Source organism: Phyllobates terribilis, unplaced genomic scaffold (genome assembly GCF_046119375.1).
Source record: "Phyllobates terribilis strain yellow unplaced genomic scaffold, ASM4611937v1 Scaffold_12__6_contigs__length_324123572, whole genome shotgun sequence".
Taxonomy (NCBI): domain Eukaryota; kingdom Metazoa; phylum Chordata; class Amphibia; order Anura; family Dendrobatidae; genus Phyllobates; species Phyllobates terribilis.
Genome location: NW_027362772.1, coordinates 287,505,664 through 287,794,021, shown reverse-complemented (window position 1 = coordinate 287,794,021; position 288,358 = coordinate 287,505,664). Strand labels below are relative to the sequence as shown.

Here is a 288,358-nt window from a genome sequence, read left to right as displayed (position 1 = left end):
AGTTATAACTTGTGGAAGGTGAGGAGGAAAAATCAAAAGCAATCAGGAGCCCAAGGAGCCGCACAACACAAAAATTCACAAAAATCAAAATAACCCTTCCGGTCTTTATGTGGAGAATGTTCTCTGCTGCTCCATTGTAGTGGGGGATAAAAATGTCCAGTTCCGCTGACCAGTGGGGTCCTCACAGTCAGATCCCCATCAATCTATAAGTTATCACCTTTCCTGTGGGTACAGAATGACTTCTCTTCACTGGACATCACCTTTAAAGGTACAAGGAACAGACTGCGTCAACCATGGGGGAATGATAAAGCGAATAATACAAAACGGTAGAAAATGAACACATTATACACAGTGATCCCCTTTGGTTGAATATAGACATGAGCTTTAAAGGGATTTCCAGGATTGTTTTTTTTGGCAATGCTAATGATAGGTCATCGATATCAATATTGTGTGCAATGGAAACATCAGATCTAGGGTGATCTCCATGGTCTCAGTCAGGCATTAAAGTTTTCTGGCTTCACGGGACCAATAGGACAGTTGACACGTAGATCGCCTTTTTGTCCTCAGTAGACATATAGTCCTTGATTCATTTTTCACCTTAATATTTATTACCCTCGTCCTTTTGTCCTTGGTTGTTTTTTTATGTTGAAATTAGTAAATAGGAATTTCAATCCCATCTCTGAGTCACATGTAGAGAATATTCTGACCCATTTACTAGGAAAAGCAATAAAAAACTTACAGCCCTAAATGAGGTTGTCTTGTGGCAAGCGTGGGAGAGTCGCACTTTAGACTCAATCTTTATGAATGTAAATCTTCCGCCTATAAAATGACCTGTGGAGGTTGTCTGAAATTACTTTCATATTCAAAAAGTGAATATATATATATGTATATGTACTGTATATACTGTATGAACTCATTGTATATATATATATATATATATATATATACTGTATATATATAAAGAGTTGGAATTGTTGCTACTAAAAAGGAGAAGAAAGCTTACTCAATCATAAGATGCCGACGACCTTCTATCATTTACACAAAGTACACAAAGTACCCCTCTAGGTTGCCTCATTACATTAAGCATCTATTACTGTATTTTTTTGGTTTACGGGATGCACCTTAATATAAGACCCAGCCAAGGTTTACACAACAGAAAAATAGGCAGAACTAATTTTATACTAATTATAACTTCCTTGCTAGATTAAGAAAGGGGAGGGGTCAACAGCACTAATTTTCAAGCCCTAAGCTGATATAGGGGGTAGTAGTTCTGCCAGTGCTTCTCTGCAACATGTGTATCACTCACATATAGCTTTACAGTAGGCAAACTATGTACACTCTTTGCTGTATACACAACACCTATACTACAAACACACATCCACACAGCTCTGCTACACACACTGTCACACACCTCTGCTGCGCACACACATTTCTGCTGAAGCCTATATATTGTGAATACACTACCACATTTTGAGGTCCTTTTCAACTAATTAGGATTTGCAGCAACATGAAGCTTTAGTGATGTGCAGGTCAAGTTTAATTTTCTCTCCTGCCCTGCACTGATCAGCTAGCTCAGTGTGGGGCAGGAGATGAGAGAACTGCACCGCTACATAGCTTTATCAGCAGATGTGAAGGATGCTATGTTAGAGTTCTTCTTGATTATAGAATGTTTCCTCTAGTTTATAAATGCACACACTTTTAAGCAAGATTTTTTTCTTGCTAAAAAGTGTGTCTTATAGTAAAAAATACTGTATTTTTCTAAATGTATGTCAATTTATAGATTACTGTCTTCAAAAATGTTTAGATATTCAGACAACTTTTGTAAAGAGCACAAAAGATAGTTTAAGGATGGAAGAGGATTTGTACTTTGTAATATATGATGTGAAATCCCTTTGCACATTGATAGATCATGACAATGGACCTCTCAAGTCTTCTCAAAGATATTTGGAAAAAAGATCTTATGCAATTTATTTAGACTTATTTCCAGCTTCCTTTCCCTGTAATTTTCTGTTTTTAAAGATCATTTTTTTCCATGGCTCCACGGGACAGCAATGGGGGAGAGTTTTGCACCATCATATGCTAATTTCTTCTTGGGACTGTGGGAGTAAAATATTAGAGTGGAACCTGAGACTACAGTTTTTCTTTAGTGACTTAATTTTTTATTTTTTTTACAGTTTCATTATCTTGATTTATAGATGATAAATTATAGATGATCTACAAAGTGCACATTTAATTCACATTGGGGAGCTATTGAGACAGTATTGGAAACAAATGAGAAAAAGCTGAAACCTATTCCCAAACATTTTCATGAGTGTTAGAACTGCAATCTGACATTACAGAAAATAGATGAAATAAGGTGTAAGGTCAGTTCAAATAAGCTACCTGGGATAGACTTATCAGGTTCCTAAACTTCACACTTTAACATATTTACAGGGATTTGGATTTAGACCAGGGCAACCTGGGTCGCATCCATGGAGTAGCTGCTGGTTGGAGGAGTGAATTTGAAGCTAGTGTGATCAAATTAGTTGCGCAAATAACTGGAGAGACCAACAAACAGGAACAAAATCAGACATATAGCTATGTTCAGTTACCAAGAAATCAGCAAAAGCAGAGTACAAGTAGCTACAGTTAAGTTAAGGAAGAATTGCAAGGTCAGACAAAGTTGGGATCATAAGTTCGGTCCAGATCAGCATAACAGCAGTGATGGCACACCAGGAGTAAAGGGAAAAAATATAAATCCCCCATACATGTTAGATAGCTATTGACTGAGCAATCGGTAGGCTGACAGCTATCTCCTTGATCCCAAGATACACAGGAACGATAAGTCAGCCAAAAGTTCCTGTGTTCTCTGTGAGAGAGCAGCTGCAAGACGCCCCTGTTGGCTTAGCTCCATGCAGACAAAAAGATCGGCGGTTGGATTTTTAATGTGCCAATCCTCAGGAAAAAGTAGTCAGGTGCCCACACACATTAGAACTTTGTCTGCCAGCACTAATATGAGTGGGCTCAACCATATTTAGTCTAATGTGCACGGGGGGAGGCCTAAACTGGAAACTTCCATGAGACTGCTGGAAGTTTAAATAGAGCGTGACTACTGGTGATCCGTGTGACGGACAAACCACAGTTTTAATTAGCTGGCCTGTAGGTAACAATTTCATTGTCAGTGCTGGCCAGAAAGTTCAAGTGGCCGAGAATAGTTACAGAAGTAGATGTAGCTGGAGCCGAGCTCATCGTGATACTCGAGTGCTTGACCCGAGCAACGAGCCCAATTTTAGTCTATGGGAGACCCGAGCATTTTTGCGGCAGCACCCCCAGCAGTCTGTAGAAAGCCTAAAAAGTGCCCAAAACGATAGTGACAGTGCTAAAATGACATGGGGACAGCATGGGGATCGCCCCAGGAAGCATTTCTGACTCCCAGGTCACTGCTATCAACAACGTGGTCAGAGGTATTAAGCCACTTTTACGGGTTCACAATAAAACGTTCAAAAATGAAAGTGAAACTGGTTTCCTGTGAAATATGTTAAGGAATTTCCTTTCCAGGGTAAAGACTTGTGTATAAGGTAAAATAAATAATCAAAAACAAAAATACTCCTCCACACCTTGGGCTATGTTCACAAGTAGCATTTTTTATGCGTTTTTGCACTTTTGTATTGCTTTCAACCGTGACAAATGCATTCACCGGGAAATGTCATTTTAACATTTTACAACCTTATCTGACCATGTGCTGTGTGACACATTAATACAGTGCTGAAAAGACATGGGAACAGCATGGGGAAGACCCCTGGAAGCATCTCTGACACCCAGGACACTACCTAAAAGTGTGCCCATCAGAAGTGATCCTTGCCGCATCAGAAGATGCAGACTTGCAACTATAACCGTGCAAGTCCTTGTCCCAGGGCAGTGTTCAATTGTACCTCCCCCATTCCTTGCAATGCAAGCGCAAGTATGCAGCCTGCCACCCACCCACCCCCATGCTGCAATACCATACTGCTTGCTTGCTTCCACTTGAAATTGGGCCTTTTTGGCATGTGGAGGCGGAATCTGGCCACCACGTCATGGCTGCGTCGGCGGCCTGGTATCCATACTCAGTCCCCAGCCGCCCGGCGGCCGGGTGTCCACGCTTGGTCCCCAGCTGCCAGGGGGCGGCCGGGTGTGCATACTCGGTCCCCAGCCGCCCCACAGCCGGGTGCCCACGCTTGGTCCCCAGCTGCCAGGGGGCGGCCGGGAGTCCATAAACGGTCCCCAGCTGCCCCTATTTGTCACGGTGCGCCTTATACACAAGCGCGCATACCAAAACATTACCTGTGCCCTCCCCAGTGCATTTAGTGGGAAAGACAGCCTAACCACAAACACGTGGACAAGTGAATGTGGCCAGGGATGGTCCATCTCACTGACGCCTTCATACTGGGTTAATATTGTGGAAGCCGAGACACAGTTGGACACTGGGATGCAACACGTCCTCCAGATATAGAGGATTGCGGGTCCTGGGTCAATCAGGCTTCAACACAAAGTTCAGAAGGTAGACAGCAGCAGTGGTTGGCCTCCTACACAACGAGTAAATTATTCATGATCATGAGGCCATCCATCTCCTTAGCTTTCTGTTCCTTGGAATGCAAGCGCATATATGTAGTAGCGGCTAGGCCTGAGGCGGTCAGCGTTTTGGCGCATATCCTACCTCCTCCGAGGATTGCTGGATGTTTTCCTGCTACTATCCCAGTTCTATGACTCCCGTTAAAACAAAGCTTCAGGTGATGAATGATGGATGAGGTGGTGGCAAAGGAGAAAGAGCAGGAGAAACAGGGACCATTCACATCAATATCAGGCTAGTCAACCACACATGTCTTGTAGGATATGTTTCTGTACCAAAAGTAGCGGTTCGGCTACACAGTTATAGGGCATACAGTGAGTGCAATGCCTACCAAAAATTTCGAGGCACTCCAATGCTCCTTGGAAGTGACATGGAGGTCAGAGGGCCTTAACTAAACCGTTTTTTCCATTTATAGCAACTGGGTCTCCTGTACACTGTTGGCCTAAGCAGTGAATGGAAGGCTTTCCAAAAATTATGAGGAACTGCAATGCCCCTTGAAACAGACGTGGATTACAGCGTACTAAAAACCTTCTACCCATTATTGGGGAGTGGGTCTCCCTTACTGTTCGCCTATGCATTGCAAAGCAAAAGCTGACAAAAATTAGGAGGAAATGCAATGCCCGTTGGAAGAGTCGTGGAGGTTAGAGTTAATTAAAAACAACATTTCAATGACCCTTGGAAGAGCTGTGGAGTTCAGAGTGGTTTAACAAGACGGTTTTAATGTCCCTTGGAAGAGACGTGGAGTTTAGAGTGGTTTAACAAGACGGTTTTAATGCCCCTTGGAAGAGACGTGGAGGTCCCAGTGGAATAAAAAGACAATATCAATTCCCCTTGGAAGAGTGGTGGAGGTCGCAGTGGAATAAAAAGACAATAATAATGCCCCTTGGAAGAGACGTGGAGGTCACAGTAGCTTAACAAGACGGTTTTAATGCCCCTTGGAAGAGACGTGGAGGTCCAAGTGGAATAAAAAGACAATATCAATGCCCCTTGGAAGAGTGGTGGAGGTCGCAGTGGAATAAAAAGACAATATCAATGCCCCTAGGAAGAGACGTGGAGGTCACAGTAGCTTAACAAGATGATTTTAATGCCCCTTGGAAGAGACGTGGAGGTCACAGTAGCTTAACAAGACGATTTTAATGCCCCTTGGAAGAGACGTGGAGTTCAAAGTGGTTTAACAAGACGGTTTTAATGCCCCTTGGAAGAGACGTGGAGTTCAGAGTGGTTTAACAAGATGGTTTTAATGCCCCTTGGAAGAGACGCAGAGGTCACAGTAGCTTAACAAGATGGTTTTAATGCCCCTTGGAAGAGACGTGGAGTTAAGAGTGGTTTAACAAGACAGTTTTAATGCCCCTTGGAAGAGACGTGGAGTTCAGAGTGGTTTAGCAAGACGATTTTAATGCCCCTTGGAAGAGACGTGGAGTTCAGAGTGGTTTAACAAGAGATTTTTAATGCCCCTTGGAAAAGACGTGGAGTTCATAGTGGTTTAACAAGACGGTTTTAATGCCTCTTGGAAGAGACGTGGAGGTCACAGTAGCTTAACAAGACGATTTTAATGCCCCTTACAAGAGCCATGCAGTACAGCATATTAAAAACATTATTCCCATTATTGGGGAGTGGGTCTTCCATATTCTTTGCCTATGCCTTCCAAGCGAAAGCTGCCAAAAATTAGGACGGAGGATCTTGCAATGCTGGCAACACGGAACACGGTCACCCTGGTGGTATAGTGGTGGTGGAGGCTGAGGATAAGGAGAAGAGCAATAAACAGCCAAATTGAGGAAGCGTATACCCATGTGTGGGTGTGAAGCTGTGCATGGGAATACACCTCCCGAAATAACACGGTGGATTTGACTTTATGTTGCTCTGCTGTCATTTGGTGGTGATGAGAAGTCTGGCCCAATCCAGCCCTTGTTCATTTTGATAAGGGTCAGCTTGTCAGCATTGTCAGTTGACAGGCGAGTGCGCTTATCAGTTATAATTCCCCCAGCGGCACTAAAAACACGCTCCGATAACACGCTAGCGGCAGGGCAGGCCAGGACCTCCAAGGCGTACAGAGCGAGTTCATTCCAAGTGTCCAGCTTGGATACCCAATAATTAAAAGGCACAGAGGAATCACAGAGGACGCTGGTACGGTCGGCAAGCTACTCCCTCACCATCTTTTGAAACTTTCCACTCCTTGTGAGAGTACCCCGTGCCTCAGGGCCTGTAAGCTGGGCGGGTCTCAGAAAACTGTCCCAGAACATTGACAGTGTTCCCCTGCCTCTGCTGGATTGGAGTTGGGTCTCTCTCGCCAGTACGCCTTGGTTGGGCAACGAACTCTGACCTCTGCTGCTAGCGTGTTCAGATGGGAATTTTTTTTAACAGTTCTGCAGCAAGGGCCTTCTGGTACTGCCCCATTTTTGTAGACCTCTCCACCTCAGGAATAAGAGAGTGAAAGTTCTCCTTGTAGCGGGGGTCTAAAAGTGTCACCAACCAGTAATGACTGTCACCAAACATTTTGACAATGCGAGTGTCACGGTTAAGGGAGCGTAAAATAAAGTCAGCCATGCGTGCCAGACTGGTAAAGGGCAAGACTTACGTGTCCTCACCAAGCTGACGACTGACCATGCTCTCCTCCTCCTCTTCCTCCTCCTCCTCCCCCCTGTCCTCAGGCCACCCACACTGAACCGACGGTATGACACTTGTACAGGTACTACCGTCTACAGCGCATGATACCAGCTCCTGTTCTTCCTCCTCCTCTCCCTCATTGTCCCCCAATGTACGTTGGGATGAAATGAGGCTGGGCTGTGTGTAATCGCCCGCTACGGCTTCTTGATCCATCTCATCATACTCTGGCTGCAATGCCTCCTCTTTAATTCTCTGCAGAGAGCGTTGCAAAAGACAGACAAGTGGGATGCTGATGCTAATGATGGCGTCATCGCCACTCACCATCTTGGTGGACTCCTCAAAGTTTGTCAGGATGGTACACATGTCAGACATCCAGGTCCACTTCTGAGGTTTTATGTGTGGAGTCTGACCTGAATATCGAGAGCTGGTACTCCACAACTGCTCTCTTCTGCTCACAAATCCTTTGCAATATGTGGAGGGTAGAGTTCCAACGTGTGGGGACATCACACACCAGTCGGTGTGCCGGAAGCTGCAAACGCTGCTGCAACACAGCAAGGGTGGCGGAAGGTGTAGCCAACTTGCGAAAATGAGCTGACAGGCGGCGTACTTTGACGAGCAGATCTGGCAACTCGGGGTACGATTTAAGAAACCGCTGAACCATGAGGTTAAGCACATGAGCCAGGCATGGTACGTGTGTGATCTCGCCTCGCCTCAGAGCCGCCACCAGGTTACTGCCATTGTCACACACGACCATGGCTGGATGTAGGTTCAGCAGTCTCAGCCACAGATCTGCCTGCTCTTTCACAGCTGTCCACAACTCACAAGCAGTGTGAGGTTTATCACCTAAGCTTATGAGTTTCAGCACAGCCTGTTGCCGCTTGGCTGAGGCAGTACTGCAGTGCTTCCAGCTTGTAACTAATGTGGTGATATCTGAGATGGAGGCTGAACATGAGGAGGAGGAGAAGGATGATGTACAGGAGCTGTACACTGTGGGGGCAACTCTGATTGGCATAGGGCCTGCAATCCTTGGTGTGGGGAGGATGTGTTCCGTTCCAAGGTCCGACTGGGTCCCGGCTTCCACTATGTTTACCCAGTGCGCCGCTAGGGAGATGTACCGTCCCTGGCAACAAGCACTTGTCCACATGTCCGTTGTCAGGTGGACTCTCCCAGTAACGGCGTTATTGAGGTCACGGCAGATGTTTTGGGACACGTGCTTGTATAGTGCGGGGATGGCACACTGGGCAAAGTAGTGTCAGCTGGGGACCGAGTACCAAGGGACGGCCACCGCCATAAGGGTGCGGAAGGATTCCATCTCTACCAGCCTAAAAGGCAGCATTTCCAATGCAAGCAGTCGTAAAATGTGCAAATTTAGGACTGTGGCCTGTGGGGCGTTGGCTACGAATTTGCACTTTCGTTCAAAGGTCTGGGATATGGACAATTGAACGCTGTGGTGGGACGTGGACGTGGACGTTGATACTGTTTCTTGAGAAACTGCCATAACAAGTGAAGACTGAGAGGAGGGGGCATCTTTGCATGCAGTATGGACAGGGGATTGCCTTGCACGCACAACAGGGGGTTCTCTTACACGCACAACAGCGGAAGAAGCAGTGGTGACACCCGCTAACACTGGTCGTGGACCCTGGGGTTTGCCCCACAAAGTCGGGTGCTTTGCTGACATGTGCCTGATCATGCTAGTGGTGGTCAGGCTGGTAGTTTTGTCACCCCTGCTGATGGTAGGTGGTACAAATGGCCTTTTTGGGGTTATCAGCAGAGTCTTTAAAAAAATTCCAGACTCTGGAAGACCTACCTATTGTCCTGACAACATCCCTACACGGAACGGTTGCTCGCCTTCTGTCTGCGGCCACCACACTGCTTCTTCCTGCCTGTTGGGGTACTCTGCCTCCCTCCCCCTGTGTGCTGCTGGCCTCGCTCTGCGTGTCCTCCTGCCATGTTGGGTCAGTTACTAGATCATCCACCACCTCCTCCTCTTCCACTTCTGCACCACGGTCCTCCTCCTCACTTCGTGGCAATTGTGTCTCATCGTCATCCACCTCTTGTAACAAATTGCCAGGGTCGCCTTCCTGTGGCCGTGGCTGTTCAAATATTTGGCCATCGCTACATGGGATCTCCTCTTCCACCACTTCAAGCGGAGCAGGCGAGGGGCACAAATATGGAAATGGACCAGTGAACAGCTCTTCAGAGTGTCCAACTGTGGGATCAGTTGCTGTCTGACGACACTCGGCATGGTGGGAGGAAGGAGCATCAGGGTGAGGAGGAGTATGCAGTCGAGACTCACGGCTACCAACACTTGACCGTGTGGAAGACGAACCGGAGGTGGTGGTGCCCAGGTGAGTGGAAGTATTATCTGCTATCCAATTAATAACCTGTTCACACTGATCAGTTCGCAATAGTGGTGCTGTTGTCTGCTTCCCTTGTAATTCGGTCAAGAACTGGGAGCGAGAAGATGTGGCTGTTGGTTGTGGCACATTTTCACCTTGGCCACGGCCCCGTGCTCTGCACGCACAATCACCAGAACGTCCAGTTCCACGTCCCTTGCCACGCGCCTTGCCCATTGTAAAATAAGTAAAATAGCTTACACTCGCACTATCAATGGCAAAAGGCTAATAAAAAGGAGATTTGAACCGTGGAAGAGGAAAACCACAGTTATAGTTATCTGGCCTACACCAGAATCTTTTAAACAGATATTTGTGTCTGAACAGTCAGCGAGAAACTCAAAATGTTTTTTTTTTATGCAAAAAGGTGGATTACACCCAGATTTGAACCGTGGAAGAGTAAAACCACAGTTCTAGTTATCTGGCCTACACCAGACTCTTTTAAACAGATATATTTGTGTCTTAACAGTCAGTGAGACACTCAAAATGTTTTTTTTTTTTATGGAAAAAATGCAAAAAAGTAGATAATACAGAGATTTGAACCGTGGAACTGCAAAACCACAGTTCTAGTTATCTGGCCTACACCACACTCTTTTAAACAGATATATTTGTGTCTTAACAGTCAGCGAGACACTCAAAATGTTTTTTTTTTATGGAAAAAAGGCAAAAAAGTGGATAATACATAGATTAGAACCGTGAAACTGCAAAACCACAGTTCTAGTTATCTGTCCTACACCAGAATCTTTTAAACAGATATTTTTGTGTCTGAACAGTCAGCGATACACCCAAATGTTTTTTTTTATGCAAAAAGGTGGATTACACCCAGATTTGAACCGTGGAAGAGGAAAACCACAGTTCTAGTTATCTGGCCTACACCAGAATCTTTTGAACAAATATATTTGTGTCTGAACAGTCAGCGAGACACTCAAAATGTTTTTTGTTATTGAAAAAAGTAGATAATACAGAGATTTGAACCGTGTAACTGCAAAACCACAGTTCTAGTTATCTGGCCTACACCAGACTCTTTGAAACAGATATATTTGTGTCTGAACAGTCAGCGAGACACTCAAAATGTTTTTTTTTTATTGAAAAAAGGCAAAAAAGTGGATAATACAGAGATTTGAACCGTGGAACTGCAAAACCACAGTTCTAGTTATCTGGCCTACACCAGACTCTTTTAAACAGATATATTTGTGTCTTAACAGTCAGTGAGACACTCAAAATGTTTTTTTTTATGGAAAAAATGCAAAAAAGTAGATAATACAGAGATTTGAACCATGGAACTGCAAAACCACAGTTCTAGTTATCTGGCCTACACCACACTCTTTTAAACAGATATATTTGTGTCTTAACAGTCAGCGAGACACTCAAAATGTTTTTTTTTATGGAAAAAAGGCAAAAAAGTGGATAATACATAGATTAGAACTGTGAAACTGCAAAACCACAGTTCTAGTTATCTGTCCTACACCAGAATCTTTTAAACAGATATTTTTGTGTCTGAACAGTCAGCGATACACCCAAATGTTTTTTTTTATGCAAAAAGGTGGATTACACCCAGATTTGAACCATGGAAGAGGAAAACCACAGTTCTAGTTATCTGGCCTACACCAGAATCTTTTGAACAGATATATTTGTGCCTGAACAGTCAGCGAGACACTCAAAATGTTTTTTTTTATGGAAAAAAGGCAAAAAAGTGGATAATACATAGATTAGAACTGTGAAACTGCAAAACCACAGTTCTAGTTATCTAGCCTACACCAGACTCTTTTAAACAGACATATTTGTGTCTGAACACTCACAGACACACTCAATTGTTTTTTTTGGGGGGGGGGGGTAAAAAATACCAAAAGGTTAATAAGATGGGTATTTGTACAGTCTGACTGAGGGAAAAAAAAAAAAAGAGGATTTAGATGAAAAAAAAGGATTTTTCCTGGCCCCTGAGACCTGGTACTAAGTCTAGCAATTTGAAAAGCAGCACACAGGACTGTAATGCAGTGTTTGTTGGTATAACCACTGCGTCTCCTATACAGCCTGCCTGCCTGCCTGATATCTGGGATGGATATTAGTCCTGAGAAGGACTGTTTGTTTGATTTTGCAGGCTTTAGAGATGTGGCTCCCTGCTGCGCACAGGTGCCACAGGACCCAGGGTGCATGGACGGACTTCTCCACAAGAGGCCCTCATTACATACAAACACCTCCACCCTTCCACTTCACACCACCAGAGGGAGCCCGTTAGGGATATATATATGGAGGGTGGCGCCAGGCAGTCAGTCAGTCTGAGAGGCGTCAGTGAGAAGTTAGTGAGTCAGACAGAGAGTCTGAGAGCATGCTGATGCTGAGAGCAGCGAAGACGCAGCACGTCTGCTGCTGAGTTTTGAGGGCCCCGAGTGTGGCCGAAGGCAATTGGAGAAAGGAGAGAGGAGTTGAAGGGGCAGAGGAGCATCATAGGCTCACCCCGATATACACACCGGACACCGAGTCCGCGCCTACAGGGTCCTTTATACCCGGTAGGGATCACCGGCATTCCAGGAGGACTACAAGTCCCTGGCTGACCTGAAGCTAGACCCATTACAGGACCAGGAACCACAAAGGCCCCGGCGCCCAGGGATAGTGGTTGCCAGCAGAAGGTCCTACTACCGAGCGACAGGTGAAGGAACAGCACGACAAATAAGCTAGGCTCAATTGCAGGCTGGCCAGGAGCATACAGAGAGGCAGACACGGACCAGGAGGCCTCACTGGGGAGAAGTCCTGGAGTGCACCCATCCTACTGAGTACCCTGGACCGTACCTGACATCCGCACCAGTAAAGGTATTGAAGCGAATCCCCTGTCTCTGTCAGTTACTCCTGCTGCACAATCCCGCCTGCACTTCAAGCCCCAGCATCACCACCCTCCATCAAACTCCACACTGCCCTGGGGGCCCGCTCCACCTGTGGTGAGCAGAAACACCTCAGCTGCCATTCCAACACCCCCGAGGTCTGAAGCAGCGCTGGTAATCCTTACCAGGTACCACAGGTGGCGTCATGAACACTTTCTAAAACTACAAACTATATATAAATAACATTCCCCTTTTTGTTGACCGCCCTGGGCCACGGACCGGGCCAGCCACTGTGGCATATCCCCCCCAGCATCCATAGGCCCGGCTGCCGAGTACCCCACGGCCCTGGGGGCGCGTCAGAGACCCTACACTACCTATTTCACAGTATAAATCTCTCCCTAACTCAGCAGCACTCTCCCTACACCGTTTGATCCGGAGCGACTGTGTCCAAGATGGCGGCGCCCGGTTTTAAATACTCGAGGTGACGCTGTGTGGCCAGCCAATCACTGTAATGCCCACAAATAACATGGCTGTGGCATTACAGTGACTGGCTGGCAATCCCTGCATGTTCATTGGCTCTGTAAAGAGCGCCAAACATGCAAGGTGGAGACCCGAGCTCCCGCCCGAGTAACTCGGAAATGCTCGGTGCTCGTCGAACATCCTGAGTAGTGAGATGCTCGGGCGAGTACCGACCAGTGTCGAGCATGCTCGCTCAACACTAATGAATATATTTTTTTTTTGGTTCAGCTGGTATTTGAAAGACTTTTGACTACTGGAGAATAGTAAACTTTATTCTTGGAATGACAAAAGAGAAACCTTTGCTCTTTTTATATCTTTGTGCCAAATTATTTTTCCTCAGAAATGATCTTTCAGCCCACACAATATCACACAACCTACTGTATAAATACTGAGCGGTGCTGTCCTCTACCTGCAGATTTCTGAAGAGCAGTTTCCAGGTTTCGTGACTTCTCAGCTGAATCGTAAGTTTTTCTTTGTCCAGTTGTGATGTAAACGCTTCTGAATTGCTTTTAAGCTAAAGTTTAGGCTGAGGCTACAACTAGACTTTTCATTGCAGCATGCTCCAAGTTAAGTGACTGCATGAGTTTGCTGGAAAACCAATGTAGAAAAAGTGGCAAACTGCTGCAAAAACTTTGCAAAATTTTGGTGCTAATACCACTCACAACAAATTTTGTGACCTTTGGACATCCAAAAACTAGCATAGAAGGTATGAAAATTTCCCCCATTGTATTCATGTGAACTGTAGCTGTTACTTTATAGTTACAATAACATTGTAGCCTGAGAGAGTCTTAGGGGCCGATACATAAAGGTATTTATACTAGAAACTGTCATAAAATACTGAAAAGATGCAAAACTTTGTGACTTGGCGTTTTTCACAACAGTTTAAAAATGGTCAGAACTGGGGAGGAGCCGTGATGGGGCGTGTCTACATCCGCCAAATTCTTTAAAATCTATGGCATTTCTTATGCCAGAAATGTTACTCCAGTCCCTGACTATAGTAACATTCCTGGCGAGACGCACAGAGACATACGCCACTGAAAAGATGTGCCTAATTCATTAAATGGTGTGTACGCCCCTCATTAAGACTGGCAAACAAAATGCAAGTCATAAAGAAAAGACTTAGTTTTGTCCTTACTTTGGGCAGGTCTCCTGTGCCAGAACAGAGTTTGAGCCCCACGCTCTCGGAAATCTCATATTTTCTCCGCCATTGCCTCAATTTTAAGCTTGTAGATACATTAATTAAGGTCATCTCATTGTTTGCCTCTCTATCTTCATCTTCTCTCTGTCTTCCGTCTCCTCTTTCTTCTCTGCTGTCCTATCTCTCTCCTCTCTATCTCCATCTCATCTCATTCCTTTCTGTCTGTCTCATTCTCTCTCCTCTTTTCTCCTCTCTTCTTTCATGTTAACTATTTTCTTCCCCTTTCCCCCCCTCATTTCTCTCCTCTCACACTCTCTTTTCTGCTCTGCACTCCTTTTCTCCCTCTCTCCTCTTCTGACGATCTGTCCTCTGTCTCGATCCCTTCTCTACTCTCTTCTGTCTGTTCTTTCTTTTTTTCTTTCTACCCACCTCTCTCTTGCTCTGTCACCTCTCCTCTCTCCCATCTCCCTTCTCTATTGTTTCTCTTTTGTCTTTCTCTCCTCTCTCTCTCATCTGTTTCTCTCCCTCTTGTCTCTTTTTCCTTTCTTATCTCTTTCCCGTCTCTCCTTTCTTTATATTCTCTCTCCTCTTTTCTCTCGCTCACACTTAATTTTTCTATCATCTTGCTGCTCTTTGGTCTTTCTGACGCACCCCTGGACCTGTGTCGCACAGCGTTGCGCATGCAGGAGCTTACCCGGAGCCGGATCTGTTGAGGGTTGTAGTCTCGTGGCGGTGACCCGGTTCGTGCCCAGGGAGTCAGACTAAGTGGCGTTGTATTAGCGGTAGATGTTGGACGACTACGCCACCCGTTGAATGCAGCGAAGGAGCTGCCGCTGCAGGGCAGACCGCTGAGGCCGGTGGTAGGATTGTGCAGCGTGATAGTATCACCCCCAACGGGAGGGGTATGGCCTCAGGGCAGCCGACGTGGATGATGGGGGTAGCAGGAATCACTCAGAGACGATGCGGTGTAGTTCAGGGTCTTTACTGGTGATAAAGATAGACCCTCCCGGAGTACTGGCTAGCGATCGGGGCCTGGTCAGTCCTTGAGCAGATGGGATCTCCCCTGGCCAGGCGGAGTTGTAGGCCTCCCAAACTGACTGTACTCTTCTGGCTACCTTGCTAGAGGCGGGTATAAGTAGCCCACGTCCCTGAGTGTACCGTGTGGTGCTCACCCGTATGGCCGGTGACTCGGGGCCTTCTAGTGGCGTCCGCTCCACGACGGCGGTGCTGGTCCCACGCGTGTGACCGTGCCTTCGGGTTTCTTGGCCAGAGGACCTGAAATCCCCTGCCGGGCGGTTTCTGCTGCTGGGTAAAGATTAGTCCCCACAGCCTCGGACTCCGGGTCCGGTGATAGCTTCTCAGTCAGGGCGAGCTCTGCAGCTGCCAGCCCCTGACTCCTTATAGCACTGCTCCCACAGAGCTCCTGATGTTCTTTTCCTATATCTGCTGCTCTTCTCTGTCTCTACTTCTTCTCTACACACTAACCCTGCCTCAGCCCTAGGTTTATATAGGGGAAGTCCTTCCCCTCCCAGGACTGGGCAGGAGGTGTGGCATGCATAGGATCCCTGACCAAGAGACCTCCCACCTGCTCTCAGACATAACATAGATGTTACTGTGGAAACCAGACCCCTGGGGTGCCACATTCCCCCCTAGTGAAATTTAGTACTCCGGGACTAAACATATTTTTAGAAAAACATAACAAGGTATAAACAATAATAATACAATAAGAAAAACACATAAAGATGGTTACGGCGTGTCCGCAACCGGGTGCAGTTTTAAAGAAAAGCAATGTGTCCATTTCACCAAAACAGGGAGACGTAACCAGGTAGGGGTCTGTCCTGCCCCGTGTCCTTAACAGTCTTTAGTCCATTCCTAGGTTACGCTCCAACCAATTGTACAAGGATTCCCGGTAAATCCACCAAGGACTCCTAAAAATAACTAGAAACACATAATTATTTACAAGTAACAGACAGGTGACCACAAATAAAACAATTTAAACACTTCAAATCCTCCAACGTGCGGGTAACTGGCCTCTAGTGGCCCTAGTGGACCTACGGAGCTGACTGTCTGGCCCTGAACTACAGGGTGTAGGAGCTGTCAAGGGTAAACTGGGCAGCTGTCTACGGGCTCTTTGGCTCACTAGGGGTACGGCAGGCTCACTATGAGCAGAGGGTTGATCCTCCTGTTCTGCTTGTGTGGAGTCCGCTGCCTCCTGGACCGGCTGCTCTTCCAGCTCTACCTGTTGCTCCGTAGGCACTTGGGATGCTGGTTGGAGGAACGTGAGGACGGGTACCACAACTGCACCATTGACTTGAGTCCAGGACCGAGGGAAGTCTCCGAGCACAGTACTAACCATATCTTCCCTTTCCTCTACGGGTCGAGGGTCTTCTTGCTCTCCTTCTGGGTTCCGTAGCTGTTCGGGACACTTCTTCAGGTGATCCCGGAATACAATGGCTGTGGTTTCCCCTCCGTCTTTACTGATGGTACAAACCTTTGGGTTGTCGTGGCTTGAGGGCAGTACGGTGTACGGGTCCTTCTCCCACTGGTCGTCTAACTTGTGGAGCCGTCTCTTCCTCTTCAAGACCTGCTCTCCGGGTACCAGGGGAACAGCGGGAGCATACTGGTTGTAAGTTTTCTCTTGTCTTTCCCTAGCGAGACAGAGACTTCGCTCCACGCTCTCCTGTACTTTCCGGTACTGCTGCTGCCTCTCTGTGTCCCAGTCTGCTTCCGGTGAAGTGTCCTCGGGTGTCAGGACTCCCATCTCCAGGTCAACAGGTAGCTTACCAGGCCTTGCCCTCATTAGGTAAGCCGGGGTACAGTTGGTGGAACCTAGAGGGATGTAGTTGTATAGGTCCACCAGGTCGGGCAGCTTCTCAGGCCACAGACTGCGTGCTTGTATAGTGCGGGGATGGCACACTGGGCAAAGTAGTGTCAGCTGGGGACCGAGTACCAAGGGACGGCCACCGCCATAAGGGTGCGGAAGGATTCCATCTCTACCAGCCTAAAAGGCAGCATTTCCAATGCAAGCAGTCGTAAAATGTGCAAATTTAGGACTGTGGCCTGTGGGGCGTTGGCTACGAATTTGCACTTTCGTTCAAAGGTCTGGGATATGGACAATTGAACGCTGTGGTGGGACGTGGACGTGGACGTTGATACTGTTTCTTGAGAAACTGCCATAACAAGTGAAGACTGAGAGGAGGGGGCATCTTTGCATGCAGTATGGACAGGGGATTGCCTTGCACGCACAACAGGGGGTTCTCTTACACGCACAACAGCGGAAGAAGCAGTGGTGACACCCGCTAACACTGGTCGTGGACCCTGGGGTTTGCCCCACAAAGTCGGGTGCTTTGCTGACATGTGCCTGATCATGCTAGTGGTGGTCAGGCTGGTAGTTTTGTCACCCCTGCTGATGGTAGGTGGTACAAATGGCCTTTTTGGGGTTATCAGCAGAGTCTTTAAAAAAATTCCAGACTCTGGAAGACCTACCTATTGTCCTGACAACATCCCTACACGGAACGGTTGCTCGCCTTCTGTCTGCGGCCACCACACTGCTTCTTCCTGCCTGTTGGGGTACTCTGCCTCCCTCCCCCTGTGTGCTGCTGGCCTCGCTCTGCGTGTCCTCCTGCCATGTTGGGTCAGTTACTAGATCATCCACCACCTCCTCCTCTTCCACTTCTGCACCACGGTCCTCCTCCTCACTTCGTGGCAATTGTGTCTCATCGTCATCCACCTCTTGTAACAAATTGCCAGGGTCGCCTTCCTGTGGCCGTGGCTGTTCAAATATTTGGCCATCGCTACATGGGATCTCCTCTTCCACCACTTCAAGCGGAGCAGGCGAGGGGCACAAATATGGAAATGGACCAGTGAACAGCTCTTCAGAGTGTCCAACTGTGGGATCAGTTGCTGTCTGACGACACTCGGCATGGTGGGAGGAAGGAGCATCAGGGTGAGGAGGAGTATGCAGTCGAGACTCACGGCTACCAACACTTGACCGTGTGGAAGACGAACCGGAGGTGGTGGTGCCCAGGTGAGTGGAAGTATTATCTGCTATCCAATTAATAACCTGTTCACACTGATCAGTTCGCAATAGTGGTGCTGTTGTCTGCTTCCCTTGTAATTCGGTCAAGAACTGGGAGCGAGAAGATGTGGCTGTTGGTTGTGGCACATTTTCACCTTGGCCACGGCCCCGTGCTCTGCACGCACAATCACCAGAACGTCCAGTTCCACGTCCCTTGCCACGCGCCTTGCCCATTGTAAAATAAGTAAAATAGCTTACACTCGCACTATCAATGGCAAAAGGCTAATAAAAAGGAGATTTGAACCGTGGAAGAGGAAAACCACAGTTATAGTTATCTGGCCTACACCAGAATCTTTTAAACAGATATTTGTGTCTGAACAGTCAGCGAGAAACTCAAAATGTTTTTTTTTTATGCAAAAAGGTGGATTACACCCAGATTTGAACCGTGGAAGAGTAAAACCACAGTTCTAGTTATCTGGCCTACACCAGACTCTTTTAAACAGATATATTTGTGTCTTAACAGTCAGTGAGACACTCAAAATGTTTTTTTTTTTTATGGAAAAAATGCAAAAAAGTAGATAATACAGAGATTTGAACCGTGGAACTGCAAAACCACAGTTCTAGTTATCTGGCCTACACCACACTCTTTTAAACAGATATATTTGTGTCTTAACAGTCAGCGAGACACTCAAAATGTTTTTTTTTTATGGAAAAAAGGCAAAAAAGTGGATAATACATAGATTAGAACCGTGAAACTGCAAAACCACAGTTCTAGTTATCTGTCCTACACCAGAATCTTTTAAACAGATATTTTTGTGTCTGAACAGTCAGCGATACACCCAAATGTTTTTTTTTATGCAAAAAGGTGGATTACACCCAGATTTGAACCGTGGAAGAGGAAAACCACAGTTCTAGTTATCTGGCCTACACCAGAATCTTTTGAACAAATATATTTGTGTCTGAACAGTCAGCGAGACACTCAAAATGTTTTTTGTTATTGAAAAAAGTAGATAATACAGAGATTTGAACCGTGTAACTGCAAAACCACAGTTCTAGTTATCTGGCCTACACCAGACTCTTTGAAACAGATATATTTGTGTCTGAACAGTCAGCGAGACACTCAAAATGTTTTTTTTTTATTGAAAAAAGGCAAAAAAGTGGATAATACAGAGATTTGAACCGTGGAACTGCAAAACCACAGTTCTAGTTATCTGGCCTACACCAGACTCTTTTAAACAGATATATTTGTGTCTTAACAGTCAGTGAGACACTCAAAATGTTTTTTTTTATGGAAAAAATGCAAAAAAGTAGATAATACAGAGATTTGAACCATGGAACTGCAAAACCACAGTTCTAGTTATCTGGCCTACACCACACTCTTTTAAACAGATATATTTGTGTCTTAACAGTCAGCGAGACACTCAAAATGTTTTTTTTTATGGAAAAAAGGCAAAAAAGTGGATAATACATAGATTAGAACTGTGAAACTGCAAAACCACAGTTCTAGTTATCTGTCCTACACCAGAATCTTTTAAACAGATATTTTTGTGTCTGAACAGTCAGCGATACACCCAAATGTTTTTTTTTATGCAAAAAGGTGGATTACACCCAGATTTGAACCATGGAAGAGGAAAACCACAGTTCTAGTTATCTGGCCTACACCAGAATCTTTTGAACAGATATATTTGTGCCTGAACAGTCAGCGAGACACTCAAAATGTTTTTTTTTATGGAAAAAAGGCAAAAAAGTGGATAATACATAGATTAGAACTGTGAAACTGCAAAACCACAGTTCTAGTTATCTAGCCTACACCAGACTCTTTTAAACAGACATATTTGTGTCTGAACACTCACAGACACACTCAATTGTTTTTTTTGGGGGGGGGGGGTAAAAAATACCAAAAGGTTAATAAGATGGGTATTTGTACAGTCTGACTGAGGGAAAAAAAAAAAAAGAGGATTTAGATGAAAAAAAAGGATTTTTCCTGGCCCCTGAGACCTGGTACTAAGTCTAGCAATTTGAAAAGCAGCACACAGGACTGTAATGCAGTGTTTGTTGGTATAACCACTGCGTCTCCTATACAGCCTGCCTGCCTGCCTGATATCTGGGATGGATATTAGTCCTGAGAAGGACTGTTTGTTTGATTTTGCAGGCTTTAGAGATGTGGCTCCCTGCTGCGCACAGGTGCCACAGGACCCAGGGTGCATGGACGGACTTCTCCACAAGAGGCCCTCATTACATACAAACACCTCCACCCTTCCACTTCACACCACCAGAGGGAGCCCGTTAGGGATATATATATGGAGGGTGGCGCCAGGCAGTCAGTCAGTCTGAGAGGCGTCAGTGAGAAGTTAGTGAGTCAGACAGAGAGTCTGAGAGCATGCTGATGCTGAGAGCAGCGAAGACGCAGCACGTCTGCTGCTGAGTTTTGAGGGCCCCGAGTGTGGCCGAAGGCAATTGGAGAAAGGAGAGAGGAGTTGAAGGGGCAGAGGAGCATCATAGGCTCACCCCGATATACACACCGGACACCGAGTCCGCGCCTACAGGGTCCTTTATACCCGGTAGGGATCACCGGCATTCCAGGAGGACTACAAGTCCCTGGCTGACCTGAAGCTAGACCCATTACAGGACCAGGAACCACAAAGGCCCCGGCGCCCAGGGATAGTGGTTGCCAGCAGAAGGTCCTACTACCGAGCGACAGGTGAAGGAACAGCACGACAAATAAGCTAGGCTCAATTGCAGGCTGGCCAGGAGCATACAGAGAGGCAGACACGGACCAGGAGGCCTCACTGGGGAGAAGTCCTGGAGTGCACCCATCCTACTGAGTACCCTGGACCGTACCTGACATCCGCACCAGTAAAGGTATTGAAGCGAATCCCCTGTCTCTGTCAGTTACTCCTGCTGCACAATCCCGCCTGCACTTCAAGCCCCAGCATCACCACCCTCCATCAAACTCCACACTGCCCTGGGGGCCCGCTCCACCTGTGGTGAGCAGAAACACCTCAGCTGCCATTCCAACACCCCCGAGGTCTGAAGCAGCGCTGGTAATCCTTACCAGGTACCACAGGTGGCGTCATGAACACTTTCTAAAACTACAAACTATATATAAATAACATTCCCCTTTTTGTTGACCGCCCTGGGCCACGGACCGGGCCAGCCACTGTGGCATATCCCCCCCAGCATCCATAGGCCCGGCTGCCGAGTACCCCACGGCCCTGGGGGCGCGTCAGAGACCCTACACTACCTATTTCACAGTATAAATCTCTCCCTAACTCAGCAGCACTCTCCCTACACCGTTTGATCCGGAGCGACTGTGTCCAAGATGGCGGCGCCCGGTTTTAAATACTCGAGGTGACGCTGTGTGGCCAGCCAATCACTGTAATGCCCACAAATAACATGGCTGTGGCATTACAGTGACTGGCTGGCAATCCCTGCATGTTCATTGGCTCTGTAAAGAGCGCCAAACATGCAAGGTGGAGACCCGAGCTCCCGCCCGAGTAACTCGGAAATGCTCGGTGCTCGTCGAACATCCTGAGTAGTGAGATGCTCGGGCGAGTACCGACCAGTGTCGAGCATGCTCGCTCAACACTAATGAATATATTTTTTTTTTGGTTCAGCTGGTATTTGAAAGACTTTTGACTACTGGAGAATAGTAAACTTTATTCTTGGAATGACAAAAGAGAAACCTTTGCTCTTTTTATATCTTTGTGCCAAATTATTTTTCCTCAGAAATGATCTTTCAGCCCACACAATATCACACAACCTACTGTATAAATACTGAGCGGTGCTGTCCTCTACCTGCAGATTTCTGAAGAGCAGTTTCCAGGTTTCGTGACTTCTCAGCTGAATCGTAAGTTTTTCTTTGTCCAGTTGTGATGTAAACGCTTCTGAATTGCTTTTAAGCTAAAGTTTAGGCTGAGGCTACAACTAGACTTTTCATTGCAGCATGCTCCAAGTTAAGTGACTGCATGAGTTTGCTGGAAAACCAATGTAGAAAAAGTGGCAAACTGCTGCAAAAACTTTGCAAAATTTTGGTGCTAATACCACTCACAACAAATTTTGTGACCTTTGGACATCCAAAAACTAGCATAGAAGGTATGAAAATTTCCCCCATTGTATTCATGTGAACTGTAGCTGTTACTTTATAGTTACAATAACATTGTAGCCTGAGAGAGTCTTAGGGGCCGATACATAAAGGTATTTATACTAGAAACTGTCATAAAATACTGAAAAGATGCAAAACTTTGTGACTTGGCGTTTTTCACAACAGTTTAAAAATGGTCAGAACTGGGGAGGAGCCGTGATGGGGCGTGTCTACATCCGCCAAATTCTTTAAAATCTATGGCATTTCTTATGCCAGAAATGTTACTCCAGTCCCTGACTATAGTAACATTCCTGGCGAGACGCACAGAGACATACGCCACTGAAAAGATGTGCCTAATTCATTAAATGGTGTGTACGCCCCTCATTAAGACTGGCAAACAAAATGCAAGTCATAAAGAAAAGACTTAGTTTTGTCCTTACTTTGGGCAGGTCTCCTGTGCCAGAACAGAGTTTGAGCCCCACGCTCTCGGAAATCTCATATTTTCTCCGCCATTGCCTCAATTTTAAGCTTGTAGATACATTAATTAAGGTCATCTCATTGTTTGCCTCTCTATCTTCATCTTCTCTCTGTCTTCCGTCTCCTCTTTCTTCTCTGCTGTCCTATCTCTCTCCTCTCTATCTCCATCTCATCTCATTCCTTTCTGTCTGTCTCATTCTCTCTCCTCTTTTCTCCTCTCTTCTTTCATGTTAACTATTTTCTTCCCCTTTCCCCCCCTCATTTCTCTCCTCTCACACTCTCTTTTCTGCTCTGCACTCCTTTTCTCCCTCTCTCCTCTTCTGACGATCTGTCCTCTGTCTCGATCCCTTCTCTACTCTCTTCTGTCTGTTCTTTCTTTTTTTCTTTCTACCCACCTCTCTCTTGCTCTGTCACCTCTCCTCTCTCCCATCTCCCTTCTCTATTGTTTCTCTTTTGTCTTTCTCTCCTCTCTCTCTCATCTGTTTCTCTCCCTCTTGTCTCTTTTTCCTTTCTTATCTCTTTCCCGTCTCTCCTTTCTTTATATTCTCTCTCCTCTTTTCTCTCGCTCACACTTAATTTTTCTATCATCTTGCTGCTCTTTGGTCTTTCTGACGCACCCCTGGACCTGTGTCGCACAGCGTTGCGCATGCAGGAGCTTACCCGGAGCCGGATCTGTTGAGGGTTGTAGTCTCGTGGCGGTGACCCGGTTCGTGCCCAGGGAGTCAGACTAAGTGGCGTTGTATTAGCGGTAGATGTTGGACGACTACGCCACCCGTTGAATGCAGCGAAGGAGCTGCCGCTGCAGGGCAGACCGCTGAGGCCGGTGGTAGGATTGTGCAGCGTGATAGTATCACCCCCAACGGGAGGGGTATGGCCTCAGGGCAGCCGACGTGGATGATGGGGGTAGCAGGAATCACTCAGAGACGATGCGGTGTAGTTCAGGGTCTTTACTGGTGATAAAGATAGACCCTCCCGGAGTACTGGCTAGCGATCGGGGCCTGGTCAGTCCTTGAGCAGATGGGATCTCCCCTGGCCAGGCGGAGTTGTAGGCCTCCCAAACTGACTGTACTCTTCTGGCTACCTTGCTAGAGGCGGGTATAAGTAGCCCACGTCCCTGAGTGTACCGTGTGGTGCTCACCCGTATGGCCGGTGACTCGGGGCCTTCTAGTGGCGTCCGCTCCACGACGGCGGTGCTGGTCCCACGCGTGTGACCGTGCCTTCGGGTTTCTTGGCCAGAGGACCTGAAATCCCCTGCCGGGCGGTTTCTGCTGCTGGGTAAAGATTAGTCCCCACAGCCTCGGACTCCGGGTCCGGTGATAGCTTCTCAGTCAGGGCGAGCTCTGCAGCTGCCAGCCCCTGACTCCTTATAGCACTGCTCCCACAGAGCTCCTGATGTTCTTTTCCTATATCTGCTGCTCTTCTCTGTCTCTACTTCTTCTCTACACACTAACCCTGCCTCAGCCCTAGGTTTATATAGGGGAAGTCCTTCCCCTCCCAGGACTGGGCAGGAGGTGTGGCATGCATAGGATCCCTGACCAAGAGACCTCCCACCTGCTCTCAGACATAACATAGATGTTACTGTGGAAACCAGACCCCTGGGGTGCCACATTCCCCCCTAGTGAAATTTAGTACTCCGGGACTAAACATATTTTTAGAAAAACATAACAAGGTATAAACAATAATAATACAATAAGAAAAACACATAAAGATGGTTACGGCGTGTCCGCAACCGGGTGCAGTTTTAAAGAAAAGCAATGTGTCCATTTCACCAAAACAGGGAGACGTAACCAGGTAGGGGTCTGTCCTGCCCCGTGTCCTTAACAGTCTTTAGTCCATTCCTAGGTTACGCTCCAACCAATTGTACAAGGATTCCCGGTAAATCCACCAAGGACTCCTAAAAATAACTAGAAACACATAATTATTTACAAGTAACAGACAGGTGACCACAAATAAAACAATTTAAACACTTCAAATCCTCCAACGTGCGGGTAACTGGCCTCTAGTGGCCCTAGTGGACCTACGGAGCTGACTGTCTGGCCCTGAACTACAGGGTGTAGGAGCTGTCAAGGGTAAACTGGGCAGCTGTCTACGGGCTCTTTGGCTCACTAGGGGTACGGCAGGCTCACTATGAGCAGAGGGTTGATCCTCCTGTTCTGCTTGTGTGGAGTCCGCTGCCTCCTGGACCGGCTGCTCTTCCAGCTCTACCTGTTGCTCCGTAGGCACTTGGGATGCTGGTTGGAGGAACGTGAGGACGGGTACCACAACTGCACCATTGACTTGAGTCCAGGACCGAGGGAAGTCTCCGAGCACAGTACTAACCATATCTTCCCTTTCCTCTACGGGTCGAGGGTCTTCTTGCTCTCCTTCTGGGTTCCGTAGCTGTTCGGGACACTTCTTCAGGTGATCCCGGAATACAATGGCTGTGGTTTCCCCTCCGTCTTTACTGATGGTACAAACCTTTGGGTTGTCGTGGCTTGAGGGCAGTACGGTGTACGGGTCCTTCTCCCACTGGTCGTCTAACTTGTGGAGCCGTCTCTTCCTCTTCAAGACCTGCTCTCCGGGTACCAGGGGAACAGCGGGAGCATACTGGTTGTAAGTTTTCTCTTGTCTTTCCCTAGCGAGACAGAGACTTCGCTCCACGCTCTCCTGTACTTTCCGGTACTGCTGCTGCCTCTCTGTGTCCCAGTCTGCTTCCGGTGAAGTGTCCTCGGGTGTCAGGACTCCCATCTCCAGGTCAACAGGTAGCTTACCAGGCCTTGCCCTCATTAGGTAAGCCGGGGTACAGTTGGTGGAACCTAGAGGGATGTAGTTGTATAGGTCCACCAGGTCGGGCAGCTTCTCAGGCCACAGACTGCGTTCTTCCAGGGGCAACGTTTTCAGAAGATCCATTACCACCTGGTTCATTTTCTCACAAAGTCCATTAGCTTGCGGATGATAGGGTGTCGTCCTTATCTTCCGGCAGCCATACAGATTGCAGAATTCCTGGAAGACCTCCGCTTCAAAGGCAGGTCCCTGGTCCGACAGCACTTGGTCCGGGTACCCGTGTGGACGGCAGAAGTGCTGCTGGAAGGCTCTAGCTGCTGTTTGAGCTGTTAAGTCCTTAACGGGGACGACAACCAAGAACCGGGAGTAATGATCCACAATGGTTAACGCGTAGACGTAGCCACTTCTGCTTGGGGTCAGTTTTACATGATCCAAGGCTACCAGTTCCAACGGCTGCTTGGTGACGATGGACTGAAGGGGGGTCTTATGGCTGGCACGGTCCTTCCTTCTTAGGTTGCACGGGCCACAGTCTCTGCACCACCTCTCGATGGTTCCCCTCATGCCTACCCAGTGGAACCGCCCGCGCAGCAGGAACTCCAGCTTCTTCCATCCGAAGTGTCCAGCCCCGTCGTGGTATGCCTCCATCACCATGGCTGCGTCTCTTCGTGGCACCACTACTTGCCAGATTAGTTCATGCGTCCGGGAGTTAACCATTCTGCGGCACAACTTCCCCTTGTAAAGGAACAGTCGACTCTTCTCAGCCCACAGTTGTTTGGTTTCCTCCGGAGCGTCTGGGTCAAGGCGAGCCTCTGGCCGAGTCAGCATCTCCTTCACCAGTCGGACGGCAGGGTCACTGTCTTGCGTTTCCTCCCAGTTGTAGTGAGGCAAGGGGTTAAACGTAGCGGCTTGCTTACTCCTTACCCGATGGGAATACTGGATAGTCCCATGACGGTGGAACGCGGGGAGTTCGACTTCTTCCAGTCCCTCTGGATCTTCTCCTACGTCCGGTAGGTTTGGCATCCTGGACAGGGCGTCCGCGTTGGTATTGGAGCGTCCTGCCCGGTATTTGATTGTGAACTCGTAGTTGGACAGACGGGCCATCCATCTCTGCTCTAGGGCACCGAGTCTTGCCGTGTCCAGGTGTGTCAACGGGTTGTTATCCGTGTACACGGTGAACCGGGAAGAAGCGAGGTAGTGCTTAAAGCGTTCGGTGACTGCCCACACCACTGCCAGGAACTCTAGCTTAAATGAGCTGTAATTCTCAGGGTTTCTTTCGGTGGGTCGCAGTTTTCGACTGGTGTAAGCGATTACTCGTTCTTTCCCCTGCTGGATCTGGGACAGTACGGCTCCTAGCCCGATGTTACTTGCGTCGGTGTAGAGGATAAAGGGCTGGCTGTAATCAGGGTACGCCAGGATTTCATCCCCCGTGAGGGCCATCTTCAGCTGGCGGAAGGACTCTTCTTCTAACTTCTCCCATTTGAAGGGCGGCTTCTGGTTCTTGGCCTTCCGGGACTGGCCTATCAGGAGGTCCTGCATAGGAGCTGCCTTTTTGGTGAAACCGGGGATGAATCTGCGGTAATAGCCTACCAACCCGAGGAACTGCCGCACTTCCTTTACACTGGAGGGACTTGGCCATTCCTTAATTGCGGTGATCTTATCAGGGTCGGGAGCCACTCCGTCAGCGCTCACCACGTGTCCCAGGTACTGCACCTTTGGTTTTAGGAGGTGACACTTGGAGGGTTTTACCTTTAGGCCATAGTTTGCCAGAGCTTCGAACACTTCCGCCAGGTGTTTCAGGTGGTCCTCATAAGTCTTGGAATATACGATGACATCGTCCAGGTACAACAGGACCGTCTCGAAGTTTTTGTGGCCCAGACAGCACTCCATTAATCGTTGAAAGGTTCCTGGTGCGATACAGAGTCCAAACGGCATGCAGGTAAACTCGCTAAGTCCCATCGGGGTGGTGAATGCGGTCTTCTCCCGGTCCGCCTCTGCTAAAGGAACCTGCCAGTACCCGCTAGTGAGATCCAAGGTAGAGAAGAAGTTAGCAGATCTTAAAGCAGCCAAAGACTCCTCTATCCTTGGTAAGGGGTACGCATCCTTGTGTGTGATACGGTTGATTTTCCGGTAATCTACACACATCCTCATGGTGTTGTCTTTCTTTTTGACTAAGACTAGTGGAGCTGCCCAGGGGCTACAGCTATCCCTGATCACCCCAGCCTCCTTCATGTCCCTAAGCATCCCCTTGGCGTGTTGGTAGTGTGCAGGGGGTACGGGTCGATACCTCTCTTTTATGGGAGGATGGTCTCCCGTGGGGATGTGGTGTTCTACCCCCTTGACTCGCCCGAAGTCTAACGGGTGTTTACTAAACACTCTCTCGTACTCTTGAACCACCCGATAGACTCCCTGTCTCTGGTGTGAGGGAGTGGAGTCAGTACCCAAATGTAGTTGCTGACACCAGTCCTCCATTGTTTCCTTAGAGCCGTTACCTTCCTCCGGGGAAGATGGAGGCAAGGGTTCTACGGACTGTATGGAATTTTGATTGATGGTATACAATTTGGCTAGCGTGGCATACCGGGGCAGGTACACTTTCCTCTTCCCGATATTTATTATGCGAACGGGCACCCTCCCATGGCGTACATTGACCACCCCCCGTGCTGTCAAAATGGTGGGCCTACTGTCTGAGTAAACTGGTTCTACCATTGCCTGGTAATCTCTACCTCTCAGACCAATAGCTGCCCGGCACCAAATCATCATTTCACTTTTCGGGGGCATGGCAATAGGAAAAGGGTCACACATTCTTACGCTACCAATCTCACCACCGGAGAGTTCTATCTGTTGCCGTCGCATCAGTGCCCGGATCTCTTTCTGGAGCACTCGCTGCTGGCCGGAGCTGGCGTTCTTGGCAACCTGCTGTAAAAGGAAAATCACCTCTGCAAGACAATTTTCAATTACATTAGTTCCTAGAGTTATCTTTGGGTGACTCTCGTGCTTGTCAATGTCTACAATGATCAGTCCCTGTGCCGCCAATTCGACTCTACCGATTTTAATGGTCACCTCTTTAAATCCAATCTGTGGCACGGGCTGACCATTGCTGGCGATGATACTCAAGTCGTCGTCAGGGTAGCGGGTGATATCCGAGTCATTCCAGTACTGCTTGAAGAGCACGTACGGGATAGTGGTAACCTGTGACCCGGTGTCCAGTAGGGCACTCATGGGGATGCCATCCAGTACCACAGGCAAGACTGGACGTCCTCCCACATATTTGTCGCGCCAGTTCGATGGGCCTGATGATCTTTTTCCTGGGGTTTGGCCCTCTACCCCAGGTTGTGCCAGTTTAAAGGACAGTACCTTGCCATATGTCCGGGTTGATTGCAGCGGCGGCAGATGGGTTGTCCGTCCTCGTTGTATCGGTCGCTGGGTCTTCCTCTGGCCGGTGGGGTCCTCCTTGGTCGACGCCACGGGATGTCCTCCGGTCCGGATGCCAGCTGGATCTTCCCTGGAGTGGAAACCTGTAAAGACTGCACAGTTCGGGTTAGCGCGGCAACGCTTTTAGCTAGCTCTTGGACCTGATGGTGCAGGTCTGGAGCCGGGTCATTGTTCAAAGCCTGCGCATCAGCTCCCACAGGCCCTGCCGACAAGGGTGCCGCCTCCTGGTGGTAAGTGGTAGTGGGGCGTCTGTGGGTCACAACGCCACCTGGTGCCGGTTCTCGGAGCACCCGGATGGCTCTGTCCTTGAACTGTGCAAATCCCAGATGAGGGTCCTGTAAGGCCATTGCCCGCAACTGGGTTCGGTGGGCATTGCAATATAAACCCTCTATAAATTGTTCAGTCAACAGCCTGTCCTCGTCTCCCACGCCGTCAGGGTCGGTCTGCTTAATGGCTCTCAGGGCCTCTTGTAGGTTCAGGGCATAGTCCCTTATACTCTCGTGTGCTCGCTGCTTGCACCCGTAGAATCTAAGCTTGATCTCGGCTGAGGTGCGGGTATCAAAGGTGTCCCTCAGCCGGGTTAGTATCCCTGCAACAGTCCTCCCCCCAGGTGGCCAGGACTTTACCTCCCTTTGGGCTGCCCCGGTTAATTGGGCCACCAGGATGCTCACTTTTTGCTCTTCTGTGAGGGGATACACCTGGAAGAGGCTATCCAGCTTTTCTCTAAAGTCATGCAGGGTATGTGACTCCCCTGAGTACTGGGGTAGCCAGGCCGCTCCCGGGATATAGGGCATGGTGAAAGGCATGACTGCAGCAGCGGTGGCGCTGGCGGGGGTTGAGGCAGTGAAGCTCTCCTCCGTATCCGACATCTTCCTCCCCCCTAGTGGACCGTGGCCTACCTTGCGATGATCCTCTTCCGTAGGCCGCGGCTCCGCAGTGGATCGTCAGGGTTGAGGACCTTCCGTCGCGCTCCTGTGACGTCGGCGTCTGCTGGGCTCCTTCCAGGACCTTACGCAACGTCCGGACGTGAGGCGGGGCTTCAGTTCTCGCGCGCTTTCGGAGTCCACGCCCCTCTTCTTCCCGCGCGGCGTCTTCAAGATGGCGTCCAACGGCGGGAAAACTCCACGGATGGCGGGAAGAAGGCAGAAGATGGCGCCGGATGGCGGGAAAACTTTGCGGATGGCGGGAAGAAGGTAGAAGATGGCGGGAAACCTCCACGGATGGCGGGAATCTTCACCACTGGTAAGTTTGAACAGTCTTTTTCAGGCACGCAGTACCCGGTGGTTGCGGGCACGAAATCCTGCCGACTACGCCAAAAGTTGACGCACCCCTGGACCTGTGTCGCACAGCGTTGCGCATGCAGGAGCTTACCCGGAGCCGGATCTGTTGAGGGTTGTAGTCTCGTGGCGGTGACCCGGTCCGTGCCCAGGGAGTCAGACTAAGTGGCGTTGTATTAGCGGTAGATGTTGGACGACTACGCCACCCGTTGAATGCAGCGAAGGAGCTGCCGCTGCAGGGCAGACCGCTGAGGCCGGTGGTAGGATTGTGCAGCGTGATAGTATCACCCCCAACGGGAGGGGTATGGCCTCAGGGCAGCCGACATGGATGATGGGGGTAGCAGGAATCACTCAGAGACGATGCGGTGTAGTTCAGGGTCTTTACTGGTGATAAAGATAGACCCTCCCGGAGTACTGGCTAGCGATCGGGGCCTGGTCAGTCCTTGAGCAGATGGGATCTCCCCTGGCCAGACGGAGTTGTAGGCCTCCCAAACTGACTGTACTCTTCTGGCTACCTTGCTAGAGGCGGGTATAAGTAGCCCACGTCCCTGAGTGTACCGTGTGGTGCTCACCTGTATGGCCGGTGACTCGGGGCCTTCTAGTGGCGTCCGCTCCACGACGGCGGTGCTGGTCCCACGCGTGTGACCGTGCCTTCGGGTTTCTTGGCCAGAGGACCTGAAATCCCCTGCCGGGCGGTTTCTGCTGCTGGGTAAAGATTAGTCCCCACAGCCTCGGACTCCGGGTCCGGTGATAGCTTCTCAGTCAGGGCGAGCTCTGCAGCTACCAGCCCCTGACTCCTTATAGCACTGCTCCCACAGAGCTCCTGATGTTCTTTTCCTATATCTGCTGCTCTTCTCTGTCTCTACTTCTTCTCTACACACTGCCTCAGCCCTAGGTTTATATAGGGGAAGTCCTTCCCCTCCCAGGACTGGGCAGGAGGTGTGGCATGCATAGGATCCCTGACCAAGAGACCTCCCACCTGCTCTCAGACATAACATAGCTGTTACTGTGGAAACCAGACCCCTGGGGTGCCACATTTCTATATCTTCTGTCCTCGCTATTCTGTATTTTCTCTCTTCTTTTTTTAACTTCTCTTTACCTTCTCTTTCCTCTCTCTTTCCACTCTTTCCATTCTCTTTCTTCTTTCTCTTCTCTCTCCTTTTCCCTCCTCTTTGTTCTCACTCTTTCCATAGTCTCTCTACCCTCTTCTCGCTCTACCAATTCTCTCTTTATTTCTCGCCTCCTCTTCTTTTTCTTGCTCTCCTTTCTCTCTCCTCTCGTCTCTCTTCCTGCTCATCTCCTCTTTCTCTAACTTCTCTGCTCCCCTTTCTGTTCTTTTTTCACTCTTTCCATTTCTGTTTTCTCTTTTTTCCTTCCTCCTTTCCTTTCTCTCCCTCTTTTCGTCTTTGTTCTCCTTTCATTCTTTCTCTCTTCTCTCCTCTACTTTTAATTCTCTTTTCTCTTTCTCCTCTCCTTTCTCTCACTTTCTCCTTTTCTTTTCCTCTGTCTCTTCTCCTCCTTGTTCTCTTCTCTTTTAATTCTCTCTCTCCTCTTACTCCTTGGTTTTCTCTTATATTCACCTCTCCACCCTTCTGACCATTCTACCATTACAGACTAATCAGCCCACCATCAGACTATTTTTGAACTTTACTGCTTCTCCCTCAGTCAATATATGGTAATTTTTTTATTTTTTATTTTAGATAAAACATAGACCCCATTCTACAGAGCTGTCCTCTATTACCTGTTTTTGTGATGGATCAAAGCAACATATGGTATGCAGCGAGTTTACCAACATTTCAGGAAATCTGCCTGCACAGCAGTCAACATCCGACAGAAAACAAGATCTATACGATGTATCATGGCACCACCTACGATGCAGCCAAGAAGATCATCAGGAATGGCTTCATAGCATCCCCCGATGGCATGCTAGGCAAAGGGGTCTATGTGACCCGAGACATAAATAAGGCTATGAGATTCCCATTATACAATCCCCCCAGAAAGGTTGTGTTGAAGTTGAGTGTGAATGTTGGCAAAGTAAAGAAAATTGACCGTCATGGCCATCCATTACAGAAGACGTGGCATCATAATGGCTATAACAGTGCCTGGGTGCCACCTCAATGTGGTATGAATCCCAGTGGCCAGGAGGAAGATTGTATCCGCAATCCGAACAGAATTAAAGTGGTCGACATAGTCTGTGGAAATCCTGATGACGTTTGTAAACTGAAGCGTTTACACGCCGATTACCGTTGCTGACAATGGCTTCGTGCATTATATTACATGGCAGAAGCATATAATATGGAATAATGACTTCAGCCTCGCCTCCACTCAAATTTAAATGTTTTATGTTTTTGCAATCAAGTAAATCAATGGCTTGAGCTAATCTACATTTTTAATGCAAATAATTTCACATAATGAAAAAAACAGAATAAAAAAATAGTTTTGTCATTGTTTTTTTTCCTTCATAAATTCTGTAATCTAGATACCTTTGTTATATAGTGTAAAGACAACTATAAAAGCATCATCTCTTATAGAGGGCATTAAAGGGGTAGTCCAGGCTATGATACTGAAGATCTCTTGGCACTAGTGATGAGCAAGTATGCCTCATTAACCCTTTCGGCGAGCACGCTCGGGTGCTCGCTGAGTATTTTGGCATGCTCGGCATTTCATTCATTGTCGCCGCGCCTGCAAGTGTCATGGCTGTTAGACAGCTGTGACACATGCAGAGATAACCTGGCGAATAGGCTATCTCTGCATGTGTTACAGCTGTCTAACAGCCGTGACACTTGCAGGCACGGCGACAATGAATGAAACGCAGAGCATGCCAAAATACTCGACGAGCACCCGAGCGTGCTCGCCGAAAGTGTTAATGAGACATACTTGCTCATCACTACTTGGCACCCCTACTGATCAGGTATTATACCAGGTCTTGCAGATGCCGCAAGTACACATTATATGTAGCTGGAACATTCCAGCATCTCATATTATGTAGTGGCGGCTCTTTTTTACTGCAGCTTAGCTCCTATTGAAGTTAAGGTACTGAGCTACAGTACTCAAGAATGGCCACTAGACAATGTACAGTACTGCAGTGTTCTAGCTTCATACACTGTTTACTCTTGCTTACTCCAGTTGCAGGACCTGGAAATAGCTGAATGATGGGGATGCTAGGTATATAACCACCACAGATCTAGTATTGATGGCCTTTCTTGGAGAACTCATTTAAGGTTACATAATTTGTACATATTTGGACTCCATGAGTCTTCACACAAAAACTTCATACTCACAGTGCTATGCTGGATGAAGTTATTATTTCCTCTTTGGGGATGATTTCTTCCAGAAAAGCCATGGTACTGCCATGGGGTCCAACATGATGCCAACATGTGCTAACATCTTTATTGCAGCCATAGGAGAGAGGTCTTTTTATAACTCTAGTCTCTGGTGTTATGTTCGCTGATGGCTTCAGTACATAAATTACATTTTTCATGTATTGACTGGTATGAGAGAAGAACTCCATTTGGAAATTAATAATAGAATACCCGAGATTTAGTCTATGCTCACTTGTTTTCAGGTTGCCATCCAATTATTGGACACTATTATCTATGCATCAGGAAATTAGTTGAAATCCGACTAGTATGTAAAATCAATGGACAGCAACAATCTTCTGCTACATTATAAGAATTCTCACTTCTATGAAGCCAATTGCTACATGTGAAAAAAATAGTGAGTGATCTTCATAGGGTAGACAATAGAGTAAAAGAGATGTGTTCTAAATATATTGCAAAGACTTGTCCTAGATTACTGTTGACTAACGACAAAACAACACTCCAATCCCTTTGGTCTCCACATATAGTCATATTAATAAAAAAGGTTTATTTTAAACCGTGTCTGGTCTATCATGGCAGATTATTATCCACATGTAAATACTTACTCTTTCACCCTTTGATATCAAACAGACGGAGACAGGATTTTTGTTGTAATATTGTGAAAGCAAATGCTACCTTCCAAAAAGTGAAAATTTAAAATGATTTTCATGTGAACCCGACGTCCTCTGCCACATGACACGGAAGCTGGCCAGCATCACGGCTGTCATAGCAATGCTAGTGTCACTTCCGACCCGCAGCGTCAATGGATCCAGCACCCTTGTTAAACCCCTGCACACATTAAATCCCCATACTCCCTGACAAAGGTGGTCCGAAACGTGCATAGGGGTGGATGCATTGGCTGTGTGGAGCCCTCCTCTTGAGCTGCGGTAGTTTAAAATATGGCATTATATAATATGAGGGTTACTATTAAAACTTTGCCACACTCTGCATACCTTAGCCGCTTATACTCACCGGATACTTCCTGTTATAATTAATGAGGTATTTTCTATACATACACTGCTCAAAAAAATAAAGGGAACACTCAAATAACACATCCTAGATCTGAATGAATGAAATATTCTCATTGAATACTTTGTTCTGTACAAAGTTGAATGTGCTGACAAAATCACACAAAAATCATCAATGGACATCAAATTTATTAACCAATGGAGGCCTGGATTTGGAGTGACCACCAAAATAAAAGTGGAAATACACACTACAGGCTGATCCAACTTTAATGTAATGTCCTTAAAACAAGTCAAAATGAAGTTCAGTATTGTGTGTGGCCTCCATGTGCCTGTTTGACCTCCCTACAACGCCTGGGCATGCTCCTGATGAGGTTGCGGATGGTCTCCTGTGGGATCTCCTCCCAGACCTGGACTAAAGCATCCGCCAACTCCTGAACAGTCTGTGGTGCAATGTGACGTTGGTGGATGGAGCGAGACATGATGTCCCAGATGTGCTCAATCGGATTCAGGTCTGGGCAACGGGCGGGCCAGTCCATAGCTTCAATGCCTTCATCTTGCAGGAACTGCTGACACACTCCAGCCACATGAGGTCTGGCATTGTCCTGCATTAGGAGAGGCCCAGGGCCAACAGCACCAGCATATGGTCTCACAAGGGGTCTCAGGATCTCATCTCGGTACCTAATGGCAGTCAGGCTACCTCTGGCGAACACATGGAGTGCTGTGCGGCCCTCCAAAGAAATGCCACCCCACACCATTACTGACCCACTGCCAAACCGGTCATGCTGAAGGATGTTGCAAGCAGCAGATCGCTCACCACGGCGTCTCCAGACTCTGTCACGTCTGTCACATGTGCTCAGTGTGAACCTGCTTTCATCTGTGAAGAGAACAGGGCGCCAGTGGCGACTTTGCCAATCCTGGTGTTCTGTGGTAAATGCCAAGCATCCTGCACGGTGTTGGGCTGTGAGCACAACCCCCATCTATGGACGTTGGGCCCTCATACCACCCTCATGGAGTCAGTTTCTAACCGTTTGTGCAGACACATGCACATTTGTGGCCTACTGGAGGTCATTTTGCAGGGCTCTGGCAGTGCTCCTACTGTTCCTCCTTGCACAAAGGCGGAGGTAGCGGCCCTGCTGCTGGATTGTTGCCCTCCTACGGCCCCCTCCATGTCTCCTGGTGTACTGGCCTGTCTCCTGGTAGCGCCTCCAGCCTCTGGACACTACGCTGACAGATACAGCAAACCTTCTTGCCACAGCTCGCATTGATGTGCCATCCTGGATGAGCTGCACTACCTGAGCAACTTCTGTGGGTTGTAGAGTCCGTCTCATGCTACCACGAGTGTGAAAGCACAACCAACATTGAAAAGTGACCAAAACATCAGCCAGAAAGCATTGGTACTGAGATGTGGTGTGTGGTCCCCACCTGCAGAACCACTCCTTTATTGAGGGTGTCTTGATAATTGCCAATAATTTCCATCTATTGTCTATTCCATTTGCACAACAGCATGTGAAATTGATGGTCAATCAGTGTCGCTTCCTAAGTGGACAGTTTGATTTCACAGAAGTTTGATTTACTTGGCGTTATATTCTGTTGTTTAAGTGTTCCCTTTATTTTTTTGAGCAGTGTATATAATATTTAGTACTATTGTACTCTTACTCTCTATTGGTTTGCTATGTGCCCCACCTGGCTGCGCCCCATGCACAGGTTGCACTGCACATTTGCACTTTCTTCTCCTCTACCAGTTGTTGTAGTTTCTAAATAAAATTTGTGATATATTTTGAAATTTTACCTGGACTCCTGATCGTTTTTCTCATTCATTTTATTTCATATCCTCCAAAAAGTGAGCAATCAATTATTATTCCCTCCCAAAAAAATGTGAACTTTTCAACTGTCAACAGCTTTTAATGCTGTAATAAATTAATCGAGGGTAATTGATTTACACACCGATAATTCTGGGGACTTTTTTTTTTTAAGATCAAAGTCAGGTATACATGCAGATCAGACTTTGAGATACATATAATTGTTTGTACATGTGATCTTCTTTATGTAAGATCACTAATAAAGTTCATATCAGAATGAAGAACCGTAAACGCTCCATCAGTTTGGGTAAAACAGAACACCCAGTACTTAAATATTTCCTGGAGATAAAACATAGTCAGTCAATTGAGTTTCTGAGTGTTATATCTCACCTTGTTAGGTGGATCCTCAAAGCTCTCGGTCTGGATGAGCAGTTGGAAAACAGTGTGGACAAATGTTGTGGGTGCAGCAGTGTGGTCCTGTTGGAACTAAAAAGACTGGATGGCAACTGGAGAGATAAAACAGTAGTGACAGAGCAGAGTAGAGCTGAAGGCTCAATGAAACAGTGTAGCAGAGTCAAGTGATGTAGCAGAATTGAGTAAGTCAGAAAATTCACTGTAGTTATGTAGTAGAGTTAAGTAGGTCCAAAGACTTGTAGTAGAGTCCAGTGATATAGCAGAGTTTAGCAAAAAGTAGAGGTGGGTATATCAGGAGGCACACAAAGTTAATATAACAGAGCCCAGCAACATAGCAAGTAATGAAGGAACCCTGTTTACATTCTTTGGATACTTTTTATTTATGACTATCAGAGGCTATTTATCCACATTAACATATGTAGCTTTTTCAACAGCTAAATCTATTACCTCTTAGATCATATAGCTACTCTATGCTCTATTTTGTCCCATGTCAAAAAAAAAGTTTGGGCATTTTCCTTTTTTGCCATCTTTTTAAAACCATTCTTACTTTGCATCATATTTTCTACTCCTTTGTGCTGGGTACTAATATATGTATAAATGTCATGTCAAGTAATTAACCTGCACTGAACGCCCGGCTGCCAGATGGAAATTAATTTATTCATATATTGTAAATGGTGGATCCAGCGATATTTAAATGTTACCTTTCATTGAGAGTCCTCAATGGTTGATACCTTTTAATGGCTAACTGAAAAGATGGTAACAAGTTGGAAGCTTTCGAGACTACGTAGGTCTCTTCATCAGGCTAGTATAATGCAAAATCTGAAGATTCACATATTTATACACAATAAGACACAGAAATAATGCAATAGATGAGACAGGTGATGGAAAGCAGAGCTATTACTATGGGAGAGATAAACAATTCTGGCTATAAATATTTTAGCAGTTAATAGATAAAGAGTGTGAAGTTTTTATTGTCCTGTGACTAGGTCCAGTGTTATTATGACCTCACAAGTCTGATTGGCACATTCCTTAGTTGATGTAGAATGACATAATTCCATGCGACACATTCATTCCTGCTTTGAAGGTGTCAAAAGTCACCATCAGTTTATATTCCGAGATTCTTTCTTCTCTTTGAGATTTGAAATTACCTTTTAATACCAATAATTTCATGTATTTTATGCTGTGATCAGGTAAACAAAAATAATTGGCTACAGGTAGATCTATTCTTTAATGGTGTGGCGATGATGATTCATCCTTGTCCTAAGTTTTTGCCCTGTCTCCCCTACATAAAGACCCCCAGCAGGACATTTGATACATATAATTAAGTACACTGCATTAGATGTGATACAGCTGAACGTACCTGGGATCTTGTAGTCCTGATGTGAGTTGGGGATCTTCATCTTGTCTGGGGTCGTTATAAATGGACAGGTTTTACATTTTTTCTGGTTGCAAGAAAAGGTTCCTGTAGCTGGTGAAAATGACAGGGAGCTTCTGATAATGATCCTTCTTAGAGTTAGGGGCTGCCTGAAACACATAAGTGTTATGTTCTGCTACAGAGCTAAGGAAAGAGAGGAGATCTGTCCCTACGATAGAACTCAGCTTAATCCCTACGATGTAACAGGGGACCTGATCCTGCGATCAGACCTGCTAAAGTCCTAAGCTAGTCTGTACGGAGACCTATAGATGTGGGGAGGGAATCCCTACAAGTACTAAGGACTGGGAGGAATATGGGACACCTCCTAACAGAAATAGTAGCAGAAAGACGAACAAACAAAATATATAGAACATAGAGGTCAGTAGACCAAGCAAACTAACAGAGCAAGACACAGAGCACAGGCTAGCTAGAAAGTAGATATACAATGAAGTCCAGCAAAGCCAGAAGGGCGGAGCAGGATTAAATAGGCCAACAAGGTCATGTGACCAGCAAAGGAAAAAAGACCTAAGAGCAAGGTTCTAACAGTACCCCCCCTTCTAAGAGGATCCTCCGGATCCCCTAGGACCAGGCTTATCAGGAAATCTCCTGTGAAACGCTCTGATAAGTCTGGACGCGGAAACATCATCCGACCTCACCCAAGAGTTATCCTCGGGACCAAAACCTTTCCAGGCCACAAGATACTGCAAACTACCTCTATACCGTCTAGAGTTAAGGATGCGAGAAATTTCATATTCCCCGTCCTCCACCACCGGAGGAACAGAGGCAGAGGCGTCACAATCCGATACAACAGCTTTTTTCAACAGAGAGACATGAAATACCGGATTAATTCTCCAGGAGGTAGGAACCTCCAACCTAACAGCAGATTGGTTGACAACCTGAAGCACCTTAAAGGGCCCTACAAACTTGGGACCCAATTTCTTTGAAGGAATCCTCAACCGCAGATTCCTAGAGGACAACCAAACCATGTCACCAACAGCGAACAAAACCTCCTGTCGTTTCCTATCAAAGTAGTCTTTAGATTTTCTGTTGGCCTCCTGAAGATTACCACGCACATCCGTCCAAACTCTTTCCAAATCACCGGAAAAATTCTCCTCCTCAGGCACGGCAGATCCCAACTTGGAGAACGACCCAAACGACGGATGTCTCCCAGAACAACAAAAAAAAGGCGAACAACCAGCAGAAGAAGATGTATGATTGTTCAGAGCAAATTCAGCAAGTGGCAGAAACTCAAACCACCCCTCTTGATTGTCTGCCACAAAACAACGCAAGAACTGCTCAACATCCTGGTTTTTCCTTTCTGTCTGGCCATTAGATTCAGGATGATATCCGGACGAGAACGACAAATGAATTCCCAACCTATCACAAAAGGCACGCCAAAAACGAGCCACGAACTGAGGACCCCTATCAGAAACAATGTCAGTAGGAACGCCATGAAGTCTGACAATTTCCTTGACAAAGGCCTTAGCGAGAGTTTTAGCGCAGGGCAGTTTGACGAAAGGAACCAAGTGACACATCTTGCTAAAACGGTCCACGACCACCCAGATGACAGTAAAACCCTCAGAGGGGGGAAGGTCAGTTATAAAGTCCATAGCCAAATGTGTCCAAGGAGCACTGGGAACCTCCAAAGGACAAAGCAACCCCGCAGCAGGAGTATGTGAGGACTTAGATCTAGCACATATAGTACATTGACGCACCCACTTAATGACTTCCTTCTGCCATCCAGGCCACCAAAAACTGCGACCCACCAGTCTCTTGGTCTCAGAGATTCCGGGATGACCTGCCAACCGAGATTCGTGACACTCAACGAACAAATCTCTCCTAAAGGTCCCAGGCACAAACAACCTCCCATGAGGAGTGTTAGAAGGAGCATTCTCCTGTGCTTTAAGAATCTCATTTTCCAAAACGGAGTCCAAAGCAGCTATCACAACACCTTCTTGTAAAATGTTCTCCTCTTTCTCAGCACCGACTATGGGAGAAAAACTGCGAGACAAGGCATCCGCCTTAACATTCTTAGTACCAGGGATGTAAGTAACGGAGAAATTAAACCGCGAGAAAAACAGTGCCCACCTAGCCTGACGGGCATTCAGGCGCTTGGCAGCATCAAGATATATCAGATTTTTATGATCCGTAAGAACCTGAATGGGAAATTCCGCACCTTCCAAGAAGTGGCGCCAGTGTTCAAATGCGAGTTTAATAGCCAATAATTCCCGATTACCAATATCGTAATTCAGTTCAGTCTCCGAAAATTTTTTTGAAAAAAAGGCACAGGGATGTAATCCATCCCCGTTATCCTGAGACAATACTGCGCCAACCCCCACAGAGGAAGCATCAACCTCAACCAAAAACGGCCTAGTAACATCAGGCTGCATAAGGATGGGAGCAGAGGTGAACCTCTCCTTGAGATACACAAAAGCTTCAATGGCCTCAAAAGACCACTGAACCGCATCAGCACCTTTCCTGGTGAGATCAGTCAGAGGTTTGACAATACTAGAAAAATTTTTTATGAATTTTCTATAGTAATTGGCGAAACCCAAAAACCTCTGTATCGATTTCAAACCAATAGGCCTAGGCCATTCCTGCACAGCCTGAACCTTAACCGGATCCATCTCAAAACCTTTGCTGGAGATAATGTAGCCCAAAAAACTAATTCTCTGTACAGCGAACTCACATTTCTCCAGCTTAGCAAAAAGCGAATTGTCCATTAATAACTGTAATACCTCACGCACGCTCCGCCAATGAGACTCCAGATCCGGCGAATAAATCAAAATGTCATCCAAATACACAACCACATTTTTACCGATCAAAGGTCTAAGGATGTCATTAATCAGATTCTGAAAAAATGCAGGAGCATTAGTAAGACCAAAAGGCATAACCAGATTCTCAAAATGACCCACAGGAGTGTTAAAAGCAGTCTTCCATTCATCACCCTCCTTCATGCGCAACAGATTGTATGCCCCCTTAAGGTCAATTTTAGAGAACCACTTGGCCCCCAATAACTGGTTAAACAGATCAGGAATCAATGGCAGTGGGTAAGGATTGCGTACCGTAATTTTGTTAATCTCACGAAAATCCAGACAAGGACGTAAACCGCCGTCCTTTTTTTTTACAAAAAAAAATCCAACCGCCACAGGAGACTTAGAGGGCCTAATGTGACCGGCGGCCAAACTTGTCTGTATGTATTCCTCCAAAGCCTTCCTCTCAGGAATAGTAAGGTTAAATAAACGACTTTTAGGAAGAGTCGCTCCAGGGACAAATTCAATAGAACAATCATAGTCTCTATGGGGAGGCAAAACCTGCGATTCCTTCTCAGAAAAAACTCTCCAAAAATCCTGAATAGGAACAGGCAATTCTCCCCTATCCAAAGCTGCAATACGCCCATTACAACACTTGTCATAACATTTATGGCTCCAGGATTTAATTTCACTGGTAGACCAATCCAGTACAGGATTGTGAAATTTTAACCAGGGCAATCCCAATATTACTGGAGAAGGCAAGTTATTCAACACTACCAAATCCAATTTCTCATGGTGAACACCATTAATAGTGAGAGGAAATTCACAGACCTTGAGAGTAATATTCTTCAAAGGGGAACCATCCACAGAAACCACAGCAATGGGGGATGATAAAGGTTCAGGTTTTAAATTGAGTCTTTCCACGAATCCCCCATCAATTACATTCAGTGTAGACCCGCAATCAACAAACACCCGAAATTCCATTAATTTTTTCTGAGCAATCGTGGAAGCAGCTAAAAATACACCCTTGGAATTTAAACAGGCAATACGGGCATGACTGACCATTTTTTTTTCTTTCTTCATACGAAGCTCACAGCCTTTAATCAAATGACCAGATTTTCCGCAATAGAAACACAAGCCTTCAGAAAATCGACGATGTTTTTCTTGAGAGCGAGGTGCCACCGATCCAATCTCCATCGGTTCACCACTGTTAGCACACACATTCTCATAACCAGAAACTGACATAGCAGAGGATTTGCTCTCATTAACCCTTGCACGCAGTCTTCTATCCACCCGTATAGCTAATTGCATAGCCTGTTGCAAATCTTCAGGTGTAGGATAAGCAATTAGCAGGTCTTTAACCCTTTCACTGAGCCCAGCAAGAAATAGACTTTTCAGAGCAGAATCGTTCCACCCTGTTTGAGTCGACCAACGACGGAAATGAGTACAATATTTTTCCACATTACCTGATCCTTGTTTTAAACGTCTCAACTCAGTCTCAGCTGATGCGACACGGTCAGGATCATCATATAATAGTCCCAAAGCAGAAAAAAAACTATCCACTGATCTGAAGCATGAATCATTAGGTTGCAAAGAAAAGGCCCACTCCTGAGGCTCTTTGAGCAAAAGTGACATTATGAACCCTAGGCGCTGGGATTCATCCCCAGAGGACTTAGGTCTCAAACGAAAATACAATAAGCAAGCATTTTTAAATGAAAAAAATTCTCGGTGTTCACCAAAAAATAAATCCGGCAAACATACCTTAGGCTCCAAGAAATGTGCTCCAGGACAGTTACTCACGTGCTGACGGAGCTCGGCCACCTCCAGAGAGAGTCCCTGCAGGCGATGAACCAAATCCTGAACCGACACCATGATGGAACAGAAAAATCTTTCCTTAGAGAATTTGCTGGCTGGACTTACTGTTATGTTCTGCTACAGAGCTAAGGAAAGAGAGGAGATCTGTCCCTACGATAGAACTCAGCTTAATCCCTACGATGTAACAGGGGACCTGATCCTGCGATCAGACCTGCTAAAGTCCTAAGCTAGTCTGTACGGAGACCTATAGATGTGGGGAGGGAATCCCTACAAGTACTAAGGACTGGGAGGAATATGGGACACCTCCTAACAGAAATAGTAGCAGACAGACGAACAAACAAAATATATAGAACATAGAGGTCAGTAGACCAAGCAAACTAACAGAGTAAGACACAGAGCACAGGCTAGCTAGAAAGTAGATATACAATGAAGTCCAGCAAAGCCAGAAGGGCGGAGCAGGATTAAATAGGCCAACAAGGTCATGTGACCAGCAAAGGAAAAAAGACCTAAGAGCAAGGTTCTAACAATAAGTGGGGGGTCTGGAAATATGGATTGTAATCGGGCATCTTTTTCTAGTAAGGGTTGTAGTCAGGAGCTGGCTGGCAAATTTTGGCCTAGGGGGCAAGCATTCAGCAGTGGCCCATGAGCAGTGGCACAGCCTCACTGCGCAGGCGTGGGAAAAATGCCAGACATGTAGAAATGCGCATGCGCCCCACAAGATCGGCGCTTGCTGGGAGCAGTATTCAAATACATGGGCGGCAGTGACTGAATGTGAGAATCACACCCCTATGACTGAAAACGAGCAGGTAGGACAAAGTGTATATAATGTAATAACATCATTATACCACCACCAATTTTAATGAAAAAAGCTTGTTAGTGATGCACATTGCACATTGCATCACTAACAAAGCAATGGGGGCAGCGTAGATAGTAGATACATGACAGGTTCCCTTTAAAGCCAGGGATGTCAAACTCAAATACACAGAGGTCAAAGTTCAAAGCTTGGACAAAGTCACGACCAACCTTGATATTTATTAAGAAAGTGTCTACAATTGAGGAAGTTTTTCTTTATCAAATATAACGATTCATTTAAAAATTATAGTTGAATATTATGTTATGTAAAAACAGTAAAAAGCATATGGCCCAATGGCCTAATTTAAATATGTAATTTAACAGAGGATAAAAATCCTGAAATGAAACAGGTAATAATGTATGATGCAAACAAAAGTGCCCTCAAACCCAGTATGACACCCCCATAGTGAATTCCTCCACACTCACAGTATGATGACCCTACTGTACCCCTCTCCCTCAATCCCCTCAACAAAGAATGGGGACCCCATCACAGTATGATTCTCCAATTGTAATCCCCACACAGCCCTCCATACAGTATAATGGCCACAAAGAGTCCTCCATACAGTATAATGGGCCTACATAGTCCTCCATACAGTATAATGGGCCCCAAAAAGTCCTCCATACAGTATAATGGCCCCACATAGTGCTCCATACAGTATAATGGGCCTCTCATAGTCCTCCATACAGTATAATGGTCCCACATAGTGCTCCATACAGTATAATGGCCTCAATGAGTCCTCCATGCAGTATAATGGGCCCACATAGTCTTCCAAACAGTATAATTGCCCCACATAGTCCTCCATACAGTATAATGGCCCCACATAGTGCTCCATACAGTATAATGGGCCCCACATAGTGCTCCATACAGTATAATGGGCCCCACATAGTCCTCCATACAGTGTAATGGTCCCACATAGTCTTCCATACAGTATAATGGCCCCACATAGTCCTCCATACAGTATAATGGCCCCACATAGTCCTCCATACAGTATAATGGCCCCACATAGTGCTCCATACAGTATAATGGGCCCCACATAGTCCTCGGTACAGTATAATGGGCCCCACATAGTCCTCCATACAGTATAATGGGCCCCACATAGTCCTCCATACAGTATTATCGCCCCACATAGTCCTCCATACAGTATAATGGACCCGCATAGTGCTCTGTACTGTATACATGGCATCGCATAATCCTCCGTACTGTATACATGGCCCCACATAGTGCTCAGTACTGTATACACGGCCCCGCATAGTGCTCCGTACTGTATACATGGCCCCACACGATGCTTCACACAGTATACATGGCCCCACATGATGCTCCTCACAGTATAAAGGTCCCAGATAAAAAAAAAAGAAAATAAATACTCACCTCTGCCATTCCAACGCTGATCCCTACTTTCCTGTGAGTCCAAGGGCCATCCCCTCACCCTAGTCAGGGTGCCATCCCCCTTTCACTAGCGTCACGGCCACTCTTCTCTGCGAGCGCCCTCCCATCGGGCCACGCGCTCTCCCATCAGGCCGCGTGCCCTGATGGGAGGGTATGTGCAGAGAAGAGTGGCCGAGGCAGTATTGAGGCAATGGCTTATGGCCGGGCGGCCCAAAACTTCTGCTGGAGGACGGCCTGGGGGACATTTGCCTCTCTGCACCCCGGCCCATCCCGCCCCTGGTTGTAGTTTCCGTGCAGCTCTCCTTAGCGCCTCCAGATTTGGATTGTAGGTGACTACTAGAGGCACACGGTTGCTTTCATGTTTGGTTTTGTAATATAGGAGATGATCCTGGATATTCTGGTGGCTCTTGTAATCTGGTTCTCAATTGTTCTTGGATAATGGCCCTGATTAAAAAAGGTCTTTCTGAGGTCACCAAAGTGTTTGTCTCTATCCATAGGGTTGGAACATATCCGATTGTATCTGATGGCTTGGCTGTAGACAATAGAGTATTTTATGTGTTTCGGATGGAAACTGTCCCATTTAAGGTATGTAGGACCGTTGATTGGTTTCCGGTACAAAGATGTCTTTATTGTTACATTGTTCTGTAGCTCGATGATGGTGTCCAAAAAGTGAATTTCAGTACAGGAGTAGTTGAGTGTTAGGTTGATGGTGGGATGAAATCGATTAAAGTGTTCATGGAACATCTTTAGCTGTTGCTCAGACCCCGTCCAGATGATCAAAATATCATCAATGAAACAATAGTAGGCCAGAGGCCTGATGGGCCATGAGGACAAAAAGTCACTTTCAAGCTTGGCCAAGAAAAGATTGCGTACTGTGGAGCCATTTTACTTCCCATCGCTGTACCAGCCTGGGTGTAACTTTACCAGGGGTTTAAGAACATTATTATTATTATTATTAATTTATATAGCGCCATTGATTCCATGGCGCTGTACATAAGGTGGTTACATACAGATAAGAATATCACTACAGTAAACAAACTAACAATGATAGACTGGTACGGAGGGAAGAGGACCCTGCCCTTGCGGGCTTACATTCTACGGGAATAGGGAGGAGACAGTAGGTTGGGGGGTTGCAGTAGTAGTAGCTTCGGCGTTGTTGAGGAGGCAGCGGGGTCATTGCAGGCTGTAAGCTTTCTTGAAGAGATGAGTTTTCAGGTTCCGTCTGAAGGATCCGGATGTGGTGGATAATCGGACGTGTTGAGGCACAGAATTCCATAGGATGGGGGATATTCAGGAGAAATCTTGGAGGCGATTGCGTAAGGAACGGATAAGTGTGGAGGAGAGAAGGAGGTCGTGGGAGGACCGGAGGTTACGTGAGGGAATATATCAGGAGATTAGTTCAGAGATGTACGGAGGAAAGAGGTTATGGATGGCTTTGTAGGTCAGTGTTAGTAGTTTGAACTGGATGTGCTGGGCAATTGGGAGCCAGTGAAGCGATTTGCAAAGGGGCTTAGCAGAGGAGTAGCGAGGCGAGAGATGAACGAGTTGTGCAACAGAGTTGAGGATGGACTGGAGGGGTGCGAGAGTGTTAGCAGAGAGGCCACAGAGGAGGATGTTGCAATAGTCGAGGCGGGAGATGATGAGGGCATGCACAAGCAGTTTAATAGAGTTAGGGTTGAGGAAAGGACGGATTCTGGAAAGGTTTTTGAGCTGGAGGCGACAGGAGGTGGCGAGAGCTTGGATGTGGAGTTTGAAGGACAGAGCAGAGCCAAGGGTTACTCCGAGGCAGCGGATTGTCGGTACAGCAGAAAGAGTGATGTCGTTTATTGTGATAGATAGATCAGGTGGGGAAGATATGCAAGATGGGGGAAAGATAATGAGTTCAGTTTTGTCCACATTGAGCTTGAGGTAGCGGGAGGAGAAGAAGGAGGATATGGCTGCTAGACATGCTGGGATTCTGGACAGCAGAGAGGTGACATCTGGGCCAGAGAGGTAGATCTGGGTGTCATCAGCGTACAGATGGTACTGGAAGCCATAGGATTTTATGAGCTGTCCCAGGCCAAGGGTATAGATTGAGAAGAGTAGGGGTCCTAGGACAGAGCCTTGAGGGACTCCAACAGAGAGGGGGATGGGTGAGGAGGTAGCGTGGGAGTGGGAGACGCTAAATGTGCCGTTAGAAGGTATGAGGAGATCCAGGATAGGGCAAGGTCTTTGACTCCAAAGGAAGAGAGGATCTGTAGTAGGAGGCAATGGTCAACTGTATCGAAAGCAGAAGACAGGTCAAGTAGAAGGAGTACAGAGAATTGTCTGTTAGCTTTGGCTGTAAGTAGGTCATTGGTGATTTTAGTAAGGGCAGTTTCGGTGGAATGGTGGGGGCGGAAGCCGGATTGTCGGTTGTCGAAGAGAGAGTTAGATGAAAAGTGGGAGGAAAGTTGAGCGTGAACGTGTTGCTCAAGGAGTTTGGAGGCAAATGGGAGCAGCGATATGGGGCGATAGCTGGACAGGGCGGTTGGGTCAAGGGATGGCTTTTTGAGGATGGGTGTGATTGTGGCATGTTTGAAGGCAGCAGGGAAAGTACCAGAGGATAGTGATAGGTTGAAGAGATGGGTTAGGGATGGGACGAGCGTGGGGGTGATGTTAGGAAGGAGGTGGGATGGGATGGGGTCGAGTGCACATGTGGTGAGGTGTGATTTGGAGAGGAGACGAGTAAGTTCTCTTTCCGTAATGTTGGGAAGGGAGGTTATAGGGGTGGGGAAGTGGTGTGGAAGACAGAGGGGTTGTGGTGGTCGGACAGTAAGAACATATTCTACCCATCTAGAAACTTGCTCAGTAAGGGTGCCCACACATGAAATAATTGGTCTTCCTGGATTACCAGATTTGTGGATTTTGGGGAGCATATAGAATGTCCCTATTCTTGGGCTCTCTGGTATCAGGTTGTCGGCTCTTATGGATTCGTCAGGCAGACAAGATACCAACTTGTTTAGTTCCTTGTAATAGTTCTGTGTAGGGTCAGACTCCAGTTTTTTTGTAGTAGCGTGTGTCCATCAGTTGTCTGTTTGCTTCCTTTATCTAGTCTGATGTGTTCATCATCACTATTGCACCACCCTTGTCAGCAGGTTTAATGATGATTTCTTTGTTGGTTTTCAAAGATTGCATGGCCTTTCTCTCCTGGGCACTGATGGTGGATGTTTGTCTCCTGTTTGTGTCTAGGATGGTGGATTTTATCACATGTCTGAAGGAGTCTATATATGTATACAAATGAGGGTTGCATCCAGGTGGAGGTGTCCAATCTGACCTCTTCTTGGTTGTCAAGATCCCTTTTCCTTTAGTTCGGATGAATTCTGAATCTTCTGTAGCATTGAAGTATTCCCTCAGGTGCAGTCTACTGCAATAATTTTCCATATCACTGCAGAGTTCAGTTTTATCTAGGGCCTTAGTAGGACAAAATGAGAGTCCCCTTTAAGGCACGGTCAGCTCCGATTTGTTGGGTGTTTATCTGTTTATCTCTCCCATAGTAATAACTCTGCTTTCCATCACCTGTCTCATCTATTGCATTATTTCTGTGTCTTATTGTGTATAAATATGTGACTTCAGATTTTGTGTTATACAATGCCTGATGAAGAGACCTGAGTAGTCTCGAAAGCTTGCAACTTGTTACCATCTTTTCAGTTAGCCATTAAAAGGTATCAACCAATGAGGACTCTCAAATCTAAATATTTTTCTATCTATTGGCTAACACGGTACAAAAATATATAATTTCCCTGTACCTTTCATTGTAAACCTGTCTGTGATGATAATGAGACAATTGCTGAAAACTGATTCTCTACAGGACAGGAAGTATCAGCTTATTATGACGCTATGTGGATAAAGTAAAAACTGCAAGTTTTTAGAAGGTTTTCATATAGATAGTGAACTTTAAAATATGTTAAAAATCTTAGAAAATGTTAAAAAGTATTTAAACAACTGCACATTTTCTGATAATGCAGTAACCACCAATTAAATCCAAAGACTTGTAATTGTCATTTATTTTGTCCTTTACATTATAAGAAATCATGACACCGCGGTGGAAAGTATCTACCCAATCCAAATGTGTCTTCCAACTGGCAGGAGAACACTGTAATTAGAATTATATGGCTTTAATTATTTTTTCTTTCAGGTGTTACAGTAACATCATCAGCAGGTCTTATTCCTGGCTGTTCTACATGTGTCTTCTCCTCTCAAGTCACATAAAAGTCCTGAGGCCAAGAGCGTAACAGCAAAACTCCGGCAAAACTGGTTCTGTGCGCTGCTTATACCAGGCACCTTCATAGGAACAAAGCTGGAAGTAGTGCAAGAAAACCCCTCACTGAACCCCGAGGAGAACCCAAAAACGCCTCCAGATGCAGAACACAAAGACTTTATAGTTGGAGCACACATCGTGTCTGTGCCGATCTGGGGACAGGTGGTAAAGTCTTCTCGAAAAGATGTTCCAAAACTTCTAACAACAAGAGCAAGATAAATACCCCGGGGAGAAGAATCCTTACCGAAGACAAGAAACACAATTTACTGATGAAGGACGAGTGTGGACTTGTACTATATTCAGAGGGAAGCTTAGTAAGAGCTTCTGCTATAAAAATAAATTGACTGGAGAACACAAGAAAATCTTAGAGAGGTTCTCCAGCCTTCCTTTCCTTAGGATAGGTCATCAATATCAGATCGGTGGGGGCCCAACATCCGGCACCTCCACCGATCAGCCCTGTAAATAGTGAAAGGAACTGAACAGCACAGCACACTGTGTAGAGGCCGGTCTGGCAGCTCAGCTCCTATTTACTTCAACAGGAACTAAGAACAAGTTAGTAGATATAAAGTAAGTACATACTGTAGGGATATCACACCATGCTGCTCAAGATCTGAGCCTTCTCTTCCATCTTCACTATCTTACTTATCAAGCAGTCCTTTTCAGCTAATATCATTTGTAACTGGTAACTTGGCCCGTCTACGTCCATCACTTTCCTCCTCAGATCAACCTCTTTCTTTAATATTAGCGCCAGTTCAACATTGAGTTCATCCAGTTCGTCCTGTAGATGTTCTGCCGTAATCCATTCTTTATCTTCTCCTTTCTCGGGAGTGCTGCAAGACACAAAAACATTGCATTCAACTAACAGTGAAAAATTAGAAAAAGTGAATAATGATTTATGAATATTATACGTACAACTGACGAAATAGATGACAACTGGGAAGAACGGAAGAAATAGCAAATATATTTCCCTACTTTCTTTCTTAAAGTGTAACTAAACTTTCTAAAAACTTTTGACAAATGTGAGCAGTTTTGATTGTTCCCTTTTCCACCATATATTTGAGCGCTCTGTTCGGCCATGTGCTTGTGTTTTTTTTGAGAGCTGCTATTAGACTCCTCTGGGGGTGGCTTATCTCCATGGAAAATAAAAGGAGCGGCTGTTGGAATTCCAACAAGGTGATCCTCCTCTTCCCTGACATCATCCGTTGGGGAGGATTCGGGAGGCCCCCATACACATTATACTGGAGGCCGATCCCGAAATCGGACCACTTTAGTCTAATGTATATTGGGGCCCTTAAAGGTGGGGCAAAAGAGCTCATTTGATCCCCATAGAATGGTGCATGAGCTCATAGACTTTCAGTGAGCCTGGCAATAAAGTCCGGACACTGGCTGACACAGACAGAAAAGGGCCCCTGTGAAAGAACAATAAATTGGCCCTTTGATGTCTACCACAATATACAATTCCTTCTGCTTTGGAGGTCAAAATGGGCCCCCTTACCTTTTGAGCTCCTGTGTGGTGGCACCGGTTGCACCAAATATATATCCGCCCCTGAGTCTGGACTTTTCTCTATCTCTGAACTTCATTGTTAGTAAATGGAAGGGGACATTAAAAGAGTGTGGAATGGTGAACATAGACTCTTCTGCATTGGTGGCAAAGCCCCACAAATAATGAGGAACCACATTGTGCTTTGAATCCCTTCTCTTCTATAGATGCCACCACCCATTGTGGAGTTCCTGCATATTACCTGTCGCAGATGTAATCATAGTGGTCACCCAACTTATACAATAGTACAAGAAATTAATCAACCGGGCATTAAGACTGTGTGCACACGTTGCGTTGTGTTATGCACACGCCCGGACTGGCTGGCGTGTGTGTGATTAGTGATCCTACTGTACCATGAACCGAGGAGTGCCTGGAGGGGCGTAACTAAGTATCAACCCGATCCGACCAAGGTCGCACGGCGGCTAACGACTCCGTGAACCATGGAGGAACCGAGCAGAGGGACCAGGTGCTACACCAGGTCAGAACCCAGTCACAGCTGTTGACCCACACCGGAGAATGCTGGAACAGGCAGGTGTAGCTGGCATACAGACAGATGGGCAGTGGCAGGCACGGCTGGTATGCAGACAGGGGAGGGTACTAGTAAGCAAGGCTGGTGTGCAGACAGGAAAATACTAACAGGTTGGAGCGCAAGCTGGATAGAGTCAAATACAGACTAGGAGACAGGAACAGAGCCGCAAATGCGGTAGACAAACAAAGTAGAGCAAAACCAGCAGATGCGGTAGACAAACAAAGTAGAGAAAAAACAGCAGATGTGGTAGACAAACAAAGTAGAGCAAAACCGCAGATGCGGCAGACAAAGCTTGAGCAGAGCAAAACCGCAAAAGCGGCAGACAAAGCAAAGCAGAGCAAAACCGCAGATGCGGCAGACAAAGCTGAGCAGAGAGGAACCGCCGGAGCGGTGAGCTAGTCAGAGCAGAGAGAAGCCGCCGGAGCGGTAGGCAAGTCAGAGCAGAGAGAAGCCGCCGGAGCGGTAGGCAAGTCAGAGCAGAGAGAAGCCGCCGGAGCGGTGGGTAAGTCAGAGCAGAGAGAAGCCGCCGGAGCGGTGGGCAAGTCAGAACGGAGCGAAACCGCAAGTGCGGTGAACAAGGCAGAGAGGACAGGGCTCTGTTCACATGGAACAGACTGGAAAATACAGGAAGATACGAAGGAAGGGAAAAGGGACAAGCAGAACCAAATACACACAAGGTACTTGCAATGAAGTAGCGAGTGGACACCAAACTCACAAACAGAAGTACAGAGACAACGAGTTGGAGCTAGGTGCTGGTTCAGACACTGCAAGACAAGAGAGAGTACGGACATAGAGACAAAACAAGTGACAGGCTAAAGGACAGTTCAGACAGGAACTGCTACTGCAACAAGAAACAGAAACAGGTCGGGGTATACAGCCCCCAGAAATGGCGGGGATGGACTACGAGTAACAGGTAACAAGTCTGGGTATACGGCCCCCAGAGATGGCGGACAAACAGGCTAGGGTACAGTTCAGACAGGAACTGCTACTGCAAGAGATACAGGAGCGAGTCTGGGAGTACAGCTCCCAGAGAAGCGAAAACAGACTAGAAGACAGAGGTAACAGAACAGGACCTGGCAATACAGTATGCAAAGACAAACTGAGTGAAGGTGTTGCTCAAGCACCTCCTTCTGGGTGGAGGGGGTTTAAATATCCAGAGACTGACAGCAATAGGCTGAAGATGCATTAGGGTTGTGCCCACAGCAGCCATAAGAATCAAGAAGTAACCAGGCCGCAGCCCTAAGCAGGCAGTCAGGAGAGAAGCACACAGCATGAATTGGAGCACGGCTTGCAGGCTGGACTGAAGGGTAAGATTGCGGTCTTGCATGGTGAGAGATGGTACACCATGCAAGCATGCCGCCAGGAATGTTACACGTTGTTTTTGCTGTTTTTTTTTCAGTGCAGATTTGTCCCAAAACCTGAAGGATTTCCTAGTGGCAGCAAAGTGAATGAGATTCCTGAAATCCTGAGCAGATGGTGCTTATTTGTGATTTAAATCTGCAACATGTCGATTCTTTCAGCGTTTTTGCTGCAGATTTCACCCGTACTAATGAGTGGGAAAAAATCTGCACCAAAAACGAAAGTAAAAAATGTGCGTTTTTGTAGCTGCATTTTTCCTTCCAAGAGATGCAGAAATGGTGCAGAAATTTCTGCACCAAATACATAACGTGTGCACAGACCCTTGGGGGAAAATTTATTAAATTTGCCATCTTATACCCTACTCTAGTATCATTCGCCAGCTAGAATAACGTGTGCTGAATTTATTTGGAACCTCTATGGTCTGTCCATGAGCCAAAAAATCGAAATCTACGCCAGCTGTTTAATTCATGTTTAATTTTATGCCAATTTCTTTATGCATTTTAGGAAATGTTTCGGCAATATCTCTTTTTACTAAGTTGCTTTTTAACGAAAGTGACACAGAAAGTCAAAAAAAGTTTGCACAGTTTTGTAACTTTTTAATGCTAGCAAACTGGAATAGAGGGAATATTAAGCCTCTAGCAAATTTGTGATCACTTCTTTAGAGATGGAAATGCTCTTATATGAGATTTTTTCAAGCGTTTTGCCTTCTGTACGTTAAGCCGATCACACATTATATAATCACCAGATTTGGGGTTCACAGCTTGCAAAGAATTGCAGTTTCCAAGGAGCCAGCTTGGTTTTGAGAATCGCCCCAACTTCATTCCCAGAAATGATTTCTTCAAAAGTTTTCAGAGTCTGTGATTAAAAAAAAAGAAAAAATGTTAATTGAAACAATTTATGAAATAAACATTATGTGAGAAATGGAAAAAAACTATAAAAAAACGGAAGTGTTTTGTTAGAGTCCATCTGCACGGAGAGCGGGGAGACACACATTGCGCCAAATCTAACGTAAAGCGTTTGTCTACTTGCTTTTTTTCCACCATGCGGTAATTTTTGCTCCACCATTCTCATCTCTATTTATTTTCCCTTTGGTACAATGCATTTTGTCATCATTTAAGATTATATGCAGTAAATATAGGATGAAGGGCAATCCTATTATTGATTGATAACTATCTCCATACTTATACAAGAGAGACTGTCAATCACTAAGTAGCACCGCCCACTGGACTCCTAACCATAGAAAGAGCTGGGATTTAAAAGAATAAAATACAAATTATACTGAATCTTTTTGCACAAAAATACAGATCAATCTGCTCAGCTCCTCCTGCTCTACAGCATGAAGATGACACATCATGTTCTATTTAAAGGTGTTTTTCCATTTTATGCAGGATGTAGTAGTCCATGAACTATGGCTCAACAGCTGTTGAGAATCTATAATTATTAATATTATTTATTATTATAGCGCCATTTATTCCATGGCGCTTTACATGTGAAAGAGGGGGTATACATAGCAAAAACAATTACAATAATCTTGAACAAAAATGCAATAGCAAACTGGTACAGGAGGAGTGAGGACCCTGCCCGCGAGGGCTCACCGTCTATAAGGGATGGGTGAGGATACAGTAGGTGGGGGTAGAGGAGGTCATGTGGTAGAGGAGGTCATGCAGTAATGTGGTGGAGTGGTGGTTACTGCAGCTCGTAGGCTTGTCGGAAGAGGTGGGTCTTCAGGTTTCTTTTGAAAGTTTCCTCAGTAGGCGAGAGTCTGATATTTTGGGGTAGAGAGTTCCAGAGTAGTGGGGATGCACGGAGAAATCTTGTATGCGATTGTGGGAAGTGGAGATAAGAGGGGAGTAGAGAAGGAGATCTTGTGAGGATCGGAGGCTGCGTGTAGGTAAGTACCAGGAGACTAAGTCATAGATGTATGGAGGAGACAGGTTGTGGATGGCTTTGTATGCCGGGGAAAGGGTTTTGAACTGGTGTCTCTGGGCAATGGGGAGCCAGTGTAGCGTTTGACATAGAGGAGAGGCCGGAAAATAGTGGGGAAGACAGGTGGATTAGTCGGGCAGCAGAGTTTAGGATAGATTGGAGGGGTGCGAGAATGTTAGAGGGGAGGCCACAGAGCAGGAGGTTGCAGTAGTCGAGGCGGGAGATGATGAGGGCGTGCACTAGTGTTTTTCCAGACTGGTACTTGAGGAATGTGCATATCCGGGAGATCTTTTTGAGTTTGAGTCGGCAGGAAGTGGAAAGAGCTTGGATATGTGGTTTGAAGGAGAGGTTAGAGTCCAGAGTTACCCCGAGGCAGCAAGCTTGTGGGACTGGGGAAAGTGGACAGCCATTGATTTTGATGGATAGGTCAGATGAGGGGCTGAGTGAGATGAGGGAAAGATGATGAATTAAATTTTATCCATATTAAGTTTTAGAAATCTCCAACAAGTTTAGTGCATAGGACAGGGGATAACTTACTGATCTTACTGGGACCTGCAGTGATCCAGAGATCAGGGCTGTCTTGAATGTAGCTGAGATGCATATACCCGTCCTCCGCTCCATTCATTGTCTATGGGAGTGCCGGCAATAGTGGAGCGCTCTACTCATCTTTCTCCAACTGACCCATAGACAACGACTGGAATAGAGGTTGAGCATACGCATCTCCACTCCATTCAAGATGGGCTAGTTCCTGGGTACCAGAGCCTCTTTCTCTGGATCTTTTGGGGTCTTAGTAATCAGTAAGCTCTCCTTCATCTCTATCCCCTGTCCCCATAGACTGTAACGTGACAATGACAATGCACATTTTCAGATATTTTCCGCATACCTTATGATAATCCATTGAGATGTCAGATCTCGATGATATTAAAGTTGACAGCGGGTCCGTCTTTTCCTTACGAATCATCTTTGATTGTGATCGGTCGCCGTCATCCACACATTTTACATTATTACACTGCGATTGTGAAGACTGGAGCTGGAGTCTGAGGAGGAAGCCTTCAGCTAAGCAGACCTTTAATGCCTGGAAGAACGAAGGAATGAAACGAGTGTCATTCCTGTTCAATGGCCGATCTAAACATGAGTTTGTCACCGATCGGCTCTCGCTATGGAGAAATTCCCCTCTGTTGATCTTCCACGTTATGCTTTAATTAATTCTTTATAGTTCTAACATCTAATTTTACTTCTAGATCTCATGTAGCACGCTTTACACTCAGAGGGATGACCTGAAGCTCACATGCCCCAGTGCTAAATGTGAATCCGGGCCCCAGGTCTTTATATATGGAGAAAGACCTTTATCCCCCCCTCCCTTGGGCTGCAGGGTCTCCGTGCGACCACAATTTTTGCCGCTCACTTCTATAGTTTTGCCCCTTTCTTATACCTGATAAAACGTCCTCAGGAACAGCGGGTTGGAATCATCATTGAAGTCACCAGCAGCAAAGTGAGCAAAGCAGTGAACAACCAGCAAAATAAGACTTCCGACAGACTGGAGATATTCCCGGGATACAAAGAGTTTGTTCTCAGCACTCTGTAAAAAGAAAATAATTCAATATATATAATATATTGTAATATTGCTTCTATGTTACTAACATCGTAGACCCAAGAACTGATATGTAACTGGTGAATGTATGACCCCATCAATCACTAGAATTGGGTCCCATCTTCCCTGTATGAGTGGATCGGTCTGTGGGAGTGGTGGTCACACACAGGGCACTATTTCACACACAGGATACAAAACTGAGGGTCCCAGTGGTTAGAAATTCACTAATTATTCATTTATCACCAATCCTATAGAAATAAATTATAGGTGCCAGTGCTATCTGTAGTGGCAGCTAGCTGTATTATGTGGCACCCCAGGGGTCTGGTTTCCACAGTAACAGCAATGTTATGTCTGAGAGCAGGTGGGAGGTCTCTTGGTCAGGGATCCTATGCATGCCACACCTCCTGCCCAGTCCTGGGAGGGGAAGAACTTCCCCTATATAAACCTAGGGCTGAGGCAGGGTTAGTGAGTAGAGAAGTAGAGAAGAGAAGCAGATATAGGAAAAGAACATCAGGAGCTCTGTGGGAGCAGTGCTATAAGGAGTCAGGGGCTGGTAGCTGCAGAGCTCGCCCTGACTGAGAAGCTATCACCGGACCCGGAGTCCGAGGCTGTGGGGACTAATCTTTACCCAGCAGCAGAAACCGCCCGGCAGGGGATTTCAGGTCCTCTGGCCAAGAAACCCGAAGGCACGGTCACACGCGTGGGACCAGCACCGCCGTCGTGGAGCGGACGCCACTAGAAGGCCCCGAGTCACCGGCCATACGGGTGAGCACCACACGGTACACTCAGGGACGTGGGCTACTTATACCCGCCTCTAGCAAGGTAGCCAGAAGAGTACAGTCAGTTTGGGAGGCCTACAACTCCGCCTGGCCAGGGGAGATCCCATCTGCTCAAGGACTGACCAGGCCCCGATCGCTAGCCAGTACTCCGGGAGGGTCTATCTTTATCACCAGTAAAGACCCTGAACTACACCGCATCGTCTCTGAGTGATTCCTGCTACCCCCATCATCCACGTCGGCTGCCCTGAGGCCATACCCCTCCCGTTGGGGGTGATACTATCACGCTGCACAATCCTACCACCGGCCTCAGCGGTCTGCCCTGCAGCGGCAGCTCCTTCGCTGCATTCAACGGGTGGCGTAGTCGTACAACATCTACTGTTAAATATACTGCCGTCCAGTTTGGCTCCCTGGGCACGGACCGGGTCACCGCCACGAGACTACTACCCCCATCTGATCCGGCTCCGGGTAAGCCCCCCGTGCGTGCGATGCCGCACGACACAGCAGGCCCAGGGGAGCGTCAACTTTTGGCGTAGTCGGCAGGATCTCGTGCCCGCAACCACCGGGTACTGCGTGCCTGAAAAAGACTGTTCAAACTTACCAGTGGTGAAGATTCCCGCCATCCGTGGAGGTTTCCCGCCATCCGGCGCCATCTTCTACCTTCTTCCCGCCATCCGCGAAGTTTTCCCGCCATCCGGCGCCATCTTCTGCCTTCTTCCCGCCATCCGTGGAGTTTTCCCGCCGTTGGACGCCATCTTGAGGACGCCGCGCGGGAAGAAGAGGGGCGTGGACTCCGAAAGCGCGCGAGAACTGAAGCCCCGCCTCACGTCCGGACGTTGCGTAAGGTCCTGGAAGGAGCCCAGCAGACGCCGACGTCACAGGAGCGCGACGGAAGGTCCTCAACCCTGACGATCCACTGCGGAGCCGCGGCCTACGGAAGAGGATCATCGCAAGGTAGGCCACGGTCCACTAGGGGGGAGGAAGATGTCGGATACGGAGGAGAGCTTAACTGCCTCAACCCCCGCCAGCGCCACCGCTGCTGCAGTCATGCCTTTCACCATGCCCTATTTCCCGGGAGCGGCCTGGCTACCCCAGTACTCAGGGGAGTCACATACCCTGCATGACTTTAGAGAAAAGCTGGATAGCCTCTTCCAGGTGTATCCCCTCACAGAAGAGCAAAAAGTGAGCATCCTGGTGGCCCAATTAACCGGGGCAGCCCAAAGGGAGGTAAAGTCCTGGCCACCTGGGGGGAGGACTGTTGCAGGGATACTAACCCGGCTGAGGGACACCTTTGATACCCGCACCTCAGCCGAGATCAAGCTTAGATTCTACGGGTGCAAGCAGCGAGCACACGAGAGTATAAGGGACTATGCCCTGAACCTACAAGAGGCCCTGAGAGCCATTAAGCAGACCGACCCTGACGGCGTGGGAGATGAGGACAGGCTGTTGACTGAACAATTTATAGAGGGTTTATATTGCAATGCCCACCGAACCCAGTTGCGGGCAATGGCCTTACAGGACCCTCATCTGGGATTTGCACAGTTCAAGGACAGAGCCATCCGGGTGCTCCGAGAACCGGCACCAGGTGGCGTTGTGACCCACAGACGCCCCACTACCACTTACCACCAGGAGGCGGCGCCCTTGTCGGCAGGGCCTGTGGGAGCTGATGCGCAGGCTTTGAACAATGACCCGGCTCCAGACCTGCACCATCAGGTCCAAGAGCTAGCTAAAAGCGTTGCCGCGCTAACCCGAACTGTGCAGTCTTTACAGGTTTCCACTCCAGGGAAGATCCAGCTGGCATCCGGACCGGAGGACATCCCGTGGCGTCGACCAAGGAGGACCCCACCGGCCAGAGGAAGACCCAGCGACCGATACAACGAGGACGGACAACCCGTCTGCCGCCGCTGCAATCAACCCGGACATATGGCAAGGTACTGTCCTTTAAACTGGCACAACCTGGGGTAGAGGGCCAAACCCCAGGAAAAAGATCATCAGGCCCATCGAACTGGCGCGACAGATATGTGGGAGGACGTCCAGTCTTGCCTGTGGTACTGGATGGCATCCCTATGAGTGCCCTACTGGACACCGGGTCACAGGTTACCACTATCCCGTACGTGCTCTTCAAGCAGTACTGGAATGACTCGGATATCACCCGCTACCCTGACGACGATTTGAGTATCATCGCCAGCAATGGTCAGCCCGTGCCACAGATTGGATTTAAAGAGGTGACCATTAAAATCGGTAGAGTTGAACTGGCGGCACAGGGACTGATCATTGTAGACATTGACAAGCACGAGAGTCACCCAAAGATAACTCTAGGAACTAATGTAATTGAAAATTGTCTTGCAGAGGTGATTTTCCTTTTACAGCAGGTTGCCAAGAACGCCAGCTCCGGCCAGCAGCGAGTGCTCCAGAAAGAGATCCGGGCACTGATGCGACGGCAACAGATAGAACTCTCCGGTGGTGAGATTGGTAGCGTAAGAATGTGTGACCCTTTCCCTATTGCCATGCCCCCAAAAAGTGAAATGATGATTTGGTGCCGGGCAGCTATTGGTCTGAGAGGTAGAGATTACCAGGCAATGGTAGAACCAGTTTACTCAGACAGTAGGCCCACCATTTTGACAGCACGGGGGGTGGTCAATGTACGCCATGGGAGGGTGCCCGTTCGCATAATAAATATCGGGAAGAGGGAAGTGCACCTGCCCCGGTATGCCACGCTAGCCAAATTGTATACCATCAATCAAAATTCCATACAGTCCGTAGAACCCTTGCCTCCATCTTCCCCGGAGGAAGGTAACGGCTCTAAGGAAACAATGGAGGACTGGTGTCAGCAACTACATTTGGGTACTGACTCCACTCCCTCACACCAGAGACAGGGAGTCTATCGGGTGGTTCAAGGGTACGAGAGAGTGTTTAGTAAACACCCGTTAGACTTCGGGCGAGTCAAGGGGGTAGAACACCGCATCCCCACGGGAGACCATCTTCCCATAAAAGAGAGGTATCGACCCGTACCCCCTGCACACTACCAACACGCCAAGGGGATGCTTAGGGACATGAAGGAGGCTGGGGTGATCAGGGATAGCTGTAGCCCCTGGGCAGCTCCACTAGTCTTAGTCAAAAAGAAAGACAACACCATGAGGATGTGTGTAGATTACCGGAAAATCAACCGTATCACACACAAGGATGCGTACCCCTTACCAAGGATAGAGGAGTCTTTGGCTGCTTTAAGATCTGCTAACTTCTTCTCTACCTTGGATCTCACTAGTGGGTACTGGCAGGTTCCTGTAGCAGAGGCGGACCGGGAGAAGACCGCATTCACCACCCCGATGGGACTTAGCGAGTTTACCTGCATGCCGTTCGGACTCTGTAACGCACCAGGAACCTTTCAACGATTAATGGAGTGCTGTCTGGGCCACAAAAACTTCGAGACGGTCCTGTTGTGCCTGGACGATGTCATCGTATATTCCAAGACTTATGAGGACCACCTGAAACACTTGGCGGAAGTGTTCGAAGCTCTGGCAAACTACGGCCTAAAGGTAAAACCCTCCAAGTGTCACCTCCTAAAACCAAAGGTGCAGTACCTGGGACACGTGGTGAGCGCTGACGGAGTGGCTCCCGACCCTGATAAGATCACCGCAATTAAGGAATGGCCAAGTCCCTCCAGTGTAAAGGAAGTGCGGCAGTTCCTCGGGTTGGTAGGCTATTACCGCAGATTCATCCCCGGTTTCACCAAAAAGGCAGCTCCTATGCAGGACCTCCTGATAGGCCAGTCCCGGAAGGCCAAGAACCAGAAGCCGCCCTTCAAATGGGAGAAGTTAGAAGAAGAGTCCTTCCGCCAGCTGAAGATGGCCCTCACGGGGGATGAAATCCTGGCGTACCCTGATTACAGCCAGCCCTTTATCCTCTACACCGACGCAAGTAACATCGGGCTAGGAGCCGTACTGTCCCAGATCCAGCAGGGGAAAGAACGAGTAATCGCTTACGCCAGTCGAAAACTGCGACCCACCGAAAGAAACCCTGAGAATTACAGCTCATTTAAGCTAGAGTTCCTGGCAGTGGTGTGGGCAGTCACCGAACGCTTTAAGCACTACCTCGCTTCTTCCCGGTTCACCGTGTACACGGATAACAACCCGTTGACACACCTGGACACGGCAAGACTCGGTGCCTTAGAGCAGAGATGGATGGCCCGTCTGTCCAACTACGAGTTCACAATCAAATATCGGGCAGGACGCTCCAATACCAACGCGAACGCCCTGTCCAGGATGCCAAACCTACCGGACGTAGGAGAAGATTCAGAGGGGCTGGAAGAAGTCGAACTCCCCGCGTTCCACCGTCATGGGACTATCCAGTATTCCCATCGGGTAAGGAGTAAGCAAGCCGCTACGTTTAACCCCTTGCCTCACTACAACTGGGAGGAAACGCAAGACAGTGACCCTGCCGTCCGACTGGTGAAGGAGATGCTGACTCGGCTAGAGGCTCGCCTTGACCCAGACGCCCCGGAGGAAGCCAAACAACTGTGGGCTGAGAAGAGTCGACTGTTCCTTTACAAGGGGAAGTTGTGCCGCAGAATGGTTAACTCCCGGACGCATGAACTAATCTGGCAAGTAGTGGTGCCACGAAGAGATGCAGCCATGGTGATGGAGGCATACCACGACGGGGCTGGACACTTCGGATGGAAGAAGTTGGAGTTCCTGCTGCGCGGGCGGTTCCACTGGGTAGGCATGAGGGGAACCATCGAGAGGTGGTGCAGAGACTGTGGCCCGTGCAACCTAAGAAGGAAGGACCGTGCCAGCCAGAAGACCCCCCTTCAGTCCATCGTCACCAAGCAGCTGTTGGAACTGGTAGCCTTGGATCATGTAAAACTAACCCCAAGCAGAAGTGGCTACGTCTACGCGTTAACCATTGTGGATCATTACTCCCGGTTCTTGGTTGTCGTCCCCGTTAAGGACTTAACAGCTCAAACGGCAGCTAGAGCCTTCCAGCAGCATTTCTGCCGTCCACACGGGTACCCGGACCAAGTGTTGACGGATCAGGGACCTGCCTTTGAAGCGGAGGTCTTCCAGGAATTCTGCAATCTGTATGGCTGCCGGAAGATAAGGACGACACCCTATCATCCGCAAACTAATTGACTTTGTGAGAAAATGAACCAGGTGGTAATGGATCTTCTGAAAACGTTGCCCCTGGAAGAACGCAGTCTGTGGCCTGAGAAACTGCCCGACCTGGTGGACCTATACAACTACATCCCTGTAGGTTCCACCAACTGTACCCCGGCTTACCTAATGAGGGCAAGGCCTGGTAAGCTACCTGTTGACCTGGAGATGGGAGTCCTGACACCCGAGGACACTTCACCGGAAGCAGACTGGGACACAGAGAGGCAGCAGCAGTACCGGAAAGTACAGGAGAGCGTGGAGCGAAGTCTCTGTCTCGCTAGGGAAAGACAAGAGAAAACTTACAACCAGTATGCTCCCGCTGTTCCCCTGGTACCCGGAGAGCAGGTCTTGAAGAGGAAGAGACGGCTCCACAAGTTGGACGACCAGTGGGAGAAGGACCCGTACACCGTACTGCCCTCAAGCCACGACAACCCGAAGGTTTGTACCATCAGTAAAGACGGAGGGGAAACCACAGCCATTGTATCCCGGGATCACCTGAAGAAGTGTCCCGAACAGCTACGGAACCCAGAAGGAGAGCAAGAAGACCCTCGACCCGTAGAGGAAAGGGAAGATATAGTTAGTACTGTGCTCGGAGACTTCCCTCGGTCCTGGACTCAAGTCAATGGTGCAGTTGTGGTACCCGTCCTCACGTTCCTCCAACCAGCATCCCAAGTGCCTACGGAGCAACAGGTAGAGCTGGAAGAGCAGCCGGTCCAGGAGGCAGCAGACTCCACACAAGCAGAACAGGAGGATCAACCCTCTGCTCATAGTGAGCCTGCCGTACCCCTAGTGAGCCAAAGAGCCCGTAAACAGCTGCCCAGTTTACCCTTGACAGCTCCTACACCCTGTAGTTCAGGGCCAGACAGTCAGCTCCGTAGGTCCACTAGGGCCACTAGAGGCCAGTTACCCGCACGTTGGAGGATTTGAAGTGTTTAAATTGTTTTATTGAGGTCACCTGTCTGTTACTTGTAAATAATTATGTGTTTCTAGTTATTTTTAGGAGTCCTTGGTGGGTTTACCGGGAATCCTTGTACAATTGGTTGGAGCGTAACCTAGGAATGGACTAAAGACTGTTAAGGACTCGGGGCAGGACAGACCCCTACCTGGTTACGTCTCCCTGTTTTGGTGAAATGGACACCTTGCTTTTCTTCAAAACTGCACCCGGTTGCGGACACGCCGTAACCATCTTTATGTGTTTTTCTTATTGTATTATAATTGTTTATACCTTGTTATGTTTTTCTAAAAATATGTTTAGTCCCGGAGTACTAAATTTCACTAGGGGGGAATGTGGCACCCCAGGGGTCTGGTTTCCACAGTAACAGCAATGTTATGTCTGAGAGCAGGTGGGAGGTCTCTTGGTCAGGGATCCTATGCATGCCACACCTCCTGCCCAGTCCTGGGAGGGGAAAGACTTCCCCTATATAAACCTAGGGCTGAGGCAGGGTTAGTGAGCAGAGAAGAAGTAGAGAAGAGAAGCAGATATAGGAAAAGAACATCAGGAGCTCTGTGGGAGCAGTGCTATAAGGAGTCAGGGGCTGGTAGCTGCAGAGCTCGCCCTGACTGAGAAGCTATCACCGGACCCGGAGTCCGAGGCTGTGGGGACTAATCTTTACCCAGCAGCAGAAACCGCCCGGCAGGGGATTTCAGGTCCTCTGGCCAAGAAACCCGAAGGCACGGTCACACGCGTGGGACCAGCACCGCCGTCGTGGAGCGGACGCCACTAGAAGGCCCCGAGTCACCGGCCATACGGGTGAGCACCACACGGTACACTCAGGGACGTGGGCTACTTATACCCGCCTCTAGCAAGGTAGCCAGAAGAGTACAGTCAGTTTGGGAGGCCTACAACTCCGCCTGGCCAGGGGAGATCCCATCTGCTCAAGGACTGACCAGGCCCCGATCGCTAGCCAGTACTCCGGGAGGGTCTATCTTTATCACCAGTAAAGACCCTGAACTACACCGCATCGTCTCTGAGTGATTCCTGCTACCCCCATCATCCACGTCGGCTGCCCTGAGGCCATACCCCTCCCGTTGGGGGTGATACTATCACGCTGCACAATCCTACCACCGGCCTCAGCGGTCTGCCCTGCAGCAGCAGCTCCTTCGCTGCATTCAACGGGTGGCGTAGTCGTACAACATCTACTGTTAAATATACTGCCGTCCAGTTTGACTCCCTGGGCACGGACCGAGTCACCGCCACGAGACTACTACCCCCATCTGATCCGGCTCCGGGTAAGCCCCCCGTGCGCGCGATGCCGCACGACACAGCAGGCCCAGGGGCGCGTCAACTTCATGGGTGATGTCCCACTGAAATGGAAGGGTTTAGAGTTACCGGTAGTACAGTTATTAGTAATTATCACCCAGTCTGGCTGACAGCTGCAGTATGTACTGAGCAAAGTGAGATTCCAGCAGGGAAGAGGGGCACTGAGGAACTGTCAATCAGGCTAAGCAGTCAGTGATTGAGCAGCAGCAGTGAGGAGCATCCAATCAGGCTAGGTGGGTGGAAAGTCAGCAGAGAGGGGGGACACTGAAGAGCAGCCAATCAGGATAGGTGGGAGAAGATTCAGCAGAGAGAAGGGACACTGAAAACCAATCAATAAGGATAAGCTGTCAGAATTTCAGCAGTAGCAGTGAGGAGCAGCCAATCAGGCTAGGTGGGTGGAGATTCAGCAGAGAGAAGGGACACTGAGGAGCAGCCAATCAGGGTAGGTGGGTGGAAATTCAGCAGAGAAGAGGGACACTGAGGAGCAGTCAATCAGGATAGGTAGGAGGAGATTCAGTAGAGACGAAGAACTCTGAGCAGCTGTCAATCAGGTTAAGCTGTCATAGATTCAGCAGTAGCAGTGAGGAGCTGTCATTTAGGCTAGATGGGTGGAGATTCAACAGAGAGGACGGACTTTTAGGAGCAGTCAGTACAGGTAATTGGGTGGAGATTTAGTAAAATTTCCATAAAGGATCATGGAGCCATTCTGACATGGAATTTCAAAGTAAGCACACTAGCCTCATCAGGTCTCAGATTTATTTCAAAATGTATGCAGTTTGTAATGTAATATCTGGTAATCCGCTTTAATTGGTTTATCCAAAAATTCTTGCTTGGGATGTTTCTGGAAGTAAATACGTGTCACAGAACTAATGGGCTATTGATCACACCGAACATTTCATATGTGCTTACCTGGTAAAAGAAAGAATGAGAAAAGGCATTTTCATTGTAACTATTGCGTGGTATATAAGATGTGATGTGCAAATGGAGATTCCCAGTCTGAAAAAACAAAATACGGAACAGGGGAAAGGGATAAGGACAAGATGAAGAGAGGAAGATTATACATGTCTCCAACCAGTATCCCAAAATATGTTTACATGACGGAGTATGAGGAGGTGCTAGAAGAAAGCACAAGAATGCCGTCTGTTCTAGGATGGCTTCTGTTACGCCATTTCATCCTCTTTGGCAATCTTCATCTTTATCTTGCTATCTAACTTCAATAAGTGCAATTATACATTATTTTACACTTTGGCTAGGTAAAGTAATTAATATAAGGGCTGTGGACACATAAGAGGCAAAGAACAATGCAGTGACATTTCGAGCATGCGCAGAGAACGACATGTTGTGGCTCCGGCTTCATGTTCGCACTACGCATGCACTGTAATAAAAAGTATATGGATGTAGATGACTAAGGAAGAGTTCAGCGGTGTCCAGCACATGCACAACGCACAGATGAAGCAGGGGACAGCACACCTCACTTCTCTGCGCATGCGCCGGATAACCTTGGTTACATTGAAATCACGAGCGGATATTCACGCAAGTACTTAATCACTGATCACATAAAAAAGGAACCTACTTTAATATGTAACTTCAGGATCTCCAAGATGTCAGTTCCATACTCATACGTGACAAGTTCTCTTGCAGAAAGCTCTTTAGGATCTATCACGGCCAGGTCACCTTCGCAATTGGACTGTAGATCCTGAACGTCTCTGAATGTATATTTTAAGCCTACAGAAGAAGTAAAACTCGTGTCACAGCAGCAAAAAGTACAGATACATTCGCCCATTATCTGGAGCAGATGAAAAGTTCAGATCCAAAATAGACAGAAGTGTGTTCTATTGGGCTGTATCTACTATTAATAGCTCTATGAGGGTTATTGATGAAGAGCCAAGGACCGAGTGGAGGTAGTCAAAAGAGAGCCACACATGAGTGGACGCATCTTCATTTCTGGTGTTGCCAGATAGGGTCCCTGTTTTGGAGATCTGTGGGAGTCCCGGAGGAATATGTCATAAAAGTAGGACAATGGACTGGTGGCAAGAAGTGCTTAGGGGGAGAACAGCATCAATAATGTTTGGAGTGTATAGGGAAGGGAAGTTAGGTGGAAAAGGAGTCAACTTAGCATTGAGTAGGGGTAGGTCTGGATGCCTAACGGAGGGGCACTAGGGCAAAAAATGATAGAAAAAGGCTGGAGAACCTTTACTATCTTAAGCTAGTGACAAAGCCTTACCCACCCACTCTTACAGTTATATGAAAAAGTTTGGGCACCCCTATTAATCTTAAGCTTAATGTTTTATAAAAATTGGTGTTTTTGCAACAGCTATTTCAGTTTGATATATGTAATAACTGTTGGACGCAGTAATGTTTCTGCCTTGAAATGAGGTTTATTGTACTAACAGAAAATGTGCAATCTGCATTCAAACAAAATTTGACATGTGAATAAGTATGGGCACCCTTATCATTTTCTTGCTTTAAATACTTCTGCCTACTTTTTACTGACTTACTAAAGCACTTTTTTTGGTTTTGTAACCTCATTGAGCTTTGAACTTCAGAGCCAGGTGTATGCAATCATGAGAAAAGCTGCTTAAAGTGGCCACTTGCAAGTTGTTCTCCTGTCTGAATCTCCTCTGAAGAGTGGCATTATGGGCTCCTCAAAACAACTGTCAAATGATCTGAAAACAAAGATTATTCAACATAGTTGTTCAGGGGAAGGATACAAAAAGCTGTCTCAGAGATTTAACCTGTCAGTTTCCACAGTGAGGAACATAGTAAGGAAATGGAAGAACACAGGGACAGTTCTTGCTAAGGCCAGAAGTGGCAGGCCAAGAAAAACATCAGAAAGGCAGAGAAGAAGAATGGTGAGATCAGTCAAGGACAATCCTCAGACCACCTCCAGAGAGCTGCAGCATCAACTTGCTGCAGATGGTGTCACTGTGCATCGGTCAACTAAACAACGCACTTTGCACATGGAGAAGCTGTATGGGAGAGTGATGCGAAAGAAGCCGTTTCTGCAAGCACGCCACAAACAGAGTCGGCTGAGGTATGCAAAAGCACAACTGGAGAAGCCAATTTCTTTTTGGAAGAAGGTTCTGTGGACTGATGAAACCAAGATTGAGTTGTTTGGTCATACTGAAAGCCGTTATGCATGGCGGCAAAAAAACACAGCGTTACAAGAAAAACACTTGCTACCCACAGTAAAATTTGGTGGAGGTTCCATCATGCTTTGGGGCTGTGTGGCCAATGCCGGCACCGGGAATCTTGTTAAAGTTGAGGGACGCATGGATTCCACTCAGTATCAGCAGATTCTTGACAATAATGTTCAAGAATCAGTGACAAAGTTGAAGTTACGCAGGGGATGGATCTTTCAGCAAGACAATGATCCAAAACACCGCTCCAAATCTACTCAGGCATTCATGCAGAGGAACAATTGCAATGTTCTGGAATGGCCATCCCAGTCCCCAGACCTGAATATCATTGAACATCTGTGGGATCATTTGAAGAGGGCTGTCCATGCTCAGCGACCATCAAACTTAACTGAACTGGAATTGTTTTGTAAAGAGGAATGGTCAAAAGTACCTGCATCCAGGATCCAGGAACTCATTAAAAGCTACAGGAAGCGACTAGAGGCTGTTATTTTTGCAAAAGGAGGATCTACTAAATATTAATGTCACTTTTCTGGTGAGGTGCCCATACTTATGCACCTGTCAAATTTTGTTTGAATGCAGATTGCACATTTTCTGTTAGTACAATAAACCTCATTTCAAGGCAGAAACATTACTGTGTCCAACAGTTATTACATAGATCAAACTGAAATAGCTGTTGCAAAAACACCAATTTTTATAAAACATTAAGCTTAAGATTAATAGGGGTGCCCAAACTTTTTCATATAACTGTATATGTATATTTTTATCTTTTAATAGTCATTATCATGGGGGTTGCTTTGAGGCTTGGGGGGATGACAGGATGGATTGACGAAGTAGCAGTGAGGATGCAAAAAGGTTGTCATAGCAGTTTGGGCACCAAGGGCTGGTGTCCTTGGTGTTGGTGGAAGAGTGGCTCTGGTGTTGGTGGAAGGTGTGGCTCTGGTGTTGGTAGAAGGTGTGGCTCTGGTGTTGGTGGAAGAGTGGCTCTGGTGTTGGTGGAAGAGTGGCTCTGGTGTTGGTAGAAGGTGTAGCTCTGGTGTTGGTAGAAGGTGTGGCTCTGGTGTTGGTGGAAGAGTGGCTCTGGTGTTGGTGGAATAGTGGCTCTAGTGTTGGTGGAAGAGTGGCTCTGGTGTTGGTAGAAGAGTGGCTCTGGTGTTGGTAGAAGAGTGGCACTGGTGTTGGTAGAAGAGTGGCACTGGTGTTGGTGGAAGAGTGGCACTGGTGTTGGTGGAAGAGTGGCTCTGGTGTTTTCAAGTTATGGAACCAGGAAAGCTCTGGACTTCCCAGGTGTGAAGAATATATGGACTCTAGCCATGTCATGGATGGGAAGACCCCATTAATGCTGACGTTGAACATCTTCTTATTTACATGCTCCGCTCACCTCGTGCCTTCTTATATCACATTACACATTTCTCATTCTGCTTTTCCAAACCTTTCTATATTGCAATAAAGAAAGGAGAATACAATATCATGGAAATGACAGGTATAAATACCCAGGTTCTTGCCGCTCTGCAGCAGTTTGGCGCTCTGGGCCCTGGCTCGTAGCTGACCGTCCACCTCTTTCAGCAGAGTTAGCAGCGGTGACGCCTCCACAATTTTGCAATCATTCCCATCTGCAAAGCGAACATGTGATTAACATCTGGGTAACTGCTCTGCTTCTACACCCCAATTACAGTAAGAAATAATTACTAATATATTCAATATATTCAGCAGCAGATACAACTGTTCCTCTGCATCACACAGTCCTTATAGCTGGCAGCAGTGTGCGTGGCACCTACAGGTCCAGCTGTCATATTTGGACGCATTACAGAATGGGCCGGATTGGAGCCCAGCGAACCTCCCTTACTGGGGAGGGTAAATGAGTTAAGACATAGCAACTATAACTCTGCTGTCTGCACATTATATTAGTTCAGGGTAATTTTTCATTGTGAAAATTTTTATTTAAAAGGAAACCTGTCACGTCCAGAAATGCTATTTCCCAGCAGATATAGGGTTAATCTTCAGGTTGATAGCGTTAAAATCATGCCTGGCCAGATTACTGGAGCAGCGGCTACAGGGAGAAAATAAACATATCTGCCCTGCAGCTGCTTGATTCCAGTCGTCAGAGCAGTGCATGGACTGGTAGACCATGACTACGCCCGCCCATAGAATTAAAAAAAAGTGCCGGCGTTTCTTACTCCAGAAATGTTTCTGAACTCCCTGAATGGAGCAACTTTTCTGGAAAGGCGCATGGAGACGAATACCAGTGAGAAGATGCACTGACTTTATCAATTGGTGTGCTCCTTTTAATGAATTCGGTGCATTCTCCTCCAAAACACTCCTTAATTAAGATGGCAATATATAACACCAGTGTTAATGAATTGGGTCCTTTGCCTTCTATATCCGCTATGTATCACTGTACATAGCAGACTGTAGAATGAGTTACCAGTGCATGCATCAGTGATCTCTTTTTCAGGTCTGCATCTCTTGTCTCTCTTCTCCTGAACCATCTTCTATGCAAAGTTATGACTACATGAAAGTTGAACTTTTAGGTCCCAATGAAAAATCTCCAACAGGGCCCTTAATTATCACAGTCTTCTCATATGGGCCAAATGAACCTTTTGCACCTTCCTAGATTCAAGGACACTAGCATGATTGCAGCCTCTGCATCCACAATCCTTACACCCCTGCTTTGATGTGATCATGAATCAGTTTAGGAGATGATGGAGAACAGAGATAAAGGTTACAGATGAGAACCATAGTTCAAATAAAAATAAAGCATTATAAGATCCGTCAACAGCATTTCACCTTTTTGTTGAATCTGATCATAAAGTAAAATTGCAAAAAGGCAGTGAAGGTTTAATAAAAAGAATGTGATTTGTGATTCTTACAATATAAAATGATTTCAGAACTTTCCGTGTATAGGGATACAATGTAACGCTATTGTACCTGGAGGAAGCACAGAGGAGAACAAGCAGGGGCTCAGAAGTGTTGTCCTCACTGCTGCAATTTGTTCTGTTTGATGGAATATATTTATATCTAGGACATGAAAGAACATCAGGAGAAAATTCATTGCAAGTAGAACACAATAATACGCAGGACCCCGGTTCTGCAGACAGGTCTCCAGTCTATCGCCACCAGACCAAAGCGCTGCGAACCTCCTCCTACATAACGGCATCCCTGGTGCCTCTTCTGACCAGTGATTTTGTGCAACATCATGGTTGCGGTGTGACACACTCATGGCATCATGCTGAGTCGATACTAATTGTCAGGCAAAATGTATTTTTGTCCTAGTTTTAAAAAATGAGAGATGTCTCAAATCTCCACCCCCCTGTTCATTTGTAAGAGTTTTACATAGAACTCACTGTTGCTTTCCCCCAACCCAGGAATTTTTATGATGCCATAAAGCCTCAGCCCAGAGCAAGCATACTGGTATACCCTGGATTTTTTCCCTCCAATCCTATTGTTTAACTGTACAAACGTTTAATGTCGATTTTAATAATGCACATGACTGTCACAAACACAGGGACCACATTTTTGAGATGGTCACCTTTTTCCAATTGTGATGGTGTGGTTTTCGTGACTAGGAGACCACCGGAAGCCCGGAAAATGGGTTCTGAGCTTCTGAGCGTCATAGAGATATCATATTTAATATCCATCTTCATGAATATTAGTGACGGCAAACATGATGTCTCCATCTTGGATGTGGGACCCCCCCCACACCAAGATATGAAATATGAAGGATTTCTAGGTCTTATGCAGCTGGGTGGGTTCACAAAACTGAGCCCCCGTGTGAGGTAAACACCATGGGTGTCTCCTAAGGTTTTGGCCCCTTACAAAAAAACAGAACGGCCATTTTAAGTCATTCTTGCCCCTGGATGTCAGACGCATGCCCTCCTCGCTGCGTGGAAGAATCACATCTAATTTCCGGGGAGCCGTCCCCCCCACAGAATCTGAGACCATCACCTCGTGGCGCAGGTTTTGCTATTACTTATCCCTTTTATTTTAATAACTGTTTATGCATATATGTACATTGTCTCTTTTATAATATCTTGTATATCTTTTGTAAACACTACCCACTTTTGGGAGTAAATCATTATTATTTACCAGCTTCGTTCTTCTTGTCCTATGTCGAGCAAACACGTTCCTCACCCGCTAATTCACGTTACCTAACGGGTACCCGATCCACCTGATAAGCGATCGGTGGTGGCAGTATACCAGTATTTATGTGATATTGTGGTTTGAGGGTGGCTGGTCGGAGGTATATATACGTTCCTGGAAGGAACTGCTGGTATATATACGTCCTGTCACATCACGTGCCGCAATAGTCGACATAAATTAGAGCAGCTGCGCCCGTGCTTATCCTCGGTCAATACCGTGTTTGATCAGCAGGATAAGGGGGCGCCAGAGAGCTGCAAGGTCTGACCAAAGTGTGTTTTTCTGACACTAATCAGAAGAGGCACCGGAGATTCTGGCAGGTAATAGGGGGCTCGTAGGGCTAAAATTCAAATAACGTTACATACCCCACTGACGTGTCTGTGTTAGTAAATATTTGCATTACCCAAAATTAGAAAAAATTTGGAAAACACTTGCCCAGCATGTAGGAAATGTGTGAATGACTTTAAAACTGGCGAAGACTACATGGAGAGGCTTGTACATTGTAAGCTTGCGAGCAGGGACCTCACTCCTAATGTAACTGTTTGAACTGTCTTACCTTGTATTGAATTTATTGTCTGTACATGTCCAGGCTTAATTTTAAAGTTCTGCGGAATATGTTGGCGCTATATAAATAAAAAATTATTATTATGGAGCTGGCTTGTTTATGCCGACGATGAAGCATGGTGGTGGCTTGGTGATGCCTACAGTGAAGCATGGTGGTAGCTTGTTGAATCCTACAGTGAAGCATGTTGATAGCTTGTTGATGCCAACAGTGAAGCATGGTGGTGGCTCAGGGATGCCTACAGTGAAACATGGTGGTGGCTCAGGGAAGCCTACATTGAAGCATTTTGGCGGCTTAGTGATGCCTACAGTGAAGCATGGTGGTAGCTTGTTGATGCCTAAAGTGAAGCATAGTGGTAGCTTGTTGATGCCTACAGTGAAGCATGGTGGTAGCTAGTTGATGCCTACAGTGAAGCATGGTGGTGGCTTGTTGATGCATACGGTGAAGTATGGTGGTGGCTCGGTGATGCCTACAGTGAAACATGGTGGTGGCTTGTTGATGCATACGGTGAAGTATGGTGGTGGCTCGGTGATGCCTACATTGAAGCATGGTGGTGGCTCATTGATGCTAACAGTGAAGCATGGTGGTAGCTTGTTGATGCCTGGTACTGGATTTTAAATGCAATTATTTACTAAAGCAGCGGTCGTGTTGGTAGTCCACGGCCACCGCTTTAGCAAATATTTGCATTGATTATGCTATATTATGAGGAATGCAAATATTTACTAACACAAACACGTCAGTGGGCTGCGTAATGTTATTTGGACAGTTAAGACCATGAACCGACGCATCTAGTTTTTTCCATGTTTAATTAAAACCAATAAGAAATACTTACGGTAGGTCATTAAGGACAGGATCTTCTGGTCATTGTTTGGTTGGTTCATCTTTCTGGTTGTTGGCATATCTGTCTCCACGTTGTGATGGCGGCGGCCGACATTTACAAGTCTCTCCTTAATCCTCAGCTCTTCTTCTAATTTTAGATTCAGCTTCTCCCGGTCTCGCTGAAGAGTTTTTTCTAGAAATGCGATTGTTTCATCATGCTCTCTAATGAGTTTCTGTAACGTATATGGACAAAGGGGAGGTGAAACAATCTTATATCTGTATCATCTCTCTATCCGTCTATCAATAGATCAGCAGCTCTGAGCGAGATATCTGCAAATATTCAATATATGAATTTTAAGCTGCATTACTGCCATATAGACTGCCTGTATTATATTTATATCTTATATCTATTTCATATACAGTATATCCATCTGTCTACATTTACGTACTTTCTTCTGTTTGCGATCAAACCAGAACAATTTAATGGCAAAATGCCACTTTTACTGACAACTACGATCTCAGAATTACTCACCCTTTCATGATAAACATTCTCAGCACTTTGTATAACCTTTCTGGCCATGCATCACACGTTTGCAGCAGGTCATAACAGCCAGACACCAGAATTCCTGAGGAATCTTAGCTCATTCCCCATAGATAATGGCCTCCCGGTCACTAATTTTCTTGAGTTGTTAAACATTAAGAGATTATTTCTTTGCAAAAACGATGGGGAGGGTGCAAGAAAATACAAAGGGATTGAATGTTCATAAAGGAAGCTGAGGTCAAAAGTTCATTGCTATTAGAACACCGGCTACATGACCTCGATGTCTCTGAGGAGACACGTGGTCAGAAATTCTTGAGTGACTGCACAAGACTCACAGCAGATTTGGCAGGTACTGAGATTTCAGTTTGCACAGTAAGACATATAATAAATGCTGAAAGCCTCCATGTCTGTATTCCAAAACATCACATCTTCTGCTCCAAAAACACAAGAATAGTCAGCTCTGTATGCTAAAATCCATATAAATAGGCCACAGTGAATCATAGTGGTGGCTCATTGATGCCTGTGGTGAAGTATGGTAGTTGCTTGTTGATGCCTACAGTGAAGAATGGTGGCAGCTCGGTGATGCCTACAGTGTAGCATGGTGATGGCTCATTGATGCCTACAGTGAAGCATAGTGGTGACTCATTGATGCCTACAGTGAAGCATGGCGGTGACTCAGTGATGCCTACAGTGAAGTACGGCTGTGGCTCATTGATGCCTACAGTGAAGCATGGTGGTGGCTTGTTGATGCCTACAGTGAAACATGGTGGTGGCTCTGTGATGCCTACAGTGAAGGATGGCGGTGGTTAATTGATGCCTACAGTAAAGCATAGTGGTGGCTTGTTGATGCCTACAGTGAAGAATGGCCGTGGCTTGGTGATGTCAACAGTGAAGCATGGTTGTGGCCTAGTGATGCCTACAGTGAAGCATGGCGGTGACTCATTGATGCCTACAGTGAAGCATGATGGTGGTTTGTTGATGCATACAGTGAAGCATGGTGGTGGTCGGTGATAACTACAGTGAAGCATGGTCGTGACTCATTGATGCCTACAGTGAAGCATGGCGGTGGCTCACTGATGCTCTGGGGATACTTTGCTTCCTCTGGTTCTGGATACCTGCAGGTTTTGAAAGTCCAGATACATTCAATAAATTGTGAGGAAATCTTAGGAGAAACGTCATGCTTTCTGTGAAAACGCTGCAGCTTGGGCATTATTGGACCTTCTATCATCACAATGACCCCAAGGACAGCTCACACAGCTCACCAAGGCTTGGTTTCAGAAGTCTTGGAAGAGTCTTGAAAGGCCATCACAGTCAACTGAGTTTAAAGGTATAGAAAATCTTTGGTGGGGTATGAAAAAGGCGGGTGCAGTTGCAAACCCAAGATTATTAGTTACCTGGAGGCCACAGCCCATGAGGAAGCTGCTGTCTGGATGCCTATCAATCATGTTTGCAGCAGGTCGTAACAGCCAGCAAGACAAACACCACAATACCTGTTTCATCCAGCCATTGAGTTCTCCACGTTCCAGCTGGTCTTGGAGTTTAAGATTCTCTTCAGAGATCTGCTTTCGGTGAGCTTGTTCTACCTCTACTTGCTTTTCCTGTAAACTCTTTAGACAATTTTTTTCCTCTACAACAGACTTCGAAATAAAACACATGAAATTAATCTACAATAGAAGATTTCACCCTTCGTGGTCATTTCTAACTTAGTATCATACTTCGACAGATTCTGTGAGGATAGATACTTCTGATATAACAACCTTGCCCCTTTAGGATGTTACACCCTCTCTGCCCGATTCCTCACTTTCTTCACACCCCATTTCTCGCCGCACTTATCAATGAAGGTGACATGTTCCTTGAAGGATCAGTAGCTCTTGGCTCACAGGTTGCTGTTCACATCATGATGACTGAGTTGACACAGACACATAGTGTAGACGCCTCCCGACAGAGTATGATAAAATCATGTTTATTAACAAACTACAGACTTCTATACATGACAGCCTGTAGTCTGTGAATGGACTGAAGTCCAGGAGCAGGTCCTGAAGAATTTGCCTTGTATTAGGGGACTATCTACTACTGTGTAACCGCTCTGAGATGTAATACGTGATTTATGGCCACACTTTTACCTGCTGCTCCGGCTGAGAACATTCTTCCAGTTCTTCCTTTAGGCATTTTAGTTGCTGTTTTACAAAGGCTTGAAGTTCATATTCCAAGTAATGAGCTTCTTCCACACATGAAAGGATGTGAACCTGCAAAATGTGGATGCAATGAGCGTTATCATGCAAGAGAACATTTCTAATGTGAATCTCATCCGCAGGATAAATGATAAATGTATCGTCGCAAGGGAAAAAAAAAATCACCCCAAAGGGTCTGACCACCGGGATTCCCACTGAAAACGATAACACAGGTCTAAAAGTCCCCTGTAGGTATACAATGGCAGTACGCATGTGTGACCACTGCTCCATTCACTTTTATGGGTCTATGTAGAGGTAGTGCGCAAGCGTGACCACAGATCCATTCGCTTCTACGGGTCTATGGAATGGTATTACGTATGCGTGACCACTGCTCCATTCACTTCTCTGAGTCACCGCTCGATTAATTTCTATGGGCCCATGCACTGGCATTGCGCATGCGTGACCACTGCTCCATTCACTTCTATTGGTCTATGTAGCGGTAGTTCACATGTGTGACCACTGCTCCATTCACGTCTCTGGGTCTACGTAGTGGTAGTGCGCATGCGTAACCCCAGCTCTAATCACTTCTATTGGTCTATGTAACGGTAGTGCGTATGCTTGACCACTGCTCCATTCACTTCTCTGGGTCTACATAGTGGTAGTGCGCATGCGTGACCACTGCTCCATTCACTTCTATGGGTCTACGTAGTGGTAGTGCGCATGCGTGACCACTGCTCCATTCACTTCTATGAGTCTAAAAAGTGGTAGTGTGTATGCATGACCTCTGCTCCACTCACTTATAGGGGTCTACTTAGTAGTAGTGCGCATGCATGACCTCTGCTCCATTCACTTCTATGGGTCTATGTAATAGTAGTGCGTATGCTTGACTACAGCTCCATTCACTTCTATGGGTCTACGCAGTGGTAGTGCGGATGCGTGATACTATCACAGACCTATAGAAGTGAATAGAGCAGAGGTGACATATGCACACTACCATATGCAGGCACTGTTCTTGTGATTGGTGTGGTCCCAGCAGTCAGACCCACGGTGATCATACATTTATCATCTATCCTCTAAATTCCTTTAAATGCAACTTTTTGGATCTTTAAGAGCCCTTGTGTATGAGGCCTAGACCTATCTGGGACACAATCGTGCAAATTAGACTTTGAAAAAACAACGCAATGGAACGAGAACGAGAAGGAACCCTGACAGATAAAGCGATGGCTACCTTGTCAGAGCAGAACTCCTTCAGGCCGCCAGCGATCTCCCCCAGGTGGCGCTCTCTTAGCCGGATTCTCTTTATCACTTGCTGCAGATCCATGAGTAATAATTTGGCTTCTGTTTTGTTGTTGAATAGATTGAGAATTTCTTCTTGACCCTTGAAGATTAAGTGTTGTACAGTTATAGATATAAAGTCTCAAGTTAGGATAAGTTCACATGGGTTCGATTTTACTGCAGAAACTTTCCGTAGCATAGCCACAAAAATCCGCAAAGAAATTGGAACTAAATTGTGCAGATTTTGGTGCTGATTTTCCTGCAGAAACTGGACGAAATAAGGCAAAATAATTAGCTAAAAAACTACATGTTCTGCAGATAATCCACAACAGAATCGACAGCACTAGGATTTAGTAGCAGATTTTAAATTCCCATTTGAAGTCAATGGGGAAAATCCACAACAACTCATAAAGCTGCAACAGAAAAAGGCTTGCTGCGGATTTCAAAATTTGCACAGCTGGTCTATATCAGTGCGGAAAAATTTCTGTTGCATATGGATAAAGTTTGGTTAAATCTCATCCGCATGCCTGTTACACCATCCACAGGCAAATGTAGTAGCATTTGTGTCACTTACTGATTATAATTAATGCTTTCCACCAAGCCATTGTGGAGCACCGCAGAGCATTATGGTGGCACTCCTGGGGCCTTTTGGTTTACAGTGATGACTAGCAGTAAGGTGAAAAAAGGTTTGCCTTAAACTAGATGGACTTAGTCTTCCTTCAACCTTAAAAAAAAAAAAAAACTATGTAAACTTTTGACGTGGATTTTTTTTTTTTTTACATATTTTAGTGGTTACCTTTAGTTAATAAAATTTCACTAAGTTTTAGTCGGCAATTTTTATTCCTTTATTCATTTTCAGACCCCCTGATATACAGTTTGTAGACTGATCCAAGTTTCAGATGTAAATCTTGAGTGAGTGTCTCTGTCAGTAATACAGGCTGGATGTGAAGTCTCTGTGTATCCAGAGTGCTGTTATCTTCAATAGCTCATATATCAGCACAGCTTCTACCCTGCACTGATTTCCTCTTTACTTACGTTCCTCCTTATCTGTAGCCATTTTCTCTGCCTTATATGAGACTATAGATGTTTTCTCCCCTTTCCACTAGAGATATGGGTACAGCCCTCTCCCTGCTATTAAGCCAGAGCCATCAGAAAAAAGGAGCCGGAGCACTGATGGATCCATAACATTTCTGAAAAGCAGTAGGTATAAGAAGAAAGCAAAATAGAAGAATATTTTTAATAAAAACTATTTAGGAACTTTGCATTTAGGAAGCAAGTGTCTCTAAATATATATACTGTGGTGATGTCACAGAAGAAGATGAGGAGGCCTGACCTTCATACTTCTGAAGACTCATGTGGTTAGAGAGGAGATGGTGTCAGTCTCTAAGACAACGGTGAGGACTTTTGGATATGTAAGTTATGTTTTATATGCACACCATGTTGGGGGAGAGTACTACAATTTTGTGGTCTCTTTAATGGAGTTTTTTTTGTCTTGAGTACTCACAGCGACAAGACTATTATCATACTCCTCCCTCTGTTGGGCTTTGAAAACTTCTAGTAGAAGGACTACGGTCTGGCGGAAGTGCCTCTGATATAGGACAAAGCACACAGCATGGTCCACATGGCTCTTGGTGTCTGGACACGTTGACATCTCTTGCAGCGATAAGGTATTTTCTTCTTGCAGCTAAGAAGATATAATAGAAATAATATTATTTTTTATAAGTCAGCGACTTTGCTAAGACAATAAGTAAAGTGCTCACAAAGCCATAGTAACATATGGAAGGTGTCCTGTCCTTTAATACCTAGGCACCACCCTCAACACCAATGTTGACCTAAAAAACAGTGAAAACCACAATGTCAACCCAAAGGACCCCGTATATTAGTACTAGCCACAGAGACCTTCATCAGCTGCCACCAAGAAATACCGGTAAAGAGTGGGTCTGTGTCAAGGGCTCACTGAGTGAAGCAGACAGGTGAGGCACGCCGGACACAGATAGCAGACAGGAGACTGTTAGCAGAGGTACTGAAAGCTATAGGCAGACAAATAACTGAGGTACTGGAAGCCGCAGGCGGCCAGAAGACATCCTGAAGACCACAGTCAAGTAGCAGAGGTACTGGAAGCCGCAGGAGGACAAGAGGACATCCTTGGAGCCGCAGGCGGACACGTAGCAGAGGTCTAGGAATACCATAGACAGGTTGCAGAGGTACTGGAAGCAGCAGGCAGAACGAATACATCTGATTGACCGCAGACAAGCAGCAGAGGTACTGGAAGCCACAGGCAGCCAAGAGACGTCCTGCAGACCGCAGAAAGAGAACTGTGCACAGACAAACTAAAAGTCTTAATACCAAGCTACAGGTGTAGATCATGGGAGACATTATAGGTCTAGGAAGCTCAACACATGGGAGCATGGTGGACTACTTGCAAAGCCTGATGTGGATCACAAGAAAGTTTAGCGGACCGGGGTGTAGGGAGCAGAGCCCAGACCCGGGACAGGTGTGTAAAAGTCTGATTTTGAGTCCATGGCCTTACCTGTAGATCCTGGGTTAATACCAACATTACTAGTGGTCTAAAGATATTAAGGGGTTTATACCGGCTTCTTTGGATGTCTTGGTACTGAGGGGGTTTAATTAAAATATTCTTGTTGCTCTAACGCAGGGATGTCAAACTTAAACACACAGAGGGCCAAAATGAAAAACTTGGACAAAGTCGAGGGCCAACCAGTATACAGCATGAAGGGCCCCACATAGTCCTCTATACAGAATAATGGGCCACACATTGTCCTCCATACAGAATAATGAGACCCACATAGTTCTCCATATAGAATAATGGGCCTCACATAATCCTCCATACAGAATAATGGGGCCCACATAGTCCTCCATACAGAATAATGGGCCACACATAGTCGTCCATACAGAATAATGGGCCCCACATAGTCCTCCATACAGTATAATGGCCCCACATAGTCCTCCATAAAGTATAATGGGCCCCACATAGTACTCCATACAGAATAATGGGCCCCACATAGTGCTCCATACAGAATAATGGCCCCACATAGTCCTCCATATGGAATAATGGGCCCCACATAGTGCTCCATACAGTATAATAGCCCCACATAGTCTTCCATACAGTATAATGGGCCCCACATAGTCCTACATACAGTATAATGGGCCCCACATAGTCCTCCATACAGTATAATGGGCCCCACATAGTACTCCAAACAGAATAATGGGCCCCACATAGTGCTCCATACAGAATAATGGCCCCACATAGTCCTCCATATGGAATAATGGGCCCCATATAGTCCTCCATACAGTATAATAGCCCCACATAGTCCTCCATACACAATTATGAGCCCCACATAGTCCTTCATACAGAATAATGGGCCCCACATAGTCCTTCATACAGAATAATGGCCCCACATACTCCTCCATGCAGTATAATGGCCCCGCATAGTCCTCCATACAGAATAATGGGCCCCACATAGTCCTCCATACAGAATAATGGGCCCCACATAGTCCTTCATATAGTATAATGGGCGTCACATAGTCCTCCATACAGAATAATGGGCCCCACATAGTCCTTCATACAGTATAATGGCCCCACATATTCCTCTATGAAGTATAATGGCCCCACATAGTCCTCCATACAGTATAATGAGCCCCACATAGTCCTCCATACAGTATAATGGTCCCACACAGTCCTCCATACAGTATAATGGGCTCCATATAGTCCTCCATACAGAATAATGGGGCCCACATAGCCATCCATACAGTATAATAGGCCCCACATAGTCCTCCATACAGTATAATTGGGCCCACATAGTCCTCCATTCAGTATAATGGACCCACATAGTCCTCTATACAGAATAATGGCCCCACATAGCCCTCCATACAGTATAATGGCCCCACATAGTCCTCCCCGTACAGAATAATGGGCCCCACATAGTCCTCCATACAGTATAATAGCCCCACATAGTCCTCCATACAGTATAATAGCCCCCACATAGTCCTCCATATAGAATAATGTGCCCCACATAGTCCTCCATACAGTATAATGGGCCCACATAGTCCACCATACAGTATAATGGGCCCAACATAGTCCTCCATACAGTATAATGGGCCCCACATAGTCCTTCATACAGTATAATGGGCCCACATAGTCCTTCATATAGTATAATGGGCCCAAAAGAGTCCTCCATACAGTATAATGGGCCCCACATAGTCCTTCATACAGTATAATGGGCCCCACATAGTCCTCCATACAGAATAATGGGCCCCACATTGTCCTCCATACAGAATAATGGACCCACATAGTCCTCCATACAGAATAATGGGCCCCACATAGTCCTTCATACAGTATAATGGCCCCACATATTCCTCTATGAAGTATAATGGCCCCACATAGTCCCCCATACAGTATAATGAGCCCCACATAGTCCTCCATACAGTATAATGGTCCCATACAGTCCTCCATACAGTATAATGGGCCCCATATAGTCCTCCATACAGAATAATGGGGCCCACATAGCCATCCATACAGTATAATAGGCCCCACATAGTCCTCCATACAGTATAATGGGGCCCACATAGTCCTCCATTCAGTATAATGGACCCACATAGTCCTCTATACAGAATAATGGCCCCACATAGCCCTCCATACAGTATAATGGCCCCACATAGTCCTCTCCGTACAGAATAATGGGCCCCACATAGTCCTCCATACAGTATAATAGCCCCACATAGTCCTCCATACAGTATAATAGCCCCCACATAGTCCTCCATATAGAATAATGGGCCCCACATAGTCCTCCATACAGTATAATGGGCCCATATAGTCCACCATACAGTATAATGGGCCCAACATAGTCCTCCATACAGTATAATGGGCCCCACATAGTCCTTCATACAGTATAATGGGCCCACATAGTCTTTCATACAGTATAATGGGCCCAAAAGAGTCCTCCATACAGTATAATGGGCCCCACATAGTCCTTCATACAGTATAATGGGCCCCACATAGTCCTCCATACAGAATAATGGGCCCCACATTGTCCTCCATACAGAATAATGGACCCACATAGTCCTCCATATGGAATAATGGGCCAGACACAGTGCTCCATACAGTATAATAGCCCCACATAGTCCTCCATACACAATTATGGGCCCCACATAGTCCTCCATACAGAATAATGGGCCCCACATAGTCCTCCATACATAATAATGGGCCCCACATAGTCCTCCATACATAATAATGGTCCCACATAGTCCTCCATACAGAATAATGGGCCCCACATAGTCCTCCATACAGTATAATGGTCCCACACAGTCCTCCATAGAGTATAATGGGCCACACATAGTCCTCCATACAGAATAATGGGCCCCACATAGTCCTTCATACAGTATAATGGCCCCACATATTCCTCTATGCAGTATAATGGCCCCGCATAGTCCTCCATACAGTATAATGAGCCCCACATAGTCCTCCATACAGTATAATGGGCTCCACATAGTCCTCCATACAGTATAATGGGCCCCACATAAGAAAATGCAGTACCAGGATTAAAAATGGAACATTGGGGTCCAGGAGCTACAAGTTCTTCCTCTGGTCATAACCTACTTTCAATGAAGAATCCTGTATGTATACTGTATGGAGGACTATGTGGGGCCCATTATTCTATATGGAGGACTATGTGGGGGTTATTATACTGTATGGAGGACTATGTGGGGGCTATTATACTGTATGGAGGACTATGTGGGGCCCATTATTCTGTTTGCAGGACTATGTGGGGCCATTATACTGTATGGAGGGCTATGTGGGGCCATTATTCGGTATAGATGACTATCTGTCAAACCTGTCTTGCCCTTTTGACTTTTTAAGGTTCTTTGACAGAACTTTACTCAGATGAGGAACTTGGCCTTAATGTCACCGCAACATCTGACGTATTTTTCCAGTCTTTGCAATTCTCCTCTAAAAACTCATACCCTCTCTCGGCCACAGAATTATAGGACACGCGTCTGCGTTCGTCCACTGCTCTCTATGAGAGGCTCTTCTTCTAGGTCTTCTTTGGCTCAAGTGTCTTCAGTCTTTCTAATTCACTCACATGTTCTAGGTAACAAACTCCTACTTGACCACACGTTTCATTATCTTGGAGGCAAACTCATCATCATCCACATACACAAAGACCTCTTGGGGGATACAAAGGGGATACAATGATCTCTCTTAACTTCCGGCTCCTCACCCTCACTCTCCGGGTGGTCTCTTCCTCTTGTTTTGGGAAGTCATGGCTTTCTCCATCCAAGTAATCACAGAGGTAATCTCCCAAGTAAAACTTTGGGGTGGACACCACTTACGATACGCCCTCTTCCCATTTACATGTCAAGGGCTTTAGCTCCTACGTGCTCCACAATACCTCCGCAACTGACCTGCAAGCTCACAAATCAAAGAGCCAGTCTGTCTTGGAAGAGGGTTAGCAGGGCAGTCATTGTCAACCCTCTTACAAGATAACCAAAGGGAGAGATTTATGAGGCAGTTTCCCTTGGTTTTCTGGTGGAAAACAAAGTGCCAAATTTTGGTGCACAAAAAAGCTACTTATTTTTAATCTTACACAGCTTTAGCAATCTTTCTAAAAAGTGAGGATTCATAGTGTCCAGGGACATCATAGTCTCTCTAATTCAGGTTATAAAATGGAATAGAACGAAGAGGAAATATATGCCAACACATAACTGGCAAAGATTTCAGTTACTGTGGCCAAAATGTGGCACATGTATTAAGATATGTCCTCCTCTTTATAAATGTAATGCATCTTACACCAGGGGGCTGCGTTTTAAGACTGGATGTGAAACATTATTCTTAGTAAATCCCCTCCATGTCTATAAATACAGCAATGCATACAGAACAAATGGATAAAAGTGAACCCCGGCGATCACTGGGCACAAATACTAAGGTTACCATCTGCTCCGTTAATGCGCCGTGTTCTTCCTTCAGTTGAGTCTGCATCTCATTTAGTGACATCTGGTTCTGCTGGTCTTTAAAGGATTTCTTTAAGAAAATGATGATCTTTTCTACGTGCTGTTTCTCCAATATTTTTGCTGCTTCTTCGGCAGCAGATTTTCCATGACTGGGCTTAAGGTTCATCTTACAAAGCGTCTTCTTTATTTCCGGAACGCAGTTGTCAGTCTGGTTACAATTTAGGAAAATAACACGTTAGATGCCCTGTGGGGTCTAAGAATGGCGATATCCTGCATTACTGTATAGACATATTTCCCAATTCATCAACTCTGGCGTTTTAACACCAGTCTCTATGAAGGGAACACTGGAGGGAGATACAGAAAATTAATTTTGAAGAGTGTGCCTCTTAATGATTTTGGTGCATCTCTTAATTGCCATTTCTATTGTAATTTGCGCCATTTTTGTGGCATCAATCATTATACACTTTTCCAAGCCGCCTCATGGCTAAGCTCTGACCATTTACAAAGTTGTCAAAGCTAGTTGGGACTGGCGTAAATCGAGTTGCACAAAAATTGTGAATTCTGGTGGAAACTGTTTGATTAGTGTATAGGCAATATTGTATAGACTAAGGCATAACTTCATAAGATTTAGGAAGTACATGTGCCACTTTTTCTTAAGGTTTTGGAAAACGTTGACAGAACTTCATAGCTGCACCTGGAAACCTGGCACCATGTTCATCCTTTATCAGGACAGGCCGCTTATTAACAAATGTAGCCTTTGGGAAAACTGGCACCTGCTTCCAAGAGTGGAAGTTGGCACCATGGTGAGAAGTTTCCACGGTGGCTCACATTTTTTAGGGGTTTAAACAAAGAACAGAACACTAATTCTGCTCATAGATGCAAAGAAGATAACATATAAATTGTATAGGCAATGTTTTGCTTATATTGGCCCCTTCCTCAAGTGTAAGTGTTGGTAGGTAGTTAGTACCGGTAGGTTCCTTAGAAGGATGTGATAGACCATAGTGGAAATCTAATTCTCCATCATTCCACAAATGGATGACAGCTTCCCGATGGTCTTTCATATCCTTTTCATAATCTACACATTTCCCTGAGGAAGCATTATTGTACCCGAAACGTTGTTTGTAAAATATATTGATGTTTCCTTTGGATCCGAATAAAATTTCTTCAAGCAGAACTGTTTTGCTTTTCTATGGTTCTTCTTTGGTTCAGGTACAGGTGGACAAATAGAGGACAGCACACCAGGAAAATGCTACTAGATATCCCGACAAAAGGAGTTGTTCTGTCTGGACTCCCCTCCCCATAGAGTATACTATAGGGGTGTCTGTGATAAGACCACACCTTTAAAGACTACTGAACACTTGTTAACTTAGACATTCACATCACACCCTTCAAATTATACTAATGTGTATATAACAAGTAATACAAAAAGAAAAAGTTACTTGCTTAACTTGCCCCCTACTCCAGCATCAATGCTCTGTTTCTCCTCACGAATCAGTACCCAGCTCTGTGTGACCACTCAGATAGGAGCTGTGAGCTCCTGTCTGCTGTGCTGGGCACCTCTTGGGAGGGTTAGTGGAAAAGGGGGTGGGGGTTGAGCAACCAGGACTCAGACCCCCACTGGTCTACTTGTAATTACAAGGTCAATGAAACATGTAAAAAATATTAGAAAGGTTAAATAATAATAAGCTATTATACTCATCTGTCCTCGGCCCAACCCTGAGATGTCCTGTCACTGCAGCCCCCACCTGGTCCCCTACTCGCTTCTGTTTGGTCTTCAGATAAATGTTCAGTCTGAATCTTGAGACTTACTAGCCCTAAAGTGGTCACGTGGGGGGCAATGGCACAATGGACATTCATGATGTTAATAAAGTGCGCCGCAGACCGCAGTGCCAGAGTATCAGGACTGAAGACTCTTCTCCAGGAAGGGAAGGATGGGCCAGGGAACTGCGGGGGCAGGACAGGTTAGGGGTGGGCCAATGGTAGGTGAGTATGATCTTTAATCATGTTTTAACCCTTTCCCAGCCTGCTATTTATTTTGCTTGGGGTCTGGAGAGACCCCTTGGAGCATAATAAACACATTTTCAATTTACCTCAACTTTTATTTACAAATTCCGGAAAAGATTTTCGGGATATTCTCTCATCTCATCTTGAGACCGATCACGTGCCCTCTAACCACACGACCGCTGTAGCTAATCACTGGCCTCCACGGTCTTGTGCTGATCATACAGGCTTAACTGCTAAGGCTCAGACCAGCTGTATCAGTCACGTGGTTAGATGGCAAGTGATCGGCTGCAGAGAAATAAACGGGAACCATCATGGGATAGAAATGGTGCCTGAGAGGCGAGGAATGAAACAAGTGAGTAACATTTTTTTCAGGGCCTTTATACCTTAGAAAATCCCTGACATTTTTCCAGCAAAGTTACCTGTATCTTACTGTAGGCATCGAGGATATTGTACATATGGATCTGTAGCAAGAGCTCCTGTCTGACGAACTTGGCAGCTAAGGTGTGGAAAAGCAGATGCTGGGAGTCTTTATCATTTATTAATGATTTCGCTTCTGCTGATGACACCCCCTGCAAAATGCAAAAAATACATTATCTATGACATCGTAATTAGAGATGAGCGTTGTTCTACTCGAACTGTTCGCCAATCTCAAATTCGAGCTGTTTTGGGCGGTGTTCGAGCCGTTCGGCGAACACGAACAATTTGAGAAAAATTCGGCTGTTCGAGGTTATGTTCGATAACTGTTCGTGCACCAAAATCATAACTGGATTTTTTCTCAGTAATGATGAAAATTAATGTTAATACGCAGTTTGAGTGTACAGCGGGGTGGGGGGAGGGGCAGGGGATGGATCTCTGCAGGAACAATGAAGATCTCCATTTTTTTTTCTCTTTCCCGCATTTGCAGTGGGGAGGTGCAATCTGTCAGCCTATCAGCAGCGCACACACGGAGCGAAGTGCTTTTTTTCACACAAGCAAGGGCATGTGTCATTGGCAGTGTATGTCACATGTCCTTGCCCTATAAGACCAAGCCATTTTCCCCGTCGCCACCATTTTCTCACTGCTGCAGCTGCGTGTTAGACGGCACCGCTGTTGCTGTGTGCGCTATACCTTGTTAATTTCAAGCCAATTTTCGCACAAATCTACAGATAGCTTGGGAGTAGGGAATAGTTGTGATTGCAGTCCTTTTAAGGACTAGGTTACAGCATTTCCTACGACTTTTATCAGGGAGGTCTGTGCTCTTAAATAGATAGGTTGTGGGAGTAAAGACTAATTGTAATTGGAGTCCTTTTCAGGACTAGGTTACATCAGTTCCTATCAGTTTTTGCCAGGCAGGTCTGTGCCAGTGCTGTGCAAGTTTTTTTCACAGCATTTGGCTGAATCTAGCAAAGCTAATCCTTTTTGGCCTATTGCAGAGTGTGTTAGTCAGTGGAGTAGCCTATCTGTGTTGCAAGATATACCACCTGTGTATAGAATACCAATTTTTTTACTGCACCTAGTGAAGTAAAATCTTTTGGGCATAGCATCATTCTATTAGTCCATCTATACTGACCTCCATCAGGTTGCAAATTAAAACTAATTTTTATCTGCATCTACAGTACCTCTGAAAAAATATTTGGGCTTCTACCTGTGTGTGGGACTTGTTGTATTAGTCCATCTATACTGACCCCCATCAGGTTGCAAACTGAATATATTTTTTTCCTGCATCTACCTCTGAAAAAATATTGGGCTTCTAGCTGTGTGTGGGTCTTGTTCTATTAATCCATCTATACTGACCTCCATCAGGTTGCAAACTGAATATAATTTTTTTCTGCATCTAGCTCTGAAAAAATATTTGGCCTTCTAGTAGTGTGTCGGACTTTCTCTATTAGTCCATCTATACTGACCTCCATCAGGTTGCAAATTAAAACTAATTTTTATCTGCATCTACAGTACCTCTGAAAAAATATTTGGGCTTCTAGCTGTGTGTGGGACTTGTTGTATTAGTCCATCTATACTGACCTCCATCAGGTTGCAAACTGAATATATTTTTTCTTCATCTACCTCTGAAAAAATATTGGGCTTCTAGCTGTGTGTGGGACTTGTTGTATTAGTCCATCTATACTGACCTCCATCAGGTTGCAAACTGAATATATTTTTTCTGCATCTACCTCTGAAAAAATATTGGGCCTCTAGCTGTGTGTGAGTTTTGTTCTATTAATCCATCTATACTGACCTCCATCAGGTTGCAAACTGAATATAATTTTTTTCTGCATCTAGCTCTGAAAAAATATTTGGCCTTCTAGTAGTGTGTCGGACTTTCTCTATTAGTCCATCTATACTGACCTCCATCAGGTTGCAAATTAAAACTAATTTTTATCTGCATCTACAGTACCTCTGAAAAAATATTTGGGCTTCTAGCTGTGTGTGGGACTTGTTGTATTAGTCCATCTATACTGACCTCCATCAGGTTGCAAACTGAATATATTTTTTTCTGCATCTACCTCTGAAAAAATATTGGGCTTCTAGCTGTGTGTGGGACTTGTTGTATTAGTCCATCTATACTGACCTCCATCAGGTTGCAAACTGAATATATTTTTTTCTGCATCTACTTCTGAAAAAATATTGGGCTTCTAGCTGTGTGTGGGTCTTGTTCTATTAATCCATCTATACTGACCTCCATCAGGTTGCAAACTGAATATAATTTTTTTCTGCATCTAGCTCTGAAAAAATATTTGGCCTTCTAGTAGTGTGTCGGACTTTCTCTATTAGTCCATCTATACTGACCTCCATCAGGTTGCAAACTGAATATATTTTTTTCTGCATCTACCTCTGAAAAAATATTTGGCCTTCTAGTAGTGTGTCGGACTTTCTCTATTAGTCCATCTATACTGACCTCCATCAGGTTGCAAATTAAAACTAATTTTTATCTGCATCTACAGTACCTCTGAAAAAATATTTGGGCTTCTAGCTGTGTGTGGGACTTGTATTAGTCCATCTATACTGACCTCCATCAGGTTGCAAACTGAATATATTTTTTTCCTGCATCTACCTCTGAAAAAATATTGGGCTTCTAGCTGTGTGTGGGTCTTGTTCTATTAATCCATCTATACTGACCTCCATCAGGTTGCAAATTCAAAATAATTTTTTTCTGCATCTAACCCAGCCAATAGTTTTGGCCTAATACCACAGTTTGGCCACTCAGCTCTGCTCGGTTACCATCCATTGTTTTTTTGTGCAAACAACTCCAGAGTTGTGAATTAGTTAACCACCAAAATGAGTGGAAAAAGGCCTGCTGCTGGTGGAAAGGGGAATAGGCGTGTTGGGAAGGGGAAAAAAGGTTGTGTCCGTGGGGTAGGTGTTAAAGCAACAGTAACATCTGCAGAAGAAAGACCATCTTCCAGCCAAACTAAAATGTCTACTTCTTTTAGCGGACAATGTGATAAGATCCCTTTCTTACGGCCACGCCAATCGCTACAAATTCCAGATGAGGCACAAAAACAGCAGGTGCTTCAACGGATATCAAGTGCTCCTTTAAGTGGGCTCTCCTCCACATCAACTTCAACATCACAAATACTCCAGTCCTCAAAGGTGTCACCCAAATCGCACTTGCTTCCTCACAGCTCCCAAATCTCCAGCTGCCCGTCTGAGTATGAGGTAGAACAGATGGTTGAGTCTGCAGAGCTGTTTACTCATACTATAGCCTGGGAATCAGAGGTCGACTCCAGCGCTTCTGTGAATCCAGACGAGGAAATGATCTGCACTGATGCCCAGAATCTTTATGAGTCGGATCCAGGACCAGACGCAGAAGGTTCTGACCATAATGTAGACCCTCATTCCCAAACTGTAACTCCTGTTGGTGGAGACAATGAGGAAGACGATGATAAGACTCAAATACCTGATTGGAGAGACAACTTTAGTTTTTTGTCAGGGCAGAAACAGGTTGGCTCTGAGGACGACGGGTGTGATAACGCACAGGGTGATGATGATGAGGTCGGAGATCCCACTTACTGTCAACCCACAGTCAGCCAAGAGATGAGGTCAGCAGAGGAGGTGGAGGAAGATGCTAGTGACGACGAGGTCAGGTTGCGCCTTCCTGGACAGAGACGTAGTACTGGAAGCACGTCAACAACTGCATCCTCAAACACAACTCTGCCTCTCACCACAAGTCGTGGTGGCTCTTCAGGTCGCATGGGTGCTAAGCCTTGCATAGCCTGGGCATTTTTTCAGATCGATAAAGATGACCCAACTCGTGTTTTCTGTAACATTTGTCAGCAAAAGCTAAGTAGAGGCCAAAAAATACATAGTTTGAGTACTTCATGCATGAACCGGCACATGGACATGAAGCATAAGTTGCAGTGGGAAGCTCAGTGTGCTACAATGCGGCCTAGCCGGCCGGGCCAACCACCGTCTGCCATATCTTGTGCATCCGCGGCCTCTTCATCCTCTGTGACTGGGGGGACAGCAGTCACACCTGTTTTGGGGCGCAGACCTGCCACCTCTTTACCCGCAACAGCCAGCGTGATTGGCAGGTCATCATTTTCTTTGGAGGTGGTAACACCAGCTGGTGTTGAGCGCTGTCCGACATCGACAGCACCACCTTTGGATCAAGGCAACCTAACATTTCCGCCTGCATCTTCCTCACAGACCGGCAGTTTGCCGGGGACACCCTTATCAACCCCGCCTAAGCACAATAGCCAGCCCTCGGTCCCTCAGATGTGGACAAGTAAAAGACCATTTCCTCCTAGCCATGAGAAAGCTAAGAGGTTGAATTTCACCATCTGCAAGCTCTTGGCTACAGAAATGCTGCCTTTCCGCCTGGTGGACACAGAGGATTTTCGAGACCTTATGTCCGTCGCAGTGCCCCAGTACCAGATGCCCAGTCGGCACTACTTCTCAAAGAAAGGTGTGCCTGCGCTCCACCAGCATGTCGCACATAACATCACCGCTTCTTTGAGAAACTCTGTGTGTGACAGGGTGCATTTCACCACAGACACTTGGACGAGTAAGCATGGACAGGGGCGTTACATGTCGCTGACTGGGCACTGGGTAACTATGGTGACAGCAGGACAAGGGGCTGCTGTCCAAGTCTTGCCGTCCCCACGAGTTGTGCGTCAATCCTCTTTATGTCAAAGTTCCTCCACTGCTTCTGCCTCCTCAACCTCCTCTCGGTCTTCCACCTGCACCCAAAGCCTGTCTGGTCATGCCACAAGCTTTCTAACTGCGCAGAAGGGATCCTGCACACCTCCTTACTATGCTGGCAGTAGGGCTCAACGTCATCAGGCGGTTTTTACATTGAAATGTCTGGGAAATGTGAGTCACACAGCTGAGGAGTTGTGGTCAGCTCTGGAGAACCAATTTCATGAATGGTTGTCTCCACTGGACCTGAAACCAGGGAAGGCCGTGTGCGACAATGCTGCAAACCTGGGTGCGGCCCTTCGCCGGGGCAATGTCACACACGTGCCTTGTATGGCTCACGTGTTGAACCTGGTTGTCCAGCAATTTTTAGCCCACTATCCCAGACTAGATGGCCTTCTGCAGAGGGCACGGTCGCTGTGTGCTCACTTCCGCCGTTCGCATCCCGCAGCTCAGCGACTTACATCTCTACAGAAGTCGTTGGGCCTGCCACTTCACCGGCTAAAATGCGATGTGCCTACCCGGTGGAATTCAACTCTGCACATGTTGCAGCGACTGTGGCAGCACCGACAAGCCCTGGTGCAATACGTTCTGACGTATAGCCTGGGCCAACGAGATTCAGAGGTGGGGCAAATCACGCTGGAGGAGTGGTCTCAGATCAGGGACCTATGCACCCTTCTGCACAGTTTTGAAATGGCGACGAAGATGTTTAGTGCTGACGATGCCATTATCAGCATGACTATTCCGGTGATTTACATGCTGGAGCACATGTTAAACAGAATTCGAAGTCAGGTGGTGGCACAAGAGGAGGTGGAGGAAGTAGAGGAGGAGGAGTTGTATGCGGAAGGGCTAACATCTGCAAGGTCCAGACGGTCGGCAGCACCAAGGCGGCAGGCATGTGAGGGTGGGGGAGATGGTTTTACCAGGGCGCATGGTAGCAGCCAAACTAGTGAGGAAGGTGCAGGAGCCCAGGAAGAAGTGGAGGACGAACTGATGGAAGACTCATCAGATGAGGGAGACCTTGATCACATTTCTGTTGTGCGAGGTTGGGGGGAGAGGACAGAGGAAGGAAGCATGATTGTTACCTCGCCACCAACACAACAGGGACTTGGTGCTCCTGGATGCGCAACACACATGAGTGCCTTCTTGCTGCACTACCTGCAACATGACCCTCGAATTGTGAGAATTAGAAATAATCCTGACTACTGGGTTGCCACACTGTTAGATCCCCGGTACAAAAGTAAATTTGCAGAAATTATTCCTGCCATAGAAAGGGATGCACGCATGCAGGAGTATCAGCAGAGACTGTTGCAGAATCTTACATGTGCTTTTCCACAAAATACCAGTGGTGCACGTAGTGAATCTCACAGTTCCAACTTGCCAACCGTGGGACCGTCAAGTGTTCAGCACTCAAACCGTAACAGAACCACAGTATCTGCTGGTAACATCAATTTTGCGGAATCATTTCACCACTTTTTTAGCCCATCCTTTGCAAGGCCACAGGAGACAAGAAGTCTGACACATAGTCAACGCCTAGAGACGATGGTACAGGAGTATCTCCAAGTAAACATTGAAGCCACGACTGTGTCACTGGACCCTTGCTCTTTTTGGGCTTCCAATCTGGATAAATGGCCGGAGCTAGCCACTTACGCCTTGGAGATCTTGTCATGCCCCGCAGCCAGCGTTCTGTCTGAACGTGTGTTCAGCGCTGCTGGTGGTGTGCTGACAGATAAGCGCACGCGGCTCTCCACTGATAATGTAGACAGACTCACGTTCATAAAGATGAACAAATCATGGATCCGAAACGACTTTTCTACCCCTGTGTCATCCTGGGGAGAGTAAAAGCTTGATGATTGGTTAAAATCACCCTACCAACCGTTTTAAGCTTTCAAATTACTAATCATGTTTATCTGTATCTTGACTGGAAAATAATTTGGGCTTTGTAGCAGTGTGCAGCACTGATCCTATTAGGCCATCTATACTAAAGCTTCACCAGATTTAAAATTAAAAATAATTTTTAGCTGCATCTAGCCCGGAAAATAATTTTGGGGCTCCGAGATGCGCAAGGCACATAAGTGCCTTCTTGCTGCACTACCTGCAGCATGACCCTCATATTGTCAGAATTCGAAGTAATCATGACTACTGGGTTGCCACACTCTTAGATCCCCCAAACTTTTCGATCAACCTTTTCATTTTAATAAAGACCAAAAAAATGGTCATTTTTGAAATTATAAGCATTAGCAGGTTGTTAGAAACTGAAATCAAACAGTTTTCAACTCAAAACTTTATTCTAGGTGATGTTACATTTTCACATAGGACCCCTTGTTCGAAAGGAGCTTCTGAACTCTCTCGTCCAATGAATTTGTCAGGTTTTGGATGGTTTCTGCTTCAATTGTTTTGCATGAGGACAGAATACCCTCCCAGAGCTGTTGCTTAGATGTGAACTGCCTCCCGCCATCATAGACACTCCTTTTAATGATTCTCCAAAGGTTCTGAATAAGGTAGAGGTCAGGGGAGCATGGGGGTCACACCATAAGTTTGTCCCCTTTTATGCCCATATCAGCCAGAGATGCAGATGTTTTATGTGCAGCATGAGATGGTGCATTATCATGCAGAAAAATGATCTTGCTGTGAAATACACGGTTCTTCTTCTTGAACCATGGCAGGAAGTGCTGTTTGAGAAAATCCACATACATTATGGAGTTCATCTTTAGCGCCTTCAGGGATCCTAAAGGGGCCGACAATCTCTCTCCCCATGATTCCAGCCCAAAACATTACTCCACCTCCTCCTTGTTGGCGCTGTAGCCGTGTTTGCGTGGGGTGTCCATCAACCAGCCATCCTCCACTCCATCCATCTGGACCATCGAGCGCTGCACGGCACTCATCCGTGAACAAAACAGTTTTGAAATCAGTCTTCATGTAATGTTTGGCCCACTGGAGCCGTTTCTGCTTGTGTGAAGTGGATAGAGGAGGTCGACAGAATGGCGCATGCACAGCTGCAAACCTCTGAAGGACCCTGCATCTTGTTGTTCGGGGGACGTTGGAGGCACAAGCAGCTTCAAAAACTTGTCTGCTGCTATGACAAGGCTTTTTTGCCGCTGCTCTTTCAACCTGACGTAATTGCCTGTAGGAAAGAGTCCTCAATTTGCCCTTATCAGCACGCACACGTGTGTACTGTGAATCAGCTACATACTTCTTGATTGCCAAGACACTTCATCCTGATCATCGCACAATGTTGATTGTAGTCATGCCTTGACCTAAACACTCCACAATTTGTTGCTTCTCAGCAGCCGACACATCCTTTTTCTTTCCCATTTTGGCAGAAAATGTAGGCTGCTTAATAATGTGAGAGAGCCTTCTTAAGTAGTCTTGCCTTTCATTGGACACACCTGCCAAACTAATTAGCACAGGTGTCTGCAATTGCTTACAGTGATATAAAGAGCCCTGACACACATCACCATCAATGAGTTTAACTGACAAACAAACAAATTCTTCCCTTATCACTCCTAAACACTTTTTGCATAATAATTTGGAACGCAGTGTACATGTGCTTTTCCACAAAACACCAGCGGTTCACGTAGTGAATCTTACAGTTCTAACTTGCCAACCGTGGTCTGTATGGAGTTGTTCAATAAAGGGCCCAAAATTAAGATAACATAGATGGGAGAGGTCTCTATGAATAGGAATTCCTAAGTATTTGATACCCTGTGAGGGCCAGGCAAAGGGAAAGTTGGACTGGATGGAATCCTATATGGATTTGGGGAGGGAGACATCGAGGGCCTCAGACTTCGCTGCATTGATTTTAAAATTTTACCATGTAACAAAGTGATCTATTTCAGCCATAACAGCATGGATGGATATATGTGATTGAGTGATATATACTAGGACATCATCAGCAAATAGAGAGCACTTGTACTCGGTGCCTCCCACCTCAATCCACCTAATATTGGGGTTATGGCGAATTGATGAGAGCAGGTGCTCCGTCACTAGGATGTATAAGAGAGGGGACAGAGGACATCACTGCCTTGTCCCATTGGTGATTGTGAAAGGTGATGAAAATGTTCTGACGCACCCCCTGGGCCTTGGGACACCCGGAGCCGGACCCTTTTTGGTGGATGCTGGTGGTTGTAGTCTTCGTGGCGGCGACCCGGTTCCGTGGCTCAGGGCGGTCAAACCAGTGGCGGAACTATTTATGTGGTTTTGATGTTTAAATGTCCGACTACGCCACCCGTGGATTGCGGTCAGAGTGAACCGCCGCTACAGGGCAGACCGCTGAGGCTGGTGTTGTGGGTGCAGCAGAGCGTAGCATAACTCCCCACGGGAGGAGTATAGCCTCAGGGCAGTGTATGCGGAGGATGGGGGTGATGGTGCAGGGCAGCAGCAGTAACGACACGGAGTCAGTGATGCAGTTCAGGGCCTTTACTCACAGTTCTTATTATCCAGACCACGTCTGCAGGTAACGGCTGCCCACGTCGTACTGTGCTCACCAGGTGAGGGGCTCAGACAACTCCCAGATAACTTTGGAGCACTTCACAGGACCCCCTTTGTGTGTCCTTTGTCTGGCCTTTCTTACCAACACTTCTGTCCGGCTGCCTCGGGCCTCCTCTTGGTAAACTTGGCGCCAGTTTCCCTGACCCTATGTGGTGCCTTCCTAGCGGGTGTAGCGAGGGGCTGCGCCACATAAAATGTCAGAGCCTCCGGTTTCTAGCTGAGGGTCGTTTCCTGCCTCCACTAGTTCGGGAACCGGTCTCCCCCTTTGGCCTGACCCCTCCACGCAGGTGGATTCGGGCGTGCGGTGGCGACTCGCCCGTCCGCACCCCTGGGATCCCTTCATTCCTCGTTCCTGGAGCCTTCTCCGCTCCTCTTCCTTCCTTCTCCCTCTTCCAGGCCTGGGCCTCTGTTACTAGGCCCGCCTCCGGAGCAGAGCTCATGCAGAGCCCCTGCTCCCTGCCACTTCTGCTCAGACTTCTCTGCACTGAACTAAGATGGTGCCCACCTTTTATACTCCCTTCTCAATGCACCCAGGAACTGCTTCCTCCCTGCTCCTGCACTACAGGGTTCCCCTTCCTCAGTGTTCCCTCCCCCCACTCCAGCCAGGGACAGGGACTGTAGTGCCCATCTCAGGGGCATATTGGTCGCCCTGCCCCACGGCAATGTGGTGTAATGCATGCAGGTGTCGGGTCCTGATCCACACTCCATCCTTACCTGAGAGTGAGATATCACACCTCTGGGTGAGGTGCAATACGTCTGTAGCAACCGAGCCCTCAGGGTGCTACAGTTCCATTTATCTTCAGCCTAGGTGACGTATTGCGATACAGGGCCGTGATTTTGGCTATAAAAAGGTCCCCTAGACCCCTACCCCAAGCTTTTTAAGAGAATCATATATGGCGTGCCAGGAGACTCTATGGAATGCTTTCTCAGCATCCAACGAGAGTATCTAATTACAAATTTTTAACTGCATCTAGCCCAGGAAATACTTTGTGCCTAGTAGCAGTGTCTGCTAGTCAGCGGATTATCCCGGCTGTTAAGCAAGCTGCACCACCTGTAGTTTAGACACTTAATTTTTTCAAAGGAAATGCTTCGGGACCATGGGATACTTAGTGAAGAGCATCAGGAGGCACCCCAAGGCATAGGGGCTGGGACTGGCAGTAGGATGCCTTGCGGTGGACAGCCGAGCTCGATCCTTATAAAAGCTTTTTAACTGCAGCAGCTTTAGTGGACGCTACTGGAGCTGGAATTACCGCGGCTGCTGGCATGAGACTTGCCCTCCAATAGATCCTTGTAAATGGATTTAAAGTGTATTCATTCAAATTAGAGAGACAATTTAAATTAAAAAGCTTAGAGCTGCCTCCACCACAGGGGGGCTCGCTTGACCCACCAGCGGACAGGCACCAGTATTGGAAGAGGGGGGCTGGCCGTCAGGGTTCACCGCGGCTCTGGCACAAACCCGGCGACACGGAGGTGGCACGGGCAGGAGCGGACTGGCCGTGTCGGCTTCTCACTTTTTGGATTTTAGAAGGGCATGACATGCCTATATCTGTGTCTCCCCCTCCTTTTACTCCTCCACCTCTTTTATTTTCGCATGACTATATGTACTTGTCACTTTTCCATGTGTTAGTTATGTCTTCTGAGCAGTTTGTCAGCTTTTGGACACCTTTGAAGGTGTTTTCTATGTGTTTCTATGTGTTTTTGTTTGCCTGCCATTGGTTTTAACGGTGTTCGAAGGTGTTCGACGAACAGTTCGACGAACAGTTCGGCGAACACACGGGTGTTCGACGAACCGAACCGAACTCGAACACTACGGGGGTGGCTCAACACTAATCGTAATATACAGTCATACATCGATCACTTTTTTATAATTTAATTAAAATACCTTCCCGTCACATCAAAAGGACTTGTGAACACATTTGACAACTGCAGAAAAACATAAGACAGTCCTGATCTAACAAGATCTTATGCCATAGATGCCCGAACAGTGCTTTGCTGATGGCCACCAAGATGAAAAAACCCACAAAGGGTGGCTTATCTGGGAATGCTCCTGTCATGTCATAAAAGGCGAAAAAGGGAAATGGCTGGGAGTTGGGACCCGGACCTGTCCCTGCCACATTAGGGGAGTGTAAGGGGGAAGACCGGGGTGTAAGTACTTTCAGAACAAGGGATCTGAGACTGCCGGGGCCAAGCCTCTGGTTGCAGGGGGAAGACAGACTGTGAGACAGGAGTCAGGTAACCGGGAAGCTGGGGGTGTGTCCACAGAGAGAGCTGAGGAGTCAGGTGACCGGGGAGCTAAGCTCGTGTCTAGGAAGAGGGTGGAAAAGGAGTTTTTGCGCGGGAAAAGCGGCAGTGGACAGTGAGAGTCAAGCCCGACTAGAGGGAGAAGAGACGCAGGATCCCTGGAGCCGAGCAAGTGAGGCGCACTGTTATGGACTAGGGGCTCAGCGGGTCAAACCGGAGACTGCCTGCTGTCGCCAGAAGACTGAGCATTGTTTAGGCGGGGAAGCCAGAAGAAAGCAACACCGGCATCAGCCGGCAACTGCATTGTGAGGAGCAAGAGTCAGCTAAGTGAAAAAACTGCCGATTACAACCGTGTTGACTCTGCTACATCTAGCCCAACTGTGGGTTGTCAGTTATAGCATATTACCTGCTCCTTCCCTTGTTGTCCCCATATTTCCCCTGTTACTCCCTGCGTGGAGATTGACCCTGTTACAGTAAATCCCCCTTATTATTTAACCCAGTACTGGCTGCTCTGTGTTTCTGTGTCACTGCATCTAAAGTACCTGGGTTACATTTGGCGTAGTCGGCAGGATGCAATCTTTAGACACAGATACTGCAGATCAGTCCATCCTGGGAGCCCCTAGATCTAGCTTGCCGCTGGGAGCCATGCTCAGCAATCTCCCAAAGTTCACCCGGGACAATATGATGCTGTGGGACTGGGTTGAGAGAGTTAGGAGTATGTTATGTATGCATCCGATGACCCCAGCTATGCAAGCTGAAATAGCCTTACTGGCCCTGGACGGCGAGGCCCGACAATCCGTGATGTACCGCCCTCCCCATGACCGGGATACTGTAGATAAAGTGGTGCGGATATTGGAGGAGATGCATGGGGATACCACCAATGTAGGAAAGCTGAGGATACGGCTGTTTCACCAAGTGCAGCAGGAGGGGGAGACTGTGACGCAATATGTTAATGCATTACAGAGGGTGCATGCCTGTATCACTAGAAAAGACGATATGGGGAATTTGGGAATGGGCCCCACTGACGTGATCTTAAGGGACCAATTTGTGGCAGGCCTCAGGGATGTGCAGCTGAAGTGTGACACCCCAGGGGTCTGGTTGCCACAGTAATAGAGATATTATGTTTGAGAGCAAGTGGGAGGTTTCTCTGGTCAGGAGCCCTAAGCATGCAACACTGCCCGCCCAGACCTGGGAGGGGAGGAATCTGCCCTTATAAACTGGGTCTGGGGCGGGATTAGAGCAGACAGAGACAGAGCCTGCAGAACAAGCAGAGAAGTCAGAGCCTGGAGAGGGAAAGTGAGAACAGGAGCTCTGTAGGAGCAGCAGCTGAAGACCAGGGGCTGTGAGCAGAGATATAGCTCGCCCTGGCTGAAGTTACTAAAACCGGACACAGGAGTCCGAGGCTGTGGGGACTGATATATACCCAGCAGCAGAAACCAGCCGGCAGGGGATTCCAAGTCCTCTGGCCATAGAAGCCCGGAGGCTCAGTCACAAAGAAGGGACCAGCGCCGCCATCCAGGAGCAGAGGCTAACAGAAGGCCCCAAGTCACCAGCCATACGGGTGAGCACCACACGGTATACTCAGGGACGTGGGCTACTTGTAACCGCTGACAGCAAGGTAGCCAGGAAGAGTGCAGATAAACGGGGAGGCCTACAACTCCACCTGGCCAGGGGAACTCCTGCTTGCTCGCAGACTGACCAGGCCCCTTATACTAGCCAGTACTCCCGGGAGGGTCTGCCTTGTACCATCAGTAAAGACCCTGAACTGCACCTCACGTCTCTGTGATTCCTTGCCGCACCAGCACCATTAGCACTGGGACCCTCACACCATCACTCCCATCATCTCTCACATTAGCTGCCCTGAGGCAATACTTCTCCCGTGGGGAGTTATCCCATACTCGGCTGCGCAAACAACATCAGCCTCAGCGGTCGGCAGCGCAGCGGCGGTCCCCACTGACCGCAATCCACGGGTGGCGTAGTCGGACATTTGCTATACATTAAGACTGCCACTGGTTTGACCACCCTGGGCAAGGACCGGGTCACCGCCACACGGAGACTACAACCCCCAGCATTCTACAACAGGCCCGGTTCCGGGTTCCCCTGCACAACACAGGCCCAGGGGGCGCGTCAGAAGCAGGCCTTGCGGGAGTGCCTGCGTGCTAACCCACGTATGACTTTTCTAGAAGTGGGGGCGGAGGCATGTGTGAGAGAGCAGGAGATGGGGGTGACGACCCTGGCAGGGATGGTCCGGAGTAACGAGGTACCCACCCCGCCTGCAGCTGAACCGGAATGGGCTCGAGAGATGTGAAAGGAGATACAGGAGATGCGGGGTGAATGGTCCAGGCTCAAGAAGACCCCTGCACCGACACCAGAGATACCCAGATCGATTGCCCCAGTTATGGAAAGAATTGAATTCAGGCCCCGCCCCGCAGGAGAGTTCCATATAGAGGTGAGGCAGCCCTACACAGACAGAAACACGACCTGCTGGAAGTGTGGAGGTGCAGGACAGTACGCCAGGGGCTGTGCTAGCCGAGGGCGCCCCCTGTCGCGGCAGCTGTTAAACTAGCGGGCTCGGTGTTTGGGGGACACAGCCTGGAGCCTAAGGAAGAGGAAAGAAAAAGAGTAAGTCCCAAGGACCTAGTTTCCACCAGCCCGACTGTCTGGGCCGAAATGAGCGGTCGGGCTGTTCACTGCCTGATTGACACGGGATCCCAGATGACTACGATGACAGAAGCCTACTTTCAACAGTGATTTCCAGAGATAGCGCGGCCTGAATGGGGACCAGTAATTTGATTAGCTGCCGTGAGTCTATTACCCATCCAGGTCGCAGGGGTGGTGTGGATGAAGATCCGAGTGTGTGGAAAAGATGTGGGAAAAAAAGGGGTCGTCTTGGTCGCAGGGGGAACCGGAAGTGGACCCCCAGTGACCCTCCGAATGAATGTGCTGAAAGAGATCGGGCAAATCCTGAATAGTGAGCTGAAGGAGATTTCTCTAGACCGGTGGGACCCACGAACCCCCCAAAGGAGGGTTTTTCAACAATTAATCCGAGCCGCCCAGGCTCAGGAGACGTTGAGTGAAGGGAAGGTCCTGGGGAAAGTAATAGTACCAGCAGCTACGGCGCTCACCTTACCGCCAGGACAAACTGTACTCATGTTACCCGCATGTGCCTGCACATCTCTTGAGGGGGTCGAAGTACAGATAGAACCGATGGACAAAGTACCTGTGGCGCCCCTGAGGGTTCAGTCGCCACAGGGGTACTGCACCTCAGAACGAGGTGTGGTATCTCCTCTCCTAGGTAAGGATGGAGTACCTCACAGGACCCCAACTACACACTCAACATTACACCACTCCAGTTCTGAAGGGGGCCTAAAGCACCATAGTGCTGCCCCGGGCCTGAATGGAGGAGTTGGGGGAGCCAAAGTTAGGGGGGAACCACGTAGTGAGTGAGGGTGGAGGAAGCACTTTACTTTAGCACTTAATAGAATCATATATAACTGGAGGCCATTTTAAGAACCGGGCCTTTGGTCGTGGGTCGTTGGGACGGCAGGTCAGCATAAGGCTGCAGCCGCCTCAGGGTCCACGGTTCCCAGTCTCAGGCCTCGAGACGGGGGATTGGGGCAGAGTTATTACTGGCTCTGTCCCCGGTCAGAGTTCAACCAAGAAGGCCCAGGAGGGGAGCACAGGAGATAGGCTCCACAGGCGAAAGGATCTCAGGGGGTGCGGACGGAGCGGAGTTGCCACCTGCATACCTTATTCTGGCCCAGCCAGAGAGACCCTGCCGCAAGAGGGGGTACCGGTCCCCGATTATCTGACTTTGCACTTCACGTTTCTGTTGGAAAAGTCCGGAGGCTTATGTGGATCCCAGGGGGATACGGACGGAGCAGAGTCGCCACCTGTATGCCCTAATCTGAGTTTATCCAGAGGGACCCGGCCTTACGCCACGTTCTCACCACAAGTCACCAAAAAGGGCACCCAGTCGGTCCGGGAACTACACATTACCCACAAGGGACATCGCAGTACCCGTATGGGACTCAGTGGGGGACACAAGGCGGGAGAAGTTCAACAAGAGTGGAACACACTAGAGCGGAGGTCCTGTCAAGCGCTCCTGAACTACCTGGAGTGTGCTGAACCCCACCCTGGCGGCCGCAGCTCACCGTGTGACAGCAGAGAGAAGCTCTGAGCTGAGAAAACGCTACCGTGAGTAAAGACTTGGATGACTTCAACTACTGCCTCTGTCTGTTCTTTCCTCCGCGGCTCTGCAACCGCCAGCGCTCTATTCTGCATCCCTCTCTACTCTGCCCTGAGGCCCCGCTCCACCTGTGGGGAGCCGCACCAACTAAGCTGCCTAAACACCGGCCTCAGAGGACTGTTGCAGCGCTGGTGATCCTCACCAAACACCACAGGTGGCGTCACAAACTTTCCCTATCCTATATAATTTCCACCTTCCTTTTTAAGAGTGACCCCAGGGTACGGCCTCGGGAGCCGGCCACCGCGGCATCCTCAAGACCAACAACAAGGCCCGGGCGCCGAGTCGTTTCCCCATCCCCTGGGCGCGTCATACCCCCCAGACTCCTGGTGGCTCGGACACTGGCCACCGTCCAGGGTGGCAATGTTATAGTGCGGTGCGTTAATCTGGGCGAAGGTGATCTCACACTCCCTCCCAGGGCGGAAATAGCCCAGATTCTGGGAATGCCAGAGAAGTTGGTGCAACCTGATGCGGTACAGCTGTCCGCTGTACGAGGAGACCGCTGGAGTCTGGCGGTCACCGTGTCACCGGAATCCCACCGTGCTAGTGCGAAGGGTGGACAAAGAATCCTAGAATGAATGCGGGCTGAATTGACGGGACTTTCACCCTGACAGGTGCAGCAGGTTGAGGAGGTACTGGAGTGGTACCAGGAAGTCTTTGTTCGCCATGAGGATGATTTTGGTTGCACCGAAGCCATTACCCACGAGATTCCCACAAAGAGCGCTGCCCCAGTGTGGGAGAGATACCGGCAGATACCTCCCCAGATGTATAAAGAGGTTAAGGGGATGCTAGCCCATATGTTACAAAATGGTGTGATATGAGAGAGTCAGAGTCCGTGGGCAGCCCCGATTGTCCTGGTCCGGAAGAAAGATGGGACCCTGCGGTTCTGTGTGGACTATAGACGACTGAATGCCTGTACAGTACGAGACTCTTACCCATTACCCCGAATCCTCCTTGGATCAGGGCCGGCGGGTACCAGCAGGTGCACGTGGCCAAACATGACCGTGCGAAGACGGGACTGTTCGAGTTCAATCGGATGCCCTTCGGCCTGACTAACGCTCCCGGGACATTCCAGCGTCTGATGGAGAGGTGCCTGGGCAATTTGAACTTCGAGGCGACACTGATTTATCTTGACGACATAATTGTCTATGCCGCCACCTTCGAGGAGCACCTCCAGCGACTGGAGCAAGTACTGAGCCGCCTACAGAGTCATGGTCTAAAGGTGAAGCCCCAGAAGTACCACCTATTCCGCAAACAGATCGAATATCTCGGTCATACTGTGTCCGGTGAAGGAGTCAGGCCCACCCGGGAAAAGGTGGCCGCCGTACAGGAGTGGCCTACCCCGAAGACAGTGAAGGACGTTCGGGCCTTCCTGGGACTTGCCGGGTACTACCAAAGATTCGTGAAGAACTTCACCCGCATAGCCAACCCATTGCTGGAGCTACTTAAGGGAGTGCTGGCGGGCTCCAAGAATCGGGCGATTCGGTGGGAAAGCAGCCAGGAAGAGGTCTTCCGTGCCCTAAAAATGGCCCTGACCGAGGCCCCAATACTTGCCTATGCGGATTTCTCCCAACCATTCATACTCCACACTGATGGGAGCCTACATGGTCTGGGAGCCGTGTTATCCCAAGTACAGGAGGAGAAAGAGCATGTGATTGCCTACGCCAGTCGCTCCCTTCACGACTCCGAGAGGAACCCAGATAATTATAGCTCTTTCAAATTAAAGTTGCTGGCTCTGGTTTGGGCAATGACCGAGAAGTTTGTGGAGTTTATGTCCGGGTCCGTAGTACTGGTGAGAACAGATAACAACTAGTGTTGAGCAAGCACTAAAATGCTCGGGTGCTCGAAGCTCGGACCGAGCTCACCGTGATACTCGGGTGCTCGACCCGAGCAACGAGCCCAATGTTAGTCTACGGGAGACCCGAGCATTTTTGCGGCGGCACCCCCGGCAGTCTGTAGAAAGCCTAAAAAACGATAGTGACAGTGCTCAAATGACATGGGGTCAGCATGGGGATCGCGCCAGGAAGCATTTCTGACCCCCAAGTCACTGATGTCAACAACGTGGTCAGAGGTATTAAGCCACTTTTACGGGCTCACAATAAAACGTTCAAAAACGAGACTGAAACGGTTTTCCTGTGAAATATGTTAAGGAACTTCCTTTCCAGGGTAAAGACTTGTGTATAAGGTAAAATAAATAACCAAAAACAAAAATACTCCTCCACACCTTGGGCTATGTTCACAAGTAGCATTTTTTATGCGTTTTTGCACTTTTGTATTGCTTTCAATCGTGACAAATGCATTCACCGGGAAATGTCATTTTAACATTTTACAATCTTATCTGGCCATGTGCTGTGTGACACATGCATACAATGCTGAAAAGACATGGGAACAGCATGGGGAAGACCCCTGGAAGCATCTCTGACACCCAGGTCACTGCCTAAAAGTGTGCCCATCAGAAGTGATCCTTTCCGCATCAGAAGATGCAGACTTGCAACTATCCCCGTGCAAGTCCTTGTCCCAGGGCAGTGTTCAATTGTACCTCCTCCATTCCTTGCAATGCAAGCGCAGGTATGCAGCCTGCCACCCACCCACCGCCAGGCTGCTATACCATACTGCTAGCTTGCTTGCACTTGAAATGGGGCCTTTTAGTTTGGAGGAGGCCGAAGCTGGCCACTACCTCATAGCTGCTTCGGCAGCGAGGTATCCATACTCAGTCCCCAGCCGCCCGGCAGCTGGGTGTCCACGCTCGGTCCCCAGCCACCAGGGGGCGGCCGGGTGTCCATACTCAGTCCCCAGCCGCCCCGCGGCCGGGTGTCCACACACGGTCCCCAGTCGCCTGGGGGCGGCCAGGTGTCCTTAAACGATCACCAGCCGCCCCTATTTCTCCTCGAAACTTCCCCCACACTTTTCTTAGCCTGGCCTGCTTTAGGGCAGCATTGAATGAGCCCACCAGAGAACCAGACTCCTCCGTTGGGCCCTGGCTTCTCCATCAGGGGAGTTGAGAGTGCCAAGGTGAGGAGCATGATGATGATGATAGAAGTTAGCGTCTGGTTTGTTTTCTTGGAATGCAAGCGCATGTATATAGTAGCAGCTAGGCCTGAGGTGGGCAGCATTTTGGCACATATCCTACCTCTATGTCTCCCCCTTAAAACAAAGCTTCAGGTGATGAATGATGGATGAGGTAGTGGCAAAGGAGAAAGAGCAGGAGGAATAGGGACCATTCACATCAATATCAGGCCAGTCAACCACACATGTCTTGTAGGATATGTTTCTGTACCAAAAGGAGCGGTTCGGCTACAAAGTTATAGGGCATGCAGTGAGTGCAATGCCTAACAAAAATTTCGAGGCACTCCAATGCCCCTTGGAAGTGACATGGAGGTCAGAGGGCCTTAACTAAACCATTTTTTCCATTTATAGCAACTGGGTCTCCTGTGCACTGTTGGCCTAAGCAGTGAATGGAAGGCATTCCAAAAATTATGAGGAACTGCAATGCCCCTTGAAACAGACATGGATTACAGCTTACTAAAAACCTTCTACCCATTGTTGGGGAGTGAGTCTCCCTTAGTGTTCGCCTATGCATTGAAAAGCAAAACCTGACTAAAATTAGGAGGAAATTCAATGCCCGTTGGAAGAATGGTGGAGGTCGCAGTGCAATAAAAAGACAATATCAATGCCCCTTGGAAAAGGGGTGGAGGTCACAGTAGCTTAACAAGACGGTTTTAATTCCCCTTGGAAGAGACGTGGAGGTCGCAGTAGCTTAACAAGACGGTTTTAATGCCCCTTTGAAGAGACGTGGAGGTTGCAGTAGCTTAACAAGACGGTTTTAATGCCCCTTGGAAGAGAGAGGAGGTTGCAGTAGCTTAACAAGACAGTTTTAATGCCCCTTGGAAGAATGGTGGAGGTCGCAGTAGCTTAACAAGACGGTTTTAATGCCCCTGCGGAAAGTGGTGGAGGTCGCAGTAACTTAACAAGACGGTTTTAATGCCCTTTGGAAGAGACGTGGAGGTTGCAGTAGCTTAACAAGACAGTTTTAATGCCCCTTGGAAGAGACGTGGAGGTTGCAGTAGCTTAACAAGACGGTTTTAATGCCCCTTGGAAGAATGGTGGATTAGAGCATACTAAAAACCTTCTACACATTATTGGGGAGTGGGTCTCCCTTAGTGTTCGCATATGCATTGAAAAGCAAACGCTGACTAAAATTAGGAGGAAATGCAATGTGTAATGCACACGCCCGGGCTGAGCGGCGTGTGCGTGTGATTCCACTGGACCGTGCCGGAGAGTGAATGCCTGGAGGGGCGTAACTAGGTATTCACCCGATCCGACCAGGGTCGCACGACGGCATACGACGCCAGTGCACCCAGGAGGAACCGAGCAGAGGGACCAGGTGCTACTCCAGGACAGACCCCGGACACGGCTGTTGACCCACACAGGGGAATACAGGAACAGACTGGTTAGGCTGGCACACAGACTGGTGGGAATAGGCAGGCACGACTGGTATGCGGGCAGGCGGGTATGCAGGCAGGGGGGTACAGGCAAGCACGGCTAGAGTGCAGACAGGAAGGCACTAGCAGGTAGGAACACAGGCGGGATAGGACCCAGTACACACTGGGACTCTGGAACAGAACCACAGATGTGGCAGACAAACACAGCAGAGTGAGGCCGCCCAGAGAGGTGAGCGAGAGCAGGGCAGGACGAGACCGCCTGGAGCGGTGAGTAAGAGCAGAGCAGGACGAGACCGCCTGGAGCGGTGAGCAAGAGCAGAGCAGGACGAGACCGCCTGGAGCGGTGAGCAAGAGCAGAGCAGGACGAGACCGCCTGGAGCGGTGAGCAAGAGCAGAGCAGGACGAGACCGCCTGGAGCGGTGAGCAAGAGCAGAGCAGGACGAGACCGCCTGGAGCGGTGAGCAAGAGCAGAGCAGGATGAGACCGCCTGGAGCGGTGAGCAAGAGCAGAGCAGGACGAGACCGCCTGGAGCGGTGAGCAAGAGCAGAGCAGGACGAGACCGCCTGGAGCGGTGAGCAAGAGCAGAGCAGGACGAGACCGCCTGGAGCGGTGAGCAAGAGCAGAGCAGGACGAGACCGCCTGGAGCGGTGAGCAAGAGCAGAGCAGGACGAGACCGCCTGGAGCGGTGAGCAAGAGCAGAGCAGGACGAGACCGCCTGGAGCGGTGAGCAAGAGCAGAGCAGGACGAGACCGCCTGGAGCGGTGAGCAAGAGCAGAGCAGGACGAGACCGCCTGGAGCGGTGAGCAAGAGCAGAGCAGGACGAGACCGCCTGGAGCGGTGAGCAAGAGCAGAGCAGGACGAGACCGCCTGGAGCGGTGAGGAAGAGCAGAGCAGGACGAGACCGCCTGGAGTGGTGAGCAAAAGCAGAGCAGGACGAGACCGCCTGGAGCGGTGAGCAAGAGCAGAGCAGGACAAGACCGCCTGGAGCGGTGAGCAAGAGCAGAGCAGGACGAGACCACCAGGAGCGGTGAGCAAGAGCAGAGCAGGACGAGACCGCCAGGAGCGGTGAGCAAGAGCAGAGCAGGACGAGACCGCCTGGAGCGGTGAGCAAGAGCATAGCAGGACGAGACCGCCTGGAGCGGTGAGCAAGAGCAGAGCAGGACGAGACCGCCAGGAGTGGTGAGCAAAGGGGTCAGGGCAGAGCGAGACTGCCAGAGCAGTGAGCAAAGGAGTCAGAGCGGAGCGAGACTGAGCAGGGGGAACAGGGCTCTGTTCACACGGAACAGACAGGAAGGGAAAGGCAGAGCCAGATACCCACAAGGTACTTGCAGTGAAGTAGCGAGTGGACCACAAACACACAAACGGGAGTACAGAGACAACAAGCAGGAGTTAGGTACGAGTTCAGACTCTGCAGAAAAAGGAAAGGAACGGACATAGAGGCAAAACAGGTAAAGGATAGGAGAGAGTTCAGACTGGAACTGAGTGTACGGAAGAGACCGACACTGCAGCGGGATACAGGAGCGGGTCTGGGAATACGGCCCCCAGAGAGGCGGGACGAACAGGCAAGGAGCGTGTTCAGACAGGACAGACAAGATACAGGAGCAGGTCTAGGTAATCGGCCCCTAGAAGGCGGGAGGAACAGGCTAGGAGCGAGTTCAGACAGGACAGACAAGATACAGGAGCGGGTCTAGGTAATCGGCCCCTAGATGGCGGGAGGAACAGGCTAGGAGCGAGTTCAGACAGGACAGACAAGATACAGGAGCGGGTCTAGATAATCGGCCCCTAGAAGGCGGGAGGAACAGGCTAGGAGCGTGTTCAGACAGGCCTGGAAATACAGCCTCCAGGATAGGCAGACAAGAGAACACAGAACGGGACCTGGCACCTTCAGAGTGCAAGCACACACTGAATGAAACACAATGCTCAGGCAGGGATTGATTGGAGCAGCTGGGTTATATACCAGGTGACAGATAGCAACAGGCTGAGGACGCACAAGGGGTGTGACCCACAGCAGGTACAAAAAGCAGGAAGTGATCGGGCGCCGCCCTTAAGCAGCAGAAACAGACACAAACAGACAGCATGGAGGGAAGCCAGAGAGACACCCTGGACTGGAGATCAAGTGCGCGCTCTTGCACAGTGGGAGATGGACCACCATGCAAGGGCGCCGCCAGATATGTTACAGTACCCCCCCGCTTACGACCCCTCTTCTTCAGGCCTGCCAGAATCTTCCGCAGGGAATTCGAGGGCCAATCCTTCACTTCAAGGAGATCACTCCCACTGTCCACAGGAAAAACTGGTCTCATCTGGTTAGCTAGGATGCTACCTCCTATCCAGCCATCCTCAGCAACAGACAAAACGGGTGGAGTACCAGGAACAGCACACAAGGAAATCTCTCTCCACATATTTTCAGGTGGCACCCCAGAGGGTACAGGAGACAACTGGAAGTCCTCTACCGGGTTGGAGGGGAGCAGAGACTTGGGGGTAAACTCTGCTTCGAGGTACATCTTGTCAAGCTCACAGGAAGAAATAGACGGGTTATCACGTACAGGATGAGGAAAAATCACTGTCTCTTTGTTATCTGGTGGTACCCCGGAGGATTCAGGAAACAACTGGAGGTCCTCCGCCGGGTCAGAAGAGGGCAGAGGCTCGGAGAAAACATCTGCTTCAGAGTACACTAGGTCGGACTCACTGGACGAAGCAGGCGAGGTATCGGGTACCGAGTATAGGAAAGTCTCTGTCCATTCACCACCAGGTGGCACCCCGAAGGGTTCTGGAGACAACTGGAGGTCCTCCGCCCGGTCGGAGGGGTGTAGAGACTTGGGAGTAACCTCTGCTTCGGAGTACACTAGGTTGGACCTACTGGACGAAGCGAGCGAGGTATCAGGTACAGAGTATAGGAGAGTCTCTGTCCTTTCGCTACCAGGTAGCACCCCGAAGGGTTCTGGAGACAACTGGAGGTCCTCCGCCTGGTCAGAGGGGTGTAGAGACTCATGGGTAACCTCTGCTTCAGAGTACACTAGGTTGGACTCACTGGACGAAGCGAGCGAGGTATCAGGTACAGAGTATAGGAGAGTCTCTGTCCTTTCGCTACCAGGTAGCACCCCGAAGGGTTCCGGAGACAACTGGAGGTCCTCCGCCTGGTCGGAGGGGTGTAGAGACTCATGGGTAACCCCTGCTTCAGAGTACACTAGGTTGGACTCACTGGACGAAGCGAGCGAGGTATCAGGTACAGAGTATAGGAGAGTCTCTGTCCTTTCGCTACCAGGTAGCACCCCGAAGGGTTCTGGAGACAACTGGAGGTCCTCCGCCTGGTCGGAGGGGTGTAGAGACTCGGGGGTAACTACCACTTTGGGGTACCCATTGTCAGGCTCACAGGACGGAGCGGACAAAGTATCGAGTACCAGGTGTAGAGAAGTCTCTCTCCATTTGTCATCGAGTCGTATCCCGGAGGATTCAGGAGGCAACTGGGGGTCCTCCGCCAGGTAGTAGAGGTGCACAGACTCTGAGGTAATCACAGCTTCGGAGCATCCTTGGACATGCACACCGGTTAAAGTGGGTGAAGCATCTGATGCCGGGTGCAGGAAGTTCTCCTGTGTGGAATCTGGATGGGCAGTAGTCTCTTCGGGCAGGAGAACTGGTGCACTACCCACGCACATTACCCGTTGGGGCTTCTCCGGGATACAGGGAGATGAAGCTTCAGTAGGGACTTCAAGGTCGGGGTCAGGAGGTCTCAGGGAGGACAGACCCTGGCGTGACGGCTTGCCTCTACGTCTAGCACGTCTGGACTGCCTCTTGAGGTTGGGAGAAGTATTCCGGAGAGCGTAGTCACCCTGTGAGGATTCTGGGTGGGCAGTAGTCTCATTGGGCTGGAGGACTATTGCGCTACCCACACACATTACCCATCGGGGCTGCTCCGGGATATTGGGAAGTGAAGCTTCAGCAGGAGCCTCCAGGTTAGGATCATCGAAGACCATTAGAAAGGCTACCAGGAAGGCCATTATGTCCAGGACGATAGGATCCTGTGTTTCCCATAGGGGGTTGATCCATTCCAAGGCATCACCCGCTAGGTTAGACATAATGAATGCCACCTTAACCCGATCGGTGGGAAAACATAGAGGGTAGAACTTGAAGTGTAGCATGCATTGCTCCACAAATGCACGACTTTGTCTTGGATCCCCATAGTAACGTGGCGGATCCGCAGGAACGAGAGCAGATAGATCCATCTGGACGGGTGCGTAATTAGGCAGGAACTCAGCTAGAGAGAAAAAAAATTGTATTTATTTATTTTTAATGCATGTATTCGCTGGAAAACGTCTCAGAGAGCGAAGGCCGTGGGGCTCAACGGGAACCATGGCCTGAGCATGCTGTAATGCACACGCCCGGGCTGAGCGGCGTGTGCGTGTGATTCCACTGGACCGTGCCGGAGAGTGAATGCCTGGAGGGGCGTAACTAGGTATTCACCCGATCCGACCAGGGTCGCACGACGGCATACGACGCCAGTGCACCCAGGAGGAACCGAGCAGAGGGACCAGGTGCTACTCCAGGACAGACCCCGGACACGGCTGTTGACCCACACAGGGGAATACAGGAACAGACTGGTTAGGCTGGCACACAGACTGGTGGGAATAGGCAGGCACGACTGGTATGCGGGCAGGCGGGTATGCAGGCAGGGGGGTACAGGCAAGCACGGCTAGAGTGCAGACAGGAAGGCACTAGCAGGTAGGAACACAGGCGGGATAGGACCCAGTACACACTGGGACTCTGGAACAGAACCACAGATGTGGCAGACAAACACAGCAGAGTGAGGCCGCCCAGAGAGGTGAGCGAGAGCAGGGCAGGACGAGACCGCCTGGAGCGGTGAGTAAGAGCAGAGCAGGACGAGACCGCCTGGAGCGGTGAGCAAGAGCAGAGCAGGACGAGACCGCCTGGAGCGGTGAGCAAGAGCAGAGCAGGACGAGACCGCCTGGAGCGGTGAGCAAGAGCAGAGCAGGACGAGACCGCCTGGAGCGGTGAACAAGAGCAGAGCAGGACGAGACTGCCTGGAGCGGTGAACAAGAGCAGAGCAGGACGAGACCTCCTGGAGCGGTGAGCAAGAGCAGAGCAGGACGAGACCGCCTGGAGCGGTGAGCAAGAGCAGAGCAGGACGAGACCGCCTGGAGCGGTGAGCAAGAGCAGAGCAGGACGAGACCGCCTGGAGCGGTGAGCAAGAGCAGAGCAGGACGAGACCGCCTGGAGCGGTGAGCAAGAGCAGAGCAGGACGAGACCGCCTGGAGCGGTGAGCAAGAGCAGAGCAGGACGAGACCGCCTGGAGCGGTGAGCAAGAGCAGAGCAGGACGAGACCGCCAGGAGCGGTGAGCAAGAGCAGAGCAGGACGAGACCGCCTGGAGCGGTGAGCAAGAGCAGAGCAGGACGAGACCGCCTGGAGCAGTGAGCAAGAGCAGAGCAGGACGAGACCGCCTGGAGCGGTGAGCAAGAGCAGAGCAGGACGAGACCGCCTGGAGCGGTGAGCAAGAGCAGAGCAGGACGAGACCGCCTGGAGCGGTGAGCAAGAGCAGAGCAGGACAAGACCGCCTGGAGCGGTGAGCAAGTGCAGAGCAGGACAAGACCGCCTGGAGCGGTGAGCAAGAGCAGAGCAGGACGAGACCGCCAGGAGCGGTGAGCAAGAGCAGAGCAGGACGAGACCGCCTGGAGCGGTGAGCAAGAGCAGAGCAGGACGAGACTGCCTGGAGCGGTGAGCAAGAGCAGAGCAGGACGAGACCGCCTGGAGCGGTGAGCAAGAGCAGAGCAGGATGAGACCGCCTGGAGCGGTGAGCAAGAGCAGAGCAGGACGAGACCGCCTGGAGCGGTGAGCAAGAGCAGAGCAGGACGAGACCGCCAGGAGCGGTGAGCAAGAGCAGAGCAGGACGAGACCGCCAGGAGCGGTGATCAAGAGCAGAGCAGGACGAGACCGCCTGGAGCGGTGAGCAAGAGCAGAGCAGGACGAGATCGCCTGGAGCGGTGAGCAAGAGCAGAGCAGGACGAGACCGCCAGGGGCGGTGAGCAAAGGAGTCAGGGCGGAGCGAGACTGCCGGAGCAGTGAGCAAAGGAGTCAGAGCGGAGCGAGACTGAGTAGGGGGAACAGGGCTCTGTTCACACGGAACAGACAGGAAGGGAAAGGCAGAGCCAGATACCCACAAGGTACTTGCAGTGAAGTAGGGAGTGGACCACAAACACACAATCGGGAGTACAGAGACAACAAGCAGGAGTTAGGTACGAGTTCAGACTCTGCAGAAAAAGGAAAGGAACGGACATAGAGGCAAAACAGGTAAAGGATAGGAGAGAGTTCAGACTGGAACTGAGTGTACGGAAGAGACCGACACTGCAGCGGGATACAGGAGCGGGTCTGGGAATACGGCCCCCAGAGAGGCGGGACGAACAGGCAAGGAGCGTGTTCAGACAGGACAGACAAGATACAGGAGAGGGTCTAGGTAATCGGCCCCTAGAAGGTGGGAGGAACAGGCTAGGAGCGAGTTCAGACAGGACAGACAAGATACAGGAGCGGGTCTAGGTAATCGGCCCCTAGATGGCGGGAGGAACAGGCTAGGAGCGAGTTCAGACAGGACAAACAAGATACAGGAGCGGGTCTAGGTAATCGGCCCCTAGAAGGCGGGAGGAACAGGCTAGGAGCGTGTTCAGACAGGCTTGGAAATACAGCCTCCAGGATAGGCAGACAAGAGAACACAGAACGGGACCTGGCACCTTCAGAGTGCAAGCACACACTGAATGAAACACAATGCTCAGGCAGGGATTGATTGGAGCAGCTGGGTTATATACCAGGTGACAGACAGCAATAGGCTGAGGACGCACAAGGGGTGTGACCCACAGCAGGTACAAAAAGCAGGAAGTGATCGGGCGCCGCCCTTAAGCAGCAGAAACAGACACAAACAGACAGCATGGAGGGAAGCCAGAGAGACACCCTGGACTGGAGATCAAGTGCGCGCTCTTGCACAGTGGGAGATGGACCACCATTCAAGGGCGCCGCCAGGTATGTTACACAATGCCCGTTGGAAGAATGGTGGAGATCGCAGTGGAATAAAAAGACAATATCAATGCCCCTTGGAAAAGTGTTTGAGGTCGCAGTAGCTTAACAAGACAGTTTTAATGCCCCTTGGAAGAGACATGGAGGTCGCAGTAGCTTAACAAGACGGTTTTAATGCTCCTTGGAAGAGACGTGGAGGTTGCAGTAGCTTAACAAGACGGTTTTAATGCCCCTTGGAAGAGACGTGGAAGTTGCAGTAGCTTAACAAGATGGTTTTAATGCCCCTTGGAAGAATGGTGGAGGTCGTAGTAGCTTAACAAGACAGTTTTAATGCCCCAGGGGAAAGTGGTGGAGGTCGCAGTATCTTAACAAGACGGTTTTAATGCCCCTTGCAAGAGACTTGGATGTCGCAGTAGATTAACAAGACGGTTTTAATGCCCCTTGGAAGAGACGTGGAGGTCGCAGTAGCTTAACGAGACGGTTTTAATGCCCCTGGTGAAAGTGGTGGAGGTCGCAGTAGCTTAACAAGACGGTTTTAATAACCCTTGGAAGAATGGTGGAGGTTGAAGTAGCTTAACAAGATGGTTTTAATGCCCCTAGGGAAAGTGGTGGAGGTCGCAGTAGCTTAACAAGACGGTTTTAATGCCCCTTGGAAGAGACGTGGAGGTTGCAGTTGTGGCGCCCAGGGGATGGGGACTACTCGGTGTCCGGGCCTTGATGCCTGGACTTGGGGGACGTCGCGGTGGTCGGCTCCCGGGCCCGTACCCTGGGGTCTCTCTTTAAAAAAAGAGGAAATGAAATGTCAAAGTTCGTGACGCCACCTGTGGTGTCTGGTGAGGGTCACCAGCGCTGCGGCAGTCCGCTGAGGCCGATGTTGTGGCAGCTTAGATGGTATCGCTCCCCACAGGTGGAGCAGGGCCTCAGGGCAGCGTAGGAGGGGGGATGCAGGACAGAGGGGACCCAGCCGGGTCAGAGCAAGAATGGGAGCACACCAGAAAGTCACTTCTGTACCTTTACTGGAATTAGTTCAGGAACACCCTGGAGCACTGTAGGGTGAGGGGTGCACGTCCGGATTCTCCCCAGTGAGCGGGTGTACGGCCTCCTGTTTCCTGCCTCTCTGTAGTAAGTTTCTGACCTGCCTGGACCTAGGCCTAACTTGGTTTCTGTCCTGCACCGGCTGACCTTGTGGTAGGGCCTTCTTTTGGAGAGCACTCTCCCAGCTTGCGGGGCCTGCGTGACTCCTGGCTCTGTTGCATATCAGCTCTTGGGTGATCCTTGGACTTGAAGTCTTCCAGGTGTCTCCGATTGTCTCTACAGGGGGTATACAGCCCTGTAGACGCAGACCTGGTGTCCAGTAGATGCTTTCTGGGGTGAGCTGGTAAAGCTCCTCTGCCCCCAATGCTATTCACTCCTCTAGCCTTCGGCCTACTCGGGCCCTCACTAGGCTATACACACTGGCATTTAGCTGGCTGCCTCTTCTGCTGCTGTCCGAGCGTCGGAAACTCTCCTGGTTCACTAACTTGAGCTGCTTGAGTCTAGACTAGCAGGAGCCTCATGCTCCGCTGCTGAACCTTTAGCTGTGTTCTCTAGACTGCAAACTGAAACTAAACTGAGCTCCACTGCAGACTGACCTGTTTCTGTGTCTCACTCTGCAGGAACTCCCTAGCTGCTCTGTACTCTAGCAGGCTAAGAACTGAACTGTCTAACTCCACCCTTTGTCTTTATATCCCTATCCGGGCTCCCTCTGGTGGTCTGAGGTAGGGTGGAGATGTGTGTATGCTGTGAGCGGCCTCTTGTGGAGAAATCCTTTAATACACCCCTCTAGGATCTGTGGCACTATTGCGCAGCAGGGCGTCACATTCCCCCCTAGTTAAACTCAGCACTCCAGGGCTGAAGCATATTTTGTAAACAATAATAAACAGTAACAATCTTCCCTTTATGGGAGGTTAGGACACTTTGAATGTTGCATAACCAAAACATGAATAAATATATATATACATTGTAAAAGCAGTAGGCAGTGAGCAACCAGAAAGTCCAAGTCTCTTCCGGAGTGGTTGCTCAAAGGGGCACTCCAGGGAGTGCAAATATGTACAAAGAGAGTCTTTGGGCTGCACATAGTCCTCAGCCACAGAGTTCTTAGATACCCATAGGGTAATGGAAAACAAATAAGCAAAGTGTCCATATCACTTGAATTGTCCATTGAGGAAAAAGACATAAATTAGATGCATATTTAAAGGCAATACACAGTATAATATAAAATATACAATACACCATAATACCCCAGGGGTAACTATCTACATTTGTCAGAGTTTTAACTATTTTACTCAGTGTATCTGACAGGGGGTTGACCTCTCGTAGTACGTGTATATCTGCGTAGTGCGGGGGTCTGGGTGGTATCAATGTCTGCATTTTCAGTTACCCTACCAGTTCTACGTGTGACTAAGTTGTAAAACTGCCTTAACCTCTCTCTGGGACTGGCAAGTTCACCATTGGCTGAGCCTTCATGCTCTGCTCCAGCCGGGGATCCTTCGTCCGGGGATTCTTCTTGAGCTGGCTCTTCTGCGGCACTAGGCTCTTCTGCAGCACTTACAGGTTCAACTTGCTGTGGAGGGTCTTCTGGCTGTTGGAAGAAGTGGAGTACTGGGATTATGACTGCTCCTCCAATTTGAGGTCAATCTGCTGGGAAGTCTCCTAAATCAGTATGGATTACTGCTTCTTCAGGTTCCTCCTGGATAATGAGAGGCACTTCTTCTTGGGGTTTTAGCAGATCTGGACACAACTTTAGATGGTCTCTAGATACTGTTGCAGTTGTTCTTCCTCCATCTTTGCTGATCAAACACGTCTTCCTGTTATCAAACCTTGAATTCAACACAGTGTAGGGTTCTCTCTCCCACTGGTTATCAAGTTTGTGGTTTCTCCTCTTTCTTTTTAGCACTACTTCACCAGATGTGAAGGGTTCTGCTGGTGCACTCCTGTTGTATTGTGCTTCCTGTTTATCCCTCACCCGAGTGAGACTGTCTTCGACACAGGCTTGTACTCTTCTGTACTGCTCCTGTCTGGTTGTGTCCCAGTCTTCAGTGGTCACGTCTGCTTCTGGTTCTACAACACCAAGCTCCAGGTCCATGGGCAACTTTCCTGGTCTTGCTCGCATGAGATAGGCTGGAGTGCAATTGGTGGAACTCACAGGTATGTGATTGTACAGATCTACCAGGTCAGGTAGTAGGTCTGGCCACTGATTTCTCTCCTCAAGTGGTAAGGTCTTCAGCGGGTCGATGACAATGTTGTTCATCTTTTCACAGAGACCATTGGTTTGTGGGTGGTACGGTGTAGTTCTTATCTTCTTATACCCATACAAATGGCAGAACTCCTTAAACAACTCTGCCTCGAAGGCTGGGCCTTGGTCTGTCAGCACCTGCTCAGGGTATCCATGGGGTCTGCAGAAGTACGCTTGGAACGTCTTTGCTTCTGTCTCTGCCGTCAGGTCTTTGATGGGGGCGACCACCAGGAAAAGTGAGTAGTGAGCCACCATGGTCAGGGCATAGGAGTGTCCTGACCTGCTGGGTGACAGCTTGACATGGTCCAGGGGCACGATCTCCAGGGGTCGAGTCGTCTTGATGGGTTGCAGGGGTGCCTTCTGGCTGCTGTAGTCTTTTCTTCTGAGGCTACAGGGTCCACAGTCTCTGCACCACCTCTCAATGGAGCTGCGCATTTCCACCCAGTAGAATCGACACTTCAGCAGGGTTTCTAGCTTTTTCCAGCCACAGTGCCCCGCCTGATCGTGGTAGGCCTCCAACACCATCTGGATGTCCGTCTTGGGAACCACTATCTGCCATACCATCTCGTGGGTTTTTGGATTGATGTACCGCCGGCACAGCTTCTCACGGTAGATAAACAGCCGGCTTCTCTCATTCCACAGCTGCTTTGCTTGGAGAGACGCATCCTTCTCCAGGGAGGAACCTTCTTGGGTTATCAGCTCCTTGATACGGCTGACAACCGGGTCGCTGTCCTGGGTCTCCTTCCAGCTGTGGTGAGGCAAAGGGTTTAACATCTTACCACGCTGCCTCCTGGAGGCTCGTTGCTCGTGGATCATCCCATTCCGGTGAAAGGCAGGTACCTCAATCTCTTCCAGGTCATCCACTTCTTCTTCTGTGTCTGACTGGCGAGGCATCCTGGACAGGGCATCGGCGTTGGCGTTCTTGCGGCCCACACGGTACTTAATAGTGAATTGGTAGTTTGACAGCTGAGCCATCCATCGCTGTTCCATGGCTCCTAGCTTGGCGGTTTCAAGATGAGTCAAGGGGTTATTGTCAGTGTAGGCAGTGAACTTGCTGGAGGCCAGGTAGTGCTTGAACCTTTCAGTGATGGCCCAGACCAGAGCCAGGAACTCCAACTTGAAGCTGCTATAGTTCTCTGGGTTCCTTTCAGTCGGGCGGAGCTTCCTGCTTGCATAGGCTATCATTTTCTCTAGGCCATTCTGCTTCTGACTTAGGACAGCTCCCAGTCCTTCATTGCTGGCATCAGTATACAGCAGGAACGGTTGGCTATAGTCAGGGTAGGCTAGGATCTCGTCGCCTGTCAGGATCTCCTTCATCTCCTTGAATGATTCAGCCTGCTCTTTACCCTAGCGGAACGGGGGGGTTTCTGCCTTTGGGGGACTGTCCTACCAGGAGGTCTTGCAGAGGCGCTGCTTTGTTGGTGTAATCTTTTACAAACCTCCGGTAGTATCCTATCAGTCCCAGGAACTGACGCACCTCCTTGAGGTTCTTCGGGTCTGGCCATTTCTGGATGGCAGTGACCTTCTCCGAGTCTGGTGCTACCCCTTCTGGACTGACAATGTGCCCCAGGTACTGTACCTTTTTCTTGAGCAGGTGGCACTTTGAGGGCTTCAACTTCATCCCATACCGGGACAGTGACTCAAATACCTCCGCCAGGTGCTTCAAGTGGTCCTCATACGTCTTGGAGTACACTATCACGTCATCCAGGTATAGTAACACAGTCTCGAAGTTGCGGTGTCCCAGGCAGCACTCCATCAATCTCTGGAACGTTCCAGGGGCGTTGCAGAGTCCAAACGGCATACTGTTGAACTCGCAGAGTCCCATCGGGGTGGTGAAGGCCGTCTTCTCCCGAGCAGGCTAGGAACTGAACTGCCTAACTCCACCCTCCGTCTTTATATCCCCATCTGGGCTCCCTCTGGTGGTCTGAGGTAGGGTGGAGGTGTGTGTATGCTGTGAGCGACCTCTTGTGGAGAAATCCTTTAATGCACCCCTCTAGGATCTGTGGCACTATTGCACAGCAGGGCGTCACACAGTAGCTTAACAAGACGGTTTTAATGCCTCTTGGAAGAATGGTGGAGGTCGCAGTAGCTTAACAAGACGGTTTTAATGCCCCTTGGAAGAGACGTGGAGGTTGCAGTAGCTTAACAAGACGGTTTTAATGCCCCTTAGAAGAGACGTGGAGGTTGCAATAGCTTAACAAGATGGTTTTAATGCCCCTTGGAAGAGACATGGAGGTCGCAGTGGAATAAAAAGACAATATCCATGCCCTTGGGAAAAGTGGTGGAGGTCGCAGTAGCTTAACAAGACGGTTTTAATGCCCCTTGGAAAAGACGTGGAGGTTGCAGTAGCTTAACAAGACGGTTTTAATGCCCCTTAGAAGAGACGTGGAGGTTGCAATAGCTTAACAAGATGGTTTTAATGCCCCTTGGAAGAGACGTGGAGGTCGCAGTGGAATAAAAAGACAATATCCATGCCCTTGGGAAAAGTGGTGGAGGTCGCAGTAGCTTAACAAGACGGTTTTAATGCTACTTGGAAGAGACGTGGAGGTTGCAGTAGCTTAACAAGATGGTTTTAATGCCCCTTGGAAGAGACGTGGAGGTCGCAGTGGAATAAAAAGACAATATCAATGCCCCTGGAAAAAGTGGTGGAGGTCGCAGTAGCTTAACAAGACGGTTTTAATGCCCCTGGGGAAAGTGGTGGAGGTCGCAGTAGCTTAACAAGACGGTTTTAATGCCCCTGGGGAAAGTGGTGGAGGTTGCAGTAGCTTAATAAGACGGTTTTAATGCCCTTTGGAAGAGACGTGGAGGTCGCAGTAGCTTAACAAGACGGTTTTAATGCCCCTTGGAAGAGACGTGGAGGTCGCAGTAGCTTAAAAAAATGGTTTTAATGCCCCTTGGAAGAGACGTGGAGGTCGCAGTGGAATAAAAAAACAATATCAATGCCCCTGGAAAAAGTGGTGGAGGTCGCAGTAGCTTAACAAGACGGTTTTAATACCCCTTGGAAGAATGGTGGAGGTTGCAGTGGAATAAAAAGACAATATCAATGTCCCTGGGAAGAGTGGTGGAGGTCGCAGTAGCTTAACAAGACGGTTTTAATGCCCCTTGGAAGAATGGTGGAGGTTGCAGAAGCTTAACAAGACGGTTTTAATGCCCCTTGGAAGAATGGTGGAGGTCGCAGTGGAATAAAAAGACAATATCATTGCCCCTGGGAAAAGTAGTGGAGGTCGCAGTAGCTTAACAAGACGGTTTAAATGCCCCTTGGAAGAGCCATGCGGCACAGCATCTTAAAAACATTATTCCCATTATTGGGGAGTGGGTCTCCCATAGTCTTTGCCTATGCCTTCCAAGTAAAAGCTGCCAAAAATTAGGACGGAGGAACTTGCAATGCTGGCAAACAAGAGCCATGCAGTACAGCATCTTAAAAACATTATTCCCATTATTGGGGAGTGGGTCTCCCATAGTCTTTGCCTATGCCTTCCAAGTAAAAGCTGCCAAAAATTAGGATGGAGGAACTTGCAATGCTGGCAACACGGACCAAGGTCACCCTGGTGGTATAGTGGTGGTGGAGGCTAAGGATAAGGAGAAGAGCAAAATACAGCCGAAATGAGGAAGCGTATACCCATGTGTGGGTGTGAAGCGGTGCATGGGAATACACCTCCCAAAATAACACAGTGGATTTGACTTTATGCTACTCTTCTGTCATTTGGTGGTGATGAGAAGTCTGGCCCAATCCAGCCCTTGTTCATTTTGATAAGGGTCAGCTTGTCAGCATTGTCAGTTGACAGGCGACTGCGCTTATTTGTTATAATTCCCCCAGCAGCACTAAAAACACGCTCCGATAACACGCTAGCGGCAGGGCAGGCCAGAACCTCCAAGGCGTACAGAGCGAGTTCATTCCAAGTGTCCAGCTTGGATACCCAAAAATTAAAAGGCACAGAGGAATCACGGAGGATGCTGGTACGGTCGGCAAGGTACTCCCTCACCATCTTTTGAAACTTTCCACTCCTTGTGAGAGCACCCCGCGCCTCAGGGCCAGTAAGCTGGGCGGGTCTCAGAAAACTGTCCCAGAATGTTGACAGTGTTCCCCTGCCTCTGCTGGATTGGAGTTGCGTCTCTCTCGCCTGTACGCCTTGGTTGGGCAACGAACTGTGACCTCTGCTGCTAGCGTGTTCAGATGGGAATTTTTTTAACAGTTCTGCAGCAAGGGCCTTCTGGTACTGCCCCATTTTTGTAGACCTCTCCACCTCAGGAATAAGAGAGTAAAAGTTGTCCTTGTAGCGGGGGTCTAAAAGAGTCACCAACCAGTAATGACTGTCACCCAACCTTTTGACAACGCGAGGGTCACGGTTAAGGCAGCGTAACATAAAGTCAGCCATGTGTGCCAGACTGGTAACGGGCAAGACTTCCATGTCCTCACCAAGATGATGACTGACCATGCTCTCCTCCTCCTCCTCCTCCCCCCTGTCCTCAGGGCACCCACGCTGAACCGACGGTATGACAGTTGTACAGGTACTACCGTCTACAGCGCATGATACCAGCTCCTGTTCTTCCTCCTCCTCCTCTCCCTCATTGTCCCCCAATACATGGTGGGATGAGATGAGGCTGGGCTGTGTGTAATCGCCCGTTACGGCTTCTTGATCCATCTCATCATTCTCTGGCTGCAATGCCTCCTCTTTAATTCTCTGCAGAGAGCGTTGCAAAAGACAGACAAGTGGGATGCTGACGCTAATGATGGCGTCATCGCCACTCACCATCTCGGTGGACTCCTCAAAGTTTGTCAGGATGGTACATATGTCAGACATCCAGGTCCACTCCTGAGTAGAGATGAGCGGTGTTCGACTCGAGCTGTTCGCCAATCTCAAATTCGAGCTGTTTTGGGCAGTGTTCAAGCCGTTCGACGAACCCGAACGATTTGCAAAAAATCCGGCTGTTTGAGGTTAGGGTCAGCTGCGGTGGACCAGAGCCTCCCCGGAGGGAGCACCACTACTGAGCACAGTAGCTGGAACTTTAACACTGTATATAAGTTCCCCGCCAGGGTATGCAGAATGGACACTGCAGTACAAAGTTTGTGTGTCGTTACCTGTTTACCTAGTTGCCCGTAGTGGGTCCAAAGACTGACCGACTGGGAACAGCCACTTTTTGTAAATAGTTGCACCTCTTAAGGTGCCCCTTATTGGTTTTATAAGAACTACAACGAGTGGCCTCAGAACAAAAACCCGTTGCAGGTGGCCGAAGACGAGGTCCAGCATCTGGATCGTCTAAGTCCTGCAGCCACCCCAGGGCCTCCATTGAGACGGGTCCCTCATGTTCGTGTTTGCAAGTTTGCACCCTATTGAAAAATGGACACCTGGTTGCAGACATCACTGTGACCAGTTAACAAAAGTTTTATATGCAAAAGATGTGTTGATAAAAGTGAAAAGCGTTTTATAATGTTTTATATATGTGAAGAAAGTCTTATAATATTTTTGAAAGCGAAAACATAACCAGTAACGTTAAACAAAAGAGAACCTCCCATAAAGGGAAGAAATGTTGTGTTTGTAATCTTCTATGCGAACGCATTAAAAATTTTTGCATGTCTTTGAAATATATCTGTCTTTTTACTCTGTTCCAGCCCACGGACATGCTGTGTTTTACCAGGGGGGGGGTTGGCGCCCCTGAGGGTTCGGTCGCCACAGAGGTACTGCATCTCATCCGGAGGTGTGGTACCTCACTCTCAGATAAGGAAGGTGTATGGCTCAGGACCCTAACACCTGCATTCACTACACCACATTTCCGGGGGACAGGGCGAGATTGCTCCTACGGGAGAGCACAGTCCCTGATCCCTGGCTGGAGTGGGGAGGAACCACTTAGAGAGGGGGAACTATGTAGTGGATGGGGTGGAGCACATAGATCCTGGGAGCACTTGAGTAGAAGGTATAAAAACTAGACACCATCTTAGACCAGTGTGGAGTTGGTTCAGACCAGTCAGAGGAGGAAGGTGACAGGAGCAGAGGCTCTGCAGGAGCTCTGCTCCGGAGGCGGGCCTATGACTGAGGCCCAAGTCTGAGAGGAGAGGGAGCAGGACGGCTCCATGAATGAGGAGAGAAGGGACCCTAGGGGTACGGGCCGTGCAACAAGCCACCCGTACGCCCGCCGCTACTAGGAGGTAGGGGGGTCAGGCCAGAAGAAGGGAACCGGTCCCTCAACTAGCACAGAGCTACAAGGCCCAACTAGGAAACTTGAGGCTGCAGCATTTCAAGTACTGCAGGCCGCAAGTCCACACCAGTACACTAAGAAGGTAGCCGCATAGGACCCAGGGGACAGAACACACGTCGCCCGCCAAGGCCCGAGGACGCCGGATAGAAGTGCCACTGGGTGTGAGGTGCAGGGAGCAGGCCAGAGAGAGGACACACAGAAGGGGGTCCTACAAAATACTCCGGAGTTACCTGAGGGTTGACCGAGCCCCTCACTGCATGAACACATGACGCCGCGGGCCTCAACACTGGCCATGTATCTGGAACTGCTACAATTGTGAGTAAAAGACCTGGGACTGCACTATCTGACTCCGTGTCATTACTGACTCCCTGCACTACAACCACCGTCATCTACACGCTGCCCTGAAGCTCCACTCTTCCTGTGGGGAGTTACATCACCTTGCTGCACATACCACCAGCTTCAGCGGACTGCTCCGCAGTGGCGGTTCCCAATAACCGCATTCCACAGGTGGCGTAGTCGGACTATACATAACAGATACACATAGACTACCCTTAGATTGACCACCTGGGTCACAGACCGGGTCGCCGCCATGGTGACTACAACTCTCAGCATCTACAGGCCCGGCTCCGGGTACCCTACGGCCCAGGGGGCGCATCACACACATGCAGCAAAGTGCTTTTTTTTCACACAAGCAAGGGCATGTGTCATTGGCTGTGTATGTCACATGTCCTTGCCCTATAAGACCCAGCCATTTTCCCCTCGCCACCATTTTCTCACTGCTGCAGCTGAGTGTTAGACGGCACCGCTGCTGCTGTTAGCGCTATATTGTGTAACTGTGAATTGCAAGCGAATTTTCTCTTAAATAGACAGAAAGGTTTAGGGAGTAGGGACTAGTTTGCAATTGCAGCCCTTTTGAGGGCTAGGTTACAGCAGTTCCTAGCACTTTTTGCCAGGCAGGTCTGTGCCAGTGCTGTGCAAGTGTTTTTCACAGCATTTGGCTAAATCTAACTAAGCCAATCCTTTTGGGCCTCTTGCAGTGTGTGTTAGTGGAGTAGCCTATCTGTGTTGCAAGATACACCACCTGTCTGTTACTCATTGTAGTAGCCCATCTGTGGCGCCCCTGAGGGTTCGACCGCCACAGGGATATTGCACATCTCTAATGGAGTGTAGTGTTCCTCCTTTGAGGTAAGAACAGTGCGATGGTCAGGACCCTTCCTCCACATCCAACACCACACTTCTCCCACCAGGGGGGGCTAGTAGGCACCAGGTGCTGCCCCTACGGGAAGTTGGGAGACTGGGAAACCAAAAGATACGGGAACCAATTAGTGGGTGAGGGTGGAGGATTCACATTTTAGTCACACTTTAAAATTTCATATTTAATACACAGCCATCTTGGTTCATGGTCCTTTTTAATGGTTCTTTGATCGTTCTTACATCATGTCCTTCCTCCCTGAGAGTGGATCCTGTGTGGACCTGCAGAGGATGGAGGCACGGCCCTCGTACCCAGGCCTTGGGTCGAGGGGCAGGTTGCAGATAATGAATGTCTCAGCCAAGGTCAAGGACCATGACCAAGAAGGCCCAGAGCTTAGGAGTGTAGCTCCACCACAAATGGAACCCGGGGAGGATGCAGACGGAGCGGTACACGCCACCTGTCCTCGCCTACCTGATCTATTCAGAGGGATTCCGGCTGCAAGAGGGGTACCGCCCCCCGACACCTGACCTTGCTACTCTACGTCCTCGTCAGGGAAGTCCGGTAGGCCCTAAGGATCCCACCGGGTATTGGAAGGAGCGGAGCTGCCACCCGTACCCTTTTTCTGAGTGAAGTTCAGAGGGAGACCCGGCCTATCTACACACACAGACAGGAAAGGACCCGGTCTGAAGTCTAGGAACACTCTGGTGCGGGGTCCTGATTGAACACTGGACTTACTTGGAGGTTGTCGGACCCCCCCCCCCCGTCTCTGGTGACCGCAGAACTCCGCGAGGAGCAGGGAGAAGCCTTTCAACTGCAATCTCCACCGTGAGTAAAAACCCTGGAAGTTAACCCCTATGGCCTCCGGACGCTTTATTCTACATTACACCGCACTGCGCAGCACCAGACATCCTAGACTACAACCCCACTCCATCCTGCCTCTCTGCCCTGAGGCCCTGCTCCACCTGTGGGGAGTAGTAACAATGATGGCTGCAATAACACCCTGCCTCAGCGGACTGCAGCAGCGCTAGTGGCCTTCACCAGGTGCCACAGGTGGCGTAGTCGAGATCAGCCACTCAACCCAGATAAGCCCGTACCATCCTTTTTAGTGCGACTGGCCCTGGGCACGGAGCGGGTCCGGGCCACGGCTGCACCCCATCTACAACATAGGACCCGGCTCCGAGTCCCCCATCTCCCAGGGTAGGGCTTTCAAGCGTCTCACAACTGTTCCCCTCTGGTGAAACACAGCATGTCAGTGGGCTGCAAAAGAGCAATACCTGGTACAGTTGTTTTTTTTTATATAACAGTAAACAATCTTCCCTTTATGGGAGGCACTTCTTCTTAAACATTTCAAACAGCATATAATATATGTACAAAAATATATAAATATAAAAGTGCTAGAATAATCCAGAGACATTTATGCACAGACATACGGGTTAAAGTGCAGGGACTTAAAGGCAGGCCAGAAGCATGAGGGACCTGTCCCAAACCCCAATGTAGGCCCTGGGGTGGCTGCAGGGCATGAAGATCCCGAGTAGGACCTCCAGGAGAGCCACTCCAGACAGGTTTTTCTTCTGAGGTCTGAGGTAGAAATAGCCGCGGTTTTACATAAAACCAATAAGGAGCACCTAAAGAGATGCAAACTATTTACAAGGTAGGAGTCTGTCTGCTGCAAGTCCGCAGGGACCAATGTCCAACTTTTAAACAAGTTACAGCCGCCGGGGCTGCTTAATTCTCGGGTCCCCTCCGGGGAAAAGGCTCATTCCTCCCGACAGAGGCTGACCGGTCCTCTAAGGCTGAGCGCGAGGGGGGGTCGCTCCCAGACACCTTGCGGACATCCAGGGCGTACCACCCCCGCACCCCGTGGTGGCGGGTGTATGTGACTATGTCACCCGGGAAGAAGTTCCGGCCAGGGTGTCCCTTTTTCAGCCGCGGCTCGACGTCCCGCCGGCTGACGAAGACGTCGTGCTTGTGCTGGGAACTCCGAATGAATCCCCACCCCGCCTCATGGTGAAGGCGGGCAACTTGCCCTTCCACACGGGGGCTTGGACGGGTCGCCTCCTCCTGGCGGGCCCGGGACTTTGCAGCCTTGGCGCGCACCTCGAGGCGCTTGCAGCGGATCTCCCTCTGGCGTTGCTCCCGGCTGAGTTGAAGGATCTGCTGATGGCACAGCTCGCTCCTCCTGCGCGCTTCAGCCCGAGTCTCCCGGGGGAAGCCCATCAGGTCCCCCCCCTGGTTGTCCCAGGCCCACTCCTCAGCCGCCGGCCAGGTGACTGTCGGTGCGGGCAGCGGTGTCAGCAGGGGCTGCTGCGGGTCCTCTGCAAGTGCGGACCAGTCCGGGTTGGGGTCGGCGGTTACCCCTGCAGCCTCAGGTACTTCCGAGTCAGGAGTTGGGTGGCAGTGCAGTTCTCCGCCTATAGCTGAAGCTTGCAGCTCCGGGATAAAGACCTGCTCCCAGGTGACCGCGCCGGGCAGGAGATACTCGGCTATGAGGTCCAGTACGGGCACGGTAGGTTCAGCAGCCGGGGCAGGGGAAGCACACTCACCCACCTCTGAACCGCTCACGACATCTGTCACCGCTTCTCCCTGAGCTTTGGCTCCTTGGCGGCGGGTCCGGATGTGCAGCAGCATTTCTTCCTGCCACGCAGCAGATGCCGCCTTCTGGGCCTCATCCAGTCTCCGTGCAAGACCCGGGGCTTCCTGGTGGAGAAATTCAATATCTCCCGCTGTAAGTCTTGTGCCGCTTCGCTCCCTGCCGGGGGAAGGACCTGGACCAGGTTCGGAAGGTTCCGTTTGTTGCGCTCCAGCAGCGTCCATGTCCGCTCCTGAAGGTCGCCAAACTCCAACTGCAATGGCCGCACCTTGTTGTTTTTCTTTTTCCTCCTCGTTCGGGGCTGCTCCAGGGCGGTATGCTGACAGGCACGCCTTCGTTCAGCCCATCCATTTTGACGGGCATTACCCCGCGGACAGTTTCTGATGGAAGGGGCGGTCCGCACTTTTGGCGCCATGTGGGAGCCTGGCCCACGATAGGAGGTGTTAGGAGACCGTCTTTCTGATGCACTATGGCGCCTGTTCTTCTTGGGCGGGCGCCATTTTAAGTAGAAACGACAGTCCAAGGTGTAAGGCACACAGTACCCGGTAGCAATGGGTAATTCCTTCCTTTGCTGCGGGCACGAGATCCTGCCAACAATGCCAAGTTGTGAGACGCTTGAAAGCCCTACCTTGGGAGATGGGGGACTCGGAGTCGGGTCCTATGTTGTAGATGGGGTGCAGCTGTGGCCAGGACCCGCTCCGTGCCCAGGGCCGTCGCACTAAAAAGGATGGTACGGGCTTATCCGGGTTGAGTGGCTGATCTCTACTACGCCACCTGTGGCACCTGGTAAAGGCCACCAGCGCTGCTGCAGTCCGCTGAGGCAGGGTGTTATTGCAGCCATCATTGTTACTACTCCCCTCAGGCGGAGCAGGGCCTCAGGGCAGAGAGGCTGGATGGAGGGGGGTTGTAGTCTAGGATGTCTGGTGCTGCGTAGTGCGGTGTAATGCAGAATAAAGAGTCCGGAGGCCATAGGGGTTAACTTCCAGGGTTTTTACTCACGGTGGAGATGGCAGTTGAAAGGCTTCGCCCTGCTCTTCGCGGAGTTCTGCGGTCACCAGAGACCGGGGAGGGGGGGGTCCGACAACCTCCCAGTAAGTCCAGTGTTCAATCAGGACCCCGCACCAGAGTGTTCCTAGACTTCAGACCGGGTCCTTTCCTGTCTGTGTGTGTAGATAGGCCGGGTCTCCCTCTGAAATTCACTCAGAAAAAGGGTACGGGTGGCAGCTCCGCTCCTTCCGATACCCGGTGGGATCCTCAGGGCCTACCGGTCTTCCCTGACCAGGACGTAGAGTAGCAAGGTCAGGTGTCGGGGGCCGGTACCCCTCTTGCAGCCGGAATCCCTCTGAATAGATCAGGTAGGCGAGGACAGGTGGCGTGTACCGCTCCGTCTGCATCCTCCCCGGGATCCATTTGCGGTGGAGCTACACTCCTAAGCTCTGGGCCTTCTTGGTCATGGTCCTAGACCGGGCTGAGACATTCATTATCTGCAACCTGCCCCTCGACCCAAGGCCAGGGTACGAGGGCCGTGCCTCCATCCTCTGCAGGTCCACACAGGATCCACTCTCAGGGAGGTAGGACACGATGTAAGAACGATCAAAGAACCATTAAAAAGGACCATGAACCAAGATGGCTGTGTATTAAATATGAAATTTTAAAGTGTGACTAAAATGTGAATCCTCCACCCTCACCCACTAATTGGTTCCCCTATCTTTTGGTTCCCCAGTCTCCCAACTTCCCGTAGGGGCAGCACCTGGTGCCTACTAGCCCCCCCTGGTGGGAGAAGTGTGGTGTTGGATGTGGAGGAAGGGTCCTGACCATCGCACTGTTCTTACCTCAAAGGAGGAACACTACACTCCATTAGAGAAGTGCAGTATCCCTGTGGCGGTCGAACCCTCAGGGGCGTCACACATCTGTACCAAGCTACACCAACTTTGAATTTAATAACAATTTTTTACTGCATCTAGCTCAGTAAATAATTTTGGGCATAGTAGCAGTGTCTGTTACTCATTGGAGTAGCCCATCTGTACCAAGCTACACCACCTTTGCATTTAATAACAATTTTTTACTGCATCTAGCCAAGTAAAACATTTGTGCCTGTAGCAGTGTCTGTTACTCATTGGAGTAGCCCATCTGTACGGATATGCAGCGATACTAAATAACCAATGGTGCACAAGCTTATGGCCTCCGTATTGGGCAGAACAAGTGCTGACAAAAAAACAGACACTCCTGGAACTCTTCCCAATAGTGGTAGTAATAGAAATATGGGGCGCTCCTGGCTAACAAAAATATACGCTTCATAACAAAAAACAGCAGCCTAGTGCACTGCATTAATAATATGGCATCATCTTCTCTCCCAGTGCTAAGCCTACTACGCCGGCTAGCATTCCTGTGCCTAAAACACAATGTATGGGTCCGCGCTAGCCACGATGCTGAGGGGTCTAACGCTGCTGCTAATGCTTTATCACAATTCAATTGGCAGATTTTCACAGAGCTTCTCCCCAACGCCCACCCATCGGGCAACAGTTGCCCACCCTCCCTATGGGATCTAGTGGTGAATAGTTGATGCCATTAATCAGAGCGTCAGTTGCCCCGTCGAGGTGGCAAGCATACTGTAAGACATGGGAAGAGTGGACACGACTAGTAGCAGGCAGACGGGTTGACCAATGTGAACAAGCCAGATTACAAGTCACCATAGAATTTCTCCACCAGCTAATGATGAGGGGCATATCAGGGGCGTCAGCGCAGCGGTGTCTGACCGGAGTAGCATTTCACTTCCAACTGCTGAATTGGGGAGATGTGACAAAGAGATTCATCATCAGACAATCCATAAAAGGGTGGAAAAGGGGTCAGCCAAGTCAGGAGTGTAGACGTCCCGTCCCATGTCACTAAAACTGATTTCTCACATCATATCCCTAACACCATTAACATGACACTCACAATTTGAAGCAACACTACTGTCTACTGCATTTGCGATCGCCTTCTTCGGGGCGCTATGCATAAGCGAATTAGTCCCTCAATCCAAAATTACTACCAGTGGAGGCTTATTACAGCAGAACGTAGTCATAGCCAATAATGCAATACGTCTACGCAAATCGAAAATGGTTCCAGCGGGCAGGGGCACTTGGGTACTTCTACAACCCACAAACGGTACACTGAGTCGGGTAACAATAGTAAAAACATATATAACCATCAGATCACAAAGTAATTTCTTCCTATCACACATTGATGGAATGCCATTATCAAGATACCAGTTCGAAGCTATATTTAATAAATGCCTAACATCGGCAGGGAACCACCCCAAAGATTACGGGACACACTCATTCCGCATAGGCGCGGCCGCGGAAGCAGCAAGAGCAGGACTGTCAGAAACGGAAGTTCAGAGGATAGGGAGATGGCGATCCACGTCTTTGGCGAGATACATAAGACCGGACTTGTTATCCTAACGTGGTTTGTTTCTTTTACAGGTGACGCTAAGCCAACAGTGTGGGTGATAGGCCACTCGTATATATATTGGGCAGAAAAAAGGGCGAAAGTCCGCCCAGGCGGGAGGAAATTAGAGTTTCATAACACATTATTTCAACAGGAGAGGTATTAGAGGCCTGCAATGGCCACAGGTACTAGGGAGAGAGGCAAGAGGTCCGGTCATCTTAGTTATACAGGCCGGGGGAAACGACCTAGGTCATCACAAGAGCGAATAACTAATGGCAATAATGAAACTAGACACTGAGCGCTTCAGAGAATTTTTCACAAAACTAACTATAGTATGGTCAGAGATTGTGCCGATAACGGTATGGCAAGGTGCGCGAGACATCACGGCCATCGAACGGACAAGGCGGGTAATAAATATTCGGATGGCAAAATTTAGAAGAGACAGAGGTGGTGTAGTGATACGACACCGACAACTGGCAGGAGATAAAGCAGGCCTCATACGGCCCGACGGTGTTCATTTAATGGATATTGGACTGGACATATTCCTGTCAGGACTCCAGGACGGAGTGGAACAAGCGTTAAGAGTGATGGATGGGGGTCAGAGTCCTGCATACGAGTACGCAGGATCCTCCATGGCCTGGAAATAGAAAGGACATGTTGGAGAGTTACACTTGTTGGCCAACTTGCCGGTGTGGAGACACAGGGCATGCTGCAACAAGCTGAATTATTTTAGAAATAAAATGCCTTTCTAATGGAATGAGTATAAAAAGTTAATAAAGCTGTGACCGATCCTCACCCATCCAGTTGTAAGAGTTACATTATTGTATTGTCAAGGAAAGGGGGAGCGGTAGGGGAGCTGAGCGTCTGGGTTTGGTTGGGGGTCCCCACAGTCTGCCTAGGCTAGATGCAGTTAAAAATTCTTATTAGATACACAGGCGGTGCAGCTTGCTTCACAGCTGGGCTACTACGCCCAAAGTATTGCCTGGGCTAGATGCAGTTAAAAATTCTTATTAGATACACAGGCGGTGCAGCTTGCTTCACAGCTGGGCTACTACGCCCAAAGTATTGCCTGGGCTAGATGCAGTTAAAAATTCTTATTAGATACACAGGCGGTGTAGCTTGCTTCAGAGCTGGGCTACTACGCTGACTAGAGGACACTGAAGCTTTGGAGCAGACCTCTGAGTAAACAGCTCTTCAGACTCAACCATCTGTGTTACCCCAAGCCATAGTGTATGTAGTATGTTACGATTAAAAGGAGGGGGGCGACCCAACCCACCTGGAATTGACGATGCCAACGTCACGTAAAACACAGCAAGGGGACTCCAAAAAGAGTCTCCATTTTTTCCAAAAATTGTGGCACAGACACCACTTCAGTGGCATCAATTGCCCCAGAGTTGCTTAAAATGGTTGGTGAGGTGATTTTACCAAATCCTCAAGCTTTTAGTCTCCCCAGGATGACACAGGGGTAGAAAAGTCCTTGCGGATCCATGATTTGTTCATCTTTATGAACGTGAGTCTGTCTACATTCTCAGTGGACAGCCGCGTGCGCTTATCTGTCAGCACACCACCAGCAAGCTGAACACACGTTCAGAGAGAACGCTGACTGCAGGGCATGACAAGATCTCCAAGGCGTGAGTGGCGAGCTCTGGCCATTTTTCCAGATTGGAAGCCCAAAATGAGCAAGGGTCCAGTGACACAGTCATGGCTTCGATGTTCACTTGGAAATACTCCTGTACCATCCTCTCTAGGCATTGACTATGTGTCAGACTTCTTGTCTCCTGTGGCCATGCAAAGGATGGTCTAAAAAAGTTGTGAAACGATTGCACAAAATTGCTGTTACCAGCAGATACGGTGTTACTGTTACGGTTTGAGTGATGAAGACTCGACAGTCCCACGGTTGGCAAGATAGAACTGTGAGATTCACTACGTGCACCACTGGTGTTTTGTGGAAAAGCACATGTAAGATTCTGCAACAGCCTCTGCTGATACTCCTGCATGCGTGAATCCCTTTCTATGGCAGGAATTATTTCGGCAAATTGACTTTTGTACCGGGGATCTAAGAGTGTGGCAACCCAGTAGTCGGGATTACTTCGAATTCTGACAATCCGAGGGTCATGTTGCAGGTAGTGCAGCAAGAAGGCACTCATGTGTCTTGCGCATCCAGGAGGACCAAGTCCTTGTTGTGTTGGTAGCGAGGTAAGAATCATGCTTCCTTCCTCTGCCCTCTCTCCCCAACCTCGCACAACAGAAATGTGATCAAGTTCTCCCTCATCTGATGAGTCTTCCATGCCCGTCGCCAGTTCGTCCTCCACTTCTTCCTCGGCTCCTGCACCTTCCTCAACAGTTTGGCTGCTACCATGCGCCCTGGTTAATCCCTCTCCCCCACCCTCCCATGCCTGCCGCCTTGGTGCTGCCGACCGTCTGGACCTTGGAGATGTTATCCCTTCCGCATACGACTCCTCCTCTACTTCCTCCACCTCCTCTTGTCCCACCACCTGAATCCGAATTCTGTTTAACGTGTGCTCCAGCATGTAAATCACCGGAATAGTCATGCTGATAATAGCATCGTCAGCACTAAACATCTTCGTCGTCATTTCGAAACTGTGCAGAAGGGTGCATAGGTCCCTGATCTGAGACCACTCCTGCAGCGTGATTTGCCCCACCTATGGATCACGTTGGCCCAGGCTATACGTCAGAACGTATTGCACCAGGGCTTGTCGGTGCTGCCACAGTCACTGCAACATGTGCAGAGTTGAATTCCACCGTGTTGGCACATCGCATTTCAGCCGGTGAACTGGCAGGCCCAACAACTTCTGTACAGATGTAAGTCGTTGAGCTGCGGGATACGAACGGCGGAAGTGAGCACACAGCGACCGTGCCCTCTGTAGAAGGCCATCTAGTCCAGGATAGTGGGCTAAAAATTACTGGACAACCAGGTTCAACACCTGAGCCATACAAGGCACGTGTTTGACATTGCCCCGGCGAAGGGCCGCACCCAGGTTTGCAGCATTATCGCACACGGCCTTCCCTGGTTGCAGGTCCAGTGGAGACAACCATTCATGAAACTGGGTCTCCAGAGCTGACCACAACTCCTCAGCTGTGTTACTCACATTTCCCAGACATTTCAAAGTAAACACCGCCTGATGCCGTTGAGCCCTGCTTCCAGCATAGTAAGGAGGTGTGCAGGATTCCTTCTGCGCAGTTAGAAAGCGGGAGGCATTACCAGACAGGCTTTGGGTGCAGGTGGAGGACCGAGAGGAGGTTGAGGAGGAAGAAGCAGTGGAGGAACTTCTAGATAAAGAGTATTGACGCACAACTCGTGGGGACGGCAAGACTTGGACAGCAGCCCCTTGTCCTGCTGTCACCATAGTTAGCCAGTGCCCAGTCAGCGACATGTAACGCCCCTGTCCATGCCTACTCGTCCAAGTTTCTGTGGTGAAATGCACCCTGTCACACACAGAGTTTCTCAAAGAAGAGGTGATGTTGTGTGCGACATGCTGGTGTAGCGCAGGCACACCTTTCTTTGAGAAGTAGTGCCGACTGGGCATCTGGTACTGGGGCACTGCGACGGACATAAGGTCTCGAAAATCCTCTGTGTCCTCCAGGCAGAAAGGCAGCATTTCTGTAGCCAACAGCTTGCAGATGGTGAAATTCAACCTCTTAGCTTTGTCATGGCTAGGAGGAAATGGTCCTTTACTTGTCCACATCTGAGGGACTGAGGGCTGGCTGTTGTGCTTAGACGGGGTTGAGTAGGGTGTCCCCAGCAAACTGCCGGTCTGTGAGGAAGATGCAGGCGGAAAAGTTAGGTTGCCTTGATCCAAAGGTGGTGCTCTCGATATTGGAGAGCGCTCAACACCAGCTGGTGTTTCCACTTCCAAATGAAATGATGACCTGCCAATCACACTGGCTGTTGCGGGTAAAGAGGTGGCAGGTCTGCGTCCAAAAACATGTGTGACTGCTGTCCTCCCAGCCACAGAGGATGAAGAGGCCGCGGATGCACAAGATGGGGCAGACGGTGGTTGGCCCGGACCGCTAGGCCGCATTGTAGCACAGTGAGCTTCCCACTGCAACTTATGCTTCATATCCATGTGACGGTTCATGCATGAAGTACTCAAACTATGGATTTTTTGGCCTCTACTTAGCTTTTGGTGACAAATATTACAGATAACACGAGTTGGGTCATCCTTATCCATCTGAAAAAATGCCCAGGCTATGCAAGGCTTAAAGCCCATGCGACCTGAAGAGCTACCATAACTTGTGGTCAGAGGCAGAGTTGTGGTTGAGGATGCAGTTAATGACGTGCTTCCAGTACTCGGTCTCTGTTCAGGAAGGCGCAACCTAACCTCGTCGTCAATAGCATCCTCCTCCACCTCCTCTGCTGACCTCATCGACTGGCTGACTGTGGGTTGACAGTAAGTGGGATCTCCAACCTCGTCATCATCACTCTGTGTGTTCTCACACCCGTCGTCCTCAGAGCCAACCTCTTCCTGCCCTGACCAAAAAGTCAAGTTGTCGCTCCAATCAGGTATTTGAGTCTCATCATCGTCTTCATCTGTAACGGGTCTGGGAGGTGGAACCTCTGAGCAATTATACAAAGGGGCAGTCCTTGTAAGGAAGCGGGTGGCTCCCAGGGAAGGTGGGCAGGTTGTCACGGCAAGTGACAGGGACAGTATCTTGACAGGCGGATGGTCACGGCAAGTGACAGCAGGGTAAGAGTCTCTAGACAGGCAGGTGGTCACGGCAAGTGACAGCAGGATAAGAGTCTCTTGACAGGCAGGTGGTCACGGCAAGTGACAGCAGGGAAAGAGTCTCTAGATAGGCTAGCAGGCAGGTAGCAGGTGAGCGCTTCCAGGTGAGCGGGCAAGAGTCTCTGGACAGGCAGGTGGTCACGGCAAGTGACGGCAGAGCCTCCAGGTAGGCTAGCAGGCAGGTAGCAGGTGAGCGCTCCCAGGTGAGCGGGCAGGAGCCTCTGGACAGGCAGGTGGTCACGGCAAGTGACGGCAGAGCCTCCAGGTAGGCCAGCAGGCAGGTAGCAGGTGAGCGCTCCCAGGTGAGCGGGCAGGAGTCTCTGGACAGGCAGGTGGTCACGGCAAGTGACGGCAGAGCCTCCAGGTAGGCTAGCAGGCAGGTAGCAGGTGAGCGCTCCCAGGTGAGTGGGCGGGCAGATCCATAGACAGACTGACAGGTGTTGGAAGGCAGACTGTCGAACCGCAGGAATGCAAGCAGATAGACAGGAATCAGGTAGGTATCAAGCAGAGATCTGACAGGTAACTGGCAGGTATCTGGTAACGGGACCTGAGGGCTGAAGCAAAGTTGAAAGGCTTTGCAACAACATTGCTCGGGCACCTCGAATTTGGAGGAGGTGCCTTATATATGGGAAGTCCTCCGGCAATTGGCCGGGGACTCCTTAGGGCGACCCGCGCGGCCCCTTTAAGAGAGGGGGAGCGCGCGCGCCCTAAGCACAGTGCCCGGGAAGGAGCGTGCGCCGGCAGCAGCGAGGGAAGGAGCGCAGGAGGATGCCGCGCGCTGAACAGGAAGGTGAGAGGGACGGCGTCTCTGCCTAGCAGGAGGCAGAGACGCCAATGCTACAGTACCCCCCCCTTTAGGCCCCCCCTTTTTTAGGCCAGAGAGAAATTTCTCAAGGAGAAGCGGAGCGTTGATGTTCTCCCTGGGTTCCTAAGTTCTTTCCTCAGGACCAAACCCCTTCCAATCCACCAGAAAAAAGGTCATCCCTCTTACCCTCTTGGTGGCCAGGATACTCTCCACTTCAAAGACGTCCTCAGCAGAAACCGGAGTAGGAGGAGTACCTGGATTGTCGGAAAAAGTGTTAAGGACAACAAGTTTGAGGAGGGATACGTGGAAGGAGTTGGGAATGCGTAGGGTGGCCGGGAGTTTTAATTTGTAGGCCACTGGGTTAATTTGCCTGAGAACTTCGAAGGGTCCGATGAACCGAGGACCCAACTTGTAGGAGGGTACTTTGAGCCGCACAAATTTGGAAGAGAGCCAAACCTTGTCTCCCGGACGGAATTGAGGTGGATCCAGACGTCTCTTATCAGCAAATCTCTTCATCCGCTTGGAGGACAGAAGAAGAGCGGACCTGGTATTCTCCAAAATAGTAGAAAACTCGCTGACAAGGGACTCTGCGGCAGGGTTGTCCACAGAAGCGGAGACAGGAACTGGAATCCGGGGGTACTGGCCATAGACAATAAAGAACGGGGATTGGGAAGAGGATTCGCTCTCATGATTATTATAAGAGAACTCGGCCCATGGTAGGAGATCCACCCAATCCGAATGATGGGCATTAACGAAGTGGCGGAGGTAGCTGGTCAGGATCTGATTGATTCGCTCCACTTGACCATTGGACTGTGGGTGGTAAGCGGAGGAGAAATCCAGGGTGACGTCTAGCAGCTTACATGTGGCTCTCCAGAAGCGTCAGGTGAACTGAACCCCACGATCCGACACGATGTGGAGGGGTAGGCCATGGAGACGGAAGATATGGCGGATAAAGTCTTTAGCCAGCTCGGGTGCAGATGGGAGACCAGGCAGGGGAATGAAGTGGGCCATTTTAGAAAAGTGGTCAACGACCACCCAAATGACTGTACAACCGGCAGAAACAGGAAGATCGGTGATAAAGTCCATAGCAATGTGCTGCCATGGAGCAGCAGGTACGGGCAGGGGCAAGAGATGGCCAGCTGGTAGATGTCTGGGAACTTTGTTACGAGCACAGGATGAACAGGCCGCGACAAAGTCTACAACGTCTTTACGCAGGGTAGGCCACCAGTAATGCCGGGAAATGAGCTGGAAGGTCTTCTTTTGGCCAGCATGGCCAGCTAGTTTAGAAGAATGTCCCCAGCGAAGAACCCTCTCCCGATCTGATACTGCTACAAATGTCTTACCGGGTGGAAGACAAGTCAGATCCAAGGGGGCCACATTCATCACCTTGGAGGAGTCAATGATGTGCGTAGGCTCCTCCTCTAGATCGGAGGACAGGAAGGACCGGGACAAGGCATCAGCTTTGACGTTCTTGTCCGCCGGGCGGAAATGAAGAATGAAGTCGAAGCGGGCAAAAAACAACGACCACCGGGCCTGGCGAGGATTGAGTCTCTGGGCATTTTGGAGATATGCCAGGTTTTTGTGATCCGTGTAGATGATTACCGTGTAGAGAGCCCCTTCTAGCAGATAGCGCCACTCCTTCAGTGCCAATTTGACGGCTAGCAATTCACGGTCTCCTATGGAGTAGTTGCGCTCAGACGAGGAGAAGATTTTGGAGAAGAAGCCGCAGGTTACCATTCTCCCGGTAGAAGATTTTTGGGTGAGTACCGCTCCGGCTCCGGAGGAGGAGGCATCAACTTTCAGGTAGAATTGTTTATTATAGTCCGGACGATGCAGGACGGGGGCAGAGGCGAAGGCTCTCTTTAAGGAAAGGAAGGCCTCCTCGGCTTCAGGTGACCATACCTTGGGATTTGCCCCCTTACGGGTAAGCGCAGATATGGGAACAGTCCGGGACGAGAAGTGTGGGATGAAAAGACGATAGTAATTAGCGAAGCCCAGGAATCGCTGTATCGCCTTCAAACCTTCTGGACGGGGCCATTTTAGAACAGAAGAGCGCTTCACCGGATCCATTTGTAGACCTGTCTGGGAGATAACATAGCCCAAGAATGGAAGGGAGGTCTGGTTGAAGAGGCACTTCTCGTATTTGGCATAGAGGTGGTTCGGCCGGAGCCTAAGCAGGACCTGACGAACATCCCTCCGGTGTGTGGGGAGATCCGGAGAGAAGACCAAGATATCGTCCAGGTAAACCACTACGCAGGAGTACAAGAGGTCACGGAAGATGTCGTTGACCAGCTCTTGAAAGACAGCGGGGGCGTTACAGAGACCAAAGGGCATCACAAGGTACTCATAGTGACCGTATCGGGTATTGAATGCTGTCTTCCACTCGTCTCCTTGACGGATACGGACCAAGTTATATGCCCCTCGTAGATCCAGCTTGGAGAAGATCCTGGTGCCCTTGAGACGGTCAAACAATTCGGAGATGAGCGGCAGGGGGTATTTGTTTTTTATAGTGATTAGATTGAGTCCTCTGTAGTCAATACAGGGATGTAGCGAGCCGTCTTTCTTTTTGACAAAGAAGAATCCAGCTCCAGCCGGGGAGGTAGATTTTCGGATAAATCCCCTAGCCAGATTCTCCTCAATGTATTCAGACATGGCCCGGGTTTCGGCCGCAGACAACGGGTAGATACGCCCACGGGGAGGAGTGGCGCCAGGTTCCAGGTCGATCGGGCAGTCATATGGCCTATGGGGTGGCAACGTCTCTGATTCCTTTTTACCGAAGACGTCCGCATAGGGCCAGTATGGAGCCGGAAGACCGGGAAGATTAGCTGGAGTAGGCGGAGGGCGAGCTGGGCGGACCGGAACCTGGCAGGTCCTATGGCAGTCTGGACCCCACCGGAGTACTTCGCCGGATCACCAGTTAAATACGGGTTCATGTGTCTGGAGCCAAGGTAGATCTAGCAACAGGGAGTGAGAGAGTCCAGATAGCACATGGAAGGAGATCTTCTCAGAGTGCAGCATTCCCACCTGCAGAGTTAAGGGTTCAGTGACGAGCAGGATGGGTACTGGAAGGAGTTTACCATCCATGGAGGCAACTGACAAAGGTTCAGTGAGAGGCTTGGTGGGAATACGGTATCTCTCAACTAAGGACTGGGAGATGAGGTTCCCAGCCGCTCCAGAGTCCAGGTGAGTGTTTTCGAAGTGCCGATCCTCTCCCCAGGAGAGAGAGACAGACAAAGTCAGGGAGGGAGAGGACTTACTTTTCTCTAGGACGACCTCTCCGAGCGATCCTAGACACCGGCGTTTCCCGGCCTCTCCGGGCAGGAACGGATCAGGTGCTCCTTGCTGCCACAATAGAAACAGCTCCCCTCGGCCCGGCGTGACTCCTGGCGGGATTTGATCAACTTGGTCTGGTAGACCTGCATGGGCTCGGGTGAGTGCGCCCGGGCAGTGACTGAAGAAGAGACAGGTCTCTGGAAGTTAGGAGCAAGGCGGGGAAACTTTCTTTCATGGGTGGTTTCCTTGGTACGTTCCTGGAACCGGATGTCAATCCGGGTAGCAAGTGACACTAGGTCGTCCAGGGTGGTAGGGATGTCCCGACCGGCAAGTTCATCTTTAATCCGACCGGAAAGACCCTCCCAGAAGACGGACAGCAGGGCCTCGTTATCCCAGGCAAGTTCAGAAGCGAGGGTACGGAACCGTATGGCATATTGGCCTACGGTGAGACTCCCTTGGCGGAGACGTAGCAGAGAGGAGGCTGACGAGGTCTTTCGTCCCGGTTCATCGAAGACTTTCCGGAAAGCAGTGAGGAAAGCTGACAAGTTGGATACTAGGGGATCCCCTCTCTCCCACAGGGGATTTAGCCAAGCCAATGCCTCTCCAGTGAGATGGGACATTATGAAAGCCACTTTGGCCCGGTCGGTGGTAAAGTGATGTGCCAAGAGTTCAAAGTGCAGGGTGCACTGGTTTATGAAGCCCCGAGCTTGAGCGGGGTCGCCTCCGAAACGAGGAGGTGCAGAAAGCCGGCGTCCAGAGCAGGATGCCATGGTATTGATGGGCAGCGGCGCTGCCGGGGTGCAAGTCGTGCAACTAACGGAGGTTGTAGGTGGAGCAGTCAGTGTGTCCAGGCGGGAGTGGACATTCCGCAGGTGGTTCAGGATGGACTCCTGCTGGGACTCTGACGGGAGACTTCCTGGTATAGGTCAGAGAGCGAGGGAGCTTGGGTGCCACCGGGTTCCATGGCCGGAGCAAACTGTAACGGGTCTGGGAGGTGGAACCTCTGAGCAACTATACAAAGGGGCAGTCCTTGTAAGGAAGTGGGTGGCTCCCAGGGAAGGCGGGCAGGTAGTCACGGCAAGTGACAGGGACAGTCTCTTGACAGGCGGATGGTCACGGCAAGTGACAGCAGGGTAAGAGTCTCTAGACAGGCAGGTGGTCACGGCAAGTGACAGCAGGATAAGAGTCTCTAGACAGGCAGGTGGTCACGGCAAGTGACAGCAGGGAAAGAGTCTCTAGATAGGCTAGCAGGCAGGTAGCAGGTGAGTGCTCCCAGGTGAGTGGGCAAGAGTCTCTGGACAGGCAGGTGGTCACGGCAAGTGACGGCAGAGCCTCCAGGTAGGCTAGCAGGCAGGTAGCAGGTGAGCGCTCCCAGGTGAGCGGGCAAGAGTCTCTGGACAGGCAGGTGGTCACAGCAAGTGACGGCAGAGCCTCCAGGTAGGCTAGCAGGCAGGTAGCAGGTGAGCGCTCCCAGGTGAGTGGGCAGGAGTCTCTGGACAGGCAGGTGGTCACGGCAAGTGACGGCAGAGCCTCCAGGTAGGCCAGCAGGCAGGTAGCAGGTGAGCGCTCCCAGGTGAGCGGGCAGGAGTCTCTGGACAGGCAGGTGGTCACGGCAAGTGACGGCAGAGCCTCCAGGTAGGCTAGCAGGCAGGTAGCAGGTGAGCGCTCCCAAGTGAGCGGGCGGGCAGATCCATAGACAGACTGACAGGTGTTGGAAGGCAGACTGTCGGACCGCAGGAATGCAAGCAGATAGACAGGAATCAGGTAGGTATCAAGCAGAGATCTGGCAGGTAACTGGCAGGTATCTGGTAACGGGACCTGAGGGCTGAAGCAGAGTTGAAAGGCTTTGCAACAACATTGCTCGGGCACCTCCAATTTGGAGGAGGTGCCTTATATATGGGAAGTCCTCCGGCAATTGGCCGGGGACTCCTTAGGACGACGCGCGCGGCCCCTTTAAGAGAGGGGGAGCGTGCGCGCGCCCTAAGCACAGTGCCCGGGAAGGAGCGCGCGCCGGCAGCAGCGAGGGAAGGAGCGCAGGAGGACGCCGCGCGCTGAACAGGAAGGTGAGAGGGACGGCGTCTCTGCCTAGCAGGAGGCAGAGACGCTGATGTTACATCATCATTGTGTCCACCAACAGGAGTTACAGTTTGGGAAAGAGGGTCTACATTATGCTCAGAACCTTCTTCATCTGGTCCTGGATCCGACTCATAAAGATTCTGGGCATCAGTGCAGATCATTTCCTCTTCTGGATTAACAGAAGCTCTGGAGCAGACCTCCGTTTCCCAGGCTATAGTATGAGTAAACAGCTCTGCAGACTCAACCATCTGTTCTACCCCATACTCAGACCGGCAGCTGGAGACTCGGGAGCTGTGAGGAAGCAAGTGCGATTGGGGTGACACCTCTGAGGACTGGAGTATTTGTGATGTTGAAGTTGAGGTGGAGGAGAGCCCACTTGAAGGAGCACTTGATATCCGTTGAAGCACCTGCTGTTTTTGTGCCTCATCTGGAATTTGTAGCTATGGGCGTGTCCGTAAGAAAGGGATCGTATCACATTGTCCACGAAAAGAAGTAGACATCTTAGTTTGGCTGAAAGATGGTCTTTCTTCTGCAGATGTTACTCCCCTACTGTGGGGGGGGCTCGACCCACCAGCGGACAGGCACCAGTATTGGGAGAGGGGGGCTGGCCGTCAGGGTCCACCACGGCTCTGGCACAAACCCGGCGACACGGAGGTCGCACGGGCAGAAACGTACTGGCCGTTTCAGCTTCGCACTCCAGCGTAGTCCCTCTGCCCGCTCTCGCCCGTAACCTCAAAGGGATGCGCAAGCGGCTTTTCTTCCCAGGGCTGTTCCCCGCCCAGCAGGAACGTGGGGGAGCTCAGGTCGGCCTTCCACTGTACTCCCTTACCTCCCTCGCCCTCTTTCCTTCTTCCGTTCTCCATCTAACCCCTCGGCTCTGTGGTGTCCGCTCTCCCTCCAGGTCTCTCTTTCTCACAGGTGGACTACAGCGTGTATTCACACTGTGGTGAATCTTTTGGGCCCAGGCATAAGAAGTTGTCAAGGTAATGGATAATCGAAATGTCCATTACAACCCATTCGAGGAAGCAACTAAACGCCTCAAATAGTGAGCAGGATCTGGACCACCCGATGGGCAAACAGCGATCTATATAGTATGCTCCTTCCCAGAAGCAGCCCAATAGGTGGACACTATTCCGAGGCACAGGTAGTAAGTAACCGGAACGCCGCATCAATGTCTGTTTTGGCCATTAGGGTGACCCTTCCCAACTTCTTGATCCGCCTGATTGCCTTGTCAAAGGATGTACAGTATATACTTGGTTCCGCGTCGATGTTGTCGTTTACTGACCTGCCCCTTGGATATGACAAATGGTGGATTAGTCCGAATGTATTGGGCTCCGTTTTTGGCACAACTCACAACGGGGATACCACTACGTCTTGTAAGGAAAGTGTTCTGAATGGAACCGCCATTCTACCTAAAGATATTTCTTTTTTAAATTTTCTTGTCACGATGTCTGGGTGTTGGTAGGCTGATTTTAGATTTTTACTCCAGCCTTTCTTGATTTTAGAAGGGCATGACATGCCTATATCTGTGTCTCCCCCTCCTTTTACTCCACCTCTTTTCTTTTCGCATGACTATATGTACTTGTCACTTTTCCATGTGTTAGTTGTGTCTTCTGAGCAGTTTGTCAGCTTTTGGACACCTTTGAAGGTGTTTTCTATGTGTTTCTATGTGTTTTTGCTTGCCTGCCATTGGTTTTAACGGTGTTCGACGGTGTTTGACGAACAGTTCGGCGAACATACTGGTGTTCGATGAACCGAACCGAAACCGAACACTACGGGGGTGGCTCAACTCTACTCCTGAGGTCTTATGTGTGGAGTCTGACCTGAATATCGACGGCCTTGTTGCAGCTGGTACTCCACAACTGCTCTCTTCTGCTCACAAATCATTTGCAACATGTGGAGGGTAGAGTTCCAATGAGTGGGGACATCACACACCGATCGGTGTGCCGGAAGTTGCAAACGCTGCTGAAACACAGCAAGGGCGGCTGAAGCTGTAGCCGACTTGTGAAAATGAGCTGACAGGCGGCGTACTTTGACGAGCAGATCTGGCAACTCGGGGTGCGATTTAAGAACCCGCTGAACCACGAGGTTAAGCACATGAGCCAGGCATGGTACGTGTGTGATCTCGCCTCGCCTCAGAGCCACCACCAGGTTACGGCCATTGTCACACACGACCATGCCTGGATGTAGGTTCAGCGGTCTCAGCCACAGATCTGCCTGCTCTTTCACAGCTGTCCATAACTCACAAGCAGTGTGAGGTTTATCACCTAAGCTTATGAGTTTCAGCACAGCCTGTTGCCGCTTGGCTCAGTCAGTACTGCAGTGCTTCCAGCTTGTAACTGATGTGGTGATATCTGAGATGGAGGCTGAACATTAGGAGGAGGATGATGCACAGGAGCTGTAGATTGTGGGGGCAACTCTGACTGACATAGGGCCCGCAATCCTCGGTGTGGAGAGGATGTGTTCCGTCCCAAGGTCCGACTGGGTCCCGGCTTCCACTATGTTTACCCAGTGTGCCGTCAGGGAGATGTACCGTCCCTGGCCACGTGTCCGTTGTCAGGTGGACTCTCCCAGTAACTGTGTTGTTGAGGGCACGGCCGATGTTTTGGGACACGTTCTTGTGTAGTGCGGGGATGGCACACCGGGCAAAATAGTGTCGGCTGGGGACCAAGTACTGAGGGACGGCTACCGCCATAAGGCTGCGGAAGGATTCCGTCTCCACCAGCCTAAAAGGCAGCATTTCCAACGCAAGCAGTCGTGAAATGTGCGAATTTAGGACTGTGGCCTGTGGGGCGTTGGCTGCGAATTTGCGCTTTTGTTCAAAGCTCTGGGATATGGACAATTGAACGCTGCGGTGGGACGTGGACGTTGATGCTGTTTCTTGAGAAACTGCCATAACAAGTGAAGACTGAGAGGAGGGGGCATCTTTGCATGCAGTATGGACAGGGGATTGCCTTGCACGCACAACAGGGGGTTCTATCACACGCACAACAGCGGAAGAAGCAGTGGTGACACCCACTGACACTGGTCGTGGACCCTGGGGTTCGCCCCACAAAGTCGGGTGCTTTGCTGCCATGTGCCTGATCATGCTGGTGGTGGTCAGGCTGGTAGTTTTGTCACCCCTGCTGATTCTGGCATGGCAGGTGGTACAAATGGCCTTTTTGGGGTTATCAGCAGAGTCTTTAAAAAAATTCCAGACTCTGGAAGACCTACCGGTTGTACTGGCAACGTCCCTTGTGTTGGTGTTTTGCCTGCCTTCTGTGTGCGGCCACCATACTTCTTCTTCCTGCCTGTTGGGGTACTCTGCCTCCCTCACCCTGTGTGCTGCTGGCCTCGCTCTGCATGTGCTCCTGCCACGTTGGGTCAGTTACTAGATCATCCACCACCTCCTCCTCTTCCACTTGTGCATCACGATCCTCCTCCTCACTTTGTGGCAATTGTGTCTCGTTATCGTCCACCTCTTGTGACAAATTGCCAGCGTCGACTTCCTGTGGCCGTGGCTGTTCAAATATTTGGGCATCGCTACATGGGATCTCCTCTTCCACCACTTCAAGCGGAGCAGGCGAGGGGCACAAATATGGAAATGGACCAGTGAACAGCTCTTCAGAGTGTCCAAGTGTGGGATCAGTTGCTGTCTGACGACACACGGCATGGTGGGAGGAAGGAGCATCAGGGTGAGGAGGAGTATGCGGTTCGAGACTCATGGCTGCTAAAACTTGACCGTGTGGAAGACAGACCGGAGGTGGTGGTCCCCAGGTAACTGGAAGTATTATCTGCTATCCAATTAATAACCTGTTCACACTGATCAGTTCGCAATACTGGTGTTGTTCTGAGCTTCCCTAGTAATTCGGTCAAGAAGTGGGAGCGAGAAGATGTGGTTGTTGGTTGTGGCACATTTTCACCTTGGCCACGGCCCCGTCCTCTACACGCACCATCACCAGAACGTCCAGTTCCACGTCCCTTGCCACGCGCCTTGCCCATTGTAAATGAAGTAAAATAGCTTACACTCGCACCATCAATGGAAAAAGGGTAATAAAAAGGAGATTAGAACCATGGAAGATGAAAACCACAGTTCTATTTGTCTGGCCTACACCAAAATCTTTTAAACAGATATATTTGTGTCTGAACAGACAGTGAGACACTATTACTGTTTTTTTTTACGTAAAACAGGCCAAATGCTGGATAATACAGAGATTTGAACCGTGGAACTGCAAAACCACAGTTATAGTTATGTGGCGTACACCAGACTCTTTTAAACAGATATATTGGTGTCTGAACAGTCACAGACACACTCAAATTTTTTTGGGTGGGAAAAAAATACCAAAAGGTTAATAAGACGCGTATTTGGATAGTCTGACTGAGGAAAAAAAAAATACAGGATTTAGATGAAAAAAATAATAATTTTTCCTGGCCCCTGAGACCGGGGTGATAAGTCTAGCAATTTGACCAACAGGAGCACACAGGACTGTAATGCAGCGTTTGCTGGTATAACCACTGCGTCTCCTATACAGCCTGCCTGCCTTCCTGATATCTGGGATGGATATTAGTCCTGAGAAGGACTGTTTGTTTGATTTGGCAGGCTTTAGAGACCCTACACTACCTATTTCGCACTATATATCTCTCCCTAACTCAGCAGCACTGACCCTACACTGGCTGATCCGGAGTGACTGTGTCCAAGATGGCAGCGCCCGGTTTTAAATACTCGAGGTGACGCTGTGCGGCCAGCCAATCACTGCAATGCCCTCAAACAACATGGCTGCGGCATTACAGTGACTGGCTGGCAATCCCTGCATGTTCATTGGCTCTGTAAAGAATGCCAAACGTGCAGGGCGGAGACCCGAGCTCCCGCCCGAGTAACCCGGAAATGCTCGGTGCTCGCCGAACATCCCGAGTAGCGTGATGCTCGGGCGAGTAATGAGCAGTGTCGAGCATGCTCGCTCAACACTAATAACAAACCATTGGCTCACCTGGAGAATGAGAAGTTGGGGGCCCTGGAGCAGTGGTGGGTGGCCCACCTGGCCAGGTACGGTATACAATCGCCTACCGGTCTAAGGCAGAGAATACTCATGCCGACGCTCTCTCCAGAGTGACATATGAACGGCCTGATCATGACCGCGATGAAGATTTGGAGGCAGATGAGATCCCTAGCTTCCGAAGTTTCGTGGAACCGCTGGTCGTGGCGCAGGGACAGATCGGAGAGACGTCGGAAGAACAAGTGCTAGGGAGGCCAAGAGATGACTGGGTAAGACTTCAACAGACTGACAGAGAAGTTGCTCAATTACGTCAATGGGTGGCTTTAAGACAGGTCCCCAGTCGAGAGGAGAGGAGTACCCTGTCCCCGGGAGCGCTGAAAATGCTGGGACAATGGGAGAGACTGTGTTTGCGAGATGGGCTGCTGTACCGACGGGTACAGCTACTGCGAGAGTTTGGGACCACCTGGCAAGTGGTGATCCCAGAGAAGTTGGTCAGAATAGTGGCTAAGGAGGCTCATGAACGAGGGGCTCACTTCGGATCAGAGAAGACATTTCAGTGGTAGCAGAGGCTGGTGTATCATCCCCGACTGCGAGCAACAATAGAAGACACTTGTCGAAGATGCCGAAGCTGTGAGCTGGTTAAGCCCCCCATACAAACCATTGTGACTTCTGCCCCCTTGGAGGTGCTGATGATTAACTATTTGACTGTTGGACCGGCGCATCTCGGGTATGAACATTGCTTAGTAATGACAGACCACTTCACAAAGTTTGCGGTGTTGACCCCGACCAAAGATCAGACCGCTGAATCAGCTGCGCAGGCCATCTGCCGAGACTTAATTCGGGTGTACAGCTGCCCAAAGAGGATCCATTCCGATCAAGGCGCCTGCTTCCAGGGCCGGGTGATGGAAGAGCTGCACCGGTTGTACAGGATTGAGAAGTCACGGACTACTCCTTATCACCCTCAAGGAAATGGGGTCTGTGAACGCTTTAATCGGACACTGATCCAAATGCTCCGTACGTTGGAGGAAGATCGGAAGGTGCGATGGCCTGAGTTTGTAGCCGAGCTGGTGTGGGTCTACAACAACTGAGTGAATAGTACGACGGGGTTCACTCCTTATACCTTACTGTTCGGGCGAAAGGGGCGAGAGATTACAGCGTTAGAGCTGGACCCCGAGGAGGACTATCCACGGACGGGGATGTCTTCCTGGGTCCGAGAACACCGGCATCGACTGCAGACCCTCCGACGGTTGGTACAACAATAGTTTCGGGAGCTCAAACATCATGAGACATTGCCTCTTCGAGGGACAGCTCTGAGGCCCGGGGAGTGGGTGTTGGTTTGAGACAGATGGCCCCGGGGCAAATTGAATAGGCGGTGGGGACGGACCCCGCACCGACTGAAGCGCAGGTTTGGCACTGAAGGACCTGTGTATGAACTTCAACCCAAGGGGGCTGAAGGAGCCCCTACCAGAGTGGTTCATCGTAGTATGCTGCAGCCCTGTCTGTCTAAAGATGACGAGGATGAAGAAGAATCACCTGCTTCTAGAGAGGGTCCTGTCACAGTTGCCCCAAGCCACGATGTGGATGAAGAAGAATTGTTGATTCTACCTCCGAGCCCCAGCACTCGACTACCTGCAGTCCCCAGTGCAGGCTGCAAGGGAACACCATCAGTTGAAGCCATGGGGCAGGAAGAGATTGGGAATCCAAGTGACCCTGCACCCCCCATGGGTCAAACTGAGTTACACCGGTCAGAACGGACAACAGCAGGAGTGCCTCCTCACCGTTATGAACAAGATCAATTTATATGGCAACGTATTATCCAGGAAGTCCAAGAATATGAACGTTTGGTGAAGGAACTCTCGTCCGTGGAATGGCGAGTTAAAGGAGAGCGGGAGTTTAAGGGGGAAGACCGGGGTGTAAGTACTTTCAGAACAAGGGATCCGGAACTGCCGGGGCCGTGCCTCTTGTTGCAGGGGGAAGACAGACTGCGAGACAGGAGTCAGGTGACCGGGAAGCTGGGGGTGTGTCCAGAGAGAGAGCTGAGGAGTCAGGTGACCGGGGAGCTAAGCTTGTGTCTAGGAAGAGGGTGGAAAAGGAGTTTTTGCGCGGGAAAAGCGGCAGTGGGAGTCAAGCCCGACTAGAGGGAGAAGAGACGCAGGATCCCTGGAGCCGAGCAAGTGAGGCGCACTGTTATGGACTAGGGGCTCAGCGGGTCAAACCGGAGACTGCCCGCTGCCACCAGAAGCCGGAAGAAAGCAACACCGGCACCAGCCGGCAACTGCCTTGTGAAGAGCAAGAGTCAGCTAAGTGAAAAAACTGCCGATTACAACCGTGTCGACTCTGCTACATCTAGCCCAACTGTGGGTTGTCAGTTATAGCATATTACCTGCTACTTCCCTTGTTGTCCCCATATTTCCCCTGTTACTCCCTGCGTGGAGATTGACCCTGTTACAGTAAATCCCCCTTGTTTATTAACCCTGTACTGGCTGCTCTGTTTTTCTATGTCACTGCATCTAAAGTACCTGTGTTACAGGAGCCCTGACTTTCCCTTATCTCAGGGGTACCTCTGAAGGTGAGGAGGCCCGAGCCGCCAGTGTCTTCCTATCTTCAAAACAGGCCCTGTCAGTTACCCCCTCTCCCCCAGGGACGAAGACAGTACAAATAGAACGATACTATAACAAGACAGGGAAAACAGACTGGGTAAACTGAATAGCAAAAACACCAAAATATACACTCACAGCCACAAAGGAAAACACAGGGAAAGAGTAGGTAGGAAAAATAAATGGGATGGAGGAAAGGAAAACACACAGCAAGCAGCAATCCAAAGGGGAACCTCCAACTACTACAGACAACAGACTCCTTCTCTTCACTCCAGGTTAGGCAGAATGAACTGAACACCAACATCAACTGAAGGGGCATGTGACTATTTATAGGGTGGAGCATGAGATCACACCCCCATCAGCTGAACAATCAACACACCAAGCTTAACAGGGAAAACTGACATTAACCCCTGATTGCCCAAAGAAAAAAAACAGCATTTAAACAGCAAAAATAACAGGGCCGTCACAAATCATTTAATACTTCGTGACAGTTCCTCTACAATAGTAATGGGGAATCGTAACTGTCAATGTTCAAAGGGTAATTGCATCTAAAAAAATGCCAAGATCTGACCTTGGCGGAGGGAAATAGGTAAACTTTTTTTTATTATTTGACGTCATTGCATTAACTTTTTGCAATCTAGAGGGAGCGTGTCACGTTCCAGCTATCAGCCAGGGGGACCTTTAAAAGAAGTTTATCACCACCTTGTCTTCTATTTTCCAGGCTACAAGGACTTAACAAGCACCATGGGGTGAATAGGAGCATTGGCCATAGCATCATCGTTAGGTGTCTCCCCAGCATCGCATAGCTGCTGGGACTTAGCAGACCCAGATCATCTCTGCCATCTTTTATCACAGTATTATGAAACAAAATATACTTTATATTAAACATAAAAAATGTAATAAATGAATAATAAAAAAAATAATAAATTCAGTGTGAATTGAATCTGCTAGGAATCATCAATGACGTGCATTGTGCCTCGCATGATGGCGTTGAGCCTAGTGCGGCAACTCCAGATCGGCAAGAGAGCACACAGACGAAGGGTCAATATGGCTCAGAGGAAGGTCTAAGAAGCTCAAACCTTGGCCAGGTCTACACAGTGATACATGTGCAATAAGCAAGAATCATTGTTTCCCAGAAGATCAAAAAGTCACGGTCTCTTGGAGTACTGTCGCTACATTTACCAGCACATCTGTGGTGTGAATCTATGCAATACATATTAAAAATTAGCAGATTAACCTCATAATTCTAACAAGGAGTTACCAGAGAGTCTTCTGTAATACTTTATCATTGTACCTGGGCACTGTTGTGAGACACTTGCTGGTAGACTGATTGCATCTCCAGTGCCAGTTGTAATATGGATTCTTTGACATCTCTATGGAAGTAGCTTGTGGGTATGACCGCGTCTGGGTTCAGTCCCATACTCTTCACTTCCTCCCAATGCTTCTCGTGCAGCGCCTTCAGAGCAGTCCTGTGCACGTCAGTCAGTTCCGTTATGAGTTTGTCCCAATGGACGTTTATATTTAGTTCCTGGTCCTTACCATAGAGCTTGGAAGACAAAATGCAGAACAGAGCGGTATGAGATCATCATTATGACATCACGATCACAACATGAAGTAATCATGACGTCATCATATCATCTTGAAACCATTATGAGTATGAGATCATGAAATTGTAATGACATCATCATGATATCATAAGTATAACATTATGACATCAGAATGACATTGTACTGACATCCCAAAGACATCATTACTTTATGACAATACGACAGCATCACATTAGAATTATAAAATCATTAAATCAAATGGACATAATGATGACATTACTGCATCACCATGATATTGTAAAGACACTATGGTGACTTGGTAAAGAAATCATAACATTATCATCATGACATCATCACAAAATCATTATGACATAATAATGAAACCATAAAGTTTTCACTCTGACAACGTCAAGAAATTCATAATGAAAAATGAATGCTGATGTCATCATGAGGAAAAATGGATTATATGATGCCATCATGAGGAAAAATGGATTATATGATGCCATCATGAGGAAAAATGGATTATATGATGCCATCATGAGGAAAAATGGATTATGAGGCCATCATGAGGAAAAATGGATTATATGATGTCATCATGAGGAAAAATGGATTATGATGTCATCATGACATGAAAGTTAAAAAAAAAAGGAGTTTCTTGTTTCTTTGAAATTTTTGCGTCACGAAGAATTTTGCACCTTGGCCAATCATCCCTCGGGTCTTCTCTCCTTACTACACCAGAACATAGGAACAGTGAAATTACAGACAGAAATCAATATGACCATTGCATGGGATTCCATGGTCATGAAGAAGATTTAATGTCCTGTCCTGTGAATCTTTGCCCAGAGGCCACTTTGCAAAGTACATTCTAGAGTGCGGCAGTGTACTGGATGCAGTAGCGTACATCACAATGTGAGCACTCAGTGCCAGTCTGCTGCAAATAAGCCATTAGTAATCTACTGATGAAAGCTACAAAACTACAATCAACTGCACAATTATATGACATAACAACCTGAGCGTCTTTATCTTCAGTTATCAGAGACAATACATTCACTTTTACTTTGTACGATTCATAAAAGTTCCAGACTCGGCTTATTTCCTCCGTCAGCAAAATACGTTCTAGATGAATGAGTTCACTCGCTTGCTTCTCCATAAGAAACCTAAAGAAATGAAGAGATTAAATGAAACACTCCTGAAACACAATAGACAAAGTAGATAATAAAAAAAAAGACAGGAAAAAAACACAGGAGTAAAAAGAAAAGAGAAGAAAATAAAAAATGACAGGAAAATAAAGAAATACAGGAAAAAAGACAGGAAGAAATTAAAAGACAGGAAAAAAAGAAAAGAAAGACAGGAATAAAATAAATGACAAAAAATAATGACAGGAAAAGAAGAAATACAGGAAAAAAAGACAGGAAGAAATGAAAAGACAGGAAAAAAGAAAAAAAAAAGACAGGAATAAAAGAAATGACAGAAAAAAACAGAGAAAATAAGACAGGAGAGGACAAAAAGAAAAGACAGGAGAAAAAAGTAAAATAGAAAAGATGGAAAAAAAATAAAAGAGAAAAAAAAGAAAAAAGAAAGACAGGAAAAAAAGAAAAGAGAAAAAAAAAAAAACAGGAAAAAAAGAAAACAGGAAAAAGGGAAAAGATAGGAAAAAAGAAAAAAACAGATAGACAGATATGTGATAGATAGATAGATAAAGGATAGATAATGATAGATGATGATAGATAATAGACAGATAATATATAGATAATAGATAATAGATAGATAATAGATGATAGATAATAGATAGATGGATAAGAGATAGATAATAATAGATAATAGATAATAGATGATAGATAATAGATAGATAATAAATAATAGATAGATAATAGATAGATGATAGATGATAGATAATAGATAATAGATAGATAGATAGATGATAGATAGATAATAGATAGATAGATAGATAGATAATAAATAGATAGATAATAGATGATAGATAATAGTTGGATAATAGATAGATTATAGATAGATAATAGATAAATAGATAGATGATAGATAATAGATAGATGATAGATAGATAATAGATAGATGATAGATAGATAATAGATAGATAACAGATAATAGATAGATAATAGATAATAGATGATAGATAATAGATAGATGGATAAGAGATAGATAATAATAGATAATATATAATAATAGATGATAGATAATATATAGATAATAATAGAGAATAGATAATAGATAGATAATAAATAGATAATAGATAGATAATAGATAGATAATAGATGATAGATAATAGATAGATAATAGATAGATAATAGATAATGCATAGATAATAGATATTATATGATAGATAATAGATAGATGGATAAGAGATAGATAATAATAGATAATATATAATAATAGATAATCTATAATAATAGATGATAGATGATAGATAATAATAGATAATAGATAGATAATAAATAGATAGATAATAGATAATAGATAGATGATAGATAGATACATAGATAATAGATAGATAGATAATAGATAGATGATAGATAGATACATAGATAATAGATAGATAGATAGATAATAGATAGATAGATAGATAGATAGATAATAGATAGATAACAGATAGAATTTCAGGAGGTGCATTCCTCAGCTCACTCACGGCAGTACACCTCCTTGGTGCCTGTGGTGCAGGTCTGTGCTGTGACACCGTTGTATACTGGTTGGAGGTTTATATTTTTCCGCTGCACTGGGAGAAACTTGAAAATTGTCTGAATTAGTCGCAGATGCCTTTAACGTGCTCCGAGACGAATACCCTGGAGAAAATCACAGGACACCGGATCATTTGCTTCTATTCACACTGTGTGGATAACAGTTGCAAGGTTCTAGGTTTTATTCTATACAGCGGTGAGTGACGTCTGATATCTCTGAGCGCTACATTGTGAAGACTGTTCTGCATTGTACAACGCACTTGTATGAGGCAGCTAGATTTACAAATGACCTATGAAAAAAATGCCTTACTGAGATTACAAAAAAAAAGTTTGACTTATCTCAGAAACAGCGCCACCTTTACTATCAGGCTGTGTCTGGTATTGCAACATTAACCTGAACACTACAGTGACACCGTTTAGTTAAAAAAAAAGTCTGTTTATTAATCTTTAAGGGGTTGTTCGAGATAAGATATCTATGACCTCTTTTTAGGATGGGTCATCAATATCAGAACACAGAGGGTAAGATAACTGGCACCCCCAGGGATCAGCGGTTAGTATCCCCCCCACTCCCCGTGGTTACTGGAAGTACAGCTCAACTCCGCAAACCGATCTCAGCGACTTGTAAAGTAAATGAGATCTGAGCTGCAGTACCAATATTGGCCACAATGCGGTGTATTGAGTCGTGCTAGTCTTGCATTTTCGGGGGCCGCGGTACTAGTTGGGGGTGCCAGGTGTAGGACCCCCACCAATCAGATAGCGATGGGCTATGCTAAGGTATACACCATCACTAGTATAGCCCTTTATTAATCCTGCACTCTTACCTGACACCGGGGCCTGTGTATCAGGGGGTAAGACACAGGTTTTATTGTCTTCCATGATTTGGATTAGATGCTTTAACATAGGAACAAGCGTTTCTCTGATATTTCTTTGCTCTCTGCTCGTAATACTCCAGTAGGATCCTTGCAGGTTGATATAAAAGTGCGATGTACCTAATAAATAGGACTGAAACATGAACCGCGGATGAAAACCATCTTAATCTAAGGCATGGTGTATAGCAGCAGCTATTAAAAACTTATAGCATATACGGCATTTCAATCTTTTTCATAAACCAATAGTACTCGTAAAAATAAGAAACTTTGTAATAGTTCTTATCAGAGAAATCTGTTTTCTTTTCTCCTCCTGGACTGATCTTTCATTCTCAAAATTCTCAATGTGACTTCAGTGAACACAGACATTCCCAATACTGAGAAAGGAGATGACAGTTGGTGCTCATAAAGTTCTATGGAGAACTGCAGCTGAATGTCTGTTGTCTCTAGCTCCTCCCTCTCCATAGAATTTTAAAAGCACCAACTGTTATCACCTATCAGGGCCGGCTCCAGGTCTATTCTGCGGACACTTTGGTGAAAGAGTCGGCTCCTCTTCACTTTTGATTTTCCCACCTCGCTTTCCAAGATCTCTAAGTTTTATCTATACAGTTGTATCAGGACTCATTTTTTTTTGCAGTATGAGATGTAGGTTTTAAACATCACCATTTTGGTTTTTTAGGATCTCTTTTAATCTCTTTTAGTCTATTTTTATTCTCTTTTTGGGAAACAAAGTGACCAAAAAAATAGCAATTCTGACATTCTGTGTTTTTTTAAGGATTTGCATTCACTGTATGGAATAAATATAATCATATTTTATTAGTTCGCACACTTATTTGGTATCTCTGCATGCAGGTTTATTTTTTTTATTTTTGAGATTTAACCCCTTAAGCCCCGCGGTTGGTTTGCACGTTAATGACCGGGCCAATTTTTACAATTCTGACCACTGTCACTTTATGAGGTAATTACTCTGGAACGCTTCAACGGATCCCCCTGATTCTGAGATTGTTTTTTCGTGACATATTGTACTTCATGATTGTGGAAAAATTTCTTCGATATCACTTGCGTTTATTTGTGAAAAAAACGGAAATTTGGCGAAAATTTTGAAAATTTTGCAATTTTCAAAATTTGAATTTTTAAGCCCTGAAATCAGAGCGATATGTCACACAAAAGAGTTAATAAATAACATTTCCCACATGTCTACTTTACATCAGCACAATTTTGGAACCAAAATTTTTTTTTGTTAGGGAGCTATAAGGGTTAAAAGTTGACCAGCGATTTCTCATTTTTCCAACAAAATTTACAAAACCATTTTTTTAGGGACCACATCACATTTGAAGTCACTTGGAGAGGTCTTTTTGACAGAAAATACCCAAAAGTGACACCATTCTAAAAACTGCACCCCTCAAGGTGCTCAAAACCACATTCAAGAACTTTATTAACCCTTCAGGTGCTTCACAGGAATTTTTTTAATGTGGAAGAAAAAAATGAACATTTAACTTTTTTCACAAAAATGTTACTTTAGACCCAATTTTTTTTATTTTCACAGGGGTAACAAGAAAAAATGGACCCCAAAATTTGTTGTGCAATTTCCCCTGGGCACGCAGATACCCAATATTTGGGGAAAAAACACTGTTTGGGCGCACGGCAGGGCTCGGAAGGGAAGGAGCGCCATTTGACTTTTTGATTGTAAAATTTGCTTGAATAATTAGCGGACGCCATGTTGTGTTTGGAGAGCCCCTGTGTGCCCAAACATTGGAGCTCCCCCACAAGTGACCCCATTTTGGAAACTAGACCCCCCAAGGCACCTATCTAGATTCATAGTGAGCACTTGGAACCCCAGGTGCTTCACAAATTGATTCATAAAAATGAAAAAGTGTTTTTTTTTTCACTTTTTCATTTTTACGAATCAATTTGTGAAGCACCTGGGGGTTCCAAGTGCTCACTATGCATCTAGATAGGTGCCTTGGGGGGTCTAGTTTCCAAAATGGGGTCACTTGTGGGGGAGCTCCAATGTTTGGGCACACAGGGGCTCTCCAAACGCAACATGGCGTCCGCTAACAATTTGAGCCGATTTTCCATTCAATTTGTTAGCGGACACCATGTCGCGTTTGGAGAGCCCGTGATGTGCCTAAACAGTGGAGCTCCCCCACAAGTGTCCCCATTTTGGAAACTATACCCCTCAAGGATTTTATTAAGGTGTATAGTGAACATTTTGAACCCAGAGGTACGGCACAGAATTTGTTTACATTAGGTCATCATATTGAATAAGTTGTCATTATTCTTGAGCGCAAGTGCTCGCTACTTGAGTTTGCATCGGGTACTCAGGTATGCACCATGTACAGCGTGTGCTCGAGTGACATGCTCGAGTCCCTGCTCCGCATGTTTCACGGTTATTAGACACCCAAAAAAAAACATGCGGGGATCGCTCGTGCATGGCAGGCAATCCCCGTAAAGTTTTTTGGCCGCGAAGCATATGGGGCAGAGACTCGAGCATGTCACTCAAATACCCACGATACTCAATGCATACCAGAGCACCCGATGCAAACTCAAGTAGCGAGCACTTGCTCTCAACACTAGTCGCCATATCGTCATCTTTTTTTCTTACTTTTGAAAAAAATCCCAACCCCAGCCCTAACCCTAGCACAACCATAGCCCTAGCACAACCCTAGCCCTAGCACAACCCTAGCCCCAGCACAACCCTAGCCCCAGCACAACCCTAGCCCCAGCACAACCCTAGCCCCAAACTCAGCCCTAACCCTAGCCCAATCCTAACCCAAGAGTTTATTTTTGACGCCGTTCCTTGTGCGGTATAAGTGACTAGACGACTTTATTCTTCGGATCGGTGTGATTACAGCAATGCCAGAATCATATGGGGTTTTTATGACTGACAGCTGTCACACACTAAAAGACGCATTTTTTTGTAAAATCTAGTTTTTGCATCGCCATATTTTGAGAGCTATAATTTTTCCAGATTTTGGCAGACAGTCATGTGACGGCTCGTTTTTTGCGGGATGACTTGACGTTGTTATTGGTGCCATTTTCAGGCACGTGACATTTTTTGATCGCTTTCTATTCCAATTTTTGGGAGGCAGAATAAACAAAAACCAACAATTCAGGAATTGTTTTTTTTTTTTTATTATTCTGTTCCGCGTGTGGTAAAATTGATGAGGCAGCTTTATTCTTCGGGTCAGTACGTTTACAGCGGTACCACATTTGTATCATTTTTCTATGTTTTGGCGCTTATACACAATAAAAGCTATTTTATAGAAAAAAATATTTTTTAGCATCGCTTTATTCTGAGAGCTATAACTTTTTTATTTTTCGGCTGATGGAGCTGTATGGTGGCTTGTTTTTTGCGGGACGAGATGACGTTTTCAGCGGTATCATTTTTATTTATATGCGTCTTTTTGATCGCGTGTTATTCCACTTTTTGTTTGACAGTATGGTGATAAAGCATTGTTTTTTGCTTCGTTTTTTTTTTTTTTTTTTTTTTTTACCGTGTTCACTGAAGGGGTTAACTAGTGGGACAGTTTTATAGGTCAGGTTGTTCCGGACGCGGCGATACCAAATATGTGTACTTTTATTGATTTTTTTTTTTTTTTTTATAATAATATTTATTGATGGGTACATTATATTTTTATTTTTGGTGTATTATTTTTTTATTTTTTTATAATATTTTTGCACATTTTTTATTTTTTATTTTTTCCACTTTCACACAGTTTATACACTTTATTACTTTGTCCCACTCTGGGACTTTCACTTTTTTTTTTCTGATCGCCTGCATGGCACAGGAATGAAGCACCATCCCTATGCCATGAAGGCTGTCAGAAGTGCACAGTGTGAAGATTGCTTGGAGATGCACTGCGCATGCCCAAGCAATCTTCCTGCTCTCTGGTGACCCGGATGTTGTCATGACGACATCGGGTCGTCATGGCAACACCCGGGAAGCCTTTGCAGACTGCGCTGGAAGCCGGAAGAGGAGGTGAGTATCGCCGATCACCTCCCCTTGCCCCCGCAATGCCGCGATCGACTTCGATCGACTTCGATCGCAGCATCGCGGGGGTTAATGTGCTGGGAGCGGTGCAGGACCGCTCCCTGCACATAGTACCGGGTGTCAGCTGTGACAATCAGCTGACACCCGGCGGCGATCGCGCCCGCACAGCCTGTGTGCGCGCGCGATCGCCATGACGTACTAATACGGGTCTGGCTCTTAAGTCCCAGGGCACAGACGCGTATTAGTACGTCAGATGTTATTAAGGGGTTAAAGGGATTTTCCCACGAACAAAGTAAATTTTAATCAACATTTTAATCAATAGATCTTAGAATAATAATAATTTCCACAATTGGTTGTGTTTAAAAAAAATGTTCCTGTGCTGAGATAATCTTATAAATGTGTCCCTGCTGTGTACTGTGTAATGGCTGTGTCTGACTGTACAGGAACATGGTCTGATCATACCACATCTCATGGGCAGGGGAGGAAGCAAAAGAGTATACAGACATTACAGCACAGGATCGCAAAAAATTATTTCTTTGAGTTAAAACATTGATTAGAAACAGACAGTGAAATGTTTTACCTCACAGAAAGAATCAGCTGCGATCCCCATGCTGTAATGTCTGTATACTCTTTTGCTCCCCCCCCCTGTCCAGGAGATGTGGTATGATCAGACCATGTTCCAGCATGGTCAGACACAGCCATTACACAGTACACAGCAGGGGCACATTTATAAGATTATCTCAGCACAGGAACATTATTTTTAAACACAACCAATTGTGGAAATTATTATTATTCCAAGATCTATTGATTAAAATGTACTTTGTTCATGGGGAAAACCCTTTTAATTATGTTTAATGGGGATGATATGAACTTTTAGATATTTATTAATTCTTTTTGTTTTTCATTTCCCTAGGGGATTTGAATCAGCGATCACTTGATTGCTTGTGAAATAAAATTCAGTAATAATATAATATCACAGTGCATTGTAAACGTACTAATCTCCTATGACGCTTCATAGGTGTACAAACAAGGTAGAAACCATCGGCACCGTCTAATCCCCTACATTTCCAACCGCCTACATGTCGCTGTTACTATTGACAGCAGCATCTAAGGAGTTAAACTGCTGGAATAGGAGCTGGCTCTGTCTGTAGGAGTTAGACTCAAGGGCCAGCTGTATTACACAGCCGGCGCCCACGCAGTATAGAGCACGCTGAGATCCTGAGCGGCCCCAGTGTCATATCCTCCATACAGTTGCCTGGGTTTACTGAGTGCTGGCCCTAACATGATCGCCAGTCGATCAGCGACTAATGATTTCTCCTGTTTTTTTCTATGGATGCCCCAGTTTCAGTAATAAAATGGAAAATAATAGAATTAATTTTCCCCGCAGTTTTTTTTATGACCTCTAGAGGGAGATAAAATATACATAAAAAAAAATTAAAAAAACCCACATTGCCTATGCCACGTCCACGTCGCTCACCCAAGACTTTACCAATGATGTGTCAATACAAGGTAACCCATTCTAATAATTTTATGATAATTTGCAACAAAAAAAATGTAATATAATATATAAATTTAACAAATTAAATTTTTGTACAATTTACCCCCTTTATCAAACTAAATAATAAAAAATATTTTTGCATAAAAATGATTCACACACTCAATAAAATTATTTTAGTAGTCCAACAAATAAAAAAAAAAGTTAAGGGTGCAAAATCGATAGAAAGTGTGTGGTCATTACGGGTTATGAAGTTTTTTAAATGTGTTAGCAGGGTGTGATTAGATTTAAATAAGGATGTTTTCTTTCACTGACAGCAAGCGGAGGTCTTTAAAATGGTGAACACAGGTACGTTTTTTAATTAAAAGCGTATGAGATGTGAAAAACATGCAAACACAGCGCCACTCCTGTCCGTGGAGGGCACTGCAGCTCAGACCCAATCACTTGTTTCTTACCTTGGCCATAAGTACTCGTAGCTTACACTGTTTTCTCACATACTGGAGTCTGGAATAGGCAGAGTCCACGCCTGTTAATCTTTTCATGATATGATCTTCAAACTCGTTAATGAACTGGACCATGACCTGTAAAAGAGCGTCTGTAAGGTCAAACCATATACTTCCATTTGCGCGTTCGCAGGGCCTTGATGTCTAGGAAAGTAGTATAGGTACTGTGTGTCTGTGGCGCCCCTGAGGGTTCAGTCGCCACAGAGGTGCTGCATCTCACCCAGAGGTGTGGTATCTCACTCTCAGGTAAGGAAAGAGTACAGCTCGGGACCCTAACACCTGCATCCAACACATACCCGCAGTGGGGGGTCGGGCGAAATTGCTCCTAAGGGAGAGCACAGTCCCAGGTCCCTAGCTGAGGGGAGGTGCTATCTAGTGGGTGTGGGTGGAGGAAGTAGCTTAGGGGAGCACATGACAGGAAGGTATATATAGAGAAGCCATCTTGTTTAGTGAGTTCAGAACAGTTCAGTTCAGTCCAGTCAGAACAGTCTACAGGAGAGGAGTGGAGCAGGGCTCTGCAGGAGCTCTGCTCAGGCAGAGGGCCTGAGGAGAGGCCCAGGACTGAAGGAGAAGGAGAGAGGAGCAGGAAGGGCTCCAGGAACGAAGGAAGGGACCCCAGGGGTACGGGCAGTGCTGGAGGCCACCCGTACGCCCGAATCTACCAGGAAGTGGAGAAGTCAGGCCACACAAAGGGGACCGGTCCCTCAACTAGCAGAGTACTTTATGTCTCAACTAGAAACCGGAGGCTGCAGTATTTCAAGTTCTGCAGCCTACAGTCCATATCAGTCTCACCAAGAAGGTAGCTATATAGGACCCAGGGGACGGAACAGATGTCGCCCGACAAGGCCCGCAGGTACCGGATTGGGACACTTGGTATGAGGTGCAGGGAGACGGCCAGAGAGAGGACACAGAAGGGGGTCCCGTTAAGTACTCCGGAGATATCTGAAGGTTGCCCGAACCCCTCCCTGAGTAAGCGCAGCACGATGAGGGAAGTTACATTGGTACCTGTAACTTGAACTGCAATAACCGTGAGTAAAAACCCTGAGGACAGCACTTCATTGTCTCTGTGATTATTGCTGCGCCATCAAACCCTGCACTACAACACCCAGCACAAACTATACCATCTACACTGCCCTGGAGCTAAGTTCTGCCTGTGAAGAGCCACATCAGCTTTGCTGCACTAACATCAGCTCCAGAGGACCTACTCTGCAGCGGCGGCTCTCTTTAGCCGCATACCACAGGTGGCGTCACGAACTTTGTACATAAATCCCCTGTATATATCCCCCTTTTGAATGACCGCCCTGGGTCACGGACCGGGTCACCGCCACTGTGACATCTCCCCTAGCGACGACCGGCCCGGCACCGAGTCGCCCAGGGGGCGCGTCATGTCCATGGAAATTGTGCAAGATAATTGATGGACATATTGTGTCACATAAACTCAGGGGTCTAGGGATTGTGTGCGTGTGGAGGCTTCTACTAGTAGAATGGATACAGTAGCCCTCGACTTAAAGACTGGTGTCCCCACTCAAGGATGACAAAAGCAATGTTGACGGACACCAGCAACGATTCAAGTGGGCTTTACCGACTAGGAGACAACACGCTTGAATATTGCAACGTATCTTTAAGAAGTATCAAGCTTTAAAAGGAGTGGTTTACAGCAAAAGGATAAACTAGTAAATGGCAACGTTGCTCTTATCGCTAACAAACACTTCAGCAGCACTTCCTTCACACACACAATGTCTTTCATAGTGCAGCACAGAACACATCCACAGTGTTGGTCATGGCCATTCCTCATTGTAACCACTCTCATCAGCAGTACCCTGCCGTCCTCTTGTCTGGCAACTGCCACACTTGAGGCATATTCATTTAGTTACGGAATCACAGTCCCTCACTCACAGACACTTGTCGTAACTCATTACAATCAAGATTCAGATGCTTTTTATGTAGCAATGCTCAGTAAAAAATAAGTTTCTATGATCCACTCTGCTGTATCTAAACTTTGCTCTTCTGGTGGATTCCATCACTCTTCAATCCCTTCTTTGGCTGCAAAAGAACAAAAGTTGTGACCTCATAGAATAGACGTGATTGGAGGAAAACGCAGGATACGCACCATCGCCTGTCGTGATGCAATGAAGTCTTCACTAGTTTCCTCCCTGCTCTTCTGCCATTCTCTCAGCTGGACATTTACTCTTTCAGACTCCTGTTCCATTTTGACAATGAATTCTATTAATTTTTCAGTGGTTTTCCTGACAACTAGAGAAAATATCAGCTGCTGTTCCTTCTCTTCTGTGTTGTCACCTGTTAAAAAATAAAAATTCAAGTTAAAAAATGAATTGCTTCAAGTAACGAGCAGCCTTCCCTTAAAGTATTCAAATGTAACATACAATACTAGCACTATATTTTTATTAAGTTTTGATACATTTCTTTTAATACAAAAATAAGAATCAGCTAGAATTTTTCATTTTGTAATTAATTTTTAATCTACATTTTAACCCTTATTTGGAAGCAGATATTGCTACATTTTTTCTTATCTTTTTTTAATTTTTTCTCTATTGTAATAATAATCTTTATTTTTATATCATGCTAACATATTCCACAGTGCTTTACATACATTATTGTCACTGTCGCCATTGGGGATCACAATCTAGATTCCCTATCAGTATGTCTTTGGAGTGTGGGAGGAAACTGGAGAACCCAGAGGAAACCCACGCAAACATGGGGAGAATGTACAAACTCTTTGCAGATGTTATCCTTGGTGGGATTTGAACCCAGGACCCCAGCGCTGCAAGGCTGCAGTGCTAACCACTGAGCCACCGTGCTGCCCGTTGTAGACTTTTATTCTATTTCCTATACATTGTCAGTCATTGTACATGAGGATTGGAGGTGAGCTGTGACACCACCTATTGTGAATGGTGGATCCTGTGTTATCTACTGTATATAGAGGTGTTATCAGTCATTGTTATCTTGCATGTGATGATAATGAGATTGATGAAAAGTCATCTGTACAGAACAGGAAGTGGGAGTCTAATAAAAGACTTAAAATTGCTAGAAATTTAGGATATTGCTTCATTATAGATCGTGAAATGGAAACTTAAAAAAAAAAGTCAAAATATTTTTAAAAATGATGTTTAATAAATACCTTTTTGCTCCAGGCAGTGTCATAAATCCTCTCTTACTACATGGAAACAGTCAACAAGCTGGCACTAGTGTTGAGCGAGCACTAAAATGCTCAGGTGCTTGAAGCTCGGGACGAGCTCACCGTGATACTCGGGTGCTCGACCCGAGCAACGAGCCCAATGTTAGTCTATGGGAGACCCGACATGGGAACAGCATGGGGATCGCCCCTGGAAGCATTTCTGACCCCAGGTCACTGCTGTCAACAACGTGGTCAGAGGTATTAAGCCACTTTTACGGGCTCACAATAAAAAGTTCAAAAACTAAACTGAAACTGTTTTCCTGTGAAATATGTTAAGGAACTTCCTTTCCAGGGTAAAGACTTGTGTATAAGGTAAAATAAATAACCAAAAACAAAAATACTCCTCCACACCTTGGGCTATGTTCACAAGTAGGATTTTTCATGCGTTTTGCACTTTTGTATTGCTTTCAACCGTGACAAATGCATTCACCGAGAAATGTCATTTTAACATTTTACAACCTTATCTGGCCATGTGCTGTGTGACACATGCATACAGTGCTGAAAAGACATGGGAACAGCATGGGGAAGACCCCTGGAAGCATCTCTGACTCCCAGGTCACTGCCTAAAAGTGTGCCCATCAGAAGTGATCCTTGCCGCATCAGAAGATGCAGACTTGCAACTATCCCCGTGCAAGTCCTTGTCCCAGGGCAGTGTTCAATTGTACCTCCCCCATTCCTTGCAATGCAAGCGTAAATATGCAGCTACCCACCCACCCGCAGGCTGCAATACCATACTGATAGCTTTCACTTGAAATGGGGCCTTTTAGTTTGGAGGAGGCCGAAGCTGGCCACTACCTCATGGCTGCTTCGGCAGCGAGGTATCCATACTCAGTCCCCAGCCGCCCGGCGGCCGGGTGTCCACTCTCGGTCCCCAGCTGCCAGGGGTCGGCCGGGTGTCCATACTCGGTCCCCAGCCGCCCCGCGGCCGGGCGTCCACACACGGTCCCCAGCCACCTGGGGGCGGCCGGGTGTCCATAAACGGTCCCCAGCCGCCCCTATTTCTCCTGTCACCTTCCCACACACTTTTCTTAGCCTGGCCTGCTTTAGGGCAGCATTGGACAAGCCCACCAGAGAACCAGACTCCTCCGGTGGGCCCTGGCTTCTCCATCAGGGGAGTTGAGAGTGCCAAGGTGAGGAGCATGATGATGATGATAGAAGTTAGCATCTGCTTTGTTTTCTTGGAATGCAAGCGCATGTATGTAGTAGCGGCTAGGCTTGAGGTGGTCAGCGTTTTGGCGCATATCCTACCTCCTCCGAGGATTGCTGGATGTTTTCCTGCTACTATCCCAGTTCTATGACTCCCGTTAAAACAAAGCATCAGGTGATAAATGATGGCTGAGGTGGTGGCAAAGGAGAAAGAGCAGGAGGAACAGGGACCATTCACATCAATATCAGGCCAGTCAACCACACATGTGACGCGCCCCTGGGCCTGTGTCGCGCTGCGTTGCGCACGCGGGAGCTTACCCGGAGCCGGATCTCTTGAGGGTTGTAGTCTCGTGGCGGTGACCCGGTCCGTGCCCAGGGAGTCAAACTGAGCGGCGATGTAACAGCGGTAGATGTAGGACGACTACGCCACCCGTTGAATGCAGCTATGGAGCTGCCGCTGCAGGACAGTCCGCTGAGGCCGGTGGATGGATGGTGCAGCATAGATGGTATAACCCCCAACGGGAGGGGTATGGCCTCAGGGCAGCAGATGTGGATGATGGGGGTAGCAGGAACCACTCAGAGACGGTGCGGTGTAATTCAGGGTCTTTACTGGTAACAACGATAGACCCTCCCGGAGTACTTGCTAGTGAACGGGGCCTGGTCAGTCCTTGAGCAGATGGGATCTCCCCTGGCCAGGCGGAGTTGTAGGCCTCCCAAACTGACTGTACTCTTCTGGCTACCTTGCTAGAAGCGGATATAAGTAGCCCACGTCCCTGAGTGTACCGTGTGGTGCTCACCCGTATGGCCGGTGACTCGGGGCCTTCTAATGGCTTCCGCTCCACGATGGCGGTGCTGGTCCCACGCGTGTGACCGTGCCTTCGGGTTTCTGGGCCTGAGGACCTGAAATCCCCTGCCGGTCGGCTTCTGCTGCTGGGTAAGAGTTAGTCCCCACAGCCTCGGACGCCGGGTCCGGTAAGAAAGCTTCTCAGTCAGGGCGAGCTCTGCAGCTGCCAGCCCCTGACTCGTAGTAGTATTGCTTCTGCTGTTTCTTGTCTCTACTCTCCTTGACTGACTAACCCTGCCTCAGCCCAGGGTTTATACAGGGGAAGTCCTTCCCCTCCCAAGACTGGGCAGGAGGTGTGGCATGCACAGGATCCCTGACCAAAGGACCTCCCACCTGCTCTCAGACATAACATTACATTACTGTGGAAAACCAGACCCCTGGGGTGCCACATTCCCCCCTAGTGAAATTTAGTACTCCGGGACTAAACATATTTTAGAAAAAAAACATAACAAGATATAACAACAATAATAGTACAATAAGAAGAAACACATAAAGGTGGTCACGGCATGTCCGTAACCGGGTGTAGTCTTTGAAGAAAGCAAGGTGTCCATTTCACCAAAACAGGGAGACGTAACCAGGTAGGGGTCTGTCCTACCCCGAGTCCTTAACAGTCTCTAGTCCATCCTGGGTTACGCTCCAACTATGTACAAGGATTCCCGGTAAATCCACCAAGGATTCCTAAAAATAACTGGAAACACAAAATTATACACAAGTAACAATACACAGATAAACATAAATAAAACAATTTATACACTTCAAATCCTCCAGCGTGCGGGTAACTGGCCTCTAGTGGCCCTAGTGGACCTACGGAGCTGACTGTCTGGCCCTGAACTACAGGGTGTAGGAGCTGTCAAGGGTAAACTGGGCAGCTGTCTACCGGCTCTTTGTCTCACTAGGGGTACGGCAGGCTCACTATAAGCAGAGGGTTGATCCTCCTGTTCTGCTTGTGTGGAGTCTTCTGCCTCCTGGACCGGCTGTTCTTCCAGCTCTACCTGTTGCTCCGTAGGTGCTTGGGATGCTGGTTGGAGGAAGGTGAGTACGGGTACCACAACTGCACCATTGACTTGAGTCCAAGACCGAGGGAAGTCCCCGAGCACAGTACTAACCATATCTTCCCTTTCCTCTACGGGTCGATGGTCTTCTTGTTCCTCTTCAGGGTTCCTCAGTTGTTCGGGACACTTCTTCAGGTGGTCCCGGGATACAATGGCTGTGGTTTCCCCTCCGTCTTTACTGATGGTACAAACCTTCGGGTTCTCGTGGCTTGAGGGCAGTACGGTGTACGGGTCCTTCTCCCACTGGTCATCCAACTTGTGGAGCCGTCTCTTCCTCTTCAAGACCTGCTCTCCGGGTACCAGGGGAACAGCGGGAGCATACTGGTTGTAAGTTTTCTCTTGTCTTTCCCTAGCCTGACAGAGACTTCGCTCCACGCTCTCCTGTACTCTCCGGTACTGCTGCTGCCTCTCTGTGTCCCAGTCTGTTTCTGGTGAAGTGTCCTCGGGTGTCAGGACTCCCATTTCCAGGTCAACAGGTAACTTACCAGGTCTTGCCCTCATTAGGTAAGCCGGGGTACAGTTGGTGGAACCTACCGGGATGTGGTTGTATAGGTCCACCAGATCGGGCAACTTCTCAGGCCACAGACTGCGTTCTTCCAGGGGCAACGTTTTTAGAAGATCCATTACCACCTGGTTCATTTTCTCACAAAGTCCATTAGTTTGCGGATGGTAGGGTGTCGTCCTTATCTTCCGGCAGCCATACAGATTGCAGAATTCCTGGAAGACCTCCGCTTCAAAGGCAGGTCCCTGGTCCGTCAGCACTTGGTCCGGGTACCCGTGTGGACGGCAAAAGTGCTGCTGGAAGGCTCTAGCTGCTGTTTGAGCCGTTAAGTCCTTGACGGGGACGACAACCAGAAACCGGAAGTAATGATCCACGATGGTTAACGCGTAGACGTAGCCACTTCTGCTTGGGGTCAGTTTTACATGATCCAAGGCTACCAGTTCCAACGGTTGCCGGGTGACGATGGACTGCAGGGGAGTCTTCTGGCTGGCACGGTCCTTCCTTCTCAGGTTGCACGGGCCACAGTCTCTGCACCACTTCTCAATGGTTCCCCTCATGCCTACCCAGTGGAACCGCTCGCGCAGCAGGAACTCCAGCTTCTTCCACCCGAAGTGTCCAGCTCCGTCGTGGTATGCCTCCATCACCATGGCTGCGTCTCTTCGTGGCACCACTACTTGCCAGAGTAATTCATGAGTCCGGGAGTTAACCATTCTGCGGCACAACTTCCCTTTGTAAAGGAACAGTCGACTCTTCTCTGCCCATAGTTGTTTGGCTTCCTCCGGAGCGTCTGGTTCAAGGCGAGCCTCCGGCCGAGTCAGCATCTCCTTCACCAGTCGGACGGCAGGGTCGCTGTCTTGCGTTTCCGCCCAGTTGTAGTGGGGTAAGGGGTTCAACGTAGCAGCCTGCTTACTCCTTACCCGGTGGGAATACTGGATAGTCCCATGACGGTGGAATGCAGGGAGTTCAACTTCTTCCAGTCCCTCCGGATCTTCTCCTCCGTCCGGCAGGTTGGGCATCCTGGACAGGGCGTCCGCGTTGGTATTGGAGCGTCCTGCCCGGTATTTGATTGTGAACTCGTAATTGGACAGACGGGCCATCCACCTCTGCTCCAGGGCACCGAGTCTTGCCGTGTCCAGGTGTGTCAACGGGTTGTTATCCGTGTACACGGTGAACCGGGAAGAAGCGAGGTAATGCTTAAAGCGCTCGGTGACTGCCCATACTACGGCCAGGAACTCTAACTTAAATGAGCTGTAATTTTCGGGGTTCCTTTCGGTGGGTCGCAGTTTTCGGCTGGCGTAGGCAATTACTCGTTCCTTCCCCTGCTGGATCTGGGACAGTACGGCTCCTAGCCCGATGTTACTGGCGTCGGTGTAGAGGATAAAGGGCTGGCTATAATCCGGGTACGCCAGGATTTCGTCCCCCGTGAGGGCCATCTTCAGCTGGCGGAAGGACTCTTCTTCCAGCTCCTCCCATTTGAAGGGCGGCTTCTGGTTCTTGGCCTTCCGGGACTGGCCTATCAGGAGGTCCTGCATAGGTGCTGCCTTTTTGGTGAAACCGGGAATAAACCTTCGGTAGTAGCCTACCAACCCGAGGAACTGCCGCACTTCTTTTACGCTGGAGGGGCTTGGCCATTCCTTAATTGCGGTGATCTTATCAGGGTCGGTCTGCTTAATGGCCCTCAGGGCCTCTTGTAGGTTTAGTGCATAGTCCCTTATACTCTCATGCGCTCGCTGCTTGCACCCGTAGAATCTAAGCTTAATCTCGGCTGAGGTGCGGGTATCAAAGGTGTCCTTCAGCCGGGTTAGTATCCCTGCGACAGTCTTCCTCCCAGGTGGCCAGGATTTTACTTCCCTTTTGGCTGCCCCGGTTAGTTGGGCCACCAGGATGCTCACTTTTTGCTCTTCTGTGAGGGGGTACACCTGGAAGAGGCTATCCAGCTTTTCTCTAAAGTCATGCAGGGTATGTGACTCCCCTGAGTACTGGGGTAGCCAAGCTGCTCCCGGGATATAGGGCATGGTGAAGGGCATAACTGCAGCAGCGGTAGCGCTGGCGGGGGTTGAGGCAGTGAAGCTCTCCTCCATATCCGACATCTTCCTCCCCCCTAGTGGACCGTGGCCTACCTTGCGATGATCCTGTTCCGTAGGCCGCGGCTCCGCAGTGGATCGTCAGGGTTGAGGACCTTCCGTCGCGCTCCTGTGACGTCGGCGTCTGCTGGGCTCCTTCCAGGACCTTACGCAACGTCCGGACGTGAGGCGGGGCTTCAGTTCTCGCGCGCTTTCGGAGTCCACGCCCCTCTTCTTCCCGCGCGGCGTCCTCAAGATGGCGTCCAATGGCGGGAAAACTCCACGGATGGCGGGAAGAAGGCAGAAGATGGCGCCGGATGGCGGGAAACTTCACCGATGGCGGGAAGAAGGCTGAAGATGGCGCCGGATGGCGGGAATCTTCACCACAGGTAAGTTTGAAAAGTCTCTTTTTCAGGCACGCAGTACCCGGTGGTTGCGGGCATGAAATCCTGCCGACTACACCAAAGTTGACGCGCCCCTGGGCCTGTGTCGCGCTGCGTTGCGCACGCGGGAGCTTACCCGGAGCCGGATCTCTTGAGGGTTGTAGTCTCGTGGCGGAGACCCGGTCCGTGCCCAGGGAGTCAAACTGAGCGGCGATGTAACAGCGGTAGATGTAGGACGACTACGCCACCCGTTGAATGCAGCTATGGAGCTGCCGCTGCAGGACAGTCCGCTGAGGCCGGTGGATGGATGGTGCAGCATAGATGGTATAACCCCCAACGGGAGGGGTATGGCCTCAGGGCAGCAGATGTGGATGATGGGGGTAGCAGGAACCACTCAGAGACGGTGCGGTGTAATTCAGGGTCTTTACTGGTAACAACGATAGACCCTCCCGGAGTACTTGCTAGTGAACGGGGCCTGGTCAGTCCTTGAGCAGATGGGATCTCCCCTGGCCAGGCGGAGTTGTAGGCCTCCCAAACTGACTGTACTCTTCTGGCTACCTTGCTAGAAGCGGATATAAGTAGCCCACGTCCCTGAGTGTACCGTGTGGTGCTCACCCGTATGGCCGGTGACTCGGGGCCTTCTAATGGCTTCCGCTCCACGATGGCGGTGCTGGTCCCACGCGTGTGACCGTGCCTTCGGGTTTCTGGGCCTGAGGACCTGAAATCTCCTGCCGGTCGGCTTCTGCTGCTGGGTAAGAGTTAGTCCCCACAGCCTCGGACGCCGGGTCCGGTAAGAAAGCTTCTCAGTCAGGGCGAGCTCTGCAGCTGCCAGCCCCTGACTCGTAGTAGTATTGCTTCTGCTGTTTCTTGTCTCTACTCTCCTTGACTGACTAACCCTGCCTCAGCCCAGGGTTTATACAGGGGAAGTCCTTCCCCTCCCAAGACTGGGCAGGAGGTGTGGCATGCACAGGATCCCTGACCAAAGGACCTCCCACCTGCTCTCAGACATAACATTACATTACTGTGGAAAACCAGACCCCTGGGGTGCCACACATGTCTTGTAGGATATGTTTCTGTACCAAAAGGAGCGGTTCGGCTACACAGTTATAGGGCATACAGTGAGTGCAATGCCTACCAAAAATTTAGAGGCACTCCAATGCCCCTTGGAAGTGACATGGAGGTCAGAAGGCCTTAACTAAACCATTTTTTCCATTTATAGCAACTGGGTCTCCTGTGCACTGTTGGCCTAAGAGGTGAATGAAAGGCTTTCCAAAAATTATGAGGAACTGCGATGCCCCTTGAAACAGACGTGGATTACAGCGTACTAAAAACCTTCTACCCATTATTGGGGAGTGGGTCTCCCTTAGTGTTCGCCTATGCATTGAAAAGCAAAAGCTGACTAAGATTAGGAGGAAATGCAATGCCCGTTGGAAGAGTTGTGGAGGTCGCAGTAGCTAAAGAAGACGGTTTTAATGCCCCTTGGAAAAGTGGTGGAGGTCACAGTAGCTTAACAAGACGGTTTGAATGCCCCTTGGAAAAGTGGTGGAGGTCACAGTAGCTTAACAAGACGGTTTTAATGCCCCTCGGAAGAGATGTGGAGGTCGCAGTAGCTTAACAAGATGGTTTTAATGCCCCTTGGAAAAGTGGTGGAGGTCACAGTAGCTTAACAAGACGGTTTGAATGCCCCTTGGAAAAGTGGTGGAGGTCGCAGTAGCTTAACAAGACGGTTTTAATGCCCCTTACAAGAGCCATACAGTAAACCAGGCAATGTGAACTGAGGTCTAAGATGGTAGACATGCAAGAAATAGGAGCATGTTCACACTAGCAAAAAAGAAACAAAACCTACAAAAGACAAAAATATATCTCATACCCTACCATCATTATATATAAATGTAAAGCAAAGTTGCATAATAAATATAGGGTACTTAGTGAACTATTTTTGATCAAAAAAAGTATACAAGCCGTCCCACCAGCGGCAAGGTGACCCTAAATTGGGACGGTACCTATACTGCCTATATTAAAAACCTTACTGTATATCAAAGTTGAAGCAATGCATATAAAAGGGTAGACAAATAGGACCGGGTCCCAACTCCAGACCACCCAGGCCCGTGGTAAGCTACATATATACCAGTCAGCTCAACAAAGGGGATGCCACACCCTTAAATTGCACAGAATGCAAACAAGACAAAAAACCAGGCAATGTGAACTGAGGTCTAAGATGGTAGACATGCAAGAAATAGGAGCATGTTCACACTAGCAAAAAAGAAACAAAACCTACAAAAGACAAAAGACAAAAATATATCTCATACCCTACCATCATTATACATAAATGTAAAGCAAAGTTGCATAATAAATATAGGGTACTTAGTGAACTATTTTTGATCAAAAAAAGTATACAAGCCGTCCCACCAGCGGCAAGGTGACCCTAAATTGGGACGGTACCTATACTGCCTATATTAAAAACCTTACTGTATATCAAAGTTGAAGCAATGCATATAAAAGGGTAGACAAATAGGACCGGGTCCCAACTCCAGACCACCCAGGCCCGTGGTAAGCTACATATATACCAGTCAGCTCAACAAAGGGGATGCCACACCCTTAAATTGCACAGAATGCAAACAAGACAAAAAACCAGGCAATGTGAACTGAGGTCTAAGATGGTAGACATGCAAGAAATAGGAGCATGTTCACACTAGCAAAAAATAGTTCACTAAGTACCCTATATTTATTATGCAACTTTGCTTTACATTTATATATAATGATGGTAGGGTATGAGATATATTTTTGTCTTTTGTCTTTTGTAGGTTTTGTTTCTTTTTTGCTAGTGTGAACATGCTCCTATTTCTTGCATGTCTACCATCTTAGACCTCAGTTCACATTGCCTGGTTTTTTGTCTTGTTTGCATTCTGTGCAATTTAAGGGTGTGGCATCCCCTTTGTTGAGCTGACTGGTATATATGTAGCTTACCACGGGCCTGGGTGGTCTGGAGTTGGGACCCGGTCCTATTTGTCTACCCTTTTATATGCATTGCTTCAACTTTGATATACAGTAAGGTTTTTAATATAGGCAGTATAGGTACCGTCCCAATTTAGGGTCACCTTGCCGCTGGTGGGACGGCTTGTATACTTTTTTTGATCAAAAATAGTTCACTAAGTACCCTATATTTATTATGCAACTTTGCTTTACATTTATATATAATGATGGTAGGGTATGAGATATATTTTTGTCTTTTGTCTTTTGTAGGTTTTGTTTCTTCTTTGCTAGTGTGAACATGCTCCTATTTCTTGCATGTCTACCATCTTAGACCTCAGTTCACATTGCCTGGTTTTTTGTCTTGTTTGCATTCTGTGCAATTTAAGGGTGTGGCATCCCCTTTGTTGAGCTGACTGGTATATATGTAGCTTACCACGGGCCTGGGTGGTCTGGAGTTGGGACCCGGTCCTATTTGTCTACCCTTTTATATGCATTGCTTCAACTTTGATATACAGTAAGGTTTTTAATATAGGCAGTATAGGTACCGTCCCAATTTAGGGTCACCTTGCCGCTGGTGGGACGGCTTGTATACTTTTTTTGATCAAAAATAGTTCACTAAGTACCCTATATTTATTATGCAACTTTGCTTTACATTTATATATAATGATGGTAGGGTATGAGATATATTTTTGTCTTTTGTTTTTTGTAGGTTTTGTTTCTTCTTTGCTAGTGTGAACATGCTCCTATTTCTTGCATGTCTACCATCTTAGACCTCAGTTCACATTGCCTGGTTTTTTGTCTTGTTTGCATTCTGTGCAATTTAAGGGTGTGGCATCCCCTTTGTTGAGCTGACTGGTATATATGTAGCTTACCACGGGCCTGGGTGGTCTGGAGTTGGGACCCGGTCCTATTTGTCTACCCTTTTATATGCATTGCTTCAACTTTGATATACAGTAAGGTTTTTAATATAGGCAGTATAGGTACCGTCCCAATTTAGGGTCACCTTGCCGCTGGTGGGACGGCTTGTATACTTTTTTTGATCAAAAATAGTTCACTAAGTACCCTATATTTATTATGCTACTTTGCTTTACATTTATATATAATGATGGTAGGGTATGAGATATATTTTTGTCTTTTGTCTTTTGTAGGTTTTGTTTCTTCTTTGCTAGTGTGAACATGCTCCTATTTCTTGCATGTCTACCATCTTAGACCTCAGTTCACATTGCCTGGTTTTTTGTCTTGTTTGCATTCTGTGCAATTTAAGGGTGTGGCATCCCCTTTGTTGAGCTGACTGGTATATATGTAGCTTACCACGGGCCTGGGTGGTCTGGAGTTGGGACCCGGTCCTATTTGTCTACCCTTTTATATGCATTGCTTCAACTTTGATATACAGTAAGGTTTTTAATATAGGCAGTATAGGTACCGTCCCAATTTAGGGTCACCTTGCCGCTGGTGGGACGGCTTGTATACTTTTTTTGATCAAAAATAGTTCACTAAGTACCCTATATTTATTATGCAACTTTGCTTTACATTTATATATAATGATGGTAGGGTATGAGATATATTTTTGTCTTTTGTCTTTTGTAGGTTTTGTTTCTTTTTTGCTAGTGTGAACATGCTCCTATTTCTTGCATGTCTACCATCTTAGACCTCAGTTCACATTGCCTGGTTTTTTGTCTTGTTTGCATTCTGTGCAATTTAAGGGTGTGGCATCCCCTTTGTTGAGCTGACTGGTATATATGTAGCTTACCACGGGCCTGGGTGGTCTGGAGTTGGGACCCGGTCCTATTTGTCTACCCTTTTATATGCATTGCTTCAACTTTGATATACAGTAAGGTTTTTAATATAGGCAGTATAGGTACCATCCCAATTTAGGGTCACCTTGCCGCTGGTGGGACGGCTTGCATACTTTTTTTGATCAAAAATAGTTCACTAAGTACCCTATATTTATTATGCAACTTTGCTTTACATTTATATATAATGATGGTAGGGTATGAGATATATTTTTGTCTTTTGTCTTTTATAGGTTTTAAGAGCCATACAGTACAGCATCTTAAAAACATTATTCCCATTATTGGGGAGTGGGTCTCCCATAGTCTTTGCTCATGCCTTCCAAGCAAAAGCTGACAAAAATAAGGACGGAGGAACTTTCAATAATGGCAACACAGACCACGGTCACCCTGGTGGTATAGTGGTGGTGGAGGCTGAGGATAAGGAGAAGAATATAAAACAGCCAAAATGAGGAAGCATATACCCATGTGTGGGTGTGAAGCGGTGCATGTGAATACACCTCCCAAAATAACACAGTGGATTTGACTTTATGTTACTCTGCTGTCATTTGGTGGTGATGAGAAGTCTGGCCCAATCCAGCCCTTGCTCATTTTGATAAGGGTCAGCTTGTCAGCATTGTCAGTTGACAGGCGAGTGCGCTTATCAGTTATAATACCCCCAGTGGCACTAAAAACACGCTCCGATAACACGCTAGCGGCAGGGCAGGCCAGTATCTCCAAGGCGTACAGAGCGAGTTCATTCCAAGTGTCCAGCTTGGATACCCAATAATTAAAAGGCACAGAGGTACTCCCTCACGATCTTTTGAAACTTTCCACTCCTTGTGAGAGTACCCCGCGCCTCAGGGTCTGTCCGAAGTGAGGTTCTGAGAAAACTGTCCCAGAAAGTTGACAGTGTTCCCCTGCCTCTGCTGGATTGGAGTTGCGACTCTCTCGCATTTACGCCTTGGTTGGGCAATGAACTGTGACCTCTGCCGCTAGCGTGTTCAGATGAGAATTTTTTTTATCAGTTCTGCAGCAAGGGCCTTCTGGTACTGCCCCATTTTTGTAGACCTCTCCACCTCAGGAATAAGAGAGTGAAAGTTTTCCTTGTAGCGGGGGTCTAAAAGTGTCACAAACCAGTAATGACTGTCACCCAACATTTTGAAAACGCGAGGGTCACGGTTAAGGCAGTGTAACATAAAGTCCGCCATGCGTGCCAGACTGGTAATGGGCAAGACTTCCGTGTCCTCACCAAGATGACGACTGACCATGCTCTCCTCCTCCTCCCCCCTGTCGTCAGGCCACCCACGCTGAACCGATGGTATGACAGTTGTACGGGTACTACCGTCTACAGCGCATGATACAAGCTACTGTTCTTCCTCCTCCTCCTCCTCTCCCTCATTTTCCCCCAATACACGTTGGGATGAGATGAGACTGGGCTGTGTGTAATCGACCGCTACGGCTTCTTGATCCATCTCATCATACGCTGGCTGCAATGCTTAATCTTTCATTCTCTGCAAAGAGCGTTGCAAAAGACAGACAAGTGGAATGCTGACGCTAATGATGGCATCATCGCCACTCACCATCTAGGTGGACTCCTCAAAGTTTGTCTGGATGGTACATATGTCAGACATCCAGGTCCACTCCTGAGGTTTTATGTGTGGAGTCTGACCTGAATATCGACAGCCTTGTTGCAGCTGGTACTCCACAACTGCTCTCTTCTGCTCACAAATCCTTTGCAACATGTGGAGGGTAGAGTTCCAGCGTGTGGGGACATCACACACAAGTCGGTGTGACGGAAGCTGCAAACGCTGCTGCAACACAGCAAGGGCGGCGGAAGCTGTAGCCGACTTGCGAAGATGAGCTGACAGGCGGCGTACTTTGACGAGCAGATCTCGCAACTCGGGGTATGATTTAAGAAACCGCTGAACCACGAGGTTAAGCACATGAGCCAGGCATGGTACGTGTGTGATCTCACCTCGCCTCAGAGCCGCCACTAGGTTATGGCCATTGTCCCACACGACCATGCCTGGATGTAGGTTCAGTGGTCTCAGGCACAGATCTGCCTGCTCTTTCACAGCTGTCCACAACTCACAAGCAATGTGAGGTTTCTCACCTAAGCTTATGAGTTTCAGCACAGCCTGTTGCCGCTTGGCGGAGGCAGTACTGCAGTGCTTCCAGCTTGTAACTGATGTGGTGATATCTGAGATGGAGGCTGAACATGAGGAGGAGGAGGAGGATGATGCGCAGGAGCTGTACACTGTGGGGTCAACTCTGACTGACATAGGGCCCGCAATCCTCGGTGTGGGGAGGATGTGTTCCGTCCCATGGTCCCGGCTTCCACTATGTTTACCCAGTGTGCCGTCAGGGAGATGTACCGTCCCTGGCCACCAGCACTTGTCCACGTGTCCGTTGTCAGTAGAGATGAGCGTTGTTCTACTCGAACTGTTCGCCAATCTCAAATTCGAGCTGTTTTGGGCGGTGTTCGAGCCGTTCGGCGAACACGAACAATTTGAGAAAAATTCGGCTGTTCGAGGTTATGTTCGATAACTGTTCGTGCACCAAAATCATAACTGGATTTTTTCTCAGTAATGATGAAAATTAATGTTAATACGCAGTTTGAGTGTACAGCGGGGTGGGGGGAGGGGCAGGGGATGGATCTCTGCAGGAACAATGAAGATCTCCATTTTTTTTTCTCTTTCCCGCATTTGCAGTGGGGAGGTGCAATCTGTCAGCCTATCAGCAGCGCACACACGGAGCGAAGTGCTTTTTTTCACACAAGCAAGGGCATGTGTCATTGGCAGTGTATGTCACATGTCCTTGCCCTATAAGACCAAGCCATTTTCCCCGTCGCCACCATTTTCTCACTGCTGCAGCTGCGTGTTAGACGGCACCGCTGTTGCTGTGTGCGCTATACCTTGTTAATTTCAAGCCAATTTTCGCACAAATCTACAGATAGCTTGGGAGTAGGGAATAGTTGTGATTGCAGTCCTTTTAAGGACTAGGTTACAGCATTTCCTACGACTTTTATCAGGGAGGTCTGTGCTCTTAAATAGATCGGTTGTGGGAGTAAAGACTAATTGTAATTGCAGTCCTTTTCAGGACTAGGTTACATGAGTTCCTATCAGTTTTTGCCAGGCAGGTCTGTGCCAGTGCTGTGCAAGTTTTTTTCACAGCATTTGGCTGAATCTAGCAAAGCTAATCCTTTTTGGCCTATTGCAGAGTGTGTTAGTCAGTGGAGTAGCCTATCTGTGTTGCAAGATATACCACCTGTGTATAGAATACCAATTTTTTTACTGCACCTAGTGAAGTAAAATCTTTTGGGCATAGCATCATTCTATTAATCCATCTATACTGACCTCCATCAGGTTGCAAACTGAATATAATTTTTTTCTGCATCTACCTCTGAAAAAATATTTGGCCTTCTAGTAGTGTGTCGGACTTTCTCTATTAGTCCATCTATACTGACCTCCATCAGGTTGCAAATTAAAACTAATTTTTATCTGCATCTACAGTACCTCTGAAAAAATATTTGGGCTTCTAGCAGTGTGTGGGACTTGTTCTATTAGTCCATCTATACTGACCTCCATCAGGTTGCAAACTGAATATAGTTTTTTCTGCATCTACCTCTGAAAAAATATTGGGTTTCTAGCTGTGTGTGGGTCTTGTTCTATTAATCCATCTATACTGACCTCCATCAGGTTGCAAACTGAATATAATTTTTTTCTGCATCTAGCTCTGAAAAAATATTTGGCCTTCTAGTAGTGTGTCGGACTTTCTCTATTAGTCCATCTATACTGACCTCCATCAGGTTGCAAATTAAAACTAATTTTTATCTGCATCTACAGTACCTCTGAAAAAATATTTGGGCTTCTAGCAGTGTGTGGGACTTGTTCTATTAGTCCATCTATACTGACCTCCATCAGGTTGCAAACTGAATATATTTTTTTCTGCATCTACCTCTGAAAAAATATTGGGCTTCTAGCTGTGTGTGGGTCTTGTTCTATTAATCCATCTATACTGACCTCCATCAGGTTGCAAACTGAATATATTTTTTTCTGCATCTACCTCTGAAAAAATATTTGGCCTTCTAGTAGTGTGTCGGACTTTCTCTATTAGTCCATCTATACTGACCTCCATCAGGTTGCAAATTAAAACTAATTTTTATCTGCATCTACAGTACCTCTGAAAAAATATTTGGGCTTCTAGCAGTGTGTGGGACTTGTTCTATTAGTCCATCTATACTGACCTCCATCAGGTTGCAAACTGAATATAGTTTTTTCTGCATCTACCTCTGAAAAAATATTGGGCTTCTAGCTGTGTGTGGAACTTGTTCTATTAGTCCATCTATACTGACCTCCATCAGGTTGCAAACTGAATATATTTTTTTCTGCATCTACCTCTGAAAAAATATTTGGCCTTCTAGTAGTGTGTCGGACTTTCTCTATTAGTCCATCTATACTGACCTCCATCAGGTTGCAAATTAAAACTAATTTTTATCTGCATCTACAGTACCTCTGAAAAAATATTTGGGCTTCTAGCAGTGTGTGGGACTTGTTCTATTAGTCCATCTATACTGACCTCCATCAGGTTGCAAACTGAATATAATTTTTTTCTGCATCTAGCTCTGAAAAAATATTTGGCCTTCTAGTAGTGTGTCGGACTTTCTCTATTAGTCCATCTATACTGACCTCCATCAGGTTGCAAATTAAAACTAATTTTTATCTGCATCTACAGTACCTCTGAAAAAATATTTGGGATTCTAGCAGTGTGTGGGACTTGTTCTATTAGTCCATCTATACTGACCTCCATCAGGTTGCAAACTGAATATATTTTTTTCTGCATCTACCTCTGAAAAAATATTGGGCTTCTAGCTGTGTGTGGGTCTTGTTCTATTAATCCATCTATACTGACCTCCATCAGGTTGTCAACTGAATATAATTTTTTTCTGCATCTACCTCTGAAAAAATATTTGGCCTTCTAGTAGTGTGTCGGACTTTCTCTATTAGTCCATCTATACTGACCTCCATCAGGTTGCAAATTAAAACTAATTTTTATCTGCATCTACAGTACCTCTGAAAAAATATTTGGGCTTCTAGCTGTGTGTGGGACTTGTTGTATTAGTCCATCTATACTGACCTCCATCAGGTTGCAAACTGAATATATTTTTTTCTGCATCTACCTCTGAAAAAATATTTGGCCTTCTAGTAGTGTGTCGGACTTTCTCTATTAGTCCATCTATACTGACCTCCATCAGGTTGCAAATTAAAAATAATTTTTATCTGCATCTACAGTACCTCTGAAAAAATATTTGGGCTTCTAGCTGTGTGCGGGACTTGTTGTATTAGTCCATCTATACTGACCTCCATCAGGTTGCAAACTGAATATATTTTTTTCTGCATCTACCTCTGAAAAAATATTTGGCCTTCTAGTAGTGTGTCGGACTTTCTCTATTAGTCCATCTATACTGACCTCCATCAGGTTGCAAATTCAAAATAATTTTTTTCTGCATCTAACCCAGCCAATAGTTTTGGCCTAATACCACAGTTTGGCCACTCAGCTCTGCTCGGTTACCATCCATTGTTTTTTTGTGCAAACAACTCCAGAGTTGTGAATTAGTTAACCACCAAAATGAGTGGAAAAAGGCCTGCTGCTGGTGGAAAGGGGAATAGGCGTGTTGGGAAGGGGAAAAAAGGTTGTGTCCGTGGGGTAGGTGTTAAAGCAACAGTAACATCTGCAGAAGAAAGACCATCTTCCAGCCAAACTAAAATGTCTACTTCTTTTAGCGGACAATGTGATAAGATCCCTTTCTTACGGCCACGCCAATCGCTACAAATTCCAGATGAGGCACAAAAACAGCAGGTGCTTCAACGGATATCAAGTGCTCCTTTAAGTGGGCTCTCCTCCACATCAACTTCAACATCACAAATACTCCAGTCCTCAAAGGTGTCACCCAAATCGCACTTGCTTCCTCACAGCTCCCAAATCTCCAGCTGCCCGTCTGAGTATGAGGTAGAACAGATGGTTGAGTCTGCAGAGCTGTTTACTCATACTATAGCCTGGGAATCAGAGGTCGACTCCAGCGCTTCTGTGAATCCAGACGAGGAAATGATCTGCACTGATGCCCAGAATCTTTATGAGTCGGATCCAGGACCAGACGCAGAAGGTTCTGACCATAATGTAGACCCTCATTCCCAAACTGTAACTCCTGTTGGTGGAGACAATGAGGAAGACGATGATAAGACTCAAATACCTGATTGGAGCGACAACTTTAGTTTTTTGTCAGGGCAGGAACAGGTTGGCTCTGAGGACGACGGGTGTGATAACGCACAGGGTGATGATGATGAGGTCGGAGATCCCACTTACTGTCAACCCACAGTCAGCCAAGAGATGAGGTCAGCAGAGGAGGTGGAGGAAGATGCTAGTGACGACGAGGTCAGGTTGCGCCTTCCTGGACAGAGACGTAGTACTGGAAGCACGTCAACAACTGCATCCTCAAACACAACTCTGCCTCTCACCACAAGTCGTGGTGGCTCTTCAGGTCGCATGGGTGCTAAGCCTTGCATAGCCTGGGCATTTTTTTAGATCGATAAAGATGACCCAACTCGTGTTATCTGTAACATTTGTCAGCAAAAGCTAAGTAGAGGCCAAAAAATACATAGTTTGAGTACTTCATGCATGAACCGGCACATGGACATGAAGCATAAGTTGCAGTGGGAAGCTCAGTGTGCTACAATGCGGCCTAGCCGGCCGGGCCAACCACCGTCTGCCATATCTTGTGCATCCGCGGCCTCTTCATCCTCTGTGACTGGGGGGACAGCAGTCACACCTGTTTTGGGGCACAGACCTGCCACCTCTTTACCCGCAACAGCCAGCGTGATTGGCAGGTCATCATTTTCTTTGGAGGTGGTAACACCAGCTGGTGTTGAGCGCTGTCCGACATCGATAGCACCACCTTTGGATGAAGGCAACCTAACATGTCCGCCTGCATCTTCCTCACAGACCGGCAGTTTGCCGGGGACACCCTTATCAACCCCGTCTAAGCACAACAGCCAGCCCTCGGTCCCTCAGATGTGGACAAGTAAAAGACCATTTCCTCCTAGCCATGAGAAAGCTAAGAGGTTGAATTTCACCATCTGCAAGCTCTTGGCTACAGAAATGCTGCCTTTCCGCCTGGTGGACACAGAGGATTTTCGAGACCTTATGTCCGTCGCAGTGCCCCAGTACCAGATGCCCAGTCGGCACTACTTCTCAAAGAAAGGTGTGCCTGCGCTCCACCAGCATGTCGCACATAACATCACAGCTTCTTTGAGAAACTCTGTGTGTGACAGGGTGCATTTCACCACAGACACTTGGACGAGTAGGCATGGACAGGGGCGTTACATGTCGCTGACTGGGCACTGGGTAACTATGGTGACAGCAGGACAAGGGGCTGCTGTCCAAGTCTTGCCGTCCCCTCGAGTTGTGCGTCAATCCTCTTTATGTCAAAGTTCCTCCACTGCTTCTGCCTCCTCAACCTCCTCTCGGTCTTCCACCTGCACCCAAAGCCTGTCTGGTCATGCCACAAGCTTTCTAACTGCGCAGAAGGGATCCTGCACACCTCCTTACTATGCTGGCAGTAGGGCTCAACGTCATCAGGCGGTTTTTACATTGAAATGTCTGGGAAATGTGAGTCACACAGCTGAGGAGTTGTGGTCAGCTCTGGAGAACCAATTTCATGAATGGTTGTCTCCACTGGACCTGAAACCAGGGAAGGCCGTGTGCGACAATGCTGCAAACCTGGGTGCGGCCCTTCGCCGGGGCAATGTCACACACGTGCCTTGTATGGCTCACGTGTTGAACCTGGTTGTCCAGCAATTTTTAGCCCACTATCCCAGACTAGATGGCCTTCTGCAGAGGGCACGGTCGCTGTGTGCTCACTTCCGCCGTTCGCATCCCGCAGCTCAGCGACTTACATCTCTACAGAAGTCGTTGGGCCTGCCACTTCACCGGCTAAAATGCGATGTGCCTACCCGGTGGAATTCAACTCTGCACATGTTGCAGCGACTGTGGCAGCACCGACAAGCCCTGGTGCAATACGTTCTGACGTATAGCCTGGGCCAACGAGATTCAGAGGTGGGGCAAATCACGCTGGAGGAGTGGTCTCAGATCAGGGACCTATGCACCCTTCTGCACAGTTTTGAAATGGCGACGAAGATGTTTAGTGCTGACGATGCCATTATCAGCATGACTATTCCGGTGATTTACATGCTGGAGCACATGTTAAACAGAATTTGGAGTCAGGTGGTGGCACAAGAGGAGGTGGAGGAAGTAGAGGAGGAGGAGTTGTATGCGGAAGGGCTAACATCTGCAAGGTCCAGAAGGTCGGCAGCACCAAGGCGGCAGGCATGTGAGGGTGGGGGAGATGGTTTTACCAGGGCGCATGGTAGCAGCCAAACTAGTGAGGAAGGTGCAGGAGCCCAGGAAGAAGTGGAGGACGAACTGATGGAAGACTCATCAGATGAGGGAGACCTTGATCACATTTCTGTTGTGCGAGGTTGGGGGGAGAGGACAGAGGAAGGAAGCATGATTGTTACCTCGCCACCAACACAACAGGGACTTGGTGCTCCTGGATGCGCAACACACATGAGTGCCTTCTTGCTGCACTACCTGCAACATGACCCTCGAATTGTGAGAATTAGAAATAATCCTGACTACTGGGTTGCCACACTGTTAGATCCCCGGTACAAAAGTAAATTTGCAGAAATTATTCCTGCCATAGAAAGGGATGCACGCATGCAGGAGTATCAGCAGAGACTGTTGCAGAATCTTACATGTGCTTTTCCACAAAATACCAGTGGTGCACGTAGTGAATCTCACAGTTCCAACTTGCCAACCGTGGGACCGTCAAGTGTTCAGCACTCAAACCGTAACAGAACCACAGTATCTGCTGGTAACATCAATTTTGCGGAATCATTTCACCACTTTTTTAGCCCATCCTTTGCAAGGCCACAGGAGACAAGAAGTCTGACACATAGTCAACGCCTAGAGACGATGGTACAGGAGTATCTCCAAGTAAACATTGAAGCCACGACTGTGTCACTGGACCCTTGCTCTTTTTGGGCTTCCAATCTGGATAAATGGCCGGAGCTAGCCACTTACGCCTTGGAGATCTTGTCATGCCCCGCAGCCAGCGTTCTGTCTGAACGTGTGTTCAGCGCTGCTGGTGGTGTGCTGACAGATAAGCGCACGCGGCTCTCCACTGATAATGTAGACAGACTCACGTTCATAAAGATGAACAAATCATGGATCCGAAACGACTTTTCTACCCCTGTGTCATCCTGGGGAGAGTAAAAGCTTGATGATTGGTTAAAATCACCCTACCAAACGTTTTAAGCTTTCAAATTACTAATCATGTTTATCTGTATCTTGACTGGAAAATAATTTGGGCTTTGTAGCAGTGTGCAGCACTGATCCTATTAGGCCATCTATAATAAGCTCCACCAGATTTAAAATTAAAAATAATTTTTAGCTGCATCTAGCCCGGAAAATAATTTTGGGGCTCCGAGATGCGCAAGACACATAAGTGCCTTCTTGCTGCACTACCTGCAGCATGACCCTCATATTGTCAGAATTCGAAGTAATCATGACTACTGGGTTGCCACACTCTTAGATCCCCCAAACTTTTCGATCAACCTTTTCATTTTAATAAAGACCAAAAAAATGGTCATTTTTGAAATTATAAGCATTAGCAGGTTGTTAGAAACTGAAATCAAACAGTTTTCAACTCAAAACTTTATTCTAGGTGATGTTACATTTTCACATAGGACCCCTTGTTCGAAAGGAGCTTCTGAACTCTCTCGTCCATTGAATTTGTCAGGTTTTGGATGGTTTCTGCTTCAATTGTTTTGCATGAGGACAGAATACCCTCCCAGAGCTGTTGCTTAGATGTGAACTGCCTCCCGCCATCATAGACACTCCTTTTAATGATGCTCCAAAGGTTCGGAATGGGGTAGAGGTCAGGGGAGCATGGGGGTCACACCATAAGTTTGTCCCCTTTTATGCCCATATCAGCCAGAGATGCAGATGTTTTATGTGCAGCATGAGATGGTGCATTATCATGCAGAAAAATGATCTTGCTGTGAAATACACGGTTCTTCTTCTTGAACCATGGCAGGAAGTGCTGTTTGAGAAAATCCACATACATTATGGAGTTCATCTTTAGCGCCTTCAGGGATCCTAAAGGGGCCGACAATCTCTCTCCCCATGATTCCAGCCCAAAACATTACTCCACCTCCTCCTTGTTGGCGCTGTAGCCGTGTTTGCGTGGGGTGTCCATCAACCAGCCATCCTCCACTCCATCCATCTGGACCATCGAGCGCTGCACGGCACTCATCCGTGAACAAAACAGTTTTGAAATCAGTCTTCATGTAATGTTTGGCCCACTGGAGCCATTTCTGCTTGTGTGAAGTGGATAGAGGAGGTCGACAGGATGGCGTATGCACAGCTGCAAACCTCTGAAGGACCCTGCATCTTGTTGTTCGGGGGACGTTGGAGGCACAAGCAGCTTCAAAAACTTGTCTGCTGCTATGACAAGGCTTTTTTGCCGCTGCTCTTTCAACCTGACGTAATTGCCTGTAGGAAAGAGTCCTCAATTTGCCCTTATCAGCACGCACACGTGTGTACTGTGAATCAGCTACATACTTCTTGATTGCCAAGACACTTCATCCTGATCATCGCACAATGTTGATTGTAGTCATGCCTTGACCTAAACACTCCACAATTTGTTGCTTCTCAGCAGCCGACACATCTGTAGCACCCTGAGGATTGGGCTGCTACAGGGGTATTACACCTCAAGCCAGAGGTGTGGTATTCCACTCCCAGGTAAGGATGGAGTGTGGAACTGAGCTCAGTAGGCTGCATACACTACATACATCCCATTTCCGGGGGACAGACCGACGGTACTCCCACCAGTTTATGTGCAGGTACGATAGTGTCTGTCCCTGGCTGGAGTGGGAGGGGGGTGGAACATCCCAGTAGTGTAGGGGCAGATAGGGGGAGCAGTCTGGGTAAAGCTAGGAGCTCATTGGGTGCTGGTCACCTGAGCTCACACATAGAGGGAGTATATAAGGTGGGAACCATCTTAGATCAGGGTCAGACAGGCAGACAGCTACTAGTCAGTCTGTTGTAGAGGGTCAAGCAGTCCTGAAAGAAGAGAGAGAGGAGTCAGAAGGACCCAGAGGGGAAGAAGAGGGAACCCCAAGAGCCCAAATACAAGCAACAGGGTGAAGGGTTGGCACAAGGGTACCAGATCCCAAGCTGGTGGAGGGCACTAATCCTCAGCCAGAGACCGGAGGTTGTGGGCAGGATCTGCCACGACCCCCCACTAAATCCACCAGGAAGGCAGACCAAGTATAGGGTCAGGGAACCCAGAAGAGGTGTACCCACCAAGAGACCCGAGGGAGCCGGACATAGGTGGATCCCTGGTGGGGAAGGCCAGAGAAAAGGAACGTCAGAAAGGGAGCTCAGGATCACGCTCCAGAATTACCTGGGGGTTGGCCGAGTCCAGGACCTGGTGGACGCAGCACGGCTCGGGCGGTCACTCAAGGCCGGAGTGACCAGAACAACAGCAGTAAGTAAAAACCCTGAACTGCACAGCCCGACTCTGAGTCTTATTGCTATCCTCACTGCACCACCACAACCACCACCCTCTACAACTGACCCCCTGAGGCTATACCCCTACCGTTGGGGGTTATACTACCAGAAGCTGCACACACACCACCAGCCTCAGCGGACCCTGCTGCAGCGGCGGCTGTATTGACCGCAAAACAACGGGTGGCGTAGTCGACACTAAAGAACATCCAGCAACATCTGTAGGACTGCCACACACTGAGCTTGACACCCTGGGCACGGACCGGGTCACCGCCACTCGGAGACTACAACCCCCATCTGATCCGGCTCCGGGTATCCCCCAAACAACACTGGCCCAGGGGGCGCGTCACATCCTTTTTCTTTCCCATTTTGGCAGAAAATGTAGGCTGCTTAATAATGTGAGAGAGCCTTCTTAAGTAGTCTTGCCTTTCATTGGACACACCTGCCAAACTAATTAGCACAGGTGTCTGCAATTGCTTACAGTGATATAAAGAGCCCTGACACACATCACCATCAATGAGTTTAACTGACAAACAAACAAATTCTTCCCTTATCACTCCTAAACACTTTTTGCATAATAATTTGGAACGCGGTGTACATGTGCTTTTCCACAAAACACCAGCGGTTCACGTAGTGAATCTTACAGTTCTAACTTGCCAACCGTGGTCTGTATGGAATTGTTCAATAAAGGGCCCAAAATTAAGATAACATAGATGGGAGAGGTCTCTATGAATAGGAATTCCTAAGTATTTGATACCCTGTGAGGGCCAGGCAAAGGGAAAGTTGGACTGGATGGAATCCTATATGGATTTGGGGAGGGAGACATCGAGGGCCTCAGACTTCGCTGCATTGATTTTAAAATTTTACCATGTAACAAAGTGATCTATTTCAGCCATAACAGCATGGATGGATATATGTGATTGAGTGATATATACTAGGACATCATCAGCAAATAGAGAGCACTTGTACTCGGTGCCTCCCACCTCAATCCACCTAATATTGGGGTTATGGCGAATTGATGAGAGCAGGTGCTCCGTCACTAGGATGTATAAGAGAGGGGACAGAGGACATCCCTGCCTTGTCCCATTGGTGATTGTGAAAGGTGATGAAAATGTTCTGACGCACCCCCTGGGCCTTGGGACACCCGGAGCCAGACCCTTTTTGGTGGATGCTGGTGGTTGAAGTCTTCGTGGCGGCGACCCGGTTCCGTGGCTCAGGGCGGTCAAACCAGTGGCGGAACTATTTATGTGGTTTTGATGTTTAAATGTCCGACTACGCCACCCGTGGATTGCGGTCAGAGTGAACCGCCGCTACAGGGCAGACCGCTGAGGCTGGTGTTGTGGGTGCAGCAGAGCGTAGCATAACTCCCCACGGGAGGAGTATAGCCTCAGGGCAGTGTATGCGGAGGATGGGGGTGATGGTGCAGGGCAGCAGCAGTAACGACACGGAGTCAGTGATGCAGTCCAGGGCCTTTACTCACAGTTCTTATTATCCAGACCACGTCTGCAGGTAACGGCTGCCCACGTCGTACTGTGCTCACCAGGTGAGGGGCTCAGACAACTCCCAGATAACTTTGGAGCACTTCACAGGACCCCCTTTGTGTGTCCTTTGTCTGGCCTTTCTTACCAACACTTCTGTCCGGCTGCCTCGGGCCTCCTCTTGGTAAACTTGGCGCCAGTTTCCCTGACCCTATGTGGTGCCTTCCTAGCGGGTGTAGCGAGGGGCTGCGCCACATAAAATGTCAGAGCCTCCGGTTTCTAGCTGAGGGTCGTTTCCTGCCTCCACTAGTTCGGGGACCGGTCTCCCCCTTTGGCCTGACCCCTCCACGCAGGTGGATTCGGGCGTGCGGTGGCGACTCGCCCGTCCGCACCCCTGGGATCCCTTCATTCCTCGTTCCTGGAGCCTTCTCCGCTCCTCTTCCTTCCTTCTCCCTCTTCCAGGCCTGGGCCTCTGTTACTAGGCCCGCCTCCGGAGCAGAGCTCATGCAGAGCCCCTGCTCCCTGCCACTTCTGCTCAGACTTCTCTGCACTGAACTAAGATGGTGCCCACCTTTTATACTCCCTTCTCAATGCACCCAGGAACTGCTTCCTCCCTGCTCCTGCACTACAGGGTTCCCCTTCCTCAGTGTTCCCTCCCCCCACTCCAGCCAGGGACAGGGACTGTCGTGCCCATCTCAGGGGCATATTGGTCGCCCTGCCCCACGGCAATGTGGTGTAATGCATGCAGGTGTCGGGTCCTGATCCACACTCCATCCTTACCTGAGAGTGAGATATCACACCTCTGGGCGAGGTGCAATACGTCTGTAGCAACCGAGCCCTCAGGGTGCTACAGTTCCATTTATCTTCAGCCTAGGTGACGTATTGCGATACAGGGCCGTGATTTTGGCTATAAAAGGGTCCCCTAGACCCCTACCCCAAGCTTTTTAAGAGAATCATATATGGCGTGCCAGGAGACTCTATGGAATGCTTTCTCAGCATCCAACGAGAGTATCTAATTACAAATTTTTAACTGCATCTAGCCCAGGAAATACTTTGTGCCTAGTAGCAGTGTCTGCTAGTCAGCGGATTATCCCGGCTGTTAAGCAAGCTACACCACCTGTAGTTTAGACACTTAATTTTTTCAAAGGAAATGCTTCGGGACCATGGGATACTCAGTGAAGAGCATCAGGAGGCACCCCAAGGCATAGGGGCTGGGACTGGCAGTAGGATGCCTTGCGGTGGACAGCCGAGCTCGATCCTTATAAAAGCTTTTTAACTGCAGCAGCTTTAGTGGACGCTACTGGAGCTGGAATTACGCGGCTGCTGGCATGAGACTTGCCCTCCAATAGATCCTTGTAAATGGATTTAAAGTGTATTCATTCAAATTAGAGAGACAATTTAAATTAAAAAGCTTAGAGCTGCCTCCACCACAGGGGGGCTCGCTCGACCCACCAGCGGACAGGCACCAGTATTGGGAGAGGGGGGCTGGCCATCAGGGTTCACCGCGGCTCTGGCACAAACCCGGCGACACGGAGGTGGCACGGGCAGGAGCGGACTGGCCGTGTCGGCTTCTCACTTTTTGGATTTTAGAAGGGCATGACATGCCTATATCTGTGTCTCCCCCTCCTTTTACTCCTCCACCTCTTTTATTTTCGCATGACTATATGTACTTGTCACTTTTCCATGTGTTAGTTGTGTCTTCTGAGCAGTTTGTCAGCTTTTGGACACCTTTGAAGGTGTTTTCTATGTGTTTCTATGTGTTTTTGTTTGCCTGCCATTGGTTTTAACGGTGTTCGAAGGTGTTCGGTGAACAGTTCGACGAACAGTTCGGCGAACACACGGGTGTTCGACGAACCGAACCGAACTCGAACACTACGGGGGTGGCTCAACACTAGTTGTCAGGTGGACTCTCCCAGTAACTGTGTTGTTGAGGGCACGGCAGATGTTTTGGGACACGTGCTTGTGTAGTGCGGGGATGGCACACCGGGCAAAATAGTGTCGGCTGGGGACCGAGTACCGAGGGACGGCAACCGCCATAAGGTTGCGGAAGGATTCCGTCTCCACCAGCCTAAAAGGCAGCATTTCCATCGCAAGCAGTCGTGAAATGTGCAAATTTAGGACTGTGGCCTGTCGGGCGTTGGCTGCGAATTTCCGCTTTCGTTCAAAGGTCTGAGATATGGACAATTGAACGCTGCGGTGGGACATGGACGTGGACGTTGATGCTGTTTCTTGAAAAACTGCCATAACAAGTGAAGACTGAGAGGAGGGGGCATCTTTGCATGCAGTATGGACAGGGGATTGCCTTGCACACACAACAGGGGGTTCTATTGCACGCACAACAGCGGAAGAAGCAGTGGTGACACCCGCTGACACTGGTCGTGGACCTTGGGGTTCACCCCACAAAGTCGGGTGCTTTGCTGCCATGTGCCTGATCATGCTGGTGGTGGTCAGGCTGGTAGTTTTGTCACCCCTGCTGATGCTGGCATGGCAGGTGGTACAAATGGCCTTTTTGGGGTTATCAGCAGAGTCTTTAAAAAAATTCTAGACTCTGGAAGACCTACCGGTTGTACTGGCAACATCCCTCGTGTTGGTGTTATGGGGAACTGTTGCCTGCCTTCTGTGTGCGCCCACCACACTGCTTCATCCTGCCTGTTGGGGTACTCAGCCTCCCTCACCCTGTGTGCTGCTGGCCTCGCTCTGCATGTCCTCCTGCCACATTGGGTCAGTTACTAGATCATCCACGACCTCCTCCTCTTCCACTTGCGCACCACGATCCTCCTCCTCACTTCCTGGCAATTGTGTCTCGTCATCGTCCACATCTTGTGACAAATTGTCAGCGTCGACTTCCTGTGGCCGTGGCTGTTCAAATATTTGGGCATCGCTACATGGGATCTCCTCTTCCACCACTTCAAGTGGAGCAGGCGAGGGGCACAAATCTGGAAATGGACCAGTGAACAGCTCTTCAGAGTGTCCAAGTGTGGGATCAGTTGCTGTCTGACGACACTCGGCATGGTGGGAGGAAGGAGCATCAGGGTGAGGAGGAGTATGCGGTCGAGACTCACGGCTACTAAGATTAGACCGTGTGGAAGACAGACCGGAGGTGGTGGTGCCCAAGTAACTGGAAGTATTATCTGCTATCCAATTAATAACCTGTTCACACTGATCAGTTCGCAATACTGGTGTTGTTCTGTGCTTCCCTAGTAATTCGGTCAAGAAGTGGGAGCGAGAAGATGTGGCTGTTGGTTGTGGCACATTTTCACCTTGGCCACGTCCCCGTCCTCTGCACGCACCATCACCACAACGTCCAGTTCCACGTCCCTTGCCACGTGCCTTGCCCATTGTAAAGGAAGTAAAATAGCTTACACTCACACTATCAATGGAAAAAGGGTAATAAAAAGTAGATTAGAACCGTGGAAGAGAAAAACCACAGTTCTATTTCTCTGGCCTACACCCGACTCTTTTAAACAATCTGAACAATGAGGGAGAAACTATTACTGCTTTTCTTTACGGAAAAAATACCAAAAGCTGAATAATAGAGATTTTTTTACTGTGGGATGGCAAAACCACAGTTATTGTTTACTGGGGTATACCATACAATGTTAAATAGATATATTTGCGGCTGAACAGTGAGCGACACACTCAAACTGTTTTTTTTTAGGTAAAAATGGCCCAAAAGTGGATAATACAGAGGTTTGAACCATGGAACTGCAAAACCACACTTCTTTTTCTCTGGCCTACACCACACTATTTTCAACAAATATATTTGTGTCTGAACAATCATTGAGACACTATTAATTTTTTTTTCTTTACGGCAAAAAATGCCAAAAGCAGGATAATACAGAGATTTGACCCCTGGAACTGCAAAACCACAGTTCTATTTCTCGGACCTATACCAGACTATTTTCAACAGATATATTTGTGTCTGAACAATCAAGAGACACTATTACTGTTTTTCTTTACGGCAAAAAATGCCAAAAGCAGGATAATAGAGATTTTTCACGGTGGAACAGCAAAACCACAGTTATAATTTACTGGTGTATACCAGACTCTTTTAAACAGATATATTTGTGTCTGAACAATCAGGAGACACTATTACTGTTTTTCTTTATGGCAAAAAATGGCAAAAGCAGGATAATACAGAGATTTGACCCGTGGAACTGCAAAACCACAGTTCTATTTCTCGGGCCTACACCAGACTATTTTCAACAGATATATTTGTGTCTGAACAATCAGGAGACACTATTACTGTTTTTCTTTACGGCAAAAAATGCCAAAAGCAGGATAATAGAGATTTTTCACCGTGGAACGGCAAAACCACAGTTATAATTTACTGGTGTATACCAGACTCTTTTAAACAGATATATTGGTGTCTGAACAATCAGGAGACACTATTACTGTTTTTCTTTACGTAAAAAATACCAAAAGCAGGATAATAGAGATTTTTTACCGTGGAACGGCAAAACCACAATTATAATTTACTGGTGTATACCAGACTTTTTAAATAGATATATTTGCGGCTGAACAGTGAGTGACACACTCAAACTTTTTTTTTAGGTAAAAATGGCCCAAAAGTGGATAATACAGAGGTTTGAACCGTGGAACTGCAAAACCACACTTGTATTTCTCGGGCCTACACCAGACTATTTTCAACAAATATATTTGTGCCTGAACAATCAGGGAGACACTATTAAATTTTTTTTTTTACGGCAAAAAATGGCAAAAGCAGGATAATAGAGATTTTTTGCCGTGGAACGGCAAAACCACAGTTATGATTTACTGGTGTATACCAGAGTTTTTTAAATAGATATATTTGCCGCTGAACAGTGAGCGACACACTCAAACTGTTTTTTTTTTTTTAGGTAAAAATGGCCCAAAAGTGGATAATACAGAGGTTTAAACCGTGGAACTGCAAAACCACACTTCTATTTCTCTGGCCTACACCAGACTCTTTTAAAAAAAATATATTTGTGTCCGAACTGTCACAGACACACTTTTTTTTTTTGGGGGGGGGGACAACAAAAGATTAATAAGATGGGTATTTGTACAGTGTAAAGGAGGAAAAAAAAAAAGAGGATTTAGATGAAAAAAAAGGATTTTTCCTGGCCCCCAAGACCTGGAGCTAAGTCCAGCAATTTCAGCAACAGGAGCACACAGGACTGTAATGCAGCGTTTGCTGTTATAACCACTGCATCTCCTATACAGCCTGCCTGCCTGCCTGATATCTGGGATGGATATTAGTCCTGAGAAAGACTGTTTGTTTGATCTGGCAGCCTTTACAGACCCTACACTAACTATTTCACAGTATATATATAACATCCCTGGCGGAATACTTGCATAGTGCACCACCTCCCACTATGCAAGACCGCAATCTTACCTGTCTATCCAGTCAGCTATTCCTGCTCCAGTGCATGCTGTGTGCATGTCCCTTGACTGTCTGCTTAGGGCGGCGGCCCGGTTACTTCCTGATTCTTATAGCTGCTGTGGGCGCACCCCTAATGCGTCTCCAGCCTATTGCTGTGAGTCACTGGATATTTAAGCCCCCTCCACACAGTAGGAGGTGCCTGAGCAACTCTTATCCTCAGAGGGCTTCTTGCCTCTGATGTGCCAGGTCCTGTTCTGTTTTTCCTGCCTGTCCGCCTTCCTGGAGGCTGTATTCCCAGGCCTATCTGAACACGCTCCTGGCCTGTTTGTCCTGCCTTCTGGGGGCCGCATACCCAGACCTGTTATCTGTGTCTTCTAGCCTGTTTGTCCGCCATTCTGGGGGCCGCATACCCAGACTCGCTCCTGTATCTCGCTGCAGTGTCAGTTCCTGTCTGAAGACTCAGTTCCTGTCTGAACACTCTCCTAGCCTGTTACCTGTTTTTCTCTATGTCCGTACCTTCCCTTTTTCTGCAGAGTCTGAACCTGCACCTAACTCCTACTCGTTGTCGCTGTACTTCCGTTTGTGAGTTTAGAGTCCACTCGCTACTTCATTGCAAGTATCTTGTGTGTATCTGGTTCTGCCTTTCCCTTCCAGTCTGTTCCGTATGAACAGAGCCCTGTCCCCTCTGCTCGGCCTTTGCTCACCGCTCCGGCGGTTTATCTTTGCTCTGCCTTACTCACCGCTACGGCGGTTCCTGCCTGCTCTGCCTTGCTCACCGCTCCGGCGGTTCCTGCCTGCTCTGCCTTGCTCACCGCTCTGACGGTTTCTCCCTGCTCTGCTTGCTCACCGCTTCAGCGGTACCTCTCTGCTCCGCCTTGCCCACCGCTCCGGTGGTTCCTCTCTGCTCTGCTTGTCTACCGCATCTACGGTTCTGTTCCTGAATCCCAGTCTGCACTGGACCCTATCCAGCCTGTGCTCCAACCTGCTAGTACCTCCCTGTCTGCACGCCAGCCGTACTTGTCAGTACCCTCCTGTCTGCATACCAGCCGTGCCTGCCAGTATCCTCCTGTCTTCACTCCAGCCGTGCCTGCCAATACCCACCTGTCTGTGTGCCAGCCTAACCTGCCTGTTCCTGTATTCTCTGGTGTGGGTCAACAGCCGTGTCCGGGGTCTGGCCTGGAGTAGCACCTGGTCCGTCTGCTCGGTTCCTCCCTGGTGCACGGCGTCGTTAGCTGTCCTGCGACCTTGGTCGGATCGGGTTGATACTTAGTTACGCCCCTCCATACATGGCACAGTGGAATCACTAAATCACGCACACGCCAGTCAGCCCGGGCGTGTGCATAACAATATATCTCTCCCTAAATCAGCAGCGCTGTCCCTACACTGTCTGATCCTAGCCGTCTGTGTCCAAGATGGCGGCGCCCGGTTTTAAATGCTCGAGGTGACGCTGTGCGGCCAGCCAATCACTGTAATGCCCACAAACAACATGGCTGCGGAATTACAGTGACTGGCTGTCAATCCCTGCATGTTCATTGGCTCTGTAAAGAGCGCCAAACATGCAGGGCGGAGACCCGAGCTCCCGCCCGAGTAACCCGGAAATGCTCGGAGCTCGCCGAACATCCCGAGTAGTGAGATGCTCGGGCGAGTAACGAGCAGTATCGAGCATGCTTGCTCAACACTAGTTGGCACTAATTGATCTACCATTATTACTAATACGTGTCTGTAAGGCTGGCGGCGTCCCATATAGCACGCTGCTAATCATCACTATGGCGTTGCACTATTTCTATAGACATTGTAATAATACACTGGAAAGCTGTGCACTTTTGAATTCCCCATCTTCTTTGTGTGTTTGATGCTATTTCAGGGGTATAAATCACACCGATGTCTGCATCACAACAAACGTGTGATGAAACCAGAGAATCTCTATTCTTCCTACCTAGAAAAGGGAGACCACCCATCTTCATAGACAACCTGTTCACACTGCAGTTAACTCTTCGTTGGACTTCAGATACGGATTCTTCTTCAAGGGATTGACACGATTCATCCAGTGATAAAATTCGGTCTCTCAGCTTAATCTAAATGTAAAAGACAAGTGACGATGGTGTAAGAATTCAGTCCAACATCTGCCTGTAACATCAGCCTTCTCTGATCATTGCTGTTCATCCACTTAAATTCTGCAGAAAATGACATACAGCAGCATTTTAAATTTAAATTTAATTGCCAATGTGCACTCCCATTAGCCCCCTGCAACATGATCGCGGGGAGCCAAAATGATATAATTTAACAGCAAATAAAAGAACACGCCCTAACAAAGATCCATTGATGGAAAACTATAAATAAAGCTATGGGTCTCAGAAAATGGCGACACAAACAATTTTTTTTTTTACAAAGTTCTAAAAAAATTTTGACTAGTACAATATAAAAAAAATGTTAGAAGTATGCTCATCTTTACAGCATAAATAAAAGCGGAATTACAATTTTATGGGTAAGTGAATGGTGTCATTAAAAATGGCAACTCGTCCCACAAATAACAAGTCCTTATGTTTCTATGTTGATGGACAAATAAAATAGTTATGGCTCTTGGACGAAAGAGAGGAAAAAAAATGACAGCTCAAAAATGAAAAATTTCCCGTCATTAAGAGGTTAAACAATAGGTAACTTTCTGATGATAATTTCCCTTGAATGGGGATTTACATTGGCAGTGTGACTATGGTGCGTGCTATCAGTTCGAACCTCCCATCACCATGTGGCTCCTTTACCAACAGATTTGGGGTAATTGATAAAACTGGTCTTAAAATAAAACTGGTCTAGTTGCTTATAGTAAAGAATCAGAGCTCAGCTTTAATTTCTTGATATAGCCCCTTTTTAGAATGCAGCTCTGGGGGCAATGAGCTTGTGAGAGAAAGCCACAGCCATCCAGCCAGAATGCCGTCCCCGTAACGATCAGCCGATTACTGCTCGCCCCAATCCAATCAGCCCTGACATGCTATGACCTACCTGCAGCCGTCACAGCCGGGGAATATGTAGATCTCATAAAACAAAGACAGCTCAAGTCCGTCAGAAGATGAACCGCTTGTACTGAACGGTTATCCAATCTCAACCAAAAAGGGGGCATGTGGACTTGAGTTCTCCATGTGTGATTCCCTTTCACCTATCAGTCCTCGTATCAGGCGCCCACCAGTCACATATTGGTAGCCCTTCATAAGGGTAGGCTTTATACCCGGGATGGAAATGCAGTTACCTTATGAATCTTCCCATCTCTGGCCACGTCGAGGACATAAAGGGTCACCCTACTAAGCTCCTTCAGAAGCTCCTCTTCTTTCTTCTTCAGGCTTTGCCAATATTTCTCTCTCTCACTCATCTCCTTCTGAATAGCATCCAACTAAAACAGATGCACCATGTGATTGTGCCAAACTCTCAAGACCAAAAATGACTAAAATCTTACCGTACATACCAGATAGTAATCTTGGTCTTTTCTTCTCCCCTGTGGTTGGAGAACCGGCATTATAATCCCTGTTACTGGGTTTGTTTCAGCGCCCAACACCGGACAGCTGCACCCTGTAATCGGGTCAATTGTCTTACCTCCGATTCTGATGGGTATGAGACCTTGTAAAGATGGAAGCGTCCGTAAGAAAGTCATAGAAACAACATGAGCCTTCAAAGAGTAGATATGTTATGTGTTATAATATATGTTGGAGATGTTTCCAGACATGGGGAGAGCCAAGGAGGAGTCTTGGCGAGTGACTGATGATAGCCGATGGGCCAAGAAGTTTGAATTCAGATTGGTGGTCACATTTGGCTTGGCGTTGAAGTCTCCCCATAGAGAGCACATTTATGCTCAGCCAAGACGAAAGCTCATTTACATGGGGGACTTAAAGGAGAAGCGTTTGGCCAAAAGTTATCTAATAGTGTATGGTCAACTTTAAATTGAGTGCTACCTGTTATTGCCCATATCTAATAGGTGTAGACTTTGTCTGGCCGATAAAAAACTGATCTTCTCTTTGAGACAGTTATAATTGGTGCCAAATTGGAATCTCTACAAGCTGTGTACCTCCATTGACTGAGAATACCCCCTCACTATCTTGGGCTATGCAGAGCACCGTTAACAGTGGCACTGGAAGGCCATACAACCACTATGGGGGGTATGAGCTGTGGGATGGGGGTAAGGTGCCAAACGACACCATCACTCGAGTGTCTTGATTTCAACAGTCAAAGGCTCCAAAATCATTGAACGATATAAGAGTTTTAATGAATTTATCACAACTTTAAAGGGACTCTGTCACCCCCAAAATGAATTTTAAGTGGACAACACAGTGTTGTAAGAGACTTAGCCCCTATAAGAACCATACTAGAAAGGTACCTGGTGCACTGCCTGGGAAAATAAGTTTTAATTAATATGCAAATGAAGGGGCTTCCAAGCACCCCTGGCATGGCCAGAAGAGGTAACCAGATGTGGGGGGGGATCTAGATCTCAAAGATTGATTAGAGATTGCCCAATGCCCCATAACCCAGTGGTGAGAAAAAAAGGAGATTTTTGTGTACTCACCGTAAAATCTCTTTCTCTTAGCCTCTAATTGGGGGACACAGGACCTTGAGTGTTATGCAGCTGTCCACTAGGAGGCGACACTATGCTTATCTGAAAAAGATTAAGCGTGGCTCCTCCTCTGCAGTATACACCCCTTGTCGGCATCAGCCTTTTCCAGTTTTGTGCAAAAGCAGTAGGAGGAATGTAACATAGATAACATAACCATGCCTATAAGAAGGCAACTATGTAAGAACTCAAAGGAAAACCAATATGAGAACTCAACTTAACAGCCCGGAACGGGCAAAGGGTGGGTGCTGTGTCCCCCAATTAGAGGCTAAGAGAAAGAGATTTTACGGTGAGTACACAAAAATCTCCTTTACTCTGTCGCCTCATTGGGGGACACAGGACCTTGGGACGTCCCAAAGCAGTCCCTGGGTGGGAAGCAATGGACGAATATTGTGTAGACGGGTCCCTACAATTGGGGCACCGCCGCCTGCAGAACATGTCTGCCCAGGCTCGCATCTGCTGAGGACTGGGTATGAACGTTGTAGTGTTTTGTAAACGTGTGTAAGCTAGTCCAAGTGGCTGCCTTACACACTTGTTGTGCCGAAGCCTGGTGCCGAAGGGCCCTGGAGGCCCCTACCGCACGTGTAGAATGTGCCGTAATACCTGCTGGAATAGGCAAATTTTTGAGGCGGTAGGCCTCTTGTATGGTGGATTTGATCCACCTGGCAAGGGTAGCTTTGGAAGCTGGTAGACCCTTGCGGCCGCCTTCCAGAAGAAGGAAAAGAGAATCAGACTTCCGGAAGGGCGTAGTCCTAGACACATAGATACGCAGTGCCCTGACAAGGTCAAGCGTATGCAAAGCCTTTTCCACTCTATGAACCGGAACCGGACAGAGGGATGGTAGTGAAATATCTTCATTGAGATGAAAGCTGGATACAACCTTCGGAAGGAAGGATGGAACCGTACGGAGAACTACCTTGTCCTGGAAAAAAATCAGGAAAGGCTGTCTGCAGGAGAGTGCCGCGAGTTCAGACACCCTGCGTAGCGAGGTGATTGCCACGAGGAAAACCACTTTCTGGGATAGAAGAAGGAGTGGGACTTCCCTAAGGGGTTCAAAGGGTGTTTCCTGTAATGCTGTCAGCACCAGGTTGAGGTCCCACGCTTCTAGAGGTCGTCTGTAGGGGGGAACCAATCGGGAAACCCCCTGGAGAAATGCTCTTACTTGCGGTTTATGAGCAATGCATTTTTGAAAAAGCACTGAAAGAGCTGACACCTGGCTCTTAAGGGAGGCCAGGGATAGTCTGGCTTCCAGACCCGATTGGAGAAAACCGAGTACCCTGGGTAGGGAATAAGGGAGTGGGGTCTGGTTACGAGATTCGCACCAAGTAAAGAAAGTTTTCCAGGTACGGCAGTAAATCTTGGCATAGGTTGGTTTTCGTGCTCTGATCATGGTTTTAATGACGTCTGGTGAAAAACCTGCCTGGGTTAGAACCCAGGTCTCAATGGTCACGCCGTCAAATTGAGGGCCTCTAAGTTCTGGTGGTAGAACGGGCCTTGTGACAGAAGATCCGGGCAGTCGGGAAGACGCCAGGGAACGTCTGCTGTGAGTCGTACAATGTCGGCGTACCATGTACGCCTGGGCCAGTCCGGTGCGATTAGAATGGTTGGAACTCCCTCCTGTTTGATCTTTCTCACCACTCTGGAAATCAGGGGGAGAGATGGAAAAATGTACAGGAGCTGGAACTGGGTCCAGTCCTGAACCAGGGCGTCCGCTGCTAGAGCTCTCGGGTCACGTGTTCTGGCCATGAAGTTGGAGACTTTGGCATTGAGGTGATAAGCCATTAGGTCCACGTCCGGAGTGCCCCAACGATGGCAGATCTGTTGGAAGATTTCGGGATGGAGAGCCCACTCTCCCGAGTCTATTCCTTGTCGGCTGAGAAAGTCTGCTTCCCAGTTGTCTACACCCGGAATGTGGACCGCAGAGATAATGGAGCTAATTTTCTCCGCCCAGTGAAGGATGCGTGTCACCTCTCGCATCGTTCTGGCACTGCGGGTTCCCCCTTGGTGATTGACATATGCCACAGCTGTGGCATTGTCCGATTGTACTCTGATGTGAGAGGCTGCCAGTAAGTGATGGAAGGCTCTCAACGCCAGGAGGATGGCACGAATCTCCAGGATATTAATGGGCAAGGTTGCTTCCGCTGGGGACCACTTGCCCTGTGCTCTGTGGTGTAGGTGTACTGCACCCCAACCTGTCAGGCTTGCGTCGGTGGTCAGGACCTTCCATTGACCTGGGAGAAAAGATTTCCCTTTTGTTAGAGAGGTCCGGTTGAGCCACCAGTGAAGGGACTTCCTGGTTGACGACGTCAGCTGGAACTTTCTGTCGAGAGAAGAAGGGTTCCTGTCCCATGACTTGAGAATGTCTAGTTGGAGAGGTCTGAGGTGAAGCTGGGCAAATGGAACCACTTCTATTGCCGCCACCATCCAGCCAAGGACTCTCATTGCAAACCGGAGAGATCGAGGGGGTTTGCTGAAAAGGGTGCGAACTCCTAGACGGAGAGGCAGTGCCTTGTCTTTGGGGAGAAGCACTAGGCCCTTGGAGGTATTGAATAGCATTCCCAGGAATGTCAGAGACTGGTTTGGGGTTGGTGATGACTTTTGTAGGTTGACTAACCAACCCAGGCGACTCAGGGTGTCGATTGTGATTGAGACACTGAGCTCGCAGTCCTTGAAGGTAGAAGCCTTGACGAGAAGATCGTCCAGGTATGGAAAGACTACTATGCCTCTGGAGTGTAGAACGTGCATGGTGGCTGCCATGACTTTGGTAAACACTCTGGGAGCCGTGGCGAGTCCGAACGGGAGAGCCACGAACTGGTAGTGGTCCTGGTCGATTGCGAACCTGAGAAATCTCTGATGGGCAGGTGCAATCGGTATATGCAGGTATGCATCTTGTATGTCTATGGAGGCGAGATATTCTCCTTTTTCCATGGATGCAATGATTGACCGGAGGGACTCCATACGGAAGTGACGTACTCGTACATATTTGTTGAGTTGTTTTAGGTCTAGTATGGGGTGTACCCCTCCTCCTTTCTTGGGGACTATGAAAAGATTGGAGTAGAATCCCTGGAAGCGCTCGGCTGCGGGATCAGGTATTATGACTCATGCTTGAAGAAGCGATGAGACCGCTTGGTGGAAGGCGCGAGCTTTTACTGGCGATTTTGGGGTAACAGATATAAAGAGTCTGTTTGGTGGGTTGGAAGTGAACTCTATTTTGTATCCTGAAGATACTAGTTCCCTGACCCACTTGTCTTCTGTAATAGGTAGCCAGACTTGATGAAAGAGTAAAAGTCGGCCTCCTACAGGTGGAGTGTCTTCCTGAGTCTGTGAGTCATGATGAGGAGAAATTCTTAGATTTTCCTCCTTTTGATTTTGAGTGGCCTGCCTTTGACTGCCAGGATTTGTCCAACCTTTGTGTCGGCCTCGAGTCTTCCCTGCGTGTGAAGCGGCTGTTATTTTGTGGTGGCCGTGAAACGGACCAGCCGGAAGAGTTCCGAAAGGATCGGAATTGAGCTTGGTTACGCTGGTTATAATTGCGCTTGGGTTTCAGTTGGGGAAGAGAGGTACTCTTACCCCCTGTGGCATTGGATATCATCGTGTCCAAGCTTTCACCGAAAAGTCGACCGCTGAGGTATGGAAGGTGCGTGAGGGACTTCTTTGAGGCTGCGTCCGCTTTCCATTCATGCAGCCAAAGGATACGCCGAATTGTGATGGCGTGTGATATTGCGCCCGCTGCACCTCTTGCAGAATCCAGAGCTGCATGAAGCATGTAATTTGCCACAACTGCTATCTGAACTCCTTGGTCCGACAGTTCAGGGGCAGAAGCTTGGAGGCCAGTTTGTAGATTTTTTGCCCAAGCCAGTATGGCCTTGGCTGCCCAGACTGAAGCGAACGCGGGGGCTAGGGAGGCCCCTGTGGTTTCGCAAATTGAGCGAGCCATACTTTCTACCTGCCTGTCTGCTGCATCCCTAAGGGTTACGCTATCTGGCAGTGAAAGAAGTGTCTGTGCTGCCAGTTGGGAGCCTGGGGGGTCCACTGCTGGTGGATCTGCCCATTCTTTGGTGGTTTCCTTTGGAAAGGGGTAACGGGCCTCCAGAAACTTGCAATTGTTAAGCTTCTTGTGAGGCTGTGAGAATTGTTTTGTGAGGATAGATTTAAATTCTGGATGATCCAAGAAAAGCTTAGGTGGTTTCAGAGCTCCTTCAAATGAAATCTTATTTTGTGGTGCGTCCAGGATCGGATCAGAGATGTCCAGCACCCGATGTATGGACGAGATTATGTCCTCACCTAGCGCTGCATTGCTAGGTGGGATTGGATTTAAGGACCCATCAGTTTCCTTGTCAGAGTCAGAATCGCAGACGCCTTCTGACTCCTGTGTATCACTAAGGTGTGTCCTAGGTGACCCAGAATGAGGGATTTCTCTGGACGGAGATTGGTGCGGAGAAATATCTTGTCTGTCCCTGGTAGGGGACTGTGTAGATGACCTGTGACTACGGTATCTCTCCCTAGACAGGGATGACCGTGTGCTATGGGATGACGCAAATGAGCGTGACCTATGGGTGCGCTTGCGTCCTGACCTTGACATGGATGTGCCTGGGTCAGTATGTGACTGAGTCCGGCTTTCCCTTTGTTGGGTAGCATTCATAGTCGAGGTATGGCTTTGCAGAGCCTGAAGCAATTTGGAGGTCATGTTATCTATGGACTGTGTCATAGATTGTGACATTTGAGTGACCCATTCCGGCGTAGCATTAGACACTGAAGAGTTGGTAGGGGCTACTTGGGACTCTGGCACAGTAGTCTGAGTACAATCCTTGCAATGCGGATATGTGCTGCCGCTGGGAAGAGCATTACTACAGGCTGTACAGAAAGCGTAAAAGCAGTCCTGCTTGGTTTTCTTAGACTTTGAGCCCGGCATGGTGCACCTGGAGTGGCTATGCAAGGGGGCTAACTGTGCAGAGGAGGATACAGAGTAATAAAATTCACAGCTGAGGTAACTCAGACTGTGAACTTACCCCACCAATGTGCCCCTGTGAACAGCGCTGAAAGAGCCTGGTCCTGTGCCTCCCCGGAGACTTGGCTGGCCTGTATGCGTCCTGCAGCTTATGATGGCTGCCGTAGCTCTTCTCCTGCTTGCAGAGATGAAGGAGAAGGGGGGCAGAATGCTGAAAGGGCGGCAGTTGCTATGGAGATGCGTGCCCTGCAGCCTAGATCCGCCCCCTGTGTGACACCGCAGTGAGTAAAAATCGTCATCCGGGGGGCGGGCTGGGGGGCGGAAAATGGGCAGCGGCTTTGGCTAGGCCGAAGCCGCGGTGTAAATTTATTTTCTATGCCCAAAAGGGCTCCAGGCCAGCGCGGTAGTCCGGGGGGGGGGGGGTCGGATCAGAACCAGACCCCCCCGGATTGAAAGGCAGAATGGCGGTGGGGACATAAGTGTAAGGGGGTCTCTGAAAAGAGTCCCCCTTAGGCGCTTAAGATGAAAAGCTGCCGCAGGTGCAGGGCCTGTGAAGGCCTGTGCCTGTGTGTGCCATGGCTGCCTGCACTCCCCCCGGCTCCTACAGGGTCCCACAGACAGACTGGGGCTCCTGTATTGCTGCTGGTCCTCGGCTGCGGTGTGCTGGCTGGTGAGAGCTGCAGATGCTGCCGTCCAGGCCCTACCTGATGGTGTCTCAACCTAATACCCCCAGGGGGGATTAGGGAGGGTGCCGCTGTCACCTGTCAGGGGGCTTTGTCCTCGCCTCAACTTCGGACCAAGACCGAGGGAATTGGGGAAGGAGGGGGGTTCTCAACTTCGAGCCAGACCCAAGGGGCCGGAGAAGGAGCAGCATGGTGGCTACGCCATCTCAACTTCAACTGTGCACCCCGCAGTAGGGGGCAGAGGAAGGAGCCATGCCGGGGGTCTCTTAAGAGACCCTCTTTTCTTCATCTGTAATCCCGTGCTGAAGCGAGGGACGAGTGAAGGTCTGAGGTGTGCCTCCTTGCGACACTAAGCAAAAACTGGAGTAGGTGGATGCCGTCCGGGGGTGTATACTGCAGAGGAGGAGCCATGCTTAATCTTTTTCAGATAAGCATAGTGTCGCCTCCTAGTGGACAGCAGCATAACACCCAAGGTCCAAGGTCCTGTGTCCCCCAATGAGCCGACAGAGTAAATACATATACTCATGGCAAAAGAGGGCTCGTAACAAAAGACCCTCCCATAAGAATTCATAGGTTACCTTAAGAAGGAGTGGCGCCCAGTGAAGAATAAAAAGGCCAGTGCTGCTTCCCGACGCACGTTTCGCGTAGGAGCGTGTCCGGCTTTCTCAAGGGAAGGTCTGGTTACCTCTTCTAACATTTTCTATAAGGTTTGGTTGACCTGTGCCCTTGCTGCTATTTATATCTCTGTCTTCCTGCACATGCCATCCATTGCTATATTTGTGTATATTTTAATGCATAGTATAATTAGGGAGAAAAATGGAGGGCACCACAATAGCAATAACAGTAATACTATACTATGGTGTTCAACCCGTCACATACCAGACAATTGCAGTTACATCATAAGAGAAAGAAAAGAAGTATGTATAGACAGGGATCACCAACTTTTAATCATAAATTTTTATTGGACACGTAACTAGACAAACAAACCCAGTTAAAAACATTTAAAAAGCACAAGGCTTCAATATAACAACAAGCCCCTTCACAATATTATATGGGCTAAACCTCAAACATAGAGTCATAATAGACACAAAATGGCACAATGCAAGAAATTGTTATACCAATAAATATAATCCCTGCTTACAATACAGAATAAAGCAAGGAAACATGTGAAATGATACTCACATAGGTAATTACTATTCTGCTGTAGGTACAACCTTATCAAGAAAAAAATATAGGACTTTTATCTAGGGAAAATACCCAAAGTGCCATGCATGTGATGTGTGTAAAAATGCATAAAGAGGTGAAAAAAAGGGGAAGAAACCCCCCCAACCTATGGGTTTGTTTAGTTACGTGTCCAATAAAAATTTATGATTAAAAGTTGGCGATCCCTGTCTATACATACTTCTTTTCTTTCTCTTATGATGTAACTTTTAATGCATAGTATGTAACTAATAAAGTTTATATATTTATTGAATGAACCCGTAAAACTGCTATTTTTTCCTTGTATTTCCATTGTCTCATTGAAAGGCTGCAAAAAAATGCTCATGAAAAAAAATAACAAAATTCTCTAAAAAACCCTTGAAAAATTGTTCAAAATGGTTTCAAGAATTGCAAAACTGCAAAAACTCCCCAAAGAAGGAGCATGTCCTGGAGCTGTTTCCACTAGAAAACTCCTAGTCTTATTCACATACCTCTGCCCTCGGCATCTTCCATTGTTCCCGCCAATGGAATTAGGTGACCCTTAATAAAATCATGTTCAACCCCGAGTACAGGAACAATCAGGTCTGAAGGTCCAGGATCTGGGATCTCCATTCCAAGTACCGCAGGGATCCAGAGCTCGGTCTTATTATACCTAATCAATCCTAATGAAGGAGACACAGGGAACGGGAAAGAGTCCATCTTCATGATGAGAACTGAGATAATATCAGGTAGAATACTAATTGCTAAATACATACAAAAAAATAAACATGGTGGAAGGTATGGTTACTATTTTTTTGGGTGCAAAACCTGCCAGCGTTCTGGCTCATTTATTAAAGTAAGTTTAGTTATTAAATGATACTAGTCATGAGATTACAAAGAGATATTCCCATCTTAGACATTTGTGGCATATCCCCAGCCTGATAGATGTGGGTTTCACCCTTATTTCCAGAATGGAGGGCCCCGACCCTAGCCATGCTTAGTCAGGTGGCCACTGGCAGAGTATTAATGGAGAGGATGAAGTGGCTACCTCTTCATTTATTCTCCACCCAGGTTGGATAGGAGTCTCGAAACCCCTTTTTTTGAGATATGTGGTGGTCCTAAAGTGCCCAAAAAAGTCCAAGGTTGAAATACCCCCACTTGTGCACTTGTAGGTCAATGTAAAATCAGGGTCAGGTAGCTGAATGCTCAATGACTTACCTAAACTTCCACCGTAACATTTGATATCTACCGCCATTTTGTGCTGACTAGTAACGTTGTGCATCCTCGCCATCACATACTGATTCCTTACAGTAAATGCTTTTTCCATGGTCTCCATTGCTTCGGTTAGAGCGTTATGTGCGTGCTCAAAATCATCTTTTACGAGAGGCATCTCTTCTGAGAGCAGGTCCCTGTGCGCCTTCATGGCGTCAATGACCGTGATCTGGGCCATCATTAGGTTTGTATCTAGGAAAGTCTGGAGGCCGCCAGCATGGGGCACCACCTTATCCTGGTGGAGAACTGCCCCCTGAATCTGAACTTTCTTCCCACTCAGCGGCTCAGAGAACGTCTCCCCCAAAACCAATATGGATCCTGAAGAAGACATTACGCCTCCCAGCGGAATCACATCTCCTAGGAGTAGATAAAGAGAAGAGACGAAGAGAAGCTTATGACAAATCTAGACTTGTAGTCATACAAACTCTACTCATTTCATTATATTCCATTTATCTAGGCATAGAATATATTTTAACTTTAACCCTTTATCGACCACCTACTGTACCTCGATAGCGGATAGTACAAATCCTAAAACTACCATGATGCAGGTTGGTTCCTGGACTTCTCACTTCTGTCTTTTCTTTTTTCATCCTACCTATGGGACCAGCCATTTACATGATCGCTGGGTGTAGCAGGGCTTCTGGGTCTTAGTAGACCCAGATCAGCTCAACCAGTGACTTGTATCATGGCAGGCAGCTGATTTTCCTGTAGTTTTGACATCTATGGATGTCTCTGTTATAGTGAAAAACTGTACAATTAAAAAAAAATCACTGTATGTCTCCAGAGATCTTTTAGGACCTTTTGTGAACTTTTTTGAAACAAAATACTAAACATTAATGTAAGAATAGACCAAAAAATATGTATTCAAATTAAATAAATAAAATTGTATTGTACACATATTATAAACGAAGAAAAAGCTTACACTTAAGACATCAAATGGGCAGAATAAAATGAAAAATTGACTCTGATATTTAGCGTAAAAAACCCCCCAGTAAAATAAAAAAAAAAGAAAAATGTTAAAAACAGTTTAATAGATTTGCATAGCAAAAAAAAAAAAAGTAAAAATTGCAAGTGGATCTATGGGGTTAATGTGCGTGAATAATGTTTATAAGTCACAGGCAATGCAAATTTGTTGTCATGCCATCTGGTAGAACACAGGGATTGAAAAACGCAGGAATTATCTTGTTTAAAAATAAAAATAAAAAAAGAAGTTATAAATTAATAAAATAAATACTACTAACCCTGTCTCTCCTTTGGGAATCCAATATAGGTGGCTCACTTGGGTTTTATTTACAAGCATCCATCATGTGACCACTACAGCCAATCAGAGGTCTTGTCGGTAACGTTAGTAGTAGGTCATGTGACCACTAGAGCCAATCAGAAGCCTTGTCGGTACTGCCAGTAGCAGGTCATGTGACCACTAGAGCCAATCAGAAGCCTTGTCAGTAATGCTAGTAGTAGGTCATGTGAACACTTCAGTCACTGATTGGTTGCAACTATCATATGTTCGTTGCTTGTAAACAAAAAATGGGAGGACTCCCTGATCTTCTACTCTGGAAGCACCGGGGAAAGAAAAGGCAAGTACATTGATCTTTATACATTTTCTCCATACACACAGGTCTGTCATCACACTACTATGAAATCTGCCAGTCCATAATACCTTTAAGTTGGTTTATGCAGATATCACATTGCCTAATACATGGAGAACATAACTCACCTGCACTTCTCTCCAGCCCGATGCCTAAAATTGGAAATATTTTCCCTCGAGCCCCAATCATAGGACCTCCAATCTCTATAGGTGACAGTAGGTTGGTCAGTGGATGAAGGTACATGCCTCCTAGAGCCAGCCATCGCTGCGTCTTTGGATGTCTCGTCACTGCTAGAATTGGAACCTCCAAACCTGATACTGGATCCACCATTGTAGTATAGGTTTCACATGAAGCTTCATGTAAATCAGTGAATTTACAATCTACTGGTAAACCTGTGCTTGGATCTAGAGGGTATGGGATATACGGTAAAATTGGTACATCCGACTTCCAAATACTTCCTAAAATAAAAGAAGATATACAGCAAGTCTCATGAATGTCTAACCTTGCCGAATTCTTACAATCTACTTTAAACACTTGTCACAATATTTTGACTCTCTTAGGACTATTCCTTGCTTCCAACTCATCTTCTGTAGGTCAGAGTTCGTCTTTGACTTTGGGTACCACCAAACATGATATCTGGATGCTGGCCCACACAATCCTCATGCTGGTCAACATCAGAATCACATGTTTAGTGGCGTCATAGAGGAGCCTGGCCTGGAGTAAAGAGAGGAACATAATTAAAACAGGTTGGTCTGAATTATGGAGTCTGAGATCCAAATATTAGTGTGGGGTTCTGTATTATGGGGTCTGAATATGGGGGTTTGGCAAGGAGTCTGTAATATCAGAATTGCATATTGGGGTCTGGGAGTATAGTATGAATACTGGGGTCTGGTCAAGAGTCTGAATTAGGAGGTCTAGGAATTGAATATTGGGGTCCTTTTTGAGGTCTGGGTATTGGCATCTGGACTGGGGTTTGGTCCGAAGCCTGAATATTAGAGGGAATCTGTAACCAGGTTTCTGCAACAAAATTTTTTTCCCTGATGAAGAAGTTGGATTACTTCAAAATGCGTAGAAAATAAACCACATTGTTATTTTCTATGTCTCACTGAATCTTCGTCTGGATCCTCACTAACAGCACAGGATACCCATTTTTCCTCTTCTGACTAGATGTAACATGAAGCAGAGCTCAGAAAGCTGCCCCTGCCCACACCAGGCTTTCTATGTACATTTTCTATTCACAGAAAGCTGCTTATCACAGGAGGGGGAGTGGTCAGACTAGCAGGCAAGTGAGCACCAGTCCTGGCAGTGATAATATCCTGGTGATAAAACCTTCACTGTAAGTAAACAACAGCAAAAAGTCTGATAAGTGACACATCCCTGAATTCTGTGTTTCAGCCCCTATCTCCTGCTGTTTTCAGATTACATAGCAAAAACCTGCTGACAGATTCCCTTTAAAGTCCTGGTAAAGGGTGTAAATATGATGGGGTGTAAATATGACGGTCTGGCTTGGAGTCTGAAATATGGAGATGTGAGATTGGGGTCTATAAGTTTTAGTTTTGACTATGTGATGTAGGGTTTAAGATATGGGATCTGAATATTGGGGTCCTGTCTGTGATCTGAATTTTGGGGTTTTGTCACGAGTGTATCAAGTGTAACATACAGTTGTTCTGGATCCGGCTGTAGAAGGTCACTGCGCTTTGCTGATGCCTTCTTGATCCTTTCATCTCTGTAGTGTAGTGATATCATTCTTCCTCTAGGACCCAGCAGCGACCTCCACCTTCTGCTGCTAATTGACACACTCCTGCTGGATGTTTAAATACTCTCAGTGTTTCCAGAGAGTCGCCAGTGATAGGTATATTTTCCTCTGTCCAGGCCTGGAGTACTAGTAGTCGGCAAGTGTCTTCTTGGAGTTCCCTTTGAGGATAGTTGGCGTGATCTCTCTGGTGTCTTCTCAAGCTAAGTGTTTCCCTTGTCTGTTTACCTGTTTTTATTTGCAGTGGAGGCTGACTAGTGCTCATCCCATCCCCTCCCTATCTAGGGCCTATCGCTAGAGGCAGTCAGGGATTAGGTTTCCTGCTCGGCGATAGGTGTGGAACCTATTTAGTGATGTTAGGGGAGACAGGGTGTTGTCAGATCTGCCTAGGGGTCTCCACTCCCCCTTTCCCTAGTGTTTGGGCTTCCTCCCCCTCCCATTGTTGTGCACTTAGTCTTTCCCTCACCTTTGCGTGATAGGTTTGTTCTGGGCTCTAAATAATGATGCGTTCTGGGGTTTGGTTTGAGGTTTCAATATTGAATTTTTTTCGGGGGTTTGAACGTTGGGATCGTTATTATGCGGTCTGAGTGCATTATTTTTTTTTAGAATGTTTTACACATTTGCACCAAAATGGCACAAATGTGCGCCATAATGTATGTACTATATATAAAGACTGTAGTATAAACTAAAATCAAGTGTATCTTATATCTTTCATGGTGCACCTAGACCATTTATCTGGGCTATTCTCTGACAATGTTACACACAGATCAACCACCTCATTCATGCTATCATGGGAAGGAGAAGACGTCTGGAAGCCAATATGGTTTTTTGGTTACACTACAGATAATAGGTGGAGATGTGCATCTGCTGAAGCTTTCCTCCTCCCAATAATCCAAGCATCTATAGAACCATCCACAGTGAGGGCATCCATCCACAATGAGGGCATCCATCCACAATGAGGGCATCCAGCCACAATGTGGGCATCCAGCCACAATGAGGGCATCCAGCCACAATGAGGGCATCCAGCCACAACGAGGGCATCCATCCACAACGAGGGCATCCATCCACAACGAGGGCATCCATCCACAACGAGGGCATCCATCCACAATGAGGGCATACATCCACAATGAGGGCATCCATCCACCATGAGGGCATCCATCCACCATGAGGGCATCCATCCACAATGAGGGCATCCATCCACAATGAGGGCATCCATCCACAATGAGGGCATCCATTCACAATAAGGGCATCCATCCACAACAAGGGCATCCATCCACAACGAGGGCATCCATCCACAATGAGGGCATCCATCCATCCATGGATTACCATCCATCCACCATCAATGAACCAAACCATTCAATCATGGATCTAGAATCCCTCCGTCCACCACCCTCCATTAATGAACCATCCTACATCCATCCGTACAATCATCCTTCATTACTATGACATTTCCCGGGAGCAGTAGAAGTCTATATAAATGTAGATCTGTCTTTCTTACTGGATGCTGAATCAACAGTTGAGATCAGCTGAGAGGTGACCGGATCGTATCCGACATTTCCAGCCATCGGAAGCACCTTTCCAGTCTCACTGTGCACAAAGTATTCACTGGGAACGGGCGTCAGATAATGACTGGACAGCAGCATGACCGAATGTGGAGTCGGAGTGACCAGTCCAAGTCCCCGGTCCAGAAACACCACGTCAGTGTCCTGAACTGAGCCATCGAGAGCTGAAAAAATAAAGATAACAAAAAAATGAATAAAAAATATATATTTTTTTTTACTTTACTAAAAAATAGGGGAAATCATCAGGGTTATTATCTTGCAATTCAATGATGATGAGAATGAAGTCATCTAAGCGACCACAGATTTTAAGATCAGTTCACATTTTGGAGGAAGTGAAACAAAGAATGTGATTAATGACCACATGAAAGTCCAGGTGAACTTTGATGTGGTTTGTGGTCATAAATTAACTGACATGACAGATAGAAGGGTTACAAAAACTCCAAGTCGGGAAAAAAAAACTCACTGATGGATCCTCAGTTGACTCATTCTGCAGGCAGAAATTTGCAAGAAAACAAAGAACATGTAAAAGCAAAACCGTGCAAAATGTTGAATGAAACCCAATTGCAATATTTGAGCCCACATTATATGCATTTAAAATAATAATAAAAAAATGCACTAAAGGTGTCTATTTTTCTGTACAAAGTGGTCTGTTTTCCATGGATCTCTGTTATATAGACTTCCAAAAAGGAAAACCATAACTGATATCAAGTGATACTGACATTATTATGATGGACAAGTCTGAAGAGAGCACGTCATGTCTGGAGTACAATTATCCATCATTAATGCTCACCAAAAAGATCCCTCTTGGTCAGTAATTTGGTCCTGTCCTTATTAACCAGATACGCTCCGGTTCCTTCTCCCAGCACACCCCATACTTTAAGCCTGTTACTCTCCTTCATCACGGCTGTGTACATTGTATTGCAAGACGTGTCGAAATGCGCCAGGTACCTGCATAACGTGGAAGCAGAATGTGAACTGTGTGTGATACAATACATGGATACTTATGTAGATAGAAAGATGTACAAGTAACTATAAAGGAATACAATAGTGTATCCTAACAGGAGTTTACAAGAGACCCTCATCTGGTCCTAGTCTCCCCCACAATACAGTGTATTGATCATGATTATCTGCCAGGATCAGAGTTTTTCTGCTTCCAGCAGTTGTGCGGCTGTATATAACACCCATCCTCAAGTCAGCGGCATTGCCCATGTGATCAGTTGACTTAAAAAAGCCCTCCTCCTCCCCTCAAAGTTTTCATCCTCTTAATATATTGCAGTCATCATATTATACAGCACTGTGTACTTACAATTGCTCATTTTGCCTTCCTACCCAGATAATTATTCTCTTTTCCATTAAGTCTATGACATCATGTGATTAAAAACAGACTAGCTGAAGCCTTCTAAGCTCTATGCAGAAACCGGAAGTATTTTTTCCTACATGAGTCATCATTAGAACTACAATTAAAGTCACTGAAAAGTTCTTTACAGCCTAGCTCCACTCCCTCTTCAACTCCTGATCCAGTTTCTCCGCTCCTCCCTCCTGACAAGGACTAGAATTGTAGTTCTAATGATGACTCATGCAGGAAAAAGAGACTTCCTGTTTCTACATAGAGCTGAGAAGGATTCAGCTAGTCTGTTTTTAATCACGTGATGTCATAGATCTAATGGAAAAGAGAAGAATTACTGGGTAGAAAGGGAAAATGAGAAATTGTAAGTACACAGTGCTGTATAATATGATGGCTGCAATATAATAAGAGGATAAAACTTTTATGAGAGGAGGAGGAGGGCTTATTTAATACATTATCATGTTGCCTCAACTATCTGACGACCTTGACATACAATTATGCCAAGGTGCTGGAAGGGGTTGTAATAAGTATCTGTCATCAGATTTCACAATATATTATTAAACACATCTCTTAGCCCTAACAAGGTTGATGTACTTACTGTGAAAATCAATGTCAGAGTATCTGTATAATCCTTTTAGAAACACTTTCCCACCTAATATTAAAGTCAGCATGTTAGGAGTCCAAATCTAGCTACTTTTAATATCAGAATTATGCAGCCATTCTGGCATGGATTTTCACAGTAAATACACCAGCTTCATCAGTACGAAAATCTATATATGCAGTTTATATTGTGAAATCTGAGGACAAATCCCCATGTGCTTCCCTCCCAAATACTTATTTGAGGGTCACTTGTCTGGAGGGGTAGAACGAGTAATCAGGTTTGTGTCTGACTTACTTTTGCCATTTAGTTGCATACTCCCTCTCTTGGGATATCAAGGTCTTATCTTTCATTAACTCCAGCATCCTGATGGACTCTCTCAGCGCCGCTTTAAATTCGACACAGTGCTCCTCATGGGATTTCTTGCCCTCCTGGAGAACGTGCAGCTGCTTCTTCAGGAGCTCTTCATACTCCGCGGCCAGACACTTCCTCTTAGCCATCTCTAATTCTGCCTAATGCAAAAAGACAAGAAAAGTGAGGAGTCACATATGAACAGTACGACATCAATTTCCACTTGACGATTTTTTAAAATTAATTAATTTATTTATTTAAAGCGGTTTCTAAAGTGAAAAAATATGTCTGAAGGGTGAAAGTCCAAAAAATAACCAAAGAACCATAAGTTACATGATGAATCCAGTGTTACCGCCCACGTATTGTTTCCGGTGCTGCAGTGATCACATGCTATACACCGCTGAGACCAGTGGTTGGCTGAAGCATGGGAGTAGATGGGCACTACTGAGACCAGTGACTGGCTGCAGCACGTGGGTAGATGGGCACTACTAAGACCAGTGATTGGTTGCAGCAGGTGGGTTGATGGGCTCCACTGAGACCAGTGATTGGCTGCAGCAGGTAGGTAGATGGGCACCACTGAAACCAGTGATTGGCTGCAGCAGGTGGGTAGATGGGCTCCACTGAGACCAGTGATTGGCTGCAGCAGGTAGGTAGATGGGCTCCACTGAGACCAGTGATTGGCTGCAGCACGTGGGTAGATGGGCACCACTGAGACCATTGATTGGCTGCAGCATGTGGGTAGATGGGCACTACTGAGACCAGTGATTGGCTGCAGCAGGTAGGTAGATGGGCTCCACTGAAACCAGTGATTGGCTACAGCAGGTAGGTAGAAGGGCACCACTCAAACCAGTGATTGGCTGCAGCAGGTGGGTAGATGGGCTCCACTGAGACCAGTGATTGGCTGCGGCACGTGGGTAGATGGGCCCTACTGAGACCAGTGATTGGCTGCAGCAGGTGGGTAGATGGGCCCTACTGAGACCAGTGATTGGCTGCAGCAGATGGGTAGATGGGCACTACTGAGACCAGTGATTGGTTGCACCATGTGGGTAGATGGGTTCCACTGAGACCAGTGATTGGCTGCAGCAGGTGGGTAGATGGGCTCCACTGAGACCAGTGATTGGTTGCAGCATGTGGGTAGATGGGCACTACTGAGACCAGTGATTGGTTGCAGCATGTGGGTAGATGGGTTCCACTGAGACCAGTGATTGGTTGCAGCAGGTGGTTAGATGGGCTCCACTGAGACCAGTGATTGGCTGCAGCATGTGGGTAGATGGGCACTACTGAGACCAGTGATTGGTTGCAGCATGTGGGTAGATGGGCTCTACTGAGACCAGTGATTGGCTGCAGCAGGTGAGTAGATGGGCACCACTGAGACCAGTGATTGGTTGCAGCATGTGGGTAGATGGGCACTACTGAGACCAGTGATTGGCTGCAGCAGATGGGTAGATGGGCACCACTGAGACCAGTGATTGGCTGCAGCATGTGGGTAGATGGGCACTACTGAGACCAGTGATTGGCTGCAGCAGGTGGGTAGATGGGCTCCACTGAGACCAGTGATTGGTTGCAGCATGTGGGTAGATGGGCCCTACTGAGACCAGTGATTGGCTGCAGCAGGTGGGTAGATGGGCTCCACTGAGACCAGTGATTGGTTGCAGCATGTGGGTAGATGGGCTCTACTGAGACCAGTGATTGGCTGCAGCAGGTGAGTAGATGGGCACCACTGAGACCAGTGATTGGTTGCAGCATGTGGGTAGATGGGCACTACTGAGACCAGTGATTGGCTGCAGCAGATGGGTAGATGGGCACCACTGAGACCAGTGATTGGCTGCAGCATGTGGGTAGATGGGCACTACTGAGACCAGTGATTGGTTGCAGCAGGTGGTTAAATGGGCTCCACTGAGACCAGTGATTGGTTGCTGCATGTGGGTAGATGGGCACTACTGAGACCAGTGATTGGTTGCAGCATGTGGGTAGATGAGTTCCACTGAGACCAGTGATTGGTTGCAGCAGGTGGTTAGATGGGCTCCACTGAGACCAGTGATTGGCTGCAGCATGTGGGTAGATGGGCACTACTGAGACCAGTGATTGGTTGCAGCATGTGGGTAGATGGGCTCTACTGAGACCAGTGATTGGCTGCAGCAAGTGAGTAGATGGGCACCACTGAGACCAGTGATTGGTTGCAGCATGTGGGTAGATGGGCACTACTGAGACCAGTGATTGGCTGCAGCAGATGGGTAGATGGGCACCACTGAGACCAGTGATTGGCTGCAGCATGTGGGTAGATGGGCACTACTGAGACCAGTGATTGGCTGCAGCAGGTGGTTAGATGGGCTCCATTGAGACCAGTGATTGGTTGCAGCATGTGGGTAGATGGGTTCCACTGAGACCAGTGATTGGTTGCAGCAGGTGGTTAGATGGGTTCCACTGAGATCAGTGATTGGTTGCAGCATGTGGGTAGATGGGTTCCACTGAGACCAGTGATTGGTTGCAGCATGTGGGTAGATGGGTTCCACTGAGACCAGTGATTGGTTGCAGCAGGTGGTTAGATGGGTTCCACTGAGACCAGTGATTGGTTGCAGCATGTGGGTAGATGGGTTCCACTGAGACCAGTGATTGGTTGCAGCATGTGGGTAGATGGGTTCCACTTAGACCAGTGATTGGTTGCAGCAGGTGGTTAGATGGGTTCCACTGAGACCAGTGATTGGTTGCAGCATGTGGGTAGATGGGTTCCACGGAGACCAGTGATTGGTTGTAGCAGGTGGTTAGATGGGTTCCACTGAGACCAGTGATTGGTTGCAGCATGTGGGTAGATGGGCAGCTCAGAAAATAAAGACCAGGAGGGAGCACCGGCATTGGAGCAGTGGAGATTTATCAGGTGGGTAATGCTACTTTTGATATTTTTTGGCCTCCTCCAACTTAATCCACTTTTTCCACTCTCAGAAAACCCCTTTAAGCTACAAGGAGTTGGCATGTTACCTTACCCATAGTAATTTTGGTATACCAAAATGAAAATGTCTAAAAGGAATTGTATTTTATAAAGATCCAACCTCTAGGACCCCCAACAATCCTGAGATTGGGGCTGGTTTGGCATTGTGTCCTCATAACACCTTGTTCTCTGAAGAAATGGATGGGACCAGCTCCAGCTCCCTTCCCGCCTAAATCAGTGTTCATTCTAGAATCAATGAGGGTCCCAACCAAAATAATCATTGATTGTATATCCTTCTAATATGCAAATTACTTGATAGGATGGGAAAACTCCATTAATCCCTTGCATTTTTAATCATGATGAGATGACTGTGCTGGTTCTGTCCTATTCTAAACAGCAAAGCTGAACAGTAAGTTCCAGAAAAGGAAAGAAAATTAAAAAAAGAAATAAAAAAGTATATGTGTGCCTAAGTAACAACTGAATTAAATTATTGATATATTCCCTGTATTAGTATTCAGCCTATACATTGGATAAGCGACCTACAGATACAATCAGTTTTAGAATAGAAGAAGGCAAAAGAATATCCTTCAAGTTACAAGACATTACACAGGAGTCCTTGGCCGACGGTTAAAACTTTGGACACATGCTGTACATTACCTCCTGCTTCTTTTGGATGTAATTCTCCAGTATAGAGCTGCTGTATCTCTTTGGGTGACCAATAACGCTAAGACGCTTCACAAATGTGTCTTTTAAGGTGCTCACTTCAAAGACAAGTTTTTCATAAAATACTTTAACCTGTGGAAAAGGAAAAAAAAAAAGGTGAGTTGGTCCGGAACTGACAAAGGAACCCCTTAGATGCCACGGTCAAATGTAACTGTGGCATCTAAGCGGTTAAACAAAGAGGTATTTTAATTTTCAAAAAAATTCTTATATTATATAGGGAATTAAAAAACAAAAAACAAACTTGTACCCAAATACTTGTCCCCATTAGTATACGCTATCAATATTAGATGGATGGGGATGTTTCAGGAGGCTGCAGGCTGGATCATACTTGACTTCAATGTCTTTTTTATAGCAGGCAGTCAAGACTTTAGTTCGTCTTTAGTCTCTTACTTTTCTTTCCACCACTATTGGTTGGCTTAGTTTACGCCATTATTTTGACTCTAGTTACGTCGCACATTGTTGCATTTACACCACACATTAGTAATGTAGTGCAAAGTTATGTGCACAAGTTTTTTTGGTGCAAATTATGCAAGAATTCTGATGTATCCTGGCATTACATGTTGGATGAAATCTACTCATTATTATCCATGCTTTTAGGAAATACAATATTGCACATAACTGTTGCATTGCAAGGCTTGAAAGTCTCCTCATATTGGCAAGCCAGGCTTGGCATGTCACTCTCCACAAGGAGAAACGTTACTCCTTGGATCCTGGTCAGACGCCTCTCACCTAGCCAAACCAGATCTCACACTTTGCACTGACGAGGGGCAGCACCCGAAAACACAGTGTCTGCAAATTGAGATTCTGGTTTGGCTTTTATCCTAAGTCATATTACAAGGCTCATTAAAGGGTCATTATTGACTTTTAGGATCGCTGCTTCCAATAGGTGGCGCTAGAGTTCTTGTCCTCTTCCTCTATGAAGAGACAATTTGCATATTTCATTTCCCAGAGGAACATGCATGGCCTATAAGTCTCCTCAGATTGGCAAGCCAAGCTTGGCATGTCACTCTCCACAAGGAGAAAAGTTACCCCTTGTTATCTGCTCACACACCTCTTCTTTTAAGTGACTGATTTTTGATGTAACCATGAAGGATTGCTTGAGCAAAATATCATAGAACATGTGAGTGTTGAAACTTTCCATGTCGATTTGCTGCTCGTAATCCCAGAATTCATCATCTGCAAGAAATTCTTAAAAATAATACAGTATATAGTTAGTGGTATCAGCATGGGCGACCATAGACTCTAGTGGCTTTCCAGCTCTTGCATAACTACAACTCCCAACGTACTTTGGCAGCCATAGGATGGAGACCTCTATCACAGAGAATAGATAATATTTAGTCACAAACTCATGAAAGCTTTAATAACTGATATATGATCGTGGGGGTTCGACCCCTGGGACCTCAACTGATTAGAAGAAATGGGGTCCTGTGGCCCCAGTGGAGTAGTAGCGTGCACGCACCTCTTCATTCATAGACAATATACAAAAAAATTATACTAAATTAACCTGCCAAAATCATTCCAAAGTACCAGCTATTAAGTTTCTCCCTTCTCTGTTCACCGCCTGTTGTTAAGTGTAATCCATCTCTGGAAACAAAGGTGCCGAGATGAATTACAGGAAGTGGGGCGAGTCTTTTTCTCTCTTCAGGAAGTAAGAAAAATGCACACAGGCATAAGAGAGATGTAGACTTTAAATTCAGAGCAGGCAAGTCACTGTAAATACTGGAAAGTGAGAGAAAGAAGTTCCAACACATATAGTGCTGGCAGAATGCTGGTGAAGCAACCAGAACCGCTCATTGAAAAGGAGTGGTGGCAAGTTGCACAGCTTGTGAATCTGAACAGCTCTTGGACATATTAGATTGGTATATGTGTCAAAGGCAGTTTTACCTTGTGGGTAAGAAGAGCAGCAAGACCAGGCTTTTCTACAAGTTTTGTGTAAAAGGAAAGGTGCGCTTTAAAACCGCTACCAAAAAAAGACATTGTTATAAGTTACAGAAATTTTGATGCTTCTTTTATACAGCACAAGCGATTGGATGATCGCATCTTCAAGTCCCCTAAGGGGACTAACAAGATCAGTAAAAAGTAAAAAAAAAAGTTTGAAAAAAATATGAAAAAAATAAAGAAAACCTAAAAGTTCAAATCACCCCCTTTTTCTCTAATTGAAAATAAAGATATTAAAAAAATAAAAAGAAGACATATATGTGGTATCACTACGTTTAGAAATGTCTGATTTATCAAAATATAAAAACAATTAACCTGATTGGTAAACACCGCAAGCAAAAAAAAATTAAAGAACGGCAAAATTCTGTTTTTTTGGTCGCCGCAATTCCGCTAAAAAGGCTGTAACAAGCGATTAAAAAGTCACATCTATCCCAAAATGGTATTAATAAAAATAACGTCTCACCCTGCAAAAAATAAGCCATCACTCAGCTCCATCGGTTGAAAAATTTAAATGTTACGAGTCACGGAAAATGGAGACACAACCCCCCAATTTTTTTTTTGCAAACTTCTGTTTTTTTCACCACTAAAATAAAAAAAAAAAACTGGACATGTTGGGTATCGCTGTAATCGTATTGATAAGGAGAATCATATTCAAGGTAATTTTTACCATAAAATGTACACTGTGAAAACAATTCCCAAAAAACAATGGCAGAATTGCATTTTTTTCACAATTTCATCGCACTTGGAATTTATCTTCCCGTTTTCCAGTACATTATTTGGAAAAAAAAGGGTGTCATTCAAATGTACAACTCGTCCTGCAAAAAACAAGCTCTCATCTGTCTATGTGGACAGAAAAATAAAAGAGTTCTGGCTCTGGGAATAAGGGGAGGAAAAAACAAATGCAAATACGGAAATTGGCCCTGTTGTGAAGGGGTTAAAGAAATGTAATTGTACCACCAGTTCACATTGATTACATCAGTTTAAAGTTAATTCTACTGTTAATATGCAAAATATGACATCAGAGATGCCTCTTACTCTGACATTTCCGTTTTTCAGGCTCATCCCACTTTTTGTCCACTTGCCCTTTGATTCTCATTTTAGGATGAAGCTTCTTGGCACTTGTCACCGTCGATCCCTTTGATGAATATGTATCCAGGTTAAACTTCTGCTGCAACTTTCTAAAATGTGGATAACCTGCAATTTTTTGCGGCCAACCCAAATCCTGGAACCAAATCTGGAAGACACGATCATGAAAGTCACTGGAAATTCTAGAAAGCAACTTGCTACAGAATTCCAAAACAACAACAGCATTTTGCAATAACAGCAAAATGAATGGGATTTCTAAAATCTCATTCACACAGTGGCTTTTTTTCTCCGCCTTGTGGTTTTCTTTTTAACTAGTGGTGATTTTTTTTTCAAATGTAGCAAGTCACTTCTTTCAGCATTTTTACTGTAGTTTTCCACCATTGAGAGTAAAACGACATAGCATAAAAAAAAAGTCGAATAATTGAAAACCGATAATGGTAGAAAATGAAAAACACAAAACGTAACTTTAATAACTTTCCATCATTAAAAATTATCATTTATCCAAACCATAGGAGAAAAATTGTGAATCATTCGGGGGGAAGGTATGACGCTTACTTACAAGTAGCAGAACACAAGTGATGAGAACGATTGCGAGTCCGATGATGATTCCAGCGATGGCCGGCCAGTCCGGCTTTAAAAGGATTGGCGGTATCTGTCCGATTCCATTACGTATGACATGACGGGGTGTGGTGGGGAAGAATGGACCTTCTTCATAGCACTGTCCTCCTACCAGCATCACCCTGATATACTAGATGGCAAATATAAAAATTATTACAAATAGAGGTGGAGTAAAAACCATTGCTTGACATTTTTTTTGCTTTTTTACATTCTGATCCAGACCGTGAAACAGAACTGATGACCCCATTCACACTGTAGAGGCTTTTTTGCCCACCGTCAGGTTGGTATATGTCCATATATATTTTTTCTGCTGTATGGAATAGGCCACTAATCTGTGCTATTCCATACAGAAGCAATTAATAAAAAAAATGTATATACCTGCATAGGATACTACAAAAAATGTAGAAAAGCAGCCAATAACTCTACACCCAGCAATGCACAGAAGATGCGGGAAATTATGTGCACTGACCATCTTCTTGTGCTGGTTACCGCTGTCCTTCATCACATAGACGCCTGGTTCCCGAAACTGAAATATCAATGAAAACCGGGGCTTTGATGACAGCCAGATTTCCTCCGCCAGAGTCCGGAACGCTCCCCAGTCAAATCCAGGGTTAGTGTTATATAAGTTGTTCCTGGAACCAAGGATACAATACCAGCCGGCTTTAGTGCTGGGGATTCTGGAGAACCTTTCAGATGACTTTTACATACAACAAAAAAATCACAACAGCATTTTGCAACAACAGCAAAATGAATGTGATTTCTAAAATCTCATTCACACCGTGACTTTTTTCCCCCACCCCCTTGTGGTTTTTTTTTTAACTAGTGGTGATTTTTTTTTTAATGCAGCAAGTCAATTCTTTCAGCATTTTTACTGTACTTTTCCATCTTTGATAGTAAAATGACATTGCATAAAAAAAGTCAAAACGTCGAATAATTTACATTGCGATTTTTAGATTTTTCATGCAGAAAAAAAACACATCAATCAAATGTGCTGCAAGTCACCAGACCCTAATGCACCTTGGTGCAATCTGCACCAATTTACAGTGCAAAATGTGTGAAAGGTTCTTCCGTTTTGTGTAAGAAGGTGGCAGCCATTTTTGGCGAACCCTTTGAATCAAATTGCAAATTGGTTGAATTTGCCGGGTGCTGCACATCTGCAAATGATGGAGCTGTGCAGTTTTGCAGCTTAGTGCATCCGGCTGCCGCCAGCATCGGGAACAGCTGATCGGTGGAGGTTCCGGGTGTTGCGCTGCCACCGATCAGATATTGGTGAACTATCTTACAGATAGGCCATCAATATAATAGTCTCGGACAGATTTTGGGACTTCTTAGCAGAAAGAGAAATACGTTTTACAAAATGTTTCCAAAAAATGCACCAAGATAACTGGCGGACATGAAATCACTCCGGGGGGAGTACAGCGCTCTGACACATGTTGGTGATATCTAACAATTAAAATAAATCATGTCATGTCAATATAGAAGAGAATCCTACTTACACATCGTACACGGGGTAATGGTGTTTGGACGCAATGAACATGATGAAGTCATTCACATGTATACACGTGGTGGGGTTCAAAACTCCAGAAATCCTTCCAGATCGGTACGACCTCTTCTCTACTGTGGAGAAAAGTAACAAAGATCACCATAATAAACCATCTGTGGTCAAATATTTTGGTTCTTGACTAATCCCTTTAATTTTCCATTTATGTTATTTTTTTGGGCTTTATCTATCACTTTTTTATTCTTCCGTTGACACAGCATAGCCATATTTTTTTTTGGAGGATGAGTTGTAGCTTTGAATGACTCCATTCGTTTTAGCATATAATGTACTCTAAAACAGGAAAAAAATTCCAAGTGTGGCAAAATAGTGAAAAAAATGCAATTTCACCATTGTTTTTTGGGGATTTCATGAAGTTCAGAGTGCAGTAAATCTGACCTGTCAGTACAGTTCTTCAGGTCAGTTTGTGTCGCCAGTTTCTAGGATCTGTAAGTTTTGGAGTTTTCCATCAGTGGAGAGTTAGTTTTTTTGCTCGATGAGCCGTAGTTTACTTTTATACCATTTTGGGGTACAGCCCTATTCCCCCATTCATCAAGACCGGTGATGTTCACGTCGCTCTGGATTAGGGGGTGTGGTGGAGTCAGATGCTCCTGATTAAGAGGCACACAAGTCAGGAGCGTCTGACCCCCACCACACCCCCTCATCCAGAGCGGCACAGTTCATGGTGGTCTTCATGATTGGAGGCCTATGTTTTCTTACCTGAGAAGTTAGACTGTGATAGATTTTCTTCACCGCGCAGCAGATGTTTTAGTTCTTTTGGGTTGGGATTGTAAATTCCCAGAAATCCTTGTTCTGGTAAAAAAAAAATAAAAAAATTTGAGAATAGAATAAATGCAAAATAAAATTTAATTACCAAATCTGTCCAGTGGTGGACAGATTTACAGTGGTAGAGCGGCTTTACACCACTCCATCCGACACTCGACATTGTGCTTGGTGATGTACGGCTGCATGCAGCTGCTCAGCCATGAAGCTCCTGGCGGGCGAGCAGTGATTGTGCGGATACCAGAGGAGGTCTGGACTCTGTAGTTATGGGGTCAGAAGATTAGTGGGGACTCTTCTGCTCTCTGCTCCTCTGTATTCGGCCCCCCGCTCTGTAACATTACGGGGACGAGAGGGACCAGAGGTTATACACCGGGGGGCAGAGGGGCTAGATGTTATACACCAGGGGGGAAGAGGGGCCGGAGGTTATACACCGGGGTCAGAGGGGTTAGAGGTTATACACCTGAGGAATGAGGGGCTGGATGTTATACACTGGGGGGATGAGCGACTGGAGGTTATACACCGGGGGCAGAGGGGCCGGAGGTTATACACCGGGGGCACAGGGGTCAGAGGTTATACACCTGAGGGATGAGGGGCTGGATGTTATACACTGGGGGGATGAGGGACTGGAGGTTATACACCGGAGGCAGAGTGGCCGGAGGTTATACACCAGGGGGATGAGGGGCCGGATGTTATACACTGGGGGTGGGGGGTTCTATGTTATACATGGGGGGGATGAGGGGCTGGATGTTATACACTGGGGGGATGATGGGCTGGAGGTTATACACTGGGGGCAGAGGGGCCGGAGGTTATACACCAGGGGGATGAGGGGCCTGATGTTATACACTGGGGGGTGAGGGGCCAGAGGTTATACACTGGGGGGATGAGGGGCCGGCTGATATACACTAGGGGGATGAGGGGCCGGCTGATATACACTGGGGGGTGAGGGGCCGGCTGATATACACTGGGGGGTGAGGGGCCGGCTGATATACACTGGGGGTGAGGAGCTGGATGTTATACACTGGGGGGTGAGGGGCCGGATGTTATACACTGGGGGGTGAGGGGCCGGATGTTATACACTGGGGGGGGGGGGGACAATGGTGGTAAATAAGAAGCCAAGTCAGTGATTAAGACGTAGAGATCAGTACAATGTATCTATCTTTATCTTCGGAGAACTTGCAGCATACTGTACATTTAATGTGACAATAGCGACAATAAAACTTACCATTAAATTTGACCACATACACAGACGGAGCGCTGCCCGAATGCAAGGAGCAGATTAGTTTCTCCATAGTTTTGTCCATAACAATTACCCGGTCCATCTGTCTGTCCTCTGAAATGACAGGCACCTGAGGAAGTGACACAAAACTATAATGTGTTGTATCATCTGTATCCCACAGTCTCTGATATCTTACTGTCAGGAATGTTATGTATCCGCTTTGCAGTATATATATATTTGATACCTTTCTCCCTGAAGGGTCTGTAGACAGCAGCTGGGGGGTCTCCTCTATACATTGGATCTGTAATAAGTATTTCTGATTTCTTCTGCAGTCAGCGTCACAGATGATATCAACGTCTTCAGTCCGACAAATGCAAAGACCCAGAAAATGGTCGTAGCCTTCATAGTGTTCAGGCCGCGCACAAACCTGGAGAAGAGAAAGTGCACGGGAAACAGCCAGCACCCAAGCCGAACAGCGCAGAAATCCTATCGGATATTCTTGTAAATCATTAATGTTCTATTAAAGCGCTGTGGAAAATGAATAGCGCCATGACAGTGAAAAAAAGAAAATAATAATATTAGATGTCTCCTAACATTTTTGCATTCTGAAAGAAATAGCAAAAGCAAAGAATTCTCTGTTCCTCTATTGCTCCCCCTGGAAATATGAATATGATATCAACTGGGCGTTACTGTTTTCCTAAGTCAATGGGGCGGGTCCCTATAGTCAGGAATGGTCGCACTGTCCATTATTTATTATAACAATGCTTTTCTTATCCTATTGGCTCGTTAGTTCTTGCTCACATTTCGGCCTGCCTGCAAGAATTATTGCTGTAATCTGCTGCAGATGTTCAGTGCAGAATCTGCACTATAGATCCATAGTAAATCTGCAACGTCTCATTCCCCCAAGAACTGCACAAAGCTCTGCTATAGATTACCTGCTGGGAGCAGTAGTCCTTCCACTCCTGCTGGGATAGGCACTTTCCTTCATGGTTGCGAGTAGATCCATCTCTACAGATGTCATACACAATCTGCACACAACTAACCCCATCGTCTGTCGGATGATGTCCGGGAGCACAGGGGCACCTCCCATCACTAGGCTGGAGCAGAGTACATGTATCACAATACAACATGGTTAAGTCTACACATACATTGCAGATGTAGCAGAGCTGAGATTGTTGACTAAACTTTCTTTTTTTTTTTGTCCAGGATGGAAAGTTATGAAAGTTTGCAAATAACTTTATTAGGAGTATTTGTCTTCTTTCCTGTTAAATGAAAATTGTGACCTCCAAACCCCGGATGCTCCCCAGTTTATTTACTGCCTTCAGCTGCCTTGATATCAGAAAGTACTCATGTGGAGTATAGCTGATGGCAGTGATGGGGCAGCTCAGTGCCCGTCTCCACCTCTGAGTGTTGTGCTCATCAGAACAATCTCCTGCAGCAGCTTCTCCCCAGAGTTAGTGACACAGGTGCTGAACTGACCGATCACTGCCATCAGCTGTACTCCACTTGAGTATGTTCTGATATTAATGCAGCAAATAGACTGGGGAAACGCCAGGATTTGGAAGCCACTTACGTGCGATTTTTTTTTTTATAGAAATGAAGACAAATCTACTAATAAGGTGATTTGCAAAGTTTCCAAACTTTCCACGTCTGTCATCAAGATCTCTGGAGATGGACTTGTAAACTTGAGATTATTTATATTTTTCAACAATTTTGGTTCTCAAGTCCTCAGACAGTTCTCTTCTCCTCTTTCTGTTCTCCATGCTTAGTGTGGCACACACAGACACACAATGCAAAAATTATGTCAACTTCTTCCCTTTTTATCCATATTGCCCACACCTGTTACTTGCCACAGATGAGTTCGAACGAGCATCCAATGCTTGAAACAAAGTTGTTTACCAGCAATTTTGGAAAGGTGCCAACAATTGTGTCCAGGCAAGTTTTGTGTGAAATGATGTCCAATTTGCCTCCAATGGAAATAAACATGTGCATAACAAAACATGTGTAATTGCAATAATTTTCTGGGAGAAATACATCATTTTCTGGAACAATTTCAATGGTGCCAAAACTTTCAGCCATGGCTGTATACATGACGTTAGTTACTTTTTTAAATAAACATAGAAATAACTTTCCGACATAACTGCAGTCTCATAAAAAGTCTACACTGAAAATAGAAATTAGTATAATAGAAAGAAAAAATTAATGAGGGATCACTTTATTTTTTTACCTGAAATACCCTTCCCTCCCCACGGCAGATACACGTGGTTTGTCCTTCTTCAGGCTGCACGGCTTCCGATCCGCAAGTAAAACAGGACGTTTGACCCTCCACGTGATTGAAGAAATCCGTGGGACATTTCAAGCACTGGGTTGTAGGATCCAATTCTGATCCCAACCTGAAATAACCTTTAGACAAGGAATAATTCATTTTTGTCACATAAAGACGCCACTAGGACCAACACTATTTTGGAATTTAACCCCTTCAAGAAGGGCCAATTTATTTTTTAAACTTTTTCCTCCTCTTGCAAGCTCTAGAACTTTTTTTTTTATTATTTTAGCCGTATGAGGATTTTTTTTTTTTTTTTGCGGGACGAGTTGTAGTTCTGAAAGACACTGTTTATCCTACCACAGAGCATACTGAAAAATGGGAAAAAAATTTCAAGGGCGAATAAGTGGAGAAAAAACGTTTATACTAAAACAAAATACTTGGTTTATGTTGCCATTTTTTGAGATTTAATACTTTTTCCATCGATAGAGTAATGTGGGGGTTTTGGTTTTTAGTGTGCTGATTTTTTTTTTAGTATTTATTGCTACCGTGTTGGGATGCAGATCGCTTTTATTGCATTTTTGGGGGGAAATAAAGAGACCAAAAAAACAGCAATTCTGGAGTAACATTTTTTTCCATTGTTTTCTCTAAGGGCTAGATCATTTTATTATTTTAATATATCAGACTTTTATGGTGGTGGCGATACTGAATATGTTTATTTTTTTTATTATTTTTACATTTCTTCATTTTTTTTCATGTCTTCATTTTCACATTTCTTCATTCCTGAGAACCATCTCCTATTTGCTAGCATCCGCGGCTCATTTTTTGATTATCTAGCCTGGCATAATATATCACATAGGTATCAAGCCGTAATGATGATGTTGCGCCATGCCGGGTAATCAACAGAAGAGGTGCGGATGCTACCACGATGCCTCTCCATACAACATGATATTCCAAAGAAGACCCCACACAAAAAAACAGTGCAATGTCCCCACCAAGTGCCCCTCACACAGTATGATGACCCTCACACAGTATGATGAACCTCCCATAGTATGATGCCCCTTACACAGTATGATGCTCCCAAACACAGTATGATGAACTTCACACAGAGTATGATGGACCTCACACAGCATGATGCCCTCACACAGTATGATGCCTCTTACACAGTATGATGCCCCCAAACACAGTATGATGAACCTCACACAGAGTATGATGAACCTCACACAGCATGATGCCCTCACACAGTATGATGAACCTCACACAGTATGATGCCCCTCACACAGTATGATGCCCCCACACACAGTATGATGCCCCCACACACTGTATGATGCCCCTCACACACTGTATGATGCCCCTCACATAGTATGATGACCCTCACACAGTATGATGTCCCTTACACAGTATGATGAACTTCACACAGAGTATGATGGACCTCACACAGCATGATGCCCTCACACAGTATGATGCCCTCACACAGTATGATGCCCTCACACAGTATGATGCCCTCACACAGTATGATGCCTCTTACACAGTATGATGCCCCCAAACACAGTATGATGAACCTCACACAGAGTATGATGAACCTCACACAGCATGATGCCCTCACACAGTATGATGAACCTCACACAGTATGATGCCCCCACACACAATATGATGCCCCCACACACTGTATGATGCCCCTCACATAGTATGATGACCCTCACACAGTATGATGTCCCTTACACAGTATGATGCCCCCACACACTGTATGATGCCCCTCACATAGTATGATGACCCTCACACAGTATGATGTCCCTTACACAGTATGATGCCCCCACACACAGTATGATGCCCTCACAGTCCCCCCTCATACAATATGATGTCCTCACACTCCCCACTCACACATTATGATGCCTTTATAGTGGTCCTCACCTATTATGATGCTCCCACAGCACCCCTCATAAATTATGATGGCCTCACAGCACCCCTCACACATTATGATGGCACCACAGTACCTCTCGTACATTATGATGCTTACACATCACCTCTTCCACATTATGAGGCCTTCACAGCACCCCTCACACATTAAAGTGTACTTTACATGGTAAGACGACCCCACAGTGCCCCTTACAAATCATGATGCCCCTATAATCCCCTTCACACAGTATAATGCCCCCTGAGAGCCCCCCCACACAGTATGATGCCCCTCATACATTATGACACCACCTCAGTACCTCTCATATATTATTCTTCCACATCACCACGCATATATTATGAGGACCCCACAGCACCCCTCACACATTAAGTTGCCCCCACAGTGTCCCTCAAACATTAAGACAACCCCACAGTGCCCCTTACAAGTTATGATGCCCCTATTGTCCCCTGCACACAGTATAATGCCCCCTTGAGAGCTCCCCACACAGTATAATGTCCCCTGAGAGTCCACCACACAGTATAATGCCCCTACAGCACCCCTCACACATTAAGAAAACCCCACAGTGCCCCTTACAAGTTATGAAGCCCCCATAGTGCCCTCCACATTGTATGATGCCCTTACAGTGGCCCCCACACAGTATGATGCCCCCACAATAACTATCAAGCTAATCTATGCTGTGTGAGGCTCAGAGCAGCAGACGCCTTCTAGCAAAGTCATAGCGCCTCCTGTGCTGAGCGTCAGGCATCGCAGTAAACACGCACCGCCTATATGGTGGAGCAGGGAGCTGACAGCTTCCTCCTCTTCTATTGTGTTCAACTGTATCTGCGTCCTGTGGATCCTATGGTTGCTAAGACAGTTGAAACCAGGACACACTGCCAGCCTCGCTGATCAGCTTCACAAATCTGTGAATCTCCCGCTAGAGCCAAGAGGGTTAAACAAGCAAGTAAAACTTCATAGGAAATTGTGATATTGCAATAACCGACAGCCAACAAGATAATAAAATAATTAAAAAAATCATAATCGGCTAAAAATCGGTCATATCGGATGTAATGAGCCGTGCAGCCACTTACCTGGCGGACACGTCACCTGTCTATCAGCGGATTTGGCACAACTTCCACCATATTCACAGCTCGCGTTCTGCTGAACAGACTTTATAGGACCAATTATGCAAGATAATATCACATAAACGGATAGGAACCAAAGCTGCCGAGTCATTTTGAGCGGCTGGAGAGAAATGACACAATATAAGCTCTGCTGATATGGCTCGTCCCTGAATAATTCATCCACAATGAAAGTGGAGGAGGCTCCTTGCAATATTGATGAAGTTGGTGGCGAAGGAAACTTTCATTAGTGAGTGTAACTTGCATGGGGGCACGTGTGAAAAAGAGATGGTGGGAAGATAAGCCAAAAAATACAGTTTTGATCGCTATCGTTCTACATATTAGGTAGTATAAATATTTACACATATTCTGTATAAATATTGACTCTTTCTGTTATTTACTGTGCATCTAAATTAACAGATGTAGCAGAGCTGAATTTACAATTTGTTGTGCTAATAGACAAAGCAACATGGACCATGGTGCAAAGAGAAGCCGGAGAGGACGGTGAACAGCAGAGCTGGGTGTGCAGAGTTGCACTCTTCTAGGTGCCGCTTATCTAACTCTGCTGCTGCATGTGCCCCCGGCTGATCCAACCCTGCAGTGTGTCACTTACATCCAGACTTAATACATAGTGAATCCACATCAATAGGTGAGCCATAACATTCATGATTTCAACTTTGTGGGAACAGTTTGGGGAAGACCCTTTTCAGTTCCCCATGACTGTGCCCAGTGAACAAGCTCCCTACAGACATGTAGGGGAGAACATGACCAACCGCACAGAGCCCGGACCTCAGCCCCATCCAACACCTAGACCAGAGATTATAAGCCCAGCCTCCCCCCAACATCGGTGCCGGACCTCACAAATGCTTTTCTGGATGAAGGGTCACAAATTTTGAAAAACACCTACAAAATCTTGCAGAAATCCTTCCAGAAGAGCAGGAGCTGTTCAGAGAGTCCAACTCCATATTAATGTCTATGGATGTAGAATGAGAGGTCAGAAAAGCTCCTGAAGGGGAATGTGGAGGAATCCCTATAATTTTGTCCATATATTGTATATTCTCATCACATGGTGTCCTTCTACTGAGATCCCCAGTGATCCGCTGTTATTTGCAGGTGACAATGGCAACAAGTTTACAACCCCCTGCAGATCCCCTCGTTGTAAAAAACATCACACACTGGGTATTGAACTCGCCCTTATTTACTAATGATGTCTAATAAAAACCTATCATTAAATTATGCAAAATACAAACAAAAGGAAAGCCTAAACAGGAGCTCCTGATGAAGCATGGCGAAACATGTGTTGGAGGAGTGAGGGAGATGACGCCATACAACAGCTGAGTTTGTTACTTTGCACTTACATTAATAGTGATTTTTACTTGAAATATGTGCTACTAGGGGATTCCATATGTTTGTGTTCTTTATGAGGTTTCGCTTCCTCTTGGTTAGGTCCTCTTTGTATGCATTTATATACATGCATTTTTTTTTGCATTACTATATGAATATATACATTTTTTCTAGCATATGTACTTTACAGGTAGGGTCACCATTGCACATTCTGTACAATTGGTTACATACAGTTGGAACCAGACGTTTCCATCCACTATATAGAGACACATCTGCATGTTTTCCTCAATATTTGACATGAAATCAGAATAAACCTTTCCCGTTTTAGGTCATTTAGGATTACCATCATTTTTAATATTTGCCAAATGCCAGAATAATGAGAGAGAGAATGTTTTAGGCATTTTTATTACTTACTGCAAAGTCAAAAGTTTCCATACATTTCATTAGTATTTGGTCCCATTGCCCTTAAACTGAATGACTTGGGTCAAACGTTTGGGATATCCTTCCACAAGCTTCTCACAATAGTTGGTCGGAATTTAGACCTATTCCTCCTGACAAAACTGGTGTCACTGATCCAGGTTTGTTGGTCGCCTTGCTCACTCCTGTCTTTTCAGCTTTGTCCATAAATTTTCAATAGGATTGAGATCAGGGCTTTGTGATGGCCACTCCAAAACATGGACTTTGTTATCCTTAAGCCACTTTGTTACCATTTTGGCAGTATGCTTTGGGTCATTGTCCATTTGGAAGACCCATTTCTGCCCAAGCTTTAACTTCCTGACTGATGTCTTGAGATGTTGATTCAGTATTGCCACATAATCTTCTTTTCTCATGATGCCATCTATTTTGTGAAGTGCACCAGTCCCTCCTGCAGCAAAACAACCCCATAACATGATGCTGCCACCCCCGTGTTTCACAGTTGGGATGGTGTTTTAGGCTTCCAAGCTTCTCCCTTTTACCTCCAAATGTAACGATGGTCATTATACCCAAAAAGTTCAATTTTAGTTTCATCAGACCACAGAACATATCTCCAAAAATTAAGGTCTTTGTTCCTGTGTGCATTTGCAAACATTAATCTGGCTTTTTTATGTTTCTTTTGGAGTAATGGCTTCTTCCTGGCAGAGTGGCCTTTCAGCCCATGTTGATACAGTACTGTTTTCACTGTGGATATTGACACAATCTTACCAGCTTCCGCCATCATTTTCACAAGATCTTTTGCTTTTGTCCTTGGGCTGATATGCACATGTCGGACCAAAGCACGTTCATCTCTGGGACATAGAACCCATCTCCTTCCTGAGCGGTATGATGGCTGGACATTCCCATCTTGTTTGTACTTGCATATAATTGTTTGTAATGAGATGAACGAGGCAACTTCAGGTATCTTGAAATTGTACCCAAGGATGAGCCAGACTTGTGCAAGTCCACATTTCTCTTCCTGATATCTTGGCTGTTTTCTTTAGACTTTCCCATGATGCTACACAAAAAAGCAGTGTGTTTCAGGTGTGCATTAAAATACATCCACAGATGTGTCTCTAATTAACTCAGATGTTGCCAAAAACCTACCAGAAGCTTCCAAACACATGACATCATCATATGGGCAGTCCGGAATTGTTTAAAGACATAGTGATCTTAGTGTTTGTAAACTTCTGACTTTGCAGTAAGTAATAAAAATGCCTTAAAACATTCTCTCTCTCTCCTTATTCTGGCATTTGGCAAATATTAAAAATGATGGTAATCCTAATTAACCTAAAACGGGAAAGGTTTATTCTGATTTCATGTCAGATATTGAGAAAAACATGCAGATGTGTCTTTTTATATAGTGGATGGAAACTTCTGGTCTCAACTGTACATGCATTTATGGTCTCTACAGCCAAACTCATTTTGCACTACCCACATTTAGAAAGGTGCCATTTGCACTTGTATCTACTGTTTGATTACATTTTTTCATCTATCCCTAATTTTGGACCTTCCTTGCTTTCATTTAACATGTTTTGTGTATTTTTAATTATTTCTAATTTAAAAAAATATTTTTTATTATTTTGGGATGTTCCTTTCACTCACCAGAGCCTGAGATTGTTCTCACTATATTTAATTCTTCCATAGATCATCACCAAAGTGCAAAAATAAAGGATCAAGGTTTTCATTTAATAACAGAGATCTTGAAAACTATGAAGACTTGATACTTATACTATATGACAAAGCTGTGTATCTTTTTTTGCAATGACTTTCAAAACAACCCTTTTAAATTATAGTGGTGTCAACTTATTAAAGTTATGACTTATGCACCGCAGTTCACAATTGAGCCACTTGGTGGAGACACCTCACTGTCGTTCTGGAAAAGCTAAAAACGCGTTTCTTTCCATATATTTCAGAATTTATAGCGACCAATGTCATAATATAGAGCCGGTATTTGCATGGTTGGGTCACTCATTCGTCATACTGGAGATTTCATGCTGTACGATGTCTCCTTGGTGTTTACATTGTCTTGTGTAATGAGTGAGGGATTGTGATTCTTTGATCATATAGAGCCAGATTTGCATGAATGGGTCACTCATTATATAGCACACATCGTAGCGGAGGGTGCACACTACAAGATGGCGCTGCGGTGTGTAATAAGTGAACTAACCCCAATGCAGGTTGGAAGCAGCAGAGCTTTACATTTCCAATTTCTAAGAATTATTCTGAGGTTGTGTGTACTAGAAAAAATGAAGGAGGTGAAATAAATTCCTAAAGCCAGATTATAAGCCTCGTCGTATTGTCTGCACACCCCCCCCCCCCCCCCAACAAGGTGAATCTGCTTTTGTACCAGTATAACATGTGCAGGAACTTTCATCCTCTGTAACTTTCCATTCACTCTTGTTCAGTGGGAGGTTTCTCTTCATCAGCATTCTGCCAGCATCATAAGTGTTGGAACTGGTATTGGTACTGTACTGTAGCTCGGCCCCCTTCACTTCAATAGAGCTGAGCTTAAATACCACATGCAACCCATAGACCGATGTGGTGCCATTTTTTGAAGAAAACATCCACGTTTTTCTTATCCTTGACAACTACTGAACGGAGAATTTGTCAGCTTCTCAGAGAAGTCTATTGCATTCTACAAAATCATGGGTGTAACAACTGCGGGTCGCGAAGGGTGCGACTGTGACCAGGTGGGCGCCTGCTGATGCCAGCATTTATTTCTGCTGGATGTGCGTCTGAGAAAGTACATTCAACTTAAATGTATTGTGGTGCAGAGATCCGCCGGCTCCCTACACCGCAATACAAACCAGCCAATCAGAGGCTGGCGGCTGAAGTCAGCGTGCCAGTCACAGGTGGCGCATAGCAGTGACATCATACGTTGTCCATAGCAGGCACAACAAAGTCAGCAGCTGGCCTCTGCGTGAGCTATAGAAGAGGACGCCGCGTGTCATGGGAGCGGGGAAATGTAAGAAAAATCATTTAATTTTAAATGTGTTAGAGAACAGCAGCAGAACGGGGAGCATTATTACAGGATGGGCCCAGGAGCTAGAACATTGTACTACAAGGGGCAAGGATGGGGACATTATACCAGGATGGGGCCCAGGATGGGGTACTTTATTCCAGGAAGGGGGACATTATTGAAAGCAGCCCAGTAATGGCTGACATTACAGTGGGTATGGAAAGTATTCAGACCCCTTTAAATGTTTCACTCTTTGTTTCATTGCAGCCATTTGGTAAATTCTGAAAAGTTCATTTTTTTCTTGACTGAAAAAAAACAGAAAAGTTTAAATTTTTGCAAATTTATTAAAAAAGAAAAACTGAACTATCACATGGTCATAAGTATTCAGACCCTTTGCTCAGTATTGAGTAGAAGCACCCTATTGAGCTAGTACAGACATGATTCTTCTTGGGAATGATGCAATAAGTTTTTCACACCTGGATTTGGGGATCCTCTGCCATTCTTCCTTGCAGATCCTCTCCAGTTCCATCAGGTTGGATGGTGAACGTTGGTGGACAGCCATTTTCAGGTCTCTCCAGAGATGCTCAATTGGGTTTAGGTCAGAGCTCTGGCTGGGCCAGTCAAGAATGGTCACAGAGTTGTTCTGAAGCCACTCCTTTGTTATTTTAGCTGTGTGCTTAGGGTCATTGTCTTGTTGGAAGGTGAACCTTCGGCCAAGTCTGAGGTCCAGAGCACTCTGGAAGAGGTTTTCATCCAGAATATCTCTGCACTTGGCCGCATTCATGTTTCCTTCAGTTGCAACCAGTGGTCCTGTCCCTGCAGCTGAAAAACACCCCATAGCATGATGCTGCCACCACCATGTTTCACTGTTGGGATTGTATTGGGCAGGTGATGAGCAGTGCCTGGTTTTCTCCACACATACCGCTTAGAATTAGCACCAAAAAGTTCTATCTTCGTCTCATCTGACCAGAGAATTTATTTCTCATAGTCTGGGAGTCCTTCATGTGTTTTTGAGCAAACTCTATGCGGGCTTTCATATGTCTTACATTGAGGAGAGGCTTCCATTGGGCCACTCTGCCATAAAGGCCCGACTGGTGTAGGGCTGCAGTGATAGTTGACTTTGTGGAACTTTCTCCCATCTCCCTACTGCATCTCTGGAGCTCAGCCACAGTGATCTTGGGGTTCTTCTTTACCTCTCTCACCAAGGCTCTTCTCCCACGATTGCTCAGTTTGGCTGGATGGCCAGGTCTAGGAAGACTTCTTGTGGTCCCAAACTTCCCAAACATATATTACTGCAAGGGTCTCAAGATGGGGAACATGGATCCAGTTGGATGAACACATGGGCTGCGCTGCTGAAGTAAATCAACCAAGGTTGTTAATAAAAAGCCTTTTCATCATCATCATCATCATCTTCATCATCTTCATCATCATCATCTCTGAAGAATTGATTTACTTCAGCAGCGCAGCCCACTTACGTGTTCATCCAACTCGATCCAATTTCTCCTGGAGGATTTATCTTCCAGCCACGGGACAGCAGCGGCTGTTTTTCTTCATGCCTTCACAAGAGTTGTGCCTGTCACAACTCCATCAGGTGAGTGTAACCAGCACTCTCTTACTCTCCCTCCATAGGGTATCACCCTATTGTGCGCTCTGTTCCCCACATTTAGATCTACAGTGGTGGCCAAAAGTATTGGCACCCCTGCAATTCTGTCAGATAATACTCAGTTTCTTCCTGAAAATGATTGCAATCACAAATTCTTTGGTATTATTCTCTTCATTTAATTTGCTTGCAAGGAAAAAACACAAAAGAGAATGAAGCAAAAATCAAATCATTGATCATTTCATACAAAACTCCAAAAATGGGCCAGACAAAAGTATTGGCACCCTCAGCCTAATACTTGGTTGCACAACCTTTAGCCAAAATAACTGCGAACAACCGCTTCTGGTAACCATCAATGAGTTTCTTACAATGCTCTGCTGGAATTGTAGACCATTCTTCTTTGGCAAACTGCTCCAGGTCCCTGATATTTGAAGGGTGCCTTCTCCAAACTGCCATTTTGAGATCTCTCCACAGGTGTTCTATGGGATTCAGGTCTGGACTCATTGCTGGCCACCTTAGAAGTCTCCAGTGCATTCTCTCAAACCATTTTATAGTGCTTTTGGAAGTGTGTTTTGGGTCATTGTCCTGCTGGAAGACCCATGACCTCTGAGGGAGACCCAGCTTTCTCTCACTGGGTCCTACATTATGCTGCAAAATTTGTTGGTAGTCTTCAGACTTCATAATGCCATGCACACGGTCAAGCAGTCCAGTGCCAGAGGCAGCAAAGCAACCCCAAAACATCAGGGAACCTCCGCCATGTTTGACTGTAGGGACTGTGTTCTTTTCTTTGAATGCCTCTTTTTTTTTCCTGTACACTCTATGTTGATGCTTTTTCCCAAAAAGCTCGACTTTTGTCTCATCTGACCAGAGAACATTCTTCCAAAACGTTTTAGGCTTTCTCAGGTAAGTTTTGGCAAACTCCAGCCTGGCTTTTTTATGTCTCGGGGTAAGATGTGGGGTCTTCCTGGGTATCCTACCATACAGTCCCTTTTCATTCAGACGCCGACGGATAGTACGGGTTGACACTGATGTACCCTCGGACTGCAGGGCAGCTTGAACTTGTTTGGATGTTAGTCAAGGTTCTTTATCCACCATCCGCACAATCTTGCGTTGAAATCTCTCGTCAATTTTTCTTTTCCGTCCACATCTAGGGAGGTTAGCCACAGTGCCATGGGCTTTAAACTTCTTGATGATACTGCGCACGGAAGACACAGGAACATTCAGGTCTTTGGAGATGGACTTGTAGCCTTGAGATTGCTCATGCTCCTCACAATTTGGTTTCTCAAGTACTCAGACAGTTCTTTGGTCTTTTTTCTTTTCTCCATGCTCAATGTGATACACACAAGGACACAGGACAGAGGTTAAGTCAACTTTAATCCATGTTAACTGGCTGCTAGTGTGATTTAGTTATTGCCAACACCTGTTAGGTACCACAGGTAAGTTACAGGTGCTGTTAATTACATGAATTAGAGAAGCATCACATGATTTTTCAAACAGTGCCAATACTTTTGTCCACCCCCTTTTTTAGGTTTAGTGTGGAATTGTATCCAATTTGGCTTTAGGACAATTCTTTTTGTGTTTTTTCATTGAAGACAAATTAAATGAAGATAATAATACCAAAGAATTTGTGATTGCAATCATTTTCAGGAAGAAACTGAGTATTATCTGACAGAATTGCAGGGGTGCCAATACTTTTGGCCACCACTGTACATAAGATGGGGAACATATATTACTGGAAAGGGCCAGGATGGGGATATTACACCGGGAAGGGTCCCAGGATGGGAAACATATATTATTGGAAAGGGCCAGGATGGAGATATTACATCGGGAAGGGGGATATTATTACTGAAAGCAGCCCAGGAATAGGGGACATTATCCCAGGAAAGGGCTCAGGATGGAGGACATTATACCAGGAAGGGGCTCATGATGGGGGTCATTATACCATGAAGGGACTCAGGATGGGAGACATTATTACTGCAAGGAGCCCAGGATGGGGGACATTATTACAGAAAGGAGCCCGGATGGGGACATTATTATTGCAAAGAGCCCAGGATGGGGGACATTATTATTGGAAGGAGCCCAGGGTGGGGACATTATTACTGCAAGAAGTCCAGGATGGGGGACATGATTATTGGAAGGGGCCCAGGATGGGGGACATTATTACTGCAAGGAACCCAGGATGGGGGACATTATTACTGCAAGGAGCCCAGGATGGGGGACATTATTACAGCAAGGAGCCCAGGATGGGGGACATTATTATTGCAAGGAGCCCAGGATGGGGGACATTATTATTGGAAGGAGCCCAGGATGGGGGACATTATTATTGCAAGGAGCCCAGGATGAGGGACATTATTATTGGAAGGAGCCCAGGATTGGGAGCATTATTACTGCAAGGAGCCCGGATGGGGACATTATTACTGCAAGGAGCCCGGATGGGGACATTATTACTACAAGGAGCCCAGGATGGGGGACATTATTATTGGAAGAGGCCCAGAATGGGGTGCATTATAGCAGGAAGGGGCGAAGGACAGGTGATATTAGTAAAGGATGGGGGACATTATTACATTATGGGGAGGCAACATGTATCTCTTTATAGAATTTAGATTACTACAAGGGCTAATTCATTGAACTAACATGTAGGTGGAGGCCCAAGTCCAAATTTTGCACTGCTGCCCATCTGACTCTAGTTTCACCACTGTTCACAATCTAAAAATTTCTGAACATTTTTTCTTAGGTCTCGTCATTGTGCCGTTCTTCGGTTTTTCCTCCTAAAACTAAATACAGCAATAGGGTTTCAGAGGTAACCACAAAATAGAGTAGGTATTCGAGCAAGTATAGTGGTGCTACAAAAGGTAAAACGTAACATTTATTAGAAATGAATAAAACATGATAAACAAGTCGCAAGGACCTAAAAGCAAGTATATGCCTGCCTGTGGTGGTGAGTAGCCATAATAGTCAGTAACTCATTATGTCCAGGGATGCGAAAATATGTTAAACAGACATAGTCTACCCGTAACATAACACAGATAAAATGGCAAAAAATGTGGAGCTCTCAAGACAATGTCTCAGCATATAGTGTCTCAGCATATAGGAACCTTCGTACATTTGAACAGATTATGGTGAGCATTTAAACCTTATATATACTATCGGAACAGCCTCACCAAATAAAATGTCGGTTCTTGCTCTCTGGCTTTAAGACAGCTCCATGTGGTGGGGCATTTAAACCTTTTCAGCCTCCAACAGACCACAGCACACCGCTCCCGACGCGTTTCATTGCCTCAGCTAATCATCAGGGGAGAAGAGGGTGTCACACAGTATGGAAGCTGGCATCAATCGCTCAGCCTCTCCATTAGACAGCGCAAAAGAACAAACAAATAAGTCCTCCTTTTGAATATGCCCGCGCTGACACGCGAGTGCGTCACTTCCGGTTCCGGCGGACTCACGTCCGGTATGTGGAACGCAAGTGCCGGCCGTGACGCGCAAACGTCACTTCCGGTACGCGCGTCCTAAAGAAAACTGACGCGCTGACCAGGTGACGACATATCGGGGGAATGAACGCAGAGTGCCCACACGTAACACACTGCAGTGGGTGGTAACAAACCCCCACCCAAAATCACCCCGGCCCGGAGGAGTGTCCAAAACAGAACAGTATAGGACACTGCTCTGGCTACATACCATATACCGCGCAGTATCCAATAACCACGCGCAGCACACCCCAATGGTCAATAAACCGGAAAAAACTTCACGGGTCAAGTCAAACCAATGGTACTGGGGTAGAGGCAAAGAGCACACATAATACCCAAAAAGAAGCAAAAGTACAGAGAAGTTGAAGCAAAACAATCTCTTAAAGTACAAAAAACGGGGAGGAGACTGGGGAGGACCGCACCTCCAACTACAGGGGGAACAAAGGGGGGGGGGAGGGGGGGAAGGAGAGGAGGAGAAGAGAGAAAGAAATGGGGGAAGAGGGTGGATGACAGGGTATGTTGCAGGAGTAGATATTAGTCATAAACAAAAAAATGAGGCAAAGATATAAATAGGGGAGGAGGGAAATAACGAGGGGACTATAAGGCCCTATTAATAACCTAGTTAGAACTATCCCTACCTATCAGTGGAGGTTGGCACCCTAAAACCTGCGCAAGTGGCGCCCCCACTCCGCGGCGGCTGCCCCTACTCTCCTCACCCTAACTCACCCTGCACTCATAGAAAAGACCTAAAAGACAACTGTTCATTAAGGCCGTGAGGGGCCAAAGTCTGCAACTTAAAAATCCACTTGGTCTCCCTTTGGAGGATCAACTTGTCTCAGTCACCTCCTCTTGGCGGGGCAGTCACTTTATCGATTCCCATGAATCGTATAATATCCGTGCCATTAGGATGCACGTTGTTCACATGCCTTGCCAGGGGGGTGTCCCTTTTCAGGGCGATGTCACGTTGATGTTCCACCACCCTTCTTCTCAGTTCTCTTTTAGTTTTCCCCACATACTCCACCCCGCACACACATGTGGCCATATAGATTATCCCCTTGGATCTGCAATTGATGAAATGCTTTATGACGAAGGTTTCTCCGGTGACATTACTCTTAAAGTCCTTTCCTTGTACCATTACTTGACATGATACACATCCACTAAATCTGAAACTGCCATTGATCGAGCTTTTTAACCAATTGTTCACCAGGTGGCCTGTGTAGTGACTGTGGACCAATCTGTCCCTAAGGGATCTGCCCCTTTTATAAGTAATCAGGGGTCTTAAGTCAACCAAATCACCTATGTCTTCATCCATTTGGAGGATCGGCCAATGTTTTTGTAGTATCTCACGAACTGTGTGTGCCTGATTGGAAAAAGTAGTAATAAGCCTAAATGGAGTACTATCCTTGTTTGCTTTGGGAGGTGGGTGTAGTAAGGAGGTGCGGTCACTAGCCATAATCTCACCATAAGCCTCAGCCACTACCCTCCTCGGATAACCCCTCTCATGGAAACGCCGACAAAGGTCACTGGCCTGAGCTCTGAAGGTAACGTCATCGGAACAGTTTCTTCGGATCCTCATGAACTGCCCCTTAGGAATACCCCTCTTAAGGGGGACAGGATGGTTACTCTCCCACCTGAGAAGGGAATTCAAAGCAGTCGTTTTTCTATACGTGCTTGTCCCTATCTTGCCATCCATCCCTAACTGAATGAGGACATCAAGAAAAGGCAGTTCATGAGGACCAAACTCGAAGGTAAAGTGTAAGTTGAGGTCGTTGTGGTTCAGTACATCAACGAGGTCCCCGAAGGATTTTTTGTCTCCCTTCCACAATATCAGGACGTCGTCGATGTACCGAACCCACAACAGGATGTTTTCAGCACCCATGACGGGGATATCCCCAAAAACGACAGTTTCTTCCCACCAGCCCAGGTAAAGATTGGCATACGAAGGGGCACAGGGACTCCCCATCGCGGTGCCCGAGCTGGTGGAAGTACTTCCCGCCGAAAAGGAAAACATTTTTCGTCAGACAGAATTGAAGGGCCTCCATGACTAAGAGATTATGTCTCTCGAATTGCTTGCCCCTCCCGCTGAGAAAAAACCGAATCGCTTCCAAACCCCTATCATGAGGTATTGAAGAGTACAATGACTCGACATCGATACTGGCTAATGTCACACCTTTGTCTACCGTCATACCTTCCAATATGCGGAGCAGGTCGTTGGTGTCGCCAATGAATGAGTTGAGGCTTAATACAAAAGGTCTGAGTACCTTCTCAAGGTATACTCCCAGATTTTGGGTCAGGTTATTAGCCCCCGATACGATTGGGCGTCCTTTAAGTGGACTCAAACCCTTATGCACCTTTGGCAAGCTGTAAAAGGTTGCCATCACTGGGTGAACTGGGCAAATGAAGTCCCTCTCCTGTTTGTTCAAAACACCATCATTTAGGGCCCCATTCGCCAGTTCCACCAACTGTCGAGAAAATCCCTTAGTGGGATCCGCATTCAATATATTGTAACATTCACTGACATTCAGTATTACTGTACACATCGAGTGATACTGATTGGTGTCCATGATCACCACATTACCGCCTTTGTCCGACGGTTTAATAGTGATAGAATGATCATTATCCAAGGACCTCAGTGCCTGCATCTCACGATGTGTAAGATTATACTTGGCCCATCCTTGATGGCTCTCAAGGTCTCTCAGATCTTTAGTCACCATGCTCAAAAACACATCAATTGAACTCAAATCATTTTGTGGTGGTGGCATTTTAGTACTCTTCAATTTAAGATTGGTAAACGGGCCCTTGCCTTCCCAGTTAGGATCCGAATCACTGAGGTGAAAAGGGTCCTAATATCGGGCAAAAGTTCCTCACGTACCCCAAGCTCAGCACAGGCCTGTTTATCGTTCCTAATGAAGTGCTTTCGCCACTTCAACTTACGCACGAACAGGTTTACGTCCTTGATGGCATCAAAGGAATTATAGTCCGTTGTCGGTACAAAAGTCAGGCCCTTTCCCAGAACCTCCAATTCTGGAGGATTAAGTCTCCTAGAGGATAGGTTGATGATCTGGGGACTCATTGTGCCAGTGGGGGGTTGCTTACGTTGAGGCGGTTGCGCAGCGGATAACCCTCCTCTAAAAAATGAGTCCTAGGGGGGGGGGATCTCTTATTACTATTGTTGCTGCCGCGACCCCTTCCACCCCAAAGCAAACAAGGATAGTACTCCATTTAGGCTTATTACTACTTTTTCCAATCAGGCACACACAGTTCGTGAGATACTACAAAAACATTGGCCGATCCTCCAAATGGATGAAGACATAGGTGATTTGGTTGACTTAAGACCCCTGATTACTTATAAAAGGGGCAGATCCCTTAGGGACAGATTGGTCCACAGTCACTACACAGGCCACCAGGTGAACAATTGGTTAAAAAGCTCGATCAATGGCAGTTTCAGATGTAGTGGATGTGTATCATGTCAAGTAATGGTACAAGGAAAGGACTTTAAGAGTAATGTCACCGGAGAAACCTTCGTCATAAAGCATTTCATCAATTGCAGATCCAAGGGGATAATCTATATGGCCACATGTGTGTGCGGGGTGGAGTATGTGGGGAAAACTAAAAGAGAACTGAGAAGAAGAGTGGGGGAACATCAACGTGACATCGCCCTGAAAAGGGACACCCCCCTGGCAAGGCATGTGAACAACGTGCATCCTAATGGCACGGATATTATACGATTCATGGGAATCGATAAAGTGACTGTCCCGCCAAGATGAGGTGACTGGGACAAGTTGATCCTCCAAAGGGAGACCAAGTGGATTTTTAAGTTGCAGACTATGGCCCCTCACGGCCTTAATGAACAGTTGTCTTTTAGGTCTTTTCTATGAGTGCAGGGTGAGTTAGGGTGAGGAGAGTAGGGGCAGCCGCCGCGGAGTGGGGGCGCCACTTGCGCAGGTTTTAGGGTGCCAACCTCCACTGATAGGTAGGAATAGTTCTAACTAGTCCATTAATAGGGCCTTATAGTCCCCTCGTTATTTCCCTCCTCCCCTATTTATATCTTTGTCTCATTTTTTTTGTTTATGACTAATATCTACCCCTGCAACATACCCTGTCATCCACCCTCTTCCCCCACTTCTTTCTCTCTTCTCCTCCTCCCCCCCCCCCTTTGTTCCCCCTGTAGTTGGAGGTGCGGTCCTCCCCAGTCTCCTCCCCGTTTTTTGTACTTTAAGAGATTGTTTTGCTTCAACTTCTCTGTACTTTTGCTTCTTTTTGGGTATTATGTGTGCTCTTTGCCTCTACCCCAGTACCATTGGTTTGACTTGACCCGTGAAGTTTTTTCCGGTTTATTGACCATTGGGGTGTGCTGCGCGTGGTTATTGGATACTGCGCGGTATATGGTATGTAGCCAGAGCAGTGTCCTATACTGTTCTGTTTTGGACACTCCTCCGGGCCGGGGTGATTTTGGGTGGGGGTTTGTTACCACCCACTGCAGTGTGTTACGTGTGGGCACTCTGCGTTCATTCCCCCGATATGTCGTCACCTGGTCAGCGCGTCAGTTTTCTTTAGGACGCGCGTACCGGAAGTGACGTTTGCGCGTCACGGCCGGCACTTGCGTTCCACATACCGGACGTGAGTCCGCCGGAACCGGAAGTGACGCACTCGCGTGTCAGCGCGGGCATATTCAAAAGGAGGACTTATTTGTTTGTTCTTTTGCGCTGTCTAATGGAGAGGCTGAGCGATTGATGCCAGCTTCCATACTGTGTGACACCCTCTTCTCCCCTGATGATTAGCTGAGGCAATGAAACGCGTCGGGAGCGGTGTGCTGTGGTCTGTTGGAGGCTGAAAAGGTTTAAATGCCCCACCACATGGAGCTGTCTTAAAGCCAGAGAGCAAGAACCGACATTTTATTTGGTGAGGCTGTTCCGATAGTATATATAAGGTTTAAATGCTCACCATAATCTGTTCAAATGTACGAAGGTTCCTATATGCTGAGACACTATATGCTGAGACATTGTCTTGAGAGCTCCACATTTTTTGCCATTTTATCTGTGCTATGTTACGGGTAGACTATGTCTGTTTAACATATTTTCGCATCCCTGGACATAATGAGTTACTGACTATTATGGCTACTCACCACCACAGGCAGGCATATACTTGCTTTTAGGTCCTTGCGACTTGTTTATCATGTTTCATTCATTTCTAATAAATGTTAAGTTTTACCTTTTGTAGCACCACTATACTTGCTCGAATTCCTCCTAAAACTATTATAAATAATTTGACAACTGGATTTCCTCAGCTTGGGGTGTAACCCAATATACACCGACGGTCCAATCAGTGGTTACAGTAACGGACACACCCCTATGACAAGGTGAATGGTAACACCCAGTTGTCAATTTATACACTCTTTTTTTAGTAGGAATAGCAGAGTTCTATGCGTTATATGTCAGGAGTAGTAACAGCTTCGCCTATATTGGAATTCTGGGCTGGATTACCACAATTTCTGGATTATTGTTTGCCAGATAAAAGTGATTTTGCCGTTCCTATTTGAAATGCTACTACATGATAATAATACTCTTACCCTTTCAGAACATCGCATGTGCCTTCATGTTTCCTTCTCAAATATTGTGGTTTAAGAAACAGAGGCTTCATTATGCTTCGCTTTCTAAGGAGAATTACTACAACAAAGTAGTCGGTTATTCTTGGATAATTGCTAATTTGGAAATAGGACAACATGAACCTTTCGTTGCCAGTAAACCTGCGATCTGGAAAGTTATACTACTGTCAGCACATCTAACTAATAGAAAAGTCTTCCCAAGAGACCTTGAGATCTCAACTTCTCCAATAAAAACTTATTTTTGAAAATTTATCAATGACCCGTGAACTTTCTGCCATGTCTGTTAGATCCATCAACAATACTCCGCTGTTATGAAGTCTATCCAGCAGATAAGAGGACAACCTGCCGCCTGGTGGATTAGCTCCATGAAGTAACCCCTTCTTATGAGAGCGGCGCACGGAGACATTGAGAGCCATACATGTTCCTCCGCCATTCCAGATAACTTCTACAACTATTCCATGCTGGTCCTCTGGGTTGTGACATACACCTCTGGTCTTGATGGAAGTTATCTAGATTTTCTGGCACTCGGGGCAAGAATTCAGTTTGGTGTCCCACTCCCCCAACCCTCAAGGACATATGCAATTTCCATACGTAATCTCGTGCCGACTAGCTGCTCTCCCTAATTCAATGTTCAATGCAAAACAAAGAGGCAGGAAAAGAATCTCATTGTCAGGTGACCATAAGTATGAAAATCCATATGAGTGAAGTGGCCATGTGATGACTGCTGGAACCTGCAAGCAGAGGTGAATCCTGACAGTGAGTATACTACACGCTAGGATCGGCTGCAGGGCTTCATTTTATAATTAAAGGGCTTGTCCAGGTTTGAGATGAAAGTCTGCTGTCACTCTAGGTAAGTAAATACCCCCACACACGCAGTAAATACCCCACAGTAAATACCCCCCACACACACAGTAAATACCCCCACACACGCAGTAAATACCCCACAGTAAATACCCCCCCACACACAGTAAATGCCCCCACACATGCAGTGAACACTTCTCCCAGGCAGCAAATAACCCCCCACTCCCAAATCTTCGGTGTCTTCAGCTCCACTAATGTGGAGCACTTACCACCAATGTGTGCCTCTGTCTGCTGCGCCGGCAACTGACGTCAAGTGAACACTGGGAGCCGGCGCGCTGCAACTTCTGGGAGCCGGCTGTCAGCTTGACAGCCGGCTCAGAGAACTGGTGATTCCCACTCCGGGGGGGCAGCAGAATGCAGCCGCAGGAGGAGACACTTCGGTCCGCCGTATTAGGCAGCCCAACTGCACTCCACTGCAGGCTGCGGCTGGGGCACATGCCCAGGCTGCCACCTCTGGATACGCCTCTGATCAAGACATCTCGTCACATTACTGCTCCATGCAATTATGGCAAAGGCGCATTAACAAAGCGGAGCAGAGCAGTGATTGGCTGCTACGGTCCTTTACCGTCTTTTTTCTATGGGAATGACATCACTATCAGGAGGAGGTAGTGGATCACAGTCGCGGAAACAGTATTTCTTAGGAAGGATAACTTTCTATAAGGAAATCTGGGCATGACTGTCAAAAATTGGTTCTCTATGAGAAAGCCGCCAACAGATACCCCTGCCGGAGACTGGCCTCTGCAAGAATAAAGCAGTCCAAAATCAGACATGACAGATTGACATCTCTGCTGACGATCAGTCGTCCGTAGTCACCATACATTGATATCGGTGGCTGCAGCCAACAATAGTGTAATGTGTATGGTGTCCTCTAGGCTCATCTCTTGGATTTTATCTCTCTTGCAGCCCATTATCTCCATCTGTAACCTTACGACTAGAGATGAGCGAAACCGAACTTAAAAGTTCGGGGCTCATACCGGTCAGTTAGTGTCTGGTGCTAAATGACGAACACGGACTTTTCCCGGAAGTAAGCTGCAATGTTCAGAGTTCCCGGGAAAGTCCGCTGCAATGTTCAGAGTTCCGGGGGAAGTCCGCTGCAATGTTCAGAGTTGCGGGGAAAGTCCGCTGCAATGTTCAGAGTTGCGGGGAAAGTCCGCTGCAATGTTCAGAGTTGCGGGGAAAGTCCGCTGCAATGTTCAGAGTTGCGGGGAAAGTCCGCTGCAATGTTCAGAGTTGCGGGGAAAGTCCGCTGCAATGTTCAGAGTTGCGGGGAAAGTCCGCTGCAATGTTCAGAGTTGCGGGGAAAGTCCGCTGCAATGCTCAGAGTTGCGGGGAAAGTCCGCTGCAATGTTCAGAGTTGCGGGGAAAGTCCGCTGCAATGTTCAGAGTTGCGGGGAAAGTCCGCTGCAATGTTCAGAGTTGCGGGGAAAGTCCGCTGCAATGTTCAGAGTTGCGGGGGAAGTCCGCTGCAATGTTCAGAGTTGCGGGGGAAGTCCGCTGCAATGTTCAGAGTTCCGGGGGAAGTCCGCTGCAATGTTCAGAGTTCCGGGGGAAGTCCGCTGCAATGTTCAGAGTTCCGGGTAAAGTCGGCTGCAATGTTCAGAGTTCCGGGAGTAGTCCGCTGCAATGTTCAGAGTTCCGGGGGAAGTCCGCTGCAATGTTCAGAGTTTCGGGGGAAGTCCGCTGAAATGTTCAGAGTTCCGGGGGAAGTCCGCTGAAATGTTCAGAGTTCCGGGGGAAGTCCGCTGAAATGTTCAGAGTTCCAGGGGAAGTCCGCTGCAATGTTCAGAGTTCCGGGGGAAGTCCGCTGCAATGTTCAGAGTTCCGGGGGAAGTCCGCTGCAATGTTCAGAGTTCCGGGGGAAGTCCGCTGCAATGTTCAGAGCTCCGGGGGAGGTCCATTGCAATGTTCAGAATACCGGAGGAAGTCCGCTGCAAAGTTCAGGGTTCTGGGTGAAGTCCGCTGCAATGTTCAGAGTTCTGCAGCACCACAGATCGGCATAGCAGAGGGCTAGGTTACAGATGTCATAGTGTTTCAGAGATGAGACACCTCTTCTTGTCACTTTGGATTTTGGGACGTAGGACACTGATGGGGACACACTGCTCTGCAGTATTCCGGAGGGGCAGTATATGTATGGCACTATTAATTTGGTGCACTATATGTATGGCAATTTTATTTTTGGGATGACCATTATCTCTGCAGTATTGGATTTAATGCCACAGTATTAGGGGCCGCAGCTGGACGACACTGTTAGGGCACCAGAATGGGAAGTTTGATAAATAATGATAAATAAGCAAGGAACATAAGATGTCTTGAGAATGAAGTCTGAAAAGATGAGTTGTGGCTGCAGGAACTTGTCTTGGCAGTCGCCTAGAATCAGAAAATACATCACCTTTGAGCCATTGGATGAATAGTTGTGCCTTTTCCCTTTAACATCATAAAGTCAGTGATTGCAGGATCACACTACACACCGGGTGATCTGGATTCTCAAAGTAGAAAGGACGGGTGAGCAGCGCGGCTGGAGCCATTGATGCAGCAGAGCCGGACATGTCAGATGGCACATGGATCAGTGAGGATCAGGACAGAAGCTGCAGGGCATGCAGGACGACCGATGGGCAAGTGAAACCGGAAGCATTTGATGCATCTGGAGGACAGTTACACCGGAACAGCAGAGATGTATAGACAATCGGGTATCTTGCAGCTAAACCCAGGAATAACTGATGTATTTGCAAACTGGTACATTGTGCAGCAGAGTTGTGAGCGCAGTAGGACATGAAATCAACTATTTCTTTTTTAAAATTATATTATTTGTAAAATCAAATATAGCAAAAGTACACACACCCCAATCCACAATGATGCCGCCGCTAAGCTGAGTCTTAGGGCCGGTGCAGACTGTCCGAGTGCAATCTAACAAAACATCAGATCGTACTCTTAGTCTATGGGGCTGCGCACATGCCAGATTTTTTCCTTGGGCAGAGTCGGACGAAGAAACAAATGACTGCATGCCTGAGATTGATTGGATATTTGGATCGCACTCGGCCATGCAAGTCAGAGTCCATGGGAATCATCGGACTGCACTCAGATGACATCCAAGTGCAGCCCGATTTCCACACACTGATAGAATGGAGAAGATGAAGATTTTTTTTTCCATCTTCTCCTCATCAAAATCGGAACACACTGTGATCAGAGTGTGATTGGCATAATTGGTCCGATTCTCTTGGATGAGAGAATCTACGGCCGTCTGCACCTGCTCTTAGTGGCAGTACGGCTTTTATTACTGATACAGACAGGCTTTTCGCAATAAATCTTGCAAGTTTGCACAGGATTGTTTTCTGATTAGTATCGGTAATGGTTGTGTTCATCAGATGAACCTTATCCTGATACTGTCCCCGTCAAGGTGCAGGAGAAAGTAACTGCAAACTATGATAATATCTTTCCAAGTTAATATTGGTAAACTAAAGTCCAGAATGTAGAGTTAATATTTTAACTTTGATACTTATTTTATCATAAACAAATGAATTAAAGAATTGATTTCTTATACACAGATTTTTTTTTAGTATTTGAGACTTTTTGGGTCAGTGTTGCTGAGATTTGCGGCATGCTGCCGATTCCTCCATAACAAAAACTTCCAAACTTCAGCTTTAATTTTATAACTAAGTAGCAGCCAAAAACCGTCTGATCGGAGACGTTGTGCAATGCTTATATCGAGTCAGCAAAACATATTTGTTCCCTGTCTGCATTATTTTACGAAAAAATAAACCCTCGTCTGGATCACCTGGATCTCGAGTTGGCAGAAGTATCGTGTGTTGAAATCCCTGATTGCCTCTTCAACTTTCAATAAGATTTTTGATAAGAAATTGTACATTCCCGAGATGTTTTCATTAAATATAGAACAGCCGGATAAAACAAGTTTTATATGATCCCGACGTGCGGAAAGAAAAATACCTTAAAAAACGGCAACATTTCAACTGTTATCTATGACCCTAATATACACACGTGGTCAAAATTGTTGGTACCCCTTTTTTAATGAAAGAAAAACCCACAATGGTCACAGAAATATTTTGAATCTGACAAAAGTAATAAGAAATTAAAAATTATTATTATTACTTTTGTCAGATTCAAGTTATTTCTGTGACCATTGTGGGTTTTTCTTTCATTAAATGAGGGGTACCAACAATTTTGACCACGTGTGTAATATGTGGAGGATCTACGCCCCGACAGGAGCTACCCAACCAGCCAAACCCTATGAGCACATAGAAATGGCCATTATTACTGACCCGGTGATCCAAATACAGACCCACCCAAAAATCAGCAAAAAAAAATAAAAGAAGAGGAAGTGAAATATCTCTCATCATAAGTATCCGTCCTGTATCTAATAATCTGATATTCGTCAGTCCATCTATCATATGTAAATTTCTCGTACTGTATAAATACATAATAATGGATGCACGCTCTGTGATGTGTCTATGTCTTACATGCACGCCGCTAGGTTCAGATAGAGGTGAGACAGGTTATATGAATTCTTTGGAATCCTGGGGGAACCATTACTCAGGGCACCATAGACCATGTGCTGCAGCTTCTCTCAGGCACACAGGGGTATTGACCCTCAGGCACAGACAAGTAGATTATTTCACTTGTTGACCAGACACATTTGACAAAAGTCCTCATAAACGGTAGAACAGTAGCATTTAATAAAAAGCAGCACAGCCAGTGCAAGTTACGTCTTATGAGCAACAGGCTCCAGTGACAAACAGTACAGTTTCCTTAGCAGCACAGCAGTTCACAGTCTTCCTAGTAGTACAGGACAGCACAGCTATAATGCAAAGGCACATTAATGAACACAGCAATCTTTACAGCACAGTGAGATGGAGGAGGGGGGAGGGTTTGCTGAGAGAGATGATCCTTGTCACACCATTTCTTCCAGTACTAATCTTTCTGCCTGACAATACACTGCACTGTTAGTTCAGGAACTCTACCTGACCTGTGCTTAGCTTTACTCCTGACTTGAATCCTTTCCACTTGCAGGGGCGCTTCTGTGAGATCTGGAACACATGCACCGCCTTTCTCTTCTGCTCCAGCCAGACAGTAAACAACTTCCCCACAATCTCTCTGGGGCTCTGCTAAAACACTCCCCTTCTCCTGTGACTGTGTTAACCCCTCTAGTTGCTGGATGCTTCTGGAGCACAACACTTACTGTCTCATATGCTTGTGTTACTTCTAATAACTGCTGAATGCTTTTAAAGCAACAGCACTACTTCTACATGTCATACTCTGCAACAGCGCTATTCCTGCATGTCACACTCTGCAAAAGCACTACTTCTGCATGTCACATATGGAGAGTATGCACGCTCTGTAATGTGTCTATGGAGAGCAAGCACGCTCTGTGATGCGTCTATGGAAAGCATGCACGCTCTGTGATGTGTCTATGGAAAGCATGCACGCTCTGTGATGTGTCTATGGAGTGTATGCATGCTCTGTGATGTGTCTATGGAGGGCATGCACGCTCTGTGATGTGTCTATGGAGAGCATGCACGCTCTGATTTGTCTATGGAGAGCATGCACGCTCTGATGTGTCTATGGAAATCATGCACACTCTGCTGTGTCTATGGAGAGCATGCACGCTCTGTGATGTGTCTATGGAGAGCATGAACGCTCTGTGATGTGTCTACGGAGAGCATGCACGCACTGTGATATGTCTATGCAGAGCATGCATGCTCTGTGATGTGTCTATGGAGAGCATGCACGCTCTGTGATGTGTTTATGGAGAGCATGCACGCTCTGTGCTGTGTCTATGGAGAGCATGCACGCTCTGTGATGTGTCTATGGAGGGCATGCACGCTCTGTTATGTGTCTATGGAGGGCATGCACGCTCTGTGATGTGTCTATGGAGAGCATGCACGCTCTGTGATGTGTCTATTGAGAGCATGCAAGCTCTGAGCTGTGTCTATGGAGAGCATGCACACTCTGTGATGTGTCTATAGAGGGCATGCACGCTCTGTGATGTATTTATGGAGAGCATGCAAGCGCTGTGATGTGTCTATGGAGTGTATGCACGCTCTGTGATGTGTATATGGAGTGCATGCACATTCTGTGATGTGTCTATGGAGAGCATGCACGCTCTGTGATGTGTCTATGGAGAGCATGAACGCTCTGTGATGTGTCTACGGAGAGCATGCACGCACTGTGATGTGTCTATTGAGAGCATGCATGCTCTGTGATGTGTCTATGGAGAGCATGCCTGCTCTGTGATGTGTCTATGGAGGGCATGCACGCTCTGTGATGTGTCTATGGAGGGCATGCACGCTCTGTGATGTATTTATGGAGAGCATGCACGCTCTGTGATGTGTCTATGGAGAGCATGCACGCTCTGTGATGTGTCTATGGAGAGCATGCACGCTCTGTGATGTGTCTATGGAGGGCATGCACGCTCTGTGATGTGTCTATGGAGGGAATGCACGCTCTGTGATGTGTCTATGGAGAGCATGCATGCTCTGTGATGTGTCTATGGAGAGCATGCACGCTCTGTGATGTGTCTATGGAGAGCATGCACGCTCTGTGATGTGTCTATGGAGGGCATGCACGCTCTGTGATGTGTCTATGGAGAGCATGCACGCTCTGTGATGTGTCTATGGAGTATATGCACGCTCTGTGCTGTGTCTATGGAGAGCATGCACGCTCTGTGATGTGTCTATGGAGAGCGTGCACACTCTGTGATGTGTCTATGGAGAGCATGCACGCTCTGTGATGTGTCTATGGAGACCATGCACGCTCTGTGATGTGTCTATGGAGAGCATGCATGCTCTGTGATGTGTCTATGGAGAGCATGCATGCTCTGTGATGTGTCTATGGAGAGCATGCACGCTCTGTGCTGTGTCTATGGAGAGCATGCATGCTCTGTGATGTGTCTATGGAGGGCATGCACGCTCTGTGATGTGTCTATGGAGAGCATGCACGCTCTGTGCTGTGTCTATGGAGAGCATGCATGCTCTGTGATGTGTCTATGGAGAGCATGCCTGCTCTGTGATGTGTCTATGGAGAGCATGCACGCTCTGTGATGTGTCTATTGAGAGCATGCACTCTCTGTGCTGTGTCTATGGAGAGCATGCACGCTCTGTGATGTGTCTATGGAGAGCATGCACGCTCTGTGATGTATTTATGGAGAGCATGCAAGCGCTGTGATGTGTCTATGGAGTGTATGCACGCTCTGTGATGTGTATATGGAGTGCATGCACATTCTGTGATGTGTCTATGGAGAGCATGCACGCTCTGTGATGTGTCTACGGAGAGCATGCACGCACTGTGATATGTCTATGCAGAGCATGCATGCTCTGTGATGTGTCTATGGAGAGCATGCACGCTCTGTGATGTGTCTATGGAGAGCATGCACGCTCTGTGATGTGTCTATGGAGAGCATGCACGCTCTGTGCTGTGTCTATGGAGAGCATGCATGCTCTGTGATGTGTCTATGGAGAGCATGCCTGCTCTGTGATGTGTCTATGGAGAGCATGCACGCTCTGTGATGTGTCTATTGAGAGCATGCACTCTCTGTGCTGTGTCTATGGAGAGCATGCACGCTCTGTGATGTGTCTATGGAGAGCATGCACGCTCTGTGATGTATTTATGGAGAGCATGCAAGCGCTGTGATGTGTCTATGGAGTGTATGCACGCTCTGTGATGTGTATATGGAGTGCATGCACATTCTGTGATGTGTCTATGGAGAGCATGCACGCTCTGTGATGTGTCTACGGAGAGCATGCACGCACTGTGATATGTCTATGCAGAGCATGCATGCTCTGTGATGTGTCTATGGAGAGCATGCACGCTCTGTGATGTGTTTATGGAGAGCATGCACGCTCTGTGCTGTGTCTATGGAGAGCATGCACGCTCTGTGATGTGTCTATGGAGAGCATGCACGCTCTGTGATGTGTCTATTGAGAGCATGCAAGCTCTGTGCTGTGTCTATGGAGAGCATGCACACTCTGTGAGGTGTCTATAGAGGGCATGCATGCTCTGTGATGTATTTATGGAGAGCATGCAAGCGCTGTGATGGGTCTATGGAGTGTATGCACGCTCTGTGATGTGTATATGGAGTGCATGCACATTCTGTGATGTGTCTATGGAGAGCATGCACGCTCTGTGATGTGTCTATGGAGAGCATGAACGCTCTGTGATGTGTCTACGGAGAGCATGCACGCACTGTGATGTGTCTATTGAGAGCATGCATGCTCTGTGATGTGTCTATGGAGAGCATGCCTGCTCTGTGATGTGTCTATGGAGGGCATGCACGCTCTGTGATGTATTTATGGAGAGCATGCACGCTCTGTGATGTGTCTATGGAGAGCATGCACGCTCTGTGATGTGTCTATGGAGAGCATGCACGCTCTGTGATGTGTCTATGGAGGGCATGCACGCTCTGTGATGTGTCTATGGAGAGCATGCACGCTCTGTGATGTGTCTATGGAGGGAATGCACGCTCTGTGATGTGTTTATGGAGAGCATGCATGCTCTGTGATGTGTCTATGGAGAGCATGCACGCTCTGTGATGTGTCTATGGAGAGCATGCATGCTCTGTGATGTGTCTATGGAGAGCATGCACGCTCTGTGATGTGTCTATGGAGAGCATGCACGCTCTGTGATGTGTCTATGGAGGGCATGCACGCTCTGTGATGTGTCTATGGAGAGCATGCACGCTCTGTGATGTGTCTATGGAGAGCATGCACGCTCTGTGATGTGTCTATGGAGTATATGCACGCTCTGTGCTGTGTCTATGGAGAGCATGCACGCTCTGTGATGTGTCTATGGAGAGCGTGCACACTCTGTGATGTGTCTATGGAGAGCATGCACGCTCTGTGATGTGTCTATGGAGAGCATGCACGCTCTGTGATGTGTCTATGGAGAGCATGCACGCTCTGTGCTGTGTCTATGGAGAGCATGCATGCTCTGTGATGTGTCTATGGAGAGCATGCCTGCTCTGTGATGTGTCTATGGAGAGCATGCACGCTCTGTGATGTGTCTATTGAGAGCATGCACTCTCTGTGCTGTGTCTATGGAGGGCATGCACGCTCTGTGATGTGTCTATGGAGAGCATGCACGCTCTGTGATGTATTTATGGAGAGCATGCAAGCGCTGTGATGTGTCTATGGAGTGTATGCACGCTCTGTGATGTGTATATGGAGTGCATGCACATTCTGTGATGTGTCTATGGAGAGCATGCACGCTCTGTGATGTGTCTACGGAGAGCATGCACGCACTGTGATATGTCTATGCAGAGCATGCATGCTCTGTGATGTGTCTATGGAGAGCATGCACGCTCTGTGATGTGTCTATGGAGAGCATGCACGCTCTGTGATGTGTCTATGGAGAGCATGCACGCTCTGTGCTGTGTCTATGGAGAGCATGCATGCTCTGTGATGTGTCTATGGAGAGCATGCCTGCTCTGTGATGTGTCTATGGAGAGCATGCACGCTCTGTGATGTGTCTATTGAGAGCATGCACTCTCTGTGCTGTGTCTATGGAGAGCATGCACACTCTGTGATGTGTCTATGGAGAGCATGCACGCTCTGTGATGTATTTATGGAGAGCATGCAAGCGCTGTGATGTGTCTATGGAGGGCATGCACGCTCTGTGATGTGTCTATGGAGAGCATGCACGCTCTGTGATGTGTCTATGGAGAGCATGCACGCTCTGTGATGTGTCTATGGAGTATATGCACGCTCTGTGCTGTGTCTATGGAGAGCATGCACGCTCTGTGATGTGTCTATGGAGAGCATGCACGCTCTGTGATGTGTCTATGGAGGGCATGCACGCTCTGTGATGTGTCTATGGAGAGCATGCACGCTCTGTGATGTGTCTATGGAGGGCATGCACGCTCTGTGATGTGTCTATGGAGAGCATGCACGCTCTGTGATGTATTTATGGAGAGCATGCAAGCGCTGTGATGTGTCTATGGAGTGTATGCACGCTCTGTGATGTGTATATGGAGTGCATGCACATTCTGTGATGTGTCTATGGAGAGCATGCACGCTCTGTGATGTGTCTACGGAGAGCATGCACGCACTGTGATATGTCTATGCAGAGCATGCATGCTCTGTGATGTGTCTATGGAGAGCATGCACGCTGTGTGATGTGTTCATGGAGAGCATGCACGCTCTGTGCTGTGTCTATGGAGAGCATGCACGCTCTGTGATGTGTCTATTGAGAGCATGCAAGCTCTGTGCTGTGTCTATGGAGAGCATGCACACTCTGTGAGGTGTCTATAGAGGGCATGCATGCTCTGTGATGTATTTATGGAGAGCATGCAAGCGCTGTGATGGGTCTATGGAGTGTATGCACGCTCTGTGATGTGTATATGGAGTGCATGCACATTCTGTGATGTGTCTATGGAGAGCATGCACGCTCTGTGATGTGTCTATGGAGAGCATGAACGCTCTGTGATGTGTCTACGGAGAGCATGCACGCACTGTGATGTGTCTATTGAGAGCATGCATGCTCTGTGATGTGTCTATGGAGAGCATGCCTGCTCTGTGATGTGTCTATGGAGGGCATGCACGCTCTGTGATGTATTTATGGAGAGCATGCACGCTCTGTGATGTGTCTATGGAGAGCATGCACGCTCTGTGATGTGTCTATGGAGAGCATGCACGCTCTGTGATGTGTCTATGGAGGGCATGCACGCTCTGTGATGTGTCTATGGAGAGCATGCACGCTCTGTGATGTGTCTATGGAGGGAATGCACGCTCTGTGATGTGTTTATGGAGAGCATGCATGCTCTGTGATGTGTCTATGGAGAGCATGCACGCTCTGTGATGTGTCTATGGAGAGCATGCATGCTCTGTGATGTGTCTATGGAGAGCATGCACGCTCTGTGATGTGTCTATGGAGAGCATGCACGCTCTGTGATGTGTCTATGGAGGGCATGCACGCTCTGTGATGTGTCTATGGAGAGCATGCACGCTCTGTGATGTGTCTATGGAGAGCATGCACGCTCTGTGATGTGTCTATGGAGTATATGCACGCTCTGTGCTGTGTCTATGGAGAGCATGCACGCTCTGTGATGTGTCTATGGAGAGCGTGCACACTCTGTGATGTGTCTATGGAGAGCATGCACGCTCTGTGATGTGTCTATGGAGAGCATGCACGCTCTGTGATGTGTCTATGGAGAGCATGCACGCTCTGTGCTGTGTCTATGGAGAGCATGCATGCTCTGTGATGTGTCTATGGAGAGCATGCCTGCTCTGTGATGTGTCTATGGAGAGCATGCACGCTCTGTGATGTGTCTATTGAGAGCATGCACTCTCTGTGCTGTGTCTATGGAGAGCATGCACGCTCTGTGATGTGTCTATGGAGAGCATGCACGCTCTGTGATGTATTTATGGAGAGCATGCAAGCGCTGTGATGTGTCTATGGAGTGTATGCACGCTCTGTGATGTGTATATGGAGTGCATGCACATTCTGTGATGTGTCTATGGAGAGCATGCACGCTCTGTGATGTGTCTACGGAGAGCATGCACGCACTGTGATATGTCTATGCAGAGCATGCATGCTCTGTGATGTGTCTATGGAGAGCATGCACGCTCTGTGATGTGTCTATGGAGAGCATGCACGCTCTGTGATGTGTCTATGGAGAGCATGCACGCTCTGTGCTGTGTCTATGGAGAGCATGCATGCTCTGTGATGTGTCAATGGAGAGCATGCCTGCTCTGTGATGTGTCTATGGAGAGCATGCACGCTCTGTGATGTGTCTATTGAGAGCATGCACTCTCTGTGCTGTGTCTATGGAGAGCATGCACGCTCTGTGATGTGTCTATGGAGAGCATGCACGCTCTGTGATGTATTTATGGAGAGCATGCAAGCGCTGTGATGTGTCTATGGAGGGCATGCACGCTCTGTGATGTGTCTATGGAGAGCATGCACGCTCTGTGATGTGTCTATGGAGAGCATGCACGCTCTGTGATGTGTCTATGGAGTATATGCACGCTCTGTGCTGTGTCTATGGAGAGCATGCACGCTCTGTGATGTGTCTATGGAGAGCATGCACGCTCTGTGATGTGTCTATGGAGGGCATGCACGCTCTGTGATGTGTCTATGGAGAGCATGCACGCTCTGTGATGTGTCTATGGAGGGCATGCACGCTCTGTGATGTGTTTATGGAGAGCATGCACGCTCTGTGATGTGTCTATGGAGAGCATGCACGCTCTGTGATGTGTCTATGGAGAGCGTGCACACTCTGTGATGTGTCTATGGAGAGCATGCACGCTCTGTGATGTGTCTATGGAGAGCATGCACGCTCTGTGATGTGTCTATGGAGTATATGCACGCTCTGTGCTGTGTCTATGGAGAGCATGCATGCTCTGTGATGTGTCTATGGAGAGCATGCACTCTCTGTGCTGTGTCTATGGAGAGCATGCACGCTCTGTGATGTGTCTATTGAGAGCATGCACTCTCTGTGCTGTGTCTATGGAGAGCATGCACGCTCTGTGATGTGTCTATGGAGAGCATGCATGCTCTATGATGTGTCTATTGAGAGCATGCACACTCTGTGATGTGTCTATGGAGGGCATGCACGCTCTGTGATATGTCTATGGAGGGCATGCACGCTCTGTGATGAGTCTATGGAGAGCATGCCTGCTCTGTGATGTGTCTATGGAGAGTATGCACACTCTGTGCTGTGTCTATGGAGAGCATGCACGCTCTGATGTGTCTATGGAGGTCATGCACGCTGTGTGATGTGTCTATGGAGGGCATGCACGCTCTGTGATGTGTCTATGGAGAGCATGCATGCTCTGTGATGAGTCTATGGAGGGCATGCACGCTCTGTGATGTGTCTATGGAGAGCATGCATGCTTTGTGATGTGTCTATGGAGGGCATGCATGCTCTGTGCTGTGTCTATGGAGGGCATGCACGCTCTGTGATGCGTCTATGGAGAGCATGCACGCTCTGTGATGTGTCCATTGAGAGCATGCACGCTCTGTGCTGTGTCTATGGAAAGCATGCACGCTCTGTGATGTGTCTATGGAGAGCATGCATGCTCTGTGATGTGTCTATGGAGGGCATGCACGCTCTGTGATGTGTCTATGGAGAGCATGCACGCTCTGTGATGTGTCTATGGAGAGCATGCACGCTCTGTGATGTGTCTATGGTGGGCATGCACACTCTGTGATGTGTCTATGGAGGGCATGCACGCTCTGTGATGTGTCTATGGAGGGCATGCACGTTCTGTGATTTGTCTATGGAGGGCATGCACGCTCTGATGTGTCTATGGAGATCATGCACGCTCAGTGCTGTGTCTATGGAGGGCATGCACGCTCTGTGATGTATTTATGGAGAGCATGCACGCTCTGTGATGTATTTATGGAGAGCATGCACGCTCTGTGATACATTTATGGAGAGCATGCACGCTCTGTGATGTATTTATGGAGAGCATGCACGCTCTGTGATGTGTCTATGGAGGGCATGCACGCTCTGTGATGTATTTATGGAGAGCATGCACGCTCTGTGATGTGTCTATGGAGAGCATGCACGCTCTGTGATGTGTCTATGGAGAGCATGCACGCTCTGTGATGTGTCTATGGAGAGCATGCACGCTCTGTGATGTGTCTATTGAGAGCATGCACACTCTGTGATGTGTCTATGGAGAGCATGCACGCTCTGTGATGTGTCTATGGAGAGCATGCATGCTTTGTGATGTGTCTATGGAGAGCATGCACGCTCTGTGATGTGTCTATGGAGAGCATGCACGCTCTGTGATGTGTCTATGGAGAGCATGCACGCTCTGTGATGTGTCTATTGAGAGCATGCACACTCTGTGATGTGTCTATGGAGGGCATGCACACTCTGTGCTGTGTCTATGGAGAGCATGCACGCTCTGTGCTGTGTCTATGGAGAGCATGCACGCTCTGTGATGTGTCTATGGAGAGCATGCACGCTCTGTAATGTGTCTATGGAGAGCATGCATGCTCTGTGCTGTGTCTGTGGAGAGCATGCACACTCTGTGATATGTCTATGGAGAGCATGCACGCTCTATGATGTGTCTATTGAGAGCATGCACGCTCTGTGATGTGTCTATGGAGGGCATGCATGCTTTGTGATGTGTCTATGGAGGGCATGCACGCTCTGTGATGTGTCTATGGAGAGCATGCACGCTCTGTGATGTGTCCATTGAGAGCATGCACGCTTTGTGCTGTGTCTATGGAAAGCATGCACGCTCTGTGATGTGTTTATGGAGAGCATGCACGCTCTGTGATGTGTCTCTGGAGAGCATGCACGCTTTGTGATGTGTCTATGGAGAGCATGCACGCTCTGTCATGTGTCTATGGAGAGCATGCACGCTCTGTGATGTGTCTATTGAGAGCATGCAAGCTCTGTGCTGTGTCTATGGAGAGCATGCACACTCTGTGATGTGTCTATTCAGGGCATGCACGCTCTGTGATGTGTCTATGGGGGGCATGCATGCTCTGTGCTGTGTCTGTGGAGAGCATGCACGCTCTGTGATGTGTCTATCGAGAGCATGCACGCTCTATGATGTGTCTATGGAGGGCATGCACGCTCTGTGATGTATTTATGGAGAGCATGCATGCTTTGTGATGTGTCTATGGAGAGCATGCACGCTCTGTGATGTGTCTATGGAGAGCATGCACGCTCTGTGATGTGTTTATGGAGAGCATGCACGCTCTGTGATGTGTCTATGGAGAGCATGCACGCTCTGTGATGTGTTTATGGAGAGCATGCACGCTCTGTGATGTGTCTCTGGAGAGCATGCACGCTTTGTGATGTGTCTATGGAGAGCATGCACGCTCTGTCATGTGTCTATGGAGAGCATGCACGCTCTGTGATGTGTCTATTGAGAGCATGCAAGCTCTGTGCTGTGTCTATGGAGAGCATGCACACTCTGTGATGTGTCTATTCAGGGCATGCACGCTCTGTGATGTGTCTATGGGGGGCATGCATGCTCTGTGCTGTGTCTGTGGAGAGCATGCACGCTCTGTGATGTGTCTATCGAGAGCATGCACGCTCTATGATGTGTCTATGGAGGGCATGCACGCTCTGTGATGTATTTATGGAGAGCATGCATGCTTTGTGATGTGTCTATGGAGAGCATGCACGCTCTGTGATGTGTCTATGGAGAGCATGCACGCTCTGTGATGTGTCTATTGAGAGCATGCACACTCTGTGATGTGTCTATGGAGGGCATGCACACTCTGTGCTGTGTCTATGGAGAGCATGCACGCTCTGTGCTGTGTCTATGGAGAGCATGCACGCTCTGTGATGTGTCTATGGAGAGCATGCACGCTCTGTAATGTGTCTATGGAGAGCATGCATGCTCTGTGCTGTGTCTGTGGAGAGCATGCACACTCTGTGATATGTCTATGGAGAGCATGCACGCTCTATGATGTGTCTATTGAGAGCATGCACGCTCTGTGATGTGTCTATGGAGGGCATGCATGCTCTGTGATGTGTCTATGGAGGGCATGCACGCTCTGTGATGTGTCTATGGAGAGCATGCACGCTCTGTGATGTGTCCATTGAGAGCATGCACGCTTTGTGCTGTGTCTATGGAAAGCATGCACGCTCTGTGATGTGTTTATGGAGAGCATGCACGCTCTGTGATGTGTCTCTGGAGAGCATGCACGCTTTGTGATGTGTCTATGGAGAGCATGCACGCTCTGTCATGTGTCTATGGAGAGCATGCACGCTCTGTGATGTGTCTATTGAGAGCATGCAAGCTCTGTGCTGTGTCTATGGAGAGCATGCACACTCTGTGATGTGTCTATTCAGGGCATGCACGCTCTGTGATGTGTCTATTGGGGGCATGCATGCTCTGTGCTGTGTCTGTGGAGAGCATGCACGCTCTGTGATGTGTCTATCGAGAGCATGCACGCTCTATGATGTGTCTATGGAGAGCATGCACGCTCTGTGATGTATTTATGGAGAGCATGCACGCTCTGTGATGTGTATATGGAATGCATGTGTGGCACCCCAGGGGTCTGGTTTCCACAGTAACGGCAATGTTATGTCTGAGAGCAGGTGGGAGGTCTCTTGGTCAGGGATCCTGTGCATGCCACACCTCCTGCCCAGTCCTGGGAGGGGAAGAACTTCCCCTATATAAACCTAGGGCTGAGGCAGGGTTAGTGAGTAGAGAAGAAGTAGAGACAGAGAAGAGAAGCAGATATAGGAAAGAACATCAGGAGCTCTGTGGGAGCAGTGCTACAAGGAGTCAGGGGCTGGCAGCTGCAGAGCTCGCCCTGACTGAGAAGTTATCACCGGACCCGGAGTCCGAGGCTGTGGGGACTAACTCCTATCCAGCAGCAGAAACCGACCGGCAGGGGATTGCAGGTCCTCTGGCCCAGAAACCCGAAGGCACGGTCACACGCGTGGGACCAGCACCGCCGTCGTGGAGCGGAAGCTACTAGAAGGCCCCGAGTCACCGGCCATACGGGTGAGCACCACACGGTACACTCAGGGACGTGGGCTACTTATACCCGCTTCTAGCAAGGTAGCCAGAAGAGTATCGTTAGTTTGGGAGGCCTACAACTCCGCCTGGCCAGGGGAGATCCCATCTGCTCAAGGACTGACCAGGCCCCAATCGCTAGCCAGTACTCCGGGAGGGTCTATCTTTGTCACCAGTAAAGACCCTGAACTACACCGTACCGTCTCTGAGTGGTTCCTGCTACCCCCATCATCCACGTCGGCTGCCCTGAGGCCATACCCCTCCCGTTGTGGGTTATACTATCACGCTGCACAATCCTACCACCGGCCTCAGCGGTCTGCCCTGCAGCAGCAGCTCCTTAGCTGTACTCAACGGGTGGCGTAGTCGTCCAACATCTACCGCTAATACAGCGCCACTTAGTCTGACTCCCTGGGCACGGACCGGATCACCGCCACGAGACTACAACCCTCAAGAGATCCGGCTCCGGGCAAGCTCCCGCATGCGCAACGCAGCGCGACACAGGCCCAGGGGCGCGTCAACTTTTGGCGTAGTCAGCAGGATTTCGTGCCCGCAACCACCGGGTACTGCGTGCCTGAAAAAGACTGTTCAAACTTACCTGTGGTGAAGATTCCCGCCATCCGGCGCCATCTTCCGCTTTCTTCCCGCCATCGGTGGAGTTTTCCCGCCATTCGGCGCCATCTTCGGCCTTCTTCCCGCCAGCCGTGGAGTTTTCCCGCCATTGGACGCCATCTTGAGGACGCCGCGCGGGAAGAAGAGGGGCGTGGACTCCGAAAGCGCGCGAGAACTGAAGCCCCGCCTCACGTCCGGACGTTGCGTAAGGTCCTGGAAGGAGCCCAGCAGACGCCGACGTCACAGGAGCGCGACGGAAGGTCCTCAACCCTGACGATCCACTGCGGAGCCGCGGCCTACGGAAGAGGATCATCGCAAGGTAGGCCACGGTCCACTAGGGGGGAGAAGGATGCCGGATACGGAGGAGAGCTTCACCGCTTCAACCCCCGCCGGCGCCACCGCTGTTGCGGTCATGCCTTTCACCATGCCCTATATCCCGGGGGCAGCCTGGCTACCCCAGTACTCAGGGGAGTCACATACCCTGCATGACTTTAGAGAAAAGCTGGATAGCCTCTTCCAGGTGTACCCCCTCACAGAGGAGCAAAAAGTGAGCATCCTGGTGGCCCAATTAACCGGAGCAGCCCAAAGGGAGGTAAAGTCCTGGCCACCTGGGGGGAGGACTGTCGCAGGGATACTAACCCGGCTGAGGGACACCTTTGATACCCGCACCTCAGCCGAGATCAAGCTTAGATTCTACGGGTGCAAACAGCGGGCACATGAGAGTATAAGGGACTATGCCCTGAACCTACAAGAGGCCCTGAGAGCCATTAAGCAGACCGACCCTGACGGCGTGGGAGACGAGGACAGGCTGTTGACTGAACAATTTATAGAGGGTTTATATTGCAATGCCCACCGAACCCAGTTGCGGGCAATGGCCTTACAGGACCCTCATCTGGGATTTGCACAGTTCAAGGACAGAGCCATCCGGGTGCTTCGAGAACCGGCACCAGGTGGCGTTGTGACCCCCAGACGCCCCACTACCACTTACCACCAGGAGGCGGCGCCCTTGTCGGCAGGGCCTGTGGGAGCTGATGCGCAGGCTTTGAACAATGACCCGGCTCCAGACCTGCACCATCAGGTCCAAGAGCTAGCTAAAAGCGTTGCTGCGCTAACCCGAACTGTGCAGTCTTTACAGGTTTCCACTCCAGGGAAGATCCAGCTGGCATCCGGACCGGAGGACATCCCGTGGCGTCGACCAAGGAGGACCCCACCGGCCAGAGGAAGACCCAGCGACCGATACAACGAGGATGGACGACCCATCTGCCGCCGCTGCAATCAACCCGGACATATGGCAAAGTACTGTCCTTTAAACTGGCACAACCTGGGGTAGAGGGCCAACCCCCAGGAAAAAGATCACCAGGCCCATCGAACTGGCGCGACAAATATGTGGGAGGACGTCCAGTCTTACCCGTGGTACTGGATGGCATTCCTATGAGTGCCCTACTGGACACCGGGTCACAGGTCACCACCATCCCGTACGTGCTCTTCAAGCAGTACTGGAATGACTCGGATATCACCCGCTACCCTGACGACGACTTGAGTATCATCGCCAGCAATGGTCAGCCCGTGCCACAGATTGGATTTAAAGAGGTGACCATTAAAATCGGTAGAGTCGAACTGGCAGCACAGGGACTGATCATTGTAGACATTGACAAACACGAGAGTCACCCAAAGATAACTCTAGGAACTAATGTAATTGAAAATTGTCTTGCAGAGGTGATTTTCCTTTTACAGCAGGTTGCCAAGAACGCCAGCTCCGGCCAGCAGCGAGTGCTCCAGAAAGAGATCCGGGCACTGATGCGACGGCAACAGCTAGAACTCTCCGGTGGTGAGATTGGTAGCGTGCGAATGTGTGACCCTTTCCCTATTGCCATGCCCCCGAAAAGTGAAATGATGATTTGGTGCCGGGCAGCTATTGGTCTGAGAGGTAGAGATTACCAGGCAATGGTAGAACCAGTTTACTCAGACAGTAGGCCCACCATTTTGACAGCACGGGGGGTGGTCAATGTACGCCATGGGAGGGTGCCCGTTCGCATAATAAATATCGGGAAGAGGGAAGTGTACCTGCCCCGGTATGCCACGCTAGCCAAATTGTATACCATCAATCAAGATTCCATACAGTCCGTAGAACCCTTGCCTCCATCTTCCCCGGAGGAAGGTAATGGCTCTCAGAAAACAATGGAGGACTGGTGTCAGCAACTACATTTGGGTACTGACTCCACTCCCTCACACCAGAAACAGGGATTCTATCGGGTGGTGCAAGAGTACGAGAGAGTGTTTAGTAAACACCCGTTAGACTTCGGGCGAGTCAAGGGGGTAGAACACCACATCCCCACGGGAGACCATCCTCCCATAAAAGAGAGGTATCGACCCGTACCCCCTGCACACTACCAACACGCCAAGGGGATGCTTAGAGACATGAAGGAGGCTGGGGTGATCAGGGATAGCTGTAGCCCCTGGGCAGCTCTACTAGTCTTAGTCAAAAAGAAAGACAACACCATGAGGATGTGTGTAGATTACCGGAAAATCAACCGTATCACACACAAGAATGCGTACCCCTTACCAAGGATAGAGGAGTCTTTGGCTGCTTTAAGATCTGCTAACTTCTTCTCTACCTTGGATCTCACTAGTGGGTACTGGCAGGTTCCTGTAGCAGAGGCGGACCGGGAGAAGACCGCATTCACCACCCCGATGGGACTTAGCGAGTTTACCTGCATGCCGTTCGGACTCTGCAATGCACCAGGAACCTTCCAACGATTAATGGAGTGTTGTCTGGGCCACAGAAACTTTGAGACGGTCCTGTTGTACCTGGACGATGTCATCGTATATTCCAAGACGTATGAGGACCACCTGAAACACCTGGCGGAAGTGTTCGAAGCTCTGGCAAGCTACGGCCTAAAGGTGAAACCCTCCAAGTGTCACCTCCTGAAACCAAAGGTACAGTACCTGGGACACGTGGTGAGCGCTGATGGAGTGGCTCCCGACCCTGATAAGATCACCGCAATTAAGGAATGGCCAAGTCCCTCCAGTGTAAAGGAAGTGCGGCAGTTCCTCGGGTTGGTAGGCTATTACCGCAGATTCATCCCCGGTTTCACCAAAAAGGCAGCTCCTATGCAGGACCTCCTGATAGGCCAGTCCCGGAAGGCCAAGAACCAGAAGCCACCCTTCAGATGGGAGAAGTTAGAAGAAGAGTCCTTCCGCCAGCTGAAGATGGCCCTCACGGGGGATGAAATCCTGGCGTACCCTGATTACAGCCAGCCCTTTATCCTCTACACCGACGCAAGTAACATCGGGCTAGGAGCCGTGCTGTCCCAGATCCAGCAGGGGAAAGAACGAGTAATCGCTTACGCCAGCCGAAAACTGCGACCCACCGAAAGAAACCCTGAGAATTATAGCTCATTTAAGCTAGAGTTCCTGGCAGTGGTGTGGGCAGTCACCGAACGCTTTAAGCACTACCTCGCTTCTTCCCGGTTCACCGTGTACACGGATAACAACCCGTTGACACACCTGGACACTGCAAGACTCGGTGCCCTAGAGCAGAGATGGATGGCCCGTCTGTCCAACTACGAGTTCACAATCAAATACCGGGCAGGACGCTCCAATACCAACGCGGACGCCCTGTCCAGGATGCCAAACCTACCGGACGTAGGAGAAGATCCAGAGGGACTGGAAGAAGTCGAACTCCCCGCGTTCCACCGTCATGGGACTATCCAGTATTCCCATCGGGTAAGGAGTAAGCAAGCCGCTACGTTTAACCCCTTGCCTCACTACAACTGGGAGGAAACGCAAGACAGTGACCCTGCCGTCCGGCTGGTGAAGGAGATGCTGACTCGGCCAGAGGCTCGCCTTGACCCAGACGCTCCGGAGGAAGCCAAGCAACTGTGGGCTGAGAAGAGTCGACTGTTCCTTTACAAGGGGAAGTTGTGCCGCAGAATGGTTAACTCCCGGACGCATGAACTAATCTGGCAAGTAGTGGTGCCACGGAGAGACGCAGCCATGGTGATGGAAGCATACCACGACGGGGCTGGACACTTCGGATGGAAGAAGCTGGAGTTCCTGCTGCGTGGGCGGTTCCACTGGGTAGGCATGAGGGGAACCATCGAGAGGTGGTGCAGAGACTGTGGCCCGTGCAACCTAAGAAGGAAGGACCGTGCCAGCCAGAAGACTCCCCTGCAGTCCATCGTCACCCGGCAGCCGTTGGAACTAGTAGCCTTGGATCATGTAAAACTGACCCCAAGCAGAAGTGGCTACGTCTACGCGTTAACCATTGTGGATCATTACTCCCGGTTCTTGGTTGTCGTCCCCGTTAAGGACTTAACGGCTCAAACAGCAGCTAGAGCCTTCCAGCAGCACTTCTGCCGTCCACACGGGTACCCGGACCAAGTGCTGACGGACCAGGGACCTGCCTTTGAAGCGGAGGTCTTCCGGGAATTCTGCAATCTGTATGGCTGCCGGAAGATAAGGACGACACCCTATCATCCGCAAACTAATGGACTTTGTGAGAAAATGAACCAGGTGGTAATGGATCTCCTGAAAACGTTGCCCCTGGAAGAACGCAGTCTGTGGCCTGAGAAGCTGCCCGATCTAGTGGACCTATACAACCACATCCCGGTAGGTTCCACCAACTGTACCCCGGCTTACCTAATGAGGGCGAGACCTGGTAAGTTACCTGTTGACCTGGAAATGGGAGTCCTGACACCCGAGGACACTTCTCCAGAAGCAGACTGGGACACAGAGAGGCAGCAGCAGTACCGGAAAGTACAGGAGAGCGTGGAGCGAAGTCTCTGTCAGGCTAGGGAAAGACAAGAGAAAACTTACAACCAGTATGCTCCCGCTGTTCCCCTGGTACCCGGAGAGCAGGTCTTGAAGAGGAAAAGACGGCTCCACAAGTTGGACGACCAGTGGGAGAAGGACCCGTACACCGTACTGCCCTCAAGCCACGAGAACCCGAAAGTCTGTACCATCAGTAAAGACGGAGGGGAGACCATAGCCATTGTATCCCGGGATCACCTGAAGAAGTGTCCTGAACAGCTACGGAACCCTGAAGAGGAACAAGAAGACCATCGACCCGTAGAGGAAAGGGAAGATATGGTTAGTACTGTGCTCGGAGACTTCCCTCGGTCCTGGACTCAAGTCAATGGTGCAGTTGTGGTACCCGTCCTCACGTTTCTCCAACCAGCATCCCAAGTGCCTACGGAGCAACAGGTAGAGCTGGAAGAGCAGCCGGTCCAGGAGGCAGAAGACTCCACACAAGCAGAACAGGAGGATCAACCCTCTGCTTATAGTGAGCCTGCCGTACCCCTAGTGAGTCAAAGAGCCGGTAGACAGCTGCCCAGTTTACCCTTGACAGCTCCTACACCCTGTAGTTCAGGGCTAGACAGTCAGCTCCGTAGGTCCACTAGGGCCACTAGAGGCCAGTTACCCGCACGTTGGAGGATTTGAAGTGTATAAATTGTTTTATTTGTGGTTACCTGTTTTTCTTGTTGCTTGTGTATAATTATGTGTTTCTAGTTATTTATAGGAGTCCTTGGTGGATTTACCGGGAATCCTTTGTGTATAGTTGGAGCGTAACCCAGGACGGACTAAAGACTGTTAAGGACTCGGGGCAGGACAGACCCCTACCTGGTTACGTCTCCCTGTTTTGGTGAAATGGACACCTTGCTTTTCTTCAAAGACTGCACCCGGTTGCGGACACGCCGTAACCATCTTTATGTGTTTTTCTTATTGTATTATTATTGTTTATACCTTGTTATGTTTTTCTAAAAATATGTTTAGTCACGGAGTACTAAATTTCACTAGGGGGGAATGTGGCACCCCAGGGGTCTGGTTTCCACAGTAACGGCAATGTTATGTCTGAGAGCAGGTGGGAGGTCTCTTGGTCAGGGATCCTGTGCATGCCACACCTCCTGCCCAGTCCTGGGAGGGGAAGAACTTCCCCTATATAAACCTAGGGCTGAGGCAGGGTTAGTGAGTAGAGAAGAAGTAGAGACAGAGAAGAGAAGCAGATATAGGAAAGAACATCAGGAGCTCTGTGGGAGCAGTGCTACAAGGAGTCAGGGGCTGGCAGCTGCAGAGCTCGCCCTGACTGAGAAGTTATCACCGGACCCGGAGTCCGAGGCTGTGGGGACTAACTCCTATCCAGCAGCAGAAACCGACCGGCAGGGGATTGCAGGTCCTCTGGCCCAGAAACCCGAAGGCACGGTCACACGCGTGGGACCAGCACCGCCGTCGTGGAGCGGAAGCTACTAGAAGGCCCCGAGTCACCGGCCATACGGGTGAGCACCACACGGTACACTCAGGGACGTGGGCTACTTATACCCGCTTCTAGCAAGGTAGCCAGAAGAGTATCGTTAGTTTGGGAGGCCTACAACTCCGCCTGGCCAGGGGAGATCCCATCTGCTCAAGGACTGACCAGGCCCCAATCGCTAGCCAGTACTCCGAGAGGGTCTATCGTTGTCACCAGTAAAGACCCTGAACTACACCGTACCGTCTCTGAGTGGTTCCTGCTACCCCCATCATCCACGTCGGCTGCCCTGAGGCCATACCCCTCCCGTTGGGGGTTATACTATCACGCTGCATAATCCTACCACCGGCCTCAGCGGTCTGCCCTGCAGCAGCAGCTCCTTAGCTGTACTCAACGGGTGGCGTAGTCGTCCAACATCTACCGCTAATACAGCGCCACTTAGTCTGACTCCCTGGGCACGGACCGGATCACCGCCACGAGACTACAACCCTCAAGAGATCCGGCTCCGGGTAAGCTCCCGCATGCGCAACGCAGCGCGACACAGGCCCAGGGGCGCGTCACATGCACATTCTGTGATGTGTCTATGGAGAGCATGCACGCTCTGTGATGTGTCTATGGAGAGCATGCATGCTCTGTGATGTGTCTATGGAGAGCATGAACGATCTGTGATGTGTCTACGGAGAGCATGCACGCACTGTGATGTGTCTATGGAGAGCATGCACGCTCTGTGATGTGTCTATGGAGAGCATGCACGCTCTGTGATGTGTCTATGGAGAGCATGCACGCTCTGTGATGTGTCTATGGAGAGCATGCACGCTCTGTGATGTGTCTATGGAGGGCATGCACGCTCTGTGATGTGTCTATGGAGAGCATGCACGCTCTGTGATGTGTCTATGGAGAGCATGCACTCTCTGTGATGTGTTTCTGCAGAGCATGCACGCTCTGTGATGTGTCTATGGAGGGCATGCACGCTCAGTGATGTATTTATGGAGAGCATGCACGCTCTGTGATGTGTCTATGGAGAGCATGCACGCTCTGTGATGTGTCTATGGGGGCATGCAAACTCTGTGATGTGTCTATGGAGAGCGTGCTCGCTCTGTGATGTGTCTATGGAGATCATGTACGCTCAGTGCTGTGTCTATGGAGGGCATGCACGCTCTGTGATGTATTTATGGAGAGCATGCACGCTCTGTGATGTATTTATGGAGAGCATGCACGCTCTGTGATGTGTCTATGGAGGGCATGCATGCTCTGTGATTTGTCTATGGAGTGCATGCACGCTCTGTGATGTATTTATGGAGAGCATGCACGCTCTGTGATGTATTTATGGAGAGCATGCACGCTCTGTGATGTATTTATGGAGAGAATGCACGCTCTGTGATGTGTCTATGGAGGGCATGCACACTCTGTGATGTGTCTATGGAGGGCATGCACGCTCTGTGCTGTGTCTATGGAAGGCATGCACGCTCTGTAATGTGTCTATGGAGAGCATGCACGCTCTGTGATGTGTCTATGGAGGGCATGCACGCTCTGTGATGTGTCTATGGAGGGCATGCACGCTCTGTGATGTGTCTATGAAGGGCATGCACGCTCTGTGATGTGTCTATGGAGGGCATGCACGCTCTGATGTGTCTATGGAAATCATGCACGCTCAGTGCTGTGTCTATGGAGGGCATGCACGCTCTGTGATGTATTTATGGAGAGCATGCACGCTCTGTGATGTATTTATGGAGAGCATGCACGCTCTGTGATGCATTTATGGAGAGCATGCACGCTCTGTGATGTATTTATGGAGAGCATGCACGCTCTGTGATGTGTCCATGGAGAGCATGCACGCTCTGTGATGTGTCTATGGAGAGCATGCACGCTCTGTGATGTGTCTATGGAGAGCATGCACGTTCTGTTATGTGTCTATGGAGTGTATGCACGCTCTGTGCTGTGTCTATGGAGAGCATGCACGCTCTGTGATGTGTCTATTGAGAGCATGCACGCTTTGTGCTGTGTCTATGGAGAGCATGCACGCTCTGTGATGTGTCTATGGAGAGCATGCACGCTCTGTGATGTGTCTATAGAGGGCATGCATGCTCTGTGCTGTGTCTGTGGAGAGCATGCACGCTCTGTGATGTTTCTATGGAGTGTATGCACACTCTGTGCTGTGTCTATGGAGAGCATGCACGCTCTAATGTGTCTATGGAGATCATGCACGCTGTGTGATGTGTCTATGGAGAGCATGCACGCTCTGTGATGTGTCCATTGAGAGCATGCATGCTCTGTCATGTGTCTATGGAAAGCATGCATGCTCTGTGCTGTGTCTATGGAGAGCATGCACGCTCTGTGATGCGTCTATGGAGAGCATGCACGCTCTGTGATGTGTCCATTGAGAGCATGCACGCTCTGTGCTGTGTCTATGGAAAGCATGCACGCTCTGTGATGTGTCTATGGAGAGCATGCACGCTCTGTGATGTATCTCTGGAGAGCATGCACGCTCTGTGATGTGTCTATGGAGAGCATGCACGCTCTGTGATGTGTCTATGGAGAGCATGCACGCTCTGTGATGTGTCTATGGAGGGCATGCACACTCTGTGATGTGTCTATGGAGGGCATGCACGCTCTGTGATGTATTTATGGAGAGCATGCACGCTCTGTGATGTATTTATGGAGAGCATGCACGCTCTGTGATGTATTTATGGAGAGCATGTGTAGCACCCTGAGGATTCGGCTGCTACAGGGGTATTGCACCTCAACCCAGAGAGGATTCGGCTGCTACAGGGGTATTGCACCTCAACCCAGAGGTGTGATATTCCACTCCCGGGTAAGGATGGAGTGTGGATCTGAGCTCGGTAGGCTGCATGCACTACACACATCCCATTTCCGAGGAGCAGACCGACGGTACTCCCACTTAGAAATGTGCAGGTACGACCGAGTCTGTTCCTGGCTGGAGTGGGAGGGGGGTGGAACATCCCAAGTAGTGTAGGGGCAGATAGGGGGAGCAGCCTGGGTAAAGATAGGAGCTCATTGGGTGCTGGTCACCTGAGCTCACACATAGAGGGTGTATATAAGGTGGGCACCATCAAAGAACAGGGTCAGTCAGTCAGTCTGCCAGCCTTTTGCAGAGAGAAGTCAGAGGAGGAAGAGGAGCAGAGAAGCCCCAGAGAGAGAGAGAGGAGAAAGCCAGAAAGACCCAGAGGGGGAAACAGAAAAGGAACTCTGAGAACCCAAAGTCCATCAGCGGGTGAAGAGTTGGCAAAAGGGTACCGGATCCCAAGCTGGTGGGGGCAAAAGCACACCCTAGCCAGAGACCGGAGGCCGTGGGCAGTGTCTGCCACGGCCACCCACCACATCCACCCCGAAGGCATACCACGTGGAGGGTCAGGGAACCCAAGGCCAAGGGTGTCCCAACAGAAGGCCCGAGGGAGCTGGACCTGGGTGGATCACTAGTGGGGACGGCCAGAGGAAGGGACAGAAGGAGAGCTCAGGGTCACGCTCCGGACTTGTTTGGGGGTTGGCTGGATCCAGGACCTGGTGGACGCAGCACGGCTCGGGTGGTCACTTGAAGCTGGAGTGACCGGAACATCAGCAGTGAGTAAATACCCTAAACTGCACAACCCGACTCTGTCTTCATTTTACATCTACGCTGCACCACCACAACCCCCATCCTCTGCACCTGACCCCCTGAGGCTATACCCCACCCGTTGGGGGTTATACCATCACAAGCTGCACCTACACCATCAGCCTCAGCGGACCCTGCTGCAGCGGCGGCCATAGTGACCGCAATACAACGGGTGGCGTAGTCGACAATAAAGAACTTAATAACATCTGTAGGACTGCCACATACAACTGAGTTTGACACCCTGGGCACGGACCGGGTCACAGCCACTCGGAAGACTACAACCCCCATCTGATCCGGCTCCGGATATTCCCCCTAAAAGAATATGGCCCAGGGGGTGCGTCAACTTTGGCGTAGTCGGCAGGATTACGTGCCCGCAACACCCGGGTACTGCGTGCCTGAAGAAAAGTGCAAGTTTACCTCAAAAAGAAGTCTCCTGCCGGTTCCGGAGGGTCCCCGCCATCGGACTCCATCACAGGTCGATTCCCACCGGTTGTCCGCCATTAACAGCGTTTTCCCGCCATCTGCAGAGTTTCCCGCCACTGGGAAGCGATTCCCGCCATTTCCAAAGGTTTCCCGCCTTGGAAGAGCGGACGCCATTATGGGCGTGCCAGAGGGTGGCGAGAGGCCACCTCCCATCGTGGGCCAGGACCGAAAATGGCGCCAAAAGTGGAAACCGCCCCCACCAACAGAGACTGTGATGCTAGAGGTGTCTGTCAGCGTGAAAGAACTGCCCCTGGAGCTGACAATCACCAAGTGGCCCCGGGACCGCCCTCGAGGTGGGAGGAGACGAAAGAAGAGAGAAAAGATGGGTGTCGCCTGGAGCAGTCTAGAGCGAGCGCACCCGGAGGCAAGAAGCCTGGAGAAGAGTATCGGAGGAGCTTACCCGGAGATGGCGAGAAAGCAGAGCAGCACCGGCCCGTTGGCCAGGAGCCTGCTAGAAACAGAGGAGGGAGAGCAGAGCAGCACCGGCCCGCTGGCCAGGAGCCTGCTGGAGACAACTGTAGGAGAGCAGAGCAGCACCGACCCGTTGGTCAGGAGCCTGCTGGAAACAACGACCCCACTAGGCCTAGTGGAGGTCCTAGCACAGCTCCCCCGAGACCGGGAGTGTGCGCAGACCGCTCTGGAGGGCCTCGCAAGGAGGATGGCCCGGGTGCAGCGAGAGACGTTGGCGGAGTGGAGCCGAGAGATGGCCCAGAAGACCGAGACTCGTCAGCGGAGCACGCCACCCGAGACGAGGAGACAGACCGCCTCTGAGGATGGCGCAGGAGGACTGAAGGCCGGAGACGGCGCCGAGAAGGGAGCCGAACGAGTGGAGGCAGGTAAAGGGGACGTCTATACCCCAAACCGGGAAACCGCGCACCTGCCCCAGCTCCCCGTCGCAGAGCCCGAAGTCTATCCTGCCGTGCCCGTCGCTGCAACGTCACCGCCGCAGACTAGGCCTCAAACGGGAGCCGCGACCCCTGTGACGTCACACGCCTCGACCCCGAGCGTGACCAAGCAGGAAGTACCACCAGCCTGGTCGCAAGGCCTAGTACCCCCGGGCGCCGCAATACCAACAGCGCCCCCTACCTCCGCGGAGCCCCCGGCCTGGTCGCAGGGCCAAGTAGCCCAGGGCGCCGCCGTCCTTACGGTGCCCTTTACCTTCCAGATGCCCCAGGCCTGGCCGCAAGGCCCGGGCAACCCGGGCGCTAACACCACCGCGCCCATAAGACCAAGAGTGCCGCATCTGGGAGAGGACCTGTACGCCCAGCACACGTGCCCGGATGGGCAGCCATTTATATGGCCACCGGAGTTCCACCATCCCCGACTCCGGAGAGAGAGACCCCTGGATGAACCCCTGATCCCGGCTCCAAAGCCCGTTAAGAGGATCTCGCCCCCGCTAGCAGAAGCGCAGTTTGAGTGGGACCCCACCGGAGAAGACCTCATGGGGTTCACTCAGGAGACTCGGGCAGCTGCAGCGGAGCGTGCTGAGTGCTGCCGCCAACAGCTCGAGGACTTTGAGAGGGAGCGGAGAGAGAGGCGGGTCCGGGAACAGCAAGCTCAAATAAGGAGCGCGGAGCAGAAGAGCCGGGCCAGGAGAGACCCCCGTGCAGCGCATAGTCCCCGCACCACCGGGACTGTGATAAAGTTTAACATGCAGCATGGGAGGGGCTTCATCCGAGACCACCGCACCCTAGGTGACGTCTTCGTGACGAGGAGAGACGTTGAGTCCCACCTACCGGAGGGACACAGAGGTCGTGACCTTTACATCGGGGACGAGGTCACCTTCACCCGGCACAAGTGTGCCAAAGGACCCTACGCCCTCCATGTACATCGCCTGACGGAGGAAGAGCTGCGGTGTGAGGAGGAAGAACAAGAGGACCCGGACGGGTCTGAAACTAGAGTTAAAGGTAACCATAAAGCAAGAGCAGGAGGACGCCGTCGTTAAGTACAGCGAAGTAGAAGCTGTATATAGTTGCCCGTCGGGGCACCGTGAACTGAAACTGTTACTGTTGCTAATATAGTACTGTTGCTAATATAGTCCCCGTTGGGACCAGCAAGTGTGAACTGTTTACCCGTTTATCCCTTAAATCCCACTGACCGAGGACTGAGAGCGGTCATTCCTCCCTAATACCTGGCCGAGGACTGAGAGCGGCCATACCCCTTGTAAATAGTTGCGCGTCCTAAAGCGCCCCCTACCGGTTTTATAGGAAAGCCACGAGTTCCAAAGACTGTCGCACTTTACCCGGTCACACGTTGCACAGTGACCGGAGGAGGAGCCAGGGGCGACGAGAATGTTTTATAAGAATGTTTTGCTGCTAATGTATGTTATTTCATATGTTTATACGATGTTGTTGATATGAAAAAAATTTGTATGTTTTGGTGTTGTTTATGTCTTACAGCCCGAGGACGTGCTGTGATTTACCAGGGGGGAATGTAGCACCCTGAGGATTCGGCTGCTACAGGGGTATTGCACCTCAACCCAGAGGTGTGATATTCCACTCCCGGGTAAGGATGGAGTGTGGATCTGAGCTCGGTAGGCTGCATGCACTACACACATCCCATTTCCGAGGAGCAGACCGACGGTACTCCCACTTAGAAATGTGCAGGTACGACCGAGTCTGTTCCTGGCTGGAGTGGGAGGGGGGTGGAACATCCCAAGTAGTGTAGGGGCAGATAGGGGGAGCAGCCTGGGTAAAGATAGGAGCTCATTGGGTGCTGGTCACCTGAGCTCACACATAGAGGGTGTATATAAGGTGGGCACCATCAAAGAACAGGGTCAGTCAGTCAGTCTGCCAGCCTTTTGCAGAGAGAAGTCAGAGGAGGAAGAGGAGCAGAGAAGCCCCATAAGAGAGAGAGGAGAAAGCCAGAAAGACCCAGAGGGGGAAACAGAAAAGGAACTCTGAGAACCCAAAGTCCATCAGCGGGTGAAGAGTTGGCAAAAGGGTACCGGATCCCAAGCTGGTGGGGGCAAAAGCACACCCTAGCCAGAGACCGGAGGCCGTGGGCAGTGTCTGCCACGGCCACCCACCACATCCACCCCAAAGGCATACCACGTGGAGGGTCAGGGAACCCAAGGCCAAGGGTGTCCCAACAGAAGGCCCGAGGGAGCTGGACCTGGGTGGATCACTAGTGGGGACGGCCAGAGGAAGGGACAGAAGGAGAGCTCAGGGTCACGCTCCGGACTTGTTTGGGGGTTGGCTGGATCCAGGACCTGGTGGACGCAGCACGGCTCGGGTGGTCACTTGAAGCTGGAGTGACCGGAACATCAGCAGTGAGTAAATACCCTAAACTGCACAACCCGACTCTGTCTTCATTTTACATCTACGCTGCACCACCACAACCCCCATCCTCTGCACCTGACCCCCTGAGGCTATACCCCACCCGTTGGGGGTTATACCATCACAAGCTGCACCTACACCATCAGCCTCAGCGGACCCTGCTGCAGCGGCGGCCATAGTGACCGCAATACAACGGGTGGCGTAGTCGACAATAAAGAACTTAATAACATCTGTAGGACTGCCACATACAACTGAGTTTGACACCCTGGGCACGGACCGGGTCACAGCCACTCGGAAGACTACAACCCCCATCTGATCCGGCTCCGGATATTCCCCCTAAAAGAATATGGCCCAGGGGGTGCGTCAACTTTGGCGTAGTCGGCAGGATTACGTGCCCGCAACACCCGGGTACTGCGTGCCTGAAGAAAAGTGCAAGTTTACCTCAAAAAGAAGTCTCCTGCCGGTTCCGGAGGGTCCCCGCCATCGGACTCCATCACAGGTCGATTCCCGCCGGTTGTCCGCCATTAACAGCGTTTTCCCGCCATCTGCAGAGTTTCCCGCCACTGGGAAGCGATTCCCGCCATTTCCAAAGGTTTCCCGCCTTGGAAGAGCGGACGCCATTATGGGCGTGCCAGAGGGTGGCGAGAGGCCACCTCCCATCGTGGGCCAGGACCGAAAATGGCGCCAAAAGTGGAAACCGCCCCCACCAACAGAGACTGTGATGCTAGAGGTGTCTGTCAGCGTGAAAGAACTGCCCCTGGAGCTGACAATCACCAAGTGGCCCCGGGACCGCCCTCGAGGTGGGAGGAGACGAAAGAAGAGAGAAAAGATGGGTGTCGCCTGGAGCAGTCTAGAGCGAGCGCACCCGGAGGCAAGAAGCCTGGAGAAGAGTATCGGAGGAGCTTACCCGGAGATGGCGAGAAAGCAGAGCAGCACCGGCCCGTTGGCCAGGAGCCTGCTAGAAACAGAGGAGGGAGAGCAGAGCAGCACCGGCCCGCTGGCCAGGAGCCTGCTGGAGACAACTGTAGGAGAGCAGAGCAGCACCGACCCGTTGGTCAGGAGCCTGCTGGAAACAACGACCCCACTAGGCCTAGTGGAGGTCCTAGCACAGCTCCCCCGAGACCGGGAGTGTGCGCAGACCGCTCTGGAGGGCCTCGCAAGGAGGATGGCCCGGGTGCAGCGAGAGACGTTGGCGGAGTGGAGCCGAGAGATGGCCCAGAAGACCGAGACTCGTCAGCGGAGCACGCCACCCGAGACGAGGAGACAGACCGCCTCTGAGGATGGCGCAGGAGGACTGAAGGCCGGAGACGGCGCCGAGAAGGGAGCCGAACGAGTGGAGGCAGGTAAAGGGGACGTCTATACCCCAAACCGGGAAACCGCGCACCTGCCCCAGCTCCCCGTCGCAGAGCCCGAAGTCTATCCTGCCGTGCCCGTCGCTGCAACGTCACCGCCGCAGACTAGGCCTCAAACGGGAGCCGCGACCCCTGTGACGTCACACGCCTCGACCCCGAGCGTGACCAAGCAGGAAGTACCACCAGCCTGGTCGCAAGGCCTAGTACCCCCGGGCGCCGCAATACCAACAGCGCCCCCTACCTCCGCGGAGCCCCCGGCCTGGTCGCAGGGCCAAGTAGCCCAGGGCGCCGCCGTCCTTACGGTGCCCTTTACCTTCCAGATGCCCCAGGCCTGGCCGCAAGGCCCGGGCAACCCGGGCGCTAACACCACCGCGCCCATAAGACCAAGAGTGCCGCATCTGGGAGAGGACCTGTACGCCCAGCACACGTGCCCGGATGGGCAGTTATTTATATGGCCACCGGAGTTCCACCATCCCCGACTCCGGAGAGAGAGACCCCTGGATGAACCCCTGATCCCGGCTCCAAAGCCCGTTAAGAGGATCTCGCCCCCGCTAGCAGAAGCGCAGTTTGAGTGGGACCCCACCGGAGAAGACCTCATGGGGTTCACTCAGGAGACTCGGGCAGCTGCAGCGGAGCGTGCTGAGTGCTGCCGCCAACAGCTCGAGGACTTTGAGAGGGAGCGGAGAGAGAGGCGGGTCCGGGAACAGCAAGCTCAAATAAGGAGCGCGGAGCAGAAGAGCCGGGCCAGGAGAGACCCCCGTGCAGCGCATAGTCCCCGCACCACCGGGACTGTGATAAAGTTTAACATGCAGCATGGGAGGGGCTTCATCCGAGACCACCGCACCCTAGGTGACGTCTTCGTGACGAGGAGAGACGTTGAGTCCCACCTACCGGAGGGACACAGAGGTCGTGACCTTTACATCGGGGACGAGGTCACCTTCACCCGGCACAAGTGTGCCAAAGGACCCTACGCCCTCCATGTACATCGCCTGACGGAGGAAGAGCTGCGGTGTGAGGAGGAAGAACAAGAGGACCCGGACGGGTCTGAAACTAGAGTTAAAGGTAACCATAAAGCAAGAGCAGGAGGACGCCGTCGTTAAGTACAGCGAAGTAGAAGCTGTATATAGTTGCCCGTCGGGGCACCGTGAACTGAAACTGTTACTGTTGCTAATATAGTACTGTTGCTAATATAGTCCCCGTTGGGACCAGCAAGTGTGAACTGTTTACCCGTTTATCCCTTAAATCCCACTGACCGAGGACTGAGAGCGGTCATTCCTCCCTAATACCTGGCCGAGGACTGAGAGCGGCCATACCCCTTGTAAATAGTTGCGCGTCCTAAAGCGCCCCCTACCGGTTTTATAGGAAAGCCACGAGTTCCAAAGACTGTCGCACTTTACCCGGTCACACGTTGCACAGTGACCGGAGGAGGAGCCAGGGGCGACGAGAATGTTTTATAAGAATGTTTTGCTGCTAATGTATGTTATTTCATATGTTTATACGATGTTGTTGATATGAAAAAAATTTGTATGTTTTGGTGTTGTTTATGTCTTACAGCCCGAGGACGTGCTGTGATTTACCAGGGGGGAATGTAGCACCCTGAGGATTCGGCTGCTACAGGGGTATTGCACCTCAACCCAGAGGTGTGATATTCCACTCCCGGGTAAGGATGGAGTGTGGATCTGAGCTCGGTAGGCTGCATGCACTACACACATCCCATTTCCGAGGAGCAGACCGACGGTACTCCCACTTAGAAATGTGCAGGTACGACCGAGTCTGTTCCTGGCTGGAGTGGGAGGGGGGTGGAACATCCCAAGTAGTGTAGGGGCAGATAGGGGGAGCAGCCTGGGTAAAGATAGGAGCTCATTGGGTGCTGGTCACCTGAGCTCACACATAGAGGGTGTATATAAGGTGGGCACCATCAAAGAACAGGGTCAGTCAGTCAGTCTGCCAGCCTTTTGCAGAGAGAAGTCAGAGGAGGAAGAGGAGCAGAGAAGCCCCAGAGAGAGAGAGAGGAGAAAGCCAGAAAGACCCAGAGGGGGAAACAGAAAAGGAACTCTGAGAACCCAAAGTCCATCAGCGGGTGAAGAGTTGGCAAAAGGGTACCGGATCCCAAGCTGGTGGGGGCAAAAGCACACCCTAGCCAGAGACCGGAGGCCGTGGGCAGTGTCTGCCACGGCCACCCACCACATCCACCCCGAAGGCATACCACGTGGAGGGTCAGGGAACCCAAGGCCAAGGGTGTCCCAACAGAAGGCCCGAGGGAGCTGGACCTGGGTGGATCACTAGTGGGGACGGCCAGAGGAAGGGACAGAAGGAGAGCTCAGGGTCACGCTCCGGACTTGTTTGGGGGTTGGCTGGATCCAGGACCTGGTGGACGCAGCACGGCTCGGGTGGTCACTTGAAGCTGGAGTGACCGGAACATCAGCAGTGAGTAAATACCCTAAACTGCACAACCCGACTCTGTCTTCATTTTACATCTACGCTGCACCACCACAACCCCCATCCTCTGCACCTGACCCCCTGAGGCTATACCCCACCCGTTGGGGGTTATACCATCACAAGCTGCACCTACACCATCAGCCTCAGCGGACCCTGCTGCAGCGGCGGCCATAGTGACCGCAATACAACGGGTGGCGTAGTCGACAATAAAGAACTTAATAACATCTGTAGGACTGCCACATACAACTGAGTTTGACACCCTGGGCACGGACCGGGTCACAGCCACTCGGAAGACTACAACCCCCATCTGATCCGGCTCCGGATATTCCCCCTAAAAGAATATGGCCCAGGGGGTGCGTCACATGCACGCTCTGTGATGTATTTATGGAGAGCATGCACGCTCTGTGATGTGTCTATGGAGGGCATGCACGCTCTGTGATGTGTCTATGGAGAGCATGCACGCTCTGTGATGTGTCTATGGAGAGCATGCACGCTCTGTGATGTATCTATGGAGAGCATGCACGCTCTGTGATGTGTCTATGGAGTGTATGCACGCTCTGTTCTGTGTCTATGGAGAGCATGCACGCTCTGTGATGTGTCTATTGAGAGCATGCACGCTTTGTGCTGTGTCTATTGAGAGCATGCACGCTCTGTGATGTGTCTATGGAGAGCATGCACGCTCTGTGATGTGTCTATAGAGGGCATGATCACTCTGTGATGTGTCTATGGAGGGCATGCATGCTCTGTGCTGTGTCTGTGGAGAGCATGCACGCTCTGTGATGTGTCTATGGAGAGCTTGCACGCTCTATGATGTGTCTATTGAGAGCATGCACGCTCTGTGATGTGTCTATGGAGGGCATGCACGCTCTGTGATGTGTCTATGGAGTGTATGCACACTCTGTGCTGTGTCTATGGAGAGCATGCACGCTCTGATGTGTCTATGGAGATCATGCACGCTGTGTGATGTGTCTATGGAGGGCATGCACGTTCTGTGATGTGTCTATGGAGGGCATGCACGCTCTGTGATGTGTCTATGGAGGGCATGCACGCTCTGATGTGTCTATGGAGATGATGCACGCTCTGTGATGTGTCTATGGAGAGCATGCACGCTCTGTGATGTGTCTATGGAGATCATGCACGCTCTGTGCTGTGTCTATGGAGAGCATGCACGCTCTATGATGTGTCTATGGAGAGCATGCACGCTCTGTGATGTATTTATGGAGAGCATGCACGCTCTGTGATGTGTCTATGGAGAGCATGAACGCTCTGTGATGTGTATATGGAGTGCATGCACATTCTGTGATGTGTCTATGGAGAGCATGCACGCTCTGTGATGTGTCTATGGAGAGCATGCATGCTCTGTGATGTGTCTATGGAGAGCATGAACGATCTGTGATGTGTCTACGGAGAGCATGCACGCACTGTGATTTGTCTATGGAGAGCATGCACGCTCTGTGATGTGTCTATGGAGAGCATGCACGCTCTGTGATGTGTCTATGGAGAGCATGCACGCTCTGTCATGTGTCTATGGAGAGCATGCACGCTCTGTGATGTGTCTATGGAGGGCATGCACGCTCTGTGATGTGTCTATGGAGAGCATGCACGCTCTGCGATGTATCTATGGAGAGCATGCACGCTCTGTGATGTGTCTATGGAGTGTATGCACGCTCTGTGCTGTGTCTATGGAGAGCATGAACGATCTGTGATGTGTCTACGGAGAGCATGCACGCACTGTGATTTGTCTATGGAGAGCATGCACGCTCTGTGATGTGTCTATGGAGAGCATGCACGCTCTGTGATGTATTTATGGAGAGCATGCACGCTCTGTGATGTGTCTATGGAGGGCATGCACGCTCTGTGATGTGTCTATGGAGAGCATGCACGCTCTGTGATGTGTCTATGGAGAGCATGCACGCTCTGTGATGTATCTATGGAGAGCATGCACGCTCTGTGATGTGTCTATGGAGTGTATGCACGCTCTGTGCTGTGTCTATGGAGAGCATGCACGCTCTGTGATGTGTCTATGGAGAGCATGCATGCTCTGTGATGTGTCTATTGAGAGCATGCACGCTCTGTGATGTGTCTATGGAGAGCATGCACGCTCTGTGATGTGTCTATAGAGGGCATGAACACTCTGTGATGTGTCTATGGAGGGCATGCAAGCTCTGTGCTGTGTCTGTGGAGAGCATGCACGCTCTGTGATGTGTCTATGGAGAGCGTGCACGCTCTATGATGTGTCTATTGAGAGCATGCACGCTCTGTGATGTGTCTATGGAGGGCATGCATGCTCTGTGATGTGTCTATGGAGTGTATGCACACTCTGTGTTGTGTCTATGGAGAGCATGCACGCTCTGATGTGTCTATGGAGATCATGCACGCTGTGTGATGTGTCTATGGAGGGCATGCACGCTCTGTGATGTGTCTATGGAGAGCATGCACGCTCTGTGATGTGTCTATAGAGGGCATGCATGCTCTGTGCTGTGTCTGTGGAGAGCATGCACGCTCTGTGATGTTTCTATGGAGAGCATGCACGCTCTATGATGTGTCTATTGAGAGCATGCACGCTCTGTGATGTGTCTATGGAGGGCATGCACGCTCTGTGATCTGTCTATGGAGGGCATGCACGCTCTGTGATGTGTCTATGGAGTGTATGCACACTCTGTGCTGTGTCTATGGAGAGCATGCACGCTCTGTGATGTGTCTATGGAGAGCATGCATGCTCTGTGATGTGTCTATTGAGAGCATGCACGCTTTGTGCTGTGTCTATTGAGAGCATGCACGCTCTGTGATGTGTCTATGGAGAGCATGCACGCTCTGTGATGTGTCTATAGAGGGCATGAACACTCTGTGATGTGTCTATGGAGGGCATGCATGCTCTGTGATGTGTCTATGGAGGGCATGCACGCTCTGTGATGTGTCTATGGAGGGCATGCACGCTCTGATGTGTTTATGGAGATGATGCACGCTCTGTGATGTGTCTATGGAGAGCATGCACGCTCTGTGATGTGTCTATGGAGATCATGCACGCTCTGTGCTGTGTCTATGGAGAGCATGCACGCTCTATGATGTGTCTATGGAGAGCATGCACGCTCTGTGATGTATTTATGGAGAGCATGCACGCTCTGTGATGTGTCTATGGAGAGCATGAACGCTCTGTGATGTGTATATGGAGGGCATGCACGCTCTGTGATGTGTCTATGGAGAGCATGCACATTCTGTGATGTGTCTATGGAGAGCATGCACGCTCTGTGATGTGTCTATGGAGAGCATGCACGCTCTGTGATGTATTTATGGAGAGCATGCACGCTCTGTGATGTGTCTATGGAGAGCATGAACGCTCTGTGATGTGTATATGGAGGGCATGCACGCTCTGTGATGTGTCTATGGAGGGCATGCACATCCTGTGATGTGTCTATGGAGAGCATGCACGCTCTGTGATGTGTCTATGGAGAGCATGCATGCTCTGTGATGTGTCTATGGAGAGCATGAACGATCTGTGATGTGTCTACGGAGAGCATGCACGCACTGTGATTTGTCTATGGAGAGCAAGCACGCTCTGTGATGTGTCTATGGAGAGCATGCACGCTCTGTCATGTGTCTATGGAGAGCATGCACGCTCTGTGATGTGTCTATGGAGGGCATGCACGCTCTGTGATGTGTCTATGGAGAGCATGCACGCTCTGTGATGTATCTATGGAGAGCATGCACGCTCTGTGATGTGTCTATGGAGTGTATGCACGCTCTGTGCTGTGTCTATGGAGAGCATGAACGATCTGTGATGTGTCTACGGAGAGCATGCACGCTCTGTGATGTGTCTATGGAGAGCATGCACGCTCTGTGATGTATTTATGGAGAGCATGCACGCTCTGTGATATGTCTATGGAGGGCATGCACGCTCTGTGATGTGTCTATGGAGAGCATGCACGCTCTGTCATGTGTCTATGGAGAGCATGCACGCTCTGTGATGTGTCTATGGAGGGCATGCACGCTCTGTGATGTGTCTATGGAGAGCATGCACGCTCTGTGATGTATCTATGGAAAGCATGCACGCTCTGTGATGTGTCTATGGAGTGTATGCACGCTCTGTGCTGTGTCTATGGAGAGCATGAACGATCTGTGATGTGTCTACGGAGAGCATGCACGCTCTGTGATGTGTCTATGGAGAGCATGCACGCTCTGTGATGTATTTATGGAGAGCATGCACGCTCTGTGATGTGTCTATGGAGGGCATGCACGCACTGTGATGTGTCTATGGAGAGCATGCACGCTCTGTGATGTGTCTATGGAGAGCATGCACGCTCTGTGATGTATCTATGGAGAGCATGCACGCTCTGTGATGTGTCTATGGAGTGTATGCACGCTCTGTGCTGTGTCTATGGAGAGCATGCACGCTCTGTGATGTGTCTATGGAGAGCATGCATGCTCTGTGATGTGTCTATTGAGAGCATGCACGCTTTGTGCTGTGTCTATTGAGAGCATGCACGCTCTGTGATGTGTCTATGGAGAGCATGCACGCTCTGTGATGTGTCTATAGAGGGCATGAACACTCTGTGATGTGTCTATGGAGGGCATGCATGCTCTGTGCTGTGTCTGTGGAGAGCATGCACGCTCTGTGATGTGTCTATGGAGAGCGTGCACGCTCTATGATGTGTCTATTGAGAGCATGCACGCTCTGTGATGTGTCTATGGAGGGCATGCATGCTCTGTGATGTGTCTATGGAGTGTATGCACACTCTGTGTTGTGTCTATGGAGAGCATGCACGCTCTGATGTGTCTATGGAGATCATGCACGCTGTGTGATGTGTCTATGAAGGGCATGCACGCTCTGTGATGTGTCTATGGAGAGCATGCACGCTCTGTGATGTGTCTATAGAGGGCATGCATGCTCTGTGCTGTGTCTGTGGAGAGCATGCACGCTCTGTGATGTTTCTATGGAGAGCATGCACGCTCTATGATGTGTCTATTGAGAGCATGCACGCTCTGTGATGTGTCTATGGAGGGCATGCACGCTCTGTGATCTGTCTATGGAGGGCATGCACGCTCTGTGATGTGTCTATGGAGTGTATGCACACTCTGTGCTGTGTCTATGGAGAGCATGCACGCTCTGATGTGTCTATGGAGATCATGCACGCTGTGTGATGTGTCTATGGAGGGCATGCACGCTCTGTGATGTGTCTATGGAGAGCATGCATGCTCTGGGATGTGTCTATGGAGGGCATGCACGCTCTGTGATGTGTCTATGGAGAGCATGCATGCTCTGTCATGTGTCTATGGAGGGCATGCATGCTCTGTGCTGTGTCTATGGAGAGCATGCACGCTCTGTGATGTGTCTCTGGAGAGCATGCACGCTCTGTGATGTGTCTATGGAGAGCATGCACGCTCTGTGATGAGTCTATGGAGAGCATGCACGCTCTGTGATGTGTCTATGGAGGGCATGCACACTCTGTGATGTGTCTATGGAGGGCATGCACGCTCTGTGATGTATTTATGGAGAGCATGCATGCTCTGTGATGTATTTATGGAGAGCATGCACGCTCTGTGATGTATTTATGGAGAGCATGCACGCTCTGTGATGTATTTATGGAGAGCATGCACGCTCTGTGATGTGTCTATGAAGGGCATGCACGCTCTGTGATGTGTCTATGGAGGGCATGCACGCTCTGATGTGTCTATGGAGATCATGCACGCTCTGTGCTGTGTCTATGGAAAGCATGCATGCTCTGTGATGTGTCTATGGAGGGCATGCACGCTTTGTGATGTGTCTATGGAGAGCATGCATGCTCTGTCATGTGTCTATGGAGGGCATGCATGCTCTGTGCTGTGTCTATGGAGAGCATGCACGCTCTGTGATGCGTCTATGGAGAGCATGCACGCTCTGTGATGTGTCCATTGAGAGCATGCACACTCTGTGATGTGTCTATGGAGATCATGCACGCTCTGTGATGTGTCTCTGGAGAGCATGCACGCTCTGTGATGTGTCTATGGAGAGCATGCACGCTCTGTGATGAGTCTATGGAGAGCATGCACGCTCTGTGATGTGTCTATGGAGGGCATGCACACTCTGTGATGTGTCTATGGAGGGCATGCACGCTCTGTGATGTATTTATGGAGAGCATGCACGCTCTGTGATGTATTTATGGAGAGCATGCACGCTCTGTGATGTATTTATGGAGAGCATGCACGCTCTGTGATGTATTTATGGAGAGCATGCACGCTCTGTGATGTGTCTATGGAGGGCATTCACGCTCTGTGATGTGTCTATGGAGAGCATGCACGCTCTGTGATGTGTCTATGGAGAGCATGCACGCTCTGTGATGTATCTATGGATAGCATGCACGCTCTGTGATGTGTCTATGGAGTGTATGCACGCTCTGTGCTGTGTCTATGGAGAGCATGCACGCTCTGTGATGTGTCTATGGAGAGCATGCACGCTCTGTGATGTGTCTATTGACAGCATGCACGCTTTGTGCTGTGTCTATTGAGAGCATGCACGCTCTGTGATGTGTCTATGGAGAGCATGCACGCTCTGTGATGTGTCTATAGAGGGCATGAACACTCTGTGATGTGTCTATGGAGGGCATGCATGCTCTGTGCTGTGTCTGTGGAGAGCATGCATGCTCTGTGCTGTGTCTGTGGAGAGCATGCACGCTCTGTGATGTGTCTATGTAGAGCATGCACGCTCTATTATGTGTCTATTGAGAGCATGCACGCTCTGTGATGTGTCTATGGAGGGCATGCACGCTCTGTGATGTGTCTATGGAGTGTATGCACACTCTGTGCTGTGTCTATGGAGAGCATGCATGCTCTGATGTGTCTATGGAGATCATGCACGCTGTGTGATGTGTCTATGGAGGGCATGCACGCTCTGTGATGTGTCTACGGAGAGCATGCACGCTCTGTGATGTGTCTATGGAGTGTATGCACACTCTGTGCTGTGTCTATGGAGAGCATGCATGCTCTGATGTGTCTATGGAGATCATGCACGCTGTGTGATGTGTCTATGGAGGGCATGCACGCTCTGTGATGTGTCTATGAAGGGCATGCACGCTCTGTGATGTGTCTATGGAGGGCATGCACGCTCTGATGTGTCTATGGAGATCATGCACGCTCTGTGATGTGTCTATGGAGAGCATGCACGCTCTGTGATGTGTCTATGGAGATCATGCACGCTCTGTGCTGTGTCTATGGAGAGCATGCACGCTCTGTGTTGTGTCTATGGAGAGCATGCACTCTCTGTGATGTGTCTATGGAGAGCATGCACGCTCTGTGTTGGGTCTATGGAGAGCATGCACGCTCTGTGATGTGTCTATGGAGAGCATGCACGCTCTGTGATGTGTCTATGGAGGGCATGCACGCTCTGTGATGTGTCTATGGAGGGCATGCACGCTCTGATGTGTCTATGAAGATCATGCACGCTCTGTGATGTGTCTATGGAGAGCATGCACGGTCTGTGATGTGTCAATGGAGATCATGCACGCTCTGTGCTGTGTCTATGGAGAGCATGCACGCTCTGTGCTGTGTCTATGGAGAGCATGCACTCTCTGTGATGTGTCTATGGAGAGCATGCAAACTCTGTGATGTGTCTATGGAGAGCATGCATGCTCTGTGATGTGTCTATGGAGGGCATGCACGCTCTGTGATGTGTCTATGGAGAGCATGCACGCTCTGTGATGTGTCTATGGAGTGTATGCACGCTCTGTGATGTCTATGAGGAGCATGCACGCTCTGAAATGTCTATGGAGAGCATGCACGCTCTGTGATATGTCTATGGAGAGCATGCACGCTTTGTGATGTGACGCGCCCCCTGGGCTGTGGGGTACTTGGTGCCGGGCCGGTCTTTGCTAGGGGTGATGTCAGAGTGGCGGTGACCCGGTCCGTGACCCATGGCGGTCAGTAAAAAGGGGAATTTTATAGTTTTTATGTATGCAATTCGTGACGCCACCTGTGGTGTGCGGCTATAGGTAGCCGCCGCTGCAGCGCAGGTCCTCTGAAGCTGGTGTTTAATGCAGCAGAGTTGGTTTGGCTCTCCACAGGTAGAGCTTAGCTCCTGAGCAGTGTGGATGCTTTAGTGAAGTAGATGATGCTGGGCGGTGTAGTGCAGGGGTGATGGCACAGTTAATAATCAGTCCACAACTCAATGGCGGTTTCGTCTTATGTTTACTTGCGGTGATTAGGCAGACCGGGACACAGGTGCTGGCTAGAAGTGGAAGTCTGGGCAGCCTGGAAGCAAGTAAGGAATCCACCTCGCCAGGTGGAGTTGTAGGCCTTCCCTTTTGCACTAATCTCTCTGGCCCTGCTGCTTGTAGCTGTGCTGTGGCCCTCGTCCCTGAGTACAACGTCCTTGTGCTCACCCGTATGGCAGGCAGCTCGGGCCTTGCTGATGCGTCACTCCCACGTGGCGGTGCTGGGCCCTGCGGTGCTGCTGAGCCTCCGGGCGTCAGGTGGGGCCAGGAAACCTGCAGTCTCGTGCCCTCCGGTTTCTGATGCTGGGCCTTCAGTGCCCCACAACCTCGGACTCCGGTGTCCGATTCTTCCGTGCTCCTATTCCCAGGGGTGAACTGCCGCGCAGCTCCACTCCCTAGGTCTTTCCTCTTCACAATTACTGACTTCAACTCCTGTCTGCTCTCCTCACACTAACTAACCCCGCCTCCAGATCCCAAATGCTAAGGGGAGGAGCTCCCCTTGCTGGTCTGGAGCCAGGAAGTGTTGCATGCTAGCAAAACCTGATTAGGGGACCCCTGCTTGCTTCCAGGCATGACATCACCCCCTTGTGATGGAGGCAATGCCACTGTGGCAACCGGACTCCTGGGGTGCCACATTCCCCCCTAGTTAACTTCAGTACTCCCGGACTGAGGATACCTTTTTAAAATTAACAATCAACAATTCACATTACAAACAGTGTTCAAAGTCAAAAATTGCAAAAAACAAACTAGAATTGAAAACAGTCATTAAGGTGCTTAGTCTTTACGCCACAATCCGAGAATTGTCTCTTTTCCGGATAACTAAAGTTTGGCTGGTGGGAACCGCATCAACCCACTTTGTGCATCGTCCCTGGGCGTGGCTTCAGGGCACTCTTTCGGTGGGCCTGGTCTTCAGCCACGCCTGCGGTTTATTTTCTAGGCCAATTAGTAACTATTTTAAATATTGTCCTGACCACACCTAGTCCTGTGGTCCAATTGTCCATAAATTTAACAAATATATATATTTCTAGCATTATTTAACGGTTACAATTATTTATAACATACCCTTTAGTATCTTACACTTTAGTTCCTCCAGCGGGCAGGGAGCTGACCTTTAGTACTCCAAGTCGATCTACGTAGTACATTTGTTGTCACTGACCTATCCTGGTCCCTAGTGTCTACCCCTGGTGTGGTGGGTTCAGTGTGAACTACACTACGGGTAGTCTGAGGTAACACTGGTAGGCTGGGTAATCTCCTACGAATTGTTTGGCTCACCCTGGGTACGACAGGTTCACTGCTAGCAGAGGGTAGATTCTCCTGATCTGCTGCTGATGAAGCATCTGTCTCTGGGGCCAACTGGTCTTCCAG

General features: G+C 48.1%; 3 protein-coding genes and 1 long non-coding RNA gene across 5 annotated transcripts; 1 reads left to right on the top strand and 3 right to left on the bottom strand.

Moving 5' to 3' along the window:
* The first annotated feature begins 21,612 nt into the window (after nt 1–21,612).
* On the top strand, nt 21,613–32,548 carry LOC141172676 (uncharacterized). The gene is made up of 2 exons (XR_012252513.1): nt 21,613–21,923; nt 31,804–32,548. It is a non-coding gene; the product is annotated as an uncharacterized lncRNA (long non-coding RNA).
* Nucleotides 32,549–48,932: 16,384 nt separating this feature from the next.
* On the bottom strand, nt 48,933–206,791 carry LOC141171619 (uncharacterized). Of its 2 annotated transcripts, XM_073655289.1 has the most exons (27): nt 206,476–206,791; nt 204,705–205,115; nt 203,999–204,169; nt 195,540–195,691; nt 195,327–195,467; nt 194,022–194,160; nt 161,797–161,984; nt 159,639–159,764; nt 153,650–153,830; nt 152,780–152,933; nt 151,145–151,292; nt 149,883–150,134; nt 86,309–86,458; nt 83,866–84,093; nt 78,421–78,600; nt 76,870–77,019; nt 75,594–75,716; nt 74,961–75,107; nt 72,943–73,162; nt 70,340–70,429; nt 68,905–69,024; nt 65,848–65,999; nt 65,184–65,270; nt 55,930–56,076; nt 55,381–55,572; nt 53,314–53,426; nt 48,933–49,973 (listed from the first exon to the last, which is right to left on the bottom strand). In XM_073655289.1, the coding sequence occupies exons 1-27, from the start codon at nt 206,675–206,677 to the stop codon at nt 49,733–49,735; spliced, it is 4,605 nt and encodes a 1,534-aa protein (XP_073511390.1). In that variant the 5' UTR covers nt 206,678–206,791; the 3' UTR covers nt 48,933–49,732. The 2 variants fall into 2 exon arrangements, with proteins under 2 accessions (XP_073511390.1, XP_073511391.1); XM_073655290.1 differs by lacking the exon at nt 70,340–70,429.
* Nucleotides 206,792–209,569: 2,778 nt separating this feature from the next.
* On the bottom strand, nt 209,570–219,372 carry LOC141171807 (uncharacterized). Its single transcript, XM_073655443.1, has 7 exons — nt 219,189–219,372; nt 218,579–218,777; nt 216,657–216,793; nt 215,540–215,677; nt 211,903–212,117; nt 210,453–210,610; nt 209,570–209,826 (listed from the first exon to the last, which is right to left on the bottom strand). The coding sequence occupies exons 1-7, from the start codon at nt 219,363–219,365 to the stop codon at nt 209,570–209,572; spliced, it is 1,281 nt and encodes a 426-aa protein (XP_073511544.1). The 5' UTR covers nt 219,366–219,372.
* A 1,964-nt stretch (nt 219,373–221,336) lies between these two features.
* LOC141171806 (uncharacterized) lies at nt 221,337–228,245 on the bottom strand. The gene is made up of 7 exons (XM_073655442.1): nt 228,032–228,245; nt 225,011–225,186; nt 223,719–223,880; nt 223,028–223,210; nt 222,790–222,913; nt 221,505–221,597; nt 221,337–221,395 (listed from the first exon to the last, which is right to left on the bottom strand). Exons 1-7 carry the CDS (start codon nt 228,174–228,176, stop codon nt 221,337–221,339), a joined length of 942 nt encoding a protein of 313 aa, XP_073511543.1. The 5' UTR covers nt 228,177–228,245.
* Nucleotides 228,246–288,358: the final 60,113 nt, after the last annotated feature.

Bases quoted from the DNA above. Each gene is read 5' to 3' on its own strand.
- LOC141171619 (XM_073655289.1), bottom strand. From the start codon at position 206,677: ATGGTGGATCCAGTATCAGGTTTGGAGGTTCCAATTCTAGCAGTGACG. The intron at 161,985-194,021 runs GTAGGAAGAATA...ATTTTTTAACAG, and splicing joins GGGTGGTCTCCCTTTTCTAG to GTGACAACACAGAAGAGAAG. The intron at 159,765-161,796 runs GTGCGTATCCTG...GCTCTTTTACAG, and splicing joins TTGCATCACGACAGGCGATG to GTCATGGTCCAGTTCATTAA.
- LOC141171807 (XM_073655443.1), bottom strand. From the start codon at position 219,365: ATGCTGGTAGGAGGACAGTGCTATGAAGAAGGTCCATTCTTCCCCACC. The intron at 216,794-218,578 runs GTAAGAGGCATC...ATTATTTTTAAG, and splicing joins TGAAAAACGGAAATGTCAGA to AATTTCTTGCAGATGATGAA. The intron at 212,118-215,539 runs GTAATGTACAGC...TTTTTGCATTAG, and splicing joins ACATCCAAAAGAAGCAGGAG to GCAGAATTAGAGATGGCTAA.
- LOC141171806 (XM_073655442.1), bottom strand. From the start codon at position 228,176: ATGACTCGGCAGCTTTGGTTCCTATCCGTTTATGTGATATTATCTTGC. The intron at 225,187-228,031 runs GTAAGTGGCTGC...CCTTGTCTAAAG, and splicing joins ACAGGTGACGTGTCCGCCAG to GTTATTTCAGGTTGGGATCA. The intron at 221,598-222,789 runs GTAAGTTTTATT...TTTTTTTACCAG, and splicing joins GTATGTGGTCAAATTTAATG to AACAAGGATTTCTGGGAATT.